This window comes from Onychostoma macrolepis, chromosome 11 (genome assembly GCF_012432095.1).
Source record: "Onychostoma macrolepis isolate SWU-2019 chromosome 11, ASM1243209v1, whole genome shotgun sequence".
NCBI lineage: Eukaryota > Metazoa > Chordata > Actinopteri > Cypriniformes > Cyprinidae > Onychostoma > Onychostoma macrolepis.
This window is the reverse complement of record NC_081165.1, coordinates 24,461,869-24,668,712: the sequence shown is the minus strand read 5'-3', so window position 1 is coordinate 24,668,712 and position 206,844 is coordinate 24,461,869. Positions and strand designations below refer to the sequence as shown.

At 36.0% G+C, this 206,844-nt stretch overlaps 11 protein-coding genes and 2 long non-coding RNA genes across 24 annotated transcripts in view; 9 read left to right on the top strand and 4 right to left on the bottom strand.

Annotated features, from left to right (window-relative positions):
• Nucleotides 1-4,890: 4,890 nt before the first annotated feature.
• btf3l4 (basic transcription factor 3-like 4) lies at nucleotides 4,891-8,411 on the top strand. Its single transcript, XM_058791334.1, has 6 exons — nucleotides 4,891-4,985; nucleotides 7,265-7,326; nucleotides 7,433-7,546; nucleotides 7,632-7,833; nucleotides 7,918-7,977; nucleotides 8,060-8,411. The coding sequence occupies exons 2-6, from the start codon at nucleotides 7,273-7,275 to the stop codon at nucleotides 8,104-8,106; spliced, it is 477 nt and encodes a 158-aa protein (XP_058647317.1). The 5' UTR covers nucleotides 4,891-4,985; nucleotides 7,265-7,272; the 3' UTR covers nucleotides 8,107-8,411.
• A 153-nt stretch (nucleotides 8,412-8,564) lies between these two features.
• zfyve9b (zinc finger, FYVE domain containing 9b) lies at nucleotides 8,565-27,828 on the top strand. Of its 2 annotated transcripts, none has more exons than XM_058791320.1 (16): nucleotides 8,565-10,106; nucleotides 11,887-12,454; nucleotides 14,153-14,252; nucleotides 14,328-14,461; nucleotides 15,370-15,475; nucleotides 15,785-15,907; nucleotides 16,940-17,095; nucleotides 17,190-17,417; nucleotides 18,228-18,310; nucleotides 18,416-18,520; nucleotides 19,970-20,120; nucleotides 22,320-22,400; nucleotides 22,875-23,037; nucleotides 23,117-23,222; nucleotides 23,724-23,900; nucleotides 24,913-27,828. In XM_058791320.1, exons 2-16 carry the CDS (start codon nucleotides 11,993-11,995, stop codon nucleotides 25,072-25,074), a joined length of 2,337 nt encoding a protein of 778 aa, XP_058647303.1. In that variant the 5' UTR covers nucleotides 8,565-10,106; nucleotides 11,887-11,992; the 3' UTR covers nucleotides 25,075-27,828. The 2 variants fall into 2 exon arrangements, with proteins under 2 accessions (XP_058647303.1, XP_058647302.1); XM_058791319.1 differs by having other exon boundaries at nucleotides 17,187-17,417.
• A 132-nt stretch (nucleotides 27,829-27,960) lies between these two features.
• On the bottom strand, nucleotides 27,961-67,204 carry elovl1b (ELOVL fatty acid elongase 1b). 7 transcript variants are annotated; one of them, XM_058791328.1, is made up of 11 exons: nucleotides 67,067-67,204; nucleotides 66,684-66,760; nucleotides 45,365-45,451; nucleotides 41,318-41,472; nucleotides 37,456-37,557; nucleotides 36,118-36,308; nucleotides 35,824-35,904; nucleotides 35,656-35,712; nucleotides 35,464-35,569; nucleotides 31,614-31,750; nucleotides 27,961-28,817 (listed from the first exon to the last, which is right to left on the bottom strand). In XM_058791328.1, the coding sequence occupies exons 5-11, from the start codon at nucleotides 37,514-37,516 to the stop codon at nucleotides 28,479-28,481; spliced, it is 972 nt and encodes a 323-aa protein (XP_058647311.1). In that variant the 5' UTR covers nucleotides 37,517-37,557; nucleotides 41,318-41,472; nucleotides 45,365-45,451; nucleotides 66,684-66,760; nucleotides 67,067-67,204; the 3' UTR covers nucleotides 27,961-28,478. The 7 variants fall into 7 exon arrangements, with proteins under 7 accessions (XP_058647311.1, XP_058647306.1, XP_058647308.1 ...); XM_058791323.1 differs by lacking the exon at nucleotides 41,318-41,472; XM_058791325.1 differs by lacking the exon at nucleotides 41,318-41,472 and having other exon boundaries at nucleotides 45,365-45,448.
• A 32-nt stretch (nucleotides 67,205-67,236) lies between these two features.
• On the top strand, nucleotides 67,237-75,722 carry mob3c (MOB kinase activator 3C). 3 transcript variants are annotated; one of them, XM_058791332.1, is made up of 5 exons: nucleotides 67,237-67,376; nucleotides 69,178-69,336; nucleotides 70,672-71,197; nucleotides 72,645-72,847; nucleotides 75,102-75,722. In XM_058791332.1, the coding sequence occupies exons 3-5, from the start codon at nucleotides 70,780-70,782 to the stop codon at nucleotides 75,129-75,131; spliced, it is 651 nt and encodes a 216-aa protein (XP_058647315.1). In that variant the 5' UTR covers nucleotides 67,237-67,376; nucleotides 69,178-69,336; nucleotides 70,672-70,779; the 3' UTR covers nucleotides 75,132-75,722. The 3 variants fall into 3 exon arrangements, with proteins under 3 accessions (XP_058647315.1, XP_058647316.1, XP_058647314.1); XM_058791333.1 differs by lacking the exon at nucleotides 69,178-69,336 and having other exon boundaries at nucleotides 67,239-67,376; XM_058791331.1 differs by lacking the exon at nucleotides 67,237-67,376 and having other exon boundaries at nucleotides 69,016-69,336.
• Nucleotides 75,723-78,441: 2,719 nt separating this feature from the next.
• Nucleotides 78,442-90,806, top strand: mknk1 (MAPK interacting serine/threonine kinase 1). The gene is given in 15 exon segments (XM_058791322.1): nucleotides 78,442-78,954; nucleotides 80,051-80,092; nucleotides 80,928-81,003; nucleotides 81,153-81,254; nucleotides 81,441-81,538; nucleotides 85,082-85,161; nucleotides 85,254-85,327; nucleotides 85,415-85,557; nucleotides 85,560-85,661; nucleotides 86,696-86,791; nucleotides 86,882-87,011; nucleotides 87,014-87,075; nucleotides 87,159-87,323; nucleotides 89,169-89,212; nucleotides 89,296-90,806. Coding segments are annotated over 15 exon segments (1,581 nt in total). The 5' UTR covers nucleotides 78,442-78,777; the 3' UTR covers nucleotides 89,486-90,806.
• Nucleotides 90,807-91,404: 598 nt separating this feature from the next.
• On the top strand, nucleotides 91,405-93,991 carry LOC131549293 (transmembrane protein 275-like). Its single transcript, XM_058791335.1, has 2 exons — nucleotides 91,405-91,490; nucleotides 92,424-93,991. Exon 2 carries the CDS (start codon nucleotides 92,455-92,457, stop codon nucleotides 92,902-92,904), a length of 450 nt encoding a protein of 149 aa, XP_058647318.1. The 5' UTR covers nucleotides 91,405-91,490; nucleotides 92,424-92,454; the 3' UTR covers nucleotides 92,905-93,991.
• A 2,995-nt stretch (nucleotides 93,992-96,986) lies between these two features.
• On the top strand, nucleotides 96,987-100,761 carry atp5f1b (ATP synthase F1 subunit beta). Its single transcript, XM_058791321.1, has 10 exons — nucleotides 96,987-97,145; nucleotides 97,759-97,932; nucleotides 98,020-98,194; nucleotides 98,294-98,415; nucleotides 99,171-99,355; nucleotides 99,431-99,589; nucleotides 99,675-99,797; nucleotides 99,882-100,094; nucleotides 100,187-100,388; nucleotides 100,492-100,761. Exons 1-10 carry the CDS (start codon nucleotides 97,040-97,042, stop codon nucleotides 100,587-100,589), a joined length of 1,557 nt encoding a protein of 518 aa, XP_058647304.1. The 5' UTR covers nucleotides 96,987-97,039; the 3' UTR covers nucleotides 100,590-100,761.
• LOC131549295 (uncharacterized) lies at nucleotides 100,616-111,858 on the bottom strand. Its single transcript, XR_009273375.1, has 5 exons — nucleotides 109,548-111,858; nucleotides 108,860-109,065; nucleotides 102,777-102,905; nucleotides 102,070-102,127; nucleotides 100,616-101,976 (listed from the first exon to the last, which is right to left on the bottom strand). It is a non-coding gene; the product is annotated as an uncharacterized LOC131549295 (long non-coding RNA).
• On the top strand, nucleotides 105,616-126,439 carry abcb11b (ATP-binding cassette, sub-family B (MDR/TAP), member 11b). The gene is made up of 29 exons (XM_058791318.1): nucleotides 105,616-105,811; nucleotides 105,894-105,987; nucleotides 106,080-106,098; nucleotides 106,196-106,222; nucleotides 106,309-106,363; nucleotides 107,068-107,312; nucleotides 108,460-108,547; nucleotides 108,669-108,802; nucleotides 108,897-109,068; nucleotides 111,874-111,998; nucleotides 112,115-112,289; nucleotides 112,383-112,496; nucleotides 114,056-114,166; nucleotides 114,263-114,388; nucleotides 114,479-114,682; nucleotides 116,517-116,687; nucleotides 116,773-116,974; nucleotides 117,975-118,056; nucleotides 118,642-118,771; nucleotides 118,856-119,023; nucleotides 119,103-119,207; nucleotides 119,993-120,154; nucleotides 120,253-120,456; nucleotides 120,638-120,879; nucleotides 120,971-121,127; nucleotides 121,919-122,116; nucleotides 122,212-122,418; nucleotides 125,688-125,834; nucleotides 125,918-126,439. Exons 2-29 carry the CDS (start codon nucleotides 105,912-105,914, stop codon nucleotides 126,116-126,118), a joined length of 4,047 nt encoding a protein of 1,348 aa, XP_058647301.1. The 5' UTR covers nucleotides 105,616-105,811; nucleotides 105,894-105,911; the 3' UTR covers nucleotides 126,119-126,439.
• A 3,818-nt stretch (nucleotides 126,440-130,257) lies between these two features.
• mast3b (microtubule associated serine/threonine kinase 3b) lies at nucleotides 130,258-178,127 on the bottom strand. The gene is given in 29 exon segments (XM_058791172.1): nucleotides 130,258-133,558; nucleotides 136,355-136,536; nucleotides 136,910-137,046; nucleotides 137,392-137,514; nucleotides 137,606-137,832; nucleotides 139,619-139,819; nucleotides 141,773-141,894; nucleotides 143,935-144,098; nucleotides 144,560-144,672; nucleotides 144,854-144,976; nucleotides 147,491-147,592; nucleotides 147,721-147,886; nucleotides 147,989-148,121; nucleotides 148,204-148,342; nucleotides 153,125-153,333; nucleotides 154,667-154,755; nucleotides 154,849-154,919; nucleotides 155,019-155,151; nucleotides 155,241-155,342; nucleotides 163,574-163,783; nucleotides 163,860-163,876; nucleotides 163,879-163,934; nucleotides 169,051-169,208; nucleotides 169,529-169,607; nucleotides 170,075-170,095; nucleotides 170,308-170,383; nucleotides 171,730-171,812; nucleotides 174,398-174,484; nucleotides 177,817-178,127. Coding segments are annotated over 29 exon segments (4,335 nt in total). The 5' UTR covers nucleotides 177,861-178,127; the 3' UTR covers nucleotides 130,258-132,590.
• A 5,756-nt stretch (nucleotides 178,128-183,883) lies between these two features.
• Nucleotides 183,884-202,930, top strand: il12rb1 (interleukin 12 receptor subunit beta 1). Of its 2 annotated transcripts, none has more exons than XM_058790616.1 (15): nucleotides 183,884-184,152; nucleotides 185,455-185,578; nucleotides 185,760-185,935; nucleotides 191,746-191,882; nucleotides 191,965-191,998; nucleotides 197,074-197,214; nucleotides 197,311-197,390; nucleotides 197,470-197,686; nucleotides 197,908-198,048; nucleotides 198,146-198,244; nucleotides 199,504-199,647; nucleotides 199,793-199,942; nucleotides 200,087-200,171; nucleotides 201,200-201,269; nucleotides 201,628-202,930. In XM_058790616.1, the coding sequence occupies exons 1-15, from the start codon at nucleotides 184,098-184,100 to the stop codon at nucleotides 201,976-201,978; spliced, it is 2,004 nt and encodes a 667-aa protein (XP_058646599.1). In that variant the 5' UTR covers nucleotides 183,884-184,097; the 3' UTR covers nucleotides 201,979-202,930. The 2 variants fall into 2 exon arrangements, with proteins under 2 accessions (XP_058646599.1, XP_058646598.1); XM_058790615.1 differs by having other exon boundaries at nucleotides 185,452-185,578.
• LOC131548972 (uncharacterized) lies at nucleotides 200,166-203,657 on the bottom strand. Its single transcript, XR_009273298.1, has 3 exons — nucleotides 203,584-203,657; nucleotides 201,214-201,301; nucleotides 200,166-200,304 (listed from the first exon to the last, which is right to left on the bottom strand). It is a non-coding gene; the product is annotated as an uncharacterized LOC131548972 (long non-coding RNA).
• Nucleotides 203,658-205,868: 2,211 nt separating this feature from the next.
• homer3b (homer scaffold protein 3b) overlaps nucleotides 205,869-206,844 on the top strand; it is a 22,867-nt gene continuing 21,891 nt past the window's right edge. For both annotated transcript variants that reach the window (XM_058792131.1, XM_058792130.1), the window contains exon 1: nucleotides 205,869-206,293. In XM_058792131.1, coding sequence (XP_058648114.1) covers nucleotides 206,289-206,293 — 5 coding nt within the window. In that variant the 5' untranslated portion in view covers nucleotides 205,869-206,288. The remainder of the gene's footprint in view (nucleotides 206,294-206,844) is intronic.

Sequence of the window (206,844 nt, the reverse complement as noted above, 5' to 3'; positions counted from 1 at the left end):
ATCTATAGATTTGAGCATTTTTAATGAAAGTGTCTTGAAATGTAAACATAATTTGCTGCTGTAAAGAGCTGTTTAAATCCATAATTTGTCTGTCTCAAAGCACTACAAAATATAAACATGTCAGAATAAATATACAACTACCACTTTTGTTACATGTAATGTACAGTTGAAGACAAAATTATTAACCCCCTATAAAATATTTCATTATTTTTTAAACAATTCCCAAGTGCTGTTTAACAGAGAGAAGTTTTTTTTTTTTTTTTCATCAAACATAATAGTTTATTTAGGAAGCTTGAAATGTTTGTAATACAAATAGAAACAATATTATAACCAAGGATAAAAAAAAAAGTCTACAGGCCAAAATGATTAGCCCTCTGATGTTGTCAATGTTGTATCCCTTTTGCTTGATAACAGCCTTTAGTTGTTTGTTGTAGTTCTCAACGAGTTTCAGGTATGACTCCTGAGGAGTCGCAGCCCAATCCTCCTTAGCAAATCTCTCAAGCTCCTCCAGATTTGTGGTCTCCTGGCAGTGAGCCCCACAGATTTTCTATTGGATTCAAGTCTGGGCTTTGTGCAGGCCAGTCAAGGACGTTCACTTTGCTCATTTGGAGGTAGTTCTACACCAGAAATGAGCTGTCAGGCTGGAAGACAAAACGTCGACCCAAACCATCTTTTGTTGCAGATTGCCTGAGGTTGTCTTTCAAAATCTTCTCGTAGTCTTCCGTTTTCACGATTTCTTTGACTCTGACGAGATTCCCAGTTCCAAACGCACTGAAACATCCCCCAGCATTATACTCCCAACTCCATATTTCACTGTGGGAACGGTGTTCTTTGGGTTGATACGCACCTGTCCCTTCTTATTCCAAACATAGGCAACATCTCTATGGCCAAAGAGCTCTACTTTTGTCTCATCCAACCAAAGGACACATTTCTAGTATTTTCCTCCAGGTTGTCCTTCAAACTTCAGTCTAGCTTGGAGGTGTCTCTTCTTCAGAAGAGGAGTTTTTCTTGGTCGGCAACCTCACAGTCCATTCCTGTCCGGGCCTCTAGTGACCGTCTTCATTGAGATATCAATCCCAGACTTCACTAAATCATTCACTAGTGTCTTGGCAGTTGTTCTTGGGTCTTTGGAAACCTCTCTCAATAGTTTTCTTTACAAAGTTTTTGAAATCTTTCACTTCCTGCCTCTGTTCTCCACTGTGTGGGTCTCTTCAACCTTCTTGATAATACTTCTCACGGCTGTTCTTGACACTTGAAAATGCTTTGATAAACGTGTATATGCTTCTCCTCCTTTGTGAGCATTAACAGTTCTTTTTCTCAAGTCTAAACTAATTTTTTTTGTCTTTGCCATGATGACAGTACATATGATTTTACTAGTTGCTTTGAAAGATACTAATCCTCAGTTTACAGTGTAATTGGGCTTAGAGGGTTAATTAGATTAATTAGGCAAGTTAGGTTGCTTAGGCAAGTCGTTGAACAACAGTGGTTTGTTCCGTAGCCAATTAAACAGATCATTTCTTAAGAGGTCTAATAATACTGACCTTAGCAATTTTTTTATTTTATTCCAGGCAAACTGAAATAAATAAGGCTTTCTCCAGACGACAAATATAATTAGAAATACTGTTTAACTTCCCAAGTCAAAACACTTGGGAAATATCTGAAAAAGAACTGAAATTTCATAGGGAGGCTAATAATTTTGTCTTCAACTGTATATGTTTGCTTGTCGTGTGGCCATATGTATATACACTCTTAAAAATAAAGGTGCTTCACGATGCCATAGAAGAACCTTTTTGTCTAAATGGTTCCATAAAGAACCTTTTTACATCTGAAGAACTTTTCTGTTTCACTAAATGTTTTTGTAGCGAAAGAAGGTTCATCAGATTATAAAAAGGTAAGAAAGAGATGATTCTTTAAAGAACCTTTGACTGAATAGTTCTTTGTGGAACCAAAAATGGTTCTTCAATGGCATCACCTTTATTCTTTTAAAATATTTATTTATTTGTGTTTAAAGTGAGTGCATGACAGTAATGAGTCCAACTTAGATATGTACATAAATTTCAGGATGTGGTGCATGTTTGGGTTTATTCACTTTGAGTCTAAAATAAACTGCTTTCAAAATAAGGCTTTCCAAAAAAAAGGGGTCTCTTGGCTCAACTTGTCACATGATGCCGCTGATTATGCTGAAGTAAAACTGAACATTTTCAGCTCATGCTATATCAAAGGAAAAGCAATTCAATAAAATGACTTATTTAAATCTACGTGTGTGCCTTGTGATGGACTGGAGCCTTGTGCAGGGAAATACAATTGCATAAAAAATTCAGTGGCCAATTTTCATAATGTCTATTTCAAATTTTCAGAAAAAAAAAAATCAAATTCAAAACACAGAATAAAATCAAAAATGTTTGGTCTAAAATTAATTAAATGTAACATAGAAATACAATCAAATAATACTTTATAATCATAAGAATGGGTGATCCACTGGATCAAATTACCCCACACCTACCATTTTAACAAACTTGTACCATCCAGCAGTTTAGAGCTAACATCATGCTAACAGTATAGCCTCATATTATAACTTAAAGCAAAAAAGGCCTCTAACACTAGCTTGCTCTATTCTTTTTCTATTCTATCTGTTTTCTTTTTATTTATTATATAATTTAAAAAAATAAACCTTGCTATGTGTACTGCGTTCAGGGCTGCGGTTATCCTAATGGGCAACATGGACTGCATCCCAGGGCCCCGAACACTAGGGGGCCCCCGGAGTCAATTCTCTTTTGCATTTTATATAGGGTTGCCAACCGTTCTGTACGGAATCGTCCCGTATTTAAAGGGGTCATATGATGTTGCTAAAAAGAACATTATTTTGTGTATTTGGTGTAATGCAATGTGTTTATGTGGCTTAAGGTTCAAAACACACATTATTTTCCACATACTGTACATTATTAATGCTCCTTTATGCCTCGCCTTTCTGAAACCCGTCGATTTTTACAAAGCTCATCGTTCTGAGAAGCGAGGTGTGCTCTGATTGGCCAGCTATCCAGTGCGTTATGATTGGCCGAATACCTCAAGCGTGTGACAGAAATGTTACGCCCCTTACCATATTGTGATGCAGTGTCCCGGTGCGACGAGACCAAAACAATAAAACCCATTACAAACGAGGCATTTGTTGCATCCAGTGGGGACATACTGATTATAATGACTTATACTGTCTTTTTATGTGCTGCGTTGCATCGCGCCGCGTAAACATTACCATGTCTGCATTTGTGATCGGAGAAACGACAAACAACAAGCACAACTCTACACTGCTCAAAACTCGCGTTTGAATAGTCAGTGGCAAATTCTTTAAATATGAAAACATACTTACAGGCTGTGAGTCAGAAGCGCCAGACTGTCCTTGCAAAGTTGGAATTGCCCCACTTTATAGAAACAGCCTTTGTGCACAGCTAGCATTGTAGGCTACTCTCCCAGGTTCAGGAAATAGTCCTCCGTAAAATGCGCTGCACACACTCTAATATTTGGGTTGAACTGTTCTGGAACAGTGTTGTAAATACAACTTAACCACTGATTTCTAGTTGTGTCCTCTTTTGGAAGCCCAAACAAAGTAGTTTCGCTTTCACAATGAAACGCAGCTTCTCCAGGACACGGTGCCGGTGGCAGCAACAATACTACAGCGAGAATAAAAAGCCCTCTTTCTTTGCATTTGGGTGGTGTTTTGCGAATCTTCCCACACAGTGACGTAGACATGAGGGGGAGTGTTGAATGAGCTGTTTTAGGGGCCGTGGACGAGTCATAACTTTTATAAAGAATAGCACTTTGGGTTTGAGACTGTAGTCTTTGCAACTTTAGGGATATTATCTATGCATGAACAGCTTGTAACACTCCAAAGAGAAAGGAAAACTTGAAATCGCATCATATGCCCACATAGCAATTTTTCTCTGGCCCAGCTCCGGCCCACACAATCAGCTTTTGCTTTTGCGGTATGTGGGCCAAGCAAAAGCTGATTGTGTGGGCCGGAGCTGGGCCAGAGAAAAATTGCTATGTGGGTGACCCCTTTAAGGCATCAGTTTGTCCCATATTTGCAGGCATACGCCGTATGACCACCTAGACTATACAAATAACAAATAAATTATTATTTTTCCATAGTATTGTTTGAATTGCGAACGTAGCCGCTTCACAGCGAGTGAGACTTGTGTTTTGATTTCTGCAAATCAGTTTGGTCGAATGCAAAGATGCGTGATTATTGATCGTAAGCACAACATCCAGCTAGAAAACATATTATCTACCTTTTACTATTTGCAATAGTCGGACCGAGGCTACTATGGAATAACCTTCCTTTACCTGTGAAAGCTTCAAATTTGTCTACGAGTTTAAAACTAAATTGAAATCTTATTTTCTTACCTTGGCTTTTTAAACTTTAAGTTTGCAGGCTATGTTAAATTATCTTTCGATTTACTGATGAAAGCTGCATTAGCCCCTTGCATATCATTGCTCTTTTGTTGATTTTGATTGCTTCCATTGTCCTCATTTGTAAGTCGCTTTGGATAAAAGCGTCTGCTAAATGACTAAATGTAAGCTTCCCAAAGCACAAAATTTTTTTTCATATTTGTCTGTAATTGCTCAGAGTCCTTGAACATAAAAAAGAAAATCACTTTGAACTGCAAAAACCTGTTTTTTGAACCTATGTATGGGCCTCTCTTCATCATAGGGTGAGTAAAATGGATTACTCTTCATATATTTGTGGTCATATCACCATGTTTAAGGTTGCCTAGAAACAAGGGGAGGATCAAATCATATGCATTCACCATGCAATCAACGGGTTCAGGTCTTTTACTCTTTTTAGTATTAAAGCCGAGCCGCTAGAGGGCAGCATCACTGTTGTTCACCCTTAAAACAACAAAAACAAGGTGACGTTTTTAGTCTTTTAGTCTGACCACTTCCGCCCTGTTCATTCAACGCATGCTTCTCTGAGCAGCTGTGTTTATCAGGTCAGTAATGAACACCGTTGTGTTTATTTTAAATAGACTACATCCACGATGATCTCGTTGTTGATTGCGCGGCTGAGCGCGGTGTGTTTGTTGTGATGTGATTGTGAGATGTGTGCGCGTGTGTTTTGCTGGAGTGATGCATTTACTCAGATTATGCACCGTCAGGATTTGTCTTTATTCTCCATCACTGCGACATGTGCGAGGGACAGATACAGCAATAAAGACAGTATAGCCTGGAAGATTCCTCAAACCGACGACTGAGCCGTTTTTACTTTCACCATATACGGTGTTTTTCCGTGTCATCTGAGGGTTTGTAGCCTGCCGACGGACGCATCGGCGGTCATTCTCTCAGAATAGCACAGTGTGTGCTGGTGTAGTTAGTTACAGTTTAGATGTTTGTGCGCCGCTCTGTATTAAAGTAATAACCATATTTTTTGAAAATGTCTTTTAGACAGATCATGAATCATGACAAAACCTTCCAGGGTCATCCACACCAAAATATAATTGCCAGGCTTGGTAATGTAAATATGTGTGTGTGTGTATATATGAGTCAAAGACGAGATGTCACATTTTGTTGCTATACAATTTAATTTTCATAAATGATTTTGTATACATAAAAGCACACTAAATGCAAGCGTCTAATTTAAAGTTTTTGTGAAGATAAAATGTCAAAATATGGGTGAAATATTGTTCCATTGTTATTCAGCTACAGCGTAACATGTGAAAATGAAACAATATACTTATTCTGACTAGTACTTTTTTTAAATGTATACAAGAACGTGATCATACTTTTTTTTTTTTTTTTAATATTGAAATGATTGAAAACCTCCTTGCTGACAAATGGGTAAAAACTAGTGGTTTGAAGGTAGTGGTAAAGATTTAAAATGTCAGCTAATAAGTTTTTTTAATGTCATCTAATGATTCTTTGTTCTAAATCTGCCTGACAAGATTTTTTTTTTCTTCATAACTATTGTTATGCTGAATGATGTTTTAGTGGGTCTCTTCTGTAAATCGTGGTAAAAATATATGATGATAGTCATAATTTTTTGCTTAGAAAAAAATTAGACGGGACACAGAGCTATATTAAGTATTAATAGAGAGCTATTATATTTTTTCATATTGAACATATGTTTCTACTTATGATTTGCTATTAATGTAAAAGAAAATGAGATGGAAGAATGATATTCCAATGCTTTTGCCTTATCTTGCAAAAAGTTGCATTACCCCAGGAAACTAAAAAAAAAAGTATTCTGCCAAGAAATTTCTGTATGAGCTGCTTTTTGAATTGATGCATTCTTTGCATGTGAACGCAAAGTTTCTTGGAGAAGAGCAGTACTTCTGTGAGTGAATGCAAAGAAGTTAAGGGCTTTATATTATAGAATAATTAATTGGCTAGAAGAAATCTATCTAAATGTTTAATTAGTAAAATATCTTATCTGTTTGTCTGGAGGGGGTGTGTGGTCATTCTGGCTCACTTGGTGTTGTAGTCAAGAAAGCACATGGCCAAATGGGGAAAAAAAAACATTTAATCTAAAGAAATATATTATTTGTTTATGTAAGATATGTTAGTTGAATAATACAGCTTTGATTTAGTCTGCAGGGGGGGAAATCCAGACTGTACATGCAGTCTTTTTAGTAAACCAGCAAAACATCACCATGTTAGTGTATTCCTTGGGAGTCTGGAAAATTTCCAAAAGGGGGTTTTCTCACTGATGTCATAGAAGAACCATTTGTGGTCCGTAAGCAATAATGGCATACAGAGGAATGATCTTACTGGAATCACTTTCTAGCTAATTGACGATCAAAACATTGACAGCCAATCGGAATCCCTCCTGCTTTAAAGGGCTCAGACGTTTAAAGTAGCAGACCACAAAACTGCAGCAAATGCTACAATAAACATAATGTTATCATGCTTTGGTGTGGACGCTAATATCTTTATTGTTATAATTATCTTTATATTTATCATTCTTGGTGTGGACAAGATTAAGGCCCGGTTTCACAGATGGGGCTTAGTTTAAGCCAGGACTAGGCCTTAGTCAAATTAAGGTGTTTAAGCAGCTTTTATAAAAATGCCTTAGGAGAAAACATTATAGGTGTGCATCTCAAGACATATTTTAAGATATGTCAGAACAAGATATTTTCAGTAGAGACCGCTCAAACATGCATTTTAGTCTGGGACATGCCTTAAGCCTTGTCAGTGAAATCTGAGAATAGTGTGTAGTGTTTTTTTAGGTGGACTTTTAAAGCATTTGAATAATGAAGGATTTGTTTGTTTTTAGACGTCAGTATGAACCAAGAAAAATTGGCTAAACTTCAAGCCCAGGTCCGGATAGGGGGCAAGGTAAGAAGTATTGTCAGTGAACCCTGAACAATAATGATTTTGGACACATATTGTGGTTTTGCTGTTGTTTTTCTGTCTTTACTCAGTTTCGATTCCCTTTCTATAGGGAACAGCACGCAGGAAGAAGAAGGTGGTGCACAGAACAGCAACAGCTGATGACAAGAAACTTCAAAGTTCATTAAAGAAGCTTGCAGTCAATAACATAGCTGGCATTGAAGAGGTAGATCAGTAGCTCTCTAGTCTTTCTCCGCTCATCTCATTCTGTCCTGTTCAGAGAGAATTGAGAATTCGATCTTGTTTTGCAGGTGAATATGATTAAAGACGATGGCACAGTCATTCACTTCAATAACCCCAAAGTACAGGCGTCTCTGTCTGCCAATACTTTCGCCATCACAGGCCACGCAGAGACCAAACAGCTTACGGAAATGCTCCCGGGAATCCTCAGTCAGCTCGGGGCTGACAGTCTCACAAGTCTGCGCAAACTCGCCGAGCAGTTTCCCAGACAGGGTGGGTAAAGAGGTGGCTTTGAAATAGGGGTGAATTTACAGTTTAGTGTTGATGCTGACATCGCTGTTTCATTGCTTTTTTAAGTTCTCGACAACAAAGCTCCGAAAGCAGAAGATATCGATGAAGAAGATGATGATGTCCCAGGTATGAAGTTTGACGTTTTTTCTTTTGAACAAGCTGTAAATTGTAAGAAGCCGATTTAAGTCACTTTATTCTCTCTTCACAGATCTTGTAGAGAACTTCGACGAGGCATCAAAGAACGAGGCAAACTGAGCATTGGACCTGCAGTAACTGCTGTTCAGGACAAAGTCTCCTGCAGTATTTTTAAATTAGAGTGACAGACATATCATTTCAACACTATTCGGTGAAACCAGAGACTTTTATATCGTAAATTGGCTGTTCCAGATCCATTCCTGACCTTTCTCCTGCATTTATACAGAAAGATGGACGGTTTATTGAATGCTTAACGGTTATAAATCTTATCATGTTGCTAGTTTTGACGGCGATGGCTGTAAAAATTAGTCTTAATTATTTTTTTCTTTCTGTTAATTAAATAAAAATAAAGCTCATAAAACATTTCTAGATGGTGCTTTGCTTTTCCTCTAGATGCTTGAAAAGATTTGTCATGGGGTCTGTAGTATCATTAGGCATATTATTATTATTATTATTACAAGAGTAAAATGTGTTGTCCCTTTGAAATGTTTAAAATGCTAACTATTGCTAATAATAACACTATTGCTAGTTCTTTTGGCCAAAATTGTTGTACTATTGATTAATAATATCCTATGTATTTTAAGCTTTATCATTTTTATTTTTTACTTTTGCAGTATAACAGCCACCTAGAAGCTGTTTATGTTAAAAATGTCAGCAAAGTCATAAATAAAGATGGTCAATGATCATTAAATCTGCAAATGCCGATATTCACACAGATGCAAACACGGCGCATGCTGTGACCAGCTCGAACCCAATGCAAAATCTGCATGTAGAAATCTTTCCCCTCAAGAAATTCACATTTGCATTGATTCCTATTGAAATCACTTGGATTTCGCCAATTGATAGTAAATGTGACCGCACCTTAACCATAGGCTTCATTTGAGATCTAAATATGATCAAAAACAATACCTAATATTTCTAAGTTTTTTTTATGTTGACCCATGTTTGCAAACTGGCTGTATTTTTATACTGTTTCAATAATCATAACATTTACAGTGAGTTGAGATGCGTTCACATTTGCAGCTTTTCAGCAAATTTTCACAGGCGAAATCCAGTCATTTCAATAGGAATCCATTTCGTACGCATATTTCGCAGTAAGTTGCAGAGACACTTTCGTCACTTAACACAAATTTGCTTGGATTAAAGTGATTTTTCTGTGAGTTGTGCTTCATACATGGTTCCTGTATTGTGGACCCTTTTGCCTTCCGTATGCAACCCTGGACCACAAAACCAGTCTTAATAAGTAGCACAGATAGGGCCTATATTTGTTGCAATAGCCAACAATACTTTGTATGGGTCAAAATAATAGATTTTTCTTTTATGCCAAAAATCATTAGGTGTTATTTACATAATTATTAATCTATTGCTATGGATGTTTAAAAACAATAGCAGGTTGTGTTGATTTTCACACATGCCATGCATGGTGTTATTTAAGAATCTGCATAATAATAATAAAAAAATCATTAGGGTATTAAGTAAAGATATAAATTTCCTACCATAAATATATAAAAACTTAATTTTTGATTAATATGCATTGCTAAGGACTTAATTTGGACAACTTTAAAGGCGATTTTCTCAATTTTTTTTTTTTTTTGCACCCTCAGATTCCAGATATTCAAATCGTTGTATCTCAGCCAAATATTGTCCTATCCTAACAAACCATACATCAACGGAAAGCATATTTATTCAGCTTTCAGATGCCATATAAATATCTTGCCATATCTCGACCCTTATGATTGGTTTGTGGTCCACGGTCACATATTTCTCTAATGTGACCACCAAGCTGGGGTTGATTAAAAACTTGTTTATCTATAATAATGAGAGCATGTATACCCAAGTAATAGAAATACCAAGACAAAGATTGGTTGTATTAATAATATGAATTAAAGAGGAGACCTCACAGCGCTGATAAAAACTCCTCGTAACATTGTGTCCCTCTGAGTTCTCAAGTGATTGCGACGCCCCTGTGAACGCGCGTTGATCTCGCGCCGCTGTGCAGCCTCGCGCAGACCTCTGATGACGAGCACACACAGAGGTGGCGATGGGATACAGAGATCCTGGTAATTACTTACATTTATCATGTTTATTTCTTCGTTGCATCACTATCTAGCGCTAAAATAATCTCTGGTTCTTGTGGGAGTTGTCGGGGTTTTATTCTGAGATAATTATTGTAAGTGAGGGAAATTGGCTCTTGTTGACGGCACTGTGTCGCATTGCTGTAGTCACCAGCAGCCAGCCACAGGCGAGAGTGATGCTCATCAGCCATATATGAACACATGTGCATGTGCGTTTGCGTTGATGCTAACCAGAAGTGATGCTGAATTACCACGGGCACGTGTGTCCATGTCAAACGCATTGAAGATGTTGTCTTGTGTGAAGGTTGCGGCGGCTCTTCTGCAATGCAGTGCTGAGAGAATAATAACCAAACGCGTATTCAGTCCTCTCTGCGGTAACAGATGCTGCACTAACTTTTGGACCACAATTCCGGAGAATAGATTATAAACTATAATTCTGTGATGCTGTGACACTTCGCAGGCTAGAACGCTCCCATAAAATTGCGAGTGCGCGACGCGTTCTAGTTTGTCGCGTCGCGTTGCTGGCAGCGTAGATGGGGTGAGGCGACAAACTCGAAAGCAGTACTGCTCAGCACTTTTTTTGGCAGCTGTTATTGTAGTTATGTATCTGAATTTGTGTAAGTAATATACACTGAAATGCATTTAGTTGCGTCCATGCATGATTATGAATATGTGTATCTGCATATGCACCCATGCAGACGAGTCATTCTGTCCACTCAGCAAATCCTCACTGTGAAATAGTGATGCAGGATCTGTGTGTCTGAGAGTGTGGCATATAAAACGCTGAAATGCCTTAAGTTTTTGTATGGTAGTACCATATAGATAAATACCAACATCTTTTGAGGCCAAGTATCCTAGTAGATAAATAGATGGAGCATCATACATATTGTATAAATGTAAGTGTCCAAAACCTGGTCCATAATAATTCGTATGGGCCTAGTATGTTATGTTGTTTATACTGAAAAAAAAAAAAAAAATCATTATTTAGGTACAGAGTCATGTATTTCACATTTGAACACTGCTTGGTATTTATTGTTTAATTCAATTTAATATTTAAGAATTGGCATTTCATGTTTACCATTTATTATAATATGTGATATATTTATTTACTAATTTTATTTGGGATGCAACAATGCAACATTTAGCTTAAATATACACTTGGATATACATCACAGGAAGTTTCTTACATTTCAGCCCTGTAAAGCCTGACAAAAATCAATTTTTTAGACAAAATCTCAGTTTGCATCGTATTTGATATATCAGTCTTGTAAGGATTATGCTCAAGTAGGAAAAAGCACCTTAGTTTTATTCTGAAACTGAGTAAAAATATTTGCTGATATTTATATGGGTTAAAAGGAAGATGAAATTCTGGTAGCTTGTGATGTAAATCAGATTTTTTTTTTTTTTTTAAATAACAGTATAGCAGACTAACTAAGACTATAGTAAGATGATATTTAAATGCTTGGTTTTATGATCACTGCTGTAGTTTCAAAACACATAATGCAATGCAGTACAATGATAATTGAGAGATGAACGAATAACCGTTTCTCAAAAACCTGATGGATCATATTTGGGCTCACATTTTAACATGATTTTTCTAAAAAATTATAACAAGTAAACCGAAGTTGATTCAGTCCAGCATGTTCATCTTAAAAATATTAAAATGGATTATAATGTTTCAATTTTTAAAATAAAAAAAGCCGAGTGTCCTTGACAAATCCACTGGGTTGCTGGAAATTATTATATCTGACTCATCTTTTGGCAGGACATTGTGCGGGCCATGTCGTGATGGTTTGAGGGTAAAACAAAGCTCAGGGTGGGCTAAAGTATGATCAGTAACCCTCTCACTTTGAGCTCCCTCCACTGAGACTATGAGGCAAGCAGTAACCGCCACTCTGTCTGTGTGGGGTGAGAGGCGTTTCGGATACTCCACCCTCAAGGACTCCAGTGAGTCGCTGCTGGACGAGCGCAAGCTGAGACCTGGTCTGAAAGAGGACTCTGTCATTGAAGAGAAAGAGCGGGCCGAGAATGAGCAGGAGCAGCTGGAGGCTGTGCTGGGACTTCCATCCTCTCCTGTGGAGGACACCCACCAAACGGGCAGCACGGAGCTCTCAGACCCCACGCTAGACTGCAAGAAGGGTGGTGGGATGGAAGCGTCACTAGTGTGTGGTGGGAGGAAGGGTTCACTTGGTGCTTTGCCCATGCAGCGCTGCAGTTCTCTGGGCACCACGGCTCCACAGTGGGTCCCTGATTCTCAGGCACCAGCATGCATGAAATGTGGATCCAAATTCTCCTTCACCAAAAGACGTCATCACTGCAGAGCGTGTGGGAAGGTGAGAGATGCATGTGGGAATTTAATTAAGTTTAAAGGGATAGCTCACTCAAAAATGAAAATTCTGTCATCATTTATTCACCCCTTTCTTTCTTTCTTTCTTTCTTTCTTTCTTTCTTTCTTTCTTCTGTTGAACACATAAGAAGATATTTAGAAGAATGTTGGTAACCAAGCAATTGTTGATTCCCATTGACTTCCATAGTATGGGAAATATATGGTGGAAATGAATGGCTACCATCAATTTTTTTGGTTACCAACATTCTTCAAAAAAAAAAAAATTGGCCTGTACAGGTTCACCGTAAACCCTAACACTTGAAATAATTAATTGGTTTGACTAGCGCAAACTTAAACTAAATTGGTTCAATCACATTAACTTTTATGAGTTTTTAGAACATTCTTTTTCTTTTGAGTTTACACCATTGACGCATTTTAAGTAATCTGAATTGTTTCATTATTTTGAGTTTAATGAACTTGTTTATGAAACTGAAAGGGAGTGTAAATGCTCAATTGAAGTGTTATATAATCTTTTTCTGCACTTGATTAATGTTAAATGGGAGATTTTGTACTGTTTAATGGTTTGCTAAGAGTTTCTGCTCATGGTGAGAATATAGGATATAGGTTAGATGTTCTATATTGCTTTATGCATTCAGCAATTGCTATGCTAATCAAAGCATTGTGTTACCAATTAGCAATTTCACAATTACTGAATTAGCTATAGCTGGTTGTGGTGTTAGAACACTGGAATTTCTAAATTTGATGATATCTTGAAAAATATTTATATTAGATACCATTTTCGATACCACAGAGAAAAACTGCCTCAACGTTAAGGGCATAAAATGTTTTATTTTTATTGAAAGCTTGGGCTAGAACATGACAGTGAGTTATATCTTTAATGAAAACTTCTTCAGGTGGTAAAATACTGGAGAACTTGCACTATACACTGGAGAACTTTTTTTATGTGGATTTGCATATGCTAACTTCCAATGAGAGAAGTATTATTTTTCAAATTTTTACCAAAAATAGGGTTGTGTGAACATTATGGAGTGCATGTAATATCTGTTTCATTCATACTGTAAGCCAGAGGGCGCCCTTTTGCAGAAACTCATATGCGTCACAGAAGTAATAGAACCCATGACATTCCAGGAAATCCCTAATATGGACAAAGGCATCCAGGTATCGCTGAATAAAAAGAAAATAGAAACGGTTTAACTGATCAAACATGAAGACAATAATGACTTGACAGTGACAATATATGGTTTGTCTGTGTTCTTCAAGCCATCTTGTGAATTTTCATTAATATAAAGTATATTTATAATGCAATGCTAATTGACACAGGATGTATTACAGTAGAATACTATTAAATACATTTTCGGCCTCATTCTATGATAAAAATCAGATCACAAAACCACTCGCCTGACGTTATGAAGTGAGTTTGGAGTAAAAATGTAGATTTTGCGATAAGCAATCAATTAAAACCGGTTTGTACAAAATACAAATTTCTGCTTACTTAAATTTCAAATTTATTAACTCACAAAATTTTGATGTAACTGATTGCCTCAAATTTTTGAATTTTGCCAGCTTATTCAGGTTTAGAATGTTTGGAACCGGTGAGTAAAAGATAACAGAATTTAAATTTTGTGTGAACTATGCCTTTAAGATGTCATTCTCCTTAAAACATGAACATCTATTTGTTTTGCAGGTGTTTTGTGTGGTGTGCTGTGACCTCAGATTCAAGCTGACTCATCTCGGTGGGAAAGAGGGACGTGTCTGTGTCACCTGTCATTCAACTTTGATGAACCGTGAGTGTAGTGGTGGATTCTGCTTATGAGCTTTCACACATTAGTTATACAGTTACAATGATGTTATTTCATCAGGGACGCTTCGCAAGGACCAGAAGAAGGTCTGGTTTGCAGATAATCTCCTTCCACGGTCTGAGAGTAGAAGTGCCAACAGCTCTCCCATTCACAGGAGTGTGTCCCACACAGAGAGGGCTGAGCTCGCTCAGGCGGTATGACCGGACATGTTTCTGCTGCTTTGCTTGTCTATTCTATTCTATTTTTTGTAAAGTAACTTAAAAAACACTTCTATAATAATGACCCTATCCTAGAGAGGATGTTTTATTTACATTATTTTATTTTATTTTAATTGATTATTTGTTTATATATAATTATATATAATTTAATTTCATTTTAATCTTTGTGAAGAAATTGTCATGAACCTATAGAGAGGATATTTTATTTTATTTATTCATTATTTAATCATTATTTTATTTTATTATTATTTTTATGTCTTTATGAAGAAACTTTAAAAACATTTTCACACTCTTATAATGACTTTATAGGAGTATATATATATATATTTAGTTTATTTAATTTAATTTTTAATTTCTCTTTAGTCTTTGTAAAGTAACTTTAAAAATACTTATACACTCTTGTAATGGCACCATAGAGAGGATATTTTATTTGATTAAATGTTAATTTTATTTCATTATATTTTATTATTAATTATTTTATTTGTTTATTATTTTATTTTAAATTCCCTTTAATCTTTGAAAAGTAAATTCTCTTATAAGAAAAGTAAACACTCTGATAAGGACCCTATAGAGAGGATATTTTATTTTATTCATTGTATGATTTTATTTTTATTTTTTATTTCCCATGAATCTTTCTACAGTAATTTAAAAAACACCTTTACAATCTCTCATCGATTTTTATTTTATTTTATAATTATTTTAATTTAGTTTATTTACACTTTTACAATGGCCCTATTGAGAGGATATTTATTTTAATCACTATTTTATTTTATTGTTATTTAAATTTCCCTTTTATTCTTTGTGAAGTGACCTTTAGAAAAAAATATGTTATTACTTTTTGACTTTTTATTAGCACAATGATTGTCAATGATTTTACACTGTAGGAAGTATCTGACCTTAGAGCTGGAGATGAAGTCAGTGGCAACTCTACAAAACCCACTCCACCCAAGGACCTTCCCCCTATTCTGACATCAACAGGGGTCAAAGGAGGTATGTGTCCTAATAAGCACACTAGTTCTGACTAATTAGGCTTCACCCAAAATAATTTTTCCAAACCCTCCTTACTTTTTTCTGTGGAACAATAAGTTTTTCCATATAATGTATGCATACAATGAACACAAGCAGCTATGCACCAAAAATGGTGGGAACAACACAAGGGTGAGTAAACAATGACAAAAGTGTTATATTTGGGTAAATCATCACTAAAGAGATTCAGTATGAGATGTTATCAATACTTCTAAAGCATTTCATGAGTGATTTTGAGATTTCAGAGGCTGGTTCTTGTGTTTATTTCTGCAGACTACACTCTGGAGGAGAAGAGAACAGAGTCGTCTCTCTTAGAGGAGCTGGAGAGAGGTCTTGCGGAGCCTCTGGTGTTTGTGCTCAACGCAAACCTGCTGGCCGTTGTCAAGATTGTCAGCTGTATGTTGCTAATGTCTCATTCCACTATGCATTTTTGGTTTTGGTGATTTGACATGTGGAAGCTGTGTGAATCGGTATGGTATATTATATTGTGATTGAACCTGTTCTGTAGTATGTCACTGAGTGTGTGTGCACATGTGTGTTAATGATAAGCTCTGGATATTTTTACCTGGTATGTATTAATCTTAACAGCTGATCACAGCAGAAATGAATGTGACATCTGTCAGTCAGTGCATGCATATTGCTATTAAGGCTATATGTTCTGTGTGTGAGTTTCATCTACTACACAAACTCAATCACACGCAACGCTCACAGTGTTTTCAGCGTCTGCATCTCAATATATGAGACATGAACACACAAACTTCATCTCCAGAGCTGCTCTGCAAGTCACTTCACCTGCTTTTCATCGTTTCATTTGAGAAAAAACTACTAATCACACACTGAAATAAGTTTGGTTTAATAAATTGTGACAGAAATATATTATTGTGTACTAAAGATTTACTTTTCAAAATAATGATAATGATGTTGTTGTTATTTTTCAGGAATATTGTGCAACAAAGATATTTTACATCCATGTTTTAATTTATAGAGTGCATCTTTGACAAAAATAAAAATGTAATTTTTTTGTTGTAAATTAATTGTTATATTTTAGTTTCAATCTATAAATAGATTAATTAAATTGTGAAAGTTTTTTTTTTATTATACACCATTTTTGATGATAAATTTGTATTAAATTATGAAGCACAGACTGCAGAAAAAAAAAGGGAAACAGAATTTATGAAAAAATAAAACAGATTTCATGGGGCCCTAAATTAAGGCTCTGTGGAGTTTATTTGTGAACAAACAAGTAATGTTTGCATTCATTCTCAAGGTCTAACAAACATGTGGAAAGCATTTCCTTATATTTTGATGATATGGAAAAGCTATAATGATTAAAAAAAATTAATAAATCTATATCGCCCAGCCCTAACTTCTGATATCAATATGCTAGTGTGTTCATGTGATCACTAAGGTGTTTTTGTGTTCCTGTAGATGTGAACCGTCGGTGTTGGTGTGTTATGTCGAAGGGCATGCATGCTGTGGGACAGCCAGAGGTGGTCATTTTACTGCAGTGTTTGCCTGAAGAGAAGAGATTCCCGACGGATATTTTCAATCATTTCATTCAGATTTACTGGGATGCCCAGACAGGTGAACCTTGCGCTGGATGTTACTCAACCATAGAACTAAGACCAAACATCTGCAATGTCTTGATAGTTCTTGATCTTGCTTTTTCTTCAAGCAGCAGGAAAGCTTCTAAATCACCTAAGTCACTCTTTGGTATCCCGAGGGTTTCTGGGTAATAACGAGCACGCTGGCTTTCTTTACGTACGTCCAACGTTCCAGTCCCTGGAGGGCCTGCCGTTACCTGCGCCTCCCTTCCTGTTTGGGCTCCTCATGCTCCGTGCAGAGGCTCCATGGGCCAAAGCCTTTCCCCTGAGACTCATGCTGCGTTTAGGAGCGGAGTACAGATGTAAGAAAACTAAATAAAACTAAGATTAATATACACTGCCTTTCAAAATTTTGGAATATTTTAAAATGTCATTTATTCCTGTGATGGTAAAGCTAAATTTTCTGCAACCATTACTCCAGTCATGTTCAAAGTTTACGGTCTTTTTTGTTTTTTTAAAGACAGGACACTGGACATTTTATCAAAAGTGACAGTAAAGACATTTATAATGTTACACAAGATTTCTATTCCAAATAAATGTTGTTCTTTTGAACTTTCTATTCATCAGAGATCCTGAATAAAATATGTAAAAAAAAATATGAACTGTTTTTAATATTGATAATATCAAATGTTTCTTGAGCAGCAAATCAGCATATTAGAATGATTTCTGAAGGATCATGTGACACTGAAGACTGGAGCAATGATGCTGAAAATTCAGCTTTGCATCACAGCAATAAATTACATTTTAAAATATATTAAAATAGAAATCAGTTATTTTAAATTGTGACTGTTTTTACTGCATTTATGATAAAATAAATGCAACCTTGTTGAGCATAAAATACTTCTTTCAAAAACATTTAAAATCTTACTGATCCCAGACTTTTAAAATGGTAGCATACTATGATTTGGGACAGCTACTCATTTGGCAGACTATTTAGTGAAAATAATATACAAATTGAGATGCAGAGTTATGAAGGGTCTTTTTTGTTATTTGTTAACTGTCATTCTTACAAAATTGAGAAAAGCTCTAATGTCATTGATTTCTCTCTATGCATTACTGGTCTCAGGAAGCATAGCAGTTGAGTTTTTTTTGTGTTTTCTGCTGTCCTGTAGTCTATCCCTGTCCCTTGTTCAGTGTGCGCTTCAGAGAGCCTCTCTTCGGACCTGTCAACAACAGTATAATGAGACTCTTAGTGGTGAGACTTGTGACCTGTTTCAATTACTCTTTCTTGTCATACTGCTTCCTGTTTAGTTCATTTGATGTCTTTTAATTGATTTCCATTCTTTTTTGATTCTCAAAGGATTTCCGTTTTTACCGTTACACACTGCCAACAGTGCCAGGGCTCGTGGTTGATCTAGAGGCAAGAAGCACCTGTATAAGAATCCCTAAAACACGTCATCCAGAGGTACTATATCACCACACTAGATGCTGGAATACACTATACAAATTTCACAGATTTACAGTCTGGACAAGTTGATGCTAGTTGACAAAAGTCAAAGCCATTCAGCAAATTTGAGCTGACAGATTTTATAGAAAATTGTGTGGTCCCAAATTCTGATTTTCCAGACGGAGGATATCAGACATGTTAGTTTTAGTGTTTACTGTTCTGTTCACACACAGTTCAGTAATTTACGGGAGTCACAACGTTCAACAATACAACAATCGTATTGACTCAGAAATGTACAGTGTGTAAAGAATTGAACTGAACAACTAGTAGTTTAAGACAAGTTTAAACAAGTTTAAAAGCATGTCAGAGTTTGTCTTTCCTGTATGTGTGGTGAAGAAATCACAGGATACGTTTTGAATCAGAGTTGCCAGATCCTGCTAGAAAAAATAAACAGCAAATGAGAACAAGTCAATAATAAACTCAAATCCAAAATGTCATCTTGGAAATAAGCCGCATACCACAATATAGTGACCTGCACCGGCCCACTTTATTAACTCCATAAACTGGTTTGCTTTATGAACCGAGCCCAAACAACAAGCCCTAAGATGCTTGATACGTGTTGCTCATAATAAGTGGATATGGCAGTCCTTAAAGAGTAAGCTCTGTGAAGTAGCCTTCCAAATATAAACAAAACACAATGGCTCTGTTCACTGTGATTTAGTTAAAATCGTTGAACACAACGAGTCTTTGGTTGCTGTAATTTTACTTTGGTTGAAAATGGCGGATACCAAACATGTGAGATGCCAGAACATTGTAATAGTTACCATTCTTTCATTGCAATTTTTAAATTCTGTTTTTAAATTCACGTTCTGTTCTGTACACACACACAAATCGATAAATTAGTGGATTAAAAGGCCTCTGACAAAAACCTTCTTTAAATGCTTTTAAATTATTTTATCCTCAAAATTGGTTTTGAAAATGACCGAGACCGATAGCCATAAAAATGCTTAATATCTGTGCCGATAATCGGCCAGGCTGGTAACTGGTCAACCCCTAATTTAAATGCTTTTAAATTATTTTATTGGCAAATCGCTTTGAAAATGATGATAACGATAACCATAATAATGCTTAATATCGGTGCCGATGATCAGTCGACCCCTTATTTAAATGCGGTTGTCACTCCTGAAACTTTACAGTGTGTACACGGCCTTAGTGTATTAACCTAAAATCATGTCAAATATAACCGTGAATTGTTCCGAGTAGAAAATGCATAAGGAGCACCAATGTATCATTTCCAAAGCAGATGGTAAGAGCATGATATTTTTGGTTGCTTGTGCCTTGAATATCAGAAGGTTTATCATCAAAATGGAGTTGAATAGATAAGCACACCTGAGGTAAAGAGTAATTCTTTCATTTCTTCGGGTAATGAGGGTCTTGTCTCTGTCTCTGTCTCTGCTGGTGTTTTAGCTGCTGAAAGCTCTGAATAAGTCTAATGAGAGAGTGCTGGCCCTGGGCGCCTGCTTTAACGAGCAGGCTGACTCTCATCTCATTTGCGTGCAGACGACAGATGGACAGTACCAGACGCAGGCCATCAGCATTCACAGCCAGCCACGCAGAGGTGAGAGCGAACATCCCAACACTTATGTCAGCTTAAGCCGGGCTCACGCTAGAGGATTTTTAAAATCCTAACCAATTATGAAATCTGGTTGCAGCACACACATAAGAAGAATCTTTGCAGATTATCTTCCCTCAAATCTTAAACATGCACACACTACAAGATTTGAAAATTGTGGCTCATCACACACTACAAGATATTATTAAGATTATCATGCCAGAGGGAGCACCTCACAGGATCTCATGCAGCAGTGACGTTTACATATGTTAGCTAGCGTGCTAGCAGCTTTCTGCACTCACCTGGTACGTTCAAAACTGAGGCAATTTCACCCCAGCGCTTCTCTTTCTCCTTACGGTTGTGATACATTTTCGACACATTAAACAGAAAGTTACTACAAAACGTCAAGAAGCAGTTTCCTCCGTCTCCACTATCCAACAGAGCCGTACAGCAGCTGTTTTGCAGTCGCACAAACAGCGACTGCAAAAGTAATCATATAGCCGTCATCATCCTGATTTAAATCCTAAATATCAAACATGTTTGATATGATCGGTGCGGCCCCGATTTGTGTGCGAGCAGATCGGGAGGTGCAAGACTCGATCGGTGAACGCCTCACATTACCAGATAATCCGCACCGAACATCGGGACCGATCGAGGTGCTCAACAAGATTTTTGCTCCGATTCTCAGGAGGGGGAAATCGGGGCTAAATCAGGCTACAAATCCTGTAGTGTGAGCCCGGCTTTATAGAAACAAATGTCTGTTGTTTCCTTAATTGTTTTGTTTTGAATGTTAGTACAGTGGTCGAAAAAAGGATTTGGACACATTTTGCACCTAGAACTGTATGAATGTCATTGCATAGTATAATAAACAATCAAACCTATGTATTTATTTAACCCTTGTGCTGTGTTGAAAATCCTTTACCTAATTTGGTCAAAAATGCCTGGCCTTTTAAATTGCTTGTAAATCTCTTATTATTATTATCATGACATATTGGATTTGATCTCTCTGTCAGGTTTTGTGTTTTTTCTTTTGGACCTGATTAATGATTAATCATTGATCTGAGTACCTGTGGCACCTGTAAAAATCTTTTTATGCATCCTTAGGGACATTTTCATCTTTTTTTATTTTTCTAATTATTTTTTATTTTTAAAGAAATGCGTTGCAAAAACAGAAACGTGCTGCAAATAGTCACAACACAAACAAATAAAGAAATGTGCTGCAAAAACAGGCTGCAAAGAGGCACAGACCGCATCGAAATGTTTAAGGGAATAACAAAGTGACGAACATGGCTGAGATATATTTATCAATGTTTGCTCTGAAAGGTGAGATTTTTGTTTATTTTATTTAATTTTTTGATATCATTAGCCAAAATACTCTGATGAAATACACAATTACTGTAACTGTGAAAGGTTATGTAAGCTTGCTAACTTATTTTACAACTTCCCTTACAAAAAGTTAACCATAGCCTAGGGTATTAAAATAAATGAATGAATTAAAACATTTATTATATAAAAAATAAATAAAAACAAAAAATGGTTACCATGCGCAAATTAACCATGGATTTACTACACTAACCATAGTTTAATCATGGTATTTGAACAACTGTGGTCATAATCAATACACCAAAAAAAAAAAAGTTTGTTGAGGTAATTATGTTGTGGTCTGTGCTACTTGCACGTTTCTGTATTTGGGTTGTGAGTATTTGCAGTGCGTTTCTTAACTGAGTTGTGTTGCGAGTATTTGCAGCACATTTGCTGTCAAACTGATGAAGATGTCTTTATTTGCTGGTACTTTTTCTATTTGCATGTATTTTCTGAAGTTGCAGCACGTTGAGCAATCCGTAATTTTCCAGCTGATGATGACATTGTCTCAAAATTAAAATTCTAAATTAATGTTGTATAATTAATATACTGTATATAATATTTTTATGACTATTTTTGGACACAGACATATTTGTCTTCCAAGGAACTCTGTGTACCTTATTTAAATTGATGCACAAGGGTTAATATACAATTTATTTAATATTATTACATTATTTAATATGACAAACAAAATAGTCAATTCTAAACTACATCAACAAAGGACTGATTAATTTGTGTCTTTCCTTAAACGCTCACTTGAGGGCACTGTCTGACAGTCTTTCGGTCGTTTGTTGACTGGATTCTCTCACTGAATCTAAATCTGTGTTTCTGTTCACCTTTCAGTCACTGGCTCGTGTTTTTTTGTGTTCAGTGGAGCGCTCAAACCTTCATCAGGGTTCTTGGCCAAGTCCAGCATTGTGGAAGGTTATGATTTGTTCATTTCTGTGTTTCATTAAAGCAACACAACTCTTATTTTAAAGATTTGAATTAAATTTAAACTCAATCTATTTTCCTAAGGCATTTAGATTGTAGAAATCAATTTAATGTCTTGACTTTTCAAATATTTTAATTCATCAATTTGAACTCGAGACTTAAATTCAAAAAGCAGACAAAAACTGTAATTTAAGGGACTTAAAGGCAATTTCAAGCAAATTGATAAACGGGGTGCACAAAATATAGCCTATGTTTGATTTTAGTATGTATTCTCTTAAAGAATAAAATTTGATATTTCTTGAGAAATCACTATTAGAAAATATATAGTTATCATCAATACACATGAAATGTACCCTAAATGATAGAACGAGCCCTGTCTAACTCGAACATGTGCAGGAGTTTAGGTGTACTGTATACAGTATATGTGCATGTGCTAAGATTCCATGCATCTGCTCAATGTTACAGATGGTTTGATGGTGCAGGTAACCATGGAGGCCATGGCTGACTTGCGTCGATCTCTACGGGACATGAAGGACTTCACAGTCACCTGTGGAAAACTCCCCCCAGCAGAGAGGCAGGAATATGTGCACATTCAGTGGCAGGATGAAGAGCCGCGCTTCAATAAAGGGTTAGAAGCAAATATATATGCATATACAGTTGGTCTAAAGCTGTGCTGGTTTCCTCTCATTCTGTCCTGTGTCTCACAGCATCATCAGCCCCATCGATGGCAAGTCTATGGAGTCTCTCACAAACATCAAGACCCATCAGCGCTTGGAATACAGAGCCAATGGGAAGCTCATACGCTGGACAGAGGCAAGCAGGTTTACTTGTGACTTGTGGAGTGTTTGTGTTTTTAGTACGTTTGCTCATTTTTAGAGTTAGGGATAGATATAAACCCTGAATCTTAAAGGGATAGTTCGCCCAAAACTGAAAATTCTGTCATCATTAATTAATTAATTTAAAAAAATAGATAAATGAAAAATGTATGTATTTTCAATTAATATTTAATATATTTTTCCATATAAAATTATAATATTTATATTATATTATTTTTTCCCACAATTTTGTATCTGACCCTCAGCAATGCCTTGCGGCTTATTTTAGAGTCAAATCAGAGTGGTAGAGAGGTAAAAATATGGAAAATAGAGGACATAGAGGGCTTTTTTAATGCCTTTATTTGGATTTATGCGTATGGATTAAGTGCTTGCTGCATCTTAGTGGTTTTATCTGAATTTGATTGAATTTCAGTTACTGAAAATGCTTTTGAAAACCACTTTCAACAACCGGTTAATTCCTGGTTGAATTTCTTCACAGGTGTTTTACTTGCTGAAAGATCAACATCCAAATGGTCTTAATAACCACACCAGCCATAACCGTCTGACAGAGCGTCTTGCGCGGGCGTTCTGCCTGGCACTGTGTCAGTCTCTTTGTTTGCTGAAGGAGGATGGCATGACCAAACTGGCGCTGAGAGTCATCCTGGACGGCCAGAAGGTGAGTGATCATTATGTCCACAGCTGTTGTGCCACAGATAATTTTTTCCCCCATTGTAGTCATTTATTGGACACAGAAGTAATTAACCAAACAAAATAATGATAATAATAAATATATTTGTACAATTTTAAAAGTACTCATAGACATGCATTTTACTCAATTACTCATTTGTGCGTGCATCATGTATATACAGAGAGAGTGATGAGTAAATAAGTACAATAAATGCATGAGTATTTTATAAACTTGTGTAAAAAATAATTTACATTAGGTTATTGTAATCTAATATGACAATATTTTATATCATGCTTATATAAAAAAAATTAATTAATATTTTCCAGATAATATTTTACACTATTTTTATTTTTCACATTTTCATAGGTTTTTATTGGGGCTGTCAAGCAATAATTATAAATATTTTTAAACTTAATAAATATATTGGTTTTATGAATAGTCGTTTACATTCACTTATTTAACTCAATTATCTCTTTCTCTCTGTTTTTATAATATTTTTAAACTAAATAGATATATTGGTACAAAATACTCGTATACATTCATTTATTTTACTCAATTACACATCTCTCTCTGTATATATATGCGATTTAGTTAATAGTATATATTTACACATTTTCTACCTCTGTCCTTCAAGAAAAAAACAACAATTTATTCCTTATCACATGTACTGCACCTCATCTATTGACTTTTCCAAGGCTGTTTTTAGACTACCAGATTTTTGTAGTTTTATTACTCCTTTATGTACTCAGAACTGTATTCTCAATCTCAGATTGGATCTCAGATATAACATAGACTTTCAGTTGTTGTGTAGTTCAGTGTTGTGTAAGGGTCGGTCAGGAGTGTAGCATGTGAGTGTGATCTGCGTGACTTTCTCCCCAATGACACCAATCTTCTGCTTTACTATTAGTGCTGCATTTTGATTAAATCTCTGGGGTTTTGAGTAAAGGTCAAGACACCAAAGGACAAAAGTTTTCTTATCATCATTTCTTTAATCTTTCAGATGGAGTTCTTGGCAGGCAGTAACGGGCAGCGCCTTCCAGCTCCGTACCAGGAATGTCTTAACCAATCATTAACGTCCGTGGTGCAGAGTAACTCTCAGTACCAGGGTCTCGCCGCCTGCCAGCTGGAGCTCATCTTCTATATTCTGGAGGACACATCATAGAGACGGACCACCCACTGTCACATGTGCCAACACGCCCAGAAACCTCACGAGCAAAACCTTTGAGTTCAGTATCATTTGAGAGTGGAATGTAGTAGACGTCCTCATGGGGCAGCTTATTTTAGTAGTTTAGTCAATACCCTACTGCTCACTGTGAAAGGGTCTGGGGCTACAACATCAAATGGCTTTAAAAACTACTAATATCTCTGTCATCACTAGAGGCCGACCGGAGTATCATTTTAGCTGATCAATCAACACCAGTAACAGCTCTTGGAAATATTGAGTAACGGCAAAAATGCACTTGCAGAAGCCCGTTTCTGCCTCAGAGTTGTAAAAATACAATTCATGGTATTACTCATAACTGCAACCTCGCTATTGCAATGATTTCTAGTTATTGATTTCTCGTAAAACTTTATATCTCACAGTTTGGAAACAAAATGCAACCATTTCTCTCAGTTATCTCATGTGTGCAACTTTATTTCAGCATCATATTTCAATATTGTGACTGTTTCTCATAATTGTGACTTCTTATAATTCGTCAATTTTTCATTACTTGTTATTGCAACTTTAACCTCATATCTTGCTATTGGAACTATTTATCTTAATTGTGAGTTTATATCTTGCAGTTGCAGCTTTCTTGTAATTGCGACTATTTCTCATAATTGTAACTTTATATCTCACAATTGACCCTTCGCAAAGACCCACCCTCCCTTAGTTACTGTTGCTATGCCCTACAAGCCATGGCAATCTCATCACAGAGCAAAGACAGTGACAATGTGCTGACCGGTAAGACAGAGCAGGTTACTTTTGGTTTGAAAAAGTCTCAGCTTTCAAAAAATTGTCATTTTGTAAGAAATTCTAACAATAAATGCCGTTTTGTGGCTCTTTAACGTGTCGTGACAGATTGCTGTATTGCCTCATTTCAAGCAGCATGTGAAACAATCATCTCTTCCTCTTTACTAGATATAGCGCAAAATAAACATGAATGAACATCAGAAGGCATCTTGTTTCAACCGCCATGGCTTGTCGGACATAGCAACAGTAACGAAGGTGGGCGGGTCTTTGCGACATGTAATTTCAGCTATTTTGCGATTTCTTTAATTCTTGTAAAACCATTTCTCATAATTACGACTTTGAATCTCTTAATTGCTACTTTATTTCCACCAGAGTAAAAAATAACGTAATTATGAGTATTTCTTATAACCGCAACCTTTATATCTTGCTATTTTGACACTTTCTTTTTTTACTCAAAATTATGATTTTATTTCCACCTCAGAGCAAAGCAAAGCGTTGTAACTGTCTTAATTATGACTATATCTCACAGTTGAAACATTCTATTAATTTAAAAATTTAAATGCGACTTCATTTCTTAGAATCTAAACTTCGCATCTCACAACTGCAATTCTCATAATTGCAATTACTTCTCAATCGCAAATTCATATATCAAAATTGCAACATTTATGTAATTGCAACCTTGTGTCTACCAATTACGATTATTTCTCGCAACTGTGACTTCATGTCTCACATTTGTGACCGTTTTGTATAATTTATTTATTTCTCATAACTGAGACTGATACAATACCTCATAATTGCAAATAAATTTTTCCAATTTTTTTTTCCTTTAAAATTTTTCTACTTTTTTTTTTTTTTTAACTTTGAGGCAAAAATAGGCTTCCAGATTTTCTAGAGATCGACCAAAGCCTCCAGTGGAGAATGCTTGTTTTTTTTGTGCTGTGACTACACTAAAAAACAGAGCCAGACACAAGACAGGACATGGATTTAAATTCTTACATTAACCAGTATACTTATTGACTCATCTAAGTCGGTACTGCTTTTCAGAGGGTTAAGTCAAAGTTACGCATTCACAAGAACTTAAATGTTAACGTTTTCAATATTCTGATACCACAAAACCCATTATCGGTTGACCTCTAGTCATGGCCAAAGGCTCATCTGTGACAAACTGACGTAGCTGTCTGTAGTACTGTAGTCTGGACTCCTTCTGTAGACCTTGGCTCTTTGAAGGATTTGAAACTTGAGGCCTGAAACATGCTGACAAATCAGGACCAAAGTGCGATATGAAACCTGATTCCAGAGCGAATGAGATTTATGAGCATGACATGATATTGGAGAGAGACTCTGTTTCTTCTAGTCTTCCACATGTAGAACTCATTGTAGCCTTGGCGATCTCTGTTGTACTTCTCCATAGAGGCGTGAGGATGATTTCCTCCTGAGTCACTGTACAAAATCCCATGTAACGCCCCGTTCTCCCAGCTTGCCGAGAGGAGCGCCCTGACCTCTGCCCTACATTAACGCACACCTGCCTGGAAAAAAAAGCGCTAGGAATTCAGCCAAACAAAGATGACGCTTGGATAAACAGGAGCGAGAATTATATGCACAAACTCTCGTGCACTGTGAGCTCAAAGTCATTTGTTCCTACACAACCTCGTTGAACTGTCTTCTGACCTCCCTCACACACACACACACACGGCGTAGGATGCTTGCTCATCTGGTCTTCCTCTGTTGCTTTTCAGAAACTGAATGGACTTTTTGTTTACACTCAACATGCTGCACATATTTGAGATGACAAATGCAGATTATGAAGGAGAAATGTGGCATGCACACACTGCGTTTCTTTATAAAGCGCATCCGATTAAAGCTGACCGACTGAAAACAAAACACGAGAAACCACAAGAGCGAAGACGCAGAGGTACTCTTGCATTCTTGTAAATGATTAAAAAGTATTTTAATATGTCAAGCATTTGCATTGGAGATGTCACTTGCAAATTTCAGCTGGAATTGTAGGTCAAATGACTTGCACAGGTTTTATTCAAGAAGGAACTACAATGTGCCATCAAACCGCATAACATGTGAAATAAACAGATAACTGTGTATTTTAAAATGGAATTTATTTTTTGTATTTAATTCAAGAGTAACTATTTTTTACTGTTTCAATCCTGTTAGTTTATATGGTAAAAGTATTTACAGGTGTAATTCAAGTTTACTAATGTTGGCTGTACAGTGTCTGCTATGTGGGGGGGGGAGAGGAGGAGGAGTATGAACACACACACACACACACATGGATGGGTGTGTGTGTCTGTGCCCATCTGTGAATTCATTTTGTTGAGATGAACGTCATGAGCAACATCAGCGGAGGATGGATCCAGTCAGTTCTCTTCCTCTTCATACATTGTGCTCAAAAATTATTCTTTAGATTAATTTGACAAAAAAAAATAATAAAATATACAAACGGGATCAGATGGATTCATATCCCCATGTACTTATTTAATGTACATATTAAAAAAACAAAAACAAGATTTGAAATAAAGTCCCAAAACACTCTTTGGACTCCACAGTGCTTGGTGCAGGTTCTCCTGGTCATCCGTTTTGGGTCTTCTCTTCCTGAGTTCTCAGGCTTTCTTCATCTTGCCGTTGAGAGTGCTTCCATTCTCGTGGTGTTTCTTCCCATTGCTCAGGCTGTTTTCGTGCAGGCCATGGCCATTTGAAACCACCGATGAGCCATTGGCGACTGTGGTGGATCCGTTGGCCGTGCCGTTTTGGGCGTGCTTTTGGGTGTTCTTCGGTAGCCTCTTGCCTTTCACGTACGCCTGGTACCAGAAGTTAGAGAACAGCACAAAGAAGAAGGTCCCATACATCCAGATGAGGTGGATGAACAAAGGCACCTGGTAATCGCAGCTCTCCATGAAGTACCACTGGGTTGCGTGAAGAGACACTAACACAAACTGAGTCTGTAATGAAGAGTAAGAAGGTCTGAGTGTCTCTCTCTCTCTCTATATATATATATATATATGCTGTCAAACAATTGATCGCATCCAGAATAAAAGTTTTTGTTTACATGTATACATTTTATATTAATATAATTTATATTATATATAAATATATTTAATATATAAACAAAAATTTCTTAAATATATACATGCATGTGTCTATTTATATATACATAATACGTTACGTAAACAATAACTTATTTTGGATGCGATTAATTGTTTGACAGCACTAATATATATATATATATATATATATATATATATATATATATATATATATATATATATATATATATATATATATATATATATATATATATATATATATATATATATATATATATATATATATATATAAATAAAATACACACACACACACACTTGCCACCAGTGGTGGCAAAAATTATTAGAGCACTAGTATTTTTACCAGCTGAAAATGGTTTTAAGTTAGTTATTTCTTTTGCTGTAGTGTGTCTGTAGGAAATAACATTTACATCTAATTTCATTTAAAAATAAAATTAAAATTGTATAATATATATTTATAAAATTAAATGTATTAGAATATTTTAATAATTTATTTATAATACATAAATACATACTAAACAGACCGAGATTTAAGACCAAAATTTTAATTCAACAGCTTACTTCACTGGATTGTGTCTATGAATAATGACTTGCATTGCAATTTGACTTACATTGCAACTTCAGAAGTCTTGAAATATAGTTCACAGGTTGAAAAACCTTTAAATCAGTCTGCAATTTTTATCAGGCTCCTATGTTTAGGTTTAGTAACTTCAATTTAATGGCAAAGAAAAGGTTATTAGTCAGTTTTTGAATGCCTTATTTTCAAAAATGTCTAATGTTATGTCTCATGTAAAAAAAAAATCTCAGATAGACTGAAGAAGTTTTTGCATCTGCATACACACACACACACACACACACACACACACACACACACACATATACACACACACACACACATATCTCAATAAATTAGAATGTCGTGGAAAAGTTCATTTATTTCAGTAATTCAACTCAAATTGTGAAACTCGTGTATTAAATAAATTCAATTCACACAGACTGAAGTAGTTTAAGTCTTTGGTTCTTTTAATTGTGATGATTTTGGCTCACATTTAACAAAAACCCACCAATTCACTATCTCAACAAATTAGAATACTTCATAAGACCAATAAAAAAAACATTTTTAGTGAATTGTTGGCCTTCTGGAAAGTATGTTCATTTACTGTATATGTACTCAATACTTGGTAGGGGCTCCTTTTGCTTTAATTACTGCCTCAATTCGGCGTGGCGTGGAGGTGATCAGTTTGTGGCACTGCTGAGGTGGTATGGAAGCCCAGGTTTCTTTGACAGTGGCCTTCAGCTCATCTGCATTTTTTGGTCTCTTGTTTCTCATTTTCCTCTTGACAATACTCCATAGATTCTCTCTGGGGTTCAGGTCTGGAGAGTTTGCTGGCCAGTCAAGCGCACCAACACCATGGTCATTTAACCAACTTTTGGTGCTTTTGGCAGTGTGGGCAGGTGCCAAATCTTGCTGGAAAATGAAATCAGCATCTTTAAAAAGCTGATCAGCAGAAGGAAGCATGAAGTGCTCCAAAATTTCTCGGTAAACGGGTGCAGTGACTTTGGTTTTCAAAAAAACACAATGGACCAACACCAGCAGATGACATTGCACCCCAAATCATCACAGACTGTGGACTTAACACTGGACTTCAAGCAACTTGGGCTATGAGCTTCTCCACCCTTCCTCCAGACTCTAGGACCTTGCTTTCCAAATGAAATACAAAACCTGCTCTCATCTGAAAAGAGGACTTTGGGTCACTGGGCAACAGTCCAGTTCTTCTTCTCCTTAGCCCAGGTAAGATGCCTCTGACGTTGTCTGTGGTTCAGGAGTGGCTTAACAAGAGGAATACGACAACTGTAGCCAAATTCCTTGACACGTCTGTGTGTGGTGGCTCTTGATGCCTTGACCCCAGCCTCAGTCCATTCCTTGTGAAGTTCACCCAAATTCTTGAATCGATGTTGCTTGACAATCCTCATAAGGCTGCGGTTCTCTCGGTTGGTTGTGCATCTTTTTCTTCCATACTTTTTCCTTCCACTCAACTTTCTGTTAACATGCTTGGATACAGCACTCTGTGAACAGCCAGCTTCTTTGGCAATGAATGTTTGTGGCTTACCCTCCTTGTGAAGGGTGTCAATGATTGTCTTCTGGACAACTGTCAGATCAGCAGTCTTCCCCATGATTGTGTAGCCTAGTGAACCAAACTGAGAGACCATTTTGAAGGCTCAGGAAACCTTTGCAGGTGTTTTGAGTTGATTAGCTGATTGGCATGTCACCATATTCTAATTTGTTGAGATTGTTGAGTGAATTGGTGGGTTTTTGTTAAATGTGAGCCAAAATCATCACAATTAAAAGAACCAAAGACTTAAACTACTTCAGTCTGTGTGCACTGAATTTATTTAATACACGAGTTTCACAATTTGAGTTGAATCACCAAAATAAATGAACTTTTCCACGACATTATTTAAATAAATAAATAAAATACAGAGCCTGACAACTATGGTCACTTGCAACAGTCACTGTATGTTGAAGATTGTTCATTTTGGTGTTTTGTGCAAAAGAAAATGGGTTTGGAACAACACGAGGGCGAGTAAATAATGACACATTTTTCGCTGCATTATCCCTTCACCATTATCATGGTTGAGATTTATACTGCTCTATAGACCAAATGAACATACCAGCTGAATTGCAGTCATGTATTTCTTCCACCAGAGGAACTTCTGGAAGCGAGGTCCTGCAGCAGAAAGGCCGTAGTAGAAGTACATGATCACATGGACACAAGAGTTGATCATGGCATGGAAGGAGCCCATTCCACCTGCAAGAAACATTAAGTCAGCAAGTCTTAAAGTCACATATGGTGATAATATCATATCAAGATTTATGACATTAATGATGGTAAGCTCTGGACATTTTTACTTGATATATATTAATCTAACAGCTGATTACAGCAGAAATAAACATGACATCTGTTAGTCAGTGCATGTGGCTAATAAGTCTGCATGTTCTGTGCGTGTCTGTGTGAATGAATTGTGTAGCTTCATATACTACACAAACTCAAACACACACGATGCTCAGTGTTTTCAGCATTGCGTCTCACTATATGAGACATGAACACACAAACTTCATCTCCAGAGCTGCTTTGAGAGTCACTTCACCAGCTTTTCATCGTTTCATTTGAGAAAAAACTACCATCAAACACTGAAAGATCTTCATGACAAACCTTCAAAATAAAAATTCAGTTTAACTTGAAGAAATTAGGACAGAAGTATATTTATACTGTATACTAAAATTTACTTCTCAAAGTAGTACTAATATTATTATTATTATTATTATTATTATGGAATATCATTAAACCAAGATATTTTTCCATTCATGTTAAATGCATACATTTCTTTCCTGAAAAAAATAAAAATGCAACATTTTGTTGGAAATTGCTATACTTTCATTTGATTCAACTTGAAAAGATTGCTTAAATTGTTTTATGAGCTAATGAATGAATAAAACTAACAGTTTTTAAATGATAAATTTGTAATAAATCATAAAACACAGAATCAGTAAGAAACATAAAATGGAAAAAACAAAATTTAGAGGAAAATAAAACCGAATTGTGAAAAGTTGACATTCATTCTCAAGATCTAACAAACATCTAGAAAGCATTTCCTTCCTCATTAATGGTAAATGTGTATTATTATACAAACAAAATGATATTTTATCATGCTGTAGGCCAGTGGTGTAGTGGTGCCTAGAGAAGTGGGTATACTCTTAATACATGCCCCAATTTATTTATTTTTTAAAACTGCCCAGCAAAGGATGAACAACCTGTGTCATAAACAGTGACATGTAAAACTAGTCTTGAATATTTAGTTCACTCCAAAATGGGCCAGTAATATTTGCACACTGTCACTTAACTTCTGCTGCTTGAGTAAGGATCATTATAAAATAATTTTATCCACAGAAGAGGTGCAAATTTTGCAATAAATAATTAACTGCAGCAACTGACATTTTGTCAGAACCTCTAGTAAATTGCATGCTATTTTGTTTAGTTGTCTGTTCAGAATTGTGATCTCTATTTGAAACAAACAAAAAAAATCGTGATTCTCAATCATTTCAGAAGTGAGGGGGACAGAAATGTCTAATATAATAACTTTTTGTATAATTGACAGGTTTTATAACGATTATTATTATTATTATTATTAATTATTAGGCTACCTCTTGCTTTTAATTGGCTGAGAAATCAAATACACAGCTGGACAATAATCAATAATTTATAATATTTTTCCTGTATTTTCCTAATGACAATTTTATGATTTGTTTAGCCTATATACTACATATTTCCCCCATTTTTAAATCACAGAATAAGGCAGAATATATTTTATAGCCTAGTATCTATTAGCAAGTGTAATAAATGCTATCAATTAGCCTACTTAGCACTGCATTATTCAGAATCAGATGCTTTTCTATTACCTGGCTTGAAAAACACACATAAACCATATTGTCGCAATCATGTGTTTACTGTCTTCACGTTTCTTTTTATTCAGCTTAGCTACAGTAGAGATAGCTTTGGCTACAGCGATAGCTGGATTCTTGCACGTCGTGACTCGTAAGTTACTTCTATGAGGCCGTTTTGGGATTTCTGCGCGAGAGCGCCATCCGGCTTCGAGTAGCCTATAAATGAAACATACACTGCAGTATGTAGTGAATATTTGCATGTATTCACATGCGATTGGATTAGTTACTCATATGCTGGACTGTCATGATTTGGCTAGTGCAGGACGTGAATCAGAGGGGATTTAGAAGTGGGTATACGGAATGCCGACTGATAAAGAAGTGGGTATACGCTAGGGTTGGGTACCGTTCACATTTGAACCGGTACGGTACCGGTATCGGTACCTAAAATTTGGTACCGGTACCCAACGGTACCTTTTTCCGGTACTTTACTCAATGTGTAATAACAAAAACATTTATTTCAGTGAAAAAATAAGTCCAAAACTCTCAATTTCAACATTTTGAACAATAGGGCCCTACAATTTTTTTCTATTTTTTTTTCTTCCAGAAATTCTATATTCTATTTTTCTGATAATCAAATGAAGGCATGAAACATTTATTTATTTTTAATCAAATGAAAATGAAACCCTTTTATTTTTTGGCAAACAAACAGAGGTTTACTGTTAATATTAATACATGGTAGAAAAATTGTCTGAATATTCCTTTAAAAAAAGTTTTAATAATAATAGTTGTATTTTTTTCTACTTTCTACAATGAAGTGGTTAATGTGGTTGTAATAATTATTTGGTAACACTTTATTTTAGGGTCTCTTAACTAGTTGCTTATTAGCATGCATATTACTACAATATTAGCCATTTATTTGTACTAATTAAGCACGTATTAATGTCTTATTCTACATCCATAATCCTACCAAATAACTAAACTTAACAACTACCTTACTAACTATTAATAAGCAGCCAATTAGGAATTTATTGAGGGAAAAGTCATAGTTAATAGTGAATAAGTGTTCCTGTTCCCTATTTTAAAGTTTTACCAATTATTTTTTTTTTTATCATTTAATTGTTTTATTTAAATTTGTCAGCAAATGGAATATATAAAGACGTACATTATACTGTACAAAAGTAATACAAATATATATTTCTGCTACACCGCACTTTTATTTTGACAGGTTGCGTGAAGTTTCTGTGTGTATACAGTATGATATGATGCTAGTTTTCTCAAATGAAACGGTAAAATTCTCATGAAGTGACTCTCACAGCCTTTAAGTTCATGTGTTCATGTAGTGCAGGGTCCGAAAATCACTGCGAGTTCACGTGTGCTTCAGTATTTGTGTAGTAAACAGAACCGCCATTCATACATACCGAGGTTAACGGAACATGCAGGATTCATATTTAAATCGTCTTTTTGCGTTTTAATATTCACATACACTAGTTCATATCGCGAATCGAATTAAGTGACAGACCTTCTTTTATTCATCCAAAAATTATGAATTCCGTGGCATTTTCGCGGAAACCATATGACCCTAGAAATGTAAGCACACTTCAGAACATTTCGGTTTGCCGTGTGTGTTGTGTTTTAAAGAGTTGCAGGGGTGACAAGTCACAGGGTCTCGCTCTCTCTCTCTCTCTCATATGCGCCCAAATGCGTTATCAGGTACCGAAATTTGGTACCGAATGATTTAACGCGAATCGATACTCGGTAGTACCGACGCAATTCGGTCCGTACCCTTAAAAGTACCGAGTTCGGTATCCAACCCTAGTATACGCCGTATACCTGCGTATACCCTCCACTACACCACTGCTTGTAGGCAGTTTTACAATATCAGACTTCAATGACCATCAACGCACCAAGAGCTTTATTTACAAGAACCATTAGCACATGCAAAATCTCTTGGATTGTGGAACAGCAAACCCATCTCTGACTGGAAGAGAAATTCGTCAGGGTCCATTAACAGCTTCACGTCACTGAGACGGCACGTGCCAAATCATGTAAATACCTGCTGACTGACTCGGATCACCTCACCTGGTGTGTAGCTCACACCCCACCACCACGTCCAGGGCATGAAGGAATGGTGGAAGATGTGCAGGAAGGTGATCTGACTGTGTTTCTTACGCAGAACAAAAAACACCTGAACAGGACGACAGCAGCATTTATCACTCCATGAACCAATCTGCTTAAACTAGTTCAAAATCAGCCTTTTTATTCAAATCTTACCGTATCCATAAGCTCAATGAACTTTGAAAACAGGAATAACCAGGCAACTCTTGCCATCTGGGGGAAAAAGAAAAAAGAAGACATCTTTAATACGCTCCGATTTGATTATTTGTGCATAAACTACAGTAATATTTGAGCATATCACAGGAAATGGAAAGCAAATCTTACTCTGAGTCCTTGAGGGCTGTTTGAATAATCACATGGGTCACATCTCCACGTGTATCCCGTCGCCCAACCCGACATCAAGAACTACAAGTCAAGTTAAAACAATTCATATATAAATTTATATTCAGGAACTGGTTCTGAGGAGCAACTCCAAACCAGAATAGTGCCTCCATAATGAATAAAAATATAACACGCCTCTCTCTGAGTCAACGCAGACAAACAAACGCTTGCGTTCAAGTTCAAACACATTAGCCAGATCACACCACCTAGCATGAAACAACATCTCCTGATTCTCACCTCATATACGATATATGCAGACAGGCCAACCAAGGACAAGTTGTAGATGATCATAGCTTCTTTCAACTGGAAGGGTTTGCGGTTGGCCATAAATCTAGGGCCAGCGTACAGTACGAAGAAAAGATAAGCAAGCAGAACAGCAGTCATGTTGACTGGACTCTCCATTAGGAGGTAGCCCTTCAACCGTGGGTCTGGAACACAAAACACAGCACTTTTACATATAGTAATATTACTTCAAATCTTCTATATTTAATCCATTTATTATAACTGATAGCAGTTTCCCACATAGACTTTTATGAATTAGATGTCCAGTCCAATTAATCGGCCAACATTTTGAGATTATTTTTAGAATTTAGCAACAGCAATTTTAGCTTCCTTGTATAAGATTAACAATTTCTGATTTCAATGTTTTTTAGTAGAGTATACGGTCTAAAATAAATGTTAATTTTAGATATTGTGTGTGCAAAGGTCTGACACACTCAAAACAAGCACATGAATACTAACACTTCAAACTACAGCAGCAAGTTGCATTGCGTTCTGAAATGTGTCAAACCACAACTCATAAGACTTTGTTAACTTTGTTGCTTTACAACACTCAGTTTTCACTTTCACAAGAGCTAATATCATGGCGGCGAAATGGTTTAAAAACAATCTTGTTAAACATGCTGACTTTTATAGTTTGCTAGTTTCCAGCTAGCATTTATCAATTTGTTCAAAAATCAACCATAGACTCTATCTTATATATATATATATATATAAATAAATAACAGAGTCTATGGTTGATTTTTTCCCTATTTCTTCAAGCTAAAATCCCTGTATTATTATTATTATTATTATTATTATTATTATATATATATATATATATATATATATATATATATATATATATATATATATATATATATATATATATATATATATATATATATATATATATATATATATATATATATATATGAGATTTAATTATAATTCATAATTTAATAAACATTACCTTGATGATAATACTATTGTACTGTAAAATAAAATGTAATTAATCAAATTCTCCATTTTCAATGATTAAATCATAGAGCTTTTATTTGGGTGGAAAACCTCAGGTAGACCGTTTCGACAACTCAAATTATTCATTTTGAATTGAAAATAGCTATTTTTGTTGTAAGGTGTCAAGTTTGCCTCCCCGGTATACTGGCTAACACAAGATCATCGGCCATTAGACAAAAAAAATTAAATAAAAATAAATAAATAAATAAAGGCAAATCATTTGACCACTAGTCTGAATGGTATACATTATTTCAGGACTGACTCTGAACTCATTTCATGCATAACATGCATTTTTACCTCTTCCTGCTAAGAGACTCTCATAGACCTCCAGTACTCTGTCTTTCACCGTCTCCAGCATTTTCACTGACGTCAGCTTCACGTTTGACTACACAAAAGCACCTGAGGGCAGAAACAGAGATGTTGTCAGTTCAGAGTGTAATGTCACATGGAGCAAAACATGCATGAATGCAGATAGTGTGATTACTCAATCAGTCTATCTCCACACTGGGTTTTCTACCAGCAGTTGAAAAAAAAATGCAGTTAGTGTTTGTTAGGGATGGAATGAATTCACTGTATCAGGTGACCTCAACAGCTGAGCCAGTGAAAATAAAAGACCTTCACCCTCACGCTGGAAACATGTGATGCTCATCTCATGGCTGTTTAAAATCCTCTAGCCAGATGCTTCCTTAGCAATGAACCCACTTACTCTACTACTACTAAAACATGGGTAACAGAGTAATTCGATTTTCTGTTTATTCCAAATTCAGTTTCTTTATAATTTTCCGTCTCCCTCGTTCCCTCCTCCGTGTGTTTTTTTCCCTCTTGGCTGATATGGTCTGATGTTGGAGGTGTGGCCGCAGAAGGGAGTGGAACGGCACCAGTGAGGTAATGCTTGCCTCACATTAACCTTGATGAAATGCTCGGTCACCTCCACTGAATATATCTCCGCTTGAGCTTTAACGCTGTAAACACACTTCTGGATTTATACAGCTGGAGGAAGCAGAGTCTGCTCTTATCACAGATCTGTGTCCTGACTGAAGTCTGTGTAAACACAGGAGGGGTTCAGGTGTGTCGCGCACTTCAGTTTGAAGTCTTTCTTTTCAACAAACAAAGAACTTCCTAAAGTAAGCTGTGAGGAAAGGACTGTACAATGAACTACAGAAAACGCTACAGCAAACTGCCTACATTCACGGTTTATTCACTAACCAAATGTCAAAGATTAACAAATGCAGTGAAAAGAGGTGTAAAAATCACCTTAGCTCTGTCCTCACTAAACAGAATCCAAGAATCTATTGGGACACACACATATACACACACACACACACACACACACACACACACACACACATATACAGGTGCTGGTCATATAATTAGAATATCATCAAAAAGTTGATTTATTTCACTAATTCCATTCAAAAAGTGAAACTTGTATATTATATTCATTCATTACACACAGACTGATATATTTCAAATGTTTATTTCTTTTAATTTTGATGATTAGAGCTTACAGCTCATGAAAGTCAAAAATCAGTATCTCAAAATATTAGAATATTACTTAAGACCAATACAAAGAAAGGATTTTTAGAAATCTTGGCCAACTGAAAAGTATGAAAATGAAAAGTATGAGCATGTACAGAACTCAATACTTAGTTGGGGCTCCTTTTGCCTGAATTACTGCAGCAATGCGGCGTGGCATGGAGTCGATCAGTCTGTGGCACTGCTCAGGTGTTATGAGAGCCCAGGTTGCTCTGATAGTGGCCTTCAGCTCATCTGCATTGTTGGGTCTGGTGTCTCTCATCTTCCTCTTGACAATACCCATAGATTCTCTATGGGGTTCAGGTCAAGCGAGTTTGCTGGCCAATCAAGCACAGTAACACTATGGTCATTGAACCAGCTTTTGGTACCTTTGGCAGTGTGGGCAGGTGCCAAGTCCTGCTGGAAAATGAAATCAGCATCTCCATAAAGCTTGTCAACAGAAGGAAGCATGAAGTGCTCTAAAATTTCCTGGTAGATGGCTGCGTTGACTGTGGACATCAGAAAACACAGTGGACCAACACCAGCAGATGACATGGCAGCCCAAATCATCACTGACTGTGGAAACTTCACACTGGACTTCAAGCAACATGGATTCTGTGCCTCTCCACTCTTCCTTCAGACTCTGGGACCTTGATTTCCAAATGAAATGTAAAATTTACTTTCATCTGAAAAGAGGACTTTGGACCACTGAGCAACAGTCCAGTTCTTTTTCTCCACAGCCCAGTTAAGATGCTTCTGGCGTTGTCTCTGGTTCAGAAGTGGCTTGGTAGCCCTTTTCCTGAAGGCGTCTGAGCGTGGTGACTCTTGATGCACTGACTCCAGCTTCAGTTCTCTCCTTGTGAAGCTCTCCCAAGTGTTTGAATCGGCTTTGCTTGACTGTATTCTCAAGCTTGCGGTCATCCCTGTTGCTTGTGCACCTTTTCCTACCCAAATTCTTCCTTCCAGTCAACTTTGCATTTAATATGCTTTGATACAGCACTCTGTAAACAGCCACACCTTTCAGTAATGACCTTCTGTGACTTACCCTCTTTGTGGAGGGTGTCAATGTTCGTCTTCTGGATCATTGCCAAGTCAGCAGTCTTCCCCATTATTGTGGTTTCAAAGAAGAAGAGATACCCAGAATTTATACTGTAGGGATGGTCATTTATTCAAACTCAAATGTACATATTCTAATATTTTGAGATACTGATTTTTGACTTTCATGAGCTGTAAGCTCTAATCATCAAAATTAAAAGAAATAAACATTTGAAATATATCAGTCTGTGTGTAATGAATGAATATAATATACAAGTTTCACTTTTTGAATGGAATTAGTGAAATAAATCAACTTTTTGATGATATTCTAATTATATGACCAGCACCTGTATATACACATACATACATACATACATATACACACACATACATATTTATGCATGTATGTGTATTTTAGACCGCTGCTTGAACTGAACATGACACGTCTGTTGTGTGTGACACCTGTGACTTCTCCAAGACGCAGCGCTGCGCTTTTGCATAGTGTCACTTGCATATTTGTTAATATTTTGATTAGATAATCATGCAGTGTTCTAAAATAGCAGCAAATAAAATGTGAGAGTACACATACAATATCAATAACTTGTGCATGTAATTTTAATATGGCCTTGTGTAGGTATTTCAAGATGGCCATCTTTAAGCATGACTGTTGAAATGAAATGGCAATACTTAACAATAAGAGTCCATTTGTAACATTAATGAAAGCTGTAGAAGTATTGTTCCTTGTTAGAGTGTGTTCATTTTATTTCAACATTTACTATTACTAATAGGCTTCATTTTTACATTTTAAAGTTTCTTCTTTTAAAATTAGTAAACTATGAAATAACTAATGATCAATAAAATAATATTAATTTGCATTCATTTACAAAGTATGGTTCAGTACTGTTACTGCTTTTTAAAAATAGTAAAGCTCTATTTTAGTTTTCGTTCAGTATCCATTTTAAAAACTATCGGTTGAGTAATCGGTATCGGCCAGTGTGGTCCAACCTAGCTATCGGTAACATCCACTATCGGTCGACCTCTAATATATACATATATACACACACACATACACACAAACACACACAAAATGAGCTTATATATTTAAATATTTTGTAAAAATAAATATAAAACATGAGATTTTACATAAACAATAAAATACATTTAAAGAAAATTATGTATTAGTCATATATTTAGAAAAAATAAATTATAGTTCATATAATATTTAAATAAACCATAAAGAATTAATAACTAATAACAATATTGGACCAACAGTCAAATAAAACCAGAAAGACAAACACTCAAAGCTAAGGCTACTTTTGAGTCAAATTTAGTTCACAGACCCATTCAGTAGTTATGTATGTGATAATATAATTTTATACCCGTACATTTAGATAAGATTAGCAGTAAATTACTCATTTACAACCCAGAGATACAATGATGTGCCCATATCAGCTGGGAAATATGAGCCACTGACGCCATTGTCCTTCTGATAACATATATACACTGAACGACTGTCTCTCATTGGCCCAAAAAATGAGTTTAATCCAAAGGTAAGACTTCATCTAGCAACCAGAGGGAACAATAAATAAAAGGTCAATAAATGCATTACCTTCCAAGGACTCGCATGAACAAACAGCTCTGCCTCCCAGCTGCCCAACACCTGCTCTGAAGCAACGGTGGAAACTTCTCTTAAATAGCACCCAACATGTCTTCAACACTTCAGAGTGAAAACTGACATACCCAGACAGGTTCTCTCACATATTCCTGGATTGGGGCACACAGATGTCATTTGAGATGGCAGTGATAGGCCACTGTAGGCTATCAAGTACGTTCACAGACTAATGGATTTCTACAGATGCTGATTGGAATCGTGGACCATGTTTCGTCACACACAGAAATATTTGTAGAAAACGTGCTGCGACCTTCAGGTTAAACCGCTTTCTGGTCACTATCGCTTCTAGGAGTCAGAGTGATTGTAAAAAGATGATAACATTCCTTTGCTTTGGGAGTAAAATCTAAGAATTTAAACTACTGCATCATATTGATCTGCGAGCGGAAGACCTGAGATAAGATTAGTGCAACGCAGATTGAATGTACACACAAATGCATCTGAACTGACCGACCTTTATCGTAATATTCCTTCCTTTCAGCCTCTGCATTGAAGTTTGCACAAAAAAAGGTCCCACAAAAGTCAAAAACCAGCAGTTTCAGACAGCTTCTTATCTCAGAATGTGTGTTTGTCACCGGAATGAGCCTTCATCCAGCCAGGTGTGGTAGATCTCGAACATTCAGTTCATCAAATGAGGAAGATCAGTTAAAGATCAGAGGCACCAGGAGGAACAGAATACGGTCCAAACTGGTTTCTGTACACAAAGTCGTAACGTCATCCTTGTGCAAAACACATGAAGTGACTAGGGCTGGGTATCGAGACAAATTTCACGATTCGTTTCGATTTACAAGCTGGTGATTCGATTCAATTCAATATCGATTCATTTGGAAATAAAAGGCAATCAGGTGCAGCACATACCAGTTAACGAAAGAAAATCTCTCTTATGCTGTAAACTATACAATAAAACCAATTAGTACTATATTAACATGATTTACAAAAACATTTAAACTGCACATTTTTATAGTAAAACTATAATTATAGAATTAAAAGGTTATCAATACATTTTTATTATAGAATTCTTTTCTACTCCAGTTTGTTAAAATATAAACATTTGAAATGTCATAATGTGAATTTTTGAATTTTTTAAAACATACATTAAATACTGAAGAGCAGTAAAGTAAATGTATAATATAGTGCATATATTTAACAAAATGCTCCTTTCTAGAGTTCATTTTTCTAGCAAATTTTCAAGTTCATGGTCATTGAAATGCATTTAACGAGGTAAATGTAATGTGAAATTGTTTACAAACCGTTTCGTTGACGTCTTTCAGCAATTGAAATACAATTTAGCGATTACATGAGACATTATACATTTCAGTAAGTTGTTCTGTTTCTTTAAACATACCTTATGATGCTCATTCATGTTTACTTTGTGATGTAACTGTGGTAAAGGTGAAGAGATGATCGGTTTATGTGCCGCTGTCACGACATATCAAAGAGCACCAAAACGGTATTTATTATTTGAATTGCATAATAAAACTGACAGAATTTGAAAGCTGAAACTGTGTTTCATATCAAAAGTAGCATATTTTTTGGATGGTATGCGTGCTACAAATAATGATTCATTAAGTTCTGTCATGCTTTTGGATTTGTCTTCGTATTGTTTTCATATTTGTGGAACGTATTGGCTGAAAAGCAGTTTCACCAATAGTGTGCAGGCATTGTGCACAATTGACCAATCGTGGCATGCCAGAAGGCGGGATCTACAGAGAAATGGTCTTTGGAAGCAATGCATATACATGTACGTATGAAGTATGTATGAGGACTATAGAGAGCGTGTCAATAGGAAAACAAAGTCAAACTTATACATCAGGGAATTTAGAAATCCGTTAGGAACCAAATTCGACGAAGAGGACGTATGGTAAACCTGCTTGAACATTTACACACCCCACAGTATAGGGTGAAAAACCTGAATGCAAGCAGTGTCTGATCACAGTTGCCAGTGTGGGGGTAATCTAATTGTGCAAGATATGAGAGGCATCTGTAAGACGTCTCAGGATTGTCAATGGCTGTGTGGATGTATTGTGAGGTTTTGGCATGGCTGATGGAACACATGCCTCAGCAACTAAATAGTCCAACAGTGGAAACTCATGGAAGCCACATCTAGACACACAAAAGAGCTTTGCCTTGGCCGGGTCTAACTGGTGTTTATGTCCCGGTGGGTTGTATTTGTATTTGCATCTGGATTGACTCTCCTGATGAAACGTTGTGCAAACATGTTCTTGGGAGGAGTGCAAGCTTCATAATGACAACACTATGAGTGGCCACAGGGTTAGTAAACCTCTGATTTACACAAGAAACAGTGAGTTTAAGAGGTCTATACTGAACACAAACACACTGTGAAAGGTGTGAGAAACGACAAATTCTGATACCGATTTTCAGTAATACTGGAGTAAAAACATCTGCAGCAATACCCAGTAAGTAACCACATAACAAAGTAATTCTTTGGAAATGTTTTACAAAAAACAAGTTTGACTAAAACATTTTTTAATGACTCAAAATATAATGTATAGGTTAAGTATATATACACACACACACACACACACTTATATTTTAATTATTATTATAATTATTATTATTCATTATACGTAAATATAATGAATAGATTATTCTCACTAAACCATGGCATGTACAGTTAATATTTTACTCCAAAAATTAAATAAAATGTAAAAAATAATAAAATTAAACAAAGAAAAGAAAGAACACACATAATGGATGATAAAAATAAGAGTTAATAATAGTTAATATATTATATTTTTTTATTAGCACTGTCATGACAATTAAAAATGAAAGCATTTTCATTAATTGTAATGAGCTTGTACATTTTTCTGTAACTCACATTATTAATCAGTGATTATTCTCTCTAGTAATTCTTAATACTGTAACGGCTTTTTATTTTATTACAGTACAATATTTTACCTTTTCTTAAATGTTTTGTTAAAATAATATATTTTTTCAGCATAACAGTAATGGTATTTTTACATTATGAAAAAGTGCTTAGCTTTCATGTAAATAATGATTAAAAAAAATAGACTCATTTTTGAGACAAAAAATTTTTTTTTGAGGGAAATATGACCCAGACACATTCTTCAAGGGTTTCACCAGAAAGAACTTCACTTTAGACATGAGTGTGTCATTCAACGTCTAGACCAACTGGCAACTTCATTGCCATTCTGTACTGAACACGAATAAACAAAATCAGATTACAATCAACTAGTCATTGAGAGAAAGGCAAAGCCAAACATCACAACACAGCACTGGTCCCTAAAGATAAGACAGACAGGAAAAAGAGACCAACGCAGTGACCATATATGGTAACAGCACCCTCATCAAAGCTCTTCAAATGCAAAAATAAAATCACCGTATGTTAGCGTTTAGGATCAGAGAGGTCTAGTCCCTCATTCTCATTTACTGCATCACACTTCCCCCTACTCTCTCCATCTCTCAACATAAGGAAAGCATAAACCCATATCCGGCCCTTTAAGTCTGCTCTGTGAGAATTAGCGGGCAGGCGTAAAATGACACGGTTGCTAGCAGAGACGGGGGAACCACCCTGCTCTCAGGCCGCTTGTCATGTGACCAGAACACATCAGGTCAAAAGCCACAGACAGAAAAAGACAGCAGAAAATCACTAATAACTAATAATCTGTCTCTTCCCTTCTCTACACAGCAAGAGACACGGCACAAATCACTCAATTACGATTGCAAAACAAGTTCGCTTCTGAATAACACTTCCATTTACGGGCAGAAGGGAAAGTTTTAAGAAGTCAAAGCAAAGCTCGCTAGAAGTGAACGGTAAGGGTGGGGTTACACAGTCTGCGGCAACAGGCATCCTGTGAGTGAATCATGCAGTGAAAAAAAGGAACATGTTTAGAGTTCATAATAAACAAAAGGAAGAGAAGAATCATGCCATATAAGCCGTTTGCGACGTCTCCACTTTATTGTAATTGAAAGCACTAGGAAAAATACTAACGGAAAAAGTCTCACCTTAAAAAACTCCTGCCGCCTCTGAGAGTCCTGATCAGCGCTGGCGGCCTGCCTCTTATCTTCTCTTTCAGCGTCTGCCCCGCACTGCTGATAGAGAAAGAAACCAGGACAGCGGTAGTGCAGAGAGGGAGAGGCAGAGAGACAGAGAGAGGGCAGGAAAAGAGAAGGAGAAGTGGAAGGAAAGAGACAGAGGATAAGTGTGTGTGTGTTAGAGAAATTACGGTGTGACTGGTACGGCTGGCCTCCCGGTCCCTCCCACCCTGACTCACTCTGTGGATGAATAACTGGCTCTGAGACAGCAAACTGGAAGAGAGAGACTGAAAATGGGAGTGGGACAGAGATCGAGCGAGATTAAGAGAGAGAGAGAGAGCGAGAGCGAGAGCGCGAGAGAGCGCGAGAGCAAGAGAGCGAGAGAGAGAGAGAGAGAGAGAGAGAGAGAGAGAGAGAGAGAGAGAGCGAGAGCGAGCAAGAGAGAGAGCGAGAGAGAGAGAGAGCGCGAGAAAGCGAGAGAGAGAGAGAGAGAGAGAGAGAGAGAGAGAGAGAGAGAAGACTCTGTGTATGTTTGACTTCACTGCCAGGAAGGTAAAACTTTTAACCTGCAGTTTAATAGCTGTGGCGATACGGTTAGTGGCCCAAGAACTGGAGCAGATTAAGAAAAAGATTAGTGCTGTCAAATGATTAATCGCGATTAATCGCATCCAAAATAAAAGTTTTTGTTTACATACTATACGTATGTGTACTGTGTGTATTTATTATGTATATATAAATACAAACCCGTGCACGTATATATTTAAGAGAAATATGTTCCATTTATATATTAAATATATTTATATACAATATAAATTATATGAATATAAATATATACATGTAAATACATGAAATTTTTTTCAAGATATATACTGTATGTGTGTGTATTTATATATAGCCTACATAATAAATATACACAGTACACAGATATATTATGTAAATAAAAACTTTTATTTTGAATGCGATTAATCACGATTAATCGTTTGACTGCACTAAAAAAGATATTACATAGAAAAGTTTGGGGTCTGAAAGAATATAATCATTTTATGTTTTTGAAAGAAGTGTCTTTTGCTCACTAAGACTGTACTGATTTGATTAAAAAAATACAGTTAATTCATACAATTTAAAATACATTTTACATCTTATGAACATGATCCTTCAGAAATCAGAAACATTTATGTTGAAAAGAGGTCTGCTGCTTAATTTTTCTGTGGAAACGTCAATCAGTTGATTCATCACAAAAAGCACAGATATACATTACTACACTTCTATAACAAAGAACATGAAACGTGTGTCAAATTAATCAATTTTTTTTTATTTTATGAAAATGTTACTGCGTTTCACCTTTTTAGGGCAGAATATTTATCTTTATTAAACCTACCAACAATAACACTGATTTTACAACTGATGTTTTTAAGGGAGTTCACACTGAATTCATTTTCAATGTGAGTTGCAAGAGATCACAACTAGTCACATGACATGCAAAATCAAAATAATCACGATATCACCAATATTATCATCCCGAATCTACAGTATAGTGTATTTATTGTAGTACTGAAAACTACAATAACCCCCAGCCTGTGCCTATAATATTATTCACAAGCCGAGGCGAGAAATCAGTGCGACTCTGTAATGATGAAGGGGGCTATTGTTGTACACCACCCGCTCTAACCAGAGGGACAACAGAGAAACACACCCTGCAACACAAAGCCAGCATCTATAACATCACTAACCCTCATAAATACAAAAACCTCCTCCAGACCAACAAGAGCACAGCCCTCAGTAACCATACACAGACCATTATTAAAAACACCCTGTGTTTGGTTTGCATAACCTCAGTCTAAAAGCTAAGCCGACATGTTCATGCAAATAATGTGAACTATGTCCAGTCGGAAAATAAATCTGCATAAAAATTTGACACATATATGGATGGTTTGGACAGACCATTATAAAACACCCACATACCTTTTTTAGTTCATGTAAAGATTCATAAACAGGTTGCATACTCCATTTAAATATAAGAAAGGATTTTAAATATCTTAGCCTTATGGTGCATTCGACGCAGAGCCCGTGGTTTAATGAACTGCTGCAATAAATCACAATTTACATTAATAATAAACAAAGAAAAATAATCTGCACACTGAAATGTTTATGATGTCAAATATGTTTCATAAATGATTTTTTTTTTAAATGCATAAATGTTTCTATGAACTTGCTTTTACACTAAAAAACATCAGGTCTAAATATGAATAGACTTAAGGTCTTTGCACATGGAGTCTGAAATTTTCATGCGTTTTTTTGTTTTTTCGTATTCGTCATCCTTTCCTATCAAAATGCTTGCTACAGATGCGAAAATGCAGAAAATTGAACCTGATCCGAATTTTTTTTATGACTGATGAAATTTTTGGAGGCAGTGTGTAAACGTGATTGACACAACGTGAGGTATTTATTTTTTAAAGTGCGAAAATTTCGGACGAGAATTTAAGACTCAAAGACAAAGACTGCTAAGACCTTTAGTGCCATTGATCAGCATGCAAGGATCACGCTTTCATTTTTTTAAATCGTAAAATTATAATACTTTTTACATGGAATTTTAAAAAATGTTTTAAAAAAGATTATTGAAACTAAAATTAAAACTTGTTTAAAACAGTATAAAAGTTTTTTTGGTAACACTTTACAATAAGGTTCATTAGTTAACAACATTAGTAAACATGAACTAAGAATGAACAATACTTCTACAGCATTTATTAATCTTAGTTAATGTTAAATTCAGCATTTACTAATGCATTATTAAAATCACAAGTTGTGTTTGTTAACATTAGGTAATGCACTGTGAACTAACATGAATAAACAACGAACAACTGTATTTTCATTAACTAACATTAACAAAGATTAATAAATAGTGTAATAAATGCAGTGTTCATTGTTTGTTCATGTTAGTTAATACATTAACTAATGTTAACAAATGACACCTTATTGTAAAGTGTTACCGCTTTTTTTTTAACCATATGATAAATCAACATTAACACAAAAAACACATTTCAAACTTGATTTAAAAAAAAAAAAAAAAAATAGCATTTAAATATTTGGCTGAAACAAAAATGGTTTAAAACCAAATACGAAGTTAAAAACTTCTACAATAAGATTTTACAATTATAATAATATATTTTACAATGACAATGTTAACACTCAAATAAAATGCTTTTATTTTACTTAATGTTTGCACCAATGTAAAAAAAAATACAAAACTTAAAGTTAACAAATAATAAACAGAAGAAAATTGTCTACATGGTAACACTGCAGCTCCCAAAAAAAAAAAAAAAAAAAAAAAGAAAATTAAAAAAATTCCCAAACACAAGTTTTTGACCAGTCAGGGCTTCATCATGGTCAATGGCACTAAGGCTATTCAGATTCGGACCGGATCTGTTTTATGTAGTGTGAACAGAAAATACATAAAAACATGGGAAAGAAGTGCATGAATGTTTCTATCAAGTCATGCATTTTTGATATCATCAACCTCATGACATAGTGGGTAAGAACAAGATGTCAGCAGCTATTTTCCTAGATCTACAATACATACAATCACACTCTCAGCTTTCCATACGTCACACGGCACAGATGGTGGTGAGAGCCCCTCAAAATAACGTGATATTCAACCTTCACAGTCACCAATACTATAGCAACCAATGCAGCTACTCACCAGAAAGTAAACGCACTGATCTGATTTGATGACTAACAATGTGAACATGAGCCTTAAGACACAGCAGTGCAGAACAACCCAGGATTTCCACACGTCATCTAATTTGACCAAAGACCAGTGGTGAAACAAACTTGTGATTCACTGAAGAAAGCTTTACACAAGACCACACCAAATATGAAAATCTGTGAGAATTTATGAAGATATATTCAGGTTTGGTCTTGTTCCACAGTGTAGGGCTGGAGAGCAATCATTAACAGATTCAACAAACCAAAGGGGACGGTCTACAGAGGAAGGACTATTAGGAAATCAATAACATTTTACTCATTAGCAGATGCACAAAGACTCCACACATTAATGTTTTTCTTTCCCGGTGACCACAGCTTAAATGGACACAACCGCTCTGCAGGACTAGAGGCCCGCTGGATGTCAAGTAGGTGAAAGGTGAGATGCCTGAGGAGATGCGCTCTCAGACTTTGAGAAGTTCACCAGTACAACACAAATACTTAGAGATTCATTGTAACAGGATATCGGTGTCTCAGACTGTTCAAGCCTGTTGGACCGGTCTATCAACCCCCTTAAGGATGATTAGTGTGTGTGTGTGTGTGTGTGTGTATTTGTAGGTGGACCCAATTCAGAGAAAGACTATGGCCATGTTGTGAATGTTGTGAATGAAATGTTGAGAAAACAAGGACGAAATCGTGGAATCCAGTCATACAAACGGAATTATTGATAAAAGTTTGGTTTAATTTGAAGAAACTGTGACAGAAAGATTGCTTAATGCAATGATAGTACTACTATTACTACTAATAAAATTGTTAGTAAAACAATATTTTAAAGGAATTTTTACCAGGAAAAAAAAAAAAATGGAAATAGACAATGTAAATAACAGAATTTCTGGGAAAATAATTTATTATTTTTATATCAAATTAATTAATTAGAGATGCTTTTGATTCTTATTTAATGAAACCATTAAAATGGAATCCAGAAAATGAATGGAAAACAGAATCTGGTTAAAAAAAGACTGAATTGGAGGAAAAAATAAAACATCTCATAGGGCCTTAAAATTTAAATTTTTGTTAAACTTTTAATAAACTGCTGTTTAATATTGTAAGATTCATGATTTCAATTAATTAGATATGCTTTTTGATGAGTAAAATTTAATTTAACCATTAAACCAGTGTCTAGAAAAATTGGAATCCAGAAAAATTTAAACGGAAAAACTGAATTTGGGAAAAAATTAAACAGATTTCATAGGGCCCTACGCAAAACTGGAACTGGCAATTTTAGGAAGGAATATTGAAAAGATATAAAAGATGAATTAGGGAGAATCAATAAATTATGAATAATTTATTGCAATTTGTGAATAATATGCAATCATGTAACCAATTAAAAAAAGAAACTGTATGATGTATAACTGTTTGATGAGTATTTAAAAATGTAATATAATATAATTAAAAGTACTTAATTTTTGTAATTTAATTACATAATCCACATTATAATCGATTGTAATCCGTTACTATCCAGCACTGCATGCATGTACATATACACATGCATACATCTATATCTATCCATCTATCTATCTATCTATCTATCAATCATTTTAATGAAAAATACACACACATATATATATATATATATATACACACATACAAACACACACATACACATACACATATTAGGGGTGTGAGATACTGGAGAAAAAAGAAAAAGATCTCTATTTTCTGGGATTTTTTCGATAACGATAATTAGATGATATTTTGCAGAGTGTGTTATTGTGCTGATATCTGACTACCATGGACAGCTTCAGTTTTTGATATTCTTCATATTCTGTGTGGTCAGTTCACTTCAGTGATAGAAATTAATCTTTTCATATAAGTTTAAATTCATTTTTACCTTTTATGGGCAGTTTTACCTTTAATAAAGCCATTTTTTTCTAAAAGTGTGCATCTTTTGAGTAAAACTGTTACATTTAATCAGTCAATTAGAATAATAAGACATTTAGGCTGTTACCAATCAAATGAAACCAGTATCAACAAAATTCATCTTTGCAGAAGTTGCATCTGAAGTGGCATTTAGATGTATTTACACACTGTTTAATGCAGCTCAGGGGGACATGGAGTGCTTTAACCTGCAGTTACAAATGCATAATGTTTTGATATTTTAAACATAAAACATTGAATACTGATATTTGAAATACTGAGATGCTTTGAATGTGAAATTAAAATCGCCAGAGTAGGTGGCAGCAAGTGAGTCATTGCAACTGAACCGAATCATTTAAACGGTTGATTCATTCAGGAACGAAACAACATCGTCCTCCCGTTGCTCAGAGACGCAAAACAGTGCTGTAGCAGTCTGGAATTATTTTTTGTTGGCGAAATGGAGCAAAAACAGGCAATATGGTGTCTAAAACGTAAGTCTCTTAATATTAACTTATTGTTTATTGAACTGTTGTATAAAATCAATATCACATTTGTAATCATGTTTATTTTTGAAGAAAAAAAACGGCACTCTTCACGTGATTTTAACCAAATGAAATATATATGCATCTTCTGCCCCCCTAACTTTAATTTTTGATCATTCTTAATGCATTTTATTAGACTGAATCATGCAGTGACAGAACACACTCTAAATGCGCACGTGCTCTAGTCTAGACTTCATCACGTAATGCAAGCGGACACTCCATAGGTGTTCTGTTTGGTTTATACACACACACACACACACACACACACACATATACACTCTCAGAAATAAAGGTACAAAAGCTGTCACTGGGGCGGTACCATTTCAAAAGGTACACTTTTGTACATATTAGGTTCAAATGTGTACACTTTAAGTATTAATATGTATCTTTAAGGTACCAAAATGGAGCCTTTAGGTACAAACATGTACCTTTTGAAAAGGTACTGCCCCAGTGACAGCTTTTGTACCTTTATTTCTGAGAGTGTACATATACACACACATATACACACACACGTATATATACACATATACACACATACATACATACATGTATGTATGTATTTGCATTGCACTGTGGGACACAGTATTACACCTAGTACCTCTGCCGGTTACCTCACATTTTGCTAAATGTTATCCTTGTATTGCATAGATGAATAAAATTTGCATACTGTGCACAGAATACTGCATGTACAATATACACAGCATAAATAGTAGGAGTAGTATGTTAGTATGCTATTCCACCATAGTGTGTGAGAGAGAAAGGCTCTCATTAAATCTCGGCACCTCCTGCTGGCCAAACAAGCCGTACTGGAAATGCACAGAAATCGCCATCACAGTAAAATGTGAAATATGTGAACCTTCTTCAAGCATCTCGTCTTGCATGAATGTGAGGTTTCACTGAGAGTCAAATGAATCTGCATTCTCAGAAGTGGTAAAAGGTGATCAATTCTTCAGCCGAGAAAGGTGAACCTCACTGGCACTGCTGAGAGTGTGTGAATGCAAGCGGCTCTGAAACAGAACTAGGCCACAAGAAGAAAGATCAGGTTAAAACATTTAATTAATTCTCTTTTTTTGGGTATGCCCTGATTTCTTATCACCCTATTTTTATATCTACTGTAACTGACACACAAACACCGAAGCATCCACAGTTGCATGCAAAGACGCAATGCATCGGACACCATATCAGACTAGAAAACTGATATTTACTACAGTTAGTAGTGATAAAGATACATATTCTGCCCTAAAAAAACATCAAGATTTGTTTTATTCAGTATGTATATTTGTTTGTAGTTTATGGTGCCCGCGAGGTGACATGGTCGGTTCACTTAGTTTTGTCGTGGCCTCAGCATCATAACTTGTGGGAACGTGATATTATGTCGTGGCCACGAGATCATTTTGTCGAGGTAATGACATCCTTATGTCGTGGCCTCGAGATGCTATGTTGAGGAACAACATACTTTTCTCATGGCCACGAGTTCAATGCGTAAACAAACCTGCGTGACCATAGCAACCCGGGGTTATCAGATATTATCATAAAACATTTTTATTAACATTAAACATTGAATTTAATATTTGTATAGGCTATTATTATTACTACATTAACTTATAGGGTTATATTTTTATATTTGTTATATATGCTTATATTCCCCCTTTCAAATTGTGTATCGCTTTGCCTAGTTAACGTTTTGCGTAATTATGCTATTTTTGCTAGCCTACCATATATTTTGCAAATACTGTGAACGCTTGGCAATTATGCCAATAAAGTTTTGACTTTATGATTGTATTTATGCCCGTGTGTGATGATAAATGAGCGTATTGTGTTTTCATTTACAAATGAAATTACGTGAATGATTAATTCCTCAACGAAACACTATATAGTATTTGTAATTATGGTCTATTACTTAGGCTATATTTCATTTTATTTCTGCTATGTTAAATTTAAACTGCATTCCAGTAAAAATTCCAGTCAGCATAATCAAAGCTTTATTGGCATGTCGAGCATTTACAGTAGGCTGTTATTTACAATTCAGAACGTTAAGTAAAGAGATCGAAATGAAGGGAAAAAAAATAATATAAACGAATATCAAAATATAACCAATTATAGTAGGCTAATAATAATAATAATATACAAATATTACAGGATGATTAAAAAGATGATCAGTTAATGGATTTACAAGACTGGGATGGATAAAAATGTTTTCTTGTGGGTCCATTTTATTTTATGCACTTTATGTAACATTTCATGATAAACTTCATTTGAATGCTGACTATGGCACCTAATACAGTCCGGTAGACATGGTAATAATTTTAATAATGTAATTTTTTATAATGATTAATATAATAATTTCTTAATTCTAAATAAAATATTAATGAATCCATCTCTGATAATCCCGGGTTCCTATGGTCACGCAGGTTTGTTTACGCATTGAACTCGTGGCCACAAGAAAAATATGTCATTCTCTCAACATAGCATAAGGATGTCGTTACCTCGACAAAATGATCTCGTGGCCACGACATAATATCACGTTCCCACGAGTTAATATGATGTTCCCACAAATTAATATCTTGTGGCCACAACATATCACGTTCCCACGAGTCATGATGTCGAGGCCACGACAAAAGTAAGTGAACCAACCATGTCACCTCGCGGGCACCGTAGTAGTTATATATGTAGTTCATGCTTTTTGTGATAAATTGACTGATACAATACATATAGATGTCGCTGTTGAAAAACCCACTCAAAAGTTTGGGGGCAATAAATTATATTTTGTTGATTTTTTTTAAGAAATTAATACTTTTATTCAGAAAGAATGCACTAAATTGGTCAAAAGTGATGGTAAAGCCGTTTACATTACATAAAAATCTGTTAAAATGAATCTTTTGAACTTCATATTTATCAAAGAACCCTGAAAAAATGTATCACAGTTTCCACAAAAATATTAAGCAGTGCTGGTTTGATAATTGATAATAATACATTGATAATAATAATAATAATAATAATAATAATAATAAATGTTTCTTGAGCAACAACTCAGCAGAATGATTTCTGAATGTGACACTGAAGACTGGAGTAATGATGCTAAAAAAAACAAAAAGCTTTGCATTAAATGAATAAATTACATTTTAAAACATATTCAAATAGAAACGTTATTTTAATTTGTAATAGCTAACTGTTCACAGTATCAAATAAATGAAGCTTTAGTGAGCATGAGACTTTCAAAAACATTCCAAAAAAACCTTTGGAACAGCAGTGTAAATAAAATTCTGCAAAACTATAATATGGAATTCACTGAAATTAACTTCTACACATCTCAAACCCAGCTATAACAAGAAGTTACTCGGTTTCATTCTTTTGAACAAAATCCATAAAATTACTATCAGACATTCGATCTGCGAGAGGAACAAGACAGTACAGCTCTCCTTCAAAGACGGGAATCAAGAGCCACGTCAGTAACGACAGAATTTGAAATGAGGACATTACTCTCATTCCAGCCAGTCAAGACCAAAAAACTTGACAGGCTTGACAGAAAAGGCATTAGGGATTACTCTGGTTCCTATTGCTTTTGCGTTTGTATTATTACTGCTTATAAATGACCAGTTTCATCTGTAAATTCCTTTTACAGCTCAACTAGGCTTCGGAGAGAAACTCTGTCCCCCTTTTTTTCTACACAAACTTTCTAAACAAAAACACTTCGGGCCTTCCATTCACCCATTCACTGTACTCATGGAAAGCTGGGACTATCCCATTACAAATGGTCTCTGTGTATGTGTTAAGAGATCTGCTGAAGTGAGGGTGTGGTTATGATTGAACTTCAAACAGAAGTTGCGTTCACCTGTGGAGCAACTTAGCAACATACAGTTGCTTTCCGTTACGGTATGCTGACAAAACATAAGTCATATCATATTATTTGTACAGCACAAGTACCAACCACTAAAGACTAAGTGGGGATAGAGGTAGGACAGAAATCGTGAAATGGCTTAGTGCGATTAACAAATTACAAAGGCTAAGATTTAATTATACACAACATGCACCAACCATCTTCCCAAAGTTCAATTGAGAAGCACTTATAAACTGTTGCCCGAAAAAGAGAAGCTTTAAGAGGTCCCTGCAATTTACCAATGGTTTAACGTTTGAAAAATGAAGACAGCCATGAAAAAAACAGTATTGTAATTTTACAGTTGTAGATTAAAAATGATTTTTCTTAAAATACTCTATTTTATTTTTCAGTTAAATATTACAATAGCCTTATTTCTTGTTTTGCAATATTTTATTTTGTATTCATTAAAATAATGACAACTATTTATAATACAATTATTATTATTATTTTAAATAATCATTTAAATCACATTTTAAAACACAATACATTTGAATTATTTTCATTTTTAACAATTAAATTTCTCAAATCATGCACCCCTAGATAGAGGCTAAACCTTAATAGTCGCTGCGCAAAATTATGACAAAAACTCCATTAAAACAGGGCTGTTTCTGGTCATTAAATACTTTTAATAACACAAGAAATAAGACAACAATATTATTTTTGTCATTTTCAATTATGCAACAGAAGCCTATTTTTAGATCAAAAATATCACTTCAAAAACTTCAACATGCTTTATTAAAGCACTCACATTAGCCAAACATACATTAAATTGTTTAGTTCACTTAAAGTAAATTAATTACTAAATGAAAAAAAAAAAAAAAAAAAACATAATACCTTTTTAGATAAACAAATACGAATTTAGTAAATCTTGCCTTACAATTGTTACAAAAGGCTGTGATATGAATTTTTATAATATTTCATAAGAGATATAAGGTATATTACTGACCTTTAGATATAATTTTCCACATGTGAACAGAATTTTTTTTTTCTTACACTAATATTCAGTTGCTTAAGTTTTGAATTTTCACTAAAATGCAATGTCATTATGTTAACGGGGGCGTTGAGGGGCTCACTGGCACTCCCTTCAACTTCAGCCCTGCATTAAAATGTGAACTACTCTGGAGGTCACAGAATAATTAGCACAATGCATGGGTGTGTGTTTATAGAGTGGTTAATAAATATGAGATGGTGTTGAGGAAATTGTAATAAGTTGTGTCAGCGTGTGCTGTTACAAAGGCCAGTGTTCAGTTCGGAGGGGTGCTTAAGAAAACTGCAGGTGTGAACAGAGGGAGGTGGAAACTAATAAACGCAGCCCCTGTTAGCAAAACAACTCTTACAGCCCGGACTGCTTACACGGCAAAAAACATGTACGTTGTGCGAATGAGTGAAATATTCGCTCATGCCAAATGCCAATGATGGGAAAACTGTAAGTGGGCGGAATCACACAGACCAAAACAAAAACAGACATTCTGGCATGGGATGCACATTTTCAAAGCAGAAAAACTGGCCATTTCATTGTTTTTCAGAGACCTTAGCATGTTTCTGGAACATCTGGAAAAATTCTGGTATTTTTATGCTTTAGTACAGGCGAAAAAAAACAAGATCTTCCAGCACCTTGTGCGCGTATTTTTGATATGTGTGCGTGCATGCATTTGTGTGAAGCTGTAAAGCTTTTAACCCTCCACTCCACACCTATTTTTGCAGTATTTTTTGAACTGTGGTAAGAACTAACTGCTGCTGAAAATGAGGGTTTCATGACCCATAAACAAAGTGCATGGGCCATACACCAAAACCAGCGGATAAACATCTGGCCTGGGTCAAATAAACAAAGTGAATGAAACACATCAGTCAGCAAGTGCAGTTTCAGAGAGGTTTGGGACTTTTTGTAGCAGGTCAGGCTAGAAGACTAGCTTACTAAACCAGCAGAAGACATTGCTATCCAGCCTGGGTGATTTTAAACCAGCTAAGACCAGCAAAGTACAAAGAGGGTAAAAATGCTCTCACATTTCACAAACTCCCTGTTGTTCCTGACTGAGGGCTTTACAACACATGGCTCCTCTAATAACAATGCACCTTGGAACCATGCCAACCAGGAATAACGATAATACCAAGATACAAATGTTTTGTGTAATCTTGCTGTAAAGGGTCTGGTGACATTTTAAGACTTTCGGCAGGCATTGTTGCATTAAGCAGGTTAAATCAACCTATCAGTGGTATATGAACATACATAGCCAAGAGTGTTTGCAAACAGGTATTTCTCCATTTCTGTGGTACATGAAAGAAAACATTTTACACATATACTTCAATCACTGCAACAAAATAACCTTAAGCCCAACCCGTCTGACACATTTGCCCCTGTCAGGCCTCCAAAACCTTAAAAACGCAAAACTAATCTGTCAAAACAGGTGCTCAATTCAACAGCCAGTGCAAGAACCCTTTGGTAACAGAAACCTCACCCAAAAGTGAAAATTGTGATCATTTACTCACCCCAATGCGGTTTCAAAGTTACAACTTTTTATTCCAAATGCAATGAAAGTGAATGGGGAGCAGGGGCCTGTACCATGATGGTGGCTGAACAAACTCAGGGTTACAGGATTACTTTTGAGACGACAAATCCAAACCAGTACAATCCGGCTTTGTTGATACCATGAAGCTGATCATCAACTTTCTCTGTCAACTTGGCTTGATCCTGAGTTAATGGAGCGCGTGCACATGAATGTGTGACATCAGTAATGAGCAGCCAATCACATGCCTTAAAACTATGATTCACTTCTAGTGAGAGTCAGTACCAAAAATTAAAATATTGAACAATATGAAGAATTTAAGCACATTAACACAGCAAGATGAAACGATCTATCCATGAAAGAGGAAAACTTAAAGAGAACATCTTACCATATAAGTGCAAGTAAAAGTTGTAAAGTTAGTTTATAGAGTTGATAATATGGGTATAACACACTTAATCTAAGTTTATATGTAGGGATGCACAATATTATCGGACTGATATCGGAATCGGCCGATAATGGCTTTAAATGTAAATATCGGCATTGGCTCGATATGAAAAATTATGCCGATTTGTCTTGCTGATAAGAGGAATGGGTTAAATCACATGTGCACAGGGTGTGCTAGCGATTAGATCATGTCAGCAGTGTGTCTCATTCTTGAAGCAAAGTTTTGTCTAAGGATTAGATTCACTGTTTTGGATCGCTGCATTTAATCTGTGAAAGCACGAACAGAATGAAGCCTTGGATGTGTGATAGAGTAAACAGTAATGGCAAGTGCAGCGGCAGCAGTGTCAGCCTCCCCCAGGTCCTAATGCCCGTTCGGTAAGGAGTTTTAATCTGTAGGGGGCGCTGTTTGGCCTACTTCTAATTCAATTAAAAGTAAAATAATAACAAATTACATTTTGTTTCCGATTAAATAAAGCAGTAACTGATGTATTAAAATAATGAGTATGTTTTGATTTAATGGTCAGAAGCTATAGCTTACATCGAGGAAAAAAATAAAATAAAAAAACCACAAACATGACACTTGTAAATTAAATAATTTTATACTGATTTATTCATTAATGTTTAATGCGTTTTATTTTTTTAAACAAATCATGAGCTCTAAAGGATTTTCAGAATTTTTACAACTCTTTTATTTTAGACCATCTACAAATGTTAAATCTAAAAATAAAATGTTAGGGTTAACACTGCATCTTTCTAGGGGGAAAAATGCAGCGATTGATATATAGTTTATTTATAGTTATTTTCAAAGCTTCAATGTACTGTCAAAAAACCTTCATTATTTTTTTATTTAATTCTAATAAATAAGTTCTTGTTACAAACTAACCAAAATTAAAAATATTTTGCTTATAATTTCTGCACAGGAGAGACTTGGTGTGGTTTCCAAACAAAAAGAAATATATCGGCATCGGCCAAAATTAGTTGAAAAATATCGGCATATCGGATATCGGCAAAAATCCAACATCGTGCATCCCTATTTATATGTAGTCATGTTTAAAGCTATTGATTCTAAAACTTATTATGTTGGCTTGGCGAAGGCACACCAAGTTAAAGCATACCAGCGACTGAACATAATACATGTAGAAGAACACAGTACAAAGCTAAATTGAGTGCATGCGAGCTGTTTTTTTATGCTTTACTGACATGCACGTTGCAATCACGGCAGCCCTCCGCGTTTGAAAGGAGAAATACATACAATAAACTACATAATTTCCATGTGTTTTACAGCCTTATAAATCAAAACATTCCAGCGATTGAACGCAGTACATATAGAAGAACATAATAAAATGAGTGCTTATGAGTGCTTGTGAGATATTTTTTGTCTAACCGCAGAGCAACGTGTCGCAGGACACTCACGCTCCGGACCGCATTCATCCTCACTTCTCTCAATAAGAAAGACTTCTCTTGGACAAACAGACGAGATTATTTCAAAATACATGATAGCTTGGCGAATATAATCGAAAACATTCGTTTATGTCTCATATAAACTGTTGAGAAAAAAATCCGAGGTGGATTTGAAAATTAAAGCGACCTCATTTACCAGCTGCTTTCTGTCTTCAATGTTAATCCATAAAAACCAGAAAATCATTTGTTTGTCTTGGCTTCTTTTACTTATGTATGCAAGTATGTATGTATGTATTTATTTATTTGTTGCTTTAAGAAGAATCAATATTTAATGAAAACTATGCAATGTTATTTTAGGATTCTTCCATATCTGCATCTAAACATCTAAAAACCTAAAAGCTGCTCTGTTATACTGTTATACTCGGAAACCGTCATATTTAAGAAAAGGTGCTTGACCTACTGAAAAGTAATATGAATGAAATCAGTGTTTCATTTTTAGCAATTACGATTTTTGTTGTCATAAAAACCTTCTCCATTACAATTCAAAATCCTCATTATATTGTTTATATATTATAATTGTTAAAAAAAAAAAAATTTAACAAGTCACATAATCAATCATCACTGCTTAAAAATGTAAGTCGAGAATTAAACTCTTAAAGCATGAAATAAAATACAGAATCAGTATATTTCAGTATAATGTGGATATATTATCAGTAAACGAATTATTAAACATTTGTAATCATTCAAAAACATATTGCCCATTTTCTCTTAATGTTGTTCAGAGATGAAGGCCATAATGCTAATGTTGTCCACACGAGGGAACCACAGGATAACAAATCCTTCAAGCTCTCAGTTCAGACTTTGAAAATGTTTCATTTAAGTGACTTCTGTAATCTCCTACATACTGACAGGCCATTACATTTTTTTTAATCTTAATTTTAATGCTATTGACAACATATTTGACGTAACTGAGTGTAACAAATAACAAACAGGGAAAACAATAAAAGGCATGACTTATTTCGCATACAGCTAGCCAGCTCTGTTGAAGCTGTTGTCATAGCCTAGTAGGCTTTTTTATTAGAATAGAAAATAGCAAGGGTTCATAGAGAAATACTATATTACATTTTTTTTTGCAGTGGGGCAGCTCAAGAACGCTGGACACACAAGTACTCTTGCTCTTTTGCCAAGCCAACACCAAAGTTCGTCTTCGAACTTTAGCTTCTAGTTTATATTGCATATTATCTATATGTTTATATTAAAGGGGTCATATGACGCGATTTCAAGTTTTCCTTTCACGTTAGAGTGTTACAAGCTGTTCATGCATAGATAAGATCCCAGAAGTTGCAAAGACTAAAGTCTCAAAACCAAAGAGATATTCTTTATAAAAGTTAAGACTCTGCCACGCCCCCCTTAAAACGGCTCATTTAAACACGCCCACCACATGTCTACATCACTGTGTGGGAAGATTTGCATAACACCGCCCAAATGTATACGCAAAGAAAGACGACGGAACTATTATTCTCGGTGTAGTGTTGTTGCTGCTGCCAGCGCCATGTCCTGGAGACGCTGTGTTTTGTTGTGAAAGCGAAAGTACTTTGTTTGGGCTTCCAAAAGAGGACACAACTAGAAATCAGTGGTTAAATTGTATTTACAACACTGTTCCAGAACAGTTCAACCCAAATATTCGAGTGTGTGCAGCGCATTTTACGGAGGACTATTTCCTGAACCTGGAAGAGTAGCCTGCCAGCTGTGCACAAAGACTGTTTCTATAAAGTGGGGCACACGAGTGAACTTTGCAAGGACAGTCTGACGCTTCTGACTCACAGCCTGTAAGTACGTTTCTGCTACTGACGATTCAAACGTGAGTTTTGAGCGGTGTAGAGTAGTGCTTGTTGTTTGGCGTCTCTATGATCACAAATGCAGACATGGTAATGTTTAGGTGGCACGATGCAATGCGACGCGTAAAAAGACAGTATAAGTGTATTATAATCAGTAATTATGTCCCCACTGGATGCAACAAATGCCTCGTTTATAATGGGTTTTATTGTTTTAGTCTCGTTCCGCCGGGACACAGCATCACAATACGGTAAAGGGCGTAACATTTCTGTCACACGCTTGAGGTATTCGGCCAATCACAACGCACTGAATAGCTGGCCATTCAAAGCACGCCTCGCTTCTCAGAACGATGAGCTTGAAATCAGCGCATTTCAGAAAGGTGGGGCATAGAGGAGCAACAATAATGTACAGTATGTGGAAAATAATGTGTTTTTTTAACCTTAAACTGCATAAACACATTGCATTACACCAAATAATATTCTTTTAGCAACGTCATATGACCCCTTTAATTTAAAATAAAAGCTTAATAATTACTATTAAATTAAGCTGGCTTGAGTAATGGATTAAGGGTATAATAATCATATAAATAATATAAAATAATCATCTCCAAAAATCAGATGATTTCATCTTTCAAAATGTTTCACTATGTAGCGTCCTTTAATTTGGAGTACGAGAAACTGGAGGAGTGGCTTTATTGAGTCAGAGATATGTCACTTTGCTTGAAGTATCAAATTTCGGTTTGAGATCTCTAAACCAGAACATAACCTGCCCCGGAGCAGGTTAGCTGTGGAGCACAAGTTACTATGGTGATGAACACTGCTAAAATCCAAACAACTTTCATGGTACCTAAAACCCAGAGTTGGCGCAAACTTAACTGAAACTTACCTGGCTAGACAGCTAAACCAGCTTTATGGTACAGGCCCCAGGGACTGTAAAACTCCAAAACATACAAATAAATAAATAAATCACACTGCATACTGCAGCATATTCCATGTTTTCTGAATTCAATGAATAGATGAACAGATTTGTGTGAGGAATAGCCTGTATGTTATTCACTGAAATATGATCAACAGCCACGGTCACCATTCATTTTTAATGTATGGAAAAGAGCAGCTAGGAATTTGGATATAAATCTATTTGTGCTCCACAGAAAAAAACGGTTATACAGTGTTTGAAATACATTTCATTTCTGGTTGAACTGGGCAAAAATAAGAAGTGACCAATAAAGAAAACAGAAATCCAAATCATTAAAAGGATGGTTCACTCAAAAAATTAATTCTATAATCAATTACCCATCCTCAAGTTGTTAGAAGCCTGTATGAGTTTCTTTCTTCTGCTCAGCACAAAAGAAAATATTTTGAAGAATCTGGGTAACCAAACCATTTTGGTCTCCACTGACTTCCATATATGGAAAAAAAAAAAAAAGCCCTATGGAAAACAACTGGGACCAGAATTTTCATTTTTGAGTGAACTATCCCTTTAAGTGAAAATCGTAAATGACCATTTTACTAAACGTAATCCAGAATATTAAATGGATAGTTCACCCAGTTCATCAGAATTTTAATTTTCAGGTGAACTGTCCCTTTAAGGTTGCTTAAATTAAAAAGAAGTGCTGAATTTTTAAACAAAGAAAACCACTGTACACCATTATTTGTGTCAAAGAAATTAATAAAGTACTCAGAAATATTTCAAAAGGTGCTCTCCCTGAAATAAACCAGATACCAGACCGTAGGAGGAGCCACTGAAAAAGCGTGCGAGCTGTCACATTAGGTATGAGCTCTGATGTGTCTTACTCAGTGCTATACAATGAGAGGAATGAGTGAGGAACTAGTATGTCATAGGGGAATGCCTCGTTTCAGGAATGAATGGAATTAAACTACAATGTATTTGTTTGAATCAGCAAGGCGAGAAACGTGTTTGGAGTGTCAGCGCTTACACCTCATGCACTGAAATGCTGTCAATGACACATGCACCAAACATCCCATTGCTTCCTTAAGTAGTTCTTCACCACAAAGCATTAGAGTAACTGATATTAACATTGCAATCTGATTTGAAATAAGTTAAAACACAGATACAGTGGGGTCAAAACTGCTTATATTTAACATGTTTCTAATTCAATAATACAAAAATCATTGTCAAAAAGGGTCAGTAAATCATGACAGAATGTTCATTTTTGGGTGAACTATCCCTTTAAAAAAAATTTATTTGAAATGTTTTTAATTTGCACAGTTCTAAAAACCTTCCTATTTCAAGACTTAAATCAGATTTTGTATCACAAAAAAATTACCCAGAAAATCTCACACAATTATAACAAACCAGAACTTCCCCATCTCTCACTTCCGTAAGCAAATGACAAAAAAAGAAGTGGGAATCTTACATTAACGTTGCATTGAAACAGAAGTAGCGACAGATCTTTTCTTCTGCGTTGTGACGTACATCCAAATGTAACGGATTATCAGAAAACAGACTAAATTTTTATTTTTTATTAAACATATGCACATATTTTCTGTTTGCAATAAGACCTGTAACATGCATTTCTAAACGACTAGAGTTCATTAAATTGCACATAAACATTGAAAAATAACCAACAATGCATACAACAAGACACTAACAAGTGAAACCTGACTAGTATAAGTGCTACGGTGTAATTTTTCCTCTTACAATAACAAAGCGCCTACCAGCCCACAAAGAGAATACAATATGTTAATGGGCGTTTACTTAGCTTAAAAATTTGGCAAGGTGTCATTCACCCCTTTGGCGGAAACTAACAGAACTATGAAGAGGAAAGAGGAAACTTGCAAAACACTTAGCAAGTGAAAGTCTTTCAACACTGCTGAGATGAAGCTCTTCTCTTAGGTTGGACTCGATGGAGAATGCAGCAGTATAGAGTAACACTTCATTCATTAAGCAATTAAACTAACTTAACTAAATATAATTTGTGTTACAAGGCGTGGCAGATTTTTTTGTGTGTAGTAAACACTTTAGTTTTTACTATAAACAAGTCCGTAAACAAGCTTCTCAAGCTTTTATTTTAATGTTACATAACATTATGAGGGACAGGTCACCTTCACATATCTTTGGCCAAGGTCAAACGTTTCAGAAAGGGAATCCCATTTTGGTGTCTGCATCAAATTAAATTTACAGAAGTAATTTTATATACATAGAAAGCATATTAAGTGCTTTCGATGTGTTTGCTTTAATGTTTCAAATAAACTTTGTGAAAATAAAATGTCAAAACATGGGTGAAATAAGGTTCCAAAATGATTCAGCATAACATATATATTTATGTAAAAATTAAACATACTTATTCTGACTTATTCTGAAAAAGTGATTTCACTAAATTGTATTACATTGTAAATGACTGAAAACTTCTTGTCGACAAATGGGTAAAACCTAGTGGTCTAAAGGATAGTGGCAAAGATTTAAAATGACAATTATGTCATTTTTGGGGGCTTCACTGTGAGTCTTTTAACGTCATCTTGTTCTAAATATGCTTGACAAGATTTTTTGGTATATAACCTATTGTTACACTGAATAACATTTTAGTGGATGCCTTCTGTAAAACATGGTAAAAATTTATGATAGTCATTATTTTTTTGCTCAGAATAAAAAATTAAACAGTACACACTCTAATGAAAAAATGTAAAGCTGTAATAAACTTTTATTGTTTTGATGCTTGAAAACCTGTTTTCGTCTCTGAGCCCTGTACAAACTGGTAGTAATCCAAAGTAAAAAGCTACTTCCTCTTCATCATATGCAGAATAAATCACTTATTACAATACAAACAAGTAGTGCTTCAACTGATAGTTCACTCAAAAATTATATTCTGTCATCATTTAGGTTTGGAACGACACGAGGGTGAGTAAATGATTAAAGAAGTCAAATTTTTGGGGTAAACTGTCCTTTTAAACTATAACTTGTAGTCTATAAAACAATCATTTATTGGTTGGAAGCAAGTAACTCTAGCAGAACTGAAAGAAGAGATGAAACCATGACGTTTTACTAATATTAACTCCATCCCTCTCAAATTAAACATATGTTATTGTTCCTGCAGCTCTAGTTTAAGTGCATGGGTTTAGTAAGGGGGTTTGATTCCCACATTACAATGTATACTGGCAATGCACCGTAAGTTGCTTGTGATAAAACCAAGAGCCAGCATGACATAGAAACAAGCAATCACAGCAAAATCAAGACTGAACTTTGACACAATGCACAAAACACACTGACATCTAGGGAAAAATATGATAACTCGTTAATAACGCGTTAACGCAAATTCACTTTAACGGCACTAATTTTATTAATGCACAATTAACGCAGCGTGCATTTTCTGTTTGACCCATGGCCTAACCCGTAGTTGGAGAAATGGACAGTGTTGCCAACTTAGCGAATTTGCAGACCCCTTTAGCGATTTAAGGTACATTTAGAACAAATAAAAATATGCGATTAAGTTGCGAATAATCACGAGTTAACTCATGACAATCATGTGATTAATCGCGATTAAAAATAAATAAATAAATCGATTGACAGCCCTAGTTCATTTCTTATTCTGGTCATCTTCTGAACTCCAGCAGGATTTCAAAATGATTCAAGGATCATCTTGTGCTTCAAATGTCTCAATGTTGCAGAATTGTAAATATTTCACAGCAAAATCAAGACTACACTTTTTTTCTGGCAGAAAGCACCATAAACACAGACATCTAGTGAGAAATTTTGAGAAAATATTAAACATTTAATAATGTATGAGTTTGTCTGCCAACATGGAGGAGAGTTTAAGACATTAATTTTTTTTTTATTACTTTTAGTCTTATTCTTCATCATTAATCTTTCTTTAAATTCATGATTCATTCCATTTTAAAATGTAATTAGTGCTCTGCACTGTTAATTCGTCGTTTTTTCACTTTATTTTATTTAAAACTTTGCATTTCGTTTGATTTGTTAATATTAGCTGCACTTCTGGTATTTTACATTGAATAACTTCTCACTGTACGAATAGCCCTACAGCAAATGCTTTGTCAATACAGTTCTATAGAACTGAACTACGGAAGAGGTCAAAATCATTCAGGACTCACCTCTAAACGGTTCAAACGCTGCAGGAGATCGTTAAAACGCCTCTGGCTCCTTCAGATCTCGACTTCTTTCGACACACCTGAACAAAAGACAGGAAACAACGCGATCGTGAGCCGAGGTTAAACCAATCACAGCTTTCGAGAGGCGGAGTAAACAGAAGTTGCAGTACTTCTTCAAAATGTCACTTTTCTGCGTAAAACCACGTGTGAACTGAAAGGTCGTTCTTTAAAGCTGTCGCGTAAATGAAAAGTCATCGCACGAATCAAAGCTAACGAACGGCTGTATTGTTTATCTAACCCGGCACTACGAAAAAGCACGTTCATTTTCTAAACTATCCACAAATATTATCTTCCTTTACTATGTGCATCTCTCGGGACAGACCAACCTGTGAAATGATGAATCCAGGGCTCGTCTCAGAGCTCTTCACGAGGGAATGATGGTTCACTCGTCCTGCCCTGCTTCCGAAAACCAACTGTACTCTCTCATTTCCCCTCAGGTGTTTTGTAGTCTCTCAACCCAGCCCTCTGACACACAGAGAGAGAGAGAGAGAGAGTAGGCACTGGCTGTGTCTCCAAACATACTTGCTTGCCTACCTAGACTGCATTTCTGGGCATCGTACACGCGGCGTCAGTGGCGCTCTTTCTAAGTACGCAGCATAGGTTTGACACACAGCCGTATAGCGACTACTCAGCCAGGTAAACCACTTTTATACTTCATTTTTTTTTATATATTTATGTATACATTATTCTATCTATCTATCTAGTCTTTCAATCTGCTTGCATATTTGTCTATGAGTCTGTCTGTTCATCTATTCATTCTTTGAGGCAGTGAGGCACATTCTGGATAATTCTTGTTCTTAATGAGTGCTGTTTGCATGCCAATGTCTGCAGCTGTAAAGTGTTGTACTTGTTAATTGCAAAACAAGCTCCGCAAGTCATGAGACATACTGCATAGTTTGTAAATGTTATAAAAACACACAAAATAACCTAGCTCTGTAAAAAAATATGAGCTTAAGGTCAGGTATTAGTGACTGAGATGCCCTCAGCGACCAAAGCCCAGCTAAAAGATTTGATCAGAGATGTTTGAAACATCTGGTTTCAGTAATAAATCATAGCCAGTTTAGGATGCCTTGCATTATAACAGAAAAACTTTCAACCTGTGTGGCAATATTACAAAAATTATGATTATAGAAAATAAGAAATTCAGAACATTCTAGAAATATAATTTGTGTATAATGTCCTGATTGATGATGGATTTCATTTCTGTGCCTCAGTAGTACTTGATTTTCACATTTTTACAAACAAATGTTAAAAGAAATCATCTATACAAACACATTTTTATGTAAATTTCTATTAACCACATCCCATCAAGCATATTCTGAAAAGAACAACTCAGAAATCGATAGTAAATTTCACAAACAGTTACAAAGAAATGGCAAGTAACACACTGAATTAATTAGAAAAACTTAGTTTTTTAAATTTATTTTTTACATTTATGTATTTGTTTTTAACTTCAGTGGCAATATCTTTATTGATAAGGTATTCAAATGGTCTTAAAAGCCTTTATAAAATATGCTACTCTTTTTAACTTTATAAAAGATTTGCTTTAAAAAGTGTGCCACTATCAATATTTTGGAAACTATTTTATTTCATTTTTATTCAACCGTTATTTAACCAGGAAATAAAAATCTTTTACAAGCAGGTCCTGGCCAAGACAGCCAGCACACAAACATTAAAACATTATTTCCATCTGGTGGTTACTAATAGTAATTACATTTCTTCACAATTGTGCTGAGAGTATATTAATAGTGTTCAGATTTGCTTTATTTATCAGTTTTAAGTTAAAGCAATTCTATGTACAATTTATTAACAAAATAGTTTATAGTCACCCATTAAATTTTTAACAGTAATCTAATTTGAATGAAAAAAAAAGCTAAATTCTAAAGTTTCAAATATTTTTTTTTAAAATCATCATGAATAACTGTAATATAACCATAATATATTTTAAATAATAAACGTAAATTGATTTTATTGAATTAAATTTTATTTATTTATATTTATACATTGCATATTATTTTTGACATTTAATAATAAATAAATTAATTATACATTTTAAAAGTTTAAAAAAATGCTATCCAAGATTTAGATGGTCTGAGAAAGAGGAAAGTGTGAAATTTATAGTAGACTGGGATACAGTCCTAAAGTTTCCATTCATACTAAAGGCCAAACACAATGGAGTTTGGGGAGGGGGTGTGGTGCTGGGTGGGCCAGAGGATGTGGGACTGGACTTCACAGACTCACTGCTGCTCCTCCCACCAGCAACCAAATCCTTCCTTTTAACTTCACACTGCCCCTGAGCGCACATGACACGCACACACAGGCACACAAAAACAGACAACGGGGCCTAGCAGACAAGATCAGGATATGACATCAAACACAGGAAGAGAAGCCAAGTAACTTTTCGTCTTGCTTTTTCGCTCTAAACCCTGTTCCTAAGTGAGTTTTGGAGGGAAAAGACTGGCTGATGAGTGCGAGAAAGGATCCTCACGGGACTCTTTGGATTTGCTCTGCTCCCTCTTGGAGAGAACAGGAGAGCGAGGAAATCTTTTCAGGTTTCCCACAACATTCCAAGTGTCTACGGCAGGACTAAAGCCAGGTCTACATTTTTACTTTTCTTTCTGAGTTAATGTCAGAGCTCGTGTGAAAAAGCGTGATCATACACGTCAGTGTTTGTTGTGGACAAATAACTCCTCTGTTCTTTGCTTCCACACATGTTGAATGAATTGAGTTAAGGCTAACATCGAAAGTAAAGTCTACCTAAAACAGTGGCTGGATATTTAACAGTTTGGTTAGAAACGGTGATATGTTGGTTTTGAAAAATATATAATATAATCTCTTTTGCATATAAAAAACAATTATAGAAATGCAGGCTTTTTAAGTGCCTTTTAATGGCGTGAAATACCATCCATGATCAGTTACAGCGACAAGTGTCAGAAACAGACCTTCTGCAAAATGTGTCAACATGAGCTACGAGGTGAGAGAAATTCATGGTTTGATAGTAGCCACGTTTTTTTGTGAATACATTTGTGGGAGGAGAGAGAAACAGAGAGGGAAAGAAAAACAAGACTTATCAAAGAGACAAAGAAAGGATGGACTCAAACACAGATACACTGCCAGAACGTTAAATGGAAACAGAGTCAGGGATTGAGTGTATGGCTGAAAAGCTCTGAAATCCACAGAAAAATTTATCTCATTTCAGCCACTTCGAACAAACACGGGAAGTTATGAAAATGGCGATGTGGATAAAACAACACAAAGGGAAACTGAATGCATAGAAAGGAAGAAATGTTTGTTTGTGGTGGTCTGTCAAATGTATTTATTTTTATTTTTTTATAGAAAGGATGCATTCAGTTGATCAAAAAAGTTAAGATCTCTAGTTCAAGTTAATGCTGTTCTATTTATTAAAGAATCCTTTAAAAAAATGTTTCTACTTTAAAAATATTACTCCTTAAAACGGTTTTCATCACTGATAATAATTAGAAATGTTTCTTGAAAAATCTTACTTGAAAGCTGAAATTTCAGCTTTGCATCACATGAATAAATTACATTTGAAAATATATGAAAACAGAAACCAGTTCTTTTAAATAATAAGATAATATTTCACAATATTACTGTTTATATAAACTGTCAGGATCTCAGCACAGCTATTAATCCTATTTATTTATCACATATGTGTCATGGTTATTGTCATAAATGTTATCCACTGCAGTTTCCCAGTAGCATAAGCCCAATCTAATCATCACATCAGTCCTTAAATGTATTATATATATATATGTGTGTGTGTGTGTGTGTGTGTGTGTGTGTGTGTGTGTAATATCAGTATACTTTATAAGTATATTTAGATTTTTTTAAACTTATTATTATTTATTCAAATTATTTAGATTTTTTTTTTAATTTCAAATATACATTTATATATTTTTCTGCTCTCTAGAAAGTCCTCTATTGGATGTGACGAGGGCCCCGGGAATCATACGAGTGAAAAATCACAATCTTCCAGATCCTGATAGGATCTGACTCCGTCGCCCTGCTCAGTTCAGCAATGGCTCTGTGCTTGGGTCAGGTTTTCAGCAAAGACAAAACATTCCGGCCTCGAAAGCGATTTGAACCTGGAACCCAGCGCTTTGAGCTGTATAAAAGAGCCCAGGCGTCTCTGAAATCAGGCCTGGACCTGAGGAAAGTGGTGCAGCTGCCGGATGGGGAGAACATTAATGACTGGATAGCTGTGCATGTGGTGGATTTCTTCAATCGTATCAACCTCATCTACGGGACGGTGAGCGAGTTCTGCACTGAGAAGAGCTGTCCCATCATGTCTGGAGGGCCACGTTATGAATACAGGTGGCAGGATGGGGATCAATACAAGAAGCCCACCAAACTGCCTGCTCTTATATACATGAATCTTCTGATGAACTGGATCGAGTCCCTCATCAACAATGAGGACATCTTTCCTACACGAGTAGGTGCGTGACGTCAGATATGATTTCCAGACATTTTAACTGTGCCAAATCAAATCACTGTGATAGGGCTCATTTACTTTTGTTATTTTACAAATGATTACTTTCGTTTTTTTTAAATTATGTTAAAAGTTAAAATAATGTCCATGTGGGATAACGGTTTTAATATCATAGAAATGCTTTATTAAAAAGAGGAAACTCTTGAAAAATAACTTATCTTTATCTTTTATTGTTAATATTTTACAACGAAATATTATAATAGTATTGTATTGTAATATTTTGAATCAGTTTTATTTTTAGATTTTTCATTTTAGTTTTAGCTTTATCATTTTAGTAGTTTTAAAAAAATTATATAAAATTATAACATAAATTATATAAATTATATTTAAAAATTAATATAATTTTTTTAATTATATATATATATATTAAAATTATATACATATATTATGTCTAATATATGTCTAGTTTTATTAATTTTTATTTCAGTTTTAGTTTTAGTTATTTTAGTACCTCATGTTAAACTAAATTAAAATAAGAAATGTTGCCTTGGCAACTACCTGAAATAGGACATTTTTACATTTGTTTTTCAAATTTCTGTAAACATTTATTTAATTTCAGGTAACAAATTATTATTATTATTATTATTATTATTACTTGTTTATTTCGTTTAGCTTTTTAAGGTTAATTTTAGTTACATTTAAATATCAGATAATTTATAAAATGTAATAATATTTTATGAATTAATAATGAAAATCAAAATACCTTATATTTTTTAAATACTTAAAGTACCTAAATATATATATATATATATATATATATATATATATATAAAACATTTTGAAAATAATTATTTAAATTAGAAGTATTTACAGTATAAGAAAAATATGTTATTTCATTTTATGTGATGATTAACATATCAAAACCATATGAAAACCAACATGAATATAAAGAGCACACTTCTAAGATCTTAGCACATATGCATTTCTGGATTTTCCTTTTCTTTATAGTGGACACTCCTATTTGTCATTGACCTTTAAGCTCTTTCAGTAAATCGCTATGAAAAGCTTAGTATATTAATAAATGAGCAGAGATATACAAATGAATGGAAATAATAAAAATAGTTAGACGTAGAAATATTAATGGGTAACTGGCCAGAGAAATGATCCAGTTACGTTTCTCAGGAATTGCTGTATAATTTGTGAGGCCAGGGAACACCAGACACATACTTCTGTCTGAAAAAATATTACTGGATAGAGTTACAGAAGCTATACTTATGAGCACTGCCAACAATTCATAATTCCACAGACTGAACTATTGGCTGAAAACCCTCGAGACATACTCGCATACACTTTTTCTCCTAAAATAGCATTCGAAATTTCTCATGGAAGAAAATCATACAGCATCGTGAATGTGATGTGATTTGAGTGTGATGCTGGTTTTCTTCTGTTTTTAGGAGTCCCTTTTCCAAAGAACTTTCAGCAGGTGTGCAAGAAGATACTGAGCCGCTTGTTTCGGGTGTTTGTACATGTGTACATCCATCACTTTGACATGATCTGTAGTATGGGAGCTGAGGCCCACATCAACACCTGCTACAAACACTACTACTACTTCATCTCTGAGTTCAGCCTCATCGACCACTCGGAGCTTGAGCCGCTTGTGAGAGCGCTGTGCTTTCATTACTGTGACCACGTGCACACTGCAGCTAAATTCAGTTTTCACTTCACCTTTTCACCTTTTAGCGCTTAATCCTGTTCTGTACATGGACGGTTCAGTTATTTACAGGAGTGACCCTTAAAAAAAAATTTACTCCAGAAAAATTCAGGTAGTTTACAGAAATTCTATGTAGTGTGTACAGAACTGAATCGAACTAGTATTTAAAAGCATATCAGAGTTGTGGTGCAAGAAATCACAGGGAAGGAGGTACATCTCAACTCCGTGTTGCCAGATATTACTATAAAAAATGCAAGATCCAAACATGTTATCTTGGAAATAAGCCACATACCAAAATATCGTGACCTACACCTGCCTAAATTGTTATCTCTAAAAAATGAGCTGAGCCCAAACAACAAGGCCTAAAACACTTAATAAGCATTGCTTATAATGAGTAGACATGGCCAGGGGCGTAGAATTAGGGGGGGATGCAAGGGACGTGTCCCTACCAATATCCAGCGACTACCAAACTGTACCTAGCAATAATTTTGATCAAACAATTAAATATATGTATACGTATATGTAATTTCAGACACATCTGAAAGGTCATACCATTGATATTATATCTAAGAATTTAAAGTAAATATGTTAGAAAACTGCACGCTTTCAAGGACGCGCATTTAATACATGGGAGGAATATAGTCACACACCGGACAAGATGCGCAGCGCCACATTTAGAACAACTTACAGGGATTGCACCCAATGGTTGGGGTGTTGGGTTTAGGCCCCACCAATGTCAAAAGTAAAACTACTCCCTTGGACATGGCAACCTGGGGCCTATTTCATAAAACAAGTTTACCAAACAAGCCAAGTTTATTTCAGTTAGTCTGACTTAATTGTCAGTTGATTTGGCTCAAAATTAGTCAGACTAACTGAAATAAGCCTGGCTTATTTGGTAAACTTGTTTTATGGAACAGGCCCCTGCTCTGTGAAGCAGCCTTCCAACATAAACAAAACACGACAGCTCGGTTGACGGTGGTTTAGCTAATGACTCGTTATGTTCAACGGTTTTAACTAAACCACCGACAAAAGAGCCATTTTGTTTATGTTTTTTGTTTATGTTTTGGAAGGCTACTTTGCAAAGCTCGCTCTGGAAGTGTTGCCATGTCCACTTATTATAAGCAACGTTAATTAAGCAACTTTGGGCTTGGCTCATAGAGCGATCCAGTTTACGGAGTTAATAAAGTAGCAGGTGCAGGTCACTATATTTTGGTATGTGGCTTAGTTTAATTTCTGTAAATGCAGTTGTAAAATTTTCAGGTGTTCATTCGGTTGTACACTGTAAAAAAAATTTTACAGTAAAAAAACGGCAGCTGTGGTTGCCAGAATTCTACCGTAAAATATACGGTAGCAACGTTTTCAACTTAAATTTACAGTTAAATACCGTAATTTCATTAACTGATATAATGTTAATATACCAACCTATTGAAGTACTGAAATCTGTTTTGTACCTTTGTATTACACTGATAACCACCAAATGCAGGTGGTGATGAGAAAGTCACATGATGAACCAAAGCCCATCACAAGCAGATTTTAAATAATAACATATATAGAAGGTGCACAGTGCCATTCACACAAACACTAAACACCATCATGGTGAGACTTATTAAACTGAAATATGCAATAAACATTCATTTAACAACATTAGATGTAACATACAACCCTAATAAACATAACTGATAAGAAAAAACTAAGAAACCTAGTTATTTCAAAGAAAAAACATCAAATTCAAACAAAATTTGAAATGCAATGCAGGGAATTCTGGGAACGTCAATTTACGGGGAACGTCTTTTTCACTTCCAAAAGCGGTATTTCACCGTAAAATTGTCTGAAATGTCTATTACAGTTTTTCACCATATATATTAGGGGAACTTAGCGTTAACCATTTAACAGGTTTTTACCGTAGCTTTTTCACAGTTTTTTACCGTTAAAATCACTCCTGTAAATTACTGAACTGTGTGTGAACAGAACAGTAATAAGCACTGAAAAGTGAATTGACAACCGATTTTAGCTAAAGTGTGTGCGTTGCAAATGTGTTACTGTTATTAGACACAAAAAAAATTAATTATGATAGTGGCAGTTAGCAAATTGCACTCTGCTTTAGCAAACTAGCAAGTTTTATGAACAACTAGATGCTGACAGCACATTGCAAATGCTTGTGATGTATATCCTAATAACTTTGTTCTTTCTGTCTTCACAGAAAGAAATGACAGAGAAGATCTGTAACTGAAAGATGTGGAGAAGGGATGGCAATCCAAATGTCAAACATTCAGACCAAAGGTCTGATCTAAGATCAGGCGAGATCAGAGACTCACAAATGAGCTAAAATACAATGCATCTGTGCCTCTTACTGAAATACTTGTGGGTCCAGTAATTCAGCACATGTTCTTGAGACAGTAAATGTTTAAATTATGTACTGTATCTCAAATTCTGGAGCAGTGTTCTGCAATGATGTATCGATTGCTTAGTATTCTGCATACATTATTGAACATTTCACCACGTGACTTCAAAGAACCTTTTAAAATATTTGTTCCTGAGGAAAACATGTCTGGAAATGGCATGTCTAAAACTTCTGCTAAGTTTGAGAGGTTGCATTCTTGCTCTGTTGTGTCTGTGCCAGTGCAGGGGCAGAAGCCTTTGCTAGTATCTTTATTTAACCAGGGCATGTGCAGTAAGAAACTATTACCATAGCCAGTGACCGATGATGAATAGTACTCAACGGTATTATTCTTATTTCAGACATTTTGTTCTGACAATGTGCTGTTTTTGCCAATGTATTTTTGCATGCAAGTTTTAAATACAAACATTTTAAATGAAAATACTCTAATCTTTATTTTTATTTATTTACTTTTTTTTTTTAATTGGATTGGAAAATCCAAAACAATGAAATATTAATATCTGACATTATTTATACTGTGAGCACAACTACATGAAGATGTATTCAATATTACAAATTTTAGGAAATATAAAAATATAAACTAATGCAATATATATATATATATATATATATATGTGTGTGTGTGTGTGTGTGTATGTGTGTGTGCATATATATATATATATATATATATATATATATATATATATACAGGTGCTGGTCATATAATTAGAATATCATCAAAAGTTTATTTATTTCACTAATTCCATTCAAAAGTTAAACTTGTATATTATATTCATTCATTACACACAAACTGATATATTTCAAATGTTTATTTCTTTTAATTTTGATGATTAGAGCTTACAGCTCATGAAAGTCAAAAATCAGTATCTCAAAATATTAGAATATTACTTAAGACCAATACAAAGAAAGGATTTTTAGAAATCTTGGCCAACTGAAAAGTATGAAAATGAAAAGTATGAGCATGTACAGCACTCAATACTTAGTTGGGGCTCCTTTGCCTGAATTACTGCAGCAATGCGGCGTGGCATGGAGTCGATCAGTCTGTGGCACTGCTCAGGTGTTATGAGAGCCCAGGTTGCTCTGATAGTGGCCTTCAGCTCATCTGCATTGTTGGGTCTGGTGTCTCTCATCTTCCTCTTGACAATACCCCATAGATTCTCTATGGGGTTCAGGTCAGGCGAGTTTGCTGGCCAATCAAGCACAGTAACACTATGGTCATTGAACCAGCTTTTGGTACCTTTGGCAGTGTGGGCAGGTGCCAAGTCCTGCTGGAAAATGAAATCAGCATCTCCATAAAGCTTGTCAACAGAAGGAAGCATGAATTTCCTGGTAGATGGCTGCGTTGACTGCGGACTTCAGAAAACACAGTGGACCAACACCAGCAGATGACATGGCAGCCCAAATTATCACTGACTGTGGAAACTTCACACTGGACTTCAAGCAACATGGATTCTGTGCCTCTCCACTCTTCCTTCAGACTCTGGGACCTTGATTTCCAAATGAAATCATCTGAAAAGAGGACTTTGGACCACTGAGCAACAGTCCAGTTCTTTTTCTCCACAGCCCAGGTAAGACGCTTCTGACGTTGTCTCTGGTTCAGAAGTGGCTTGGTAGCCCTTTTCCTGAAGACGTCTGAGCGTGGTGACTCTTGATGCACTGACTCCAGCTTCAGTTCTCTCCTTGTGAAGCTCTCCCAAGTGTTTGAATCGGCTTTGCTTGACTGTATTCTCAAGCTTGCGGTCATCCCTGTTGCTTGTGCACCTTTTCCTACCCAAATTCTTCCTTCCAGTCAACTTTGCATTTAATATGCTTTGATACAGCACTCCGTAAACAGCCACACCTTTCAGTAATGACCTTCTGTGACTTACCCTCTTTGTGGAGGGTGTCAATGTTCGTCTTCTGGATCATTGCCAAGTCAGCAGTCTTCCCCATTATTGTGGTTTCAAAGAAGAAGAGATACCCAGAATTTATACTGTAGGGATGGTCATTTATTCAAACTCAAATGTACATATTCTAATATTTTGAGATACTGATTTTTGACTTTCATGAGCTGTAAGCTCTAATCATCAAAATTAAAAGAAATAAACATTTGAAATATATCAGTCTGTGTGTAATGAATGAATATAATATACAAGTTTCACTTTTTGAATGGAATTAGTGAAATAAATCCACTTTTTGATGATATTCTAATTATATGACCAGCACCTGTATATACACATACATACATATGTGTGTGTATGTATGTATGTATGTGTATTTTAGACCGCTGCTTGAACTGAACATGACGCGTCTGTTGTGTGTGACACCTGTGACTTCTCCAAGACGCACATATGATATAAAAGGCTATAAATAGCATATTTTAACAACAGTAAACAACCAAATTCCACATGTGATCGCAAAAGGAAGTTATTACAAACACTCGATGGTGGTTTGAAGTGAGGAGTAAAAGTGTACGTTACTATTAATCTCATAAATTGTCTTATGAAGCATGATGCTAATGTTAGCTCTAATGCAGCTGCAGAACAGGTCCAATTCTTCTTCATAATGCATTTTGTCATAATACTCAACGTAAGGTCGCAAGAAATGTTTTGTTGTATTTATTTAGAAATACTTTTGATAACAGTTGGGTAAATGTATACTGGGATTGAAGCGATGCAGCTTGGTAAATGTTTTATTGCCAGTATAAAGGCTGATAATGGCTGAATAAAAACAAAAGAATAATAAGGATTATGTCTCATACCTGGTGGAAGTGTGAAAGGTTCAGTTTCCTTAAACTAGTTTGTCATGCATTTCTCTTTCAACACATTTACAGCTAAATCCTAGTATTTTAAATTTGCGATTAATCATGATTAATCACAGTCCATGACTGTAATTAACGCGATTAAATTTTTTAATCGATTGACAGCACTTTTATATATATATATATATATATATATATATATATATGTGTGTGTGTGTGTGTGTGTGTGTGTGTAGCCTATATATATATATATATATATATATATATATATGTGTGTGTGTGTGTGTGTGTGTGTGTGTAGCCTATATATATATATATGTGTGTGTGTGTGTGTGTGTGTGTGTGTGTGTGTGTGTATAAAAAGCAGCTTAATGATATTAAACTAACACCGATACTATACGTCACACTAGCGATTGCATTGCATTACAATTACTCCTTCATGGGGACTCTCCACTACGGATACGGTAGTCAGCATCAACATTAAAAGATCGAGTTTCATTCCGTGTACGAGTTTAATAATTGAATTTGACCGACACCAATCCTGTATTCCTCCTTAGCCCTAGTCTGTGAGTGAAACCGGTATTTCTCAAGTGCGAAATACCAATGAATCACATTCGTGGCAGCCCCGTCTAAGAATATGAATATTCATTAGCTCATGCCTACGTGACTTCGTAATCTCCCCTGTTCGCCCAATCACGTAACCTAATTAATATTCATGAACCAACTCGTCACCATAGTATGATTGGCAAATGCACCACAGCGTCCAACAGTAGGAGGGCAGTTGGCGCGTTTGGGGTGGTGCTGCTGCTGCCGTGTTTCTGTGTTGTTGTCCTCCTCCTCCTTACTGTTGCTGTTCAGCGCAGGATGGCGGAGGCAGTCACGGCACAGCTAGACTCATTCGGCCACAATTTCCAGGTTTGAGTCTTTTTTTTTTTTTCTTCTTCTTTTTTTTTTTTTTAAAAACATGCATAAATTATGTACATAACTGGTTTTTTTTTTACACGAGCTCAAATAGCTATACTAAGGTAAGCTCGCTGCTGCTTACATCTGTGTCATGATGTGGCTTTACGAGTCGCTCGATTCGCGCCAATGAATCGTCAGATCGCAAAAACAAACGCTTGTAACGTTACTCAATTCTGAGCGCTCGAGTTATCACAGTAAATAATATCGTGTCTCAAAAGCGAAGATTTTCAGTTACTCAAAAAACATTATCTGTTTGGTTAGCGCCATCACAATTCTGCTGACACTGCTACACTTAATTTAGTTCTCTGGCACTTGTTGCTTTTCTTCGTAACACATTTTACAGTTCTTCTTTTCTTAAAGGGATAGTTCACTCCAAAAATAATTCTGTCATTGATTCAGTCAAACCGAGTCTTCGTGGAGTATAAAAGAGGGACTGATATCCTCAGTCTCCATTCACTTTCATTGTGCAAATGTGCATTGAAAGTGAACGGCGACTGAGGTTGTCATTATGCATAATAACTTTAATTTCCTTTAATACATCACAGAGAGAAAAAAGAAAAAAAAGTCGGGTTTGGAATTTTAGAATTTTTGGATGAATTGTTCCTCATCAGTCAATTTTGACATACTGTTGCTTTAAATATGTTAATTTTTCCAGCCGGCTGCCTGCGTTAATTCCAATATTCCCGCCTATATTACCCAAAAACCGTTATTATTTATTAACGAATGGGGATATCTGTTATACTACGGTTTGTATTGATATTATTTTGCTATATATCACATCATTTAACCCACCTTAATTTCTCTGTGATCGTGTAAAACCGTAACATATCCTGTTGAGTGTGCTGGATTGTCCTCTCAGCTGCCAGATGACAAGAACTTGACCAAACACGTCACGACAGTGATATAGTTTCTCAATGCGGAAACGAAGTCGTTAAATAGCTCTAACATGATTTCACTCGAGCTACTTTGAAGAAAACCAGCTGTCACGCCGGTCACGAGCTCTCCCTGCGGCGCGTTCTGGAATGATCGTCTCTGTTTCTTCTTTCAGATCGCGGACCTTCAGGGGCTCCACCGCTCGCGCCAGGTACTGGCAAGTATCACGATTTAACTTAAAACGGGCTTTTGACTTGTTTGTGGGTCTCAAACTGCGGGTAAATAAGTAAAACAGAACTGACAGTCTAGTATAGGCATTTCATGGTAGATAAGGGTGCACACATTAGTCACGTGAGCCTTGTTCAGTGAGAAATCTGATAAGTGCACACTGCAAGTTTTACAACTAGTGTTCACTTCCTCTTTCTCTGATAGAAGTTCATGTCTAAACAGGACATTGATAGTGAACTGCTAACTTAAAATACGATGATCGTTTTTAGTCTTACGCAACTTGTTTTATGTGATGGAAATATAATGATCATTTAGTCTTTAAACTTTTATGGGGAAGCATATAAAGCACACAAGGTCATATCATGTCAGGCTCTTGTTTACTCCATTGGAAATGCTCAAATAAACACACTTTGCATTTACATTTTGTGTTTATGCTTGATGCTTTGCATAATGCAAATAAGCTTTTCCCCCCCTTTTTTTGTCCCCCCCCCCATCATTTTCATATAGGCATACTTAAAAAGTATATGTATATTCATATAGTTTTTAAGGCATACTTAAAAACTATATGAATCACAACATAAACTTTGATTTGAAGGAAAAAGTTTTGAAAATCAGACAAAACCATCAATTAGCAACCTTGTATACAGGTTTACAAAAAGTTATCCTTCAAAATCAGCTCCCCCTGTGGAGAAAATGAATGGGATTTTATAACTGCAATCCAACTATTGCACTCTATATGCCTTTAGAAGTAAAGGAACATTGTTGTTGTGTTCTGATAACACAACACTTTGTTTTGAATGTAAATTTCTCTCTCTTTCTCTCAGATAACCAGTAGCGCTCTGGCATCTGGCCAGGTGGAGAGCCGTGGTCCGATCTCTCATGTCCCCAACAGCCCCGCAGGTACAGCTGCTTGTGACGAAACATTTAAAAACACATCCTTCAAATCATCCAGTCATTTCAAAAAACTAAAATCTGACAGAATACCTAAGAATCTGTGATGTAACATCTGGTGGTTTTATGTTTTTTTATTTTTTTTATTTTGGGATTAGGAATGGAGAGCAGTCAACCAATCACAATCACAGACCCGGTTACACGGCGGAAGAAGAAACGCAGAACTCGGGCCGCGGACAGTTTCACTGGCAAATTTAGTGGTACTAAACCATCTTGAACTTTACAAAAACTATTATTAATCCTCATAATGTGCACCTTTTTGTTCTATGGTTTATTCTCTGCATGCAGTCTGTATAACCTGTATCATCAGATCTTTCAAAATGTGTGATTGCAACATTTCCTGATGGGGTAAGGTGAGTCAACTCACAAGCGTGTGTGTTTTGTAGATCTGTACAAGCTGACGGACGAGCTGCTGGGTCAGGGAGCTTATGCTAAAGTCCAGGGCTGTGTGAGTTTACAGAACGGCAATGAGTATGCTGTCAAGGTGAGATTATTTGTAGTTACAATTACATGGTTTCTGTGGGTATTAAAAAGGTTTTAAAGTCTTAATTTGCCCTTCCACAAATTAAGCAGAAAGTCTTAAAATCAAGAAGTCTGTCACGGTTCACACGCACGAGGGAAGCAAGGAGGAAACTCAAATTAAACAGTCTTTAATCCAGACAAGGCAGGGCAATACAAGGCAGGGCAGACACACAGGAACGTAACGAGTAGACCAGACGAAAAGGAACTGAACAGACAGGAACTAAATACACAGGATAATCAAACACACACAACTGAACGAAATCATATTAACTAATCAAACTAAACAAGGACAGGAAAATAACCATATATGGACACAAGAGGGCAAGAAACACACGGGCTGACAAAGTCATGGCATTAAATTTTGAATGCACTGCAAAAAATGGCCATTTTCCTCAGTATTTTGAATTGTTTTCTAATACAAGTATCCTTACATCAAGATACATTTGCTTGAGATGCAGAATGAAGAAAAGAAGTCTTGTTTTCTGAGAAATTAGACAAAATGAAGTGAGTTTATGTTTAAAATAAGAGCAAATATCTATCAATGGGGAATAAAATCTTGTTTCCCTTGGAATTAAGTTGATTTTTCTGAGCCCACTGGCAGATAATTGTTATTTTTAAATCAGAAACTCACTTCATTTTGATCAGTTTCACTGAAAATGGTGAAATTTCTTGTTAAGTAAATGTTTCTCAATTTAAGACAAAAATATAATGGTTACTGCATAATATTTGAAATCGCGCAAATGGCCTTAAGTTTATTTAATTACCTAAATAAACTGCGAAAAATTTGTTTCCTAAAACATCATGGACGGAATAGTCCTGAGTGCTCTGTACGAGCTCACGGCGCTATCTGCAGGACAGTTCAAAGCGTTCAAATGATTCAAAGTGCCAAACGTGAGTAGAATCAGCACTGGAACGTGCTACTGGAGATGGTCCTCACTGCAGAACACAAGATCCAGGGGGCGTGGTTGGATCCAGATCCAACTCCTCCCACCTTACATATACCTAAACCTACCCATCTCCACCCCTAAACCCACCCATCTCCACCCCTAAACCTACCCATCTCCACCCCTAAACCCACCCATCTCCACCCCTAAACCTACCCATCTCCACCCCTAGATGTGGATCCAACCACGCCCCCTGGATCTTGTGTTCTGCAGTGAGGCTACTGTGTTACTCGACCCTGTGATTTTTTATGAATGGCGGTGAGAATTTGAGATTGCTTGCTAGTGCTGTCATAACGGCTGTGATGTAATCATATAATAGGCTGTAGTCTGACGCTACATGTCTGCTATTACAGTACTGTTTTTAGTTTTGATTCACTGTTAATGCTAGCTGCATTAACAGTTAATGCTTGGTTTGAGCCGCTTTAATTAGCATTTGGGAATGCAACATTTATAAATCTGTTATTGTTTACAAAGAGAAGTTTCAGTGTCTCACAATCCTTCAGAAATCATTCTAATATGCTGATTTGCTGCTTAAGAAACATTTCTGATTATTATCAATGCTAAAAACAGTTTTGCTGCTTAATATTTTTGTGGAAACAATGAGACCACTCAAACATTTGTATAAGATTTAAAAAATTAATTAATTTATAATTTTATTCATCATGCATGAAAGTGATTAAAAAGTGAGTGAAGACATTTAAAATGATTTCTATTTAATAAATGCATTAACAAATTTAATTAACATATTTGATAAATGCAAAAAAATGCTGTTCATTGAACTTTATATTTATCAAAAAATGATATGAAGTGTATCACAATATCCACACAAAATATGAAAAAGCAAAATTGTTTTCAACATTGATAATAATCAGAAATGTTTCTTGAGAGTCAAATAAATTGTAATGATTTCTAAAAGATCATGTGACACTGAAAACTGGCGTGATGATGAATAAAATTCTGCTTTGCATTACAGGAATAACATTTTATAATATATTAAAATTGAATTTTTTAAATGATACAATATTGCTATATAATACAATATTGCTGTTTTTTAAACTTTATTTTCATCAAATAAATTCTGCCTTGATGAGCAGAAGATATTTATTTCAAAATCATTAATAATTGTAATGTTTCCAAACTTTTGGCAGGTACATTAATAATAATAACAATTCTATATACATTACTATATTATAGTACTTTATTATAATATATTATATTGTTATAATGATTATTAAATGCTGCTTTTTATTTTTTACAGGACAATCGTATGTATTATTACAATATAAGATATATCTTTTAATGTGCCAAAATATACATTTTTAATAATAAGTGCTGGGGGCGTGGTCAGATTTTCCTTCTTTTTTGTCTGTAGCTGATCACATGCCTAAGATGTTTCTGCGCACACATCTGAAGCGCACGCACACAGACTGCCGCGTCTACACCGCGCAAATATTAAATTGAGCTCTCTTACGCTTTTTTTCTGCATGGATGAATCAATAAAGAGAAAATTGCATCAAAATGCACGTTTTGGCGAATATCCTAGTAAACACAGTCAGTATATGTCTTAAAATAAACAGTTGAGAAAGAAAACATGTGTATTAGTATATTAAGTCCGTGCTTTCGTTCTTAAAGTGAAAGCAAACTAATAATAAATCTAATGGTGTCAAAGAAAAATACAAGTGCTCACTGCTCCTGACTAAATAACCTTTGTAACATCAAAAATGATTAATCTATATTTAATTTATACAGTTATTTTACATTTGATTATTACATTTCTGTAGCGTACCTGAAAATTTATTTTAGACTGAGCTGAAAAGCACTGTTTATTGAACTTGTGTCTTTGTTCTATTGTATTTATTTTCTGCTATTGCTTGTAATTTGGTTAAAGGTAGAAAAGCTGACTGAAAAGCACTGAGCCCCTAGTAGCAGCCAGAATTGTTTTTCCAATTGTTGATTTTCTTTATTATTAAAAAAAAAAGAAAAGTGTAGGCCTATTTTTTTGTTGTGAATGTCCCAGTTGAGGAGCAAGATGTGAAAATTTCAGATAAATGTTCATGTTATATATTTTGGTTGCATTTGCGAGTTAATAAAAATGTAGATGGTTGTTTAAAATATGTATATAATATCGATATCTCGATTGAATCGAATTGTAATCGTATCATAGAATTTTTTGAAGTATCGGCAAATATCGTATCGTGACGAACTATCCGATTTACACCCCTAATTAAAAGCTATATTTCTATATTTTAATGACACCTATTCAAACCATAAGCTTTTTTTTGTGTGTAAAATTAACTAAAAAGCAATGGAGATTGGTTGGAAGTTGTATTTTAATCTTTGAAGTGTTGCTGATACAATTGTGTTGCCTAAATTTTCTTTACTTGGTGTTAAAAAGGTCTTTAAATAGGTGTAAATTTATCTTCATAATACCTGCAGAAACCCTGTGTACGTCCATAAGATAATAATACTAAAATTGTAAATATTTTGAAAAATATCGGAGTAGTTCTTTATCAAACAAACAATAAATTACTTTGTGTGTAATGTGTGGTTACATTTCTCAGATAATTGAGAAGAACGCTGGTCACAGTCGGAGTAGAGTTTTCAGAGAGGTGGAGACGCTTTACCAGTGTCAAGGAAATAAGTATGATCCTATTCCACAATTGATTGATTGATTGATTGTAATTAGTATTATACATAACTGCTCAACTGCATACATTGTGTGTTTCTCTATAGGAACATTCTGGAGCTCATTCAGTTTTTTGAAGATGACTGCTGTTTTTATCTGGTGTTTGAGAAGTTGCTTGGAGGTACTGTACAGTTGTATAGAGGTAAAATACAGATGCAATCTCATTCTCAGTTACTTGTTTCTGAATAGGTTTCTCTTTCCCTTTAAGGTTCCATTTTAACACACATCCAGAGTCGAAAGTACTTTGATGAGAGAGAGGCAAGTCATGTAGTCAGGGATATAGCACATGCACTGGACTTTCTACACAACAAAGGTAAATACTATACTTTTACTCTTTGGCCCAGTGACCATGACTCACTGCGAGTGTGTTTACTCAGACTCATCTCACTCTTTCCACAGGAATCGCTCACCGGGACCTTAAGCCTGAAAATATCCTGTGTGAATATACTGATAAGGTAACGCATGTGTAGTTTGTCTGGCTACAGAACCCAAACCTTTGAACTGTAGTGTAAAGGGGTGGGCGTTATGATTGAAATCTTATATCACAATATGAATAATTTTATTTCACGGTAACGATATATATCACAATATAGTTATTTTTGCTTTAAATAAGGTCTTTATGATATCAAAAGTTTTGATATCATAGAAATTTCATAATTCTTGTTACCAGTGTCAATATCACAAAAAAAACAGTACTAGCCTAAAAAAAACCAACTCAAGCTCACTGAAGACAAGTATATAGTCAGCGATTAAATAAGAATAAGAACCTAACTGCAAGCAATAGGACAAAAAACTACAGTAGAACAAATAAAAATAAGAAATGCAACATACATTGTATAAACAAATCAAATTTTAAAAATAAACACTGAATATTCTTCACTGTGTAAATTAAAAATCTATTTCTTCTTATTAATGTTACAAAAGTGTTTTAGTCGAGAGCAGTGAGAGATTTCTTCTCTTTTTTTTTTTTACATGACAGACAGCAGGAATATTAGACTGCTGTCACTTTAAGAGCTGTATACTGTTACTCATGTGTTTTCTTTCTCAGCAGTTTGCTTTCAAGACCTAAATTACTGTGTTTACAAGGATACTTGGAAAGACGGGCATTTTGACACATACAAATGTGTGTATTTAACCGTTCAAGGCACATAAAGTGGCAAAAAATAACTCATTTCAATACTCCCACGCTCTATGAGCACCGTCTTGCGTGCACTTGCCTCTCTGACAGCACACGCATATAGCGAAATGAGTTCTCTTTCACTGCTGATTGCATTTCACCGGCTTAAAATCACTTGTTTTTAAACCGCAGTACTTAAAAACACATGCAAATGATACGTTTTCGTGACCGTGTAAACCGGACGATTGCAAACCGGTTGAGAAATTTCTACTGTTTAATCATGTCTACCAGTATATCACCCACCTCTAGCAGTTTATGCGCTGTATGTTTATAGGCAGTCTTAATTGTAATGAGTTTTTTGCTTATACTCAGGTTTCTCCTGTGAAAATCTGTGATTTTGATCTGGGGAGTGGAGTAAAGCTAAACAGTGCCTGTACCCCAATAACTACCCCTGAGCTCACCACACCGGTAACTGCATCCTCACATTTGTGCTTTTGGCATCCTAGAACTGTAAAATTGTGGAGTAGCATGTTTTGAGGGATGTGTTTTGTCCTCTAGTGTGGCTCAGCAGAGTACATGGCTCCTGAGGTGGTCGAGGTCTTTACGGATGAGGCTTCGTTCTATGATAAGCGCTGTGACCTCTGGAGCCTTGGAGTGATTCTCTACATCCTGCTCAGCGGGAGTCCTCCTTCACCGGCCACTGCGGCACCAACTGCGGCTGGGAACGAGGAGAGACATGTCGTGCCTGCCAGGTAAAGCGCACGCTAATTCAAAAATGAAGAGAATTCACTTCATCCACGAAGACAACTTAGCAGTGTTGTCCTCTCCTGTTCAGAACAACCTGTTTGAGAGGATTCAGGAGGGGAAGTATGAATTTAGGGATGGAGTTTGGGCTCAGATCTCAGCCGATGCCAAAGATCTGATCTCGCGGCTGCTGGTGCGAGATGCCACTCTACGGCTGAGTGCTGCCCAGGTCCTGAAACATCCCTGGGTGCAAGGGGTGAGTCTTTAGCTCTATTTTTCTTGAAGACTTCTTGATTTCAGCCATTACGGGCTGATAACTGATAATAAAAAGTGTTCTTTAGTCTGTGATTTTACTTATTGCATTTTAACCCTTTTAGTAGGAATGACTAGGTAATTATAAACAATTGCTTGACACAAAAATAGATTGCTTTGGACTTTACAATGCATATAGTTCATTGCTGAGAAAATAAATGTGTGTGTGTGTGTGTATATATATATATATATATATATATATATATATTAGTGGTGTCAAAATTAGCGTGTTAACGCTGTCGATTCATTTTTTCAGTTTAGCGCGTTAAAAATATTTAATGCAATTAACGCAGGGGCGGAGCTAAGGTTGGCCACCCCTCTCACAACTGCTGTTTCTGTCACTTTTTCTCTTGACAAGAAGTGCATTTATTCAGTCGCATTTCAGACGCGCGCTTCAACTTCACTTCAGCGGCAGGCGCGAGTCAACCGAGCGTGGAAACAGTACTGTGCTTGCAGCACGTGCTCAATTGCACGCACAAAGGTGCTGGCACGCGCTGTAGCCTGTGTTATTTCATATCAAAGCGTGAAATAAACTACGTGCATGCAATGTCGTGGTCAGTTAAGTCATGATGTTACCAAAAAGGCGATTAAAGCTGCCTTAAAACTGTGCGTGCATGTAATATAATTTATATGAGTCACATTTAAATGGTTTTCAAAAGTGTCCTGGAGCAGCCCAGCACTGTCTCACTCATCTAGCACACCCGATTATAACTCGTCAGCTCATTAATAGGGACTTTATGACCTGAAGTGTGTCAGAAAAGGTAAAAAGAGTCGAGAGAAAATATGATGCGTGTCAGATCCGTGTCACGTTCAGCAGCGTCAGCTCTTAATAACAGCCAAAACAACCTAATAACCAGCTGCTGTGATGTCTAGTAATCAAATGACAAAGAAAAAAAAGAGGAAAAAATTACTTATAGCTTTAAGGATTCATCTATATTTCATTTAGTATATAGTGTTTGATAACTTCAATTTCAATTTCTGTATATTTCTGCTGAAGGGCACAGGTAAATATGACATTTATTATAATGGGTTTATGTGAAGATTATTTTAAGTTCACTTAAATTAGAAGTTATTTTTTAAAAGTCTAATAAATGTTAAAAATGATATCTCAATTATACTGTAATGTTGAATGGCTAGTCAATGGTTAAATATAGGGGGGTATATAAAAAATATACTGTCTTTATGTTGTTTGTATATTAATTTGAAGATTGAATGTGAAATTATTGCAATATAAAAGTATATTTAAAAACTTTAATGTTAGGTGGGATTAATTTCAGAAAAAATGTGCGATTAATTAGTTACTTTTTTTGTAATCGATTGACAGCACTAATATATATATATATATATATATACACTATAGTACACTAACCTTCAAAAGTTTGGGGTCAGTCATTTTTTGTAACAAATGATTACTTTTATTCAACAAGGACACATTAAATTGTCCAAAAGTGACAGTAAAGTGACTTTTACTTTTACAAAAACATACAATTTCAAATAAATGCATAGAATTAAATAATTTTAGGGGGAAAATTATCACGGTTTCCTTAAAAATTTTAAGCAACCCTTTTTTAATAATAATAATAATTTTTTAATATATTAAAAAATAAAACATTTTAAATTGTAATAATATGATAATATTACTGTTTTTACTGGTATTTTTAATGCAGTCTTTTTTTTTCTTTGTAAAAAAAATGCTCCCTTTTTTCCAAAAACATTAAAAAAAACTTACAAAGTTATTATGTATATTTTTACTTTTATAACATTTTTATTTACTTGTTTACATTTTCAGAATGCACCTGAAAGAGTTCTTCAAACTCCTCGTGTTCTACAAAGGTATTTGATTTCAATGCAGTAGATTTAAGTATATTTTCCAGTCTCTGTAATGTTTCTAACCGTTTCTCTGGTTGAACCCACAGAAACTGCAGCACTAAAGACCTGACACAGTTTGCCGCTGAAGCCATCGCATTCAATCGGCAGCTGTCTCAGAAGGAGGAAGAGCAGGAGGACTTCGGTGCCGTGGTCTGCTCCATGAGGCTCTCCCCTCCATCTAACTCTAGATTGGCCCGCCGCCGAGCACAGTCTCAAGCACTACGCACCAATCCCTGACACCTGCCCGCCTGACAGGTGCTCCGGTTATACTCCTGCACAGCCTTCATACGCATACATTCTCTGGTGAACTGAATGGGTTCTTGAGCAAACACACATGTATATGCATCACAGGCTCAGTGCTACCAACTTGTAGCACAGAGTAACCTTATATATACAAACCAAAAACATCCAGACGTTTCTAATTTATTTACAGGTATTTTACTCTGTGTAATGTGAGTTTTGTGTATTTTAAGCATCAGAAGTTGTGCTTTTATATATATATATATATATATTTATTACCAAATATTTATGGCTGGCAGTGTTTGTCAGTCTGATATAAAAAGGGTGCTCAGCTCTGAGGGAATCTACAGACGTTGATTTTAATGTTGCTGCATCAGTTAGACTTTTAATCTACATTAGCATTTTTATACTTAAAAAAAACAGGTTTTAACATTTTAAAACACCACTTGAGTTACTGTAAAGCACTGGACAAGATCTTGCTTTGTTACTTTTCTATTGTTTGCTTTATATAAGGTCTAGCTGTAGTCTAGTTATAGTTATTGTTGAGCGAATAATGTTTTGGTTTATTTGAGCTATGTAAAGCCATGCTGCCGTGTGTCTTAAGTGGAAATGCATTTGAGAGCTATTGTTGCTTTAATGAGGGTGCTGATGAGGTATTATATACTTTCAGCTCAGATCGTTGATAAATATTGCACAGTATGTATTTTTGTCTTTTCAGATTTCAGATGATTATATTTTTTTCATTTTATGTATATTTTTTCATGGTTCCACTTTGTCTTTTAGAGCATTGAATTTTATTTTGTTGTAAAAGTGAAGTATTTTTCTATGCATCAGACCGATGAGCCTGTCCTGCAGCCGATTCAGTTACAAGGTGGCGTACATTTTATTTTTTGGCTTGTATTTAGTGTAACTTGTGCCATTTTGAGGGAGCAGAGCTCCTAATGTGCAAAATAACTAAATGACCTCTCAGTTGCCTTTCAAATGATAAAACATGCACGGTTATTTTATTTTTTTTCATGTTATTTGTTGTTTAAAATGCTATTAGAGGTAGTGGTTGTCTTTGTATTATGTATGTATGGTTGTGAGTAAGTGTTGGGAAACATTTCATGTTTCAGGGATGACACTAGAGGACGCTACCTCACATCGATGGCTATGTTCTCAGTATTCAGTGCTTGTGTGATACTCTAATGCAGTATCAAAGGCTAATTTCAGAAATGCTGTCTATGGAATTTAACCATAAAAACTCTGGGACAGATCACAGGTCAGGGGTGTTCATTTGGTTTTCCAATTTTGACAAATAAAGTAGTTTGCACTGACACTTGAGTCTTTATTCAATGCACTTTATACAGCAATATTGTGGAATGTTGTTGTGGATAACAACAGAAATTTGATGATTATGATATCCTCGTATACAAGGCCTGAATGAACAACCAGTGCATAGTATCTTCCCTGTGCGCCTATGAACACAATAAAGAAAAGCACAGGAAATAAAGTGTACTATCTTTAAACCTTTCCTCAAGGCTTTCTTGCACTGAAAAGAGCGTGTTTTTATTCCTCTCTAGCCATGTGGAGGAGACTGAGCACTGTGAGCAGACAAGGACTTGTGTCCTTGGATATGAGTGTCACGAGAACCTGGAGGTTAACGATTGTTTCCAAGTGAATTTATATTCTAATAGCCGTGTTTGAGCAGATATTGCGCATCATGTAAGTTGTAATGTTTTAGCCGAACCTGAAAGCGTCGAAGGTTAACAGAAATGGGATTCGTGTATCATCTGTATGTTGGAGTGATGAAGCGGAGCTCGAGAGCGCCTCCCGCGGTGATGAGCGGAATGACTCCGGCGTGAAGCGCTCAGAAGAGCCGCTCCATCTCAAACCGCCCAGAGCGAACCGATGCGCTCCTCCAGCGGCTGAAGTTCAAGAGCCTGAAGAATCACCTGAAACTGCCGGAGATTCGCTAAAATAGAAGATAAAAGAAGCCAACTCTACGAAATCTCATCTTCTGGTGAGTTCAAAGAATTAATTTTTACCTGTAGAGCCGGAAGTCGTTCATTTTCAGAGTAATGCCGCCCGCAGTTCAATTACGGACTTTGAATATGTTTTCATAGAGACTGTATCTCTTAATACATCGTTTTAGATTAAATATAGGCCATTAAAAGTAGGCCAATGTCAAAACGACTGAGTGTAGATAGATTTTTCTAGAAAATCAAAAAATGAATGTAGGCTAATTCTATCTATCTATCTGTCTATCATTTTATTTATTCTAACGTTCTATGCATCTAATTATCTGTCTATCTGTCATTTTATTCTATCTATCTATCTATCTGTATGTCAATCATTTTATCTAATCTATCTATCTATCTATCTATCTATCTATCTGTCTATCTGTCTGTCTATCTATCTATCTATCTATCTATCTATCTATCTATCTATCTATCTATCTATCTATCTATCTATCTATCTATCTATCTATCTGTCTGTCTGTCTGTCTATCGCTATCAGTTCAATAGTTTATAAGAATGTTAATTTTGTGAAATTTGCAAGATAATTCAGAATTTTTAATAGCCGAGCATAATATACATGGTGTATATGATGTAAATATAATAAATAATAAACATGATGTTCATGATTAAATTCCTTATGCGGACATAACATCCGATTAAAACATTTACATAACTGTTACGCCTTGTCATGCAAACATACTGAGTAATAAAGTTTTATAGTAGTGTAATTTCCTCACAGCCAAAGCGTTCACATCATCAGACTCATCTGGTCTTGCTGGCACTAATTGAATTTTGGCTCGGCTCAGAGCCGGTGCTGACATGACACATGAACAGGCAAGCGGATGTTGGAGGACCAGCACATCACTATAATACTCATTACTGCTCTCCGCCTCCTTCTCTGTTTTCTCTCTCTCTCATTTCCCCTTTTTATGCAGTGGCCGAGAAGGTCAGCGGCATTTAGAGAGGATGGTTTTCTCTAATGAAGATGCGCAGTCAGGTGAGAGGAGGGCTCTCCGCTCTCAGGGGTTGCCCTCGCCGGCTCTTTGCTGCGCGTGTGGGCTCTGCATCATGCTGGCAGGCATTAACATCACCCTGGTGGGTGCTCTCGCTTTTACCAAACTCCTGCCCATAAACAACCCTCCCATCATCATCGGGCCCATCCTCCTCTTAGTGGCCTTTTCATTCTTTGGGGCGTGTTGCATCTGCAGTCGGCGACCCATCGGACAAAGCTCTCACATTTCCGCCGGACGGGACCGTTGGCCGTTGATGAGGATGGGCGGAGCCGTGTTGGAGATGGAGACCAGTGAGCCCACCCTACAGGACACCACAGCCATTCAGCTCAGTCCAACAAACTCTCCAAGCTCCTCCCACCGCTGCAGCCCCACCCACCTTCCCGGAGCTCCGCCCCACTCTTAAGAAACCTATGTGTCCTCAAAGGGAAATAATGTGAGTTTACAAAACCCCATAGTAGATGATTCATATACTCATAGTTTGGACATCAAACTCTGTGAATTTGCAAACGTCCACGGTCTTAAAATGAGATGTTTCTTAGTGTGCATGAGCAGACATGTGAGAGACCACTTTGGGATGAATTATTTGATGGAGGCGGTAATGAATTCAACTCACAGGGCCAGTCCGACCTTCGGAAGAAGACTTTGGTGGTGAAATAAGAAAAGCATATCATAATTTCATCATCTCAGCCTCAGAATAGTATGAAAAGGAAGACTGGCTGATAAAGGATTATTGCAGGATCAATTTGAAAGTATTTGAGCCAGCGCTACCATCCTTTCTGTCAAATCAGATCTGGCAAATTGACTGTGAGCTTAAGTTTGTCCCTTAGAAATCGTGAACAATTTTGGCTGGTAAGAGATGAATTTAGTTCATGCAGAAAAAGATCAACCTTATACTGCAAGATTGCAGTGGAAATACTTGATTTTACTTATTTACATGAATTCTCTGATTTATCATGCATGCATGTATTTTCCATTTCCCCCTTTTGCATGCATATCACGTATACAATACAATTTTGAGTCTCTGTTAAAGAACATTGTTATCTGTGTGATTGTGGAATGTGTCTGATTGTATTGTTTTCGAAGATAAAATTGTTTAGTTGTACCTATCGCATTATTATTTATTGAAATATGTAATGATGTAAACACTTGAAGCTAGAGATGCACAGATTTGACATTTCTTGACAATACTAATAAGCTGCTAATTATTTTCATGCTGTGGCCGCGCTATATTATTTAGTCTAAATAAATGAAAAATAAAACAAGCTAATATCAAATGCTACAAGTGAATTCAAGCATCACAACACTATAATGTACAGTTTGAAAAATGGATATTCATTTTGAGATTCGGTACATTTAACGGTGTTATTAAAGATTAAGCAAGCATTAACTGATGGTAAATGTAATATAACTGTACAAACAGAGAAAATAAACGAACAATTAAAGATTCATTATTGACTGATGTAAAAAAAAAAAAAAAATTCTGTCAACTGATAACAGCTATGGTGCCAATATATCGTGCATCCTTATACATAAATCCATAAATATAGCTAGTGTAAAACAAGTATATATATGGCCTTCTGTTGTTTCATTTTGTATTTTGTAATTAATAAATATAATGGACATTTCAAACTGACTTTCCAAACTGTTAATGATTTGTAACCCATTTCAAATCATCACAGTGAGTTTGTATTTTTGTTTTATTGTGTCTTTCAGTGTCACGTTCAACACTATATCTGCTGTTCTTCCTGTCTGTTTGTTTACTCAGTAATTACTGTTAATGAGTCTCATTCTGGTACAATAGCAAAATTTGATTTGACTGTCTGATTGAATAAACTGTGATGAAAAAAATGATAAGCGCATTGAAAAATGAGCTCAAATATTTGTGAAGTTAAGTGAGGAAGGACTAAGACAGCTGTTCCTCCCGATAACCCTGAGAGACAAAAACCTCACACCAGTCAAAGATCTACACAAATAACAAGACTACTGTAAAATCAGCCTCTGATATGAGAGGGATTAATCAAACACTACCTGTGCAAGTCCCTAATGGATTTATATCACACCGAACACAGAAATCTCTTATCGTACAGCACAAATATGAACATGCAGTGCCATAACAGCTCAGGCCTGTTTGTTCAGTTGTGCTGCTGCACCATCTGTGCACACAACACAATGACGGCTGCTTCTGAGACGCATCAATTTTTGTTACACATGCACATCAGGGTACTGCCAATGTAACAGACTTCTATGTGCTTTTGATCCCTTCATCATGTGGCTTACTGAAACTTTTGTTGACCTACTTAGCAGAGATTTTCACCCATCTTTCAGATGTGTGTGGACTAATTGTGCACACAATCAATGGCTGGATGACATTACAAAATGGCAGTATAGTTCACTGGCCAATAATTGCTTGTTCTGCATCATTAAACAGTCTTAATGAGATCAGCACTTTGAAGCATTATAGGATATGCATTCAAGAAGAGCGTGGTATGATCTGTTCCATAAACATTTTTAATATATACTAAAATATTATTTTTAAAACTAATGTTTAATATTCCCATAGTTTACCCATGCTATAGATACTGTGTGGTTTTATTTCTTTGTCAGAAATAAATGGGTTGATTGGCTTTCCATACATACCTTTTGACCGATTAACAATTTATTTATTATTTAAACATTTTCGTATTAACTGCATACAACGTGCACATATATTTTCAGTTTCAGTTTCGACAGCAAGCAGCATGTCAACAAAATCCTGCATCCTAAGGTCACAAATGCATTTCTTAATGCAATAAGCATACCATCGTTCAAAAAGCGGTTTTGTTTGAGCATTTCAGAGGCCTATACCTGGCAAAGAGAAAGTGATCTGAATGCAATTAGATTACAGGTCAGAAACTAAAAATACTAAGACACAAAACTGTCTAACACAGAACTTGCAAAAACATTTGCATTTCCCCAAAAAACTTTGTGTTTGCACTCAAAAGCACTGAAATATAGTGTCCCTTCCACTTAATTTTGGTCAAAGTTTGTCATAACTTAGATATGAACATTACTAGGTGTACTTTGAGTTCAAATCTTGCATGACTTGCTTGACTTTATCTTTTGTAAAATAAATTAAGAATTTGCAGTGATCGTCTATTAAATGTATATCAGTAGTGGTTTTGTATCCATACCTATCTATAGCTTACCTATGTACACAATAAAATTAGTAATTAATTACATTCTTTACTAACTGATGATGGTGAAGCTGGAGGTGTTTTTTGTTGTCACCTTTAGAAATTGGTCTGTGACGTTAAGTTTAATTAATGATTATCGAGAGTAAAGTTAATTTGTGACCCTGGACCACAAAACCAGTCTTAAGTAACACGGGTTTATTTCTAGCAATAGCCAAAAGTACATTGTATGGGTCAAAATTATCAATTTTTCTTTTATGCCAAAAATCATTAGTATATTAAGTAACAATCATGTTCCATGAAGATATTTTGTAAATTTCCTACCGTAAATATATCAAAACGAAATCTCATAAGTTACATAAATTTTATCATACAGCATGTTATTCAGCCAGTTACTCAGATGTGTATAATTGTATGAGTTTAGTCTGTAAACTTTAATTTAACCCTCACTAACATTTATTTGAATGAGTTTCATCAATAAAAATGTATTTAATCAAAAATAAATGTAATGTGAATATTTTTTACTTAATTTGTAATGTGTTGTCTCTTCTGCCTTTGAAGTATTTGCTCTGATATTAAGTTTTTTGTTGACATTTTTGTATGACTTTTCTGTAACCCTGTTTTACCCTAAATATGAATAAAAGAAAACTACAACGAGTTTAGAATCATTTGTATCCATTACATCGAACAAAACATTAGAATCACAGGACCGTGTTTTAATTTCTTTGTCAGAACAAATCATAATGGGCCTATTGGCCTTTAATCACAACATTTTACTGCTAGTATGCATACTACAAGACGTCAGGTGTTTCTTGACAGAGACAACGTTTACACAACAACGACACCTAGAGGTCACAGACTCGTAAACATACGCTAATAATCGGCAGCACTACTGACATTGGCAAAAACTATACATGCAAGAAAGTGTGAGATTCGACTTAATGTTTCACGGTTATATATGATCTGCTAAAAACATTTCATATTTGTTATTCTCTAAAACAGATGAGGACCACGCGTAAATACTTGCCACCTGTGGATATTACATCTATAACACATTCTGTGTATAATAATAATATTAAAGCGTTCTGGTATTGATCCATTATTTTTACGTAAATGCATCTTATACATCTACACTAGGGTATTACATTAGGCCAAAATCTTCCACATCATTGTTCCTCCTGCACATGCAGTATAAAGCTATTTCAGTTCATTGTAGCGATGCCCAGTCTGTCCTTCAACACTGACGCATGCGCAGACGCTCAGTTCCTGTGTCGCCATGTCTGCGACGCATGCGCATTGTCGGACTCGAGCGGCACTATATATAAGCTGCAGAGCCTCTGCCCCATTCCACCTTCAGCCATTTTAACGATGTTGGGAGCTGTGGGACGCTGCTGCACCGGGGCTTTGCAAGCTCTCAAGCCCGGGGTGACCCCCCTGAAGGCTCTCAACGGAGCTCCAGCGGCACTGTTTTCTCGTAAGTAGAATTCGTTGGTTTTCGAAACGCTTGGTTTTAAAGCAGCTCTTCTGACAGCAGCGTCGCCGCCGGTGCTAGACTGCTAAATGGCAGCATGCGGATAGCAGACGCAGGCCGCAAAGTTTTACCGTCAACGTTTTCAACGATTGCGTTCGCCAGATGTGCTACATGTATGTTCTTTCCTGTTGGATTTAAACCGATGTTGCGGAATACTTCGTTTAATGACAACAACGGAGTCCGTTTGGTGTGAAAACCGGAATGACCTTTATGTGTCATGCTAGCTTGTTCGCAACTCGCGAGGTCATGGTACGGATAAACGTGTGGAATAAGATCACGAGTTAATCCAAACACGTTTATAAACATTTACAAGCTATAAATGCAGAATGCAGGCAAATCCCAACAGATTTATATTTTTATTTTTTTAAATCCACAACATCGACTTGCGTGCGTTTATTCATTAGCCTGTTTTGATTTCTCAGGACACCAAACAAACTATAGTGACTAATCAAAATCTAAGCTTTCGTGCGTGCATATGCATATTTTTAAATGTTTCTATTAAAGATGGTCGGTTTCATGCGATATTCAGTTGTTTCTCTTCCTCTCTCTCTCACAGGCAGGGATTATGCCGCTCCTGCCGCAGCTGCTGCCATCGCCCACGGGCGTATCGTCGCGGTCATCGGTGCCGTTGTGGATGTCCAGTTCGACGAGGGTCTGCCCCCTATTCTCAATGCCCTGGAAGTGGCCGGCCGTGACACCAGGCTAGTCCTGGAGGTGGCTCAGCATCTGGGTAACGAGACTGAAGCTTTACCCACTCAAGTAAATCTGAATGTTAAAGTCATGACCGATTTGCAGAGTAACTATTTTTGCTCTTTAGGTGAGAGCACCGTCCGCACCATTGCTATGGACGGTACTGAGGGACTGGTGCGCGGTCAGAAGGTTCTTGACACTGGTGCCCCCATCAGAATTCCTGTGGGACCTGAGACGCTTGGCAGGATCATGAATGTCATTGGTGAGCCCATTGACGAGAGAGGACCAATTACCACAAAACAGTGAGTATTATGAATGCTGAAGCAAGTTTTCAAGCTCATTGAAGGAGCGTTAATCTTCTTGTAAAGTAGATAATTGAATGTTTGTGATCTGTTGTCAAGGACTGCCCCCATCCATGCTGAGGCCCCAGAATTCACAGACATGAGTGTCGAGCAGGAGATTCTGGTCACCGGAATCAAGGTCGTAGACCTGCTGGCACCCTATGCCAAGGGTGGCAAGATCGGTATGTGTGTTATTGTTAAAGATTAAGCTTAATTTGAAAATTAGCACTTTAATCCAGAAAGTGTGCGTTACATTGATCAAAAGTGACAGTAAAAACACTGTGTAATAAAATGTTTTTAACTCAATTTCTGTTCATCATAGAATTCTGAGAAAATGTATCTAGTTCTATTCTTCACTCGATGAATGTTTGAGCACTGAATTGGCATATTAAAATGATTTCTGTAGGATCATGTGACACTGAAGACTGGCGTGAACTTCAATTAAATTATAGTGGTTCCACAGTAGTATGGTTTCTATTGTATTTGATCTTATAAATGAACTGTTTTAATGAACCAAAAACATTTTAAACTTCTATGCCTTGAGAGATTTCACCCAAAAATGAAATTTACTCGCCCTCAAGTTGCTCTAAACCTGTATGAGTTTCTATCTTCTGTTTATACATGCAAAGATATTTGAAGAATGTATAACCAAACAGTTGCTGGTTCCCATGGACTTCCATAGTATTGGGGGAAAGTCAATGGGGACGAGAAACTGTTTGGTTACCAGTGTTTTTCAAAATATCATCTTTTGTCTTCAGCAGAAGAAACTAATTTGTACAGGCTTGTAAAAACGTGATGGTGAGTAAATAAGAATTTAACTTTTGGGTGAACTATGCCAGCATTTTACTTAAAGGAATAAGGACTCCTATAATTTGCTTGTGCTTGTTTTGAACCCCGCTATGCTTTTTAGCTAACTAAAGGCATCTTATTTCCTCAGGCCTTTTCGGTGGTGCTGGTGTGGGAAAGACCGTATTGATTATGGAGCTCATCAACAACGTGGCCAAGGCTCATGGTGGTTACTCCGTGTTCGCTGGTGTGGGAGAGAGAACCCGTGAGGGAAATGATCTCTACCATGAGATGATCGAGTCTGGTGTCATCAACCTGAAGGACACCACCTCAAAGGTACATCTAAAATTCCTGATACACCAGATAAAATCTACTACCGGCAAGTTACAAGGTCCTCTTGGTTCCCATTAGGTGGCGCTGGTGTACGGACAGATGAACGAGCCCCCAGGTGCCCGTGCCCGTGTGGCTCTGACTGGACTGACCGTTGCAGAATATTTCCGTGACCAGGAGGGGCAGGATGTGCTGCTCTTCATCGACAACATTTTCCGCTTCACCCAGGCTGGATCAGAGGTCAGTGTCAGGATCGTTTGGACCAATTTTATTTTTTTTGTCCTAAATTGTGCGTTTTATTGATTTTTGGCGTTTGTTCACGTAGGTGTCTGCCCTGCTGGGCCGTATCCCCTCTGCTGTGGGTTATCAGCCAACTCTGGCCACTGACATGGGTACCATGCAGGAAAGAATCACCACAACCAAGAAGGGTTCAATCACATCCGTGCAGGTACGCTTCCTTCACTTGCACAGCGCACACACTCTTGCGCTTCCTGGATCTCTTCATGTTCTATAGTGTCATATTGTCTCATAGGCAATCTATGTGCCTGCTGATGACTTGACTGATCCTGCCCCTGCTACCACTTTCGCTCACTTGGACGCCACCACCGTGTTGTCTCGTGCCATTGCTGAGCTGGGCATCTACCCCGCTGTGGACCCACTGGACTCCACTTCCCGTATCATGGACCCCAACATTGTGGGATCTGAGCATTATGACGTAGCCCGTGGCGTCCAGAAGATTCTCCAGGTGAGCGCCAACAAATATGGGCTTCATCTGAGCACTTAACTCCGTTTTTGAATCTCAAACCGTGACCTCGTTCCCACTTTTCTCCATAATAGGACTACAAGTCCCTGCAGGATATTATTGCTATTCTGGGTATGGATGAGTTGTCTGAGGAGGACAAGCTCACTGTGGCTCGTGCACGTAAGATCCAGAGGTTCCTGTCCCAGCCCTTCCAAGTCGCTGAGGTCTTCACTGGACACATGGGCAAGCTGGTGCCCCTGAAAGACACCATTAAAGGCTTCAAGGCCATTCTGGCTGGTAAGTCCTCCCATTTTTGTCTTGACCGTTTCGATTGCATCCACTTTTGGTAATATAGTATCTGTTCTTTATTCAGTGTTGCTCATAATGTTTATTTCCCTAGGTGAGTATGACCCTTTGCCCGAGCAGGCCTTCTACATGGTGGGCCCCATCGAGGAGGTCGTCCAGAAGGCAGAGAAGCTGGCTGAGGAGCATTCGTAAATGAGTCTTTAAATGTGTCTGGGCGGGTTGAATGAAAGGGAGGAGCACTTGGTTTGTAACGTCACATTCAAAAAAAAAAAAAATTGTATCTTTATCGCTGGTCATTCTGAAGTTCTATTTAATGTTTCCAATTTGTGAAGATGGAAATAAAACTGTCTTACCGTGAACCATTTCTCTTGGTCCCGTGTCATAACACTAAATCCTACTTCACATTTAATACATGAAATTAAGGCCTCTAAATGATCAAAGTGGCTAAAAATGTACACAATCTTGTACATAGTTTTTAAAAATACTTTGTGTGGATTCCTGACAAATTTTAAAAGGTTTAAGTATTGATTTACATGTCTAGTAGGAATCCTGCTACGGTTTTGCACTGTGAAGTCCTTTTTATACATGCAAGACACCATTCTAATAAAGGTGGGACAAAATGTATCTGTATTGCATGCTGAGAAGCATAAAATAAGAGGAAAGTCAGTTTTGAACCTATTTGGATGAATCCCTCTCCCTTGCCAGGTATTTTTGCACAACTATGTATTTGACTTTGACAAACCAGATGTAGAAAAAATGGCTTGCTGAAAGTCCCATTTGGGTTCATGTTAAACAAGCCTCTTGCATGAAACCTCTATTCAGAATGAATATGTTTGGAAAACCAACTACCATTTCAACAAGTCACATCTATAGTTTCAGCAACCTCTTCATATGTGTACATTTAAATAGCAAGGCTTTTGAAATGGTCTGCAGATCTTCTGCCAAAGTCGAATGCAAATATTTTGGTGCTGTTGTCTAAATTTGGATCCGCAATGTGCCCCAGCAGAGCTCAAATCGGTGACAACGTGACTACTGCACTGATCTTATTAACAACTGGCCACGTGGTGGCGCTATTGCGCAACACGCCGAAATGTGGCAGTGGCTGCTGTCAAGCTGCCCATAACAAATCCAAATCAGCAGTATGCCATATTGTTGGATATCAGCTCACTCACCTTTGCATAAACACTCACTGAAAGGTGGAACTAAACTTTATAGTGCAACTAAACATTTCAACCTTCAATCAAAACAGAAGTCCTCCATTCAGTCGGTTAAAACAATACAAATTCATCAGTGCTTCATCTTTGGTCTCTAAAGTTAACTACAATCTGGAAAATCCTAAGGTGTTTTTTTTTTTTTTTACTTTTAATACTGTACGGTATGTCGTTATGATGGTCACAATAGTAAATCTATTGCAAAAACAGCACCTTTGAGCAGCCAACAGTCAGAGATGCAGGTGGGAAAATAAGACTGCAACAGGAATTGTGCACCTCACCCCGAGTAACAGGTACGGGCTGCACATCTGAGACGCCGTGTTCAATGCAGTTCATCATCTTGCACCATAGAGAAATTCTTTCATCACCTTTACAGTTAGATACATTGGAAGTACAACGCACAAATTAGGATATGCTTCATATGCAAAAATATTCCAGAGAAATATTATGTATACACTTACACTGATCTTGTAGAATCCATGCACAAGAACACCACACCAGAAAGATACACACTTCTTCCTAAAACATTGGGGGGGAATTAAAAATAAATAAAAATCAAATAGGAAAAAAACATTATTTTGTCATGATATCTAAATAGTTTACCATTAAGACATATTTTCACAAAATGCTTTTTGCAGGTAGTAAGAAAGTTATTAAATCAAAGACGCTTTAAAAAGTTTTTCTAATCATTTAAGTTTTGAAAAATGAAGGCCCTTTGCGTCTTAATCACAGTTGAGTTGTTTATTATGTTTTATCCTATACTGGTCACAATATACACTATTCAAATGTCTGGGATTGGTAATATTTTTATTACTTTCTATTAATCAAAGAAACCTGAAAAAAATTGTACCACATTTTCTACAAAAATATTAAGCAGCACATTTTTTCAACATAAGAAATGTTTCTTAAGCAGTAAATCAGCATATTAGAATGATATCTGAAGGATCATGTAATACTGAAGACTGGAGTAATGATGCTGAAAATTCAGCTTTGTATCACCGGAATAAATTATATTTAGCAGAAAACTGTAATAATATTTCACAATATTACTGTTTTTACTGTATTTTTGATCAAATAAATTCACTCTTGATGAGCGTAAGAGACTTCTTTTAAAACACGAAATAATCCCATATTTTTTAACTTTAGCGTGCTTTATCAATGCTCTCACCTTCATGTCCTCCAGATGGATGGTGGACACACTTGATGAACATGATTTCCCAGCTCCTCCTCTCAAGCACGCTGCCGCTCCGCACACATCCAGATGGCTTGAGAGGAGCGTTTTGAAGCCAGTCACAGCCTGTGATGAAAACATACTCATTACCACTGACTCAAACTCTCTCAAGTTTCCTGGTGCCATCTATCCATGTAAAACAGGACCAAAACATAAAGCTGAGAACACACAGACAAGAATTATAAATCAAGAAACATCTATGAGAATGCAGTTTTGACATTTTACTTATAAAATGTTTTTCATGAGCATTATTTTGTAAGACATACACTATATTGCCAAAAGTATTGGGTCACCCCCCTCTAATGAACAGGTTTGACTACTTTAGTAATTTCCATGAGTGCAAATCTTAATGTTTAAGCATATAATGATATTCTAGAGAATTGTGTGCTTCTAAATTTAAAGCAACAGTTTAGACAGGACCCTTTTCTATTCTAACATGACAGTGCCTCTGTGTATAAGGCAAGGTTCAAAAATAAATTATTTAGTCAGTGTGGAAGAACTTGACTGGTCTGCAGAAAGCCAAGTCCTAATCCAAGCTGAACACCTCTGGTGTGACTTTAAATGCAGATCTTGAGCCAAAAACTCTTTACCAAACACCAATGACTTGTACATACACTATATGGACAGACGTATTGGGACACCCCCTTCTTTAGAACAGAAAAAGGCACTTCCAAAACTGTGGCAACAAAGATGGAAACATAATCCATGTATTTAAAAATTGTATTTCCATCTCTGTTGCAACAGTTTTGGAAGTGTCTAAAATGACTGTACCCATATGTACAAGTCATTGGTGTTTGGTAAAGAGCTTTTGGCTCAAGATCTGCATTTAAAGTCACACCAGAGGTGTTCAGCTTGGATTAGGACTTGACTTTCTGCAGACCAGTCAAGTTCTTCCACATAATTTCTTTTTGAACCTTGCCTTATACACAGAGGCACTGTCATGTTAGAATAGAAAAGGGTCCTGTCACAACTGTTGCTTTAAAATAAGAAGCACACAATTCCCTAGAATATCATTATATGTTTAAACATTAAGATTTGCACTCATGAAAATTACTAAAGTAGTCAAACCTGTTCATTAGAAGGGGGTGACCCAATACTTTTGGCAATAGAGTGTACTTCATATTACACACAGTAAGTATATTTATACTGATTTAGACTAGACTAGATAGTTTATTAAAAACATGCAGCTTTTCGAATCGCAAGATGTTACTTGTGAATTATTATGTTTCTATCAGCTGTTTGGACTCTCATTCTGACGGCACCCATTCACTGCAGAGGATCCATTATTGAGAAAGTTATATAATGCTAATTTTTTCTCCAAATCTGTTATGATGAAGAAACAAACTCATCTACATCTTGGATGGCCTGAAGGTGAGTTTCAGCAAATTTTCATTTTGGGGTGAACTGTTCCCCTAAGCGTGTCCTCTTTTGCATTACAGGCTATAGAGTTGTTTTTAGTTCAGAGCAATCAACCCTGCATGCAAGTGCATGATGAAATAAACTCATTGCATTCCGAAAACAACAGCAAATTTGCTCTTTTTTGTTATTTCCATTTTTCCATATTTGAATTTTGAGTCGCGTTGACTTTTGGATGATTCGAATGTCCATAATTCCAATAAATCATTGTTTTACTGATTATTTAAAGAGCGCAACAGTTGCTTTGTTTGTGAGGTCAATCACATATGGAGTGTTGACAGTGTTGACAGAGTGTGGAATGAGGCGGAGCTTCAGGAGGATCTGAGTTAATGATTCACTTCTGTCTCTGTATTTGGTTTCTGAGTAGCGGATCTCACACGTGTCTGAACATGCATGTTCTGCCACAAAGCAAAAAAACTAAATATTTCACTTAATTGTTATTTAAAATGAATTTTGTTTATTGTTTATGTATTTCAGAGTGCTTTATATCCTGTATATTTGGTGGCTCAGTTCATGTTCCTTCCGAACAGGTTGACTCGCAGTGCATTGAAGGGTCACCCGTGTCCTGTGCGGAAACATGCCGAGGTAAATGACCTCACAAGCTTTTACCTCGATTTAGTCCATCTGAGAAACAGTTCTCTAAAATGCATCTGGGTTTTTAGACATCAAATCTCAGGCCAGTAAGAGTGCAGTCACTCAATCATGGCTTATTTTGCATAAAATGACTGCATGACAAAGGGCCATCCTATTGGATGTTCCTCAAAAATCCAGATGACACTATCTGAACTGTTTGATTTTTATGTTTAATGTGATTTCTAGCATAAATGTTAATTATTCATTGCATTCCCAGTCTTTTTACAATCTTCATGTACCTTCAGCACGAACTAATTTAGGTAAAATTTCATTTGAATATGCTGCACCGTCAGACTGGAATTCTCTTCAAATGAAACTCCGGCTAAATCAGTTGGTGTCTCCTTGTAAATTTAAAACACTTTTGCGTGGAATAGAAAATGATTTAATGATTTGCAAATGCTTCTAATGCTGTAATATTTTATTGTTGTGATGTATTGTTCTTTGTCGTACATGTGTTTGTATAACTGGTCCGCCTATCTTGGCCAGGACACTCCTGGAAAAGAGATTTTTAATCTCAGTGAGGTTCTCTCCTGGTTAAATAAAGGCAAAAAAATAAAATAAAATAAAAAAAAATTTTCTAAATATTATCATAATAATCCTAGCATCTTGTGAGTAACAAAGTATTGATTTTTTGGGACAATTATCTCATGTCAGTGTTTGTATACGGAGGTTATTCACCCTCTCTGACAGAACAAACCTGCCGGACAGTTACCTCAGCTGAGCCAAACCGAGCAAGACATTTAACTACATACACATACTGTCTGCAACGACTGACAGATTCATTCTCACACATTCCCGGAGCTGAAAAGGAACGTACCCGGACTTTTGCTAAGAACATGACTGGATTTTAGTAATATCCTGGGAAAATTTTCAATATAAAACAAATCAATAACAGAAAAAAAGAGTCACTTTGGAAAACCAAGGCAAGTTTTAGTTCGAAATGATACATTATGTTCTTGTGTGATTCAATTATCCTGAAGCATCTGTTTTCTTAATACTATTAAGACAAGAACAGGCAGAACGATGCCAGGAACTGTTAAGCTGCGCAGCATCAAGAAGTTTGGACAGGAAAATGATGGTTACGAATTTTCAAATGAAGGTAAACTGTTTAGTAGTTAATCTTTTAAAACTATTTGCAAATCTGTAACATGCTCCATTCAGATGTTAATGAACCTATTCATTCTGTTACAGAGACAAATGGTGATTACATGTAAGTTCTTACGTAGTTGTTTTTTTTTCAAAATAAAGCACAGAAATCTTACTTGGCGAAATCTTACGTGTCTTTTACTAAAATTGTATTAATACAGGACAATGGCTTCTGGAAAGGATAAAAAGTAAGTATCGTTTCTCATTTTTCTTAAAGACGGAAGCTTGTTTTCTCACATTTCCTTTAAGCATCACTTTTTCATTTCATTCGCAGGTCCAAAAATGACAAGAAAGAAAAACCAGCCATCCGTGTCGGCTTCTTTCAGCTGGTAATACTTATATATTAGCTTATATGTGACCCTGGACCACAAAACCAGTCTTAAGTCGCTGGGGTATATTTGTAGCAATAGCCAAAAATACACTGTATGGGTCAAAATTATCCATATTTATTTTATGCCAAAAATCATTAGGATATTAAGTAAAGATCATGTTCCATGAAGAAATTTAGTGAATTTCCTACTGTAAATATATCAAAACTTAATTTTTGATCAGTAATATGCATTGCTAAGAACTTCATTTAGACAACTTTAAAGGTGATTTTCTCAGTATTTAGATTTGTTTGCACCCTCAGATTCCAGATTTTCAAATAGTTGTATCTCGGCCAAATATTGTCAAAATATTTTGAAATATTTTGAAAAATTGACAGTTATGACTGGTTTTGTGGTTCAGGGTCACATATATATAGCTTCTGTTTTCAGGGGGTACTATGTTTTATATTATATGTTAAATATATTTTACTAGATGAACACCTGTTGGATACAGCAGCAAACTTGTAGTTTTTAATGACTGATTTATTATGTGCCCTTGAGGCCAATAGTGGTCTATAATCAAGGGTTTGAGGTTATCATCTAGATAAAATTCTGTTCATGATATTGCGGTAGGCCCATTTTTGTCCATTTAAACATTATGCACAGTCGATAAAAGCTTTTTTTTAATACTACTAGATATGTTTTATTGCTGATTTCCCCTGCAGTTTCGTTTTGCCAGCTGCAGGGAGATCTGCATGATGATTTTTGGGAGCATATGTGCGATGGTTCATGGTTCGGCGCAGCCGCTGATGCTGCTCGTGTTCGGGATGCTGACGGACACCTTCATAGAGTACGACATCGAGCTCAACGAGCTTACTGACCCGGACAAAGTATGTGTCAACAATACTATACAATGGAGAAACCTGACGGAGGAAGAAAACCTGGCACTGAACATGACCAAATCATGCGGGTGAGAGTGGGTTTTCACAATTTTTTTATTAGCAAAACCCCCAAATATGATGCACTTGTGCGGGATCAAAGAAGTTCATCAAAGTTGTCCTAAGACAAGAATGGGTATTGTTTTGGTTTTAGGACATCTTTGATGAAAGGTTTTGATCCACTTCAAATGTTGACTACTGTATATTTGTGGTGGTCAGCATTGATATTGTGGCGGGCCACCACAAATAAATCAATGTATGGGAAACACTGGGATTCACTAAAATATAAATACATTCTTATATTTAATATAACAGACTCATATTGTGTGAGGAAATTAGTAAAGGTGTTGTTTCAAATGTATTTGTTTTAGGGCTATTATGGTTAACTAAAACTGAAACTAAAATCAAAACCATAAAAAGCCCCGAACATTTTTGTTTCTTGAAATAAAATAAACATTAACTGAAATAAATTATAAAAAAGGTTTTATTTCAGCCAAGGCAACATTTCTATTTTTAACTTGATGTACTAAAATAACAAACTAAAACAGAAATGACAAAAATAGCAAAAATTACTAAAGCTTTAACTAAAATTAAAATGAAAACAGAAAATGTATTAGTTACTGTATATATTAGTTAGTTATATTAGCTATATTAGTACTAAATATACTAAAATAACACTGATTTGTTTAGTGCATTTTTTATACATATTTTACAGTTTAATAACCATAAAATATTTGAGATATTTGTTTTTCAGAAAAACTTCAGAAAATGCGTAACGTTTACCTTCTACTGTTAAAATGCTTTTTTTTTTTGTCCCATTTTTTCTAAAATGTAATGATGGTGTGCTCGTCTTCTTCAGGCTATTGGACACTGAATATTAAATGACCAATTTCGCCAACTATTATAAACCAAAACTTCTAAAAATGACAAAAACAACCAAATTACTAAAACTTTAACTAAAATTAAAGCAGAAAATACAAAATTAAAAACTGCTTCAAAACATTAATAGTATGTTAATGATACTAAAATATCACTGATTTGTTTAATGTTTAGTAATTTATTTATTTATTATGCATATTTTATTGTTTAATTAAATTTTTTTTTAAATGCATAATTTAGAATTTTTTTGCTTAATTTTTTACTTCTACAATGTAATGATGGTGTGCTCTTCTGCTTCAGGCTATTGGACATTGAATATGAAATGACTAATTTCGCCTACTATTATGTAGGCATTGGAGCGGGTGTTTTCATTCTTGGATACCTCCAGGTGAGCCTTTTAATCTGATTCTTTCTCGTTTTTGTAAACGTGCAGAATTTTGCACAAGATCATTTAAAGTTAGACCTTATTAAAGGGGCTTCTCTGTTTTTTCCCCCTGTTTTTTCTTCAGATCTCTTTGTGGATCACTGCTGCAGCACGTCAGATTCAGATCATCAGGAAGATGTATTTTAGGAAGGTCATGAGGATGGAGATTGGATGGTTTGACTGCACCTCTGTAGGAGAGCTCAACACGCGCATGTCTGAGTACGACATATTTAGACACTTTCCAGAGCACAAACACTCCAAGTAAACCCAAGTTACCTAATATTGTCTCATGTGTGCCTCCATATGATCCTAGTGACATCAACAAGATAAACGATGCCATTGCTGATCAGGTGGGGATCTTCATCCAGCGTTTCACTACATTCGTGTGCGGCTTCCTCATGGGTTTTGCAAGGGGCTGGAAACTAACGCTGGTCATCATCTCAGTGTCTCCTCTCATCGGGCTCGGAGCAGGTCTCATGGCTCTGGTGAGAAAGGAAAATTCATCAGGACTCACAATTCAGATGATATAGGTACACTCTTAAAAATGAAGGTGCTTAACAGATTCTTCACAGCGATGCCATAGAAGAACCATTTTTGGTTCCACAAAGAATCATTCAGTCAAAGGTTCTTCAAAGAATCATCTCTTTCTTACCTTTTTAGAATCTGAAGAACCTTCTTTCGCCACAAAGAACCGAAAGGTTCTTCAGATGTTAAAGGTTCTTTGTGGAACCATTAGACAAAAGAGGTTCTTCTATGACATCGTGAAGCACCTTTATTTTTAAGAATGTAGAGAGATATACATAATTAGGTATCAATATACACAGCAAATATTACAATATATACACACACAAACACTGTGATCTATGACCAAGCTGTTGTTATTTCAGCACTATGGCATAATTGCTTTACAGTTTAAACAACAAGTAACAAACAAACAAGTAACCGACACTATAAAGGCGCTGACCGTTGCTCTGAGGTATTTTCGCGGGCGAATCCCATTCAATTCCATTCATTCAATCCTCATGCAGATTCGCCATGCTGACCAACAGAAAGCTGCTCGGTTTGTAAGTGATTTCTGTGTGGGCAGCACTTCATACATCGCCATACTTTTGACGGTAGACAATGTACCGTTTTTCCCCCGCGAATTTTAGACGAAATGTGACCGACGTACGTTAAGGCGTACAAAGTACGTTTATTCTATGCGCGCGCTGTTCATCTGTAGATATATTGCACTGAATTCTGATTGGCTGTCAATGTATTTATCGTTACTCAAATTCAACATTATCTTTATGACTGTGTGAACTTCGAAAAATCGATAGGCCTATAACGATTTTTAAAACTTTATATTGTTATAGTTATTATCGCCCTTTCCCTTTACTTCGTCTATTCCCTTACGAAAAAAAAGTTTATTCAAGTGTGCTATTAGTATACTTCTTTTAAACTAAAAAAAAAAAAAAAATAGGAAAGTATACTTTTAGTTTACTTTTTATGTACTTCTCAGAAATGGGCTTTATGTACTTCTCAGAAATATACTTAAAATTACATTTAAGTATACTTGACTTAGAAAAGGTCTAAATATATTTGAGCTTTCATTGTTATATGGTAGGGGTGCTAGTACACATCTTCTGTACTGAATTTCCAAAAACACAAGTGAAAAAGAAAAAGAAACAACAGATGCTTCCATATGCAATCTAACACTATCATCTGACATAAAACAGCATCAAAACTGTGTAACGTTATGGAATAAAATGTCGACCAATGAAGAGGTAATGACCGTCAAGCTTTGGGGTGTTGATCCAGTAGCCATCTACGTTTTGATTATCATTCTGAATCCAATTCATAGTCTTTTTTTCAGCTTTTTGTTCAAAATGTTTTTTATTTCTTTACCCACATTCAAGTGTTTAAAAAAAGAATGCACGAAGCTAGAATAAAATGTTTTTGTTTACAAGCAGATGCCCTGTTCTTTCTTTGGATGTTTTGTATGTTCAGATATTCATATAACAAAATATATACAAATTAATACCTTAATAGGGACATAGTAGTATACTTAAAGTATGATGTAAAGTTCACTTAAAGAAAACTTATGAGTATACTTGCAGTATAAGACTACTAAACTAGTAGTTTACTGAGACTATACTTCAAAGTGTACTAAAAATGCTACTACACATATTTAATTAGTAAACTATCAGTATACTGTAAGTTCACTTTTAGTATAGTTGCAGTACAAGCTAAAAACAGTGATGTAAAATAGTTGTGTACTCAAAGTTTACTACTTTTATACTTAAAGTATTCTTAAAAGTATACTTTTATATACTAGAAAGTGGGCCAATTTAGTCCCAAGGAGTATTGAAATAGGACACTTACAAGTATACTACTAGTACACTGATATTTGTATTCTTACTACATAAAGTATACTTAAAAATATAATTGAAGTATACTACTTTTTGGTAAGGGTTTTTGCAACGTAAAAGAAAATGGCTTTAAAACGAAGTCAAAACAGAGGGAACCGAACAACACACATAAGTGGTGTTTGGTTCCTGAACAAATCAATGATTTTAACACGAATCCGTTCGAGTCATAATGTCTGCAGAAAAAATAACTAAAGATCCCCACAACTAATAGAGGATGACTGGGATAATTTAAAGGGATAGTTCATACAAAAATTAAAATTCTGTGATTTATTTTTCACCCTCTAGTTGTTCCAAACCTGTGACTTTTTTCTTCTGCCAAGATTTGTGGGGAAAAGAAAATAATATGTTAAAGAATGTTGGTAACCAAACAGGTCCTGGTCCCCATCTACTTCCATAGTATTTTTGTCCAATGTGGATCAACAGTTTTTTTGGTTACTAACATTCTTCAAAATATCTTATTTTATGTTCAACAGAAGAACGAAATTCATACAGGTTTGGAATTATGACAAATGATTAATTTTTGGGTTAACTATCCTTTTACCCTGCTGAAAAAAAAAACAATAGAACCCTGCCCAAAACACAATAGAAAATGTAATGGTTTTAACGGTTATAATGGGAATTGTATTGGTTTTAATGGAAACTATAATGGTGTCTACTGGTATGTGATGGATTCTATTGGTGGGATGTTAAATCCTATTGGAAAAATGCCCAAAACACACTACAAAAAGGAATTTTGTAAAAAGCTAATGGTTTATAATGGTATTTTAATGGAAACCATTGGAATTTCTGTGATGGTTTCTATTGGGCTTCTATTGTTTTTTTTTTAGCAGGGTAATTACAATACATTAACACTTGTTTTGTTTGCATGTGCTTTTCTAGTTTGTGGCAAAGCTGACGGGAATGGAGCTGCAGGCGTACGCTAAAGCAGGTGCTGTGGCAGATGAGGTTTTGTCCTCGATACGCACGGTGGCAGCATTCAGCGGTGAGAAGAAAGAGGTGCAGAGGTAACCATTATCTTCATGCATAATGACTCCCACACTACAATCACTACTGACTGTGTGTTATTTTCTCTGAACTGATACCATCATTTAACCCCTATTTAAATGTGTATTTTCTGCAGGTATGACCATAATCTGATCTCTGCCCAGCGATGGGGCATCAGGAAAGGTCTGATCATGGGGTTTTTCACTGGGTATTTGTGGTTTATCATCTTCCTGTGTTATGCACTGGCCTTCTGGTATGGATCCAGCCTAGTAGTGGACACACAGGAGTACAGTCCAGGGACATTACTTCAGGTGCACATACATAATCTCTCATGCAAAAGAACTCACCGTCATGGTTGACAGTATTGTCATTCATTGTTTGGATATCACATGTTTTATTTGCAGGTATTTTTTGGAGTGCTCATTGCTGCGTTGAATCTGGGCCAGGCGTCTCCTTGTCTGGAGGCTTTTGCTGCTGGAAGAGGAGCCGCCACCATTATCTTTGAGACCATAGACCGCGTAAGAACCCCCATAGACAACCCACATCACCCAAACCAGCATGTAGTACTGACATCACTAAAAAAGACTAATTTTGACAACAACTAGTGTTATTGTTAACTAAAATTGAAATGAATTAAAATAAAACTATTAAAAATGTTTTTGCCAATTGGCAAAAAGCTGAAATAAAAATATACATGATGAAATATATATATATATATATATATATATATATAAACATAAACATATATACATACATACATATATATATATATATATATATATATATATATATATATATATATATTATACACACACACACACACACACACACACACATATATATATACATATACTTTTCACAGAATGTTCTTTACTTTAAGGATGATTTTATGTAGAAAACAATAAATCACAAAAAATGATTTTAGCTGGGTTTTCACAGCCAGGGTCACATATATTTAGAAAAAAAAAGAAAAGAAAAACTTGAGCAAAAATGGGAAATAAATAAGTAAAATTAATGTAAATTAAAGCTAAATAGAAATAAAAACAAAAACTAATAAAATGACAAAAGAACTTAACAAAATGACTAAAACTTAAATTAAAATTGAAGAAAAAAGTAAAACAAAGTAGAAAAATTAAAAGCTAATTGAAAGTAATAATCTATAATCATACTATAATCATATATAATAAAACGGATTAAATCTAAGTCTGTTTTTTAAATCACACTAAAAATCTTCAATGAGATCTAATTTAAACTTGACATAATAATCTTGTTTTAGGATAGTGATGTAAAATGAATAAGAAATATGTTTTTTATTTTTCGTTTTTATGTTTTAAAGTCTGATTGTTACCAAAAAAAAAGAAGAAAAATAAAAGCTCAAAATACAAATAAATATATAATCATACATACATAATACTAAAATAAAACTGATAAAATCTAAAACTGTTTGCAAAATAAAAGTCACACTGAAAATCTTTAATGAGATCTAATTTAAACCTGTAAACCTGTAAATTTCTTTACTTTATTTTTTAAAGTCTGTTTGTAACAAAAATGAATGAAATAATTAAAACCTAAAATAGAAAAATAAAAGCGTATTCAAAATAATAATAACTATTATAATCACAAATAATAGTAGAATAAAAATCGTACTGAAAATCTTCAGTGGGATCTAATTTAAACCTGTAAATAATCAGCTTGTTTAAGGATAGGAATGTAAAAGTAATAAGATATATTAACACATAATTAACACATAATTACCTTCAGTTTTTAACAAAATGTTTGGCTGATAATATTTTAAAAATGAAATATAAGAAAAATAATTATATTTATTTAGAAAAATCTGATTTGACTTTTTGACCACATTATGAAAAAACGATATTACACAGATGGCAAATGAGTGTTAAAGTCCTCCTGTGCTGGATTTTAGTATGTGTGAAATGAAGACGCCCAGCAAGCTCAATGCAGGAGCAAATCAAAAGAAAACAGCTGTATTATTGCATGTCTGACATCTATCTTACACCAGAATCTCTTCGACACTTTCCAGAGTGATGGATTGACAGGAATGATGTCTTATTTGCAGGAACCAGAGATCGATTGTCTCTCTGAGGCTGGATATAAGTTAGACAAAGTGAAAGGAGATCTGGAGTTTCATAATGTAACATTTCATTACCCATCTCGGCCTGAAGTGAAGGTAAAGCTCAAATTTATACCAGTACAGTCACACCATCTGGTCCAGATGGCTCTATGTTCCTGCATTAAATGCACTCTACTCACCTCCTTCTCACAGATCCTCGATCAGCTAAATCTGCAGGTAAAACCAGGCGAGACGACGGCATTTGTGGGTCCCAGTGGTGCTGGGAAGAGCACAGCAATCCAGCTCATCCAACGATTCTACGACCCCAAAGAAGGGATGGTAAAGTAACATCGGTTCTACATGCTGCAATACTATTGGTGCACATCCTTCAGAAATCTTGTAACTTTGTGTCATTTTCTTTCACTATAGGTTACACTGGACGGTCATGACATCCGGGGTCTGAACATCCAGTGGTTGCGTTCTCTGATTGGAATCGTGGAGCAGGAGCCGGTTCTGTTTGCGACCACCATCGCTGAGAACATTCGATACGGGCGGCCTGGGGTCTCGAATGATGACATTATCACAGCAGCCAAAGAGGCCAATGCCTACAACTTCATCATGGACTTACCACAGGCAGGAGACCACCTAACACAAACTTACATACCAGAACATAGATTACATACAATAGAGGTCATAATTAAAGAACATCTTGGTCTCCATTATATATATATATATATATATATATATATTAGTGCTGTCAAATCAATTAATCACAATTAATCACATCCAAAATAAAAGTCTGTGTTTACATAATATATGTGTGTGTACTGTGTATTCACGAGTTCCCATTTACATATAATAGGATTTAGCAAATAGTAAGCATATTTGGCGTGCTGTCTTGAAGGAGGGCTCCAAACTCAGAATATAACCCAAACCCAGAGAACTCCCCCCATCCCTAGTATGGGATGAGAATAGTTTAAGAATGAGGCATTGGGGTGGAGGAGGGATGCCGGAAAACTGTCATGGGACAGAGGTAAGTTGGCTGTGTATATATAAATATATATCATGCTAATTAAAGGGTTACTCCACCCCAAAATGAAAATTTTGTCATTAATCCCTTTCCCCATGTCGTTTCAAACCCGTAAAAGCTTAAACACAATTTAAGATATTTTGGATGAAAACCGGGAGGCTTGTGACTGTCCCATTGACTGCCAAGTAAATAACACTGTCAAGGCCCAGAAAAGTATGAAAGACATCGTCAAAATAGTCCATCTGCCATCAGTGGTTCAATCTGAACTTTATGAAGCGACGAGAATACTTTTTGTAAATAAAGTGAATAAAGTCATTATTTTTATTTTCTTTGCATACAAAAAGTATCTCGTCGCTTCATAAAGTTCAGATTGAACCACTGATGGCCTCCCGGTTTTCATCCAAAATATCTTAAATTGTGCTCCAAAGATGAACGAAGCTTTTACGGGTTTGGAACGACATGGGGGTAAGTGATTAATGACAAAATTTTCATTTTGGGGTGGAGTAACCCTTTAAGTTGACCAACTAGATGAGCTCCACCTGTGCTGAATTGGTTGATTATCTGATCGTACTCCTCCCGAACCTTGTTAATAAGCCATCATTTTATATTAGTATATAAATATACACACATACATATACATATTTAAGAAATGTTTGTAATATATATTTACTTATACTATTAATCATATATAATTCTGAATATATATACTGTACATATAAATATACACGGTACACCCATATATATTATGTGAACACAAACTTTTATTTTGGATTAATCGCGATGAATCGATTTGACAGCACTCATTTTAATATAAATTCATGACAAAGTTATACATTTTTTGCTCATATATTTTATATTTTGTTCATAATTTTATAATTTGTTCATATATTTCAAAATCTTGAAAATTACTGAATTCCTCCTTTCCATTATATACATATATATTGGGGTCAGTAAGTTTTATTTTTTTTATTTTTAAAGAGATGAATACTTTTACTCAAAAAGTATGCATTAAATTGACCAATAGTACAGACAGTAAAGATATTTATAATATCACAAACAATTTCAAATAAATTCTGTTCTTTTGAACTTTCTATTAATCAAAGAATCATATGAAGCAGCACAACTGTTTTCAGCTGTGATAATGATAAGAAATGTTTCTTGAGCAACTAATCAGCATATTAGAATGATTTTCTGAAGGATCACATGACACTGAAGACTGGAGTAATGATGCTGAAAATTCAGCTTTGCATCACAGGAATAAATTACATTTTATTCAAATAAAAACAGTTCTTTTGAACTGTAATAATATTTCACAATATTTGTGTTTTTACTGTATTTTTCAGTATTTACTGTATTTTTGAGGACTTGCAGACCTCAAACAGTAGCGTGTATATAGCATATGTCTCTTACGTTTTTCATTTTATCTTTTTGTTTTAGAAATTTGATACTTTGGTAGGTGAGGGTGGAGGCCAGATGAGTGGCGGGCAGAAGCAGCGAATCGCAATAGCCCGGGCGCTGGTGAGGAATCCCAGAATCCTCCTCCTGGACATGGCTACATCAGCTCTGGACAATGAGAGTGAAGCTATTGTACAGGAGGCTTTGGACAAGGTCAGCAACACACACACAGTCACATATGTCAGAATAGTAGATGATTACATCAAAATCACTGAAGACCATGAATCCTCTCTCAAAGGTCCGAATGGGTCGCACCACCATCTCCATTGCTCACCGTTTATCAACGATAAAGAATGCCGATGTGATTGTGGGATTCGAGCACGGCCGTGCTGTGGAGCAAGGAAAACATGATGAGCTGTTGGATAGAAAGGGCGTCTACTTCACCTTGGTCACTCTTCAGAGTCAGGGAGACAAAGCCCTTAACCAAAAAGCCCAACAGGGTGAGTAACACACACTGTTTGTCTCATACTGTTAGTACTCTGTATTAAAGGGACACGTCACCCAGAAATGAAAATTCTGACATAATTTACTCACCCTCAAGTTGTTCCAAACTTGCGTGAGTTTCTTTCTTCTGCTGAACACACGCGATTGTTTGTAGAATGTTGGTAGCCAAACAGGTGACAATAGCCATTGACGTCCATATATCCCCTCCCCCATACTATGGCTACTGTCAAATATTTGGTTACCAGAATTCTTCATTTGGTTATCTTCTTTTCATTTGTGGGTGAACTATCCCTTTAACACGACTCGTGTCAATGTTCTCCAGTGCATTGGACTCTGTTGAGCAAAGCAACCTGAATTGTGACGTGGTACCCAGAATTTAAATAATTCAAACTTTGACCCCATTGCCACTGACCTCTTGAAAAACAGCCAATTTTTCCTTGACAGTTTGTTGTTAGTGTCTCTGTTTGTCTCACAAATTGTTTAGAGTAAAGTAAAAATTAGGATCTTTAAAAAGTCATCTTAAATACCTCATACTTGCTTTTTATTAATTTGCATTAGCCTTTACATCAGTGCATTATTTATATGCTATTATATTTGTATTTTGAATTGTTTTTTTTATTTGAGATTTGAGTTTAGTTTTAATAATTTTGTTATAACCTTTTCCCATTTTAGTAGTTTAGCTGTAATTTCTTAGTTGTAGTAATTTTAGTACATCAATGTACTTTTAATAGTTTTAGTTTAAAAAACAACAACTCTGATTTACAATACAGGTATATTACAAAGTCACCCTTCTGTAATGCAGTCTATCTGCAATACTTTCATATGGAGCTAAAAGTGTCTCGTGATGCATTGCTTGCTGATTTAAAGCCCTGTGCAGGGGCCATTAGTTTGAATTGCATTTTTTTAAGCACAAAGCACTATATTCATTTTTATATTCACATAAAATAATGAGTGAATAAAAGTGATGTACTTCTTTCTCTCTCTCTCTCTTTTCAGAGATGGAGGAAGCTGAAAGCAGTGACCCTGGTGCAGAGAGAAAGAGTCTCAACAGGGCAGGAAGCTATCGTGCTAGCTTAAGGTACAAATAGTGAGAATTACAACATTACAAACTTTTATTTGAAGCAAAAAAGAATATGAATATCAGACAATAAGACAAAGGGAAAGATCTACGCTCCCATGAAGCACTGCAAATGACATAATCGAATAAACAATGGATACATATAAAAATATTCATTTAAAGTTGTTGGTTGTATCTATAGAAACAATATGCAAAATTTTGGGCAGAGCTAAAGATCTCTTTTGGCCCACTTTTCTCATTACGACTCTGTGATTGGTGGAATTTTCAGTACATGGCACGTAAAATCAAATAACAACCCTAGAGCTAACAACAAGAGAAATTGAATAGAGTTTTTACTTTTAGAACCCAACTGTCATGCTCTATATTTTCTTTAGAAAACCTGAAAATCTAATTTTGTTTCCTATTGTTTGCTCAATTAGGAGTGTTAGCAGCAAGTAAGCTAATTAGCTGCATTAGCATTAACAGTGTTTTTAATGTCTAAAAACATGGTAGCTCCATTGGTGATGCAATGGTAAGAGCCTAGAAGTATGTAAATATGGAAGTATCAATGTTATAGTGTTTCACTCCACCTCACTATTTCCGCAGAGCTTCTATTCACCAAAGATCTCGATCGCAGCTGTCAAACCTTGTACCAGAATTGTCTATGGCCATCGCTGGAGAGCTGGGCCCTCGCTCATACTCCGAAACCCGCGTTCCTCAGGAGATCAAGGGAGAGGTTAGAGTTCTCCAACCCCACTGGCCTGACATAGAGTATCTCATAAACATCTCATGTATATGTGTGTACTGTATGTCTATGTAGAGCGGCCTTCCTGATGGTGATTCAGAAGAGGTGGAACCAGCTCCGGTGGCTCGTATTCTGAAATACAACGCACCTGAATGGCCCTACATGCTCTTTGGAAGCTTTGGGGCAGCTGTGAATGGAGGGGTGAACCCCGTTTACTCTCTCCTCTTCAGCCAAATCCTGGCGGTGAGGTTTCTGCTCGCTGTTCTCCTCTAGTACATGTGTTTTCGTTAAGCGTGATTTTCATCTCTTTCTTTACCCGCAGACCTTCTCGATGCCTGACCCTGTTGAACAACGGAGGGAAATTAATGGAATCTGTCTGTTTTTTCTAGTCGTTGGTTTGGTTTCGTTTTTCACTCAGATGTTGCAGGTTTGTCTTCATATTAAGCCTTTTCATGAAAAGATTGTAAACTATTAAAAATAAAGGTTCTTTATTGGCATTGATGGTTCCATGAAGAAAGTTTAACATCTATGGAAAGATTCCATTGGACAAAAGTTTCTTTATAGAAACTTCATTCATTAGATTAAATGTTCTTCACATTAAAGTGCCCCTATTATGGATTTTTGAAAATGACCTTTCATGCAGTGTTAAACACAGTTCTAAGTGAATGAAAACATCCTGCAAAGTTTTAAATCTGAAAGAGGACCGTGTATAAAGTTATTGTCTCTCAAAAGAAAGAGGCGACTCTGAATCATTGAAACGAGTCATTTTTAAAACGAATCTTAATGCCGTTTCAACATGATACATTAGCATATTGCCCACCCACTTGTTGCCACTAGGTGCAGCTTTTGGAGCGTTAAAAATAGCTGATCAAGGCTTAAAAACCTAGATAGGAGATTGTTAAAATAATCCATGTGACATCGACATAACGACTTTATTCAACAATTTGTCTCCTCTGCGTCACCCTATAGCACCATTTTGGAGACGTAAACAACATATGCAACGTATGTACATGGATACGTTGTTTACGTTCAGATCAAAGCGTAAACAACATATGTGATACTCTCCAAAATGGCGCTATAGGGTGGAGGAGACGAATTGTTGAATAAAGCAGTGATGAAGCTACGGGTGGGAAGTGTTGCTTTGGGTCTACATTTGCTTTCACAATATCTAGATAGTATTCATCACAGCTACTTCTTTGTTCTTCATTTCAGGGCTATGCGTTCTCTAAATCTGGGGAGATACTGACTCGTAGACTGAGGCGTCTGGGTTTTCAGGCGATGTTGGGACAGGATATCGGCTGGTTTGATGACCACAGAAACAGCCCAGGTGCTTTGACCACAAGACTGGCCACCGATGCCTCACAAGTCCAGGGAGTAAGGAAGACATTTAGCAGACCCTTTTTTACTGCCTTCTAGATGATCTGTTTCAATAAAAATGAAGCTTAATTACACTAAATATACTCTCACCCCAGGCCACAGGTTCTCAGATTGGCATGATTGTGAATTCTCTGACCAACATCGGTGTGGCCATTATCATCTCCTTCTACTTCAGCTGGAAGCTCACTCTGGTCATCCTGTGCTTCCTGCCCTTTCTGGCTCTTTCTGGAGGGTTTCAGGCTAAGATGTTAACTGGATTCGCCAAGCAGGACAAAGAGGCCATGGAGACAGCAGGACAGGTGAGCTCATGCTATACTACAGTATGGTAAAATCTAAGGATGCACCCATACTAAGTTGCTCCGTCCAATATTAATAGTGACTAGTTAATAGGGAGTCCCTATACTAAAGTGTTACCAAATCACCAACCCATCAGCTTCTGTATCGGGGATTAAATGTCTCTCTGTCTGTTTCTGAGTTTAGATATCTGGGGAAGCTCTGAATAACATCCGCACCATTGCCGGTCTGGGAAAAGAGCGTAATTTTGTGGAAAAGTTTGAGGTACAGCTGGAGGCTCCGTACCAGGCCGCTCTGAAGAAGGCTAATGTTTACGGCGCCTGTTATGGATTCGCCCAGTGCGTGGTTTTCATGGCAAACTCCGCCTCCTATCGATTTGGTGGATACCTGGTCTATCAAGAGGGGCTTCACTTCAGTTTTGTTTTCAGGTGAAATAACAATGAAACAGTGTTTTGCTGATTTCCATTGTGTAGCTGGAGCAAATGGAGGTCATAATTAGGCGAGGTTCTATCACTACAGGGTGATTTCAGCGATTGTAACCAGTGGGACAGCGCTTGGCAAAGCATCATCATACACTCCAGACTACGCCAAAGCCAAGATCTCTGCTGCACGATTCTTCCAGTTACTCGACCGCATTCCCAAAATTAGCCCCTACAGCAATGAAGGAGACAAATGGGTAATTCAGTTATTTAAACTAACCATTTTTGTACAGTACTTTTTGGAAAAAAGTCGGACCCTGACTGCAAATCACACTGGGTCAAAATTGCATTATTGAGAGAGAAAAAAACAAATAAGTTGCATTTTTGCAAAATTTTAATGATTACATTTATAAATAGAAACATAAACATAGGCATAAAATTATAATATGAATTTGTGAAAGAAGTGAAAAAAAGGAGAAAAATAAACATTTATATCAATAAATCTCCTGCAAAAAACACAGAGGGTGAGACGTTAGTGAGGATTTGGGAAGAGAAACGAGATTTAATGTATAGCCATGTGGAATAACTATAAAAATTTGAAAGAAACCAGCTCGCAAAACACAATAAAAAAACAAATGGCTTCCAAAATTATTGACACGCCTCTCATTTGGCACAAATCAAAATGTTTTTATCACTGATGTTAATTGCATTATAGAAGTTCCTTTGAAATATAAGTTAAACTACCAATCAGAAGTTTGGAATAATTATGATTTTTTAAATGTTTTAAAATGGCGAGTCTCTTATGCTCACCAAGGCTGCATTTATTTGATTAATGCATTCAAAACAGTAATATTGTGAAATATTAATACAATTTAAAATAACTGTTTTCTATCGGAATGTATGTTAAAATGTAATTTGTTCCTGTGATGCAAAGCTGAATTTTCATCCAGTCTTCAGCGTCCCATGATCCTTCAGAAGTGAAATTGATCAAAAGGGACTGTAAAGACATGAAAAGTGACAGTTCGCTCTCTCTTTCACTTTCTTTTAGGATAATTTTAAAGGGGACATTGAGTTTATAGATTGCAAGTTCACATACCCGTCCCGGCCAGATATTCAGGTTCTGAATGGTTTGAATGTGAGTGTTAGACCGGGACAGACTTTGGCCTTTGTGGGCAGCAGCGGCTGTGGTAAGAGCACCAGCGTTCAACTACTGGAGCGATTCTATGATCCTAACAATGGACGTGTGGTAAGAAAACTCTGTTGGGACTTTTCACAGATTTGGAATTGTGTTTTTGCATTCAATGCATCAAAAGACTGAGTTTGTGATTCTTTATCGATTAGCTCATTGATGGCCGTGAATCTACTCGGGTCAACGTTGGTTTCCTGCGCTCGAAGATTGGGATCGTCTCCCAGGAGCCGATTTTGTTTGACTGCAGTATAGCAGAGAACATCCGCTATGGAGACAATCAGCGCCAGCTCAGCATGGATGATGTTGTCACCGCAGCCAAGAAAGCCCAGCTGCATGACTTTGTCATGGCACTTCCTGAGGTGTTCAATGGGGAATCTTCACATTATCAGAATTTAGAATTAATTCATTTTGTGTGGGAATCTACTTTATTACTAAATGACAGCTCAGAGATTCTATTCTAAACTCTTCACGTCTTCACATTAAAGCAATTTATCCATAAAAGAGATTTAAAAACAACTGGAGCTAGAAAGTAAACAGGAAGAACATTTAAAAAAAAAAGTAGATAAAAAAAAAGTTTGAGACAAACTTTACAGTGGGGCAAAAAAGTATTTAGTCAGCCACCAATTGTGCAAGTTCTCCCACTTAAAAAGATGAGAGAGGCCTGTAATTTTCATCATAGGTATACCTCAACTATGAGAGACAAAATGAGAAAAAAAAATCCAGAAAATCACATTGTAGGATTTTTAAAGAATTAATTGGTAAATTCCTCGGTAAAATAAGTATTTGGTCACCTACAAACAAGCAAGATTTCTGGCTCTCACAGACCTGTAACTTCTTCTTTAAGAGGCTCCTCTGTCCTCCACTCGTTACCTGTATTAATGGCATCTGTTTGAACTCGTTATCAGTATAAAAGACACCTGTCCACAACCTCAAACAGTCCAACTCCAAACTCCACCATGGCTAAGACCAAAGAGCTGTCAAAGGACACCAGAAACAAAATTGTAGACCTGCACCAGGCTGGGAAGACTGAATCTGCAATAGGTAAGCAGCTTGGTGTGAAGAAATCAACTGTGGGAGCAATTATTAGAAAATGGAAGACATACAAGATCACTGATAATCTCCCTCGATCTGGGGCTCCACGCAAGATCTCACCCGTGGGGTCAAAATGATCACAAGAACTGTGAGCAAAAATCCCAGAACCACACGGGGGGACCTAGTGAATGACCTGCAGAGAGCTGGGACCAAAGTAACAAAGGCTACCATCAGTAACACACTGGGCCGCCAGGGACTCAAATCCTGCAGTGCCAGACGTGGCCCCTGCTTAAGCCAGTACATGTCCGGCCCGTCTGAAGTTTGCTAGAGAGCATTTGGATGATCCAGAAGAGGATTGGGAGAATGTCATATGGTCAGATGAAACCAAAATAGAACTTTTTGGTAAAAACTCAACTTGTCGTGTTTGGAGGAGAAAGAATGCTGAGTTGCATCCAAAGAACACCATACCTACTGTGAAGCATGGGGTGGAAACATCATGCTTTGGGGCTGTTTTTCTGCAAAGGGACCAGGACGACTGATCCGTGTAAACGAAAGAATGAATGGGGCCATGTATCGTGAGATTTTGGTGAAAACCTCCTTCCATCAGCAAGGGCATTGAAGATGAAACGTGGCTGGGTCTTTCAGCATGACAATGATCCCAAACACACCGCCCGGGCAGCGAAGGAGTGGCTTCGTAAGAAGCATTTCAAGGTCCTGGAGTGGCCTAGCCAGTCTCAGATCTCAACCCCATCGAAAATCTTTGGAGGAGTTGAAAGTCCGTGTTGTAGCGACAGCCCCAAAACATTACTGCTCTAGAGGAGATCTGCATGGAGGAATGGGCCAAAATACCAGCAACAGTGTGTGAAAACCTCGTGAAGACTTACAGAAAACGTTTGACCTCTGTCATTGCCAACAAAGGGTATATAACAAAGTATTGAGATGAAATTTTGTTATTGACCAAATACTTATTTTCCACCATAATTTGCAAATTAATTATTTAAAAATCCTACAATGTGATTTTTCTGGATTTTTTTTTTTTCTTCTCATTTTGTCTCTCATAGTTGAGGTATACCTATGATGAAAATTACAGGCCTCTCTCATCTTTTTAAGTGGGAGAACTTGCACAATTGGTGGCTGACTAAATACTTTTTTGCCCCACTGTATGTTGGCCTGAGAACTCCTAGCCTGTATGTTTAAAGTACTTTGAAAAGCTTGAAGTTTGAAGATTTTAAATTTGAAGCAGGTTTAAAGGTTTTAAAGGGGTCATTGGATGCAAAATTCACTTTACAAGTTGTTTGAACATAAATTTGTGTACACATCCATCCTATAATGATAAAAATCCACCCAGTGTTTTTAAAAAAAAATCCCCTCTCTCAAATCAGGCTGTTCTGAGTTGTCCGTCTTACCTTAGACCCGCCCTGAGTGGGCTGTCATCCGTCTGCCATTGTGTCGACTCCGGTGCAGGGGAAGACAAGACTGTCTGATTAAGCGATTGAGGTGTTTTGTTGTTGGATGTAATAATGAACATAGCAGTCATCATTTAGTCCCGACATGTGAGCTGCTGAAGACGCAGAGGATTAACGTTACTTTTGCTTTGAAGTGAATGCGCCGTGATGCTTAAATGCGTTTATTTTCGCTCAAATAATTCGTGATCCAGCTTCATCTACAGAAGAAGTGAGTATAACAGTTTTTTTATGAATCTTTGCGACTCACTTTTCCTAATAATGTGCTAGTTTGCCAGTTTCATGGCTGAAGTTTACAGTCTGCTCGTCACTCCACAGAAAAGAGGGGCGGGGTCAGCAGAGCTCATTAGCATTTAAGGCGACATGGACTAAAAAACAGCTCGCTGAGAACAAAAAAGGTGTTTTTTACCCTACCATTGAGAAATTATAACCAAAGTATGTTATAGACTTTTCATTAAGACCCTAAAGAATCCTATCAACTTGTGGAAAATGGCCATCCGATGACCCCTTTAACGGGATAGTTAACCTGTAAGACTTTCGTTCACCTTAGGAACACAAATGAAGATATTTTAATTAAATCTGAGAAATTGTTACAACGACCCTTTAAAGCAAAGTCTATTGTCTGTTGCCATATTTGCAATGCCTCCAGGCAGCTATTTTGGGCATCCAAGACCAAGTCCTGTCTACATGAATGGGCGAATCCTGAAATCTCAAAAACTGCTACTGAATTTCAAATCAACAACAAAATCTGAAATGAACTGCCCTATAAACGTTGTTCCTTATGCTCAAATAGTGTTTAAAAAAGCTATTTTTTCAGGCTAGACAAGGCAATGCGCATGTGCAGTCATTAGCACGAGTCTCTGGTTTTTATGGGAACAGGAGCTTCTAACAGTAGCTGCATTGATGCAATAACTTTACCAATCAGAGATTAGCTCTTTCATTTAGAAGGCAGGACATATTCCACCACATTGCTCGTTGAAATTTCTCCGATTCATAAGTAATAGGAATGAACAGTCTTTGTATATATTGTCTCCATTGACAGTCTATGCAACTACCACTTTAAAGCTTCATAAAGAATCGTAAAATTAATCCATGTGATTATTTTTTTTTTGTGTGTGTGTTCCTTGATGCAGAAATACGACACTAATGTTGGTTCCCAAGGTTCCCAGCTGTCCCGCGGTCAAAAGCAACGCATTGCCATAGCCAGAGCAATCATACGAGACCCCAAAATACTGCTGCTGGACGAGGCCACCTCAGCACTGGACACAGAGAGTGAGAAGGTGAGCAGGAAAACCAGAACAAGAGTTTGAGAGGATTTTCCAGTTGTTGAGATCTCATATAAGCGTATGTTTGTGTGTGTCAGACTGTACAGGAGGCGCTGGATAAAGCCAGAGAGGGCAGGACATGTATCGTCATCGCTCACCGTCTCTCTACTATCCAGAACTCGGACATCATAGCTGTGATGTCACGGGGTTACGTCATCGAGAAGGGCTCGCATGACTATCTCATGGGCCTGAAGGGTGCGTACCACAAACTCGTCACGACCGGAGCGCCGATCAGCTAAACTCACACTCAGCACTCGTGAGAACTGGAAAGGATTTCCTACATCCAGATTTAATGATAAATCAGCTGATATTCGGCTGATTTCCATGCCTTCTTGGCACAGAAATATTTTTACTGAATTTCGAGTAAATGTTGTATAAAAATTAATTTCGAAGTGTACATTTCAATTTCTAGAATTGTATCAGTCTATATCACACAACACTCATATAGAAAACAGTCTAATAACTGAATGCTGAAAACAAAAACTTGTTTGTTGTTGTATACATTGCAAAATGAATGTATTTATGCACTATCAAATAAAACATTTATCAACTAAACAAAAAGCAGAATCTGAGTGTACATGTGTGATTAATTGCTCTGGAAACGTAATGAGTCATATTAACACTTGATAGCGCTACAAGAAGGCGCACAATCCCAAACCCTTTATTAGTGACATGAGCTGAAACTTCAAAGGCAGAAGACAGGGAAAATAAAAGCTAAAATCCATTTAGTGCTTTTAATAGCCTTGCAAAAATCTGTGATAAAACATGTACTATATTCTATATATACGTTTATATATTAAAAAATAAACAATGCAGATATTTTTGAATGGTTGTCAATAGAGAAAGATGATTGACTGCCAGCTGGTGTCATTTTACATCCACCAGCAGCGGCTCATTTATGAGGTTTGAATTATGTTATAAATAAATTTCATTATTTTTTTTTCATAAAGTTTCACACTTTCTGTGCATTTATAGATTGTGAAACCTTTCATGTCACAAATTGGTAGACTCCACCCACCCTCTACACAAGCCAATCAGATGGCAGCCACATTATGCTGACCAATCATATCACATTCTAGCTTCAACCAATTACATTCTAAATATTTTTTTTTTAGTGCAAATATCATTTGATTCGTGAATTCAATTGATTATTTGGAAACTCCTATATAGTTGTGCATCCTGTTCATTATAAATTTGCTTATTTTTTGTGAATATTTTAAAATTAATTTGTGGAACATAATCTATTTATTTAGAAATACAAAACAATTCTAACCCCATACTAACTGGCCAAAACATCTAAACTTGATTATTTGTTTTAGACATGGTGCTTCTGTGAGGTGGAAATTAGCAAAACTGCATAAGTTAGCAAAATGGCTAATAACACTTAAAGCACCTTTAGTTTGAGCAACAGTATAAATGTCCTTGACAGGTATATTATTCTCTGTCAAGAATTAAGGTAAGGCTGCTTCATTACTTGAAAGAAATACTTTAATTTATGAAGTTTTACAACTGATATGTATAATCTTTATTAGCATCATTCAGTGGGTTAATAGCACATAAAATAGGCTATATTTCTTGCATTTCTTATGCTCCAAATAATCAAAAGCAACACAAAAGTAACAATTATTATATAATACAACACCACCATGATACTGGTTTTATCTTCTTTAAGTAATGCTAATACATTCAACACATAGTTAGCATAAAATGGCAATGCTATTTAAACTCAACAAAAACAGCAGATATATAACTATTCCAAAATGGTGTAGTTTAACAGTGTAGTGTGTTTAAACAACAAAATATATGTAGCATAAAAAAACAAAACAAACAGCTCAATTAATCACCTCAGATGAAATTAAGATTTCATTCGCTGTCGTCTATGAAGTTCAAATGTGTCTGTCTGTTGAAGCAAGCTGTCCAAGATTTGACCAGCTTCATCGAAAAATCGTTCTATCTTTCCAATATTCTGTGCAGATAAAATTCGAGCCACAACCGCTGAGGCAATAGCCTGTGATTGGCAGGTGTTGTGGACCACGCGGTGTCTGACCTTCTTACCGGGTTCAATGATTAAGAATCCCGCCTTTACCGGAGGACCTTGCACGGTGGACCGTTCTCTTACGTACTGCCTCAAGTAAGCTGTGTAGAGCTGCATTATCCTCGCCAACCCCGTTCGGTACGACAAACGCAGCGATTCGGCCGTGCCTTTAGGTACGGACGCCAAACGAATCCCATGAATCCTCATGTGCAGGTGGATGGCTGCTCCATTGATCCAATGCTTAATGCTATAGGTGTTCAGCTGATGATCCACAGTCATGCTCTCATAGAGCTCGATCAGAGCATATTTCAGCTTCTGGTCATAGAGTTCGGTTATTTCTCCCATTTCATCGATGTCATTGGCCCTCTTAGACACCAGTTTGAGGTACTCGCTCGCAATGCTGCCGATTTCCGAAGAGTTATCTAATCCGAATGGCTTCTTAAATGGGTCCGTGGTCACTCCATCCATCTGACTGACAATACTGGACACTAGAGTGTCTAAAAGGAAAGATAAAGCGAGCGCCACAACTCCGACACCTCCATAAGATACATTGGTGCTCTGTCCGAAAATAGAGGTGAGGTTGGTGTCTAAAGCTGCCAGCTGGTCTGTGGTCAAGCTTTGCTGGATGGCTGCGTACTGCAGGCTGAGTGCAGCGCTGGAATTGAGGGACAGGAGGTTTGCCACCGTCCCATCAAGAGTGATGTCAGGAAGGATCCCACTGTCCTGTGCAACCTTGTAAATACTGTCTATAGTTGCTGGAGATGGAGTGCAGGGATGATTTCCCATGCTTAAATGCTTTATTCCGGTCGTCTTAGTAGGTCAAACATGAAGGAGGATTTGTGCAGTGGAACTCAGAGCAGATGTTTTGAAATGGCCAAAGTGCATGGTTTAGTCCATACAAAAGCAAACAATGTGATAGGCCAGGTTAAACATTGTCAGATTCAAAAATGTGAATCTGGTAACCTAACTAAATGATCCAACAAGAAACAGATATTTGACTTTTTTAGCATGTGTGGGCCAATGTTTCTCGTGTTGGAAACACTTAAAAATAAACATTCCAAAAGGTGGTTTTTGCAGAGATAATATTAAAGAACCATCTTTGGTTCGTTGAAGAACCTTTCAGCAATAAGTTCTTAAAAGAACCATTTTTTCTTAGTGTGAAAAACTTTGTAATATTCTGAAGAAACTATTGTGAAATGGAAAGGCTCCATAGATGTTAAAGGTTATTTATGGTACCACCAATGCCAATAAAGAACTTTGAATTTTTAGAAGTGAAAGATTAATGTGGATGGTATCTCTCTATCGTGGAGTATATATATATGTTTAAAAAACTAGGTAACAACATCCTAATTCCCCAACATCTCTAAACCAGCTAGCAGATGTTTTTTATATATAGATGACATTCAACTGGAGACTATTCAAAACTTATAGTCTAAGATGATCGGAAGCAGTATTAAAGGGAAATGGTGGTAAAACATGTTGATAAAGAAATATTGCTTAGTGCAATATCGCCCTATATCGGCTGTGATTTGGCCACAGGCCAAGTGGCGTAAGTAAGCACAGCCGTGCTGATATAGAGCCATATCGCATGGCTATAAGAATGATATTGTTTTTATACAACAGTTTGATGGCATAAGCATATAAATAAATAGGAAACAACAGTGGAGTGTCCCTTTGAGGAACTACTAAAGTTAACAGTTTAATTGCCGGTTCACACAAAATGCATTTTTGCTTTAAAAAATGCGAGACACGGGCAGTGGAATGTGGAAAAACGCAGCGTCTTGAGTTTTTGAGCGCTGCAAAGCACGTTTACACAGGAAAAACATTGGAAAAGTAGCTCAATGGAATGGAAAAACACGTTCGGTGTGAACGGCCCCTAACAGATAAGTCCAAGCGTTATGAATTCAAAAACTTTAACTTTAAAACTGGTAACGAAGGAGCACCAAGTTGCTTCTTTGAAGTTGAAAGGTTATTGTATTATTTAGGAGTACAGTATATTATGAGAAAGAGATCTGATACAGTATTCATTCTTCAGCTCAATCTCATATTCACAATAAAACATTAATTTGAATGTCTGCTGAGGAAAGCGATATCTTTGTCGTATCCTTTCATCTGCTAAAGGGATTTCCCATGATAACGCTGCTCATTGTGTTTGTTGGATGCGTCTTAAGCCGCGGTCACACTAGACTTTGAGAATGTAAAATTGTTTCGCATCTTTTTAAAACTTATTATAATACTTATAAAATGTAAAAACATACAATCTACTCCACGTTCCTGCAGCACTGCAGGTTTAAATTTGTAAAATTATAAAATGCTTTAATAAAAGAAAAACAAGTAACGATATTCCCTCTTAACCAGTGAATGATTTATTACAAAACATCAGACGAACAGTTATAACATTAAAAAATATTTATAAAAAGTATTTTTTTTTTTTTTACAAACACATACCAATAATCAGTAAGTCTTGACAATTCTGGAAAAATGGAAGAAACCAGCAGCACACCAGGATATATAGATGATGGATTTCCAGTGCTGTGAAGCTGTAGTGTGAATGTAAGAGCAGATAGTGACCCCATCTCGTCTGAACACGATCCACACGACAAACAATTCATCCACAAAAGTCTGTGATTACAGAGGGATAAAATGTCACAACGGGGTCTGCATAATATGAAATGATTACTGTAATTCAAAGGCTTGGTTATACTTGACCATTAAACACATATTGCACTCAGGATGTCATGCCAACGTGTACCGTGTATTCACTGAACATGCAGCATGCAATTGGTCAGCTGACAGGCGGAAAAATACTGCCTATTAAAATTTACACAAACGGGTCTTACGATTACAGTAGCCTGATGCAAAAAACGTTACACAGAGGTCGCAATTAACAATAAACCTCAAAAATATAACAGAAATGTTGAACTTGACAGACATGTGCTGTCCTAAATAAAGACCTGACTGACTGACAGCATCCAATTGACTGTTGCACCTTCTCATGCAATAAAAATACTGTCCATTAGATTCAAATAACGACAAATTCAGCTTAGAAAAAGTGTTTTGGAGGAGAGTCATGCATATTAACACAAAAACATCCAGTCTGATGTGCAACGTTTGAGAGATTTGCCTATTAACAATGACATCAACCGAACTTTTAAACCATAATCTAAGTGAAGCCTCCACCCACTGACTTCAGTCTGCACACATTTGGAATTAAGTTAAAAACAGGCCATACAGATCCCTTCGCACAGTAGAAATCCAAATATAAAAAATGTAAACATTACTCCAGGTACAAAAGCTTGTGAGGACTCCCGACGGGTCCGTGGAAAACTCGTGATAACGCAGTTTGTTACGCAGTGATTTCTCGTAAGAGCACACGCGAATGAGTTCTAGTTAGTATGAGATGTGTGACTGCATGCTTTACTATTTCTTACAATTTTTCAAAGGTGTCCGTGAGCCCGTTCATCTTGGCACCTGTGAATATTTTTTTTAGGTTGCAGGTAAACTTAACATGCAACTCTGAGTGAAAAACAAAAAGTGTACAGAAAGAATATTTAAGGAAAATTAAAGACATGCAAAAAAAAAAAAAAAAAACTATTGTGGGAATTGTGAAAATAACATGCAAAGTTGGCTGAAAAACAAAGTGTACAGAAAGAATATTTAAGGAAAATTAAAAGACATGCAAAAAACTGGGAACTGTGGAAATATACCTTAAAATTGAATGGATGACGTTTGGATTTTGGATGTTAAATTAAAGAATACATTTATAAACGTAAAACAATTTATGAAGCACAGAGTGTCAGGAAAGGAATTTAAAGGGATAGTTCACCCAAAAATGAAAATGTATTCACCCCTATGACATTCCAAACCTGTCTGAGTTGATTTGGTTGAACATAACAGATGATATCTTAAAGAACGCGGGTAACCAGTTTTTGGTTGCCACTGACTCCCATAGTATGGAAAAATACTATGAAAGTCAATGGGGACCTTCTTCAAAATATCTTTTGGAATTCTTCAGTAAATGACAGAATTTTTTATTTTTAGGTGAACTATCCCTGTAGTTTAACACATTTTAAATCTAAATTAATATTAAAAAGCAAACAAAAAAAGTAAAATATAACGGTTAAAAATTGTCCTATTTGGTTTGATGCATGAAATCCACAAATACATTGTACTGTTTTTTTTGGACACCTTGACCAACATGTCAAGTTACTTGAAGCCCAAATGTTCAGCACAACAGAGCCCTTTTTTCCTTCGCACGTATTATTTCAAATGCTCTGGAAACACTTTGAGATTATAAAATAATACATGACAAGGGCCAAATGACAATTCCATTCAATAGCTTTTAAAATCACAACGTTGGTGCAAAAATGAAAAGCTCTTGGATGATGAAATGAATGAAATGCATTTGCACATTTTCATAGAAAAATCAAGTCATTCAATTTCCCTCCTCAACAGGTTCACAGAAGGTGAGAAAAACGTACTAGCAACCATCAGGTTTTCTTTTTGGCCAACAGTATGTCTCCAGTGTATATTATAAATAAAAAAGCATAAATATTCCCTGCATAAGACTAGCTTACTTCCATTTACACGCTAATAAAATACTCCACTCTGCGTGGCAACAAACATCTCAGCAGGTGCGCTGAGAAGCCTGCGGATATGTAACAGTCTTCAGTCATTTATCTCTCTTTCAGTTTGCGTTTTTCTGGATTCTGATGCGTTTCTGGCTTTGCCGTCTCGGCGGCTTTGTGCACGTCTTTGTTGGCACGATCGCCCCGATTCACGTTTTCCTCGACCTCTTCCTCATCTTCATCCGAGCAAAGCTTCCAGTCATCTGCTTCCTCGCTCTCTGATCCTTGCACAGCGATCTGGGGAACCAGCTGATTCTTCCTTGCCACACACTCCTCCTCCGACTGCATCTCGCCCGTCATCTGCTTGAGCCGTGCGCCAGCGGATGCGGGCGTCTGAGGGGGCATCTGAGGAGCCCTGTCATCCGGCTCGTCAAAGCTCACTTCCTGCACGGCTTCTTGTTTCTTGAAGGAATCTCGACGTTCGGAGAGATTCAGCTTGCGCATTACAACGATCTGCTCCATGCGCTCGCCGGGCCAGTCCCTCAATCTCTGGGCGCACAGGTATCCGCCCAGCCTGCTGTGATCCGCCGTGTATGTCACACCACAGGCCCCCTCAGCCTCGGCCTCTCCCGAGACGTCCACCTCGCAGTGCGGGACCTCCAGCGTGTGTCTGCGGGCTGCGTGGGGCTTTTTGTCAGCGAATAAAGCCCCCGAGAGTTTCTCTGCAGACTGGACTCTCTTTAGCAGAGGGGAACGCGGAGGTTCTGCACTCCGGGGTCGGACCACGTGCCGAATGATGGTGGGGGGCGACAGGGTCTTGCCGTGGAAGGAGTGGAGGGTTTTGGAGATGCTGGGTAAGGGAGACGGGGAGCGCTGAGGGGACAGGGCCTGCGGCGAGGAGGTGCAGGCCAGAGGCGAGGGTGGGATACTGCTGGTGGACTTACGTCTCCCCACTTTAGTGTAGCGCTGGTTGCTGAGTTTAGACCCGAGGCCGTGCAGAGAGCTGGGCCGCATTTGCACCGCTGGTGAACTGGGAGAGCTGGAGCACGGAGAGGCGTTCTGGGGCAGGCTGGCATCTGAACGGATGGAAATGTTTTATGACAATTTGTAACAAAATACAAATATAAACAAGACCTTTTCAGCATTTTGTAATGAGTGTAAGTAAACTAGAAATTATGTGCATAATATTAAATATTTCTTCAATGTAAAGAGAAATATTTTGAAAAAATACATTCGATATTTCAATCTGTATTAGAGCTGCACGATTAATCGTTAAAAGATCGTGATCTCGATTCAAACACCCACACGATCTCATTTTTAAATGACAACGATTCGCCTGTGTCTTAAACCTTTGAAAATAATCATACAACGTTCAAATCTGCGTTCGCGCTGCCACTGACACAGAGAGCAGACATTTAACATGTTTGGGTAAGAAACAGCTTCACAAACAGTCTTTTCAACTGCACAGTATTATTTCTGTGTTATAGTCATTCATATTATCACAGAAATACTGGGATGAAAGTTTGCAGTTCATATATAAACATTAGCGTTTACATGCACTCTCTTAATGCGATGAGATTTTGGCAATATTGCGATTTAAACTTCTCATGTAAACGCAATACTTTGATTTAAAATAATGCGATTAAGCTCATAATCGGAGCAAGCATAATCGTATCAACATAGGTGGCGTACACCGATTTTAATCGAAATGTACAGGCATGTAAACACCTTAAATCGGAGTAGCGTATTGCCGCTCTGACCAAAGTGCGCATGCGCTCGTGACATGAATGACATGCACCTGTAATAATAGGCAGATTAGAAACGATGGCGGGGAAGAAAGCATCGCATGTCTCGGGAAAACACAACTCGCTGCCACCAGTCTCTGTTCCTTACCCTCATCCAGAAACGGCGAGCAGAACGCGACGGCAGCATAAGCAAACGAATTGCCGTCACATTTCTATGGCGCCAAAGCATGGAATACAACCATACAAAAGTGTGTTGCATTAGACTTAAATTAATACAGCGGCCAGTAACACACCTGCTCTTTCTGAGTCCATCATTTGTGCTGTGCAGTGGGGTACGTGAGGCAGTTAAAAAAAAAAAAAAAAAAGTACAACTCGCGAATAATAAGAATAATGGAAATTGCATGTAAACGGGAGTGAAGAGCTTTGCTCTTGACATGCAAACATCATAATGCGATTAAGTCCTTACATTATTCGTGCGCATGTAAATGACAAAAATACAAATACTCATTCGGGAGAACTGGCCCCCCGACTGAGCCTGGTTTCTCCCAAGGTTTTTTTTTCTCCATTCTCTCACTGAGGGAGTTTTGGTTCCTTGCTGCTGTCGCCTCTGGCTTGCTTAGTTGGGGACACTTAATTTCTAGCGATTATCGTCGATTTGATTGCACAGATACTATTTAAACTAAACTGAGATAGACAATGACATCACTGAATTCAATAATGAAATGCCTTTAACTGAAAATTGAGTGTTTAATCTTATCATTATACATTACTTACACTCTATCCTCCAATTTGATACTGTTAAGTGCTTTGACACAATCTGTATTGTTAAAAGCGCTATATAAATAAAGGTGACTTGACTAGTCATTGATGTCTATGGTAGCGATCAAAATAGAGTTAATCCCCTTTTGAAAGTAACTGGCACTTCAAATAATGTGTCGATTGCATTGTTTTGCCACCTAGTGACCGTTTTAAGAGATTTGTTCAAAAACGCTGATTAATCCATTATTAAATAAAACAAGTTAAGTATTTATGAGTGAGTCAATGAATCATTCATTCAAACCATTTTTTCTAAATTTTAATATTAAAAATTGGTGTATTTAATATATATATATATAAACATGTTTAGTAATTCATTCAAATTAATGAAACACTTTTAAATAGACTGCAGCAATAATATTTTGTCACACATTATTTTGTTTAGTTCAGAATTGTGGGAGAATCTCAATTCGAGACAAAAAAAAAAATCGTGATTCTCAATTTATCCAGAATCGTGCAGCTCTAATCTGTATATTACAAAAAACAACATTCAAGAAACTTTTTCTAAAGTTTTCTAATTGAATAAGTGAACTAGAAATAGTGCAGAATCTTAAATATTTATTTTACAATATAAAGAGAAATGTTAAAACATTTTTAAAAACAATTCTATATATTCTGCATATAACTATATGCAATATATTCAACAAACGTTTTTGTCATTTTACAATCAAATAAGTGAACTAAAACTAGTGCCGAGTCTAAAATATTATTTATTTTAAAATATTTTAAAAAAGCAGTTCGATTTTCTAAATAAGTGATTTAGAAATAGTGGCGAGTCTTACATATTTCTTTATTTTACAATATAAATAAAATATTTAATAAAAATAAAAGACTAATAACTAAATAAATGATAAATGAATAAATTAAATAAATTAAAACAGAAATAAGCATTTAAATATTTCTAAATGTTTTTAAAACATCTACATAATATAATAGCCAAAACATTTACCAAACTTTTGCGCTATTTTCTAATTTAATAAGTGAACTACAAATAGTGCCAAATCTAAAAATAGCTCTTCATTTTACAATATAAAGACAAAAATATAATTATATTTAATAACAGAATTATAAGAATTATATTTTAAAAATATATTTTGTCATTTCTTAATTGAATAAGTGACTTGCCTTTCTTAATTTTATTTAATATTTCTCTTTATATTTGTAAATATTTTTTACTTCCTTTCTATATCTATATATATATATATCTATATCTATATCTATATCTATATCTATATAAATAAAAATTTAATAAAAAAAAAAAAAAGTTGAAATGTTCTTTCATCTTCCTTATCTGTTAAAATCATATCATACCAGCGGTATGGTCGGGAACGGGGCTCCGGCAGGGTGTTGTGGGTCCGGAGGAGAGGCTGTGTGTGGGAGAGCCTGGCAGACTCTCGCTGGAGGACACAGAGTGATGCAGGCCAGAGGAGAAACTGCGGCTGCTGTGCATGACGGTGCTCTGTTTGGACAGTTTCTTCAGCATGCTGCGCCTCCTGGGTGAACGCCAGACATTATTCAGGTTAACGAAAACATCAATGATGGATCTCGATCTCTTGCAAGTGACATCAAACTGAATACCATTAACATATATCAAATACATCAGCCAGTAACCATATCTGCTAGGCTGTTAAAGGATATTAAATATTTTCTGCTGAGTAAACACTGTTTAAAATAAACGTTAATTCAATTTCAGTAATAACGCATCTAATTTGTGTTCACTGAATTGTATTTTATGCAGAAGCATCATTTATGGAATTGTTTATCCTGCATTCTGCATATTGGGATTGTCCATTGAAAAAAATAATGAATAAAAATTATATTTTGTAAAATAATATAAGAGCTTAAAAAAACAAGAGTTCTCCTGACCGGTCATGACTGTCCTTCCATTTGCTCCTCTTACAACGGCGAGCCATCTTTCCTTTACAGCTGCGCTTGCGTGCTGGCCCAATCTTTATAGACGTGTCCTCCAGTGCGATAGTCTGCAGGGCCACCTGGTTACCGCTCTGTATATTAAGAGAATCAAAGTAGTTCAAACTATTTTACTAGTAGAATTTATCAGTTTAAAATTTAAAAGTTACAAAAAAATTGTTTTGCATTTTATTTTTGTATTTAATACATTTATTTGTTAATGTCCGCGTCCACTGTCATTTTGCTTTTGTCATTTTATAAAAACAATAAGCCAGTTTAGACCATGTGGCAACAACAACCCTTAGCCATGGTAAAAATCACTGAAAAGTTCAAAACGGTTGTGTTTTCTGTGAAATCCTTCAAATGACAATTTATCTTTGGTCTGGTTCAGAATATTACAGAACGGTTCAGTGAATCCCAACATGCTTCTGTTCAAATACCTTCAAAAGCAGCTCCATCATCTCTGTGTGCACTAGACCCTGCACTGACTCTCCATTCACATGAGTGATCAGATCACCTGCTCGCAGTCCAGCCTCGTGGGCAGGGCTGCTCTCCTCCACACCCTGACAGAAAGAGCAAGAGCGATCAGAATAACCAGACCGATAAGCATCTTTAAAGCTCAATGTCTGAGTGTAGGATTGATTCTCCGCTCACCGAGACCATGTGGTGTATGGTGTAGATGTCGCTGGTCCCCATGTACACACGAATGGTCTGCAGGGTGAAGCCGTATTTCTTCCCAGAGCTGTGGATGATGATGGGGGGACGGAGCCTGCTGATGCTGAGTGACAGGTCTCGATTGGGGGAGGAGTCTCGGGATGATGGGTTAGAGGAAAACGATCGAGGGGAAATAGAGCGCGCTTGCAGGCTGCCACTCCCATCATCTGGGGAGGAGGAAGAAAATATAATACAGATAAAGCAAATTTTTTTTTTTTTTAAAGATTTAGTTTTGGAATTTTGTCTTTATTACAACAGGACAATGTAGAGATGAAGGGGAAGTGTGTGTGGGGGGGGGGGGATCGTGAAAGGTCCTCGAGCCAGGATTTGAACTCGGGACGCCCATAACGCAATGGCATTATATGTTGTTACATGATTCCATTGATTATAAAAACCGATTCCGGCAAAATACCAGAAATAGCACATTCCACAGACAAGAATCCATGAATAGCTTTCGATCAGATTTACAAAGTAAATAATTTATAAACCTACGCCAATACAGGAGAATATATTATCTTTTTTTTAAAAGTTAACTGTTTATTGAAACTTCAAAATAAAAGTTTAAACCCTTGCTCTGATTTTGTATGTTTTGATGTCCACGTATTCAAGAAACGTCAGTGGCTGCAGCATTTCTATCATAAAGAAGTGGCTGAATATTAAAGATAGTGGACATTTGAATTTAAGGTTTAGTCAATATTAAACAAGGATTAGATCATGTTGTAAAGTGTAAAAACAATCGTCAGGCCGTTGGCGCTCTCTGCAGGGATTTGGTCTAAAACATAACGTACATAAGATTATATTTTTTCATTACATGTACATGTAACTCTTGTTGTATAAAACCATATGATTACTTGCTTTTGACATTTTATTTGAACCAAATATTATTGCCTCATTGCTATTCTATATGTATTTAAAGTCAGTCTATTGTTCACGTAGGTCTGTTTTTATTACAAAAAAAAAAAAAAAAATCGGATTACTCGTCGGAACAATCGAGCGATTACTCAAATACCAAAATAATCATTAGTGACAACCCTAAAAATATACAATATCATTTTCAGTGCTGAGTTACATGTAATCCAGATTATGTAATCAGATTCCAAAAATTAAGTATTTGTAATTATATAACATTTTTTAAAACACTCATCAGATTTCAGATTTTTCTCTTGTAAATTTTGCACATTTGCACTGTTCTCTGACGTCAGTTAATGACGTAACTATATTTTTAGTGTTCAATCATTGTATTTTGACAATTGACTCATTTGTTGATTTTAAATTTTACATATTTATGAATTAATTGATAATTAGCTTTTCATCAACCCCCTGCAGTTCTTTCATTAACCCCAATTTGGGAAACCCTGGTGTTGTGTGATGTTTAATGCACTTCATATATATATATATATATATTTTTTTTTCTCCTCTTTTTCTTTCTCTTGTAAATCAATATGGTGCTAATAATCCCATTCAAATCTGTTATGAATAAATTGGCTCAAAAGTAATCTAAAAAAAAGAAAAAAAAAAAAGTGCTGTCAAAGGATTAATCGCATCCAAAATAAGAGTTTTTGTTTACATGTGTGTACTGTGTATATTTATGTATATATAAATACACACATGCAGTATATTTTGAAAATATTGACATGTATATATTTATATTAATATAATTTATATTATATATAAATCTATTTAATACATAAACGTAACATTTTTCTGAAATATATAAATGCATGTGTGTGTATTTATATATACATAAATATACACAGCACACACACATTATGTAAACAAAAACCTTTATTTTGGATGCGATTAATCGTTTGACAGCACTAGAAAAAATGTTCATTATGTAATTTGTAATCAGTAACAGACTACAATTTGCAAGTAATCTACCCAATCCTGATCACTCTCTAGATATGAGAAGCAATAATTTGTAACACTGCAGTGGTGACTGTGGGGTCTGACCTGGCGTGATGATGAGCGAGAGCGTAGACACCGATGCAGACTTGGGAACTTTGCGTCCTGGTGAGAGCCGCTGCCTGTCAGGCGTCTCCAGCTGGTTTCCAAAGCACTGAGGACTCCCTTGTTCCCTTGGTGATGAGTGTTTCGTTCCTGTGCTGTTGCTACGTAGTCGGATTCGTCGTAGGTTGGATACGACAACTTCAGCTGCAGAAAAAAAGGTTTGCATCAAAACACTCCACCCTTGTAAATGTAGCATAACGTTATTGTATTTAGGTGGACATTAAAGGGGTCATATGATGCTATTTCATGTTTTCCTTTGTCTTTGGTCAAACCCAAAGAGATATTCTTTATAAAAGTTAAGACTCTGCCACACCCTCCTAAAATGGCTCATTCAAACACGCCCCCACGTCTACGTCATGGTGTTGTATTTACAACACTGTTCCAGAACAGTACAACGCAAATATCCGAGTGTGTGCAGCGCATTTTACGGAGGACTATTTCCTGATCCTGAGAGAGTAGCCTACAATGTGAACACTGAATGGCTGTGAACACTATAAAGTGGAGCAATTCCAACGTCAGGACAGTCTGGCAATTCTGACTCACAGCCTGTATGTTTTCATATTTAAAGAATTTGCTACTGATTTTTCAAACACGAGTTTTGAGCTGTGTAGAGTTGTGCTTGTTTGTCGTTTCTCCGATCAAAAATGCAGACATGCTGTTATGTTTACACGGCATGGCGCAACGCGTAAAAAGACCGTATAAGTCATTATAATCAGTAATTCTGTCCTCACTGAATGCAACAAATGCCTTGTTTATAGTGGGTTTTATTGTTTTAGTCTCGTCGCGCCGGGACACGGCATCACAACATGGCAAGGGGCGTAACATTACGTCACACGCTTGAGGTATTGGCCAATCACAACGCACCTTGCATCTCAGAACGATGAGCTTTGTAAAAATCGATGTAATTCAGAAAGGCGGAGCAACAATAATGTACAGTATGTGGAAAATGTGTTTGTTGAACCTCGAACCACGTAAACATTGCATTACACCAAATACACAAAACAATGTTCTTTTTAGCAAAATAATATGACCCCTTTAATTTGAACATTGCAAGGGCACACATTTACTATAAAATTCTGCATAAATATGCAAATATAGTGAGAGATTTTAACTCTTAACCCAGAAGGATGCTTTGCATTTCCAGTCTCCCCAGTCAAATTATCGTATATTCCGAGCTGATAATCTAATGTTAAACCTATTAAAATATTTTAAATAAAAAGCACATGGCTCAATAGCGCCATCACTTTACAGTGTCACAATGACTGTCATTTGTCAGTGCCTCACTCCTCAAAGTTTAATGAGTGTGTAGATGACACAAAGCCACAAGTCAGCTGCCTACGCTTTTGGACATAGCTAACGTCGGCAGCTGACTTGCTGCCTCGCTGTTTTGTGAAGGCACTTCACAAAACTGATTTCGGACAGGCTTCTGAGGCAGCGTAATGGTTTAATGATCTTCAACAAAATAGAACAAGAATAATAACTAAATGAATATTTAATTACTATAGTACTGATTTCTTGCTAGAAATAACATCAAAAGTGCAAAACGTTAGTCAGAAATATACATTTACACACAAACTGACCACCAAACGTAACTTTCAGACGCCATCTTTATTTTTTAGCTCAACCGTCACGGAATGGAACGCACAGGATTGTGGGATATCAAAAGGCAGCGAAGGATACATCTATGCTGCCTTCAAAATTCGATCAGAAGAAGGTACCTCCGGAGACAGGAAGTGAAGCAGAATTTGGATTTGGACGTGCCTTGATGCCCTCCTGCCTTGGAATTTTAGAGCTTTCGGACGTAGCCTACATTAAAAACAGATGGGCACTATTTGAATGGGTTCTTATGGAGACCGGAACAGAAGAGCATCCAATCGGAAGTTAGAATTCGTAATGGTGGCGTTCAATGTTTATTCAGGAAAAAGGTCTATACTGACAAATGCTTTTTTTTTTTTTGGACAAAATATAGTTTCATGGCTGCTCTCAAGTTGCCCACTGGCAGGTGAGGCAAAATGTTCATTTTGAAAATTTGTGAAGGGCAATAAATTTGATGAAAGAAAACTCATAAAATGTGGCACATTCTCAGTGTCAGCTTACCCTCGTCGTCTGTGGAGAGGGCGAATCGAGGCATGGCCTCCAGGCTGTGCGTGCTGCTCACCACTAGGGGGCTCACAGCTCGCTCAGGCTGAGAGGAGCTGGAAGAAGTGCGAGGGTGCAGACTGGAAGATATCAAACACACATTCAGAGTGCTGGAAAATAACATGTTTTGACTGAGCCAAAAACATCAAAACAGTATACTAAAATTATATACTACTACTAATGGAATATTAAGACTGAGTGTAATGTATTTTTTTAATAAAAGTGTAACCATAAGAAACATTTTCATTAAAAGTGAACCAAAAAAAAGAAGTAGATTTTATATTTCTACATCTAATTATCTATCTATCTATGCATTATGTATACATATCATTTAGTTTAACTTGTACTAAAATGAATAAAAATAAATATTAAATGAATAACCAAATATCAATATACAGACATAAAACAACCAAATGTATATAATTTTTACAAGTAAAAAAGGAATTTGACCTAAGGTATCTTATTTTGACTACTCAATTACATTTTTATTAGTAAGAATTATTGCATTTTTAACTAGTCTTAATTAAGTTGCAGAATTACCGATAATAAAAATAAAATTTTTAGACAAAATTATATTATATTTACCTGCTGTTAACTTATTACTAGTCAAAATTGACTTACAGATAACTTAAATATTATATTTTGACTAGTCAAAACCCCAGATATCTGTAATGCAATTTTTGTAGTAATTAATACAGAAAGTATTGACTAGCACATATTCTAACATTTATTTTTATAATAAAATTTACAAAACCCAATACTTTAAAAAATAAAATGAAACCAGAAAATACAAAAGTAAAAAATTTTTTTTTTTTTTTTTAAATATTAATAAAAACTACAATAGTACCAGTGTTTGGTATAACGCGTTGTAACACACAGTACTTTTCCTAGTAACGCAGTAAGGTAATGAGTTACATTTTACATTTCTGTAATTTGATTAGTTACTTATGTCAATAAAATTATGTTACTTAAGTTACAAATGCAGTGTTAAAAAAATGTGAAGTAAAAATCATGTTTTGCGCGTCAGTATGCCCTTTAATAAATCACCGGAGAATGTGAGCTAAAATGCAGATGAGTCCTACAACATTTAGATGCAATGAAAGGTTGCCTAGCATATTTCAAAATGTTGCACTCAACATATTTTAGTCTGGCATTATAGTTTGGGAAAAGTTCAACAAGTGAATGTATACAAGTTTATGTCACAGAAACACTAATAAAGCAAAAAATAAATGACTCATCAGAATGAGATCATCCGCATCGGCATCACAATTCAAGGCCTATTCCTCACAGCGCGTCTTCCAAAAACGAAAAGTAGCCGAGATGACCTCGAATCTTTCTACAGAGGTGACGTGAGCGTTTACATGTTCGCCTGTCTCAAGCTTGGTTTCGCATGGATGATTATCTTATAGTGCGCGATGTGTGTGGGCATGATCACATTTTATAGGTGAGCTCAGACAGGAAAGACTGGACCTTGCGTTGGTTTCATACGGATTATTTTATCAGAGAATATTTGTTTTCGACATGACTTACGTCATTTAATAATAGACACTATTTCTCATGTCATTTTCGCTCATTCTAGTGACTCGTTTCAGGAAGATATTCACGGAGAATGCAGAAAGCGCACCCTATTTGTTTTCTTTATTTTACAAAACCAAAAAAAAAGAAAAGTTTAGTTGATATTAGGAGTGAATCAGGGTATACAAATAATAGGCGTACTTGTGCATTTTTTTTTTCAGTCAATATTAACTTAAAGAACTAGGAGTTTCTCTTTTTAGTGTATTTTAACTTGAAAAGTAAAGTAAACTTGAAAGTAATTGTTAATCTGATCACTTTTTAAATGCAGTAATCAAATTACAATTTTAAAGTAGTAATTACTAATTTCTGGTCGATTACTTTTTTTTTTTTTAGCAACTTACCCAACACTGAATAGTGATTGTAACGTACACAACATACATACATATATATATATATATATATATATATATATATAGTGTAAAAAAAAACAAAAATCTAATTTTCTGTATTGTATATAACATGTTCTATTCAATTGTAATGATACGTCAGCGGTGACAGAATTTAGTTTTTTGAGTGAACTGATTTCTTTATTCCTCTATTCACACCTTGCCCTCTGAGCCGAGAGCCTCTTGTCTCCAGTGGAGGCCTGCCTCTGGATCTCTCCATGTGAGTGAGTGTCCCTCCCGTCCTCTATCTCTTCACTGTGACTGCGGTCAGAGGAGAAACTCAGGTTGTATGGAGTGGCCAGGTGCTCTGTGCTGCTGTACACCTACAAAAGAGAGAAAACATTGCCTAAAATTAAAAGCACTTCAGCTAAATACCAAGGCAACGACTCGTTTTAATTTAACTTGATATACTAAAATAACTAAAACTGAAATAAAAACAAAAATTATATAAACATACAGTTTATAAACATGCAGTACATGCTTATAACAGAACGTTTTTGTGTGTTGTGTGGATGCTAAAATAGTTGTCTTCATATTTGAATAAATATAACTTGGTGTGAATGGGCCTTAAATTTGAGATTAATGGAAGCCTGCTTCGATTTCAGAACAGAAAATAAAATGGGTAATTGAAACTCGCAATTAAATAAGATGTAACGTTGGAATTAGATATAAAGTTGTAATGACAAGAAATAAACTGTGATGATGGCTGTTCTATTAAATGCAGTTAAAAACAAAAAACATTTTTCAGTATTATAAAAGTGTGCAGACAGCAGAAGGACCCAACCTTGCTGAAACGATTTGACCAAGAGGAAAACCGTCGTATTTCTAGGGAAGACTCTTCATCATTAGTTTCATCATCTTCATCAGAGGCCAAATGATGGTAGCGTTCAGATCGAGCTACATGGGGAAAAAAACAAACAAAAGGATTTAGGGAGTAATAGGTAAGTACAATGAAGACATAATAACTGCATCTCAGTGCATAAGCCGCAAGAATGAGCTGACATTTCCAGAGCGCTTTGCTTCAGGCATTTGTGAAGCCCGCAGAATCTCCTCCCTGTGCTGAATTAGTGAGACTCACTGTCAAAATAACTAGTGTCGTCTTCAGCCTCCAGCTGAGGGATGAACTCAGCTTTCTGACGCAGGAGTCCATTCCAGTCCAGACCACTGAAGAACATATGCTGCTTTACTTCTGAAGCCCCACCTACAAACACATGTGAATTCATCAAATCTGACCACAGCTCTGCATAAAACTCTTGTATGAATGATTTTTGCAGTACAATCCAATCCTAAACACTTATTTTGAACTCAAATGGGTCATATGTGACCCTGGACCACAAAACCAGTCTTAAGTCGCTGGGGTATGTAGCAATAGCCAAAAATACATTGCATGGGTCAAAATGATTGATTTTTCTTTTATGCCAAAAATCATTAGGACATAATTACATAAGTAATGATCATGTTACATGAAGATATTTTGTAAATGTCCTACTGTAAATATATTAAAACTTGACTTTTGATTAGTAATATGCATTGCTTAGAACTTCATTTGACAACTTTAAAAGGCAATTTTCTCAATATTTTGATTTTTTTGCACCCTCAGATTCCAGATTTTCAAATAGTTGCATCTCAACCAAATATTGTCCGATCCTAACAAACCATACATCAATGGAAAGCTTATTTATTCAGTTTTCATATGATATATAAATCTCAATTTCGACCCTTATGACTGGTTTTGTGGTCCAGGGCAGAGTCCTGCACGCGGGCGGTTACCCGCGGGTACCCGACGGGTGAACCGCAAAAATTGACGTAACGGGTGGAAAAATATTGACGTGTCGGGTGCGGTGCGGGTGTGGGTCGGACTGGTGACAGGCACGGGCGGGTTGCGGGTACAATTATAACCAAGACAATTTCGACTTAATCCAGTACACGCTGAACGGCAGCTCCTTTCAAATTGTCCCGTGCTTGCGTTCGCGCGCTCTGCAAATCCTGTTGTAGAAGCCCGGTCTTCAGACAAACACTGAGCACTGTAGCCAATCGACAGCTGTACTGACATTGATTGACAGCTGTAGGTCTAGTGATTATATTAAAGGGAGTGCTCTTTGCTCGATTTTCTGTAGTTAATCTATTCACAGTTTGAATAAAAACTTTAGTCTATTTCTCATTCTAAAATAAGCCTAACACTGTTCTGTTAGCTTATTTAATGCAATGTTTAATTAACTGAAAAATGCTTAAGGCTTCTTAATGTGCGCTAATAAAAATGCTAACAATTAATTTATATTTGTCAAATTGTTAAAATTGTGTTAAAATAGAGGGGTGTATTCCAATAGTTTTTGCTATGATTTCGAAATTAATAATTAGAAACGTAAAACTGGCTACTGAAATTTCGGAATCGTGGCTGTTATTTTTATTTTATTATTATTTTTTTAATAAAACTCTTAAGCTTTTCATATTTATTATGTTGCCTCTGTGTCTGTGATTAGCCTATAGGAGCTTATATTATTTTTTACACGTTGTGCGCTCTCTCTCTCTCAGTCTCTCTCTCTCTCTCGACACTGCTGCCAGTCCTACATATTTTTATGCAGCCTATAAAGTTATTTATTTTATTGGTTATGAAGGAAAAGCTCATATTTGTCTTATTAATCTAAGCCCTTTAGACCTGTTTATATATTGTTCACATGTAGCCTACGCAATAGTTTTATATTGTTTACACGTTGAATGTTGCTTTCTCTCTCTGTTAACTTGTTGGGCTGCGTGTGTTAAATGTTGTTATTATTAATTTTTAAACGCATTAACGCATTAACTCAGAATGACTTGTTAATAGCGTGTTACATTAAAAATAAAATAAAGGTGTTTTGTCTGCCTTATGTAGATTTAATGCGGGTGCGGTTTGGGTCGTGGTTTTTATGTCAAACGGGTCGGGTCGGGTTCGGAATTAAATTAGTGTTGCTGTCGGATAACGGGTCGGGTAATCTGTTAACTACTGCGGGTGCGGGGCGGGTGCAGGTTTATCAAACAGGACCCGTGCAGGACTCTGGTCCAGGGTCACATATGTATTTTCTGTCATTTCTTTTCACTTGAGGTGATGTTAGTTTTTCATGCAATCTTAATTTTATTTTAATGACCATTTTTGGCCCTTTCCAGAAGCATAAAACGTCTCCTTTTAATTCAGGCGAACAAAAACAATGCCTCTTCACGGATTACATAAAATTCACAAAAATATGTATTTCTAAAAATTCAAAAACACAAACAATATATAATTTACAAAAATTTATAAAATTAATGAATAAAAACTCACAATAAAATAGAGGATTCATAAAATTCAAAAAATGAAATATGTAAATATATATCTATATAAATGAAAATGAAAATTAAATATAGAATGTAAAAATAAATTTATATTTATAAACATTTCAAAAATATACATAAAAATATAAAAGATTAAATTAGATAATTGACGAAATTCAAAAAATTTATTTTTGAATTTTTAAATATTTATATAACTTTATTATATATAATTTATAAAAATTCTAAATTAAAAACAGCTAGATAAATTTGTTGAATCAGTTGTGAAAGTTCAGAACGAGCTTTGTTTCAATATATGCTCTTTTTAAAACACTCATATGAACCCTTGGAAAAAATAAGTTAGGTAATATAATTATACTAAAGAGGGTTTTTTTTAACAATTCCTATCGACTACAAATGAATGTCAAAGCACCTCTTCCAAGCCTCTCCTGTGGGTTTTGGTTCAGTAATCGTGTGATCAAATCCTGGGCATCTACAGGAAGGGCATCATCTCCATCTGGCCAGATAATCTCATCTGCATAAGGAACACAGTGTATCAAATCCTTTTACGGCAGTTTCACTTTAAACCAGTTGGTAAAGCTTCCTGATCCTTTAATGGTATCTGTGTCCTGCCAGCTGACAGGGCAGTTCATCTGAACTCACCACTCATAACCTGTCCAAAAAGCTCTTCCGGTGTGTCTCCGAAGAACGGCACACATCCCACCAGAAACTCGTAAAGGATGACGCCCATGGCCCACCAGTCGACAGGTTTCCCGTAGCCCTGCCGCAAGATCACTTCTGGAGCAATGTACTCTGGGGTGCCACAAACCTATGAAGACAACAAATAAAACGAAACAAAGACAGATTCTATATTAACATCACTAAAGTGTCTTGAAAATTGGCATAGATTGAGTATTATGTTCTTGCCCACCTGCTTATCGATGAACTCCCTAGTGTCTTTCTCAATGTGGCCCTCGTACAGATTGGTTGTCATATTCATGAGGCCGATTTTGGAGAGCCCGAAGTCAGTGAGTTTAATATGTCCCATTGAAGTAATCAAGAGGCTGCGAAGGGTTAACATAACTGGTTAACAACAGTCACACTGACATAATGTTGCATAAAGGAGGTCTGCAGTTCTTTTCTCACTTGTCTGGTTTGAGATCTCTGTGCACAACGCCGTAACTGTGGAGGTACTCCAGCGCTAGAACAGTCTCCGCAAAGTACATCCTAGTCATATCCACAGGAAGTGGGCCCATGTTCTTTAGCAGAGTGGCACAGTCACCACCTGGAGATCATATTAGCCCAGACATATTCATACATGGTACATACATATACATTATATATACACATGTATTAATAATACTTTATGAATTAAATCTAAACAATTTGCAATGGTGACATTTTACTGAAAGCCTTTATGTATAATGCATAATAAAGTTATTTATAATGTACAATGTAATGCATTGCAGGTGCTGGTCATATAATTAGAATATCATCAAAAAGTGGATTTATTTCACTAATTCCATTCAAAAAGTGAAACTTGTATATTATATTCATTCATTACACACAGACTGATATATTTCAAATGCTTATTTCTTTTAATTTTGATGATTAGAGCTTACAGCTCATGAAAGTCAAAAATCAGTATCTCAAAATATTAGAATATTTACATTTGAGTTTGAATAAATGACCATCCCTACAGTATAAATTCTGGGTATCTCTTGTTCTTTGAAACCACAATAATGGGGAAGACTGCTGACTTGGCAATGATCCAGAAGACGAACATTGACACCCTCCACAAAGAGGGTAAGTCACAGAAGGTCATTACTGAAAGGTGTGGCTGTTTACAGAGTGCTGTATCAAAGCATATTAAATGCAAAGTTGACTGGAAGGAAGAATTTGGGTAGGAAAAGGTGCACAAGCAACAGGGTTGCTGCAGGATTTTTAAGCTCAAATTTAAGACTTTTTAAGACCTTTTTTAAGACCTGCACAAATAAAATTAATGCCATATGAGCAGGGTAGGGCAATGTCTATGGTAAACTGTAAAATGAATGTAAAAAGCATGATTTACAGTTCAGATAGAAGTTTTCACGAAACAAAAAGTTTTATAAAATTATACACTTAACATTTCAGCCTTTAAACCATTTTTTAAGAAAATGGATGAGTCAAAAGTATTAATTATATTAATTTAAACAATTATCAATGAATTATTATATGTGACCCTGGACCACAAAACCAGTCTTAAGTCGCTGGGGTATATTTGTAGCAATAGCCAACAATACTTTGTATGGGTCAAAATCATTGATTTTTCTTTTATGCCAAAAATCATTAGGACATTAAGTAAAGATCATGTTCCATGAAGATATTTTGTAAATTTCCTACTGTAAATATATCAAAAGTAAATTTTTGATTAGTAATATGCATTGCTAAGAACTTCATTTGGACAACTTTAAAGGCGATTTTCTCAATATTTAGATTTTTTGCACCCTCAGATTCCAGATTTTCAAATAGTTGTATCTCGCCAAATGTTGTCCTATCCTAACAAGCTCATTTATTCAGCTTTCAGATGATGTATAAATCTCAATTTTGAAAAATTGACACTTAAGACTGGTTTTGTGGTCCAGGGTCACATATTAATTAAATAACATACAAACACATTTTAGTGTTTAGATTTTTATAATGAATTATCTCCTTATCGATCCACCAGTTCACATTTACAGCTCTGCGTGTTTGCAGGGTAAAAACATGGGTCGATTTTTGCATTGGTCTGAACAAAAACAACCCAATGTTCCTGTAATACTGGAGGCTGCAGTTCTAGGACTGCATAGGACCCTATTTTTTGGGACAGCACCATCTATTCCAACAGAGGAGACCTGATTCAAACATCAAACAAACAGATGCAAACAAACAGCACATCAGACGTGAAGCGCTGCAGCTAATTAACTGAAGTCTCGACAGACACAAGTCTTCTTTCCAAGAAAACTGAATTTTAAACCAGAATATATTGAATATTGAAATAAATTAGGTTAAATGTTTAGAGTTAGGAGTTGGTTAGGACAATAATTAAGTGTATACAATTAAATAACTACATAATTCCTTAAAAATAATAATATACAGAATTGAATACCAAGTGCTATAAAATAGTATGAGCCACTAATATTTAGTCATTTAGAAGATGCTTTTATCCAAAGCGACTTATAAATGAGGACAATGGAAGCAATCTAAATCAACAAAAGACCAATGATATGCAAGTACTATAACAAGTCTCATTTCGCCTAACTCAGTACATGTAGCAAGAGATTTTTTTAAATTATATAATAAATAAAAAGAAAGCATAGAATAGAAAAAGAATAGAGCAAGCTAGTGTTAGAGGCCTTTTTTGCTTTTGTTAATTGTATAATAAATAAAAAGTAAACGGAATGCAAAAAGATTAGAAAAGTTTGTTTGTTTTTAAAGAATTTGAATTAAAAATGAATCTTGCCGCCACGTTCTGGATTAATTGTAAAGGTTTGATAGAACTGGCTGGAAGACCTGACACAATACATACATGCAAAAAATAAATAAATAAAATAATTAAAAAACAAACAAACAAAAAAACTATAGGGTCCTAGAAATCCAGTTCTGAAACTACAGCCTCCGGCTACTCACAACAGCCTTATTGAACATGCACATTCATTCTCTGCCAGCAGGAGGCACTTTCGAACGGTTTCCGCGGCAACGCCAGAACACAAAGCAGCGCAGCACCGGACTTTGAACCGTGCAGCGCTCATATTTTATTTATAGCCTTTTGAAGTTTAATCGTAACATTAAGCTGTATCTCGATTCTGGTCTGTACCCAAATTTAAGACCTGTTGAAATCATAATTAAGACAATTTAAGACTTTTTATGACCTTAAATTTGATAAAGTAAATTTAAGAACTTTTAAGACTTTAAGGAACTTAAGAACTTTAAGGGAACCCTGAAGCAACAGGGATGACCGCAAGCTTGAGAATACAGTCAAGCAAAGCCGATTCAAACACTTGGGAGAGCTTCACAAGGAGAGAACTGAAGCTGGAGTCAGTGCATCAAGGGTCACCACGCTCAGACGTCTTCAGGAAAAGGGCTACCAAGCCACTTCTGAACCAGAGACAACGTCAGAAGCATCTTAACTGGGCTGTGGAGAAAAAGAACTGGACTGTTGCTCAGTGGTCCAAAGTCCTCTTTTCAGATGAAAGTAAATTTTACATTTCATTTGGAAATCAAAGTCCCAGAGTCTGAAGGAAGAGTGGAGAGGCACAGAATCCATGTTGCTTGAAGTCCAGTGTGAAGTTTCCACAGTCAGTGATGATTTGGGCTGCCATGTCATCTGCTGGTGTTGGTCCACTGTGTTTTCTGATGTCCACAGTCAACGCAGCCATCTACCAGGAAATTTTAGAGCACTTCATGCTTCCTTCTGTTGACAAGCTTTATGGAGATGCTGATTTCATTTTCCAGCAGGACTTGGCACCTGCCCACACTGCCAAAGGTACCAAAAGCTGGTTCAATGACCATAGTGTTACTGTGCTTGATTGGCCAGCAAACTCGCTTGACCTGAACCCCATAGAGAATCTATGGGGTATTGTCAAGAGGAAGATGAGAGACACCAGACCCAACAATGCAGATGAGCTGAAGGCCACTATCAGAGCAACCTGGGCTCTCATAACACCTGAGCAGTGCCACAGACTGATCGACTCCATGCCACGCCGCATTGCTGCAGTAATTCAGGCAAAAGGAGCCCCAACTAAGTATTGAGTTCTGTACATGCTCATACTTTTCATTTTCATACTTTTCAGTTGGCCAAGATTTCTAAAAATCCTTTCTTTGTATTGGTCTTAAGTAATATTCTAATATTTTGAGATACTGATTTTTGACTTTCATGAGCTGTAAGCTCTAATCATCAAAATTAAAAGAAATAAACATTTGAAATATATCAGTCTGTGTGTAATGAATGAATATAATATACAAGTTTCACTTTTTGAATGGAATTAGTGAAATAAATCAACTTTTTGATGATATTCTAATTATATGACCAGCACCTGTATATCTTTCCGTAAATAATGGTAACATGCATCATAATATTTGAAAGTTTGCTTGTCATGTGTTTTAATGCATTACACTTTCTAAATGAATACATAAGTATTATAATGTATGAACAAAAAACAGTAATAGTGACATTATTGCAATTTAAAACAATGTTTTTCTACTTTAATATACTTTAAAATATGATTTATTTATGTGATGCAAAGCTGAATTTTCATCAGCCATTACTCCAGTCTTCAGTGTCACATGATTCTTCAGAAATCAGTCTAATATGCTGATTTATTATCAATGTTAGAAACAGCTGTGCTGCTGCTTAAGTTTTGGAAGCTGTGATACTTTTTTCAGGATTCTTTGATGAATAAAAAATGAAAAAGAACAGCATTTTTATCTTTTCCAACAATATAAGCCTTAATTATCACTTTTAATCATTTTAACACATGAATATATGATGAATAAGTATTCTTTTTCTTTTTTCTCCAAAAAGTAATACTGCCCACAAACTTTTGAACGGTGGTATATATTGTTACAAGAGATTTCTATTTCTACTGACCATCCAGAGTAGCAGAACCTTAGTCACTGAATAAAACTATTTAAATCTCTTCATGTTTTCTCCCCTCATAGTAAATGGTTCTCTTTGTGAGCTTTGACTGTTCATATGACAATATGCATTTAAAAGATACATGTTCACTAGTTATGTTTGAGTTTTGTTGCCTTAAAGCTGGAATACACTACACAATTTTAAAACGTTAGGCATCATACACTTGCTGACTTCGTAATAGTCACAGGGAAAAAACTGGCCATTATACACTTAATGACTCAGGATCACACATTCAAGGTTTGAAGCAAAAAAAAAAAAAAAATGTGTGTTTATCACACGCATCACGATTTTCTATGAAATCTGTCAACTCAAATCTGCAGACTGGCTCTGACTTTTATCAACTTCTCCAGACTTTAAATCGGGGGAAAATTGGGGCAAAAGTCATGTAGTGTAGTCTAGCCAAGCCATTACCTTCCACGTACTCCATGACCATGCACAGATGTCTGCGGGTCTCGAAGGAGCAGAACATGCTGACCACAAAGGGATTCTCTGCAAACGTCAGGATGTCTCGCTCCACAAACACTTGCTGGATCTGGTTCCGCAGAATCAGGTTTTGTCGGTTGATCTTTTTCATTGCAAAACGTTGCCGAGTTTCTTTATGCCTTACCAGATACACAGCCCTGAAGGAGAAATGGAGAACATAGCAGTAGGATGCTTGGGTAATATTCTAGGAGCTTCCTGACCTTGAAGACATGGAGTTGAGAGATTGAGTAAAACAGCTACACAATTTTAGTTTTAACTAAATTAGTTATTAAAGGGATAGTTCACCCAAAAATGAAAATTCTATCATCATTTACTCACCCTCAAGTTGCTCCAGAAGATAATTTGAAGAATGTTGGTAACCAAACAGTTTCTGGTGGCCATTGACTTTCGCAGTATATTTTTCCCCAAACAATGGTAGTCAATGGGAACCTGTAACTTGTTCAATTACCAACATTTTTCAAAATATCTTCTTTTGTGTTCAGCAGAAAGAAGAAATTCATATAGGTTTGGAACAGCATGAGGGTGAGTAAATGACAATTTTCATTTTCGTGAGAACTATCCCTTTTAATTATCAAAATTTCCTCTTTGAAACTAATCAGAAGATCACTAGAATCTTTTTAACATGCAGTGTCATAATTTTGAAAGTCAAACTAGTACATTCATTTTCAGTCATGGCCCTAAACCCACTTACCCCCAGACTGTAACTATCCCTTTAAGGGGTTAGTTCAGCCAAAAATTACTCACCCTCATGTTGTTCCAAACCCTTAAGACCTTCGTTCATCTTCGGAACACAAATTAAGATATTTTTGCTCAAATCGGAGAGCTTTCCGACCCTCCGTAGACAGCAATGCAACTGCAATGTTCCCAGGTCCAGAAATGGCGGAAGACGGTAGCTCGGGGAGAAGAATTGCTGAATAAATTGTGTTATTATTGTTTCTTTGCGCACAAAAAGTATTCTCATAGCTTCGTAAAACTAAAGTTGAGCCACTGAGGTCACATGGACTATTTTACAGATGTCCTTGCTACATTTCTGGACCAGGGAACATTTCAGTTGCATTGCTGTCTATGGGAGGGTCAGAAGGCTCTCGGATTTTATCAAAAATATCTTAATTTGTGTTCCGAAGATGAATGAAGGCCTTACGGGCTTGGAACGACATGAGAGTGAGTAATTAATGACATAATTTTCATCTTTGGGTGAACTATCCCTTTAAGTAGGTCCTGTTGGCAGCTAGCAACACCAGAAAAAGAAACTGCCTTTGTGATGGGAATAATAAACCATCCTCTAGTTGCAATTAATTCATTTTTTTCCAGTTTTGGAGCCTGTTTTGTCGAGAATCAGAAGCTGTATAAAGCTAGAATGATAATTAAAGCTGGGTTCTCATTCAAATCATGTTTTGCCAGATAAAAATGCTCTTATGCCTTTCTATAGTAATCACTTTTTTACCTGTCGTCATGATATGATTAGCTTACCCGTAAGCTCCATTGCTGATGAGTTTAATAGTCTCAAAATCACTCTCCAGTGGTTTTCTACGTAGTGGTGTGGGTAAAGATTTATTCTGCTGTAAGTAACAGGAAGAGATGCATAGTTAGTGACGTCTTACGAAACCTAGCAAGGCTATTTAATGCTTCAGCTCTTTTTGAGGTGCATTTACCTCCGCGGATTCTTCAGAATCGACCGTCAGCGTGGGGCCAGAGTCATACTGCTCCTCGAGCTGCACAACTTCTGATGAAGAGAGATGAAGGACACAACAACATGAGCCTAAGAGAAACTGACAGGCTTTCAAAACAAAACCACAACAAGATAAATAACAGATAATCGCACCATCAAGGGGATCTCGGTTGAGTCCAAGCTGACTGATTATATAGCGGGGAATATCTGTTTTGATGCCCTGGCCGACTTTGGCGTGACCTTCTGCAGCTTCCAGAAGATGGTAAAATTCCTCAGGGTCAAACTCCTAGGGAAGTGAAAATCAGGAGCACCGTTTTGGGAATGTCAGACCGTTAGGAATATTCACTGTGAATCAGTGTAGGTGCAGAATCTCACCAGACACTCCAGCAGTCGAGCGGGCCGTGAGATGATGATGAGGATCTTCTTCACCAGCTGGGTGATTACTGAAACCTCCTCACTCTCGGAGCGCTCCAGAGCCTAAGCGAGACAAACACAATCTGTTATAGGGATACTGCATGACTTGTCTTGATCTATTGAAATAGTGCCGTGTCATGTACGTGATATATATAAAGCTATTACTATCACAAGAACTACCAACAACAGTTGCATTGCTTCACTGCAATTCATAAATCCTCACCTGTGGCCTCATGGGATAGTAAAGTGCCCATTGAACGTGCACTTCAGTATGTCACCAGAAGTAGTAGGTCATCTACATACTTTTAGCCTACTGTTTTTCAAATACTACGACTTCAGATATACTACTCTCTTTGCGTATTGTTTTTTGCATCCTATGTAGTAAGGAAGGGTTTAATTTTGGACAAAGCACGTTAGGGATGCACTGAAATTCTAGTAAACGCAAATATTTGGACAAACAACAAATTGAAGTCACTAACCAAAACAGCTAGCACTTCTATTTTGCAAAAAGAATACAGAGTTATATTATATAGATCATAAAGTGTAGAGTTTTTTTTTTTTTCTAGCTAACTAAAAAGATATGGACACTGAATGGCTTTCCTGAGGTAAATGTTAGGTTTTTAGATAATAGCTACATTTTTCATTTTGGGGAGTGCTGTCCCTTTAAGACAAATGACTAGTTGTTGAGACTCACCACTTAAGTTTATTATGACAACTTGTAAAATGTTATTCAAACGTTTGGGGTCAGTAAGATTTGTAACGTGTTTTAAGAAGTCTCTACAGTAAAAGCAGTAACATTGTGAAATATTATTACAATTCAAAAAGACCTGTTTTCTATTTGAATATATTTTGAAAAATTAATTTATTCCTGTGAAAGCTGAATTTTCAGCAACACTAGTGTCACTAGATCCTTCAGAAATCATTTGAATATGCAGATTTGCTGCTCAAGAAACATTTCTTATTATTATCAATGTTGAAAACAGTTTCATATTCTTGTGTACACTGTAATACTTTTTTTTTTTTAGGATTCTTTGATAAATAGAAAGTTCAAAAGAACACCATTTATTTGAAATAGAAATCTTTTGTAAATCTTTGCGGTCACTTTTGATCAATTTAATGCAACCTTACTAAATAAATATTATAAATTTCTCTTTTAAAAAGACTATTTGATTAAAAGAGACAGAGAGGGTGGAAAATAATTCAGCAGCATACTGTGCTGATCATCAAATAGACAGAAGACGACTGTATCCGTTCAGAACACTGGACAGTATTTGGTGAAGTGACTGGAATGTTATTTCTTGCTTGTGCAGGGGAATCTGCTGGCTTGTGGGATGCGGGAGTGGGAGGTAATGAGCTACTTGTGCTACAGGATCAAATCCTTTCTAGGCGCTCGTGTGAATTTTAATCAACTCTGCATACTCATAGAATCTGGATTTGAGATGCATTAGATGGCAAAATATAAAGACCGAGCAAAACGTTGAGACGTATTCAAATATTATATCCTAAACACAAGCATCTGCGAAAGAGTGCATAAAAACATTTTTAATCTATCTTGAGCTGCTGTCTCCTCGCGTAAGGAGAAAAGCTGAGTAAACAAAGGATCACGCTCTGTCAGACGACTCCTACGAAAAACTAAAATTACTGCATTTTTATGCATTTGATGAAGCCGAACAAAGTGAGGGAGACATGCTATCAAATCAGCATTAAAGAGCCTCATAGCAAGATAAGATGTGTGACTCATGTTTCGCAGACAGCCAAATGCCACTGCAAGAGGGGTTTGAGGGAAACATGGATGAGTCTAACTCGACACGAACCGTCACATCAAAACAATGAACCGTTTCCTTTTTTAGCACTGCAGCCAGCGAGACTCTTTCCATCATAAGCAGATGGCAGCTCAGACTCGACTGTGACTTGTGCCCTTGCAGCACAGAGCTTTATAATGATGCCTAGCTTCAAGCTATCCTTACTGCTTACATGCGGAAAATTTACAGTCCATTTATGATTAAGGATGGGGTTCCATTTCTAACATTCGATAATAATTAATGAAACTGGTAAATAAACTGAAAAACAGTTCAATATGATAAATTAGCAGAATTAACAATTCCTTTTGTTAATAACTACAGTGGTGTCCAAGAAGTCTGAAAATATGATTTCTTTTCTCCCCGTTTAAAAAAAATGATTAAATCAATGTAAAGTTATGATAGCATTATTAGTTAGATTAGTTAAAACTGATTCTGCACCATAATGAAAAAATAAATGCAGTTTCCGGAATACAAAACTTTTATCATCTGAAATGTGAAATTCCAAAGTGACTTATATTATAAAACTAATGTCAAGAACACAAATTATCTGAATTTCTGCTGAATAAGAGAGCTACATGAGCCTAAATGTAGTACCATGCCTTTTATTTTAGAAGTATTTTAGATCTGAATGTACAACACAAACTCAAACACACATGACGCTCAGTGTTTTCAGCGTCTGTGTCTCAATATACGAGACATGAACACACAAACTTCATCTCCAGAGCTGCTCTGAGAGTCACTTCACCGTTTTATTTGAGAAAAACCAAACACACACTGATACTTCAAGTTAAACTAAACACTTTTTTTGGTTGTTTGTAGTGAAGCAATTATGACAGATATATATAAATCACTTTTTATATTAAAACTTACTTTTCAAAACAATAATAATAGGCTACTTTTATTTTTAGGGAGTATCATAGAACCATTCATGTTTTAAATTTACACAGTTCTGTTGCACAGCATCTTATTTGACGAAAATAAAAACAAAACAAAAAAACTGAAATTGCAATGTTTTGTTGTAAATTAATTTTTGATTACAATAGATTGTTTTATTAATAGATTTCATTAGACACTATTTTTGATAATAAATTTCTATTAAATCATTAAACACAGAAACCAGAACAAATAAAATGGAAGACGCAGAATTTAGAAAAATAAAATTGATTCATGGGGCCCTAAATGAAAAGGTAGGAGTTTAATAGTGAAAAGTTGACATTCATTCTCAAGGTCTAACAAACATGTGGAAAGCATTTCCTTCCCCATTAATAGTAAATAAAAATTGCAATATTGTATGATATGCTAAAAATACTGTAATAATATTTTAGGCCATATCACCCAGCCCTATGAGTAACATTTAAATCCAGCAATAATTTCTGCCGTTATAGTAGCCATTGTTCAATCTGCTCTTTATAAATCAGCAATATATAAGTTCACTAGGGCTGGGCAACAATTCGATAACGATAATTATCGCAATATAATTTCTCAATAAAACAATATGAAGAGTTCGATAAACGTTCGATTTAATGTTTATGCACCAAAAGCAGAACGAAACAGCGCAACTCTTTTGAATCGTGCCACACGGACCGTTTAACCGCGAGCTCACTAGAGCAGATGCGAGTTACTCACTGAATCATGGTATTGTGGCAGAAATGTGGGATATTCACACTGCATGTTATTACAGGAGTAATGGTATATAATTATAGTATGTATTTGTGATTAAGCTATAGCATGTGTGCATTACACCAAATGTTTTTAGACTACTGTTTTTCATACAAATAGGCTAATTTTTCTATTGAGATATTTATTTTAAGGAAAATTAATGGTCTGGTTTCTACAACTTCACTTTAGAGCAAAAATCTGGCTTTAAACTTGAAAGAAATAAAGATTTGACATTTATTGTGATAATTATCGATATCGACTGCTAAGAAAAAAATTATCGTGATAATTTTTTTGGCCATATTGCCCAGCCCTAAAGTCCACCAATAGTTTTAAGTATAACACCAGAGAAAATAAACCAGCAAAGACTATGCAATCCCAAAAGGGAGCAGAGAGTGACAGAGGAACAGCATAGAGTGGACTGATGAAACCACAAACCAACACAAACCACAGGATTCGACCATCAATCACAACAGGTTGATGATTGAACAGTTAGAGCAGTTAAACTGCAGCATGACTGCAGCATCAGGGCCCTGCGCTTGGCATCGCTGACTAAGGAAAGTGGGAAACACTTTAATAGCCTTATCTATGAGCACGACATCCACCGCACAGCAGCAATCTGACAGCGCGCTGAGTCTTGCCTGGGGTTGTCTGAACACTACATACAGGGTGGGCGTAAGAGTTGCTATGGAAACTAACACCCTGTAGTTACAAAGATGAGCATGGAGCTTGAACGGGGAGATCTATATTTCTAATCAAACCCTCTGTTGCAGGGTATGCACACATTTATACACGAAATGACATGCGCAATTACACGCACCCAAATGCTCACATGCATGCAAATGCACGCAGCTCGAGGTTGCTCTTTTTTTTCTGGGAGTAAAAAATCTGAAAGTATTTATATAGTAAAGACACCCTGGAGGAAGATGTGGATTTCACACTTATAGGGGAAATGGTCACAGTTTCTTTTGAGAATGTGTGACGCTTCTGGCCCCTTAAAGCCAGCACCAGCAGCAGCACACTAACAACAGCAGTGACAGAACCCAACCGTGCCCTGATGTCACCGTCAGCCTGATATTCCTGCCAAACCACAACCACCATCTCAGACCACCTGTTGGCTTTGGCATAATCAGAAAAGGACAGCATTACCAAGTTGACATTGGCTAAAGCAGCAGAATATGATTGTTAGTGTATACGACAAGGACTCATCCAAAGTCAAGCTAGATTTAAACTTGTGGCGCACAGATATAAAAAATGTTTTTGTGAAGTCGTAAATGAAACCAAGATTGGAGTCTGGAGTATGTTTTAATACAGTCTTCCTACTTCAAAATTGTTTCATGTTTCATTCAATGGGCCCTATTATACACCTGGTGCAATGCAGCGCAAGTGTATTTTGCCAGTTTCAGCACGACGCAATTACCATTTTCACGTCCTGCGCCATGTTGTTTAAATAGCAAATGCATTTGCGCGCTCACAAGGTGTGTTCAGGCGCATTGTTGGCATGTTGCTGTTTTGAGGCAGCTGAAATAGACTGCGCCACTGACCAACTGAAACTTGGTCTAAAGTCAATGGCGCAATATTTTTTTGTTATTTAAAGAGCGCGTTAGAATTAAAATGAAAGGATTACAATGTAAAATTGTGTAGGCTACATAAATATAAAAATGCCTACATGTCATAACAGGTAGTCAATGCGTGTATCAGAATTAGGCTACCTATTTCCTTGCGCATGAGCAGATCCGTTTCCTCTCTGGAGACAGGTTCAGTCTTTTGCGCTTTACAATTCCACCATTTAAATGGCGAATCCGCCATTGCGCGAGCGCAACTCGCTCTTAAAGGGAATGGGAGACGAGACTCTGCTTGGTTTATTGCACGTTATGCCCAAAAACACACCCATGAGTAATGGGCATAAATATGGGAAAAACGGTTTACGTGCCCGGCACATGGTCTAAAAGGGTTGTCCCTATTCTCTTACTGTGCGTTCACACCAGACGCGAATGAGGCGTTAAGCGCGAGTGATTTACATGTTAAGTCAATGCAAAGATGCGAATAGACATCCTGCGCCGCGAATTGAGCGTTTCGGGCGTTTGACGCACTTAACGCGTGATTTGTGCGAATCGCGCAAGTTGAAAAATCTGAACTTTGGCGAAAATTCGCACTGCGTTAACCAATCAGGAGCTTGCTCTAGTAGTGACGTGATTATGACGTAGTGAGGGAGGCAGAAATCCGAAACAACAATGGAGGACAAAATCATCGTCGCTGTATGTGGATACCCGGAGCTGTACGATACATCTTCGTACTTTAATAGAAACAGGAATAAAAAGGATCTTGCTTGGTGTGTTACTTTGTGCACAACATAGTAAATCATAATTTATAGCCTATATGTTACATAAAAATATTATTTCTATGTTAAGACTAGAATAGGCTACTTATGACAAACATTTGTACATTCATTCTAATTATATCCTATTGCAAATACACTCACAATAGTATAGTAAAAAAATAGTTATTTGTGATTGGACCAGTGTAGTGTAATGAGACTGGAGCCTCCTGGCAGAAGGCCCTCCTTGACGCGAATTCGCGTCTGTTGTGAAGTGAATTTCACGTGCGAATGAAGCGAGTAAACTCAAAATTTTCAAGCATCCAACTCTGTTCAAGAGCCACCACACAAGCAAAAGCCAAATTCCAGAATGGTGTCTGACAAGTTGATCCACTTTGTCTCGCAATACAAAGCACTGTCCTTGCACACTAAGTTCACAGAAATTAGTGGTCATCTTTTTAATATGTGACTCCAGTATCGCAAGCAAAGCATCAAACTGAGCCACTGACATCCTGAAGTAAACTTTGAAAAGCCCGTGATAATCCCACAGTTCCTTAATAAGGAGGTCGAACTCCTTCCTCTCTATATCTCAGGATTGGATTGACCCAATACTCCTCTTTCCTTCTCTCTTTTTAAGAAGAAAGACGACAACAAAATCATCCTCACTGCTAGAAGACTCCATTTTGTATTGTTTTATGAGTTTTTTTTGCAACGGATTAATTAATATGCATCGGACTCAGTGTACAAGGTTTCTGTGTGAGACAAATTTTTACGATGATGAATATGAAAATCACACATACAAAAAATTAGGTTTTAAGGTCCTTGCACCCCGAAACCTATTTTTTTTTAAAGTGCATAAATATTGCATTCTTTAACTGACTGACTAGGGCTGAACAATAATGGTTAAACGAAGAGATAATCCCAATTAATTTGCTCAAATGTATAACCATAACCAGATAATTATCTTTTTTATATTTTAACAGAATTCTCGCACTTTCACATGAGCGCAAATAAAGAGATTTCAGCTTGCAGATGTCTGCAAACGACCGTGCAAAAGAAACAGACTGGCTGTATTATTTTTATTTGAGCAGAACATATCAATAGAATCACTAACCTCCAACTTGCATGTTTGCTGGTTTTCAGCTCATCAGCGCTTTTACCGCAATGTAGAGAGAGCGCATACGCATGGTTGCCAGGTTGGTAATACAAGAAAGTACATTTGTAGTACATTCTTATTTTTTGTGCTAAATAAAGTTGTAAAAGTTATACAGCTATAAATACACTGATTATAAGTATATTTCTACTTCAGTGGTACTTCAATGCAATTGCAAAAGCATAATAAATACCACTGATATTTAAATAGATTTTTAGTGCACTGAAAAAGTATACTACTGCAAAAATATACAGAGGACTTTTACAACTGTATTTCTTATACGCCCAGAATGGCTTGCACGTATGATAGTTAGTGGAAGTGAGAGAAAATTGTTTATAACGTTTTAAATATGGATTTTTTTCTTACAAAAACACATCGATTCGCTACAGGAGGTCTTTATTCACCCCCTGGAGCTGTGTGAGGCACGGTTTGTTATGGATGGATGTGCTTTATTTGACTTCTTTTGGACTGTTGAAAGAAACCACCCGCCCACTGCCATTATAAAGTTTGGAAGAGCAAGGACAATTTTTAATATCTCCGATTGGATTCATCTGAAAGAAGAAAGTCATATACACCTAGAATGCCTTGAGGGTGAGTAAATCAGGCTAATTTTCATTTTTGGGTGAACTAACCCTTCAATATTTGTTAGAAAATATATTTTAACAAATCTTCACTGCTTATTAATAATTTAATGTTATTAAATATTAATATTATTATACTATTCACACTTTTGCATGCCAAATCAAAGTCATGTGGTACGCCCAAAACTTTCACCAAAAAAGAAACAAATTGAAGATAGTCAAAACATCTCTAAAAATATCAGACAATTTGACCTTTATGACAACACAGGTGTAGTTCAGATTGTAAAATGTCATATGGTGCAACTCCACAAAAACTCTATAATTATAAATCTATATTTCAAGAAATCTATAAAAAATAAATACATGAATAAAATATTTTTATAATTATTTTGAAAAAAACAAACAAACTAAAAAACAATGATTAAAATTGTTTACAGAAAATTCCAATAAGATTCCAATCTTCAGTGGGACTGACTTCAGTTACCCATTCATAAAGTATATGTTGCCCCTGTCTGTAATAATACAAAACTAATATGAAATCCATTTGTTAGCAAGTATTACTGTCAATCTTAAATACTGATCAGGTGAATGTAGCTACTGTGTCACTGTAATATGTTTTTGTTTTTAGTTTTTATGTACATGGGTCACCCGTATGCAGGTGCCACATGTGAGAGCTTGTGCACTTCCTACCAGGACACTTCTCCAACAATCAACAAAGTCTCATACCCAAACAATTGCCTGGATTCACTGAACTGGAAAGATCTTTTTAGAAATTCCCACCTCACCTCATGCAGCATTTTTTCCAGTTTATCCTGCAGCTCTATGAAGTACAGAGATGTGATCAGGCCCTTCTGGGATTTATCCAGACAGTCCCTAGCCAACTCCACCAACTGGTGCTGGATAAATCCCAAGACGCCATCTCCCAGTGGTAGGGTGCTGTCTGGGGAAAACTGCCTGATGACTTCTAGCAAATGCTCCTCCATCTGAGCGGTGGCCTGCACAGCAGAGAGAACTTTAGGCATCTCAGATTTGTAGAGTAAAAACTAGAAATAATCTGTTGGCGATACATACCTTTGGAAAGCGCTCTTATAGACATGATTCATCATTATAATTTCATTATCAAAGGAGCTGCCAGTTCGTCCAGGGCTAAAACAAAGAGAAAAACAGATGACAACTAATGATGCAATGGACCGAAAAAAACTCAGGATGCACTCAGCCGAAAACCAAACCCAAAAATAAATGTTTAATAATCAATAATCAAATAAAAACGGAGTTGTACAAATATTTAAATTGAACATAAGGCAGTTTGTCAAAATTTTAATAACATAATTATGATTCTACTCCAATTTTTTGTTGAAATATGAACATTTAAACAATAGCTGTAAACTTTTTCATGACTATTGAAGCATACATTAAATAATGAAGACAACAGGTTAAATAAAAATATAATGAATCTGTAATATAATGCAACATACATTCTGATTAGGGGTGTGCGATATGATGATTTTTGATCGTGGACGATAAAAATGTCTCCATGATCTGCTTTTGAAGAAATATCGTAGTATCGTGCTACAGCGCACATTCTTTCAGTGGCACCTCCGTCTCAATATACTATACAACGCCACATACATTCACATCAGTGTTAACTCAGCAGTAGAGCTACTCTCATGGGACACTGCACTTATTCGCAATCACAAATGTACATTATTTGCGTGTGTTTTAAAGCCTTGCCGGTTAAACGTTTCATTCACACGCTGGTCTGATGTGCTCTTTTTCTGAGCTTGTACACCTCAAGCGCATGCACTAAAAAGCCTGTCTAACAGCACCTGATTAATGAAATAAGTTATCTTTTGCGCGAATACTGTCGTGATATAATAATTTTTCCATATCGCCCACCCCTAATTCTGATGTTCATTAATGTTTTTTTCTTGCTACAACTAGTAGTAAAGAGGAAGCTATGAATGGTTGCCGCTTGAACTGAGACGCTACAGCGATCTGTCACACCACATTAAAGAGTGCCAAAACTCCATTTATTGTTTGTATTTTGTGATAAACATTTTGTGGTATTTCATATTATTAGTGGTGTCAAAATTAGCATATTAACGCAGGCGATTAATTTTTTCAGTTTAATGCGTTAAAAATATTTAACGCAATTAACACAGGGGCGGGGCTAGTGTTGGCCACCCCTCTCACAACTGCTGTTTCTGTCACTTTTTCTCTTGACAAGAAGTGCATTTATTCAGGTCGCAGAACGTCTTTATGACCACATCAAACAGGAGACGTTTCAGATGCGCGCTCCAGCTTCACCTCAGCGGCAGGCGCGAGTCAAACAAGTGCGGAAACAGTACTGTGCTCGCAGGGCGTGTGGCACGTGCTGTAGCCTGTATCATTTCATATCAAAGCACGAAATAAACTACGTGCATGCAATGTCGTGGTCAGTTAGTCATGAAGTTACCAAAAAGTCTATTAAAGCTGCCTTAAAACTGTGCATGCATGTAATGTGTAATATATGAGTCACATTTAAGAACGTCACTGAAATGGTCTCACTCATCTAACACACCCGATTCAACTCGTCAGCTCATTAATAGACTTTAAGACCTGAAATTGGTCAGAAAAGGTGAAGAGAGCTGAGAGAAAATATGATGCGTGTCAGATCCGCGTCATGTTCAGCAACGACAGCTCTTAAAGAAATAACAGCCAAAAACAACCTAACAACCAGCTGCTGTGATCTCTATTAATCAAAGAAAAAAAAAAAAAAAAAAAAAAGGGGAAAAAAATAACACCGCTTTAAGGATTCATCTATATTTAATTTAGAATTTAATGTTTGATAACTTCAATTTCTGTATATTTCTGCTGAAGGGCACAGGTAAATATGACATTTATTATAATGGGTTTATGTGAAGATTGTTTTAAGTTCACTTAAATTAGAAGTAATTTTTTTTAAGTCTAATAAATGTTTGTACATTAATTTGAAGACTGAATGTGGAATTATTGCAATCTAAAAGTATATTTAAAAACTTTAATGTTAGGTGGGATTAATCGAGATTAATTTCAGAACAATGTGCGATTAGTTAATTTTTTTTAATCGACTGACAGCACTAATTATTATATTTCATATTTTATATTAAAAGCAAAGCACAAAGCTTATTGCGATTATTGGATAGCAGACACTACAAATAAAGTTTAGTGATGTTCACGCATCAACAGAAAATAGCAGACTAAAAGATGGCTCTTGAGATTCAAGAATCCATATCAGTATCGATTAAAAACAAGAAATCAATATTGTTAATTCAGGACTAGCATTTGCACAGCTGACATGTTTACAGTTTATCCACATTGTGTCACAAAATAGACACTGGCATGATCAAAATGTGCCAGAAGAGAAATGCTAATTAAACGTTTGTCGTCACTTTTAATGATATTGGCACTTCAAAACTATTTTGGCTCAAAACCAAAAAAAAGGCTGTTTTGGAAGAAAATATGCCATTGCATCACTAATGAAACCTGCCATTATGTAGATTGCTGGTTAAATACTTTACTGACAAACATACCCACTCTCCTCTCATTTCAAAAACCAAGTGAGCAGTGTTTTGTTTGTGCAAGCACCCTGTTTGAAGCGTGAAGCATTGTGGGTGGACATCTAAACCTCTGAATCCTGCAGAGACGTGGGCTAAAGGTGAGGCGTTGCACTGCAGTCTGTAGTCTCGCTCAGAATAGGCGTCAAACAAAAAACCCTCATCAGATTTTAGTTTCTACTTCAGACTCTTCCTCCTGCATATTAACTGGCCAGATGCAAATTTCAAATCCCAATGTTCATTTATACCACAGTGAAAGCTGTCTCTTCTCTGACTCAGCCTCAAGGGAGGTTCTTTTGCAAAACAAAAACACTCCTTTTGTTTCATTTTGATGGGGAAAGCCTGGATATTCCTATTAGTCAGGGGCCTGTTCCATAAAACAAGTTTACCAAATAAGCAAGGCTTATTTCAGTAATTCTGACTTATTTTCACTTGATTTGGTTTCTGAAAGCAAAATTACCATAGCTCAAGCTCAGTCACTGTGGCAAATTATGCTGGCAAACTAACCTGGTCCGGAGCAGGCTAACTGTCCGGCTAAGCTGAGCTCCTCTAACACTGACCAATAGGAACGCATTGATATTACCACTGACTCTCTCACATACAATTAGTTGACTTTATTATTAATCCAAAAATAAAAGTATACAGAAAATACACCTTAAATAATCAAATAAATAAAAAATAGGCTACAACCAACTGTATTTAATGTATTGTGCCCAAAATAGGCTAATGACATTTTAACATAGTTGCTACTTGCGCGTTTAGTTGATCAGCAGTTTCTAGCCATGCAGCCTTTCTCTCTGAATTTATGACAGCTGCACCTTTTATGGTTATTAGAACATTAAAACATTGCAATCTAACATGGCTCTTTAAAGCATTAAAAACACTAAATCAAAAGTTAAAATCACTGAATTAAAAATTAAAATAAATAATAGAAATCAGACTACATTTTAACTGATAAGAGGAACACACATTTAACTCATTTGAGCTAGTATGGCTGTATTAGCCATTTTACATTTGATTTACAGTTACTGCTATCATAAAAATACACTTATAAGTAGGATTAAAATTCTGTGTGTCACATTTAATGTCCAACAACAAATATTTTAGCAGAATGTATATTGTATTCGGAATTCTTGCGCTATTATTCTATTCTGCTCCGTCTGTGTAGCGCTCATTCACTCGCTAAGCCTCGCCCACTCCTGACAGCAAAATGGATATATTTGCATGACTTTCTAACATTTACAGATGAAAAATATACCTGTGACGTGTCAGTTATACACTGAGGAAAACATAACGTCTCAAATGCATTAAACAACACAAATATTCGCTGTTTGTCGTGGTGGATCGATTTGATCCATGATCAACATTAAGGGCTGCTTAAGAATAAGCATGCACATCAAATTATCCTGACTCATTGAACCTGGCTCGAATTAGTGAGATTGCGTGAACTTAAATTGTCGTTTATGAAACCGCTTTAGTCCCGATTGATTTGTTAGGTTATTTCAAGTCAAGTTTTGGACTTTAATCCCCGCTTTTCTTAGCGTCTTTTATGGAACAGGCCCCAGGAATCCACTCATCTGACAACAAACAGCACTGAAAGAGATTGTTCACCCAAAAATGAAAAATCTGTCATGATTTACTCATCCTCACATCATTTCAAACCCATATGACTTTCTTTCTGGTTGTTCTTTTTGATACAGATACAATGAATGGGGGATTTAGCCTTTCATGCTACAAAAAAGGGTACAAAGGCACCAAAGAAATATCAAAAAGTGCTCTTTAAAAAAGACATTCACCCAAAAAGGAAAATTCTGTCATCATTCACTCATCCTCAAGCTGTTCTACATCTGCATGAATTTCTTTCTTCTGCTGAACACAAAACCAAGCAGTTTCTGGATACCATTGACTTCCATAGTATTTCCCCCCCCTCCATAATATAGAATATCGAAGTCTATGGGGATCAACAACTGTTGGGTTACCAGCATTCTTTAAAATATCATCTTTTGTGTTCAACAGAAGAAAGGAATGCATACAGGTTTGGAACAACTTGAGGGTGAGTAAATTATAGAATTTTCATTTTTGGGTGAACTATGCCTTTAAAAAAAAATATGTATTCCAAGTTTTCAGAAGTCACACAATAGCTTTAAAATTCAAATTGAGTCAAAAAGTTGAACCAACCCAGTGCAACTTGTAATTGAAGAAAAAAAACAAAAAAACAAAGATGAATAGGCTGGGTGTTACAATTTCAAAATATCTTCTTAAATTTGTAATGTTTTTCACCAAAAGTTCTTATTTATTGGAAATGCATGGAAAAGACCACGGAAACGTATTTACATTACGCAAAAAAGTCATATGGGTTTTGAACAACGCAAATAATGAGAGAACTTCTGGGTGAAATTTTCCTTTAGTATTACATATAAAATATTTAATATATAATTTTTTTTGGCATTTCATTAATATTATCAATATTAGATGACAATAACGCAGTCAGGAAATGATGCAAGCCAGACTTAGACTCTAATTTCCCCCATAAACTGGTCTAGGTCACTACACTGATATAGTCAATGCAGATATAATAAACTCTAAATCAGGTCAAGAAATGATTAAACCCTAATAGCCATATTAATGAAATTCAAACAAAGACATCCTAGGTAGCAATTAATGGGTGCATGCGTGTTTTTGTTTACCTAAGGCTACGTGACCGAGGTCGTATAAACGGGGAGGGCCGCCCATCTTCGTCAGTCATGCTCTCTGAACTTCGGAAGTGTTTGAACAGGAAATGAAGCTCGTCCTGTGTGGGTTGGTATGGAAGCTGGTGCAGTCGTTCTTGAGATGAGGAAGATGACTGCAAAGCAACCAACAAGCACATAAATCCATCAAAAATACATGGCCACAACGGGCATAAAACAGTCCCATTTTTACTAAAAAACATCCTTTAAACCTATCAGTAATTGTCTAGGTCTGAGGAATATGAGAATGTTTCGCAGAGCTGATTCATACAGGAACATTTCCACCTGCTTTGATCTTTTACTATTAAAAGATTTTAATAGCGAGTTCTGTCATTTTTTATGCATCCACTTGTTATTTCAAACCAAATGCCCTTCATTTTATTTTATTTTCATGGAACAAACAAGACTTAATTTTAGTTAAATGAGAGACACATACTGAGACGGTTGAGCTGGGAGGGTTGGTCCCATAACCTGAGGATGGAAGTGAAGCCAGAGACCACCGTCTCCCTTCCGCTCTGCCGAGAGAAAAGAAAGAGCATTTCAGGAGAGAGAGCGATATTCCATCACTTAAAACTTTGTGTCAGCCCACAACAAATTAAATCATCACAATTACCATTACTATTATTTATATAATATATAATTACATCTGTAATATGGACCACCACTAATACAAAGTCACCTTTAGAGTACTTCAATTAACAGCTTCTGACATACCCTTTCAAATAAAAAGAAAGCTAAATTTGCATTCAGAGGTTGGCAGAAATGGTATCTCGAACACAATTATTATTTATTTCAATATCAGCATTAAAGCCTATATTTATAGCAAAAAATTGTGAATCATTTTTGAAAATGGTGACGCAAAGCATCAAGGCAAAAAAAATAAAAAATAAAAAAAAATAACAGGAAGTTTATAAAGAGTCCAAGAAATACATAAAGTGACTGAGGTTCGGCCACGTCATTGTGTGAAAAAGAGATTGGCTACCTGTCAGCTCGAGCCAGGTGGCTGAGAAGAAATAAAGAGGGATGAAGAGAGAAAATAGGCAACACACTTAGTGAGCTCTATATAGAAAGATTCATAAGTATAAATGAGTCAACTGTACATAATGTGAACCTGACACTTAGTTAACAATGTGATAAATGCTGAGGAATATCCAGAATACTGGTCTGTCATCCATCTAATGAACAAGAAAAATATGATAAAGAGCGTTTGTCTACCTGCGGGCGAAAGGGAAGTTGAGAGAGCAAATAGCAGTGGACACATTTCGTGGGCTGTCCAGAGGGCTGCTGGCAGCTGGAAGGGGAACAAGAGGAAATTTCAACAGAGCACACAGTGTTACGTAAGCTAGAGGATTTAATAGACGTCAGATGACCTCAGATGTTTCACAAATCACACACTTTAGGACATTTATCTCCTTTCAGAACAATAGTGTGTGTCTGATTCACTGTCTATGGAGTTTAAACAGTGGTGCAACCAACTTCGTTTGAGCAGCCTGACATAGCAACACTGGTTCCACCAGGCTGTGTGTTTGTCTGTTCCAGGGAAACCAGTTTGAAAACAATCATTATTTGCACCAAAATGACACAGATGTAAAATTAAAAACACAAGTTGATGAGCTATAGTTAATAGGATAATTTATCCAGAAATGAAAATTAATTACTCACCCTCATGTCGTTCCAAACCCGTAAGACCTTTGTTCATCTTCGGAACACAAATTAAGATATTTTTGATGAAATCCGAGAGCTTTCTGACCTTGCAGAGACAGCAATGCAAACACACACATTTACGGCCTATTTTAATGATGCCCTTACTACCTTTCTGGGCCTTGAACGTGGTAGTTGCGTTACTGTCTATGCAGTGTAAGAAAGCGCTCGGATTTCATCAAATATCTTAATTTGTGTTCCTAAGATGAACGAAGGTCTTACAGGTTTTGAACGGATGTGCAGTTAATGACAGAATTTTCATTTTTGGGTGAACTATACCTTTATATACGTTATTCAGTCCGATTTGTCAATAATTTATCTGACTCTTGGACAAATCACTCAGCTGTTTTGCAAGCAACCGAATCACTAGCAAACGGTTCAGCCGAATCATGAGCAAATGGTTCAGAAGATTCATAAACAACTCATACAGCTGATTTGATAATAAATTATTCTGATGATTCATGAACAAATCACTCAAGCAGATCTGTGATCAAATCACACGGTTTAATCATGATTCGTCATTCTGTTACTGATTCATTTCTCAAGTTAAAGTCACTAATCAAAGGGTCCAATCACTGTAGAGGAAGACTACTAATGCAAAATGGTTGAAGCGTCTGTCTTTTCCTCAAACAAGCCTATAACACGATATCGAAAGATATATGATCGACTTTAATTGTGCTTTTTTTGTAGTCGATAGATATGGTTACTGACAAACTGCTGTGTGAAGACTCTTCAAAACACTCTTCTCCTTTTGTGTTCAGCAGGAAAAAATAACAGCATACAGGTTCGGATTTTTCACTTTTTTGGGGGGGTGGGGGGGATGAAGTAAATCCTTGAAGCAGTGTGGTAAGAGAGGTTACATCAACCTCTCAACGGTCACAGGCCAGCTCAATGTCAGCCGTCCTAGAGCGAGTGTCATGTGATGGAGAGTATTACCTGTGTGGGCAGACAGAGGCGAAAGAGGGCGGGTGGGCGACGGCGTTCCAACACCAAGGCTCTTTCTATTACTGCTGCGACAGCTGCAACACACAAACAAGAGGAGAGGGATTATTAAAAACCTTTCAACATAACACAGCCCAGCCTTTATGGTCGACTGCGAAGTTAACAAAGAAAGTGACAAAGGATTTAATGATCAGCACGCTATCAATAACGTCGCTTTTTTGATTTAAGAATAATCCTATGAGTAATTCTGCAACATCTGCAGGCTCTGGCCATCAGAGGTGGTGTCCTTCAACACAGCTGTCATCTGCATTGAGAGACTCAAGTTGTGCATGCCATTTATCACTTGCTCACCAAACACCTCTTTCAGAGTCATGCATTGCACCTTCATCTCTTGCTGGTCTGCAGCTACAGATGTCTATCAGTGCATACAGATATTTCACTATGCCACCATTAACAGTTTTAGATAAAGCCATGCAACCATCGCGCTATTATAGTGCGTCGTTCTTCACTAGACACGCGATTACGACGCCTAAAATACAGTCTAGGTAAATAGCACACTATGTTTTGAGACACAACCATAGCATTACCGTAAGTGTGATTACATGAATAGAAGAAGAAATGCCCACGTGCCATGTCAAAAGTTGACACATTAGAAAGTTTTGATCGTGCACGTCTCGTCTGATATCGCATGTTAACGTTACCTTTTGGATCGCTTGAGCATCGCGCCCGTAACAAAATGAGCTTTGCTGATGCCAGGCAACGCGCTCCAGGAACTTGGATCAGACATAATCACAGACGATTACAGCGCCAACTGTCCAAGCAACACCGAGCTACAGAACCAGAACTAGAGTCGAAACCCCTTGCGTTTCATGAGTCCGCCTCTTGACTGGAGAAACTCGTTGGGGAGACTGCGTTTGCCTCGCAGCGGTTCATCTCTGCTCTTTGTGTGACACGCTGCTGCTGTTTGCCTGGACTCGCCGTGCAACTTGGTAAAAGTTTAGATACCCACATTCTGGTTCAATCATCTTCCGATATCGCCTCGAACTGGCACAAAGTTTAACTATTTACTTTCCAAAAAGCGACTTGCGGCGGAAATAAAGAGCGAGTCCATGTTTGTAGGTAACATGCTGTGTTGTGGTGATTTCTCTCGTGTTGATTGATTGCCGGGTGATAAGCTTGGACTGTACCATCTCGCTGTGATGAGGGGGAGCGCAGTCTGAGCCGAGTGTTAGCTCTGGGTCTGAATGAAAGATGTCCGTTTTGACGGACTAACACCTCCGTTTTGTCGTAGAAATAGTAACTCTGCGGCTTCAAAATATATATTTTTGTATTTTAAGCGAATTAGATGGACGGCATAGAGAATCTCAAAGATGGTATGACCCAACGTTTCCCCAGTGACGTCAAATCTTCACGTGAGAGCCAGTCAAAATAAAAAGAAAAGAAAAAGAAATATACAGAGCTGGGTAGTAAGTAATTGATTGCATGTAATCTGAATTATGTAATCAGATGCCAAAAATGTAGTACCGTACTTGTAATTACATTTTAAAATACTCGTAATCAGACTACAGTTACTTTTTTTAAATTATTATTATATGCTTACTTGATTACATAGATTCACACAATACTGATAAATTTCCTTTCTAAAATGCCTACATGACATGCAGGTAAAGTAAATATTAGATTTTTTTAGTAAGTGTTATTTTGAGTGATGTCATTTTAAAATTATTTATATTTACAACCGATTTACAATTTCTGTTAAAAATATTAATAATATAAAAATGATAAAACATTATATTTTTAAAAGAAGAATGTAAAAAAAATTAATTTATTTGTTGAAATTTGTCATAGAAATATCAACTCTGCATCTTCTAAATATATGCATGTTAAGTGAATATTATGGAAGATATAGTGAATCTCAAAGATGGTATGATCTATAAGCATTGCATGTTTAGTGACCTAATAAGTGTTTTTTTCAAGTGGCATTACATTTTCACGTGAGAGTTAGTCAAAACAGACCATCAAATATAATGTATAATTAATGATTTTTAAAAATTAATTTAATTTTTATTAATGATTTTTAGCAATTCCATTTTATTTTTTATTTTATATTCTTTATTTTAAATATATTGTTAACATGAATATTCAAGATAAGATAGATAGAAATTAAGGGGAAAACATATTTTTAATTTAAAAAAGTAAAAATGTGTACATTTATTCTTGTAAGTAAAATTACAAAATGGTCCATTGACTTTATGATTTTATATGATGAAAAATGAAGTACACACGTGTGAGGAAGTATGGGCTTCAGGCTTGTTTCATATATATTATATAAAATACTAAAATATAGTTGTATGACATGTACAATTGAATTATAAAATTAATGCTCTCGTATTACATAATCCGTCTTGTTGCGAGGGATTTTAAAAAAAGAGATAAACAGCACCAAAATCAGTCAAACGCATCCCATGAGCTCAGGTGCTTTTATCCATATGAATAATACATACATGACATGAGCTTTACATACACACATGAGGGTAGGTCCCATTAAATGAGAAAACAATCAATGAGATGTGTCATGCTGACTAACTGGAGACAGTGCTGTCTCTCTGCAGGACTGGAGCAGGTTTATGTAATGTTTTGGCGTGCGAATCGGCTGTCTTACCTCCAGGGATGAAGTGATTGTAAAGGACTGCAGGGGCTGCCTGGACTGCATGGACTCAGGATGATGGGGCTCTGGCTGGGTGACAAACTGAAAAGCAAGACACGTTTACATGCATTAGCGCTCTGACTAAGTGCATGTGGACTGTTTTTTGTTGGTGTGTCTTCATGCACTCGGCAGCACTGCAAATTAAAGTGCTTTAAGGATTCATTAAGTGGCATCATGGTGCTGCAACACATGAAACATGACACAGATGAATGAATGAGGTACTCTCATTGAAAGGCCATCTTAAAGCTGCTGTAAGCAATTATTTTAATATTATGCATTAAAAGGTGGGGTGTCTGATGGATATAATCTATTGTTCAAAAGTTTGGGCTCAGGAAGAAGTTTAAATGTTTTTGAAAGAAATCTCACCAAGGCTGCATTTATTCGATTAAAAATACAGTAAAAATAGTAATATTGTCAAATATTATTACAATTTAAAATAACAGTTTTTTTTATTCTTTTATACTTGTATACAAATGTAATTTATTCCTGTGATGAGAAGTTGAATTTTCAGCATCATTACTCCAGTCTTCAGCATCACACGATCCTTTAGAAATCAGTCTAATATTTGCTGCTCGATGAACACTTCTTATTAACATCAATAATGAAAACAGCTTAATATTTCGTGGAATATGTGACCATTGTTTCCAGGATTTTTTGATGAACAAAAAGTTCAAAAGAACAGCATTTATTTAATATATATCATATATAAATCTTTACTGTATAAAAGTCTTTACTATCACCCTGTAAGGCTTGTAAGGTTTTGTAAACAGTAAAAAATCTGAGCATAGCTGCACTTTTTTTTAGCCAATCAGCACCCTTGGACTCACAAGGTTTGTGGATGAATAGATAGAGACATTCTGTTTTAGTCTGGCGAAGGTGGCTAACATCACTTACAGCATCTTTAAATGACATAATTGCCACTAGTAGCAGTTATCCTGATGGAAAATGTCACAGGAGATGAGATGGAATGCATCATGTATGACGAACAGCAAATGCGTGCAACACGATTCACAGAATCAGAGATCTGACAGCATATGCACTGGATTATTAGAAGGGTTCTATATCAACATAAAACCATATAATCTCAAATTTCCACCATTTTTGTCAACACTTTTCAGTCTGGCCCTGCAGGAAGCAGGTGTTTTTTCGGCATAAAAGTTCAGTAAATTACTTTAATGTGTGACCTTCAAAGTCATTTACTGTTTACTGCCACCATAACTTTCAGTTCCACAAAATGCATTAGAGGCATCAAGATAAGGCCATTAGCTGCAGGAAGCACAATTTCTCATGTTCCTTCATGCCATTCTATGTTGTCATCAGCCAAGTAGCCTAAAACATATTCAGGCTAACCCGACAGGTATTTACACATCAAACTGAAAGCAGAATTAATGGAGCAAATCAAAATAGACGCAAGGCATGTTGTTAGCGGAAGCCAGTTTACACAGGTATTGATTATTGTGACCTTGATGAGGGTAATGTGCTGTTTTAGTACTGACCGTTCTACACTTTGCACTAAAATATCCCCAGAAGTGCATGAGCCGCACTTCCATGAACTTTGGTTTGCGTAACAAATTTGTATCGTGGTGACCTAAAAGCTAACCGCAACGTTAAATATGCATGACTGTACAAATAGGGCTGCCACCGTCTGGCAGTTTGTATATTCTCACTGCAATGGATAGCAACAAGCGCTCTAGAAGTGTGAAGATGTTGTCATGGTGAAGAGAGAAAACTGGAGACGACCCAACTGTGAATACTACCCCCCTGTGCTCGACAATCTGATGTTATGCCGCTTTCAACCATTCTCTGTGCATTTGCTTTCAGAATATGCAGTGTTTGATAAAGCGCTTTGTATCTTCCTATAGATACGATGCAGTGCTATTGGAACCCAAAGCTTTAAATCCCTATAAATCAGCAGTTAATCCTCAATCATATTTGGAGATGCTTTTGCCGAAGCAAGGCTTTGGATATGGGCTCCTACACACTGGGATTGAAAATGTAGTGGGCTGTGGGGTCGGCTATATTCACTCCGTGCTCAGAGTGGGAGGACAGGGTTGGAAAGCCGCAGTGATCATGTTGAAGTCAGCCAGAAACAATTGTCAGAAAAGCAGGAAAACATTGAGAGAACGATAGGGATGCGATAAGGAGAGTGTCAGAACACTCAGACTCGTGTTCTCACTTAAAAGCTTGACTCATAGTAGGATCCTGAAAGTGTGATTAGAGCGTTCACTCAATAGAAAGCACATCTGCAAACCCCTAAAGTATTCAACTGTAACGTGATGCGACATGATGCACAACTATTCCAACAAAAAGCCATTTCACAGTAATAGATTGTAGTGAAGACGATTCTGACTAGTAGGGAATGGCAAACAATGTTACATTTACTGTAAAACTGCTGCTTTTGAAAAATACAGTAACAACAAATGGGCCTATCCATAAACCGCCAATATTTGTATAGACAGTACACTATTAGGGTAACACATGTGAAACTAAAATAATGCAATAAACATTAAGCAACATAAGACGTAACATCACCCTAATAAAAAAATAAGAAATGCATAAGGAAAAAAAAAATGAATTAAATGTAAAGCATTACTGTTTTTCCAATTGTAAATTACACTGTGGCTTGTATTTTGTTTTACTTACAAATGTATTTTAACATTTTACCGTAAAAAGTACATCAATTTAGTTAAATATAATTTTCTAATAAAAGGTAATTCATACTTTTTATGTCACAAAACATACATTTTACTGTATTTTTTACAGTAAAATTACATGTAATGTGCTCTTAAATATATTAAAATGTTTGTTTTGTAAAGGATGTAGCATTCTTTTTCCATTCAAATTTCAATCATTGTACAAACATAGCTGAAACAGAAGAATCCATGAGCTGTATAGTCTACATAGGCTGTTGTTATTCATACATGACATTTAACGAAATGATTCATTGGGTTTTGAGGTTTAAGAACCTGACTGTATGTTTGGGTAATGCGCATGAAACAAAAGGAAAGGTTTTGGCTCGTCACAAACTGCTAAATTTAATCCATAATTTGGTGTTTGAATCTTTATTGTTACACACTTATCGTTTAACGTTGAACCCACAACATTTTCTTCCGTACAGCAAACACTGTGTGCATGAGAACGCGCGCAAGCGGCACTTCGTTACTTATTGTTCGCTCTTTAGTTCACATCAATACCAACCATAAAACACGCAGGAATGGAAGAAAAATGAATAAAGGATGGGATTCTTTTGAACAAATTCGCTGCAGTCGCTGTCGACTCGTCTCTCACAACTTACCAGTTCCGAGGGGTTTCCCCCGTCGCGAGTAAATAATTAATCACAAACATTTGAATAGCGAAAAAATATTTGAGCTTACTCCAAAGTGAGGGAGGGGATTTTCAGCTTGTCTCTCCTCTTCATCTCTAAAAAGCCCGTGAAGAACGATCAGGTGAAAATAACCAGCTTGTTTCAGATCTCACGCGAGACTGCACAAAGTGCCCACTGTTTACACATCGTCGTTTAACATCTGCCAAACGACAGCGTGAGGTTTTCTGCTGTAGACACTTCCTCAAAATAGACAAATTCTCAAGGAACACTTTTAGTTAAATTGATGTCGTGTTTCTAAGCGAAAGTGACTGTGGTAGGACGGCAGAGCGAGTGAGAGATGATTGAGATTGAATGGTGCGGTCACATCTCCCATGTGATTACTCAGGGGAGGTGTGCTTCAACATACAGGTGGAAAAAACAAACAACACCAAAAAAAAAAAAAAAAAAACCCCGAGAGACCATTGAAAACTGTCATTTCAATATACGTGAGACATTTTACTTTGATAACCTAGCATGTAATTACAGTTTTCATCGCATCAGGGCAGCTTTTGACCAATGAGCTGCTTGTGTGGCAAGCCGTGTTAACATTTAAGACTATTCATTAAAACTCTTCTCTATATTGTACTATTTTACTGTTGCTTTATATAACTTTTCAGTTAGTCTTGTTCCTTTGCTATACTAGTCACTATTACATTGTTATTGGTAACACATTGCTGATTTCTGCAATTAAAACAACAGTAGGGTAGAGTGGGGGGAAACGCCCCCATGGGTTAAAACGCCCCCCCTACTGTTTTTCCCAAAATAACCACAAGATAAAATCAAGATACATTTTTATTGTAACTATGGACTACGTTGACGAGAGTGATGTAGAAGTTTTCACCATGAGGCTTACACTGGTGATGTACTGAAGAGAAAACAGATTTCACAGTAAATGAGCAGCAAGAAAAAAAGTGTTTGAAAGTTTGTTGTTTTGTAGAACATCACAGTTATATATGATATGATATGAACAGTTGGGCCTGTAGATAGAGAGTACGTGTTATTTAATAAAAATACAATTATATTTTCAGAATGACATAATTTTTTGCTCAAACATAGTCAGTGGGGTAAAACGCCACCAGGGGGCAATGGCAATTACTCTAGTTCTTCTATTCTGAACATCAAATCTTTTGTTTTTCCATCAAATATATTCTAACTAGTTAGTTGAATCAAAATATTTGGACTTTATATTTAAATATTACCTCAAGTTAGCATCAGGTAGCTAGTTAGCTAGCCAGTTAGCCTCAGCTAACATTTATTTTTTTCAAATAGACTATTATAATTTTGTAATCCATAATTACTGATTATATATATATGTTTTTTAATTTAAGATAAAACTGCATGTACACATGTAAACATTTTGTAAACAAATGTAAATTGCTTTGTTTGACTGGGGGTTTAAGGGTACAAATTAAATTTTTGTTAAAAATCTAACAACATGAAAACTCTGAACATTTTTCATACTTGGTTTATAATTTATGTCAGTGTCACTAAAACTATGATAACTTTTCTGAACACATTTAACCTTTGTTTTACAGAAAAAAATGTACACAGTCCTTAAGGGGGGCGTTTCCCCCCACTCTACCCTGTGTAAGTTTTTAGCCTTAAAATATCAGTTTTAACCTTAAAATATCACAAATGCCTGTTCTTGGGATTATGTAAATTTGAAAAAGGGTGGACTGCATTATGAAAGCAACAAACCTGCTGTCATTATGACAGTGATTTACGACTCACTCGTAATTCCACTCACTCAACTGTAGGGGGCTCCAAAGTCAAAAAAAAAAAAAAACTATGTACAATTTGTCAGTCACAGTATTCCAAACATTTATTGAAGATGATGAAATAAACAAAATAAATGTTATTAAGGAGCTGGTAGAAAACATCCATGCCAAACTGGACATGGACATGGATGAGACCAAGATTTCCAGTGACAGCACTTACAATTAACAAAGGGAAACACGTGGGTAGGGGAAACAATTCACAAGACATAACAAAGAAAAAAAAAACAAGAATTACTCTGGGATCCTGACAGTTCAGCTCATTAATAGTAGTTAAATTAGTCTGCGCTGATAGCCTTGTGGGCAGTGCGCTGACATATAGTGCTGTTGTGCTACAGGCGTCACAAGTTCGAATCCCAGTTTAAGGACCTCTCCTGATCCTGTCCCCTATCTCTCTTCCACTTTGCTTCCTGTCAGCTCTGATCTTTCCTATCATAATAAAGGCAAAAATGCCAAAAAATAAATCTTAAAAAAAGTTAAATTTATAAGTGCTAGTAACATAATAGATTCATTCTAGTTAATTTAGGGAATACATGTTAAAATGGCTTGCCATAACATACTTCAACAATGTGCATTAACTCATTTGATCACAGGTGGAAAAACAAACAACACCAGAAACCCTCAAAAGAGTCCACTGGAAACGGTTCCTACACTACTAGGGTTTGTTCTTTCAATATCTATAAGACATTTTGTCTCAGTGCTTTGGCATGTTATAAATGATCACAGTTTTCACAGTCAGGGCAGCTCTTGACCAATCAGCTAATTGCATTTCCTGGCTGCAAAAGCAGGCGTGCAGACATGCAATTTGCACATACCAAAAGTATTGCTTCCTGATTACAAATGTTGACATCAATGCAATGAGCTAATTCAACACTTGCACATCCTTAAGAGGGTATATGTAGTTTAAATCCTCTGACAAATATGTTATAGAAGTAGGAGTTTTCAAAATGCTCTGACTGAGTAACTTGGCGTTGATATTACCATCAACAGGAATTATGGTAAACATTTTAGGGCTTTCCTCTCTGTTCTCTTCTCTTTGTGTTGAGGACTGCAAAATAAGAGAGAGCTGAGGTCTCTCAGTTACCATGGTGATGAGGACCTACCTTCTCCTCTCCCTCTCTTTTTTTGCTGATTATAAATCGGTGATAAACAGAAGTGAACTCAGCAAACACTCAGAATGACTAACTGTGTCACAACCATTTCTGTTTTTTGGATTAAAAATAAAATTTATTGGTGGTACAATACAGCAACAGTAGAATCTGATTAATTGCAGCATGACCGCAGATTTTTATGCATGCATCATCATTCACTTGCTTTTAATAATAATAAAATCTTGACGAGTCTTATGCTGAAATGAGAAAGTTTTGACCAAGAGCACATGTAAATGTCAATCAAAATATTTATCACTGTCATGTTTATATTTTTTGCTTGTCACATATAAGAAAATCACATTGTGAGTTTGCAGAATATGCTACTAGTAACTTTTAGCTGGTTAACCTACAAGATTCAGAAGGTATTAATGTATTTTTGGGGATTTATAGAGGTAGACATACTGTCAATACAAATTTTGACCACAAGATGGCGACAAAACGCGACATATGGCTTCGCGTTGTGCCTAACAACGCCCCTTATGCTGGGTCCACACTAAAAGATGTTATAAGATCTTGTAAGATCTTCAAAATGTGAGAGACCACAAATACGATATGTTTTGCTCCTATAGTGTGTGGTGACAGAACACCAGACACCAACAGATTTTCAACCAGAGTCCGGACTGTGAACACGGGAAATCTCGCAAAATCTCTGGAGACTTGAGAATAAACAAGATTTTTAAATTTTTTTTATTTGCAATTTTAGAACAAAGAACATACAAGGGCAATAACATAAATTACATCAAATACAATAATAAACAAAAAACAATAAAAATAAATAAATAAATGAAATAAAAAAGGAAAAGCAATAAGAAAATTACATTTCCTTAAACAAGTATACATCATTTCAAATTATTCAAAGAATAGATTTAAGGCTTCAAAGTCCCAGTCTTTGGTAATGGCAGGAAGAAATTGCGGTGATAGTGTCCAAATCCTTTTGTGCTGCTCCATGACTGCGTTTGTTACAAAGTCCCTTTAAAGGTTTTCTATAGACTTTGGTTTGTTATGCTTCCGTCGTCTGTCAGCTCACTTTCTGATTGGATATTGTTTTGTTTCACGTGATAATCTCAACATCATATCCGAGCAGATTCAGTCACTCTTAACACACCTCACAGGAAAATCTGATAAAATAATCTTTAGAACCACCAAGATAATCAGGACATTACCTAGGATTGTCGGAGAATCGCCCAAAATCAGCCCGATTATCTTGTGGTGTAAAATAATCGGGCTGATTTTGGGCCGATTTCTCCCCTTCTTCCTGCCATTACCAAAGACTGGGACTTTAAAAACTTAAATCTATTCTTTGAATAATTTGTAATTATTTATACTTGTTTAAGGAAATGTAATTTTCTTTTTGCTTTTCCTTTTTTATTTTATTTTATTTATTTATTTTCCTTTTTTATTTTATTTATTTATTTATTTATTATTGTTTTTTGTTTATTATTGTATTTGATGTAATTTATATGTTATTGCCCTTGTATGTTCTTTGTTCTAAAATTGCAATTTAAAAAAAAAAATTTGGGTTGTTTTTAACCCAGTGTTTTTTAGAGTGTTGGAATAAGAACAAAACTGAGTGCAGTGCATGCATGGGAACCTATAGTTTCAATAGGAATGTAGGCTAAATGTTTTAGTTTTTTAAATTTTATTTATTTATTTATTTACTTTTACATAGGAGCATTTTATAAGTGAGTTACATTAATATATTTATTATTTGTTTTTGAGATTTGCACAAGAGTCAATGTCACAGGAAATGAATGTCACCATTTCCAGAAAACCTTTCCATTGACCTTTTTTACAAATGTGCACGCCGTCATCACAAACAAGACATAAAAGCACGGTTTTTGATCTACTTTCATTCTAATTTTGCATAAGATCTGAAGAGACTTTAGTGAAGTTGGAAAGCTCTCCTCTCAGATGAACACTCGGCGCACCTTCACTGCTTAGCTACACAGTTACTATTAATAACTTCAGGAGGCAGTTAATATCACAGTATAGAGTAGCCACAAAGTGCGGTTAAAATGAAGCCTTCCTATTCACCTCACCCACAAACACATGTATTAGAAGTGAAACCAAATCGCCCTGATCATTTGACAGAAACCTTCATAGGTTTACCGACACGGTAAAATACACAGGAGGTACAGTATTCTTAGGAAACATAGACAGACTGAGCTGTAATTAGTGTCACTGAAATACTATAGCTATTAATTTTTTATTTACTACAATTTTAATTAATATTTTTTATCATTTTTTATTTTTATATTTTACATCATAATTTTATTTAAAGTTTTAGTAATTTTGTTGTGTGTTTTTTTCATTTTTAGTAGTTTCAGTTTTTATGAATTCTTATTTCAATTTTAATATTATTTATTTTAGTACATCAAGTTAAACTAAATTAAAATGAGAAATGCTGCTTTGGCAACTGTGTTTATATATATATATATATATATATATATATATATATATATATATGTATGTGTGTGTGTGTGTGTGTGTGTGTGTGTGCGTGTGTGTGTGTGTGTCTGTGTTTTATTTGACTATAAATAGCCCTGGATGAGATTTTAGAGAACAAACACAAATAAAATAGAATACAATAATATCTGAAAAATCTGAAAAATAATAAAACAAAATAATAAAAAGATCAAATAAATACTTGGGTGTTAGAAATATAGAAAGTTCTGTCAATGACAGATGATGCATTATGAGACATCATTACAGGTATTATTCCTGTGATGTTTGAGTGAAAGGGGATTTTTGCCATCCTTTATTGAGTCAGGTATAAAATATTTACATAGTTTAGACAAGTATTTACATTCTTTTTGAGTTCATCACATTTTGAAGGGTTTGTGTGTTTAAGAAGAGGGAGACACTAACAAATGAAAAGAGGATGTAAAAGTGGAGTCGGTTTCAGGGGTCAAATCCTGATTACTCTGAAGCACCACTTTACTAAAGCCGCCCACGTCAGGCTAATGATGATTTGGTTGGAAAGCGATCTCAATAGGCTCGTACAATTAGGTTTATGATCTATAAACAAGCCATCTAGCATCTCCATCACAGCATGTTCACATCTGAAGGTGAAGGCACAAGATTCCGGGGTGTAGAAACCAAACATGTTTTTTCTCATGAACTGAGACAAGCTTCCCCTGCTGCTCTCGTGTTGTGGTTTGTGGTGTTGCAGTAGTTAGCACTTCATTCTGCCCCAGAAACACACATGACTAGTACGTACAGACTAAACACCTTCAGCTTTCTGTCGTCTAGATGACTTCAAACACAACGACCGTTAACGTGAACTCTGGCTAAGACGGTCACCTTGAACCGCCCGTGTGTTGGTCATGTCTCACGAGCGAGGAGCTTTCTGAACACTAGGAGCGATGAGGATGAGAGTGGCTGTGCTGGTGCTTGCTGTTTCTTTCAGTCTGACTGAAGGTATGTATGTCATTGACTTTTTCTGTCATGGCTGATGGCACATATACTACACCGCAGAGGAAGATGATAACAAGATTAGATTGCTAGACTTTTACGGAAGTAATGATATAGATTTCAGATGATTGTGCTCTTGTGTGATATGGTGTGTAGATTTTATCAGTGCTGTGAACCTACAAGCGCCATTTGACTAAACCACCATTAAACAACTATAAACCACAGGATGTAAACAAATTACGCCTTTTTTGACGATGTTTTTATCATTACATCAAAAAGTCACATACTAACTTAAATCTGAATAGATGACTTCAAATGGTTATACGCGATTGGTGGAAAGTTCATGTTTTTGAAAGAAGTCTGTTATGCTCACCAAGGCTGCATTTATTTGATCAAAAATACAGTAAGTTGTGAAATATTATTACAATATAATCTAATGGTTTTCTATTTTAAAATGTAATTTATTCTTGCGATGAACCGCTGAATTTTCAGCATCATTTCTCTAGTCTTGTGTCACATGATCCTTCAGAAATCATTCTGATATGTTGATCTGGTGCATATTATGTTGAAATATGCATATGCATATTGTGTTGAAAACAATTTTTACTGCTTGAAATTTTTGTGAAAACATATACATATATATATATATATATATATATTTTTTTTTCATTTTAAAGAACAGCATTTATATAAAGTAGAAATATTTTGTAATATTAAAATGTCTTTGCTGTCACTTCAGATAAATTTTATACATTCTTGATGAATATTTAATTCTTTAAAAAAAAGAATTTACCACAAACTTGAACGCTAGTGAGTCATGGTTTTCAAAAAATATAAGCAGCAAAAACATTTCAACATTAATAAGAATAATAATAATCATATTAGAATGATTTATATCAAGACTAATGATGCTGAAAATTCAGCATTGCATTACAAGTATAAATTACATTTTTATAAAAAGTGTAATAATATTTCAGTATTACTGATCTTACTATATTTTTAATCAAATAAATGCAGCCGTGGTAAGTAATGAGACTTCTTTCAAAAACGTATTAATGCATTGTATTATATTTAAATGTAATTGTCTTTTTCATTATTGTATTTTTTTGTTTTTTTTATACACACATAATCTATATAGCCTATATATACTTTTTGTGAAAGCTCCTGTCACCAAGAAAAATACCTTGTGTGTGTAAACATACTGTACTTGACAATAAAGCTCTTTTGGATTTCTATTTCTTGGTAGGATCAGGATGAGTTACAGTCAAACTTACAGATGTTTTTTTCATTTGAATGTTCTTAAAGCAGAACGATGTGTGTCTACAAGTAGTCCACACTGTTACAAAAATTCAATTAGACCAGAAGAAGACTTCATTTGTGAATGGGATGAGAGAAACCCTGAGAAGAGTCAAACACACACTCTCCATATATGGTGAGTTCAACCAACACGAGTCATGAAAGTAACACAAACAAATCATGCTGTCTTCATGGTTGCAAAAAAGTTTAAACTTAAGAAAGACTGTGCGTTTGACTGTGTGTAAAAAAAAACTTGGGTTTAACAGATACTGAGGCTTGGTAATGCATGTCAGTCATCATAAATCTAACTTTCACAGGGACACTGAAAAAAAACGTTTTCTTATGCGTAAGAACTCCAGCAAAAAAGGACAGGTAAACGTTCACTTGGAGGAACTAGGAATCCCGTCAAAAAAGACAGACATATGGGTACAGACACAAGTGGGCAACCTCACCTGTAATTCTAGCAAAATCTCAGTCATCCTTGAATGCATGGGTAAGTTTATACTAGATTAATGAGGGCAAATACATATGGTGTATTAGGGGTGTGCGATATGACGATTTTTGATCGTGGACGATAAAAATGTCACCACGATCTGCTTTTGGAGAAATACCGTGATATCGTGCTACAGCACACATTCTTACTGCAGTCATGCCATCTACGCCGAAAATTTTGTTGCGCGTCTACATGGCGTTGCGTGGTAGTGATAGCCATGAAGTTTGGAAACCTTTGCAAATCTTTTTTTTTTTTTAAGAGTGTATCAAACTGAAATCACAGTCAATTAATCGATAATAATAGGCTGATTAAAAAACACTTAATAGTCACTTCTTGTTTAATGGTATTTATATATAGACATACTTTAAAAATTCATAAACATAAAATCAAATTGTTTTGTGCAAACTCCACCAGATTCTTGTTCTGCATCTCTTCTGTATCACTGAGGTGATTTTCATGCTACTTTACTGTATCATTTTTTAATAATTGCATACCAAAGTCATGACGAATGCTATTTACTACCTGTCATATATTGACCTAGTTTCTTCTGTTCCCCTATTGGTTAATTAGATCCTCACCTGTTTCTGTTTCCCCCTTGATTACGTTTATTACTTATAGCCTGTGTTCTCCCATCATTCTTTGTCTGCTGTTGAGTTTACGTTTGCCTTATGTGTTTTGCTACCCCTTGCTCCTGGAAATCGTCTGTGGATTATTATTGAAAGACTATTGTTTGCTCTACTCCCCGTCTTACATACGTAACTTTACACTACCTCACTGTATCACATATTTTAAAAATTCATGAAAAGATAGTATCAAATTGTTTTCTGCAAACTCCACCAGATTCTTGTTCTTCATCTCCTCAAGTACCACTGTGGTGATTTTCATTTTGCTTTACCGTATCATTTTTTTAATAATTGCATATACCAAAATCATGACAAATGCTATTTACATTGCTGTTTAGACATATTTAAAAAATTCATAAAAAGATAAAATCAAATTGTTTTCTGCAAACTCCACCAGATTCTTGTTTTGCATCTCCCCAAGTACCACTGTGGTGAGTTTTCATGTTGTTTTACTGTATCATTTTTTAATAATTCCATATTGGTGAAAACAATTTGATTTTATCCTTTCATTACTTTTTAAAATATGTCTTTACAGTGAGGTAGTAAATAGCATTGGTCATGAGTTTGGTAGGTCTATACAATTATTAAAAATGAAGCAACATGAAAATCACGACAGTGGTACTTGGGGAGATGAAGAATTTCAGAAAACAATTAGATTTTATATTTTAATGAATTTTTTTAAATGTCTATATAGCAATGTAAATAGTATTTGTCATGATTTTGGTATGCAATTATTAAAAACTTATACAGTAAAGTAGCATGAAAATCACCACAGTGGTACTTGGGGAGATGCAGAACAAGAATCTGGTGGAATTTGCAGAAAACAATTTGATTTTATATTGTAATGAATTTTTAAAATATGTGATGCAGTGAGGTAATAAATAGCTTTTGTCTGACTTTGCTATGCAATTATTAAAAAATGATACAGTAAAACAATATAAAATCACCTCAGTGGTACTTGGGGAGATGCAGAACAAGATTCTGGTGGAGTTTGCAGAAATGTATTTTATTTTATATTTTTATGAATTTTAACATGTCTATACAGCAATGTAAATAGCATTTGTCATGACTTTGGTATGCAATTATTAAAAGATGATACAGTAAAACAACATGAAAATGTTTGTACACTACACAGTGGTACTTGGGGAGATGCAGAACAAGAATTTGCAGAAAACTTTTTTTAAATTTTCTTATGAATTTTGTAAAATATGTATACCAACACCAAGTGTCTCAGGCCAAAACATGCATAAAACATTTTACAAAAACATTTTACAAACCCATTGCAAGTGTTTTATTGAAAGTTTAATACACTGAATACAATTAAACAATAAAATAACATTAAATAAAAAGTGCCTGTATAAAGTGTTTTTTAATCAGCCTATTATTATCGATTAATTGACTGTGGTTTCAGTTTTGATACGCAATCCGACCCCCACTAAAAAGCCTGTCTAACAGTGCCTGATTACTGAACTAAGTTATCTTTTGCGCGAATACCGTCAAAACACACAAGGTTTATGTACAGACTCAGTTGGTTATGTCTAAAATGAAGGTAAACAGTTCAGACAAACGGAAGCATGCCTGTATATTAGATGCCTGCAGGTCTTAAAGAGACCGAACTAAACATGCTGCCGACTGTCATTAAAGGGATAGTTCACCCTAAAATTTCATTTCTGTCATTATTTACTCACTCACATGTTGTCCCAAACCTGTATTAATTTCTTTCTTGTGCTGAACACAAAAGAAGATATTTTGAAGAATGTGGGTAACCAAACAGTTGCTGGTCCACATTGAATTTGATAGAAGGAAAAAAAATATTATGGAAGTCACTAGGGACCAGCAACTGTTTGGTTTTCCACATTCTTCAAAATAGCATTTATGTTCAGCAGAAGAAACTCATTCAGGTTTAAAACTAATTTTGAGTGAGTAAATGATGGTATAAATATAAAACACTATGACAGAATTGACAGACAGATGACAGAATTTTTATTCTTTAATGTTAAAAACTCACTACTCTTGACAGAAATAAATACAGCTGCTTTAATAGGAATCAATCTATATAGTGTTTTATTTTAATATTTGTTCATTCAATTTCTTGAATGCTCCTAAATATGCCTATTGAACCTGAAAATAAAGCACTGTTTGTTTTATTTGTATATTATGTATGTTTTTAATGTGTATCTTTGTTCTTATTTTTAATAAAAAAGATAAAATAATGAAATAATGAAGATTTTTATCTTCGTCTACTTTGGCCTAAATATCCACCATTCTTTTTTATATTTTGTTACCTTGAAAGGCTTTGTCTTCATAACAGGGAAATTATTTAGGCTGCACTGCTCAGACAAAATAGTAAAACCAACATGACAAAGAATCATGATAAAATCGTCATATCGCCCACCCCATGGTGTATGTAAACATAAATATATTGTATATGTAATAATTATAGAATTAAATATGCTATATATATATATATATATATATACAGTATCTCACAAAAGTGAGTACACCCCTCACATTTTTGTAAATATTTTATTATATCTTTTCATGTGAAAACACTGAAGAAATGACACTTTTCTACAATGTAAAGCTTGTGTAACAGTGTAAATTTGCTGTCCCCTCAAAATAACTCAACACACAGCCATTAATGTCTAAACCGCTGGCCACAAAAGTGAGTACACCCCTAAGTGAAAATGTCCAAATTGTTAAGTGTTAATATTTTGTGTGGCAACCGTTATTTTCCAGCACTGCCTTAACCCTCTTGGGCATGGAGTTCACCAGAGCTTCACAGGTTGCCACTGGAGTCCTCTTCCACTCCTACATGACGACATCACGAAGCTGGTGGATGTTAGAGACCTTGCGCTCCTCCACCTTCCATTTGAGGATGACCCACAGATGCTCAATAGGGTTTAGGTCTGGAGACATGCTTGGCCAGTCCATCACCTTTACCCTCAGCTTCTTTAGCAAGGCAGTGGTCGTCTTGGAGGTGTGTTTGGGGTCGTTATCATGTTGGAATACTGCCCTGCAGCCCATGCTCTGCTTCAGTATGTCACAGTACATGTTGGCATTCATGGTTCCCTCAATGAACTGTAGCTCCCCAGTGCCTGCAGCGCTCATGCAGCCCCAGACCATGACACTCCCACAGCTTGACTGTAGGCAAGACACACTTGTCTTTGAACTCCTCACCTGGTTGCTGCCACACACGCTTGACACCATCTGAACCAAATAAGTTTATCTTGGTCTCATCAGACAACAGGAAATGGTTCCAGTAATCCATGTCCTTAGTCTGCTTGTCTTCAGCAAACTGTTTGTGGGCTTTCTTGTGCATCATCTTTAGAAGAGGCTTCCTTCTGGGACGACAGCCATGCAAACCAATTTGATGCAGTGTGCGGCGTATGGTCTGAGCACTGACAGGCTGACCCCCCACCTCTTCAACCTCTGCAGCAATGCTGGCAGCACTCATACATCTATTTCCCAAACACAACCTCTGGATATGACGCTGAGCACATGCACTCAACTTCTTTGGTCGACCATGGCGAGGCCTGTTCTGAGTGGAACCTGTCCTGTTAAACCGCTGTATGGTCTTGTTCACCGTGCTGCAGCTCAGTTTCAGGTTCTTGGCAATCTTCTTATAGCCTACACCATCTTTATGTAGAGCAACAATTCTTTTTTTCAGATCGTCAGAGTTCTTTGCCATGAGGTGCCATGTTGAACTTCCAGTGACCAGTATGAGAGAGTGAGAGCGATAACACCAAATTTAACACACCTGCTCCCCATTCACACCTGAGACCTTGTAACACTAACGAGTCACATGACACCGGGGAGAGAAAATGGCTAATTGGGCCCAATTTGGACATTTTCACTTAGGGGTGTACTCACTTTTGTGGCCAGCGGTTTAGACATTAATGGCTGTGTGTTGAGTTATTTTGAGGGGACAGCAAATTTGCACTGTTATACAAGCTGTACACTCACTACTTTACATTGTAGCAAAGTGTCATTTCTTCAGTGTTGGCGCATGAAAAGATATAATAAAATATTTACAAAAATGTGAGGGGTGTACTCACTTCTGTGAGATACTGTATAATACATATATATAAATATATACATATATATATATATATATATATATACAACCCGAATTCCGGAAATGTTGGGACGTTTTTTAAATTTGAATATAATGAAAACTAAAAGAGTTTAAAATCACATGGAATACTTTCAGAAACCACTGTCAGTAAACACAATCCGCCATGCCATCTGCAGATGCCAACTAAAGCTCTATCATGCAAAAAGGAAGCCATATGTGAACATGGTCCAGAAACGCCGTCGTGTCCTATGGGCCAAGGCTCATTTAAAATGGATTGTTTCAAAGTGGAAAAGTGTTCTATGGTCAGACGAGTCCAAATTTGACATTCTTGTTGGAAATCACGGACGCCGTGTCTGGGCTAAAGAGGAGGGAGACCTTCCAGTGTGTTATCAGCATTCAGTTCAAAAGCCAGCATCTCTGATGGTATGGGGGTGCATAAGTGCATACGGTATGAGCAGCTTGCATGTTTTGGAGGGCACTATGAATGCTAAAAGGTATATAAAGGTTTTAAAACAACATATGCTCCCCTCCATACGACGTGTATTTCAGCAGGACAATGCAAAACCACATAGTGCAGCTATTGCAACAGCATGACTTCGTAGTAGAAGAGTCCGGGTGCTGAATTGGCCTGCCTGCAGTCCAGATCTTTTACCTATAGAGAACATTTGGTGCATCAATAAATGAAAAATATGTCAAAGATGACCACGAACTCTTCAGCAGCTGGAAACCTATATCAGGCAAAAATGGGACCAAATTCCAACACCAAAACTCCAGAAACTCATAAACTCATAAACACCGTGGTAAACATGCCCCCGTCCCAAACTATTTTGAGACCTGTAGCAGGCATCAAATTTGAAATGAGCTCATTTTGTGCATAAAATTGTAAAATTTCTCAGTTTAAACATTTGTTATGTTATCTATGTTCTATTGTGAATAAAATATTGGCTCATGTGATTTGAAATTATTTTAGTTTTCATTTTATTCAAATTTAAAAACGTCCCAACATTTCCGGAATTCGGGTTGTGTGTATATATATATATATATATATATATATATATATATATATATCAGCATAACATTTTGCTAACGTATACTTATGTTGTCAACAGTCAAATACAGTGTACCTCAGATTATCAGCATGAAAAGGTCAGCTAGAATTCTGAATCTCACACTGGACAAACCAGAGGATAACAAAGGTGCTATTTATGAGATCAGATGGAGACAAAGGGACTCTGAATGGCAGAATGTAAGACGTTTCAGAAAATCTGATATTTTAAAATCCTGAAATGAATCTGTTATTTTGCTAATATTATGTTCTCCAATTGCAGACAACATTTGAAACTAAGGACGGCACTATCAAAGGTTAGAGTCCTTATTCTTTTAATACAAATTATACATGTGCAGTAATAAGGTAGTCTGAATGGTCTGAACAGTGATTTGTCCTTGTGTTTATAAAAAAAAAAGAGTTAAAGGCACAATATGTAAGTTTTCGCTGCTAGAGGGCGCATATTCAAAACAAACAGAGAAATGAAGGCGTAGATTGATGACGCCGTGTGGAATCATCGGAGTTGTTGTCTTCATCCCCACTGCCGATGCAATCATGTCCATGGATGAGCTAATGTATAAAAGACTTATCAAGGTGACTGTGGTATGAAGCAGGGCAGGACTGAAAGCCGTGGAAGTGAAACGATGCTGCTGGAGTGATTGGTAATGAAGAACAAGCGTGATACACGGCTTGAAAGCAGCGGAGCTTTTATTATAAAACGGATAGTTCTGGTCCTTGATTCTGATTGGTTGAGCTATGTTCGAAGCTGTTGTAAATTACTCTACAAACATACACCTTATACACCTTTGTTTGTTGCTCAGCAACCACTTTGTTTCTGAGGAACTACATTGTTTGGCGGAAGAATAATTTTTAAATTAATATCATTAAACTTTATTTGCTCTGTTTATTTTGTGACACCTTACTACAGTCATGGCCAAAAATATCGGCACCCTTGGTAAATATGATCAAAGAAGGCTGTGAAAATTTATCTGCATTGCTAATCCTTTTGATCTTTTATTTAAAATTTCACAAAAATCTAACCTTTCATTGGATAATAAGAATTTTAAATGGGGGGAAATATCATTATGAAACAAAAAAATTCTCAAATACACGTTGGACACAATTATTGGCAGCCCTAGAAATTCTTATGAGTAAAATATCTCTGAAGTATATTCCATTCATATTCACAATTTTGAGCACTCCAGGGTGATTATGAACATGAAATTATCCAGCCACGGCTCCCTGTTTCACAGAAATATAAATAGGAGGGAAAACAAAGCCCAAATTCTCTTAATCATCCATCACAATGAAAAAAAACAAATAATATATTTCTGATGTGCAGCAAAAGATAATTGAGCTTCACAAATTAATGAAGTGACTTTAAGAAAAGAACTAGAGCAGTGAAAATTCCCATTTCCACCATCAGGGCAATAATTAATAATTTCCAATCAACTTAAAATATTACAAAACTGTCTGGAAGAGGACGTGTGTCTATATCGTCCTAATGCACGGTGAGAAGGAGAGTTTGAGTGGCTAAAGACTCTCCAAGGACCACAGCTGGAGAATTGCAGAAAATAGTTGAGTCTCGGGGTCAGAAAGCCTTAAAAAATTGTCAAACAGCACCTACATCATCACATGTTGTTTGGGAGGCTTTCAAGAAAAATTCTCCTCGCTCATCCAAAAACAAACTCCAGCATATTCAGTTATCAGACACGACTGGAACTTCAAATGGGACTGGCTTCTATGATCAGATGAAACTAAAAAATGAGCTTTTTAGCAGCAAACACTCAAGATGGGTTTGGTGAACACAGGGATAAAAAGTACCCCATGTGTACAATGAAATATACTGCTGTATTTTTGATGTTGTGGGCCCATATTTCTGCTGGAGGTCCTGGACATCTTGTTTAGACACATGGCATCATGGATTCTATCAAATACCAACAAATAAAAAATCTGTAAGTGACTGACTCTGTTAGAAATCTTATAATGGGCCATGTTTGGATCTTCCAACCGTACAATAATCCAAACACAAAAATGAGCACAAAACCAAGCTTCTGCTGGTCATCACAGTCCTCTGACCTGAACCCTGTAGAAAATGAGTGAACTGAAGAGAAGAAGCACCAACATGGAGCTGGGAATCTAAAGGGTCTGGAGTGATTCTGGATGAAGGAATGGTCTCTGATCTCTTGTCAGGTGTTCTCTAACCTCATCAGGCATTATAGGAGAACATTTAGAGCTGTTAAACTGGCAAATGGAGGTTTCAAAATGTATTGAATAAAAGGGTGCCGTTAATTGTGGCCAATGTGTATTAGAGAAAAACATTTATTTCATAATATTTTCCCCCATTTTAAATTCTTATTATCCAATGAAAGGTTAGATTTTTGTGAATTTTTAAATAAAAGATCAAAAGGATTAACAATGTAGATTAATTTTCACAGCCTTCTTTGATCATATTTACCAAGGGTGCCGATATTTTTGGCCATGACTACGTATATGGAATAACCGTTTTATAAAAGCAACAAGCCCCGTGAAGCCATGGTTTACAGTGAATTTATAACAGTTAGGGGTGTTAGCTCCGCTTCGCGTCGTGCCTATCAACGCCCCTTAGCTGTTATACAGTGGGGAAAAAATTTATTTTATCCCCTGCTGATTTTGTATGTTTGCCCACTGACAAAGAAATGATCAGCCTATAATTTTAATGGTAGGTTTATTTTAACAGTGAGAGACAGAATAACTAAAAAAAATCCAGAAAAACACATTTAAAAAAAAGTTTTACTAAAAACTCTTGTACTAGTTGGCCACCAGGTTTGCACACATCTCAGGAGGGATTTTGTCCAACTCCTCTTTGCAGATCCTCTCCAAGTCATTAATGTTTCAAGGCTGACGTTTGGCAACTCAAACCTTCAGCTCCCTCCACAGATTTTCTATGGGATTAAGGTCTGGAGACTGGCGGCCACTCCAGGAACTTTATGTGCTTCTTCTTGAGCCACTCCTTTGTTGCCTTGTGTTTTGGGTCATTGTCATGCTGGAATACCCATCCACGACCCATTTTCAGTGCCCTGGCCCTAACAGCAGGGTTCAACGGGGCTAAAGGCGCCTTTGATATTATTTTCATCTAAACCACTAGATGGCACAAAAATGTGGCTTAGCACTTTCCAAAACATTCACTTTTCAACATGCACGTGTTTATTTATCTGATCTTTGACGCAATCGTGCACAGCAGTGCAAAGTTGATTCTGTGCTTATTGCAGTAAAACTATTATACAGTTGAATTTATTTATACCATAGTCCCACAGACTTACACTATTTGCTGATTTATCAGACATTACACGCAAGATGAAATGAAAATGACATCCCGAATTTTCTGAAAACAGTCGGTTTCCATCAGAAATACAGTGATATAAAAACACCCGCACCGGGTTTTGATTTTGAAACGTGCAGTGCTCAACCAAGCCCCACCCGCCAACCATTATTTTTGTGATATCACAAATAAAGGAAAACAACTTTTTTTTTTAAATAACTCCCTTTGGAGTGGACTTTGAGATTTGTAACTTTGTAGATCTTTTTTATGCCCAAACACACACACTACACACTAACTAAAATTCAAAAAGTGAAAAAGCATAATAGGACCCCTTTAAAATTATAGACTGATAATTTCTTCGTCAGTGGGCAAATGTACAAAATCAGCAGGGGATCAAATAATTTTTTTCCCCACTGTAAATTCACTGTAAACCATGGCTTCACAGGGTTTATTGCTTTATTACAGTGCATTTGTCACCTGTCTAATAAAATGCATAACATATTACAGGTTCTTTATGATTTACATCAGGGGTGTCAAACTCAGTTCCTGGAGGGCCGCAGCCCTGCAGAGTTTTGTTCCAACCTTGCTCCAACACACAAAGCATGTAGTTTTCAAATAAGCCAGGAGGACTTGATTAGTTGGATCAGGTTTGTTTAATTAGGGTTGCATCTAAACTCTGCAGAGCTCCAGCCCTACAGTAACTGAGTTTGACACCACTGGTTTATATGTTTTCTACAAAATAAAACTGGAAAATCAATGATGTATGACATCATTGGCAGGTGACGCAAGGACACGGTCCGTTACACGAGTTAAAATTGCTAATAAGTACACAAGTAAGTACACAAGTCAGCAAAATATATAACACAGTTCTAGTGGTTTTTGGATATTTTATTAAAAACATCTTACATATTGTGGCTTTAATGACTTGTTCAAAATGCATTATTAAAAAAAAAAACAATGTTTTTAAAATTCCTTTTTAAATAAAAGAATTCAATACTATGAAAACATTCTGTAATTTCCAGGACTCACTTTTTTTTTTTTTTTTTAAATATTAGTTTGGTAACTAAATTATTATCTTTTGTCTATTTGGTTAAATAATAGGTCAAAAAAGAAATTGTTTCTGCAAATTCATCCATTGCACTGGAAAGGGAAGGTCAAGTCGAGTGCATCATGGAATACAACATTCTGTGTAGTGTGCACTGCTGCATACTTCATATTTTGGCAAATTAAATAGACCATAAAGGAATTATTTTTGTGCAAAATGTGCATACTGTGTGCATATTAAATACTAGTAGTAAGAATATGTCAATACTGTACACTATTCCAGCCTATAAAACTAAAGCTAAAGAGGAAAATGTGGGAACGTGTTATCAAATCTTATTTTGTGTAGCACCTACAGTTTTTGGTGCAAAATCTGTAATAAAAAAACATAGTGGTTATGTATGACCCCTTTAAACGATCTCAAAATTTAACGGTTGCAACCTAGGCTCACTGGAAATACGTGACTTCAAAAAACTGCAAAAATATTTCTACACATAGGCAGTTTCCAGGTGAAATGAACACTAGAGACTTTTGTTCCTTTTCACACAAATGATTACAGCAATTTTAGATTAAATTGATCACTGATTAAATGCTTATTTTTGCTTACTTTTTCCAGAGAAAGCATGAGGTTGGGAAGATGAAATAATGCCTGTAGGTAAAGTAAAATAAGCCTGATTGGTTGATTTAAACTCTTGAAATCTGGCAACCTTGACCATAAAAGACTGTTACCAATGCAAGACAGGATAAATAACCTGCTGGCAAATATCACAGATGATTATGCTTAATAAACCGAGGGAATATATGAAGCATAATCATCATAGTGAAGCCCGATTGCAAGCAACGTAGTATCAATCATAATTGCAACCATTTTGTGCACATGTTTTTGGCATGTTTTTTCATGACACTGTGCTGGTTAATAAACACACATCTGACAAGTGCAGGACAATGTAACCAGAACAACAGGTTTTGCAGTCACGTATTTCTAATGAGGTTGAAATTTTGTGCCCATCCTTCCCAAAATATACAAAACTGATTGAGATGCGCTTGTAGATTTCCACAGGCTACATCTACATTACCAGACCATCTACCAGATCCAACTGAGGCGGCAGGCCAAACTCAAGTCACGTCTATGTAAAGACTCACTACATGCTCTCTGGAGTGACTGGAGCCAAATGGTGGATGTTCCCTCAGGTTCGATTTCATCTGTCAACGAATGCTGCAGTTTCACAGTGCGAAGCAATAGAATATGTAAAAGCATCGGTTAACAGATGTAACACCTCTCTACAGATATCAGGCGCCGACCTGTAATACGCTGGGTAGAAAGTAACCCGAAAAATGGTACCAGGGATATTAATCTCTCCTGGGATGTAAGTGTTAAAGGAACAGAGCACATCAGAAATGTTTTAAAATTTGATATGAGTGATGCTAAAATGTAGTTTTCTTTAGGCCCCATCTGCTGAAGAGTCTGTAGGGGGTGTGAGGTATAATCTGAGACTCTCAGTTTGGCCTTGTGACAAAAGCAAGAGAAAGAAAAGTACAACTAATCAAACCTATAATACATCAATAACATATTCAGAGGCCAGAATTTCCATTATTGCCATTAACAAGGTTGGATGTTCACCACGACGGCAGATCATCATTCCTGCTGTGAAACATCTGAACTGTAAGTGTTAGCGTGGGTTTTCAGGTACAGCATGTGTGTTAGAGTGTGTGCGCTTATGGCAGGACATGTAAGTGTAAGTTGTGGGGTTTTTGGTGACTTTCAGTTTTGTTAAAAATTACTCATTCAAAATATATCACTTACGTTTTTTTTTTTTTTAACTGAAAAAAAAAACCTTGAGAGGAAACAGTAAAGTGGAAACATATGAAATTTTTACATTTCAGACTGCGACTCTGACATGCCCTCAGATATCACCATGGCTAATAATAAAGCCTGCTTAGAATGGTACAAGCTGGAAGATGGTGAGACCCGACCAAGGACAGTACACAGCTCAAACAAAATATTGCTCAAGAACATTAAAAATGGTATATTCATCCATTTGTCCAATTTAAAGCATTATATTTATGTGTCATATTAGCATGTGCTGCGAATGCTAACTCCTGTCTCTGGTTTTAATTACAGAGGTGGAGCATTTTGTACGTCATTATTACTTTCTTCACACCATAAGAAAGAAACGGTATCAAACTACCGTGATGTGTCCTTTTTACTCAGAACAGAAAGGTAAATTCAGATTGAGGATGTGCCCGTAAATTTGGATATTTTCATGTTATGGCCAATAAATGACCGATGTAAAAAAAAAAAAGGCTGATATTAAAATACTGTTTTGCTTAAAAATGTAAAAATAAAATCTAAAATGAAGCAGAAAATGCTTCAAGTAAATCATGTACAGTATGAAAAATTGATATTTTGAGATTTTATAAAATTATATTTGAACATAGATATGAAGATGCACTATCCGAACTTAAGTGGTTGTAATTCATGAATGCTTTGGACCTAATATTAGTCTCCTAAAATAAAATCAAAGCCATAAGTCTAACTACGTTATGTTCCAAATTTGAAGTTGATATCACAAAAATTATGGTTCCTGTGCGATTTTGTTAAAGAGTTACTCCACCCCAAAATGAAAACTTTCTCATTAATCACTTACCCACATGTCGTTCCAAACACGTAAAAGCTTCGTTCGTCTTTGGAACACAATTTAAGATATTTTGGATGAAAACCGGGAGGCTTGTGACTTCCAAGTAAATAACACTGTCAAGACCCAGAAAAGTATGAAAGACATCGTCAAAATAGTCCATCTGCCATCAGTGGTTCAACTGTAACGTTAAGAAGCTACCAGAATACTTTTTGTACACAAAGAAAACAAAAATAACAACTTTATTCAACAATTCGTCTAATTTGTTTAATGCGCTATACCAAAAATAGCCACCGAGTACCCAAACTAAATTTTCATGCATTTTTCCTGTCACAGATTCCTTTATCACAAAATAACCACCAGATATGGAAGCTTGAGACTCAGATATGTGGGAAAGATTAGAAAAAGTTTGGATTATAAAATATTGCAGTAAATTTCGTAATATGACACTTGACACCACCCATTAGGGAGAGGAGCCCACTAAAAGGTTTTAAAGTACCATTTCCATGGTAATGCAATGTCCGATTTTTTAATTTTGAGTGTTTAAGCTTTTGAATTTAGGATGATTAATAAAATATGTGAAAGGCAATAATAAAAGAGCGCCACAGGTTAAAAGATGAACTTTTAATGGGTGTTTCGTGACGAATAAATGTCAAAATAATGAAAATTTCATTATTAAATATCAAATATTGTCTGATATTGATCAATTAACTGATATGGTCCCATGAGGTGCATCCCTTGTTTAGACTATTTAGAGTAGGTTATTGAAAAATGAAGACCTCAGTATAGATAGAGTCCATGATGATCTCTAATTTTCACAATGGAACATTTGCATTTGTTTTAGCACCTAAAAATGGTCCAGCCAATGTGAATATTTCTGATGTGACACATGAATCAGCTGTGGTAAGCTGGCTTTCCATTCCTGTGGCGGAGCAGCGAGGATTTCTACAGCATTATGTCATTTGGATATCTGGACAGGGAAACACAAGTAAGCTGAAAGTTTATAGTATTACTAATCATTTATTTGCTATGTGGAAGTCACAGCCGTAGATACAAGTTTTTTACTTGTATGACAAACAGTTGAACCCATTACAAACATATCAATGTTTTGCTTTCTGTTCCTCTTGCTTCAGAGTTCCATACAGTCCCAGCAAATAAAACCAGCTTCCTGATCAAGGACCTCCACCCAGGGGCCTCTTACACCGTATCTATATCCGGAAGGACAGAAGCTGGTAATGGGCCGAACTCAACGGTGAACTTTGAAACATACTCCAAAGAAATGGGTACTGAAACACAGTCACTGCCAAATGAGAAATGATTATGCAGAATTGAAAGGTTTATTTGAACTGTTTGCTTTTGTCAAAGAAACACAATGAGGTGTGAGAATGTACCTGCCAACAGCAAATGTGTTCTGCCATTTCATTCAGGCTTATCGTGGCAGGACCAAACCATCTTGATCGTCTGCGTGGTTGCCCTCTTGTGCACTATAATCTGCTCCGTAGCTGCCAGGAGGTGAGATTGCCATAACCCAGAACAGCTGATTGAAGGCCAAGATATGTTATATTGTACATAACCTGCAGCTTGCAGACTGCAGAGCATAGAGCAACACCAAGGTCATGGGATCGACTGCCAGGGAACACATGCGCTGTAAAAAAATTTTAAAAACTTAAAAAATAATCTGGATTTATTCTGACTATATTATTGTATTGCTGTGACTTTCAATCTAATCATTTTGACATTATTCTCAAAATATTACTATGAATACTGTATATAATAAATAGAACTTTGTTCTTGTAATTTTGACTTTCTTAAAATGTTACAGCTTAAATCTCGCATTGGTAGTCATTTTGACTTTATTCTAGTAAATTCGAATTTATTCTTGAATCTTGTATTGCTGCAAATTTCTATCATCAGTTTGACTCTTTTTTTTTTTGGTCATAACTTTCTCATAATTTTGACTTTAATCATAAGTTATTGCAACTCCAATTTTGTATATGCTGTAATTTTAACTATTTTCCAAATATTACAACTTTAATCTTATATCGGTCATAATTTTGACTTTATTTTTTATAATTTTGACATTGTTCTAAAAATACAGCTTTATTCTTGTAATTTTGACTTTATTCTTAAAATATTAAAACTCTTTTCTCATTATTTTGACTTTACGACTTTATTATTTTATTGGTCTTAATGTTTTATTTTTTCAAAACATTACTTTTATAACTTTATTCTTGTATTGGTCGTAATCTAGACTGTTCTTAAAATAATGCAACTTTGTTATTGTAATACTACCACTTTGTTTTTCTAATTTTACTTTATTCCAAAAATATCACAATTTAATTTTATAGTAGTCTTAATTTTGACTGATTTTCAAAATATTACATCTTTATTCTTATAATACTATGGCTTTATTCTAATAATTTTGACTTGATTCTTAAAATATTTTGTAATTTAGAATTTTCTTGTAATACTGTGACTGTTCTTATCATTTTTATTTCATTCTTAAAAAATTTAACTTTAACTGTCTCTTTGCTTTCCAGATTGAAGCTGTTACCTGAGGTGCCCAGTCCTGTGATTGATGCAGCAGAATTCAGGTGTCCGGAAGAGCAGGTTAGCAACACGAACTGCTGAAGAATCGAAACCTATGCATTTCCAACAAAACAGCCTCAATATTTTTTAAAAACCACATTATAATGACCCAAATTCTGAAATCTCCCTTCACTGTTAGCAGAAACAAATCCAACCACAACACCTTAAAAGCAGATATCCAATAGAGAAAAATAGTAAAAGAAAGCTGCATTGCACAATCATCTCACAGAATTCAGCTTATTTACATAAATTATAGACTTGACCTACTAATAAGTTTGATGCAAAATAAATGGAGAGTATATTTTGTAATTAAATCAATCCTTTTGTGCATGAGTCATCAGTGCAAGTTATTCCAAATGAGAAAATGTTTGTGACGCAGGACCAGAGCCCGACGATAGAGGAGGTGCATGAATTCGTTCTCTTGCTGCGTCAAGATCTCAACAAATGCAGGGAGAACATGACCCCTGAGCAGAGCACTTTACTGCAAGACTTTGGGCTTGTCATCTTTGAAGAGGAAGACGAGGAAGACGGAGAGGGTGGAGTTACCGACTTGAGCTCAGTGAAATCCTGTTTCTATCCGAATCCTAGCTACAGAGGACAGACGCTACAGCTGCCAGAGCCTTTCCACATGACAGACAGCACTTCAAGGGACAATGACACAGAGTCCACTTACAGAAATGGCCTGTTCTTTGAAACACGAGTCCTGGAGTGTGACAAAACGTCACTATAACAGAACCTGACTGTGTAGGGACAAATAAACAACCCTAAACAAACCTCATCTATCTGCTGCATGTGTCTTCTGTACAGCCAGATGCAGTCAGTTATAGCATCTTTAGCTTTTCTTTAAAGTGCACCTGAGACATAATACTGGAAATAACCCAGTTCTGAGAACAGTGTGCGATTCTCAGCAGTCACTGAGGTTGCGAACGCATCCTCACTCTTAAGCTTTGTTGTGGTCACTGATGTCACATTCTGGATTCTCATTATGTCTATGTATGAAGCATACTGCTTATTGGTGTTCTTAGTAATAAAGTTACCGTTATTGTGCTCTTCACATACAGGTACATCACAGCTAAAAGTTTAGAGTAGAATTGAATGGCAGACAGCACTAATGTTAACCTTTTATAGATGTTACTGTTGGTAATGTTAGTTAATTTTACTGCTGAATATGCATTTAAATTTAATTTCCAATTTTATAGGCCCCCCAGAAAAAGATAATCCGGCCCTCAAATGAAGTTTATTGAATAGCCCTGATTTAGGGTTAGTTAGATTTTTTCAAACAGCAAGGATGTGTAAAATTGATCAAAAGTGACAGTAAAGACTTTTATGTTGTTACAAAAGATTAGTATTTCAAATAAATGATGTTCTTTTGAACTTTCTTTTCATCAAATAATGTAAGAGAAATTCTCCTCAGAAACAATAACGCTTTCCACAAAAATATTAAGCAGCACAACTTTTTTTAAACATCAGTAATAATGAGAAATGGTATTATTATATCATTGTTGTTATTATATTATTATTATTATTATCAATGTATATAATTATCATTTGTAGTATAAAAGTTATAGCATAGAAATCATACACAGCTGAGTATATATTTATACATTTACAGTTTTGTCCACTAGGGAGAGCAATTCAATCTCTCAGAAAAGACACTGGGGTTTTTATATCATTTAAATAAACAGACATCACAAACCAAGAGTCTTGGGTTTTACTATATTAACCATTTATGTTTCTACTGTAAAAACATTATAAATCTGTATGGAATCTACATCCGAGGTGCAAGAATTTGAATATGAATCAACTTTGTTTTCTTCCCTCTTCTTTTCGTTCTTTTTTAAAGTAATTTTTATTTTTATTATTATTATTTTTTTTTAAGTACTAACAACTAATTTTGGTACCTTTATTTAATTATATATATATATATATTAAAGATTACTGACATTTTAGTCTGCTATCAGTTTTTATCACTTAACACTTATTCAACTATGCTTGAATATACTTGAACTAAAAAGTTGTCAATGAGGCGGTACCCTTTCAAAAAGTACTACTAAGTACTAATAAGCACTCCTTAGGGGTAAATAAGGTACAAAGATGTAACTTTTGAAAGAATGTTCTTCTGTATCTATTTTTTTCTGAGAGTGTTCAAAACAGGGTAACAAAAAGTGAAAATTACATTTTACATTTTTTTGTATGATCTGTATTAATTATTTGAGAGAGAGATTGCTTTGGTGACAGGATATGGAATGTGTTTAGTTAGAACAGCATCCTGCTGTAGCTGGATATTCTCTGTCTCAAAGCAAAGCGCTGCTGCCCTCTGTCTTCACAAAAGCACCTTTGTTCATGATTCTGTGCAATGCTCAGGATATGGGAATTAATCACAGATGAAGAACTCCTCCTCCTCAGAATCTATAAGGATTAAAAAAGAAAAAGCACTAGTGTGGGATAAAACTGAAAAAAGAACCCCCAGAATATGACAACAAATGGATCAATATAGCATAAGATGAATCTTTCACATTAGTAGCAGAGTGACATCCCTTAAAGAGTTACCATGGTAATGATGTACATTTTAATAGTTAACTTGATATTAGCTACCACTGTAAATCCAAAATGACATTTACTAAATTATGACTTTGCTATATTAGCCAATGTTACACTTCAAGTAAAAATATAATAACACATTTTCCTCACAGTTTGATGAATAGATAGATAGATAGATAGATAGACAGACAGACATAGATATTCTCATTCTTATTTGTTACACTGTTTATTTAAGTTTATATTGTTATAATGTTTTTATTCTATTATTTTGATCTCATTGTTATTATATTTCTCCACATATATTTCAAGCTTTGGCAATATTGCATTTTTTACAGTCATGCCATTAAAGCAATATTGAATTGAATTGAAATAGATAGATAGATAGATAGATAGATAGAAGATAGATAGATAGATAGATAGATAGATAGATAGATAGATAGATAGATAGATAGATAGATAGATAGATAGATAGAAGATAGATAGATAGATATAGAGACAGACAGATAGATAGATAGATAGATAGATAGATAGATAGATAGATAGATAGATAGATAGATAGATAGATAGATAGATAGATAGATAGATAGATAGATAGATGATAGATAGATAGATAGATAGATAGACAGACAGACAGACAGACAGACAGACAGACAGACAGACAGACAGACAGATAGATAGACAGATAGATAGATAGATAGATAGATAGATAGATAGATAGATAGATAGATAGATAGATAGATAGATAGATAGATAGACAGACAGACAGACAGACAGACAGACAGACAGACAGAGACAGACAGATAGATAGATAGAAGATAGATAGATAGATAGATAGATAGATAGATAGATAGATAGATAGATGAATAGATAGATAGATAGATAGATAGATAGATAGATAGATAGATAGATAGATAGAGACAGACAGACAGACAGACAGACAGACAGACAGACAGACAGACAGATAGATAGATAGATAGATAGATAGATAGATAGATAGATAGATAGATAGATAGATAGATAGATAGATAGATAGATAGATAGATAGATAGATAGAGACAGACAGACAGACAGACAGACAGACAGACAGACAGACAGACAGATAGATAGATAGATAGATAGATAGATAGATAGATAGATAGATAGATAGATAGATAGATAGATAGATAGATAGATAGATAGATAGATAGATAGATAGATAGATAGATAGATAGATAGATAGATAGAGACAGACAGACATAAAGACATAGATAGATAGACAGACAGACACAGACAGACAGATAGATAGATAGATAGATAGATAGATAGATAGATAGATAGATAGATAGATAGATAGATAGATAGATAGATAGATAGATAGATAGATAGATAGATAGATAGATAGATAGATAGATAGATAGATAGAGACAGACAGACATAAAGACATAGATAGATAGATAGATAGACAGACAGACAGACAGACAGACAGACAGACAGACAGACAGATACAGACAGATAGATACAGATAGATAGACAGATAGATAGATAGAAAGATACAGATAGACAGACAGACATAGATAGATAGATAGATAGATAGATAGATAGATAGATAGATAGATAGATAGATAGATAGATAGATAGATAGATAGATAGATAGATAGAAAGACAGACAGACAGATACAGACAGATAGATACAGATAGATAGACAGATAGATAGATAGAAAGATACAGACAGACAGACATAGATAGATAGATAGATAGATAGATAGATAGATAGATAGATAGATAGATAGATAGATAGATAGATAGATAGATAGATAGATAGATAGATAGATAGATAGACAGACAGACAGACAGACATAGATAGATAGATAGATAGATAGATAGATAGATAGATAGATAGATAGATAGATAGATAGATAGATAGATAGATAGATAGATAGATAGATAGATAGATAGATAGATAGATTTTATCATTAGCTTCATAAAACACCATTTTGTTTCTCTCATGGAAAGATGGAGTCCGTGAGAGGGGTTGTTCTGTGGACATAAGAGCTAGCAGCTTCAGTTTAAGTGTCTCCTGCGTCCAGTGGCCAGTAGGGGGCAACAGATCACATTAGCATGCAGGAGTAGGGTAGGTCAATATGAGTGAACGCTGTAGATTTCAGGGGGTGCAGATTACTTGAGAAATTGGAGTATGAGGACTCAGCGAAACGTAAGAGCAGAACCGCACGCTTATTTCATGCTTTTCAGAAGCGTGGGAATAGCGAGGCCGTCGGAGACAAACTAAAGGACTATGAGGACGAGAAACCGACCAACAGAGACACTAGACAAAGGACAGCTCCATTTCCATAAAAACACTCCATAACGGAGCAAACAAAGCACAACAACTGTTTTGACACTTACATTGGTGTATGGTTATCGCCATATAAACAGGAGAGACTGGACCGAAACCGACCCCGCGAGGATCAGTTGTGGAAAAAAGCTGGAGTGGTTGAATTTCACTGATTTACTTGCGTGAAAATGGGGTGAGTTCACTCTCCTTTTACTACGAATTTTAGAAAAACGACGACGATTGGTGTTGAACAACGCTTATAACCTCTCTTTGAGCATATAGAGAGTGTGTGACAGTTGTAGGTTCAGTGTAACTTTAGTTTGGATCAGTATTTTTGGACGCTGTAAGTTTGGAAAAGGCGGACGCGAGCTCACATTCCTGCTGTGTTTCAAAATCTAAAACGTCTATTTGGTGGTCATTTTTGTAAAAAATAATGCATTATTAATGCTTTCTGTGATTAAATAGATGCATGGCACATTGTAAATGTTACCATCTCCAGATTTTATTGTTTTCTTATAAGCTGTGCATTCGTTCAAATTCAACGATCACCCTTTCCTCTGTTCAACATTCGTGTTTGTTACTGAGAAGAATAACCTTGAAAGACTGAAACAGTTTATGAGTCACTTTCCATTAATAAGGTACAAAAAAAAAAAAAAAAAAAGGTTAGTGAACGGAGGTGTTCAGAAAATGTTGATGGCCAACCAGTCACAAAAGTTGTATGTAAACTGCTGCGAACATGAAATG

Bases quoted from the DNA above. Each gene is read 5' to 3' on its own strand.
- btf3l4 (XM_058791334.1), top strand. From the start codon at position 7,273: ATGAACCAAGAAAAATTGGCTAAACTTCAAGCCCAGGTCCGGATAGGG. The intron at 7,327-7,432 runs GTAAGAAGTATT...CCCTTTCTATAG, and splicing joins AGGTCCGGATAGGGGGCAAG to GGAACAGCACGCAGGAAGAA. The intron at 7,834-7,917 runs GTGGGTAAAGAG...TGCTTTTTTAAG, and splicing joins CGAGCAGTTTCCCAGACAGG to TTCTCGACAACAAAGCTCCG.
- zfyve9b (XM_058791319.1), top strand. From the start codon at position 11,993: ATGAGGCAAGCAGTAACCGCCACTCTGTCTGTGTGGGGTGAGAGGCGT. The intron at 14,253-14,327 runs GTGAGTGTAGTG...TTATTTCATCAG, and splicing joins TCATTCAACTTTGATGAACC to GGACGCTTCGCAAGGACCAG. The intron at 18,521-19,969 runs GTACTATATCAC...CTGGTGTTTTAG, and splicing joins CTAAAACACGTCATCCAGAG to CTGCTGAAAGCTCTGAATAA.
- elovl1b (XM_058791328.1), bottom strand. From the start codon at position 37,516: ATGCTGGAGACGGTGAAAGACAGAGTACTGGAGGTCTATGAGAGTCTC. The intron at 36,309-37,455 runs GTAAAAATGCAT...TTTGTGTTCCAG, and splicing joins GAGTCTCTTAGCAGGAAGAG to ACCCACGGTTGAAGGGCTAC. The intron at 28,818-31,613 runs GTATGTTCATTT...TCTTCATTACAG, and splicing joins ACATGACTGCAATTCAGCTG to ACTCAGTTTGTGTTAGTGTC.
- mob3c (XM_058791332.1), top strand. From the start codon at position 70,780: ATGGCTCTGTGCTTGGGTCAGGTTTTCAGCAAAGACAAAACATTCCGG. The intron at 71,198-72,644 runs GTGCGTGACGTC...TTCTGTTTTTAG, and splicing joins CATCTTTCCTACACGAGTAG to GAGTCCCTTTTCCAAAGAAC. The intron at 72,848-75,101 runs GTGAGAGCGCTG...CTGTCTTCACAG, and splicing joins ACTCGGAGCTTGAGCCGCTT to AAAGAAATGACAGAGAAGAT.
- LOC131549293 (XM_058791335.1), top strand. From the start codon at position 92,455: ATGGTTTTCTCTAATGAAGATGCGCAGTCAGGTGAGAGGAGGGCTCTC.
- atp5f1b (XM_058791321.1), top strand. From the start codon at position 97,040: ATGTTGGGAGCTGTGGGACGCTGCTGCACCGGGGCTTTGCAAGCTCTC. The intron at 97,933-98,019 runs GTAACGAGACTG...TTTGCTCTTTAG, and splicing joins GGAGGTGGCTCAGCATCTGG to GTGAGAGCACCGTCCGCACC. The intron at 100,389-100,491 runs GTAAGTCCTCCC...TTATTTCCCTAG, and splicing joins CTTCAAGGCCATTCTGGCTG to GTGAGTATGACCCTTTGCCC.
- abcb11b (XM_058791318.1), top strand. From the start codon at position 105,912: ATGCCAGGAACTGTTAAGCTGCGCAGCATCAAGAAGTTTGGACAGGAA. The intron at 106,223-106,308 runs GTAAGTATCGTT...TTTCATTCGCAG, and splicing joins GCTTCTGGAAAGGATAAAAA to GTCCAAAAATGACAAGAAAG. The intron at 118,772-118,855 runs GTTAGAGTTCTC...ATGTCTATGTAG, and splicing joins CTCAGGAGATCAAGGGAGAG to AGCGGCCTTCCTGATGGTGA.
- il12rb1 (XM_058790615.1), top strand. From the start codon at position 184,098: ATGAGGATGAGAGTGGCTGTGCTGGTGCTTGCTGTTTCTTTCAGTCTG. The intron at 198,049-198,145 runs GTATATTCATCC...TTTTAATTACAG, and splicing joins GCTCAAGAACATTAAAAATG to AGGTGGAGCATTTTGTACGT. The intron at 200,172-201,199 runs GTGAGATTGCCA...TTTGCTTTCCAG, and splicing joins TGCTCCGTAGCTGCCAGGAG to ATTGAAGCTGTTACCTGAGG.